This window comes from Anomaloglossus baeobatrachus, chromosome 1 (assembly GCF_048569485.1).
Source record: "Anomaloglossus baeobatrachus isolate aAnoBae1 chromosome 1, aAnoBae1.hap1, whole genome shotgun sequence".
Lineage (NCBI taxonomy): Eukaryota > Metazoa > Chordata > Amphibia > Anura > Aromobatidae > Anomaloglossus > Anomaloglossus baeobatrachus.
The window spans coordinates 177,389,093-177,677,450 of record NC_134353.1 but is presented as its reverse complement, the minus strand read 5'-3'; positions in this window follow the sequence as shown (position 1 = coordinate 177,677,450).

Below are 288,358 nucleotides of genomic sequence, written 5' to 3'. Positions count from 1 at the left end.
GATTTTTGGTAGGCAGTAGAAAGTAGCCGTCATTGGATGTGATGGTAACATAAATTTACCATCACATCCAATGACGGCTACTTTCTACTGCCTACCAAAAATGTAGGTATCTATTTGGACGAACTGCTTACCCCCTTTGTAAAAGCTTTGTCGTCCTTTACTCGGGATACGACGGATCTTTTGAGGAAATTGGATGGTGTTGCTCTGGAGCCAGATGATATACTATGTAGTATTGACGTCGAGGCCCTTTATTCTTCAATAATTCATTCAGTAGGGCTACACGCGATTGAATATTTCTTAAAAATGCGTGGGCGTCAATTTCAGGGACATAACAACTTCCTCCTCCAAATTTTGGAATTTTGCCTGACAAAAAACTATTTTCTGTTTGATGGGCGGATCTATCACCAGCTCAGGGGTACTGCAATGGGGAGCCCTTGTGCTCCCTCGTATGCAAATTTACTCCTGGGCTGGTGGGAGGAGACCCTGGTCTTCGGTGATGGGGACCCCCCAGGTATCGAGAGAATAGTTTTTTGGTCAAGATACCTGGATGATATTTTTGTGATTTGGAGGGGTACCCATGAAGATTTCAAGAAATTTGTCGCACACCTGAATGATAATACCATCGGTCTCTTTTTTACAAGTGAGAGCAACACCACCCAGCTCCCCTTTTTGGACGTCCTAATCATGAGGGATGACTTGGGGAATCTATCTACAAGAACATATAGAAAGCCCACATCTACCAACTCACTTTTACGTTGGGAAAGCAGCCATCCACTCCCACAAAGGAGAGGTATTCCAAAAGGGCAATACTTCAGACTCAGACGCAATTGCTCTACGGATCGTGAATTCCGAGAGCAGGCTGCAGATCTGAGAAAACGCTTTAGGGAGAGAGGATATCCAGATAAGATCCTAAAAACAGCTTATCAAGAAGCATGTAGAAAGGATAGAACAAGCCTTCTGGTCTCCTCCCCAAGACGATCTGAAGAAAACAAAATCAGATTCATCACTACATATAGCAATGGATCAAAAGCCCTATTCTCCATTCTGAGCAAGCATTGGTCGATCCTCCAGATGGACTCAGATATTGGGGACCTGGTGGGTGGACACCCTCAATGTACCTATCGGCGCAATAGATCACTACAGGACAGATTAGTCCACAGCCATTTTAACCCACCAAAAAGAACTACATGGTTGGAACGTGGAATAGTGGGTTCATTCAGATGCAGTGGTTGTGTCGCTTGCCCGGTTATAAAAACTGGAAAGGACTTTCTAAGTCACAATACTGGAAAAACATACTCAATCAGATCACTGATAAATTGCCGCACATCTGGGGTAATTTACAAAGCTACTTGCTCATGCCCGTTTGAATACGTAGGAAAGACGAAACGAGAACTACGGCGTAGAGTCGGAGAACATTTGCGAGATATAATCAATAAACGAGATACCCCTCTGGCAAAGCATATCAACCAGGTGCATGGGGGGGATACAAGGGGTCTCACGTTTATGGGCATTGACTCAGTTGCTCCCCCCCTTCGGGGTGGTGATTGGGACAAGAGCCTTTTGCAGCGTGAGACCTTTTGGATCTACACCCTTAAGACCCAGGTCCCTATGGGATTAAATGAAATTCTTACTTTTAGTTGTTTTTTGTGAAGGGACAGTATAGGGCTAGATAGGGTGAGCCACCGTAGAGCGGGGGCGCCATGACGTGACGGATAGGGCGCCGACCTCCGCAGTTAGGTAGATCTCAGATGATAGCGGCTATCTAGGGTCATTTTTTTTTTTTTTTTTATATATATATTTTTTTATCCCCCCTCTTTCTTGTGTTTTTCTGGGGGCTTGACCAATGCTGCTCCGGTAAATAAAATACCTTGTATCAATCTTGAAGATGCATATATACCAAAATCTCTTTTTCTAATTGTAATTTCTTGTCCTGGGGTCTTTAGGAACCTGCCAAAAAATACCATTTTATGTCCTGAATCCATTGATTGGATCAGTTATCTTTTGGACGGGGTCCGTCCTTATTAACATCACCTAATCCAAGTAAAGAAGGAGACTCTACTTAAATATAAAACCCCCTTTCTTGGCACTTGAATTCCTTATATGGGATGTACATGACAAAGGATTTATGGCTATGAATTGATATATAGTAAAATCGTATTAAAAAACTGATATATACTCCATATACTATATCCCCCTTAGGGAATAAGCCTAACCGCTGTTTGTTTTGAGTATATCTCCAAAGATATCCCTTAGTGTTTGTGAATGAATGGTTGGGGGCGTGGTCGGAACGGAGATCACATGACCGCGGCCCTCTCCGTACGCTATTGGCCCGTATGCCGTTTGTGGTAAGCTGGGTTTGGAGGCAGGGCCAAGTGGCGATCATGTGACCGTGACGTACGTGACCTTGGCCCAGCATGCATCTGGCCAGGAACTGGCCTGAACATGTGATGGGGCCTCATGACGCGATGGTCACATGTCGGGCCAAGTGACGCGATATTATGACACGATGGTCATGTGATCAGGGTCACATGGGGCGCGATTTTCAAAACGAGGCCATTTGAGACCGGATAAAAATGCCGGCGGCCTAATAGTTCATGTGGACATAATAAGAAGCACGGCCCCTAGACCTGGTGTGTATGGAACCACACATCTAGGATGTTTTAGACTACATGCTCTTCTGATAAGGTAATATCGCTTATGGGGACTTTAACAGTGGTGTCTTTTTCTTTGCTTGAGTACCGTTTTTATTGGTCACTAGCTTACTATACCTTTTACATACTGCAGCCTCCAAATGCCTCCAAATGGTAAATTCCCCTGATGAATCGATAAGAGGAAACGCGTTGGGAAGAGAATAAGGAGGGCTATTGAGCATACTTTGGCTGTTTCATTGGGCTGAATTGATAATATATATCATGCCCTACTAAGGTAATATTTTCTTCTGTCGGAGCAGTTGGGTGAGATATGAGACCCTGCTCATGCTAGATGATAAAAAGCAACCTGAGGTAACAAGACTGGGCATATTCATGCAAATACATTAACCCTTGATTATGAGGGTATTGGATATTTGACCTATCTTCTACCTGCTTGTGTCCGTTTTTCTGTGTGGTCACTGATTCACGGGTGATAATTTTTATAGACTTTGAGTCTTTTTAAGAAATAGAATTAAAAGTTAAATTTTAATATTACCAATTGCTGTATATCTGAGTATAAAAATAATTTTATTTTCAATGTATGAGTTTTTCTGGTACGTGTTTAATGGATCACACCATATTGTGGTCCGTGGGACATTAGTGATACCAGAAACAAAACAGATATGTCTCCATGCGGAGCACACAGACACACGGGTACATCGCATGGAAACACGGTCAGTGAAAACTCACTGATGTGTGCGCAGACCCATTGATTTTAATGGGTTTACGTATGTTCATGATTCTTGTATGTATAGAAACTAGCACACACGTACCAGAATCACTGACATGTGAAAGAGGCCTAACATGTTGTTGGTGGGATTCAATATCAGGAGAGTAAATTAAAATATTGTCTAAGTAAACAACTACAAATCTCCCTGCAAGAGGCTGAAAAATGTAATTAATTAAATTTTGGAATACGGCAGAAGCATTAGTCAAGCCAAACGGCATATCAAGTTCTCAAAATGCCCCTCGGGGATGTTAAACGCTGTTGTCCACTCATCTCCCTCCATTACTTAGACAACTTTATATGCCCCTCTCAAATCCAATTTGGAGAACCACCTGGAACCAACAATCTGATTAAGCAAATCTGGAATCAAGGGAAGGAGATATGGATCTCAGCTAGTGATCCGACTGAGTTATCGAAAATCAAGACACAGATGGAGACCACCATCCTCCCAAAGAAGAAACCTGCCACCACAGGAGAAGAGGGTCTAATATATCCCTTAGCAAGACTTTCGGAAATATAATATTTAATGACCTGTATCTCTGTCCCTAAAAGATTGTACAACTTAAATTTAGGCAATTTGGCACAGGGAATAAAATTTGTAGAACAATCATAGATTCGGTGAGGCGGCAATTGGTATGGTTGTAGTTGCCAAACCAGAGAGAGATGTACTAAGGCAGTTATCGATACAGTACTCTCCCCCCACTCCAGTATTTGCGTAGATTTCCAGTCTATCACCGGATTATGTCTAACCAACCATTGCACTGAATAGGATAACTGAAGTGAGCACTAATATATATATATATATATATATATATATATGAGTGCAAGCCAAAAAATACATACTATATAAGAATAAGGCTGCACATCAAACTTAGATAATGGTATAATGCCTCAAGCATATGGAAAAATATTGGAATATACAATGAAAAATGCTACTTGCTAATTTGAACATGTGAATAATGAATTGCATACCTGCCATGAATATTAGGAAAAAGGAGATATTTAGCAGTCGCATTGATCAATGTAACTGAGCCCCAAGACCTCGTCAAGGTATATCTCTATATTGGGGTCCCTAGCTCTGTGACCCTAACTGTGTGTCATCTCATTGCAATTAAAAACTGCAATGGGTGGAGAGGGGTAACTAAGGACTTTCTTATATAGGAGATGGAAAAAACATGGCCGAAAGGGGCGGAGCTGTGTTCACATTCAGAAAAAAAAACAAAAAAAACCAAACTACATATAACTGAATAGGATAACTGAAGTGAGCACTAATATATATATATATATATATATATATATATATATATATATATATATATATATATATCTGAGTGCAAGCCAAAAAATACATACTATATAAGAATAAGGCTGCACATCAAACTTAGATAATGGTATAATGCCTCAAGCATATGGAAAAATATTGGAATATACAATGAAAAATGCTACTTGCTAATTTGAACATGTGAATAATGAATTGCATACCTGCCATGAATATTAGGAAAAAGGAGATATTTAGCAATCGCATTGATCAATGTAACTGAGCCCCAAGACCTCGTCAAGGTATATCTCTATATTGGGGTCCCTAGCTCTGTGACCCTAACTGCAATTCATTATTCACATGTTCAAATTAGCAAGTAGCATTTTTCATTGTATATTCCAATATTTTTCCATATGCTTGAGGCATTATACCATTATCTAAGTTTGATGTGCAGCCTTATTCTTATATAGTATGTATTTTTTGGCTTGCACTTATATATATATATTAGTGCTCACTTCAGTTATCCCATTCAGTTATATGTAGTTTTTTTTTCTGAATGTGAACACAGCTCTGCCCCTTTCGGCCATGTTTTTTCCATCTCCTATATAAGAAAGTGCTTAGTTACCCCTCTCCACCCATAGCACTTTTTAATTGCAATGAGATGACACACAGTTAGGGTCACAGAGCTAGGGACCCCCATATAGAAATATACCTTGACGAGGTCTTGGGGCTCAGTTACATTGATCAATGTGATTGCTAAATATCTCCTTTTTCCTAATATTCATGGCAGGTATGCAATTCATTATTCACATGTTCAAATTAGCAAGTAGCATTTTTCATTGTATAGTCCAATATTTTTCCATATGCTTGAGGCATTATACCATTATCTAAGTTTGATGTGCAGCCTTATTCTTATATAGTATGTATTTTTTGGCTTGCACTCATATATATATATATATATATATATATATATATATTAGTGCTCACTTCAGTTATCCTATTCAGTTATATGTATTTTTTTTTTTCTGAATGTGAACACAGCTCCGCCCCTTTCGGCCATGTTTTTCCATCTCCTATATAAGAAAGTCCTTAGTTACCCCTCTCCACCCATAGCAGGTTTTAATTGCAATGAGATGACACACAGTTAGGGTCACAGAGCTAGGGACCCCAATATAGAGATATACCTTGACGAGGTCTTGGGGCTCAGTTACATTGATCAATGCGATTGCTAAATATCTCCTTTTTCCTATTATTCATGGCAGGTATGCAATTCATTATTCACATGTTCAAATTAGCAAATAACATTTTTCATTGTATAGTCCAATATTTTTCCATATGCTTGAGGCATTATACCATTATCTAAGTTTGATGTGCAGCCTTATTCTTATATAGTATGTATTTTTTGGCTTGCACTCATATATATATATATATATATATATATATATTAGTGCTCACTTCAGTTATCCTATTCAGTTATATGTATTTTTTTTTTTCTGAATGTGAACACAGCTCCGCCCCTTTCGGCCATGTTTTTCCATCTCCTATATAAGAAAGTCCTTAGTTACCCCTCTCCACCCATAGCAGGTTTTAATTGCAATGAGATGACACACAGTTAGGGTCACAGAGCTAGGGACCCCAATATAGAGATATACCTTGACGAGGTCTTGGGGCTCAGTTACATTGATCAATGCGATTGCTAAATATCTCCTTTTTCCTATTATTCATGGCAGGTATGCAATTCATTATTCACATGTTCAAATTAGCAAATAACATTTTTCATTGTATATTCCAATATTTTTCCATATGCTTGAGGCATTATACCATTATCTAAGTTTGATGTGCAGCCTTATTCTTATATAGTATGTATTTTTTGGCTTGCACTCATATATATATATATATATATATATATATATATATTAGTGCTCACTTCAGTTATCCTATTCAGTTATATGTAGTTTGTTTTTTTTTTCTCTGAATGTGAACACAGCTCCGCCTTTTTCGGCCATGTTTTTTCCATCTCCTATATAAGAAAATCCTTAGTTACCCCTCTCCACCCATAGCAGTTTTTAATTGCAATGAGATGACACACAGTTAGGGTCACAGAGCTAGGGACCCCAATATAGAGATATACCTTGACGAGGTCTTGTGGCTCAGTTACATTGATCAATGCGATTGCTAAATATCTCCTTTTTCCTAATATTCATGGCAGGTATGCAATTCATTATTTACATGTTCAAATTAGCAAGTAGCATTTTTCATTGTATATTCCAATATTTTTCCATATGCTTGAGGCATTATACCATTATCTAAGTTTGATGTGCAGCCTTATTCTTATATAGTATGTATTTTTTGGCTTGCACTCATATATATATATATATATATATATATATATATTAGTGCTCACTTCAGTTATCCTATTCAGTTATATGAAGTTTTTTTTTTCTGAATGTGAACACAGCTCCGCCCCTTTCGGCCATGTTTTTTCCATCTCCTATATAAGAAAGTCCTTAGTTACCCTTCTCCACCCATAGTAGTTTTTAATTGCAATGAGATGTCTCACAGTTAGGGTCACAGAGCTAGGGACCCCAATATAGAGATATACCTTGACGAGGTCTTGGGGCTCAGTTACATTGATCAATGAGATTGCTAAATATCTCCTTTTTCCTAATATTCATGGCAGGTATGCAATTCATTATTCACATGTTCAAATTAGCAAGTAGCATTTTTCATTGTATATTCCAATATTTTTCCATATGCTTCAGGCAGTATACCATTATCTAAGTTTGATGTGCAGCCTTATTCTTATATAGTATGTATTTTTTGGCTTGCACTCATATATATATATATATATATATATATATATATATATATATTAGTGCTCACTTCAGTTATCCTATTCAGTTATATGAAGTTTTTTTTTTCTGAATGTAAACACAGCTCCGCCCCTTTCGGCCATGTTTTTTCCATCTCCTATATAAGAAAATCCTTAGTTACCCCTCTCCACCCATAGCAGTTTTTAATTGCAATGAGATGACACACAGTTAGGGTCACAGAGCTAGGGACCCCAATATAGAGATATACCTTGACGAGGTCTTGTGGCTCAGTTACATTGATCAATGCGATTGCTAAATATCTCCTTTTTCCTAATATTCATGGCAGGTATGCAATTCATTATTTACATGTTCAAATTAGCAAGTAGCATTTTTCATTGTATATTCCAATATTTTTCCATATGCTTGAGGCATTATACCATTATCTAAGTTTGATGTGCAGCCTTATTCTTATATAGTATGTATTTTTTGGCTTGCACTCATATATATATATATATATATATATATATATATTAGTGCTCACTTCAGTTATCCTATTCAGTTATATGTAGTTTTTTTTTTCTGAATGTGAACACAGCTCCGCCCCTTTCGGACATGTTTTTTCCATCTCCTATATAAGAAAGTCCTTAGTTACCCTTCTCCACCCATAGTAGTTTTTAATTGCAATGAGATGTCTCACAGTTAGGGTCACAGAGCTAGGGACCCCAATATAGAGATATACCTTGACGAGGTCTTGGGGCTCAGTTACATTGATCAATGAAATTGCTAAATATCTCCTTTTTCCTAATATTCATGGCAGGTATGCAATTCATTATTCACATGTACAAATTAGCAAGTAGCATTTTTCATTGTATATTCCAATATTTTTCCATATGCTTGAGGCATTATACCATTATCTAAGTTTGATGTGCAGCCTTATTCTTATATAGTATGTATTTTTTGGCTTGCACTCATATATATATATATATATATATATATATATATATATATATATATATTGGTGCTCACTTCAGTTATCCTATTCAGTTATATGTAGTTTTTTTTTTTTTTTTCTCTGAATGTGAACACAGCTCCGCCTTTTTCGGCCATGTTTTTTCCATCTCCTATATAAGAAAGTCCTTAGTTACCCCTCTCCACCCATAGCAGTTTTTAATTGCAATGAGATGACACACAGTTAGGGTCACAGAGCTAGGGACCCCAATATAGAGATATACCTTGACGAGGTCTTGGGGCTCAGTTACATTGATCAATGCGATTGCTAAATATCTCCTTTTTCCTAATATTCATGGCAGGTATGCAATTCATTATTCACATGTTCAAATTAGCAAGTAGCATTTTTCATTGTATATTCCAATATTTTTCCATATGCTTGAGGCAGTATACCATTATCTAAGTTTGATGTGCAGCCTTATTTTTATATAGTATGTATTTTTTGGCTTGCACTCATATATATATATATATATTAGTGCTCACTTCAGTTATCCTATTCAGTTATATGTAGTTTTTTTTTCTGAATGTGAACACAGCTCCGCCCCTTTCGGCCATGTTTTTTCCATCTCCTATATAAGAAAGTCCTTTGTTACCCCTCTCCACCCATAGCAGTTTTTAATTGCAATGAGATGACACACAGTTAGGGTCACAGAGCTAGGGACCCCAATATAGAGATATACCTTGACGAGGTCTTGGGGCTCAGTTACGTTGATCAATGCGATTGCTAAATATCTCTTTTTTCCTAATATTCATGGCAGGTATGCAATTCATTATTCACATGTTCAAATTAGCAAGTAGCATTTTTCATTGTATATTCCAATATTTTTCCATATGCTTGAGGCATTATACCATTATCTAAGTTTGATGTGCAGCCTTATTCTTATATAGCATGTATTTTTTGGCTTGCACTCATATATATATATATATATATATATATATATATATATTAGTGCTCACTTCAGTTATCCTATTCAGTTATATGTAGTTTGTTTTTTTTTTTTCTCTGAATGTGAACACAGCTCCGCCTTTTTCGGCCATGTTTTTTCCATCTCCTATATAAGAAAGTCCTTAGTTACCCCTCTCCACCCATAGCAGTTTTTAATTGCAATGAGATGACACACAGTTAGGGTCACAGAGCTAGGGACCCCAATATAGAGATATACCTTGACGAGGTCTTGTGGCTCAGTTACATTGATCAATGCGATTGCTAAATATCTCCTTTTTCCTAATATTCATGGCAGGTATGCAATTCATTATTTACATGTTCAAATTAGCAAGTAGAATTCTTCATTGTATATTCCAATATTTTTCCATATGCTTGAGGCATTATACCATTATCTAAGTTTGATGTGCAGCCTTATTCTTATATAGTATGTATTTTTTGGCTTGCACTCATATATATATATATATATATATATATATATATATATATATATATATATATATATATTAGTGCTCACTTCAGTTATCCTATTCAGTTATATGTAGTTTTTTTTTTCTGAATGTGAACACAGCTCCGCCCCTTTCGGCCATGTTTTTTCCATCTCCTATATAAGAAAGTCCTTAGTTACCCTTCTCCACCCATAGTAGTTTTTAATTGCAATGAGATGTCTCACAGTTAGGGTCACTGAGCTAGGGACCCCAATATAGAGATATACCTTGACGAGGTCTTGGGGCTCAGTTACATTGATCAATGAGATTGCTAAATATCTCCTTTTTCCTAATATTCATGGCAGGTATGCAATTCATTATTCACATGTACAAATTAGCAAGTAGCATTTTTCATTGTATATTCCAATATTTTTCCATATGCTTGAGGCATTATACCATTATCTAAGTTTGATGTGCAGCCTTATTCTTATATAGTATGTATTTTTTGGCTTGCACTCATATATATATATATATATATATATTAGTGCTCACTTCAGTTATCCTATTCAGTTATATGTAGTTTTTTTTTTTTCTCTGAATGTGAACACAGCTCCGCCTTTTTCGGCCATGTTTTTTCCATCTCCTATATAAGAAAGAAAGTCCTTAGTTACCCCTCTCCACCCATAGCAGTTTTTAATTGCAATGAGATGACACACAGTTAGGGTCACAGAGCTAGGGACCCCAATATAGAGATATACCTTGACGAGGTCTTGGGGCTCAGTTACATTGATCAATGCGATTGCTAAATATCTCCTTTTTCCTAATATTCATGGCAGGTATGCAATTCATTATTCACATGTTCAAATTAGCAAGTAGCATTTTTCATTGTATATTCCAATATTTTTCCATATGCTTGAGGCAGTATACCATTATCTAAGTTTGATGTGCAGCCTTATTCTTATATAGTATGTATTTTTTGGCTTGCACTCATATATATATATATATATATATATATATATATATATATATATATTAGTGCTCACTTCAGTTATCCTATTCAGTTATATGTAGGTTTTTTTTTCTGAATGTGAACACAGCTCCGCCCCTTTCGGCCATGTTTTTTCCATCTCCTATATAAGAAAGTCCTTAATTACCCCTCTCCACCCAAAGCAGTTTTTAATTGCAATGAGATGACACACAGTTAGGGTCACAGAGCTAGGGACCCCAATATAGAGATATACCTTGACGAGGTCTTGGGGCTCAGTTACATTGATCAATGCGATTGCTAAATATCTCCTTTTTCCTAATATTCATGGCAGGTATGCAATTCATTATTCACATGTTCAAATTAGCAAGTAGCATTTTTCATTTTATATTCCAATATTTTTCCATATGCTTGAGGCATTATACCATTATCTAAGTTTGACGTGCAGCCTTATTCTTATATAGTATGTATTTTTTGGCTTGCACTCATATATATATATATATATATATATATATATATATATATATATATATTAGTGCTCACTTCAGTTATCTTATTCAGTTATATGTAGATTTTTTTTTCTGAATGTGAACACAGCTCTGCCCCTTTCGGCCATGTTTTTTTCATCTCCTATATAAGAAAGTCCTTAGTTACCCCTCTCCACCCATAGCAGTTTTTAATTGCAATGAGATGACACACAGTTAGGGTTACAGAGCTAGGGACCCCAATATAGAGATATACCTTGACGAGGTCTTGGGGCTCAGTTACGTTGATCAATGCGATTGCTAAATATCTCCTTTTTCCTAATATTCATGGCAGGTATGCAATTCATTATTCACATGTTCAAATTAGCAAGTAGCATTTTTCATTGTATATTCCAATATTTTTCCATATGCTTGAGGCATTATACCATTATCTAAGTTTGATGTGCAGCCTTATTCTTATATAGTATGTATTTTTTGGCTTGCACTCATATATATATATATATATATATATATATATATATATATATATATTAGTGCTCACTTCAGTTATCCTATTCAGTTATATGTAGTTTTTTTTTTCTGAATGTGAACACAGCTCCGCCCCTTTCGGCCATGTTTTTTCCATCTCCTATATAAGAAAGTCCTTTGTTACCCTTCTCCACCCATAGTAGTTTTTAATTGCAATGAGATGTCTCACAGTTAGGGTCACAGAGCTAGGGACCCCAATATAGAGATATACCTTGACGAGGTCTTGGGGCTCAGTTACATTGATCAATGCGATTGCTAAATATCTCCTTTTTCCTAATATTCATGGCAGGTATGCAATTCATTATTCACATGTTCAAATTAGCAAGTAGCATTTTTCATTGTATATTCCAAAATTTTTCCATATGCTTGAGGCAGTATACCATTATCTAAGTTTGATGTGCAGCCTTATTCTTATATAGTATGTATTTTTTGGCTTGCACTCATATATATATATATATATATATATATATTAGTGCTCACTTCAGTTATCCTATTCAGTTACATGTAGTTTTTTTTTTTTTTCTCTGAATGTGAACACAGCTCCGCCTTTTTCGGCCATGTTTTTTCCATCTCCTATATAAGAAAGTCCTTAGTTACCCCTCTCCACCCATAGCAGTTTTTAATTGCAATGAGATGACACACAGTTAGGGTCACAGAGCTAGGGACCCCAATATAGAGATATACCTTGACGAGGTCTTGTGGCTCAGTTACATTGATCAATGCGATTGCTAAATATCTCCTTTTTCCTAATATTCATGGCAGGTATGCAATTCATTATTTACATGTTCAAATTAGCAAGTAGCATTTTTCATTGTATATTCCAATATTTTTCCATATGCTTGAGGCATTATACAATTATCTAAGTTTGATTTGCAGCCTTATTCTTATATAGTATGTATTTTTTGGCTTGCACTCATATATATATATATATATATATATATATATTAGTGCTCACTTCAGTTATCCTATTCAGTTATATGTAGTTTGTTTTTTTTTTTCTCTAAATGTGAACACAGCTCCGCCTTTTTCGGCCATGTTTTTTCCATCTCCTATATAAGAAAGTCCTTAGTTACCCCTCTCCACCCATAGCAGTTTTTAATTGCAATGAGATGACACACAGTTAGGGTCACAGAGCTAGGGACCCCAATATAGAGATATACCTTGACGAGGTCTTGTGGCTCAGTTACATTGATCAATGCGATTGCTAAATATCTCCTTTTTCCTAATATTCATGGCAGGTATGCAATTCATTATTTACATGTTCAAATTAGCAAGTAGCATTTTTCATTGTATATTCCAATATTTTTCCATATGCTTGAGGCATTATACCATTATCTAAGTTTGATGTGCAGCCTTATTCTTATATAGTATGTATTTTTTGGCTTACACTCATATATATATATATATATATATATATATATATATATATATATATATTAGTGCTCACTTCAGTTATCCTATTCAGTTATATGTAGTTTTTTTTTTCTGAATGTGAACACAGCTCCGCCCCTTTCGGCCATGTTTTTTCCATCTCCTATATAAGAAAGTCCTTAGTTACCCTTCTCCACCCATAGTAGTTTTTAATTGCAATGAGATGTCTCACAGTTAGGGTCACAGAGCTAGGGACCCCAATATAGAGATATACCTTGACGAGGTCTTGGGGCTCAGTTACATTGATCAATGAGATTGCTAAATATCTCCTTTTTCCTAATATTCATGGCAGGTATGCAATTCATTATTCACATGTACAAATTTGCAAGTAGCATTTTTCATTGTATATTCCAATATTTTTCCATATGCTTGAGGCATTATACCATTATCTAAGTTTGATGTGCAGCCTTTTTCTTATATAGTATGTATTTTTTGGCTTGCACTCATATATATATATATATATATATATATATATTAGTGCTCACTTCAGTTATCCTATTCAGTTATATGTAGTTTTTTTTTCTGAATGTGAACACAGCTCCACCCCTTTCGGCCATGTTTTTTCCATCTCCTATATAAGAAAGTCCTTTGTTATCCCTCTCCACCCATAGCAGTTTTTAATTGCAATGAGATGACACACAGTTACGGTTACAGAGCTAGGGACCCCAATATAGAGATATACCTTGACGAGGTCTTGGGGCTCAGTTACATTGATCAATGCGATTGCTAAATATCTCCTTTTTCCTAATATTCATGGCAGGTATGCAATTCATTATTCACATGTTCAAATTAGCAAGTAGCATTTTTCATTGTATATTCCAATATTTTTCCATATGCTTGAGGCATTATACCATTATCTAAGTTTGATGTGCAGCCTTATTCTTATATAGTATGTATTTTTTGGCTTGCACTCATATATATATATATATATATATATATATATTAGTGCTCACTTCAGTTATCCTATTCAGTTATATGTAGTTTTTTTTTTCTGAATGTGAACACAGCTCCGCCCCTTTCGGCCATGTTTTTTCCATCTCCTATATAAGAAAGTCCTTTTTTACCCTTCTCCACCCATAGTAGTTTTTAATTGCAATGAGATGTCTCACAGTTAGGGTCACAGAGCTAGGGACCCCAATATAGAGATATACCTTGACGAGGTCTTGGGGCTCAGTTACATTGATCAATGCGATTGCTAAATATCTCCTTTTTCCTAATATTCATGGCAGGTATGCAATTCATTATTCACATGTTCAAATTAGCAAGTAGCATTTTTCATTGTATATTCCAATATTTTTCCATATGCTTGAGGCAGTATACCATTATCTAAGTTTGATGTGCAGCCTTATTCTTATATAGTATGTATTTTTTGGCTTGCACTCATATATATATATATATATATATATATATATATATATATATTAGTGCTCACTTCAGTTATCCTATTCAGTTATATGTAGTTTTTTTTTCTGAATGTGAACACAGCTCCACCCCTTTCGGCCATGTTTTTTCCATCTCCTATATAAGAAAGTCCTTTGTTACCCCTCTCCACCCATAGCAGTTTTTAATTGCAATGAGATGACACACAGTTAGGGTTACAGAGCTAGGGACCCCAATATAGAGATATACCTTGACGAGGTCTTGGGGCTCAGTTACATTGATCAATGCGATTGCTAAATATCTCCTTTTTCCTAATATTCATGGCAGGTATGCAATTCATTATTCACATGTTCAAATTAGCAAGTAGCATTTTTCATTGTATATTCCAATATTTTTCCATATGCTTGAGGCATTATACCATTATCTAAGTTTGATGTGCAGCCTTATTCTTATATAGTATGTATTTTTTGGCTTGCACTCATATATATATATATATATATATATATATATATATATATATTAGTGCTCACTTCAGTTATCTTATTCAGTTATATGTAGTTTTTTTTTCCTGAATGTGAACACAGCTCCGCCCCTTTCGGCCATGTTTTTTCCATCTCCTATATAAGAAAGTCCTTAGTTACCCCTCTCCACCCATAGCAGTTTTTAATTGCAATGAGATGACACACAGTTAGGGTCACAGAGCTAGGGACCCCAATATAGAGATATACCTTGACGAGGTCTTGGGGCTCAGTTACGTTGATCAATGCGATTGCTAAATATCTCCTTTTTCCTAATATTCATGGCAGGTATGCAATTCATTATTCACATGTTCAAATTAGCAAGTAGCATTTTTCATTGTATATTCCAATATTTTTCCATATGCTTGAGGCATTATACCATTATCTAAGTTTGATGTGCAGCCTTATTCTTATATAGTATGTATTTTTTGGCTTGCACTCATATATATATATATATATATGTATATATATTAGTGCTCACTTCAGTTATCCTATTCAGTTATATGTAGTTTTTTTTTCTGAATGTGAACACAGCTCCGCCCCTTTCGGCCATGTTTTTTCCATCTCCTATATAAGAAAGTCCTTTGTTACCCCTCTCCACCCATAGCAGTTTTTAATTGCAATGGGATGACACACAGTTAGGGTCACAGAGCTAGGGACCCCAATATAGAGATATACCTTGACGAGGTCTTGGGGCTCAGTTACATTGATCAATGCGATTGCTAAATATCTCCTTTTTCCTAATATTCATGGCAGGTATGCAATTCATTATTCACATGTTCAAATTAGCAAGTAGCATTTTTCATTGTATATTCCAATATTTTTCCATATGCTTGAGGCATTATACCATTATCTAAGTTTGATGTGCAGCCTTATTCTTATATAGTATGTATTTTTTGGCTTGCACTCATATATATATATATATATATATATATTAGTGCTCACTTCAGTTATCTTATTCAGTTATATGTAGTTTTTTTTTCCTGAATGTGAACACAGCTCCGCCCCTTTCGGCCATGTTTTTTCCATCTCCTATATAAGAAAGTCCTTAGTTACCCCTCTCCACCCATAGCAGTTTTTAATTGCAATGAGATGACACACAGTTAGGGTCACAGAGCTAGGGACCCCAATATAGAGATATACCTTGACGAGGTCTTGGGGCTCAGTTACGTTGATCAATGCGATTGCTAAATATCTCCTTTTTCCTAATATTCATGGCAGGTATGCAATTCATTATTCACATGTTCAAATTAGCAAGTAGCATTTTTCATTGTATATTCCAATATTTTTCCATATGCTTGAGGCATTATACCATTATCTAAGTTTGATGTGCAGCCTTATTCTTATATAGTATGTATTTTTTGGCTTGCACTCATATATATATATATATATATGTATATATATTAGTGCTCACTTCAGTTATCCTATTCAGTTATATGTAGTTTTTTTTTTCTGAATGTGAACACAGCTCCGCCCCTTTCGGCCATGTTTTTTCCATCTCCTATATAAGAAAGTCCTTTGTTACCCCTCTCCACCCATAGCAGTTTTTAATTGCAATGGGATGACACACAGTTAGGGTCACAGAGCTAGGGACCCCAATATAGAGATATACCTTGACGAGGTCTTGGGGCTCAGTTACATTGATCAATGCGATTGCTAAATATCTCCTTTTTCCTAATATTCATGGCAGGTATGCAATTCATTATTCACATGTTCAAATTAGCAAGTAGCATTTTTCATTGTATATTCCAATATTTTTCCATATGCTTGAGGCATTATACCATTATCTAAGTTTGATGTGCAGCCTTATTCTTATATAGTATGTATTTTTTGGCTTGCACTCATATATATATATATATATATATATATATATATATTAGTGCTCACTTCAGTTATCCTATTCAGTTATATGTAGTTTTTTTTTCTGAATGTGAACACAGCTCCGCCCCTTTCGGTCATGTTTTTTCCATCTCCTATATAAGAAAGTCCTTTGTTACCCCTCTCCACCCATAGCAGTTTTTAATTGCAATGAGATGACACACAGTTAGGGTTACAGAGCTAGGGACCCCAATATAGAGATATACCTTGACGAGGTCTTGGGGCTCAGTTACATTGATCAATGCGATTGCTAAATATCTCCTTTTTCCTAATATTCATGGCAGGTATGCAATTCATTATTCACATGTTCAAATTAGCAAGTAGCATTTTTCATTGTATATTCCAATATTTTTCCATATGCTTGAGGCATTATACCATTATCTAAGTTTGATGTGCAGCCTTATTCTTATATAGTATGTATTTTTTGGCTTGCACTCATATATATATATATATATATATATTAGTGCTCACTTCAGTTATCCTATTCAGTTATATGTAGTTTTTTTTTTCTGAATGTGAACACAGCTCCGCCCCTTTCGGCCATGTTTTTTCCATCTCCTATATAAGAAAGTCCTTTGTTACCCCTCTCCACCCATAGCAGTTTTTAATTGCAATGAGATGACACACAGTTAGGGTCACAGAGCTAGGGACCCCAATATAGAGATATACCTTGACGAGGTCTTGGGGCTCAGTTACATTGATCAATGCGATTGCTAAATATCTCCTTTTTCCTAATATTCATGGCAGGTATGCAATTCATTATTCACATGTTCAAATTAGCAAGTAGCATTTTTCATTGTATATTCCAATATTTTTCCATATGCTTGAGGCATTATACCATTATCTAAGTTTGATGTGCAGCCTTATTCTTATATAGTATGTATTTTTTGGCTTGCACTCATATATATATATATATATATATATATATATATATTAGTGCTCACTTCAGTTATCCTATTCAGTTATATGTAGGTTTTTTTTTCTGAATGTGAACACAGCTCCGCCCCTTTCGGCCATGTTTTTTCCATCTCCTATATAAGAAAGTCCTTAATTACACCTCTCCACCCATAGCAGTTTTTAATTGCAATGAGATGACACACAGTTCGGGTCACAGAGCTAGGGACCCCAATATAGAGATATACCTTGACGAGGTGTTGGGGCTCAGTTACGTTGATCAATGCGATTGCTAAATATCTCCTTTTTCCTAATATTCATGGCAGGTATGCAATTCATTATTCACATGTTCAAATTAGCAAGTAGCATTTTTCATTGTATATTCCAATATTTTTCCATATGCTTGAGGCATTATACCATTATCTAAGTTTGATGTGCAGCCTTATTCTTATATAGTATGTATTTTTTGGCTTGCACTCATATATATATATATATATATTAGTGCTCACTTCAGTTATCCTATTCAGTTATATGTAGTTTTTTTTTCTGAATGTGAACACAGCTCCGCCCCTTTCGGCCATGTTTTTTCCATCTCCTATATAAGAAAGTCCTTTGTTACCCCTCTCCACCCATAGCAGTTTTTAATTGCAATGAGATGACACACAGTTAGGGTCACAGAGCTAGGGACACCAATATAGAGATATACCTTGACGAGGTCTTGGGGCTCAGTTACATTGATCAATGCGATTGCTAAATATCTCCTTTTTCCTAATATTCATGGCAGGTATGCAATTCATTATTCACATGTTCAAATTAGCAAATAACATTTTTCATTGTATATTCCAATATTTTTCCATATGCTTGAGGCATTATACCATTATCTAAGTTTGATGTGCAGCCTTATTCTTATATAGTATGTATTTTTTGGCTTGCACTCATATATATATATATATATATATATATATATATATATTAGTGCTCACTTCAGTTATCCTATTCAGTTATATGTAGTTTGTTTTTTTTTTCTCTGAATGTGAACACAGCTCCGCCTTTTTCGGCCATGTTTTTTCCATCTCCTATATAAGAAAGTCCTTAGTTACCCCTCTCCACCCATAGCAGTTTTTAATTGCAATGAGATGACACACAGTTAGGGTCACAGAGCTAGGGACCCCAATATAGAGATATACCTTGACGAGGTCTTGTGGCTCAGTTACATTGATCAATGCGATTGCTAAATATCTCCTTTTTCCTAATATTCATGGCATGTATGCAATTCATTATTTACATGTTCAAATTAGCAAGTAGCATTTTTCATTGTATATTCCAATATTTTTCCATATGCTTGAGGCATTATACCATTATCTAAGTTTGATGTGCAGCCTTATTCTTATATAGTATGTATTTTTTGGCTTGCATCCATATATATATATATATATATATATATTAGTGCTCACTTCAGTTATCCTATTCAGTTATATGTATTTTTTTTTTCTGAATGTGAACACAGCTCCGCCCCTTTCGGCCATGTTTTTTCCATCTCCTAAATAAGAAAGTCCTTAGTTACCCTTCTCCACCCATAGTAGTTTTTAATTGCAATGAGATGTCTTACAGTTAGGGTCACAGAGCTAGGGACCCCAATATAGAGATATACCTTGACGAGGTCTTGGGGCTCAGTTACATTGATCAATGCGATTGCTAAATATCTCCTTTTTCCTAATATTCATGGCAGGTATGCAATTCATTATTCACATGTTCAAATTAGCAAGTAGCATTTTTCATTGTATATTCCAATATTTTTCCATATGCTTGAGGCATTATACCATTATCTAAGTTTGATGTGCAGCCTTATTCTTATATAGTATGTATTTTTTGGCTTGCACTTATATATATATATATATATATATATATATATATTAGTGCTCACTTCAGTTATCCTATTCAGTTATATGTAGTTTTTTTTTTCTCTGAATGTGAACACAGCTCCGCCTTTTTCGGCCATGTTTTTTCCATCTCCTATATAAGAAAGTCCTTAGTTACCCCTCTCCACCCATAGCAGTTTTTAATTGCAATGAGATGACACACAGTTAGTTTCACAGAGCTAGGGACCCCAATATAGAGATATACCTTGACGAGGTCTTGGGGCTCAGTTACATTGATCAATGCGATTGCTAAATATCTCCTTTTTCCTAATATTCATGGCAGGTATGCAATTCATTATTCACATGTTCAAATTAGCAAATAACATTTTTCATTGTATATTCCAATATTTTTCCATATGCTTGAGGCATTATACCATTATCTAAGTTTGATGTGCAGCCTTATTCTTATATAGTATGTATTTTTTGGCTTGCACTCATATATATATATATATATATATATATATATATATATATATATATATATATATTAGTGCTCACTTCAGTTATCCTATTCAGTTATATGTAGTTTTTTTTTTCTGAATGTGAACACAGCTCCGCCCCTTTCGGCCATGTATTTTCCATCTCCTATATAAGAAAGTCCTTAATTACCCCTCTCCACCCATAGCAGTTTTTAATTGCAATGAGATGACACACAGTTAGGGTCACAGAGCTAGGGACCCCAATATAGAGATATACCTGGACGAGGTCTTGGGGCTCAGTTACGTTGATCAATGCGATTGCTAAATATCTCCTTTTTCCTAATATTCATGGCAGGTATGCAATTCATTATTCACATGTTCAAATTAGCAAGTAGCATTTTTCATTGTATATTCCAATATTTTTCCATATGCTTGAGGCATTATACCATTATCTAAGTTTGATGTGCAGCCTTATTCTTATATAGTATGTATTTTTTGGCTTGCACTCATATATATATATATATATATATATATATATATATATATATATTAGTGCTCACTTCAGTTATCCTATTCAGTTATATGTAGTTTTTTTTTCTGAATGTGAACACAGCTCCGCCCCTTTCGGCCATGTTTTTTCCATCTCCTATATAAGAAAGTCCTTTGTTACCCCTCTCCACCCATAGTAGTTTTTAATTGCAATGAGATGTCTCACAGTTAGGGTCACAGAGCTAGGGACCCCAATATAGAGATATACCTTGACGAGGTCTTGGGGCTCAGTTACATTGATCAATGCGATTGCTAAATATCTCCTTTTTCCTAATATTCATGGCAGGTATGCAATTCATTATTCACATGTTCAAATTAGCAAGTAGCATTTTTCATTGTATATTCCAATATTTTTCCATATGCTTGAGGCATTATACCATTATCTAAGTTTGATGTGCAGCCTTATTCTTATATAGTATGTATTTTTTGGCTTGCACTCATATATATATATATATATATATATATATATATATATTAGTGCTCACTTCAGTTATCCTATTCAGTTATATGTAGTTTTTTTTTTCTCTGAATGTGAACACAGCTCCGCCTTTTTCGGCCATGTTTTTTCCATCTCCTATATAAGAAAGTCCTTAGTTACCCCTCTCCACCCATAGCAGTTTTTAATTGCAATGAGATGACACACAGTTAGTTTCACAGAGCTAGGGACCCCAATATAGAGATATACCTTGACGAGGTCTTGGGGCTCAGTTACATTGATCAATGCGATTGCTAAATATCTCCTTTTTCCTAATATTCATGGCAGGTATGCAATTCATTATTCACATGTTCAAATTAGCAAATAACATTTTTCATTGTATATTCCAATATTTTTCCATATGCTTGAGGCATTATACCATTATCTAAGTTTGATGTGCAGCCTTATTCTTATATAGTATGTATTTTTTGGCTTGCACTCATATATATATATATATATATATATATATATTAGTGCTCACTTCAGTTATCCTATTCAGTTATATGTAGGTTTTTTTTTCTGAATGTGAACACAGCTCCGCCCCTTTCGGCCATGTTTTTTCCATCTCCTATATAAGAAAGTCCTTAATTACCCCTCTCCACCCATAGCAGTTTTTAATTGCAATGAGATGACACACAGTTAGGGTCACAGAGCTAGGGACCCCAATATAGAGATATACCTTGACGAGGTCTTGGGGCTCAGTTACGTTGATCAATGCGATTGCTAAATATCTCCTTTTTCCTAATATTCATGGCAGGTATGCAATTCATTATTCACATGTTCAAATTAGCAAGTAGCATTTTTCATTGTATATTCCAATATTTTTCCATATGCTTGAGGCATTATACCATTATCTAAGTTTGATGTGCAGCCTTATTCTTATATAGTATGTATTTTTTGGCTTGCACTCATATATATATATATATATATATGAGTGCTCACTTCAGTTATCCTATTCAGTTATATGTAGTTTTTTTTTCTGAATGTGAACACAGCTCCGCCCCTTTCGGCCATGTTTTTTCCATCTCCTATATAAGAAAGTCCTTTGTTACCCCTCTCCACCCATAGCAGTTTTTAATTGCAATGAGATGACACACAGTTAGGGTTACAGAGCTAGGGACCCCAATATAGAGATATACCTTGACGAGGTCTTGGGGCTCAGTTACATTGATCAATGCGATTGCTAAATATCTCCTTTTTCCTAATATTCATGGCAGGTATGCAATTCATTATTTACATGTTCAAATTAGCAAGTAGCATTTTTCATTGTATATTCCAATATTTTTCCATATGCTTGAGGCATTATACCATTATCTAAGTTTGATGTGCAGCCTTATTCTTATATAGTATGTATTTTTTGGCTTGCACTCATATATATATATATATATATATATATATATATATATATATATATATATATATATTAGTGCTCACTTCAGTTATCTTATTCAGTTATATGTAGTTTTTTTTTCTGAATGTGAACACAGCTCCGCCCCTTTCGGCCATGTTTTTTCCATCTCCTATATAAGAAAGTCCTTAGTTACCCCTCTCCACCCATAGCAGTTTTTAATTGCAATGAGATGACACACAGTTAGGGTCACAGAGCTAGGGACCCCAATATAGAGATATACCTTGACGAGGTCTTGGGGCTCAGTTACGTTGATCAATGCGATTGCTAAATATCTCCTTTTTCCTAATATTCATGGCAGGTATGCAATTCATTATTCACATGTTCAAATTAGCAAGTAGCATTTTTCATTGTATATTCCAATATTTGTCCATATGCTTGAGGCATTATACCATTATCTAAGTTTGATGTGCAGCCTTATTCTTATATAGTATGTATTTTTTGGCTTGCACTCATATATATATATATATATATATATATATATATTAGTGCTCACTTCAGTTATCCTATTCAGTTATATGTAGTTTTTTTTTTCTGAATGTGAACACAGCTCCGCCCCTTTCGGCCATGTTTTTTCCATCTCCTATATAAGAAAGTCCTTTGTTACCCCTCTCCACCCATAGCAGTTTTTAATTGCAATGAGATGACACACAGTTAGGGTCACAGAGCTAGGGACCCCAATATAGAGATATACCTTGACGAGGTCTTGGGGCTCAGTTACATTGATCAATGCGATTGCTAAATATCTCCATTTTCCTAATATTCATGGCAGGTATGCAATTCATTATTCACATGTTCAAATTAGCAAGTAGCATTTTTCATTGTATATTCCAATATTTTTCCATATGCTTGAGGCATTATACCATTATCTAAGTTTGATGTGCAGCCTTATTCTTATATAGTATGTATTTTTTGGCTTGCACTCATATATATATATATATATATTAGTGCTCACTTCAGTTATCCTATTCAGTTATATGTAGTTTTTTTTTCTGAATGTGAACACAGCTCCACCCCTTTCGGCCATGTTTTTTCCATCTCCTATATAAGAAAGTCCTTAGTTACCCCTCTCCACCCATAGCAGTTTTTAATTGCAATGAGATGACACACAGTTAGGGTCACAGAGCTAGGGACCCCAATATAGAGATATACCTTGACGAGGTCTTGGGGCTCAGTTACGTTGATCAATGCGATTGCTAAATATCTCCTTTTTCCTAATATTCATGGCAGGTATGCAATTCATTATTCACATGTTCAAATTAGCAAGTAGCATTTTTCATTGTATATTCCAATATTTTTCCATATGCTTGAGGCATTATACCATTATCTAAGTTTGATGTGCAGCCTTATTCTTATATAGTATGTATTTTTTGGCTTGCACTCATATATATATATATATATATATATATTAGTGCTCACTTCAGTTATCCTATTCAGTTATATGTAGTTTTTTTTTCTGAATGTGAACACAGCTCCGCCCCTTTCGGCCATGTTTTTTCCATCTCCTATATAAGAAAGTCCTTAATTACCCCTCTCCACCCATAGCAGTTTTTAATTGCAATGAGATGACACACAGTTAGGGTCACAGAGCTAGGGACCCCAATATAGAGATATACCTTGACGAGGTCTTGGGGCTCAGTTACGTTGATCAATGCGATTGCTAAATATCTCCTTTTTCCTAATATTCATGGCAGGTATGCAATTCATTATTCACATGTTCAAATTAGCAAGTAGCATTTTTCATTGTATATTCCAATATTTTTCCATATGCTTGAGGCATTATACCATTATCTAAGTTTGATGTGCAGCCTTATTCTTATATAGTATGTATTTTTTGGCTTGCACTCATATATATATATATATTAGTGCTCACTTCAGTTATCCTATTCAGTTATATGTAGTTTTTTTTTCTGAATGTGAACACAGCTCCGCCCCTTTCGGCCATGTTTTTTCCATCTCCTATATAAGAAAGTCCTTTGTTACCCCTCTCCACCCATAGCAGTTTTTAATTGCAATGAGATGACACACAGTTAGGGTCACAGAGCTAGGGACACCAATATAGAGATATACCTTGACGAGGTGTTGGGGCTCAGTTACATTGATCAATGCGATTGCTAAATATCTCCTTTTTCCTAATATTCATGGCAGGTATGCAATTCATTATTCACATGTTCAAATTAGCAAGTAACATTTTTCATTGTATATTCCAATATTTTTCCATATGCTTGAGGCATTATACCATAATCTAAGTTTGATGTGCAGCCTTATTCTTATATATTATGTATTTTTTGGCTTGCACTCATATATATATATATATATATATATATATATATATATATATATATATATATATATATTAGTGCTCACTTCAGTTATCCTATTCCGTTATATGTAGTTTTTTTTTCTGAATGTGAACACAGCTCCGCCCCTTTCGGCCATGTTTTTTCCATCTCCTATATAAGAAAGTCCTTAGTTACCCCTCTCCACCCATAGCAGTTTTTAATTGCAATGAGATGACACACAGTTAGGGTCACAGAGCTAGGGACCCCAATATAGAGATATACCTTGACGAGGTCTTGGGGCTCAGTTACGTTGATCAATGCGATTGCTAAATATCTCCTTTTTCCTAATATTCATGGCAGGTATGCAATTCATTATTCACATGTTCAAATTAGCAAGTAGCATTTTTCATTGTATATTCCAATATTTTTCCATATGCTTGAGGCATTATACCATTATCTAAGTTTGATGTGCAGCCTTATTCTTATATAGTATGTATTTTTTGGCTTGCACTCATATATATATATATATATTAGTGCTCACTTCAGTTATCCTATTCAGTTATATGTAGTTTTTTTTTCTGAATGTGAACACAGCTCCGCCCCTTTCGGCCATGTTTTTTCCATCTCCTATATAAGAAAGTCCTTTGTTACCCCTCTCCACCCATAGCAGTTTTTAATTGCAATGAGATGACACACAGTTAGGGTCACAGAGCTAGGGACCCCAATATAGAGATATACCTTGACGAGGTCTTGGGGCTCAGTTACATTGATCAATGCGATTGCTAAATATCTCCTTTTTCCTAATATTCATGGCAGGTATGCAATTCATTATTCACATGTTCAAATTAGCAAGTAGCATTTTTCATTGTATATTCCAATATTTTTCCATATGCTTGAGGCATTATACCATTATCTAAGTTTGATGTGCAGCCTTATTCTTATATAGTATGTTTTTTTGGCTTGCACTCATATATATATATATATATATATATATATATATATATATATATATATATATTAGTGCTCACTTCAGTTATCCTATTCAGTTATATGTAGTTTTTTTTTCTGAATGTGAACACAGCTCCGCCCCTTTCGGCCATGTTTTTTCCATCTCCTATATAAGAAAGTCCTTTGTTACCCCTCTCCACCCATAGCAGTTTTTAATTGCAATGAGATGACACACAGTTAGGGTCACAGAGCTAGGGACCCCAATATAGAGATATACCTTGACGCGGTCTTGGGGCTCAGTTACATTGATCAATGCGATTGCTAAATATCTCCTTTTTCCTAATATTCATGCCAGGTATGCAATTCATTATTCACATGTTCAAATTAGCAAGTAGCATTTTTCATTGTATATTCCAATATTTTTCCATATGCTTGAGGCATTATACCATTATCTAAGTTTGATGTGCAGCCTTATTCTTATATAATAACCAACCTTTGCAGACCGAACAACATGGGGGCTGGCACACCATTCAGTAAATAACATGAGATCAACTCCTTACGAAAATCCCCCATATTTAACTTAATATTATGTACTATTAGCCAGAGGCATTTCTGAGCAAGGGGTCTGAAATCAATGGCGTTAATGCGGACTGGCTTCTCCAAATTACTACATGTCAAGCCATGCATAAGCACAAATTGTTTATCAACTAGATTAACCCCTGCTCAACTATCAAGAAACACTTCACCCTTCTCAGTTTTACTCTCCAGCGCAACCTTTGCAGTCAGGAGAAAGCAAGCATTGCAAGTCAGGGAATTAAACTCGCTGGAATTATCTCTTTCCAAACTGCCAAGAGTGAAACTTTTATTATATGTTTTCTTTTTATTTTGTAAAGGCATGTATGGGCAAACCCCAACAAAGGGACCTTTCTGACCAGAGTAAAAGCAAACTACCATTCTGTGACTAGTCCCCTTAATAATAGATTCCCCCAAACTGCATAGGCTGATCAATTCCTACAAGGTCAGGGTTTTCACCCAAAAGAGTCTTAGGGGGGAGTGTCTCTATGGCGCCCGTAGCAGTGTGATGAAGTCAGCAGGGTGCTGATCTCATCACGTTGCTGCACGTCGGGGGCGGGGCCCAGTCCCAGAGTTACACTTTTCAAATGTATTTATGTCTGAGAGACGCAAATACATTTGATAAGGAAGGAGGTGAGCTGTGGTCACCGGCACCACCGCGCTCCTTCCACAAGGTGTGTGCGTGCTGGGCACATGCTCACACAGCATGGCTGGCTCAGCACAGCGCGCTGCCTCCTGGTCACTGTGTTCCTTGCACAAAATATGACTCACACATTGTCCCTCTTACGGTGCATAGTCTCTTAATTCAGTGCTGGGCCCCATCTTCACATTGTCCTCTACATTGTGTCCTCACTATATTTCCAAGTGTCTATATTGTACTCCCTTCTCATACTGCCCCTTCTGAACATACTGCACTTTCACAATGTCCTCCACGCTGTCCCCTCTCTATACTGCCCTCACCCACAGTACCAAGTCACTATACTGTAACTCTGTCTCCCTTTCCCCATCCTTGGCATACTGTCCCCCATGCTGCCCCTTCTTTATACTGCCTACATACTGCACTACTTAGTCACTATACGGTGCTCTTGTCTTACATTCCCCCCCTACTCAGCAAATTGTGCCCTGACACTGGCCACCATGCTGCCCCATCTCTATTTTGCTTACCCTCCCACACTATCCAGTTTTTATACTGTGCCCTTCATATTTTTCTCCCTCAATACTGCCTCCTCACACTTTTCTACCTCAACACTGTCCCCTCACAATTTTCTCCCACCATACTGCCTCCTCACACTTTTCTCCCCCAATACCGTCCCCTCACAATTTTTTCCCACCATACTGGCGCTACACATTTTTCTCCCACCACATATTTCTCCCCCATACTGTCTCCTAACACTCCCCCCATCCCCAGAGTCTGTTTTACCATCTACTGTTTTCTGATACATTTCTCCATATTTATAGTGTCTACACTACTTCACCCTTCCTATACATCTATACAATCTTCAGTTTTTTAACTTCCATTGGAGCACTTACTGTACCAATGTTCACCGCACTTACGATGGCAGTGTAATCAGATGACCTGATCACGCTGCTGATGTCACCCTGATCTGGTAGCTGATGGTCAGGGTTCCAAATTGTACTTGTTTTTGAAAGGTGGAGGCACAAATAAATTCAGGGAGCTGGCGTGCTGCACCTTCTCTGAGCTGGCTGTCTGTTTCCCAACCAGCTTTGAGAACAGCTGAATCCCACTCCAGGGGAGACAAACTGCAGTTGCCTGGGAGAGACTTTGGACTGCTGTATTAGGTGGTCCGATGGTGCCCCCCTGATGGCTGTAACCGACAGAAATGTGCCGACTGGCGCGTACAGGTACACCCCTATAGAGTGTACAGGAGAATTCAAGACTGGTATATGATTTATTATGATACAGACATTATTGTATACTGTCTGATGTGTGTACTCACAGTATATCATGCACTACTCTATACACTGGATGTGGTATATCATGTGCACAGATATAATGCACTGTACTGTTCACACCTGGACCTACAGAACCTCACAGATAATATATGGGCCATATAGTATAATATGTGACGTACTGTGAGTAGAGATGAGCGAATCGGTCGCGGTTCGGCTCGAGTTCGGTTCGCCGAACGGACGTCTCGTTCGAGTTCGGTTCGGCGAACGTTCGACGAACCGAACTCGAGCCGCATAAGAAACAATGGCAGGCAATCACAAACACATAAAAACACCTAGAAAACACCCTCAATGGAGCCAAAAGGTGACAAACAACTCACAACACAAACACATGGGAAAGGACATATACTCATGCAAAAACAAAAGAGCAGGACAAGGAAAAAGAGAAGGAGACACAGATATAGGCATGGCACGCCCTTCTAAAATCATGTAAAACACCGCAAGGTGACTCCAAGCGGAGTCTCCCTTTTTTCCAAAAATTGGGCCACACACACACCCACCCCTTCAGTGGCAGCACTTGTGCCCCAGTTGTACACTTCACTGCTAGATTTGCATCAAGCACATTAAAAAATACGCCATCCTTAACCGTCCCCAGGATGACACCGGGGTAGGTAGAAAAGTCTTTCCTAATCCGAGCGCTGTGCATCTTGGATCATTTTTAAAAACAATGTAAGCAAGGGTTACTCCAAGAAGAGTCTCCCTTTTTTCCAAAAATTGGGCCACACAGACACCCCATCAGTGGCAGCACTTGTGCCCTAGTTGTACACTTCACAGCTAGATTTGCATCAAGCACATTCAAAATACACAAGCATTTACTCTCCCCAGGATGACACCGGGGTAGGTAGAAAAGTCTTTCCTGATCCCAGCGCTGTGCATCTTGGATCATTTTTAAAAACAATGTAAGCAAGGGTTACTCCAAGCGGAGTCTCCCTTTTTTCCAAAAATTGGGCCACACACCCACCCATTCAGTGGCAGCACTTGTGCCGCAGTTTTACACTTCACAGCTAGATCTGCATCAAGCACATTCAAAAATACGCCATACTTAACCGTCCCCAGGATGACACCGGGGTAGGTAGCAAAGTCTTTCCTGATCCCAGCTCTGTTCATCTTGGATCATTTTTAAAAACAATGTAAGCAAGGGTTACTCCAAGTGGAGTCTCCCTTTTTTTCCAAAAAGTGGGCCCCACACACAACCACCCATTCAGTGGCAGCACTTGTGCCCCAGTTGTACACTTCACAGCTAGATTTGCATCAAGCACATTTAAAAATACGCCATACTTAACCGTCCCCAGGATGACACCGGGGTAGGTAGCAAAGTCTTTCCTGATCCCAGCGCTGCGCATCTTGGATCATTTTTAAAAACAATGTAAGCAAGGGTTACTCCAAGAAGAGTCTCCCTTTTTTCCAAAAATTGGGCTACACAGACACCCCATCAGTGGCAGCACTTGTGCCCTAGTTGTACACTTCACAGCTAGATTTGCATCAAGCACATTCAAAATACACAAGCATTTACTCTCCCCAGGATGACACAGGGGAAGTTAGTTCCTTGTGGATCCATGACTTGTTCATTTTGATGAACGTTAGTCTGTCCACATTGTCACTGGACAGACGCGTTCGCTTATCTGTCAGCACACACCCAGCAGCACTGAAGACACGTTCAGAGACAACGCTGGCAGCTGGACACGACAAAATCTCCAAGGCGTAAGTGGAGAGCTCTAGCCATTTTTCAAGGTCTGAAGCCCAAAATGAGCAAAGCTCCATTTGCAAAGTCATGGCATCGATGTTCATTTGGAGATACTCCTTTATAATCCTCTCCAGCCATTGACTATGTGTCAGACTTGTTGTCTCTGGTGACCTTGCAAAGGAGGGTCTAAAAAAATTATGAAAATATTCAATAAAATTGCTGTTACCAGCACCAGATACGGTGCTACTGGTACGGGTAGACTGTTGAAGAGGACGAGACCGTCCCATGTTTGTCAAGTTACAACTGGGAGATTCACTCCCTGCACCTGCATGGTTGTTTGGTGGAAAAGCCGAGCTAAGATCGAGTAACAGCTTCTGCTGATACTCCTGCATACATGCGTCCCTTTCTATGGCTGGAATTATGTCACGAAATTTGGACTTGTACCGGGGATCTAATAGTGAGGCAAGCCAGTAGTCATCATCACTTCTAATTTTGACAATACGAGGGTCATGTTTGAGGTAGTGCAGCAAGAAGGCACTCATATGTCTTGCGCAGTCATGCGGACCAAGTCAACGCTGTGTTTGTGGCATAGAGGTGCTGACCATTCTTTCTTCATCTGACATCTCCCCCCATCTTAATTTATTTGAAATTTGACCAAGGTCTCCCTCATCCCCTGAGCCTTCCATGTCCATGGACAGTTCGTCCTCCATTTCTTCATGTTCTCCTGCACCTTCCTCAACATTTTGCCTGCTACCATGCACCCTTGTTGATCCCTGTCCCCCATGGTCCCATGCTTGCCGCGTTGGTGATGATGAACGTCTGGACCTTGGTGATGTTGTTGTGTCTTGCGCATATGAATCCTCCTGTAGTTCCTCCCCTTCCTGTTGTCCCACCCCCTGACTCCGAATAGTGTTTAGCATGTGCTCCAGCATGTAAATGAATGGAATTGTCATGCTGATAATAGCATTGTCAGCGCTAAACATATTCGTCGCCATGTCGAAACTGTGCAGAAGGGTGCATAGGTCCTTGATCTGAGACCGCTCCACCAGGGTGATCTGCCCCACCTCTGCATCTCGTTGGCCCAGGCTTTACGTCATGACATACGGCATTTCAGGCGATGAACCGGCAGGCCGAAAGACTTCTGGAGCGATGCAAGTCACTCAGCAGCGGTGGTTGAACGGCGGAAGTGAGCAGACAGTTTACGTGCCCTGTTCAGAAGAACATCTAGGCGGGGATAGTGTGTTAAAAATTGCTGGACAACAAGGTTCAACACGTGAGCCATACAAGGCACGTGTGTCACCTTGCCCAGGCGAAGGGCCGCACCCAGGTTTGCAGCATTGTCGCACACGGCCTTACCAGGCTGCAGGTTGAGTGGAGACAACCATTTATTAAACTCAGTCTCCAGAGCTGCCCACAACTCAGCCGCTGTGTGACTCCTATTTCCAAGACATGTCAAGCTAAAGACCGCCTGATGCGCTCTGCTGCCAGCATAGTAATGAGGGGTGCGTGATTCCTTCTGCGCAGTGAGAACGCTGGTGGCCTGACCAGGCAGGCTTGGGGCGGAGGTGGAGGACCCAGATGAGGTGGAGGAGGCAGAAGCAGTGGCGGAACTTGGACAGACAGAGGATTGACACACAAGTCGTGGGGACGGCAAGACTTGTGCAGCAGACCCTTCACCATCTATCACCATAGTTACCCAGTGCCCAGTCAGCGACATGTAACATCTCTGTTCATGCTTACTGGTCCAAGTATCGGTGGTGAAATGCACCCGTTCACACACAGAGTTTCTTAAGGAAGCGGTGATGTTGTGTGCGACATGCTGGTGTAGCGAGGGCACACCTTTTTTAGAGAAGTAGTGGCGACTGGGCATCTGGTACTGGGCACAGCGACAGACATAAGGTCTCTAAAATCCTGTGTGTCCACTAGGCAGAAAGGCAGCATTTTGGTAGCCAAGAGCTTGCAGAGAGATAAAGTCAACCTCTTAGCTTTGTCATGGGTTGCAGGAAATGGCCTTTTATTTGTCCACATTTGAGGGACAGAGATCTGGCTGCTGTGTGTAGACGGTGTTGAGTAGGGTGTCCCTGGAAAAATGCAGGTTTGTGAGGAAAGTGCAGGTGTAGACATGATGTTGCCTTCATCCAACGTTGGTGCTATCGATGTCTGAGAGAGCTGTACACACGCACTTGTTTCCCCTTCCAAACCAACTGACGACCTACCAAGCAAACTGCCTGTTGCGGTTACAGTGGTGGAAGTTGTGCGTGGAAAACCAGGTGTGACAGCTGTCCCCACAGTCCTAGAAGATGAAGAGCGCGCGGATGCACTGGAAGGGGCAGGCGGTGGATGGTTCGCTCCGCTAGGCCGCATTGCAGCACGGTGAGCTTCCCACTGGGACATATGATATTTATTCATGTGACAATTCATGGAAGAAGTTGTCAAACTGCTGAGGTTTTGCCCTCTACTAACAGAATCACGACAAATTTTACAGATCACATAATTTGGCCGATCTTTTGCTATGTCAAAAAAGGACCAGGCTAGGCAAGGCTTAGAGGCCATGTGACCTGCTGATCCACCCCGACTAGTGCTCAGAGGCACAGTGGTGGCTGAGGATGCAGTTGTAGACGTGCTACCAGTACTCCGACTCTGTCCAGGAAGGCGCAAGGTAACTTCGTCGTCAGTTGCATCCTCCTCCACCGTCTCTGTTGACCTCCTCGAGGGCCTGACTGTGGGTTGACAGTAGGTGGGATCTAGAACTTCCTTATCAATTGTTGTGCTTGCATTCCCCTCACCTTCAGACCGAGCCTCTTCTTGCCTTGACCGAATATTTAAGTTGTCATCCCAATCTGGTATCTGCGTCTCATCGTCATCAGTATGTTCCTCATTGTCTATTACAAAAGGTGTTTCAGTTTGTGAATAAGGGTCAACATTATGCTCAGAAACTTGGTCATCATGGCCTGAATCTGAGTCACAAAGGTTCTGGGTATCACTGCAGACCATTTCCTGGTCTGTACTCACTGTAGCTTGGGAGCAGACCTCTGATTCCCAGGCTATAGTGTGACTGAACAGCTCTGCAGACTCAGCCATCTCAGTTCCACCATACTGTGCAGGGCTGATGGAGACTTCAGAGCTGGGAGAAAGCAAGTGTGATTGGGATGACAACTCAGAGGACTGGTGTTTTTTGGATGCGGTAGTTGAGGTGGAGGAGAGGGCACTTGTTGGACCACTTGAGATCCATTCAAGCATTTTATTTTTTTGGCCATCATCTACCTTTGTTCCAGTTGTTCGTGTCCGTAAAAAAGGGAGCACATCGGATTGTCCACGGTAAGTAGTAGACATCTTACTTTTGCTGGAAGATGGTCTATCTTCAGCAGATGTTAATGGAGCTTTGCCACCTTCCCCATGGACAAACCCTTTTTTTCCTTTTCCAACACGCCTCTTCCCCTTTCCACCAGCATCTGTCATTTTGCCACTCATTGTGATTGCGACAAGATTGTGCACTTAAAATGTGGTAGTAAAAATTGAGAGGTGGTGTAGATTGCAGCAGTGGTCTATCTTTATTAACAGCAGAATAAACAACAATAAATATCCCTGACAATGCAACTACGGCCCTTAAACTGGCAGCATAGTTTGCTAGTATAATGGCTTAGTAACAATGAGTTTGAGTGTGCAATGCAGTGGTACTGCAATTAGATTTGCACCAGTAGGACACTAATAGAAGTCCAACAGCCACTTTTAGGATGCCACTAAGTTTCCTCAGTGTTTGTTATTATAATGGCTTAGTAAAAATGAGTTTGAGTGTGCAATGCAGAGGTGCTGCACATAGGCTTGCACTAGTGGGACACTAATGGAAGTCCAACAGCCACTTTTAGGATGCCACTAAGTTTACTTAATGTTTGGTATTATAATGGCTTAGTAACAATGAGTTTGAGTGTGCAATTCAGAGGTGCTGCACATAGGTTTGCACCAGTGGGACACTAATGGAAGTCCAACAGCCACTTTTAAGATGCCACTAAGTTTACTCAGTGTTTGGTATTATAATGGCTTAGTAACAATGAGTTTGAGTGTGCAATTCAGAGGTGCTGCACATAGGTTTGCACCAGTGGGACACTAATGGAAGTCCAACAGCCACTTTTAAGATGCCACTAAGTTTACTCAGTGTTTGGTATTATAATGGCTTAGTAACAATGAGTTTGAGTGTGCAATGCAGAGGTGCTGCACATAGGTTTGCACCAGTGGGACAATAATGGAAGTCCAACAGCCACTTTTAGGATGCCACTAAGTTTACTCAGTGTTTGCTAGTATAATGGTTTAGTAACAATGAGTTTGAGTGTGCAATGCAGAGGTGCTGTACATAGATTTGCACCAGTGGGACACTAATGGAAGTCCAACAGCCACTTTTAGGATGCCACTAAGTTTCCTCAGTGTTTGTTATTATAATGGCTTAGTAAAAATGAGTTTGAGTGTGCAATGCAGAGGTGCTGCACATAGGTTTGCACTAGTGGGACACTAATGGAAGTCCAACAGCCACTTTTAGGATGCCACTAAGTTTACTTAATGTTTGGTATTATAATGGCTTAGTAACAATGAGTTTGAGTGTGCAATTCAGAGGTGCTGCACATAGGTTTGCACCAGTGGGACAATAATGGAAGTCCAACAGCCACTTTTAGGATGCCACTAAGTTTACTCAGTGTTTGCTAGTATAATGGTTTAGTAACAATGAGTTTGAGTGTGCAATGCAGTGGTACTGCAATTAGATTTGCACCATTAGGACACTAATGGAAGTCCAACAGCCACTTTTAGGATGCCACTAAGTTTCCTCAGTGTTTGTTATTATAATGGCTTAGTAAAAATGAGTTTGAGTGTGCAATTCAGAGGTGCTGCACATAGGTTTGCACTAGTGGGACACTAATGGAAGTCCAACAGCCACTTTTAGGATGCCACTAAGTTTACTTAATGTTTGGTATTATAATGGCTTAGTAACAATGAGTTTGAGTGTGCAATTCAGAGGTGCTGCACATAGGTTTGCACCAGTGGGACACTAATGGAAGTCCAACAGCCACTTTTAAGATGCCACTAAGTTTACTCAGTGTTTGGTATTATAATGGCTTAGTAACAATGAGTTTGAGTGTGCAATGCAGAGGTGATGCACATAGGTTTGCACCAGTGGGACACTAATGGAAGTCCAACAGCCACTTTTAGGATGCCACTAAGTTTACTCAGTGTTTGCTAGTATAATGGTTTAGTAACAATGAGTTTGAGTGTGCAATACAGAGGTGCTGTACATAGATTTGCACCAGTGGGACACTAATGGAAGTCCAACAGCCACTTTTAGGATGCCACTAAGTTTACTCAGTGTTTTCTAGTATAATGGCTTAGTAACAATGAGTTTGAGTGTGCAATGCAGAGGTGCTGCACATAGGTTTGCACCAGTGGGACACTAATGGAAGTCCAACAGCCACTTTTAGGATGCCACTAAGTTTACTTAATGTTTGGTATTATAATGGCTTAGTAACAATGAGTTTGAGTGTGCAATTCAGAGGTGCTGCACATAGGTTTGCACCAGTGGGACACTAATGGAAGTCCAACAGCCACTTTTAAGATGCCACTAAGTTTACTCAGTGTTTGGTATTATAATGGCTTAGTAACAATGAGTTTGAGTGTGCAATTCAGAGGTGCTGCACATAGGTTTGCACCAGTGGGACACTAATGGAAGTCCAACAGCCACTTTTAAGATGCCACTAAGTTTACTCAGTGTTTGGTATTATAATGGCTTAGTAACAATGAGTTTGAGTGTGCAATGCAGAGGTGCTGCACATAGGTTTGCACCAGTGGGACAATAATGGAAGTCCAACAGCCACTTTTAGGATGCCACTAAGTTTACTCAGTGTTTGCTAGTATAATGGTTTAGTAACAATGAGTTTGAGTGTGCAATGCAGAGGTGCTGTACATAGATTTGCACCAGTGGGACACTAATGGAAGTCCAACAGCCACTTTTAGGATGCCACTAAGTTTCCTCAGTGTTTGTTATTATAATGGCTTAGTAAAAATGAGTTTGAGTGTGCAATGCAGAGGTGCTGCACATAGGTTTGCACTAGTGGGACACTAATGGAAGTCCAACAGCCACTTTTAGGATGCCACTAAGTTTACTTAATGTTTGGTATTATAATGGCTTAGTAACAATGAGTTTGAGTGTGCAATTCAGAGGTGCTGCACATAGGTTTGCACCAGTGGGACAATAATGGAAGTCCAACAGCCACTTTTAGGATGCCACTAAGTTTACTCAGTGTTTGCTAGTATAATGGTTTAGTAACAATGAGTTTGAGTGTGCAATGCAGTGGTACTGCAATTAGATTTGCACCAGTAGGACACTAATGGAAGTCCAACAGCCACTTTTAGGATGCCACTAAGTTTCCTCAGTGTTTGTTATTATAATGGCTTAGTAACAATGAGTTTGAGTGTGCAATGCAGAGGTGCTGCACATAGGTTTGCACCAGTGGGACACTAATGGAAGTCCAACAGCCACTTTTAGGATGCCACTAAGTTTACTTAATGTTTGGTATTATAATGGCTTAGTAACAATGAGTTTGAGTGTGCAATTCAGAGGTGCTGCACATAGGTTTGCACCAGTGGGACACTAATGGAAGTCCAACAGCCACTTTTAAGATGCCACTAAGTTTACTCAGTGTTTGGTATTATAATGGCTTAGTAACAATGAGTTTGAGTGTGCAATTCAGAGGTTCTGCACATAGGTTTGCACCAGTGGGACACTAATGGAAGTCCAACAGCCACTTTTAAGATGCCACTAAGTTTACTCAGTGTTTGGTATTATAATGGCTTAGTAACAATGAGTTTGAGTGTGCAATGCAGAGGTGCTGCACATAGGTTTGCACCAGTGGGACAATAATGGAAGTCCAACAGCCACTTTTAGGATGCCACTAAGTTTACTCAGTGTTTGCTAGTATAATGGTTTAGTAACAATGAGTTTGAGTGTGCAATGCAGAGGTGCTGTACATAGATTTGCACCAGTGGGACACTAATGGAAGTCCAACAGCCACTTTTAGGATGCCACTAAGTTTCCTCAGTGTTTGTTATTATAATGGCTTAGTAAAAATGAGTTTGAGTGTGCAATGCAGAGGTGCTGCACATAGGTTTGCACTAGTGGGACACTAATGGAAGTCCAACAGCCACTTTTAGGATGCCACTAAGTTTACTTAATGTTTGGTATTATAATGGCTTAGTAACAATGAGTTTGAGTGTGCAATTCAGAGGTGCTGCACATAGGTTTGCACCAGTGGGACAATAATGGAAGTCCAACAGCCACTTTTAGGATGCCACTAAGTTTACTCAGTGTTTGCTAGTATAATGGTTTAGTAACAATGAGTTTGAGTGTGCAATGCAGTGGTACTGCAATTAGATTTGCACCAGTAGGACACTAATGGAAGTCCAACAGCCACTTTTAGGATGCCACTAAGTTTCCTCAGTGTTTGTTATTATAATGGCTTAGTAAAAATGAGTTTGAGTGTGCAATTCAGAGGTGCTGCACATAGGTTTGCACTAGTGGGACACTAATGGAAGTCCAACAGCCACTTTTAGGATGCCACTAAGTTTACTTAATGTTTGGTATTATAATGGCTTAGTAACAATAGGTTTGAGTGTGCAATTCAGAGGTGCTGCACATAGGTTTGCACCAGTGGGACACTAATGGAAGTCCAACAGCCACTTTTAAGATGCCACTAAGTTTACTCAGTGTTTGGTATTATAATGGCTTAGTAACAATGAGTTTGAGTGTGCAATGCAGAGGTGATGCACATAGGTTTGCACCAGTGGGACACTAATGGAAGTCCAACAGCCACTTTTAGGATGCCACTAAGTTTACTCAATGTTTGCTAGTATAATGGCTTAGTAACAATGAGTTTGAGTGTGCAATGCAGAGGTGCTGCACATAGGTTTGCACCAGTGGGACAATAATGGAAGTCCAACAGCCACTTTTAGGATGCCACTAAGTTTACTCAGTGTTTGCTAGTATAATGGTTTAGTAACAATGAGTTTGAGTGTGCAATACAGAGGTGCTGTACATAGATTTGCACCAGTGGGACACTAATGGAAGTCCAACAGCCACTTTTAGGATGCCACTAAGTTTACTCAGTGTTTTCTAGTATAATGGCTTAGTAACAATGAGTTTGAGTGTGCAATGCAGAGGTGCTGCACATAGGTTTGCACCAGTGGGACACTAATGGAAGTCCAACAGCCACTTTTAGGATGCCACTAAGTTTACTTAATGTTTGGTATTATAATGGCTTAGTAACAATGAGTTTGAGTGTGCAATTCAGAGGTGCTGCACATAGGTTTGCACCAGTGGGACACTAATGGAAGTCCAACAGCCACTTTTAAGATGCCACTAAGTTTACTCAGTGTTTGGTATTATAATGGCTTAGTAACAATGAGTTTGAGTGTGCAATTCAGAGGTGCTGCACATAGGTTTGCACCAGTGGGACACTAATGGAAGTCCAACAGCCACTTTTAAGATGCCACTAAGTTTACTCAGTGTTTGGTATTATAATGGCTTAGTAACAATGAGTTTGAGTGTGCAATGCAGAGGTGCTGCACATAGGTTTGCACCAGTGGGACAATAATGGAAGTCCAACAGCCACTTTTAGGATGCCACTAAGTTTACTCAGTGTTTGCTAGTATAATGGTTTAGTAACAATGAGTTTGAGTGTGCAATGCAGAGGTGCTGTACATAGATTTGCACCAGTGGGACACTAATGGAAGTCCAACAGCCACTTTTAGGATGCCACTAAGTTTCCTCAGTGTTTGTTATTATAATGGCTTAGTAAAAATGAGTTTGAGTGTGCAATGCAGAGGTGCTGCACATAGGTTTGCACTAGTGGGACACTAATGGAAGTCCAACAGCCACTTTTAGGATGCCACTAAGTTTACTTAATGTTTGGTATTATAATGGCTTAGTAACAATGAGTTTGAGTGTGCAATTCAGAGGTGCTGCACATAGGTTTGCACCAGTGGGACAATAATGGAAGTCCAACAGCCACTTTTAGGATGCCACTAAGTTTACTCAGTGTTTGCTAGTATAATGGTTTAGTAACAATGAGTTTGAGTGTGCAATGCAGTGGTACTGCAATTAGATTTGCACCAGTAGGACACTAATGGAAGTCCAACAGCCACTTTTAGGATGCCACTAAGTTTCCTCAGTGTTTGTTATTATAATGGCTTAGTAACAATGAGTTTGAGTGTGCAATGCAGAGGTGCTGCACATAGGTTTGCACCAGTGGGACACTAATGGAAGTCCAACAGCCACTTTTAGGATGCCACTAAGTTTACTTAATGTTTGGTATTATAATGGCTTAGTAACAATGAGTTTGAGTGTGCAATTCAGAGGTGCTGCACATAGGTTTGCACCAGTGGGACACTAATGGAAGTCCAACAGCCACTTTTAAGATGCCACTAAGTTTACTCAGTGTTTGGTATTATAATGGCTTAGTAACAATGAGTTTGAGTGTGCAATTCAGAGGTTCTGCACATAGGTTTGCACCAGTGGGACACTAATGGAAGTCCAACAGCCACTTTTAAGATGCCACTAAGTTTACTCAGTGTTTGGTATTATAATGGCTTAGTAACAATGAGTTTGAGTGTGCAATGCAGAGGTGCTGCACATAGGTTTGCACCAGTGGGACAATAATGGAAGTCCAACAGCCACTTTTAGGATGCCACTAAGTTTACTCAGTGTTTGCTAGTATAATGGTTTAGTAACAATGAGTTTGAGTGTGCAATGCAGAGGTGCTGTACATAGATTTGCACCAGTGGGACACTAATGGAAGTCCAACAGCCACTTTTAGGATGCCACTAAGTTTCCTCAGTGTTTGTTATTATAATGGCTTAGTAAAAATGAGTTTGAGTGTGCAATGCAGAGGTGCTGCACATAGGTTTGCACTAGTGGGACACTAATGGAAGTCCAACAGCCACTTTTAGGATGCCACTAAGTTTACTTAATGTTTGGTATTATAATGGCTTAGTAACAATGAGTTTGAGTGTGCAATTCAGAGGTGCTGCACATAGGTTTGCACCAGTGGGACAATAATGGAAGTCCAACAGCCACTTTTAGGATGCCACTAAGTTTACTCAGTGTTTGCTAGTATAATGGTTTAGTAACAATGAGTTTGAGTGTGCAATGCAGTGGTACTGCAATTAGATTTGCACCAGTAGGACACTAATGGAAGTCCAACAGCCACTTTTAGGATGCCACTAAGTTTCCTCAGTGTTTGTTATTATAATGGCTTAGTAAAAATGAGTTTGAGTGTGCAATTCAGAGGTGCTGCACATAGGTTTGCACTAGTGGGACACTAATGGAAGTCCAACAGCCACTTTTAGGATGCCACTAAGTTTACTTAATGTTTGGTATTATAATGGCTTAGTAACAATAGGTTTGAGTGTGCAATTCAGAGGTGCTGCACATAGGTTTGCACCAGTGGGACACTAATGGAAGTCCAACAGCCACTTTTAAGATGCCACTAAGTTTACTCAGTGTTTGGTATTATAATGGCTTAGTAACAATGAGTTTGAGTGTGCAATGCAGAGGTGATGCACATAGGTTTGCACCAGTGGGACACTAATGGAAGTCCAACAGCCACTTTTAGGATGCCACTAAGTTTACTCAATGTTTGCTAGTATAATGGCTTAGTAACAATGAGTTTGAGTGTGCAATGCAGAGGTGCTGCACATAGGTTTGCACCAGTGGGACAATAATGGAAGTCCAACAGCCACTTTTAGGATGCCACTAAGTTTACTCAGTGTTTGCTAGTATAATGGCTTAGTAACAATGAGTTTGAGTGTGCAATGCAGAGGTGCTGCACATAGGTTTGCACCAGTGGGACACTAATGGAAGTCCAACAGCCACTCGTAGGATGCCACTAAGTTTACTTAGTGTTTGCTAGTATAATGGCTTAGTAACAATGAGTTTGAGTGTGCAATACAGAGGTGCTGCACATAGGTTTGCACCAGTGGGACACTAATCGAAGTCCAACAGCCACTTTTAGGATGCCACTAAGTTTACTCAGTGTTTGCTAGTATAATGGCTTAGTAACAATGAGTTTGAGTGTGCAATGCAGAGGTGCTGCACATAGGTTTGCACCAGTGGGACACTAATGGAAGTCCAACAGCCACTCGTAGGATGCCACTAAGTTTACTTAGTGTTTGCTAGTATAATGGCTTAGTAACAATGAGTTTGAGTGTGCAATGCAGAGGTGCTGCACATAGGTTTGCACCAGTGGGACACTAATCGAAGTCCAACAGCCACTTTTAGGATGCCACTAAGTTTACTCAGTGTGTGCTAGTATAATGGCTTAGTAGCAATGAGTTTGAGTGTGCAAAGGGCAGGAGGGTACAGTGGCACGGTTGTGGGTCTTGGTAGAGGAAAGGAAGCCTCCCTTTCTATCCCTCCTAATGGGGAAATGCAGCAAGGAAATCCCTGACCTTAGCTACACAGACGCTGTCATCTTGTGTAGCTGTTAAAATCTGTTTTCACGGACCTGATTGTCACCTATGGCTCTGACCCTGTCGGTATTAGCCTTTACAAGGGCTGAAAGAAACTTCTATCCCTATTCTGTATAGCGCTGTGTATAGAGCGTACACAGCAGTATCGGAGACAGGAGCTACGCCAGCGGTGACTGACACCCAGACGCAGAAGGCAGATCATGGCGTGCTGGAGGAAAATGTCCGTTTTTATAATGCAGGGACATGTGACATGGACATCGTATGACACATGCCGTTGCTTCTCTGGCTAAAAGTCCACTTAGCTGTGTGTGTGTCTGGGATTGGCTGACATGCTGGCCCGCCCCACTACACGCGCGCGCTTAGGGAAGGAAGACAAGGAAAAAAAAAATAAATTGGGATCGATATTATCCAAACAGCAGTGATCTGAATGCGCTGTTCCCGCACAGTATATGCTGAAATTTCATAATAGTGTGAGTCACAGAGTGACTTACACTATTACAGCGGAAAGCCAGCTAGTAATTAGCTTGTCTTTTTGCTGCTAGAACCGTTCTTGAATGTATCTAGAACTATCGAGCTTTAGCAAAAAGCTCGAGTTCTAGTTCGATCTAGAACAGCCCCCAAAATCACTCGAGCCGCGAACTGGAGAACCTCGAACCGCGAACCGCGCTCAACTCTAAGGCGGGCTTTGCACGTTGCGACATCACAAGCCGATGCTGCGATGTCGCACGAGATAGTCCCCGCCCCCGTCGCAAGTACGATTTCGTGTGATAGCTGGCGTAGCGAAAATTATCGCTACGCCAGCTTTACATGCACTCACCTGCCCTGCGACCGTCGCTCTGGCCGGCGACCCGCCTCCTTCCTAAGGGGGCGGGTCGTGCGGCGTCATAGCGACGTCACATGGCAGGCGGCCAAAAGCGGCGGAGGGGCGGAGATGAGCAGGATGTAAACATCCCGCCCACCTTCGTCCTTCCGCATACCCGCCCGCGGCAGGTAAGGAGATGTTCCTCGCTCCTGCGGCTTCATACACAGCGATGTGTGCTGCCGCAGGAACGAGGAACAACATCGTACCTGTCGCGGCACCGGCATTATGGAAATGTCGGAGAATGCAACGATGATACGATAACGACGTTTTTGCGCTCGTTCATCGAATCATCTAGCATTTACACACTATGATGTCGAAAGTGACGCCGGATGTGCGTCACTTTCGATTTGACCCCACCAACATCGCACGTGCGATGTTGCAAAGTGCAAAGCCGCCCTAACTGTGAGTTCAGATGTGATCAGTCAGTGCAGGATTCTGTGAGTGTCTGTGGTCTCTGCTTGGGCTCAGAGTGAATTATTGCAGGAATCTGAGTTTTTCCATAGGTCAGATGAGGCTTGAGCCGATGACCCAGAACTGACAGCCTGACCTGATCTGCAGCAAAGTTCAGACTCCTGCAGTAAATCATACTGAACCCCAGCAGAGCGGCCTCTGACCTGATAAGGTACTGTAAAATCCTGTCTGGAGTCATCAGGAAGTGAGGGACGTCCTCCTACCTTCTCACCAGGCACCATGATGCATGAGCTCATACTGAGACTGCTGAGGGAAAAAACAAAATATGTCAGCTCACCGAACCATAGCACATGCAGCGTCTGGAGGAGTTCAATCAATCCTAGGCGGTGCAGGGAACTTGGATTCCGGATAATCTTGTAGACACAATTCTTTAGAGATATTCCAGCAACATCGACCAGAGGATTTATAAAATCAAAGACTTTTATTCCAAAAAATTAAATACAGGTATCATGTATAAAATACATATGGTTCACCAATGTAGACATTGGTGAACCATATGTATTTTATACATGATACCTGTTTTTAATTTTTTGGAATAAAAGTCTTTGATTTTATAAATCCTCTAGTCGATGTTGCTGGAATATCTCTAAAGAATTGAGACTGCTGAGGTCTCCAGACCGGTAGTCCTACAAGCTTCTCGCCAGCAAAATGGAGCAGCACCAGGTGCGCGGTGTGACGTCACTTCTGCAGACACCGGCCACACATCGGGCAGTGAGTGTATCTGCATCACAGTGATGTGGCTGGTCCAGTATTTAAAGGTACAATGAGGTCCTCCTGCGACCCTGAGCAGCTGCTAGGGGACCAGCTTAGGGGGCATATGTCCCCGCGCCCCTGAACAGAAGCACTGTCAGTGGTCACATGGCAACTCTAAATAGGGCTACCACGAACAGGCTTGGCACAAGCTACTCCGTATTACAGATCCTAGGCATTACCCTGGCCTTCATACTTTGTCCCTATAAAGGGATCTGGATTGAACAGGGACACCTAGGCTGGAGCCATGGATATAGCATTGTTCCGGGGTGTGAGCTGGCAAGTAGAATGGTCTGGTAACTGAGTGAGAACCAGGAAGTCAATACAGGAACAAAATCACAAGGCAAAAGATTAGTCAATAAACAAGGTGGTGAAAATCAGGAATCTCTAAAGGGAGCCAGAAACAAGATACTGAGCACTTCTCAAGGGGTAAGTCAAACTATAATTGTCAGTGGATAGTGGGATTTTAGGATGTTAAATAGCCTGCAGCACCACCCAAACCAAATAGCAGTTAACAATATAGATTTCTGTATGGATAGGACTAAAAGTCCCAGAGGAGACAAAGCTAGAACTGTCACCTCACATCACCTGTGATGAATTGAGCTGATACCTTGCTACAGATGCAGGAAAAGCAGGGACTGATATCGATGTCACACTCACATATTACATGAAGGTGGGGGTCATGGTTGGATATGTAGACTTTGTCCAAAGGGATGCTATGCCCTTGCAGGCCACATATTACCAATGATTTTGGTTGGCCAGGTCCAGTAATTAAATACTGTAGTTTAATGAGGAAGACCACCAGTCCAAAATAGGCAGTCTTAATAAACAGCTACTTGGTGGGAACTATGTACAATAGAAAGCGGGTGCATAACTTCACAAATATTTCCTTGCGGAGCATTTTAACACACAGTCTCTTTACTTCTTCCAGTTTACTTGTTTCATCCTCAACTGGTCTTGTTTCATTCACCACACCCCAGTACGATACTATAATCTAGTTAGTGAAAGTCCTATTCTCAACCCATGGTTTTGCATCCTCTCTTCATCTTGAAGGACTTAGTTTGCCAATATAGCTGGTACTTAGCTTCTCTACTTCTTAGGTCTTGGAACTCTCACCCGGGGCACACTCTTCATTAGAGTTGAGCGCGGTTCGCGGTTCTCCAGTTCGCGGCTCGAGTGATTTTGGGGGTTGTTATAGATCGAACTAGAACTCGAGCTTTTTGCTAAAGCTCAATAGTTCTAGATACGTTCGAGAACGGTTCTAGCAGCAAAAAGACAAGCTAATTACTAGCTGGCTTTCCGCTGTAATAGTGTAAGTCACTCTGTGACTCACACTATTATGAAATTTCAGCAGTGTGCGGGAACAGCGCATTCAGATCACTGCAGTTTGGATAATGGTGATCGCCATTTTTTTTTTTCCTTGTCTTCCTTCCCTAAGCGCGCGTGTAGTGGGGCGGGCCAGCATGTCAGCCAATCCCAGACACACACACAGCTAAGAGGACTTTTAGCCAGAGAAACAACGGCATGTGTGATAGGATGTCCATGTCACATGTCCCTGCATTATAAAAACGGACATTTTCCTCCAGCACGCCATTATCTGCCTTCTGCATCTGAGTGTCAGTCACCGCTGGCGTAGCTCCTGTCTCCGATACTGCTGTGTATGCTCTATACACAGCACTATACAGAATAGGGATAGAAGTTTCTATTAGTCTTTGTAAGGGCTAATACCGGCAGGGTCAGAGCCATAGGTGAAAGTCAGGTCCGTGAAAACAGATTTTAACAGCTACACAAGATGACAGCGTCTGTGTAGCTAAGGTCAGGGATTTCCTCGCTGCATTTGCCCATTAGGAGGGATAGAAAGGGAGGCTTCCTTTCCTCTACCCAGACCCACAACCCTACCACTGTACCCTCCTGCCCTTTGCACACTCAAACTCATTGTTACTAAGCCATTATACTAGCAAACACTGAGGAAACTTAGTGGCATCCTAAAAGTGGCTGTTGGACATCATTATTGTCCCACTGGTGCAAAGATATTTGCAGCACGTCTGCCTGCATTGCACACTCAAACTGATTGTTACTAAGCCATTATACTAGCAAACACTGAGGAAACTTAGTGGCATCCTAAAAGTGGCTGTTGGACTTCATTATTGTCCCACTAGTGCAAAGATATTTGCAGCATGTCTGCCTGCATTGCACACTCAAACTGATTGTTACTAAGCCATTATACTAGCAAACACTGAGGAAACTTAGTGGCATCCTAAAAGTGGCTGTTGGACTTCATTATTGTCCCACTAGTGCAAAGATATTTGCAGCACATCTGCCTGCATTGCACACTCAAACTCATTGTTACTAATCCATTATAATAGCAAACACTGAGGAAACTTAGTGGCATCCTAAAAGTGGCTGTTGGACTTCATTATTGTCACACTAGTGCAAAGATATTTGCAGCATGTCTGCCTGCATTGCACACTCAAACTGATTGTTACTAAGCCATTATACTAGCAAACACTGAGGAAACTTAGTGGCATCCAAAAAGTGGCTGTTGGACTTCATTATTGTCCCACTAGTGCAAAGATATTTGCAGCACGTCTGCCTGCATTGTACACTCAAACTCATTGTTACTAAGCCATTATACTAGCAAACATTGAGGAAACTTAGTGGCATCCTAAAAGTGACTGTTGGACTTCATTATTGTCCCACTAGTGCAAAGATATTTGCAGCACGTCTGCCTGCATTGCACACTCAAACTGATTGTTACTAAGCCATTATACTAGCAAATTTTGCTGCCAGTTTAAGGGCCATAGTTGCATTGTCAGGGATAATTATTGTTGTTTATTCTGCTGTTAATAAAGCTAGACCACCGCTGAAATCTACATCACCTCTCAATTTTTACTACCACATTTTAAGTGCACAATCTTGTCGCAATGAAAATGAGTGGCAAAATGACAGATGCTGGTGGAAAGGGGAAGAGGCGTGTTGGAAAAGGAAAAAAAGGGTTTGTCCATGGGGAAGGTGGCAAAGCTCCATTAACATCTGCTGAAGATAGACCATCTTCCAGCAAAAGTAAGATGTCTACTACTTACCGTGGACAATTCGATGTGCTCCCTTTTTTACGGACACGAACAACTGGAACAAAGGTAGATGATGGCCAAAAAAGGAAAATGTTTGAATGGACCTCAAGTGGTCCAACAAGTGCCCTCTCCGCCACCTCAAATACCGCATCCAAAAAACACCAGTCCTCTGAGTTGTAAGCCCAATCACACTTGCATTCTCCCAGCTTTGAAGTCTCCATCCGCTCTGCACAGTATGGTGGAATTGAGATGGCTGAGTCTGCAGAGCTGTTCAGTCACACTATAGCCTGGGAATCAGAAGTCTGCTCCCAAGCTACAGTGAGTATAGACCAGGAAATGGTCTGCAGTGATGCCCAGAACCTTTGTGACTCTGATTCAGGCCGTGAGGACCAAGTTTCTGAGCATAATGTTGACCCTTTTTCACAAACTGTAACACCTGTTGTTATAGACAATGAGGAACATACTGCTGACGATGAGACGCAGATACCAGATTGGAATGACAACTTAAACATTCAGTCAGGGCAAGAAGAGGCTCGGTCTGAGGGTGAGGGGAGTGCAAACACAACAATTGATAAGGAAGTTCTAGATCCCACCTACTGTCAACCCACAGTCAGGCACTCGAAGAGGTCAACAGACGCGGTGGATGAGGATGCAACCGACGACGAAGTTACGTTGCACCTTCCTGGACAGAAACGGAGCACTGGTAGCACGTTTACAACTGCATCCTCAGCCACCACTCTGCCTCTGAGCACTAGTTGGGGGGGCTCAGCAGGTCGCATGCCCTCTAAGCCTTGCCTAGCCTGGTCCTTTTTTGACATAGCAAAAGATCGGCCAAATTATGTGATCTGTAAAATTTGTCGTGATTCTGTTAGTAGAGGGCAAAACCTCAGCAGTTTGACAACTTCTTCCATGAATCGTCACATGAATAAATATCATATGTCCCAGTGGGAAGCTCACCGTGCTGCAATGAGGCCTAGCGGAGCGAACCATCCACCGCCTGCCCCTTCCAGTGCATCCGCGCGCTCTTCATCTTCTAGGACTGTGGGGACAGCTGTCACACCTGGTTTTCCACGCACAACTTCCACCACTGTAACCGCAACAGGAAGTTTGCTTGGTAGGTCGTCAGTTGGTTTGGAAGGGGAAACAAGTGCGTGTGTACAGCTCTCTCAGACATGGATAGCACCAACGTTGGAAGGCAACATCATGTCTACGCCTGCACTTTCCTCACCAACCTGCATTTTTCCAGGGACACCCTACTCAACACCGTCTACACACAGCAGCCAGATCTCTGTCCTTCAGATGTGGACAAATAAAAGGCCATTTCCTGTGACCCATGACAAAGCTAAGAGGTTGACTTTATCCCTCTGTAAGCTCTTGGGTACCAAAATGCTGCCTTTCCGCCTGGTGGACACACAGGATTTTAGAGACCTTATGTCTGTTGCTGTGCCCCAGTACCAGATGCCCAGTCGCCACTACTTCTCTAAGAAAGGTGTGCCCTCGATACACCAGCATGTCGCACACAACATCACCGCTTCCTTGAGAAACTCTGTGTGTGAACGGATGCATTTCCCCACCGATACTTGGACCAGTAAGCATAGACAGGGACGTTACATGTCGCTGACTGGGCACTGGGTAACTATGGTGATAGATGGTGTAGGGTCTGCTGCACAAGTCTTGCCGTCCCCACGACTTGTGTGTCAATCCTCTGTCTGTCCAAGTTCCGCCACTGCTTCTGCCTCCTCCACCTCATTTGGGTCCTCCACCTCCGCCCCAAGCCTGCCTGGTCAGGCCACCAGCGTTCTCACTGCGCAGAAGGAATCACGCACCCCTCATTACTATGCTGGCAGCAGAGCGCAACGGCATTAGGCGGTCTTTAGCTTGACATGTCTTGGAAATAGGAGTCACACAGCGGCTGAGTTGTGGGCAGCTCTGGAGACTGAGTTTGGTAAATGGTTGTCTCCACTCAATCTGCAGCCTGGTAAGGCCGTGTGCGACAATGCTGCAAACCTGGGTGCGGCCCTTCGCCTGGGCAAGGTGACACACGTGCCTTGTATGGCTCACGTGTTGAACCTTGCTGTCCAGCAATTTTTAACACACTATCCCGGCCTAGATGGCCGTCTGACCAGGGCACGAAAACTGTCTGCTCACTTCCGCCATTCAACCGCCGCAGCTGAGCGACTTGCATCGCTCCAGAAGTGTTTCGGCCTGCGGTTCATCGCCTGAAATGCGATGTGGCGACACACTAGAATTCAACTCTCCACATGTTACAGCGACTGTGGCAGCACCGCCGAGCCCTGGTGCAATACGTCATGACGTATAGCCTGGGCCAACAAGATGCAGAGGTGGGGAAGATCACCCTGATGGAGTGGTCTCAGATCAAGGACCTATGCACCCTTCTGCACAGTTTCGACATGGCGACGAATATGTTTAGCGCTGACAATGCCATTATCAGCATGACAATTCCAGTCATTTACATGCTGGAGCACACGCTAAACACTATTCGGAGTAAGGGGGTGGGACAACAGGAAGGGGAGGAACTACAGGAGGATTCATATGCGCAAGACACAACAACATCACCAATGTCCAGACGTTCATCATCACCAACGCGGCAGGCATGGGACCATGGGGGAAAGGGATCAACAAGGGCACATGGTAGCAGGCGAAATGTTGAGGAAGGTGCAGGAGAACATGAAGAAATGGAGGACGAACTGTCCATGGACATGGAAGACTCAGCGGATGAGGGAGACCTTGGTCAAATTTCAGTTGAAAGAGGTTGGGGGGAGATGTCAGAGGAAGAAAGAACGGTTAGCACCTCTATGCCACAAACACAGCGTGGACTTGGTCCGCATGGCGGCGCAAGACACACGAGCGCCTTCTTGCTGCACTACCTCCAACATGATCCTCGTATTGTCAAAATTAGAAGTGATGATGACGACTGGCTTGCCACACTATTAGATCCCCGGTACAAGTCCAAATTTTGTGACAAAATTCCAGCCATAGAAAGGGACGCACGTATGCAGAAGTTTCAGCAGAAGCTGTTACTCGATCTTAGCTTGGCTTTTCCAACAAACAACCGTGCAGGTGCAGGGAGTGAATCTCCCAGTTGTAACTTGACAAACATGGAACGGTCTCGTCATCTTCAACAGTCTACCCGTACCAGTAGCACCGTATCTGGTGCTGGTAACAGCAATTTTTTTGAATCTTTTCATAATTTTTTTAGACCGTCCTTTGCAAGGCCACCAGAGACAACAAGTCTGACACATAGTCAACGGCTGGAAAGGATGATACAGGAGTATTTCCAAATGAACATCGATGCCATGACTTTGCAAATGGAGCCTTGCTCATTTTGGGCTTGAAATCTTGAAAAATGGCCAGAGCTCTCAAATTACGCCTTGGAGATTTTGTCGTGCCCAGCTGCCAGCGTTGTCTCTGAACGTGTCTTCAGTGCTACTGGGTGTGCGCTGACAGATAAGCGCACGCGTCTGTCCAGTGACAATGTGGACAGACTAACGTTCATCAAAATGAACAAGTCATGGATCCACAAGGAATTTACTACCCTGTGTCATCCTGGGGAGAGTAAATGCTTGTGGACTTTGAATGTGCTTGATGCAAATCTAGCTGTGAAGTGAACAACTGGGGCACAAGTGCTGCCACTGAAGGGGTGAGTGTCTGTGTGGCCCAATTTTTGGAAAAAATGGAGACTCCGCTTGGAGTAACCCTTGCTTACATTGTTTTTAAAAATGATCCAAGATGAACAGATCTGGGATCAGGAAAGACTTTGCTACCTACCCCGGTGTCCTCCTAGGGACGGTTAAGTATGGCGTTTTTTTGAATGTCCTTGATGAAAATCTACCTGTGAAGTGTACAACTGGGGCACAAGTGCTGCCAGTGAAGGGGTGAGTGTCTGTGTGGCCCAATTTTGGAAAAAAGGGAGACTCCGCTTGGAGTAACCCTTGCTTGCTGTGTTTTTTAAAAGGAGCCAAGATGAACAAGTCATGGTTCAGCAAAACTTTGCTACCTACCCCGGTGCAATCCTGAGGACGGAAAAGTATGGCGTATTTTTGAATGTGCTTGATGCAAATCTAGCTGTGAAGTGTACAACTGGAGCACAAGTGCTGCCACTAAAGGGGTGGGTGTGTGTGTGGCCCAATTTTTGCAAAAAAGGGAGACTCCGCTTGGAGTAACTCTTGCTTACATTGTTTTTAAAAATGATCCAAGATGAACAGATCTGGGATCAGGAAAGACTCTGCTACCTACCCCGGGGTCATCCTGGAAACGGTTAAATATGGCGTATTTTTGATTGTGCTTGATGCAAATCTACCTGTGAAGTGTACAACTAGGGCACAAGTGCTGCCACTGAAGGGGTGGGTGTCTGTGTGGCCCAATTTTTGGAAAAAAGGGAGACTCCGCTTGGAGTAAACCTTGCTTACATTGTTTTTAAAAATGATCCAAGATGAACAGATCTGGGATCAGGAAAGACTTTGCTACCTACCCCGGTTTCCTCCTGGGGACAGTTAAGTATGGCGTATTTTTGATTGTGCTTGATGCAAATCTACCTGTGAAGTGTACAACTAGGGCACAAGTGCTGCCACTGAAGGGGTGGATGTCTGTGTGGCCCAATTTTTGGAAAAAAGGGAGACTCCGCTTGGAGTAACCCTTGCTTACATTGTTTTTAAAAATGATCCAAGATGAACAGATCTGGGATCAGGAAAGACTTTGCTACCTACCCCGGTGTCCTCCTGGGGACGGTTAAGTATGGCGTTTTTTTGAATGTGCTTGATGAAAATCTACCTGTGAAGTGTACAACTGGGGCACAAGTGCTGCCACTGAAGGGGTGAGTGTCTGTGTGGCCCAATTTTGGAAAAAAGGGAGACTCCGCTTGGAGAAACCCTTGCTTGCTGTGTTTTTTAAAAGGAGCCAAGATGAACAAGTCATGGTTCAGCAAAGACTTTGCTACCTACCCCGGTGCAATCCTGAGGACGGAAAAGTATGGCGTATTTTTGAATGTGCTTGATGCAAATCTAGCTGTGAAGTGTACAACTGGAGCACAAGTGCTGCCACTGAAGGGGTGGGTGTGTGTGTGGCCCAATTTTTGGAAAAAAGGGAGAACTCCGCTTGGAGTCACCTTGTGGTGTTTTACATGATTTTAGAAGGGCGTGCCATGCCTATATCTGTGTCTCCTCCTCTTTTTCCTTGTCCAGCTCCTTTGTTTTCGCATGAGTATATGTCCTTGTCACTTTCCCATGTGTTTGTGTTGTGTTGTGAGTTGTTTGTCACCTTTTGGACACCTTTGAGGGTGTTTTCTAGGTGTTTTTATGTGTTTGTAATTGCCTGCCATTGTTTCCTATGCGGTTCGAGTTTGGTTCGTCGAACGTTTGCCGAACCGAACTCGAACGGGACATCCATTCGACGAACCGAATTCGAGCCGAACCACGGCCGGTTCGCTCATCTCTAATTGTTACAAAGCCATTATAATACCAAACACTGAGTAAACGTAGTGGCATCCTTAAAGTGGTTGTTGGACTTCCATTAGTGTCCCACTGGTGCAAAGCTATTTGCAGCACCACTGCATTGCACACTCAAACTCATTGTTACTAAGCCATTATACTAACAAACACTGAGGAAACTTAGCGTCATCCTAAAAGTGGATGTTGAACTTCATTATTGTCCCACTAGTGCAAACATATTTGCAGCACCTCTGCATTGCACACTCAAACTCATTGTTACTAAGCCATTATAATAGCAAACACTGAGGAAACTTAGTGGCATCCTAAAAGTGGTTGTTGGACTTCATTATTGTCCCACTAGTGCAAAGATGTTTGCAGCACCTCTGCATTGCACACTCAAACTCATTGTTACTAAGCCATTATACTAGCTAACACTGAGTAAACTTAGTGGCATCCTAAAATTGTCTGTTGGACTTCCATTAGTGTCCCACTGGTGCAAATCTATGTGCAGCACCTCTGCATTGCACACTCAAACTCATTGTTACTAAGCGATTATACTAGCAAACACTGAGGAAACTTAGTGGCATCCTAAAAGTGGCTATTGGACTTCATTATTGTCCCACTAGTGCAAATCTATTTGCAGCTCCTCTGCATTGCACACTCAAGCTCATTGTTACAAAGCCATTAAAATACCAAACACTGAGGAAACTTAGTGGCATCCTAAAAGTGGCTGTTGGACTTCATTTTTGTCCCACTGGTGCAAAGATATTTGCGGCACCTCTGCATTGCACACTGAAACTCATAGTTACTAAGCCATTATACTAGCAAACTATGCTGCCAGTTTAAGGGCCGTAGTTGCATTGTCAGGGATAATTATTGTTGTTTATTCTGCTGTTAATAAAGCTAGACCACCGCTGAAATCTACATCACCTCTCAATTTTTACTACCACATTTTAAGTGCACAATCTTGTCGCAATGAAAATGAGTGGCAAAATGACAGATGCTGGTGGAAAGGGGAAGAGGTGTGTTGGAAAAGGAAAAAAAGGGTTTGTCCGTGGGGAAGGTGGCAAAGCTCCATTAACATCTGCTGAAGATGGACCATCTTCCAGCAAAAGTAAGATGTCTACTACTTACCGTGGACAATCCGACGTGCTCCCTTTTTTATGGACACGAACAACTGGAACAAAGGTAGATGATGGCCAAAAAAGGAAAATGCTTGAATGGATCTCAAGTGGTCCAACAAGTGCCCTCTCCGCCACCTCAACTACCGCATCCAAAAAACACCAGTCCTCTGAGTTGTCAGCCCAATCACACTTGCTTTCTCACAGCTCTGAAGTCTCCATCTGCCCTGCACAGTATGGTGGAACTGAGATGGCTGAGTCTGCAGAGCTGTTCAGTCACACTATAGCCTGGGAATCAGAAGTCTTCTCCCAAGCTACAGTGAGTACAGACCAGGAAATGGTCTGCAGTGATGCCCAGAACTTTTGTGACTCTGATTCAGGCCGTGAGGACCAAGTTTCTGAGCAAAATGTTGACCCTTTTTCACAAACTGTAACACCTGTTGTTATAGATAATGAGGAATATACTGATGACGATGAGACGCAGATACCAGATTGGGATGACAACATAAATATTCGGTCAGGGCAAGAAGAGGCTCGGTCTGAGGGTGAGGGGAGTGCAAACACAACAATTGATGAGGAAGCTCCAGATCCCACCTACTGTCAACCCACAGTCAGGCCCTCGAGGAGGTCAACAGAGGCGGTGGAGGAGGATGCAACCGACGACGAAGTTACCTTGCGCTTTCCTGGACAGAGTCGGAGTACTGGTAGCACGTCTACAACTGCATCCTCAGCCACCACTCTGCCTCTGAGCACTAGTCGGGGTGGATCAGCAGGTCGCATGCCCTCTACGCTTTGCCTAGCCTGGTCCTTTTTTGACATAGCAAAAGATCGTCCAAATTATGTGATCTGTAAAAATTTGTCGCGATTCTGTTAGTAGAGGGCAAAACCTCAGCAGTTTGACAACTTCTTCCATGAATCGTCACATGAATAAATATCATATGTCCCAGTGGGAAGCTCACCGTGCTGCAATGCGGCCTAGCGGAGAGAGCCATCCACCGCCTGCCCCTTCCAGTGCATTCGCGCGCTCTTCATCTTCTAGGACTGTGGGGACAGCTGTCACACCTGGTTTTCCACGCACAACTTCCACCACTGTAACCGCAACAGGCAGTTTGCTTGGTAGGTCATCAGTTGGTTTGGAAGGGGAAACAAGTGCGTGTGTACAGCTCTCTCAGACATAGATAGCCCCAACGTTGGATGAAGGCAAAACATGTCTATGCCTGCACTTTCCTCACAAACCTGCATTTTTCCAGGGACACCCTACTCAACACCGTCTACACACAGCAGCCAGATCTCTGTCCCTCAGATGTGGACAAATAAAAGGCCATTTCCTGCGACCCATGACAAAGCTAAGAGGTTGACTTTATCCCTCTGTAAGCTCTTGGCTACCGAAATGCTGCCTTTTGGTCTGGTAGACTGAAGGGTTTTAGAGACCTTATGTCTGTCAATGTGCCCCAGTACCATATGCCCAGTCGCCACTACTTCTCTAAGAAAGGTGTGCCCGCGCTACACCAGCATGTCGCACACAACATCACCGCTTCCTTGAGAAACTCTGTGTGTGAACGGGTGCATTTCACCACCGATACTTGGACCAGTAAGCATGGACAGGGACGTTACATGTCGCTGACTGGGCACTGGGTAACTATGGTGATAGATGGTGAAGGGTCTGCTGCACAAGTCTTGCCGTCCCCACGACTTGTGTGTCAATCCTCTGTCTGTCCAAGTTCCGCCACTGCTTCTGCCTCCTCCACCTCATCTGGGTCCTCCACCTCCGCCCCAAGCCTGCCTGGTCAGGCCACCAGCGTTCTCACTGCGCAGAAGGAATCACGCACCCCTCATTACTATGCTGGCAGCAGAGCGCAACGGCATCAGGTGGTCTTTAGCTTGAAATGTCTTGGAAATAAGACTCACACAGCGGATGAGTTGTGGGCAGCTCTGGAGACTGAGTTTAATAAATGGTTGTCTCCACTCAACCTGCAGCCTGGTAAGGCCGTGTGCGACAATGCTGCAAACCTGAGTGAGGCCCTTCGCCTGGGCAAGGTGACACACGTGCCTTGTATGGCTCACGTGTTGAACCTTGTTGTCCAGCAATTTTTAACACACTATCCCGGCCTAGATGGCCTTCTGAACAGGGCACGAAAACTGTCTGCTCACTTCCGCCGTTCAACCACCGCTGCTCAGCGACTTGCATTGCTCCAGAAGTCTTTCGGCCTGCCGGTTCATCGCCTGAAATGTGATGTGGCGACATGCTGGAATTCGACTCTCCACATGTTACAGCAACTGTGGCAGCACCGCCGAGCCCTGGTGCAATACGTCATGACGTATAGCCTGGGCCAATGAGATGCAGAGGTGGGGCAGATCACCCTGATGGAGTGGTCTCAGATCAAGGACCTATGCACCCTTCTGCACAGTTTCGACATGGCGACGAATATGTTTAGCGCTGACAATGCCATTATCAGCATGACAATTCCAGTCATTTACATGCTGGAGCACACGCTAAACACTATTCGGAGTCAGGGGGTGGGACAACAGGAAGGGGAAGAACTACAGGAGGATTCATATGCTGAAGACACAACAACATCACCAAGGTCCAGACGTTCATCATCACCAACGCGGCAGGCATGGGACCATGGGGGACAGGGATCAACAAGGGCGTATGGTAGCAGGCGAAATGTTGAGGATGGTGCAGGAGAACATGAAGAAATGGAGGACGAACTGTCCATGGACATGGAAGACTCAGCGGATGAGGGAGACCTTGGTCAAATTTCAGTTGAAAGAGGTTGGGGGGAGATGTCAGAGGAAGAAAGAATGGTTAGCACCTCTATGCCACAAACACAGCGTGGACTTGGTCCGCATGGCTGCGCAAGACACATGAGCGCCTTCTTGCTGCACTACCTCCGACATGACCCTCGTATTGTCAAAATTAGAAGTGATGATGACTACTGGCTTGCCACACTATTAGATCCCCGGTACAAGTCCAAATTTTGTGACATAATTCCAGCCATAGAAAGGGATGCATGTATGCAGGAGTTTCAGCAGAAGCTGTTACTCAATCTTAGCTCGGCTTTTCCACCAAACAACCGTGCAGGTGCAGGGAGTGAATCTCCCAGTTGTAACTTGACAAACATGGAACGGTCTCGTCATCATCAACAGTCTACCCGTACCAGTAGCACCGTATCTGGTGCTGGTAACAGCAATTTTATTGAATCTTTTCATAATTTTTTTAGACCGTCCTTTGCAAGGCCACCAGAGACAACAAGTCTAACACATAGTCAACGGCTGGAAAGGATGATACAGGAGTATCTCCAAATGAACATCGATGCCATGACTTTGCAAATGGAGCCTTGCTCATTTTGGGCTTCAAATCTTGAAAAATGGCCAGAGCTCTCCACTTACGCCTTGGAGATTTTGTCGTGTCCAGCTGCCAGCGTTGTCTCTGAACGTGTCTTCAGTGCTGCTGGGTGTGTGCTGACAGATAAGCGCACGCGTCTGTCCAGTGACAATGTGGACACACTAACGTTCATCAAACTGAACAAGTCATGGATCCACAAGGAATTTACTACCCCTGTGTCATCCTGGGGAGAGTAAATGCTTGTGGATTTTGAATGTGCTTGATGCAAATCAAAACATCCTGTTTGCAACTAGGGCACAAGTACTGCCACTAAAGGGGTGAGTGTCTGTGTGGCCCAATTTTTTGAAAAAAAGGGAGACTCCGCTTGGAGTAACCCTTGCTTGCTGTGTTTTTTAAAAGGAGCCAAGATGAACAGAGCTGGGATGAGGAAAGACGTAGCTACCTACCCCGGGGTCATCCTGGGAACAGTTAAGTATGGCGTATTTTTGATTGTGCTTGATGCAAACCTAGCTGTGAAGTGTACAAATGGGGCACAAGTGCTGCCACTGAAGGGGTGGGTGTCTGTGTGGCCCAATTTTTTGAAAAAAAGGGAGACTCCACTTGGAGTAACCCTTGCTTGCTGTGTTTTTTAAAAGGAGCCAAGATGAACAGAGCTGGGATCAGGAAAGACTTAGCTACCTACCCCGGGGTCATCCTGGGAGCAGTTAAGTATGGTGTATTTTTGATTGTGCTTGATGCAAATCTAGCTGTGAAGTGTACAACTGGGGCACAAGTGCTGCCACTGAAGGGGTGGGTGCCTGTGTGGCCCTGTTTTTGGAAAAAAAGGGAGACTCCGCTTTGAGTAACCCTTGCTTGCTGTGTTTTTTAAAAGGAGCCAAGATGAACAAGTCATGGTTCAGCAAAGACTTTGCTACCTACCCCGGGGTCATCCTGGTAATGGTTAAGTATGGCGTATTTTTGAATGCACTTGATGCAAATCTACCTGTGAAGTGTACAAATGGGGCACAAGTGCTGCCACTGAAGGGGTGGGTGTCTATGTGGCCCAATTTTTGGAAAAAAAAGGGAGACTCCACTTGGAGTAACCCTTGCTTGCTGTGTTTTTTAAATGGAGCCAAGATGAACAGAGCTGGGATCAGGAAAGACTTAGCTACCTACCCCGGTGTCCTCCTGGGGACGGTTGAGTATGGCGTATTTTTGAATGTGCTTGATGCAAATCTAGCTGTGAAGTGTACAACTGGGGCACAAGTGCTGCCACTGAAGGGGTGGGTGTCTGTGTGGCCCAATTTTTGGAAAAAAAAGGGAGACTCCGCTTGGAGTAACCCTTGCTTGCTGTGTTTTTTAAAAGGAGCCAAGATGAACAAGTCATGGTTCAGCAAAGACTTTGCTATCTACCCCGATGTCCTCCTGGGAACGGTTAAGTATGGCGTATTTTTGATTGTGCTTGATGCAAATCTACCTGTGAAGTGTACAACTAGGGCACAAGTGCTGCCACTGAAGGGGTGAGTGTCTGTGTGGCCCAATTTTTTGAAAAAAAGGGAGACTTCACTTGGAGTAACCGTTGCTTGCTGTGTTTTTTAAAAGGAGCCAAGATGAACAAGTCATGGTTCAGCAAAGACTTTGCTACCTACCCCGGGGTCATCCTGGGAACGGTTAAGTATGGCGTATTTTTGAATGTGCTTGATGCAAATCCACCTGTGAAGTATACAAATGGGGCACAAGTGCTGCCTCTGAAGGGGTGGGTGTCTGTGTGGCCCAATTTTTGGAAAAAAAAGGGAGACTCCGCTTGGAGTAACCCTTTCTGTGTTTTTTAAAAGGAGCCAAGATGAACAGATCTGGGATCAGCAAAGACTTTACTACCTACCCCGGTGTCCTCCTGTGGACGGTTAAGGATGGGGTATTTTTTAATGTGCTTGATGCAAATCTAGCTGTGAAGTGTACAACTGGGGCACAAGTGCTGCCACTGAAGGGGTGGGTGTGTGTGTGGCCCAATTTTTGGAATAAAGGGAGAACTCCGCTTGGAGTCACCTTGCGGTGTTTTACATGATTTTAGAAGGGCGTGCCATGCCTATATCTGTGTCTCCTCCTCTTTTTCCTTGTCCAGCTCTTTTGTTTTCGCATGAGTATATGTCCTTGTCACTTTCCCATGTGTTTGTGTTTTGTTGTGAGTTGTTTGTCACCTTTTGGACACCTTTGAGGGTGTTTTCTAGGTGTTTTTATGTGTTTGTGATTGCCTGCCATTGTTTCCTATTCAGTTCGAGTGGTTCTTTGAACGTTCGCCGAACCGAACTCGAACGAGACCTCCGTTCGACGAACCGAACTCGAGCCGAACCACGGCCGGTTCGCTCATCTCTACTCTTCATTTCACGGTCTCTGCTTTATTCTTTCTACTTTCCTCTCTGAGTTATAAACTCAGGGCCGTACTGCTATGCGTTATTTCCCAGGACCCATCTTTGGTTGACAACTCTGTCTTTCCATCCATTTTTCTTTCTCTTAAATCAGGATCATGAAATCCACTGTCTCAGTTTCCACTCACATTAGGGACACCTACATCATGCATCTCTGCTCATTAGTCTGACCATAGGTCCACTTACACAGTACATTGTACCCTATCTAACCTCCTGACAGGAAACTGACTCTGTCCTTTAACTGTAGCCTCTCCCACTCTGGGATAGTCCCAAACATTAACTCTAATTCTCCTTGCTGCTGGGCAAAATGCAGTTTATTACTAATAATGCATGTCACAATACACATAAAATACTCGTGTCTTCAAGATGGAACATGAGCAGTATGCCCATCTCCTTAACACTAGAAGTCCCAGGAATTTCGAGCTCCATAAGATTCCAATGGTAGAAATGTCAAATGACCCCTCTCTGGGACTTCTAGTGTTAAACACACATCAGTATATTTAAACAGTATTTCATCAGTATTTGTATGCCAAAACCAGAAGTCTCTCCAAAAGACAGAACAGGTGTCAATCTTTCAATTACACCATGTGCACACATTGAGTATTTAGCGAGTTTTTTATCTCAGTATTTGTAAGTAAAAACTAGGGGTGGAACATTTAGAGGAAAAGTATAATAGAAACATGGGCACCACTTCTGCATTTATTACACACTCCTTGTTTTGGCTTCTAAATATAGAGGTAAAAAACTCCACAGATGCTCAACGTGTCATGTGACCTTGTAGTTTTTCTTTGAAAGTTCCTCGCCTGGATTTGTCATACAAACCCTGATGCAAAAATACTGATGTGTGATCGAGGACTTAGGCAATTATGTACTGATACAGCTCATAGGAAGTTTTAATCTGCTGTCTATCCCTGCCTTGCTGTTCGCACAGAGCTTCTCTTCAGCTCTGTTCTCATAAGTAACTGGACCTGAGCTTCATCTTTGACACTGGGTGTATATGCCACATAGGCATATATCTTATTTCCTGCCTAGTGCCTACTATTGAAAAGTTAATTTGTATTATTGTTGCACCTAAAATGTAGCTTCTTTGTCAACACGTGATAGCAAACTGTTCCGTCAACTTGTGTGAACACCACTGCACAAGTATTACATTCTAAAATGATCCATAGGCAGCTAAAAAAGATGCAATGCTTGCAATAAATTGGTATCAAACAGCACCAATCCCAAGTTACAATACGACATGGAGACAAAAGTCACTTGTTTCTTCACTGGGTCCACAGTTTAAGGATACAAATGTATGACAGAGGTTAAGCTCACTGATAATGCCTGTCACCCTTTTGAGTTTTTCTTTACTTATTAACATGGATATACCGGTAGCGTAGCTAAGATTTGAAATTAGCCATACCTGTATGCTTGTTTGATGATGGGTTGTTTTGCAAAAATCATCTTTTATATCTTCTATCTTTCAGGCTATGGGGCGTGCACTGCCCAGAAGATAAGACTGACCCTGGTCTTCATTATGCAGTATTCCTCTTCTCCTTCTCTTAAGGGTATGTGCACACGTTGCTTTTTTTTCCGCGCGGAAAAAAACGCACCCTCTGGCAGAGGGGAGAATTGTAAACAATGCTTTTTGAGAAACAACGCATCGAAAACGCATGCGTTTTTCATGCGTTTTCCATGCGTTTTTTTAGGTCCGTTTTTTAAGACTTGGGTAACTATACGTCAGAAAACCCCCACAAGTGACCCCATTTTGGAATCTGCACCCCTCAAGGATTTTATTCAGGAGTATATTAATCATTTTGAATCCACAGCTACCTCCCCCAAAATGTAGCTGTAGCAACAATATTCTCACTGTTGGGCTATGTGGCCGTGATCCAGCGACACGGCTTCTAGTACACAGTGTCAGCCTTCCTGCAGAGATGTGAGTGTTTCCCACGGGAGAACGCAGCTGCCCATGCCCACGATTTGGGTTCAGGCTGCTGTGGAGCTCTATTCTACCTGCAGAGAACACTCATCTCCGCAGCATAAATTGACATGCTGAGGCTCGGGAAGCTGCTTCACAGGTCGGTTTATGCTGCAGAGAAAAGAAGCACAGTGGGCATGAGATTTCTAAAAATCCTTCCACTGTGCTCCTACTGCACAACGCAGCATCATGGACGCAGGGAAAACACTCTGCGCCCAAAACACTGCAAACCCCGATTGTGGGCATCCAGCCTAAAAAGCGTCAATGGAGGTCAAATATATATACAACGTCCCACCCCCCCCTGCATATTCTAAGCTGGCACCTTTAGTACCTTTCATGTGGCACTAAACGGTGCCTAGCCTAGTTTTTATCACAAAAACAAAAAAAAAATGGCGTGGGGTCCCCCCTATTTTTGATAGCCAGTCAGGGTAAAGCAGACAGCTGTAGCCTGCAAACCACAGCTGGCAGCTTCATCTTGTCTGGTGATCAATTTGGAGGGCTCCCCAGGTTTTTTTTTTATTTATAAATAAAAATAATAAAAAAAAAATAACATGGGGTCCCCCCAAATTAGATCACCAGCCAAGGTGAAGCTGACAGCTGAGGTCTGGTATTCTCAGGGTGGGAAGAGCCATGGTTATTGGACTCTTCCCAGCCTAAAAATAGCAGGCCACAGCCGCCCCAGAAGTGGCGCATCCATTAGATGTGCCAATCCTGGCGCTTCGCCCCAACTCATCCCGCGCCCTGGTGCGTTGGCAAACGGGGTAATAAATGGGGTTGATACCAGATGTGTAATGTCACCTAGCATCAAGCCCAGCAATTAGTGATGTCACGGCGTCTATCAGACACCCGACATAACTAATTGACAGTAAACAAAAGCAAAAAAAGACAACAAACATTTTTTTATTAAAAAACACACTCCCCAAATCATTCCCTTGTTCTCCAATTTAATAAAAAAAATGGGTCCGCAGAAATCCATTTGGATGTCCCACGTCGGCTCTGGACCTTCTAGAATATGGGGGCACGTTCAGGGAACGTATCCCCCATTTTCTAGGAGGGCAGACCCTCCATTTGAGGAGAGTGGGTGCAAAAATCTGCACCCACTCTCCCCGGGTCACAGCTGCAGAGTGCCGAGCAGCCAGCACAGCTCACACTGAACACAGTGCTGGCTGTCAGCTGCTCGGCACATGTGACCGGCCGGCATCTGCTGTGAAGGAGGAGGGGGCCGCGGGGGATCAGCGCTGCGACCAGACAGCTATGCATGGCACCGGGGGGAATTGGGGTGAACGGGCAGGGCCTGGGTGCATTTTTCTGTCGCATGTCTCAAGGCACATGTGACAGATAACATAGGAGCAGGGCGGCCGGTGCGCTACTGTGCGCGCGGCCATGTTGGATTTTGTTGGGTCGGGGCGGGCACTTTGGCGACACCGGGGGCTTTCCTGAACTTTGCCAGGAAGTGAGGTCAACAGGAAACCTCTTGACCTCACTTCCAGGTAAATGCCTGCGTTCTGGCGTGCCGACAAAGCCCGCGGACCGCAACAAAAAAGCAGGTCACTGCGGTGTAGCTGCGTTCTGACCCCACATCATTGATTTCAATGGGGGAAACAACGCAGCTACAACGCACAAAAGAAGTGACATGCTGCTTTTCTTTCCGCACCGATTTTTGGCATCAAAAATGCTGTGTTTAGAAACGCAGCGTGTGCACTGATTTTTCAGCTTTCCCATACACTTTGCTGGGAAAGCTGAACGCATGCAATTTGCCACTGAAACGCTGCGGTTCAAAACGTAGCGTTTCCGCGGTAAAAAACGCAACGTGTGCACACAGCCTAAGTGTCCTTGTGACGTCAAGTGTACAGCTGGAAATCTGTTGAGTGTGCATTCTGCCTGCCGTCTTTCCACTCCACTGTGAACTATCAGTGACTCCCTGGCATCTGCACACATCAAAAGAGGATCCCCACATCCAGCTCCCGCACAAAAGAATATATTTTCTATAAAAAAATAATTTTATTGGTATATTTAAAAAAAATAATTGAAAACAAATCATTCATTAAGATGTGTCTGCTACATAGTGAATTCAGTGCATCTTGTAAGTGGCGTTTGACTCTGTGCACTTTGCCAGAAATATTATTTCAGTGTGGTCCTGGAGCAACATTTTTGGCATAAGAAGTGCCTTTGAGTGGACATACCATTAGTGCAACCTATGCAGGTGATAAGGGGGTACATTTGCACCTTAAAACCAATAGGAATTGTGCATTATGATGAACCGATGCACTGCAAGGGACCCATAATGTGTTCTTGTACAGGAGCTCTCTTCTATATGTATCAGTCAGTGAAAAGCCACCACTTTTGAAAAATTTGATGGGCGGGTATTACCATGCCCATACCACCCAAGCTCATCCTCAGCTTCACCCCCTTTGGCGATAGTGGCCTGAAAATGCCAAAACTTTGATAATAAAAATGTTTAAAAGAACTGAGAGTCCTCAGTGGTTGATACCTTTTAATGTCTAACTGAAAAGATGGTAATAAGTAGCAAGCTTTCGAGACTACTCAAGTCTCTTCATCGGGTTCAGTATAACACAAATTCTGAAGAGTCACATATTTATACTCAACAGGACATAGAATGGAGCAGTAAATAAGACAAGTTATTTGAAGCAGAACGATCAGTATAGGAAGGGTACAAACTGTTGTGGACATAAATATTGAAGCAGTTCATAGATAAGCAGTGTGAAAGTTGTATTGTCCTCTGATTGGGGTCTGGTCCAGAGTTGTGATGCCACCAGATGCTCTGAGGAGCACATTTCTTAATTGATGTAAGACGACATAAATCCATGTGACACATTCATTCCTGCTCTGAATGTGTCAAAGGTCATCATAAGTTTCTCAGTAACTTGTCAATGTGTTTTATGCCATGATTTTAGTGGGAACCATGCAGTCCTAATGTATTACATACCTGATAATCAGAGATTTTGTTTTTTTATTAAAAAAAGTTGTTATTACATAATAGGTTTATATGTGAAACAGCCATAGGAATTAGTTGATTTTTTTAAACATATCCGTACCAGTAAGGTTACTAATAGAATAATTAGAGTTATTATCATCTAGTTCAGGCATAAACTACATTTAACAATAAAGAATTTGATTATTGATGTCCTTAATAACCATTCCTGACAAGGCCACATGCATGTTATTGACCTCCAATACCTTTGCACACATATTTCAGAAATAGATGCTCATATCGTGCTTCCTTTACAGCGAGCATCTTTTCTGCCCATTAAAAATTAATAGTACCTATTAAAGAGACGAAAGCCTGGGTTGTACTCCCCTGGGAGGTAATTACAAGAGAGTTGAACTGACTACTAAATATGCATTCACTGGGTATTTTATTGTATAGTACAACATATTTATTGCTGAACTTAAAGAAAAAGAAGTCGTATTCCTTTTGTTGATGAAATGAGTCAGAGCTTGACTTAAAGAGATTTGGAAATCATGGCACTGACATACTTAATATAATTCCGCATTAAATCTTTGCAATTATAAATTATTCATATAAACTGCTATCTTGCTTTTTCAAGGTCATCGTCAATTTATAACATTATGTTCACATGCGTTTATGGCCTACATGAAGAGCATACATCAAGATCATGGCGCATATGCCAAATATAGCCATGGGCACTATTCAATTCATCAATGTTAAATAGTACCCTTATATAAGGGAAGGAATTGTGGTTAACACTGTGATGCCGTCAGAAAGATAAAGTAATGTGGTGTTAAAAGTGGTGGTCTAGTCAGTCCACGTGTTTCGAAGTTTCCGACTTCTTCCTCAGGGTGAGACTGCCCTTACAGTTTACATTGGTAAACTTGTAGAAAAACAAAGGAGAGCAGAGAAGAGATAGGGTTGTTCAAATTGGAAAAACATGGCTTAGTCATGATCTAATTAGAAAATTGAAATATGTGAAAGGATAAAGCAGAGAACTCTCTAGCTATCTTTGTAGAATTAAACCTTTACTAATGATATTAATGATAAGGGTTATCCTCTACATAGCAAAGAAGGAAGGCTTAAAAGTTTGTACCAAGATTTGAAGCTATCCTTTATTCATAGGCTAGAGAAAAACGTCCTGATCGCTGGGGATCCAACCACTAGGAGCACTTGAGACATTATCGCTTAACACTAGAAGTCCCAGAGAGGGGTCATTTAACATTTCTACCTTTGGAATGGGGGGAGCTCAAAATTTCTGGGACTTCTAGTGTTAAAGCGAATCAGGACAAATTTGGATTCAGAGGAATATGAATTTCTTTGTAAAATTCAAGGTGATTTTACCGATTCACCTATTTCTAGTTATAAGTAATGGACTCTTCCATGAGATATTAATCCAGGAATTTAGTCTAATTGCCATATATAAGACAAAACAGAACATGGAATCGCTTACCGTTGCTGGGTTTGCCTGAATTAACCTCATTCAATACATCCAAGAGTCAAGCAGGGACTCACGCAGCCTGATCGCACATAAGAGTGAGCAGGAGAGGGGAATGTACTAGGTCGATTAAATACTGACTCTATGGGTGGAAGAGTGACACAGACAACGTTGCCAATTTTTAATGGTGAAATAAAAGTTACATTTTACTTTTATGTAGAGGTTCTCTAGCTGGACTTTTCTTTTTCTCCTCTATATCTAATATATAAAGCATGTGTATATGTATGTGTCGCGAGCGGAGGAGGGGACGCTGCGCTCTCCCACTGCTCGGGTCCGGCCGCTGCTGCTGCGGCTGCTGCTGCTCGGTGGTGGCTCGAGCGGTGGGCCGGATCCCGGGGACTCGAGCAGCGTTCCTCGCCCGTGAGTGAAAAGGGTGGGGATTGATTGTGGGGATTTGAGATTGTCCGTGACGCCACCCACGGTTGTGGTGAGGTTGTGACACCACCTCTGCTCTGGACGGGGATCCCGGGAGCGATGACAGGGAGCAGCCTGGGTGTTAGTTCTCCCCTCCGTGGGTAGGGGGTTGGTTGTCCCGGGGCCCGGTGATGGGGTAGGGATGGATTGCAGGCGGGTAACGGGGCCTGGCGAGGTGCAGGGTCGCGGGGGCAGCGCTGTGCCGCACGGCACGGTGGTACTCACTCAGCCAATGATGTACACAGAGTCTCCGGTAAAACAAACGGCTAAATGGATGGGTCTCACAGACGGCTGCGGTGTTTCTCCTCCCGGCAGGTTGATGGTGACTGCCTTTCTCTGCACCTGTGTAGTGTGTACGGTTCCAATGGGTTCCCACCGGTAACCCGCTCCCAGCTTGAAGGTTGCTGAAGGAGCCCTTTTTGCCCGCAGGCTCTGGCCCTGGGAACTTTAGCTTTGGCGGTGACTGTGTTTCCCTCTCTCGGTTGGACTGTTGCCTTCTGTCGGGACTTGGCTTCTGGGAAACCCAGGAGGTTCCCTTCGCTAACGAATTTGGCAAATTCACGGCGACTCCTAGCCTTGCCGGGGTCCGTAAGCCCCTGCCGGATGGTGCTGGCTTCTCTTTGCATACCGGTCCGATACCGCCAGGCCACCGCCCATCCACGGTCCTTACGGCTAGCTCCAATAGGCCACTCCTGCAGACGGTCACCACCGTCTGCCAACCTTGCTGACCCGTCCGGGCCACACACCCGGACCAACTTCAGTCTGCTCCTCTACCACTTTCCTTCCTCTCACTTTCACTTCCAAACTCTATCTCTGCCTGCTTTTCCCGCCTCCAGGACTGTGAACTCCTCGATGGGCGGGACCAACCACCTGGCCCACCCCCTGGTGTGGACATCAGCCCCTGGAGGAAGGCAACAAGGGTTTTTGTCTGACTTTGGTGTGCCTGACCGGGAGTGTGGGGTGTGTTGGTGTTGTTCTGTGACGACCTGGCTTGTCCAGGGCGCCACATATGTATGTATGTATGTCCACTAAAGGAATCCGCACTGTCTCATTTACAATCACGAAATTTTGCACAGACACCACATGTGACTCAGGGAATGTCATAGACTATGTTTTGACAGGAAATTTTAACCCCGCACTTTACAGTTACTCTCCAAAAAACCTGCCTCCATTAAAGTCAATGTAGCTGCAAGCTATAGGTTAATAATAGTAGCTGTGAGTGGTTGTTATAGGAACAAAATAAATTGTTAGTATAAGAAGCTTATGTGTGAGGTAATAAGATGTCGGTGGGGAGACGGATATAGAGAGACAGAAATAGAGACAGACAGACACAGAGTAACAGACCAACAGACAGACAGTGAAAGAGACAAAGAGAGAGACAGTCAAAGAGATAGAGCCAGACAGAGACAGACAAACAGACAGGGCAAGAGACAGAGAAAGACAGACAGGCAAAGAGCCAGAGGCAGACAGACACAGACAGACAGGGAAAGAGACAGGCAGACAGAGAAAGAGAAAGGGAAAGAGACAGAGACAAGGAAAGATACAGATAGGGAAAGAGACAGACAGGAAAAGAGACAAAAACATGAAAAGAGACAGAGACAAGGAAAGAGAGAGGGAAAGAGACAGAGACAGATGGGGAAAGAGACAGACCTGGAAAGAGACAGACAGGGAAAGAGACAGACGGGGATGAGACAGAGCTGGAATGTGACAGACCTGGAATGAGCTAGATGGGGAAAGAGACTGATGGGGAAAGAGACAGACGGGGAATGAGACAGGCAGGGAAAGAAACTGACAGACAGACACAGATATAGAGAGAGACAGACAGACACAGAGAGAGAGAGAGAGAGACAGACACAGAGATAGAGAGACAGACACAGAGATAAAGAGAGACAGACAGAGAGACTGATACCGAGACAAAGAGATAAACAGAGACATACAGACATGGATAGAGACAGAGACACACATGGATAGAGACAGACACACACTGCGAGAGACAGACACAGACAGACAGATACAAACTCACAGAGACAGACACACACAGAGGCACACACAGAGACAGGCACAGAGACAGACATAGAGAGACAGAGACAAACAGATACAAACAGACAGAGACAGAGACAAACGGACATAGACAGACAGAGACAAACAGACAGACAGAGACAGACAGAGAGAGAAAGCGACAGTTAACTGTCCCGGGCAACGCCTGTGTACTACAGCTTGTTATCATATATAACCCATTTTTCCTCCCCTTCGTCCAAGAGCCATACGTTTTTTTTGTTTCCATCCATATAACCGTATGAGAAGTGAGTTTTTGCACAAGTTGTACTTTTGAATTATACCAATAATTTTATCATGTAATGCACTGGAATGCGGCTAAAAAAATCTTAGTGCATTGAAATTGCAATAAAAGTCTAATTTTACAACAGTTTTTTTTATTTACCATGTTTGGTAAAACTGACATAGTAATATGATTCTTGAAATCAGTATGATTATGCATGTACCAAACGTGTACAGTTTTTTTTTTATTTAGGTAGTAAAAAAAAATTGGAAATCTGTAAAAAAAATAAAAATAAATATTTTTTTGCTTGTGTTGCCATTTTTCAAGATCCATAGTGTTTTCAATTTGTGGGATGTGGGGCTCAGTATTGGCTTGTATTTAAGGCTCTGAGACGTCATTTCTACTTAAACCATTTTAGGGTAGATTGTATTGATTGCCTCTTATTGCAATGTTGCGGGGCAAAGAAATATAATGCTGTTTCCCAATTGGATTATTTTATAGTTTGATAGATTGAGCTTTTACGAATGAAGCACTACCAAATAAGTGCATGTTTATTTTTTTTTTTAAATTGCTTTATATTTAATTGGGCAAAAAGGGGGTTATTTACATTTTTATAAACATTTTTTTTTCACTTTAGTTGTTAGTACCATTAGGGGGCTTGTACTATACATAGCACTGCATAAGCACTACTGCGTATAGTGAAAATCAGAGGTGGAAAGCGACTTTTAACATGCCAACAGCTCTGTGTAGAGTTCTGCTCCACCCTCAGCTGTCAGAGGCAGATGATGGCTGAATAATTCAGCGATCATCTACAGTGAAAGATGAGCATGCCGAGTGAGTGACATAAATGTACATCATATGCGTGAATAAATATTTTCTCTAATATGTCACAAAGAAGATCTGCTTCCTGGGCATTTTGCCTTCCTCTGGATGAACATGAGTGATTATAGATTGATAAACTTGTATTGAAAATAGAAAAAAATTTTATCCAGCAATCAAAAGGATATAAAATAATATCTTTATTACAAAAATATTAAAAACATGGTGGAAAAAACGTGCAGAAAAAAAATAAAGAAGGCAATACAACCAGATAGGGGGATGACGCGTTTTGCACCGCATGAGTTTTTAATCATAACCAATCCCTTCCTCTGGATACAGATGTAGGATTATACATACAAGATAGTAATAAACTTGTGTCTTCTTTTAGTCCTAACACTATGAAACTGTAAATTAGGCAAAAGGAAAGAAATGCATATCACACAATATCCTTTTTTTACATAGAATCCTATTGGTGATTGATGCCAATTATTGTCTATAAAGTGGCATATGTTGGAATGTTCTGTCAAAGGAACACATTGGGAATAAGATGGCAGACAAAATACACCTCTAACTGCTATATAAATGTAATCATTGTAAAACTACAGTAAACCCAATTGTATTAATTTATACTGGACAAAAGAACAACAATAAAAAGACAAATTTTACTGCATTTTGGTATGTTTATAATAAAAACAAAGCACAATAGGAGCCTTTCCGCATACATAATGTTATAGAAATACAATGTTGTACTTTCTTCCATTTCCTATGGGTTCCGAAAACATTTTACTTTTTTCAGTAAAATACAAAAATAATCATTTTGATGACTTGCCAAACAGTTTTTCAAGCTGATACTGACATTCCTTACAACGTCCTTACTTGCTCTAAGCCATTTATTCCTCCCAGAGAACATTTCTTTTCCTTTTATTTGGTAGAAGACACACATAGTCAACATATACATATATCACTAGAGATGCATTTTGTGTTTGCAAGAGGAATGAATTGTTTCAGAATGGAAAATTTATTTGTGCTGGTTGACAGTACACAGGGATTTCTGCTGCAGAAGGCAATGTTTACTGCACACTTACATTCATTCTGGACTGTTACTGAAGAAGGAAGGAATAATAAAATGTATTTAAACAACTCAATTTTACCTTTTATATAAATGGAAAAAGGAAACTCTCCAATAAATAAAAATTCAATACACTACCAACCTTTGACAAGTTGTAGTTAAAACTGTTTGAAGCAAAAGAACATCATTTTTTACCACCAAATTGTATATATGTTATACCACAATATTGCTAATAAATAACACCTTCACATCATGCATGAATTATGCCATAATAGAGTTTAACTAATGCTTAAAAAAAGCGTGAATAAAGAAATTATTATAGTGATAAGGTATATGATTAATGATGCCATGCTGTACATAAAGAAATTGCCAAATACATCCTTGGTTTGATTCACGGTTTCTAATTCATGTCCTTCATCTAAACCACTATTAGCAGAAAACATGCCATAGCGGCAATTGTGAATATCTGTAAATATTGGTTTCTATAAAGTAATTTAGTAGCATGACTCCAAAATGAAAGCTTCCTTTTTTAACAGGGCCTTAAATAAGACTGGAGATGAACCGTGGACCGCCCCAGCCCACGTTCCAGGTCAGTAGCCTCCGCCCGCGAACAAGAGCTGAATGAATTTGCTAAGTGTTATGCTCACCAGGTGAGAAGAGATGTTAGTGAACCCACTGGGCTGCAATATACAGAAAACCCATAGGGGCTTCATTATGGACCTGAGCCTCGTCTTCTCCAGAGCCTCTAATGGTGAGGGTGTTCCGCTGCAGGTATGAGTCCGGGTGCCACAAGGGAAGACTGGTGTTGTGTCAGCTGGCCCCAGGGGTACGGGAACGACAGCCTCTAACAATAAGTTGTGGCAGCAGCAGGTGTCGTGAATCCATCTGGGATGGATGGACGGATGGATGATACAGCAGCATCCGGCGTGGATACTTGTAAATATTAGAGATGAGCCAACCCCCTAGTGTTCGAGTTCGGTTTGGTTTGTCAAATGGCGGCTTAGTTCGGCGAACATTCGACGAACAACTTCAAACCCCATTGAAAACAATGGGAGGCAAACACAAACACGTACAAACACATTACACATGTACACATACAGTTAATAAACATTGCCATTACACTTACAGGTCCCCGCGATGCGTCCTGCACTCTGTCTCCCGCCGCTTTTCCTTCCGATAATCGCTGCGCCCTCCTGGTAACCAGCACTGATGATAGGACCATCCGTGATGTCATAGCATGTGACCAGTCACGTGTCTATTATCTCATTGGCTACAGACTGGTCACATGGGTAGACGTCATGCTAGGTCCTGTCAGTGCATCTCTCCGATATGCAGTGCTCGTTTGAGCATCTCTGTGTTCCGGCGAGATGCTTGGGCACATGCTTGGCTCCTCGTTCCTACATGACAGCGCTCTTTACAGAGTCAGTCCACATGCAAGGACTGGATGCCACAACCAGTTACTATAGCAACGGTGGCAGCGGTGACGTCACCACTTACAACCCGCAGCCTCTGCTCACTCACTGAGTGATTAGCCGGCACGGGAGCAGCAGCGTCTTTCTCCCATGCAGTTCTGTCTGATGTAGCAGAGCTGCATGGGTTGAAGGAGAAAGAAGACAGAAGACCAGGATCATGGAGGGGTGAGAGGGAGTAATAAACATGGAGTCTCTAAGTGTGTCTAGGTAATTATTTCTATTAAAGTATTTTTTCTCTGTGTGGTGTCTTTTTTAACCCTTTATTGGAGATTCTTAATGGCCAGGTCAAACTCGCCTGACATTAAGAATCTCTGGCTTAATACTAGCTAGTAAAACAAAGCTAGTATTAACCCATTATTACCCAGCGAGTCACCGTCACCAGGGCAGCTGGAAGAGTTGGATACAGCACCAGATGTTGGCATTTCTATGAAAGCACCATTTTCTGGGTCGTCTGCAGACTGCAAATCGCAGCAGATGCGCCCAGAAGCTCGGCCAAACCTGTGCTGCGGATTCCAATCCCCAGCTGCCTAGTTGTACCTGGCTGGACACAAAAATGGGGCGAAGCCCATATCATTTTTTTTTTAAATTTTTTCATGAAATTCATGAAAAAATTAAGAAAAGGGCTTCCCTATATTTTTATTTCCCAGCCGGGTACAAATAGGCAGCTAGGGGTTGGGGGCAGCCGTAGCTGCCTGCTGTATCTGGCTAGCATACAAAAATATGGCGAAGCCCACATCATTTTTTTGGTGGTCAAAAAACTTCTGCATACAGTCCTGGATGGAGTATGCTGAGCCTTGTAGTTTTGCTGCTGTCTGCTCTCCTGCATACACTAGTGAATGGAGCATGCTTAGCCTTGTTGTTCTTCTCCCCCTGTCTCTCCCTCCAGCATACAGTTCTGGATGCCGCATGCTGAGCCTTATAGTTCTGCAGCTGCTTTCTGCTCTCCTGCATACACTAATGAATGGAGCATGCTGAGCCTTGTAGTTCTGCTGCTGCTGTCTGCTCTCCTGCATACACTAGTGAATGGAGCATGCTTAGCCTTGTAGTTCTTCTCCCCCTGTCTCTCCCTCCAGCATACAGTGCTGGATGCCGCATGCTCTGCCTTGTAGTTCTGCAGCTGCTGTCTGCTCTCCTGCATACACTAGTGGATGAAGTATGCTGAGCCTTGCAGTTCTGCTCCCCCTGCTTTTCCCTCCAGCATACAGTCCTGGATGGAGGATGCTGAGCCTTGTAGTTCTGCAGCTGCTGTCTGCTCTCCTCCATACAGACAGACAGCAGACAGCAGCTGCAGAACTACAAGGCTCAGCATACTCCATCCAGGACTGTATGCAGGAGTTTTTTGCCCCCCCCCAAAAAAAATTACGTGGGCTTTGCCATGGTTTTGTATGCTAGCCATGTACAGAAGGCAGCTACGGGCTGCCCCCAACCCCCCAGTTGCCTATTTGTACCCGGCTGGGAACCAAAAATATAGGGAAGCCTTTTTTTAATTATTTCATGAATTTCAAGAAATAATTAAAAAAAAATGACGTGGGCTTTGCCCAATTTTTGTGTCCAGCCAGGTACAACTAGGCAGCTGGGGATTGGAATCCGCAGCGCAGGGTGCCCAAGCTTTCTGGGCACCCCTGCTGCGAAATGCAGTCTGCAGCCACCCCAAAAAATAGCGCTTTCATAGAAGCGCCATCTTCTGGCGCTGTATCCAACTCTTCCAGCTGCCCTGGTGACGGGTGGCTCGCTGGGTAATAACGGGGTTAGGGTTAGCTGTATATTATCAACTGGCCCTAAGCCCGAAATTCATGGTGTCACACCAATATTAGACATGGCCTCATGAATTTCCAGTACAGATAAAAAAAACACAACACACAGAAAAATATTTTTATTAGAAATAAAACAACACAATTAGTGACTCCATCTTTATTGAAATAAAGAGCCCCCTCCGCAGTAATCCTGGGTCAAGGGTGCGGCACCATCCAATCCAGATCCAATATCATCTGATCGGTTTGCTGGAAGGCAAAGCAATCAGATGATGTGTCAGGTTCAAGGGCCTGAATCACATGACACAGCAGCTGATTATATAAACGGCTTATATACAATCAGCTGATGCATCAGTTAAAAAAAAACAAGCTACACACTTCTGTGCAGACTCCTGTTCGACAGCAGCAGCTGATAGTTTAGGCGGCAGGGCGGTAAAAATCCGGCCTCACCGCTCGACTTATAGTGTCAGCTGATTCCGTCAGGTGACCGCATCAGCTGATCATCGCCAGATCTGAGAGAGAGAAAAGAGAGAGAAAAGAAAGAGAAAAGGGAGAAAAAGAGAGAAAGAGAGAAAGAGAGAGAGAAAAAGAGAGAGATAGAGAGAAAGAGAGAGAGAAAAAGAGAGAGAAAAAAAGAGAGAAAGAGAGAAGAGAGAGAGGAGAGAGAGAGAGATGAGGAGAGAGATCAATGCAGCTGATAGTTTAGCTAGCCGGGCGGTAAAAAGCCGGCCTCACCGCTCGACTAATAGTGTCAGCTGATTTCGTCAGGTGACCGCATCAGCTGATAATCGCCAGGTCTGAGAGAGAGAAAAGAGAGAGAGAAGAGAGAGAAGAGAGCGGGAGAGAAGAGACAGAGGGAGAGAGAGAGGGAGAGAGAGAAATGAGAGAGAAAAGGGAGAAAAAGAGAGAGAAAGATAAAAAGAGAGAGAAAGAGAGAGAGAGAGAAAGAGAGAAAGAGATAGAGAAAAAGAGAAAGAGAGAGAAGAGAGAGAAGAGAGAGAGGAGAGAGAGGAGAGAGAGCACATAGCCTTACTGCGAAAAGCCACGCTTTTGGTGATCAAACCATTTTCGAACGTAACTAGAACTGCCGAACTTGAAGCTAATCGTTCGAGTTCGTCGAACAACTCGAACACCGCCCAAAATCACTCGATTTTGAAATCGGCGAACCGTTCAAATCGAACATCGCTCAACTCTAGTAAAGATGCGTATCGTGTAAGTCAACTGGCATGGGTTCTTGTGGTAGCAGGGGACGATACTTTATGGCAGCAGGCATCGTGGTAGGCGGCTGGAGTAGCGGCTCGCAGCAGCAACAGCTGGTAGCGATAAGGTAGCAACACTATGTAATGTAAGCAGGTATCAGCAAACACAACTTGCACAATGTATTAGCAACAGCAGCAGCAGCACAGTGCTAGGTGACCTGAGAACTAGCAATGTATATGAGTCATTGCCCAGGCACCACTGATAGGGCAGGGTGCTTAAGTACCTGAGGACTGCCAGCTGACCTGGGAGGTACTTCTGAGTTAATAGAATGCTGGCCCTTTAAGAAAAGGGCGTGGCTAGTGATGTGCCGTATGGGCAGAGGCCAGGAGCCTGCTAGGAGTACAAATGCTCCAGGGGGCAGCAGCATGGGGCAGCAAAGGGACCACCACTGCAGGACGCCTGGACAGGTGAGGAAACCGACACTCACTGGGGGAAGGGAGCAGGAGAGTGCGAGGACACCGACATGGGCGTTACACTAAGCTTCTGGGTTTCCAGTGTGATGCCCCAGGGCTGTGGGGTAGTCGGTCTCGGGCTCTGTAGTGCTCGGTGGGGTCAGTCGTGGCGTGGCCCGGTACCGTGGCCCTTGGGGTGCTGTTCCCCAGGAAAAAAAGGGGGTTTTGGTAAAAAAAAAAAAAAAAAATAAAAATTGATGTCGACTACGCCACTTACGGTGTGCGGCCAGGTTATTTGGGGCCACTGCTGCAGGTTTCTGCTAGGGATGATGGAGTGATGCAGCCTGGATGGTTAGAGCCCTCTGTAAGCAGGGACAGGCCCCAGCAGTGTATGATGGGGGTAGTAGTTGGGAACAGTCTATGTGAGGGCACTCCGTCAAGGAAGCAGTCCATACCAATATTGTAGTTTAACTTGCCTTTCTTTACTTTGCAGTGGTGGTACCTGAACCCGTGGGTGCCAGTTCCAGGTGTACCCACTCCCCTTGTTCTCCGTGCCAGCTGGATCTGGGATGGCTGTCCTCAATGCACACTTGTTGTGATTGGACTCCTGTGGCCTTGAGCTACTTGGAAGTCCCTTCTTTTCTCTCTGGGCCCTAATGCAGGCAGCCTGGACTATTTAAGGGGTTCAGTTCCTGGTCCCCTCTTTGCTGCTTGTGCTTCAGGCTTCTTAGTTTGGCGATTGACCCTGGAGATCATCTCTCCCGGCAGAGTTAACAGCTGACCATAAAGTGTCCCACTGTCCTAGGGTCTGCACCCCGCCTTGTGCTGAATCCTGTGAGCCTTGGTTCCGAACATCCACAGACCCTCCGTGGTTCCTGGAGCCTGCTGCTTCCACAGGTAACCCACGGTGCCTGGAGTCCCATTCCGTACTCCACAGTTCTCACTCCTTTTACAGCTCTCCGTTGTCTCTGCAGGTCTCTTTCTGTACTTTACTCTTTCTACTCCTTCACTTCACTCCTCCTCTCTCCTTCACCTCCTCACTGAACTCCTCTGATAGACTGTGGACCTGCAGAGACAACGGAGTGAGAACTGGGAGTACGGAAAGGGACTCCAGGCACCGTGGGTTACCTGTAATCAGTGCCCCCCCTTTTACCTGTTACTAGGCAGTTTCCCAGGATAGTGTCAGGGTTTGGTATGTGGCCTGAAGGTGCTGATGTACTTACTGGCATGGATATTCTGGGGTTTGGGTTTCCACGGGCTACATTTGTGACACCTGGTTACCGCAGGGGTGCTACACCAGTGTATCATTTGATTTGCTTTTGCTTGCCTGGAATGATGTCATCTGTGAGGTACGCGGCAAACAGAGGACATCTTATTTGGCTGGCTAATCATAAGCTAAGCTTTGGGTCCAAAAAGGACTAGTTATCAAAAATGTTCCAGATCATTTTTTAATTCATTTTTATTTATTTTTTTCCCAGCAATGTCCAGGAATTTTCCCCAAGCCGAAAGATTGTAGATTGGCTACTCTACAGGTTTCCAAGAAGCTTTATTCAACATCCAAACAATATCCAAACTAAGACACTAACTACTGTGAAAAGTCCATGTTCGAGCCTTGGACTTTAGGTATCTTGTATAAACCCCGAACTTTGCCTTTCGAGTTCACTCATCTGACACTTTGTTGTGTGAGCTTGAAGCCACGCGGGGACCCGAGTCCTTGAATGGACTTCCGCTACTGGTGCTGCTCTGTTCTCACGACTCCTGGCTCTATATGCTGCTGTTCCCTGGGCACTTTTTGTGGGCCTCTGCCCAGCAGATTCTGCTGATGGGACGTGAAGTACACACCAGCCTAGGGCTCTGCACCCTGGTCTGTGTGCTCGGTCCTGAGGAAGCTATGACACAGCTCTCCTCTCAGCGACCATGTTCTCTCACGCTTCACTTGTTCCGTGTCTGCCACCAACCAGTTTCAGCGTCTGAGTCCCACTGTCTGTGTGTGTGCATGTTGTCTTGCTCCCCTGTGTCAAGCTCCTCCCCCCCGGGCTCCTGAGCTAGTGAGCAGAGGGTCCACTACATTAGTGATGGCCACCCTCCAATGTCTCCACCCTAGCCTAGTTCCAGTGAGAGGGCAACTAATTGTGTGTTTTGGTGGATTGTGGTGGTTTACTGGCAATGACCTACTCCTTAAACAGGATGAATACTATACCTCTGGTGAGGTGCAGTACCCTGTGGTGACTGAAGCCTCAGGGGTGCCACATATCCCTAATAATAAGGTTACATTCCTGTATCCGTGTAAAGTGTCAGTGTGCCTGATTGACTATGTCCTATTTTGATCCTCAGATTCAGATCGGAAAAGGACATTTATTACACAGGTTTGCAAAAAAAACTTTTTCGAGAGCTGTTTTGATTATTCCACATAATCTTTATGTTTTTGAGTGCGCTGAATCCGAAAATGACTTCAGTTTTGTCATAGGACATCATGTTTTTTGACAATTTAAGTAACTATGTTAAATAAGACAATACCTCAAAATAAATGAAAATAGACTCATAAAATTATTTTTTTATTACAAATGTTTCATGAAAATCATTTTTTTAACTGCAATGAGCTCACTAACACACACTAAAATCGATTCTTCTTCCCTGTGAGGCTTCTCTTGGTACATTTACGCTTATGAGTAGCATCTCTAATGTCTCTCTGAAGAGTCCAACAGTAGTCTGCCATCATTGTAATGCTCCATCTTCCCTGCTATCTTCTTTCCATCTCTTTAATGTCCTGGTGGAATCGTTCACCTTGCTCTTCACTCACAGCTCCTAAATTTTCAGGAAAGTTGTCAAGGTGGGAATGGAGGAAATGCACTTTCAAACTCATCAGGCAACCTAAAGCTTGAAATGCTTTCAGCATTCGAACGACGATTTGTTTGTAGTCAGGGTCTTGTTATTGCCTAAAAATTTCTCTACGACCTCTTTAAATGCAATCCACCCTTCTTTTTGAGGATGCGTCATGGTATTGATAAACTCTTGATCAGCTATAAGCCTTATAATGTCTGGTCCGACGAACATACCTTCCTTCAATTTTGCCTCCGAGAGGCCTGGAAACTTGGCGACCAAGTATTTGAAGCATTCTCCATCTTTTGGAAGTGATTTTACGAATTGCTTCATCAATCCCAATTTGATGTGGAGAGGTGGTAGAAGAACTTTATGGGGAGGAACCAAAATTCTCGGAGGACATTTTTTTCACCAACTGTGAGCACCCTCGGCTGCCAATTCTTCTTGGTGCAGTGATTTTGTCGGTCTCGACTGTCCCATAGACACAGAAAACAAGGGGATTTGGTATACCCAGCTTGTTGCTCGAGCAGAATGCACAAGACTTTTAAATCCCCGCACACTTGCCAACCGTCGTCTTCATATTTAAGTTTACGAAGAACCAATTCCAAGTTTTCGTAGGTTTCCTTGAGGTGTACGGAATGACCTACAGGTACGGAAGCATAAAAACCGCCGTTGTCGAGTAAAACTGCTTTGAGACTTCTTTTTGAAGAATCTATAAATAGACGCCATTGCGCTGAATCATATTGGATTTTGAATTGACCCATCAAACCATCGACATCGATGCAACAATGAACCAACTTATCTTCCTGGGCAAAGTAAGGAACGAACTCGTCTTCACGATGTCTGAACCATGAAAAAGACACTCCTGGCAACAATAAATTCTTGCTTTTGAGCCTTGAGCCAAGTAACTCAGCATCATCTTTGGGAAGATTTAAGTCTCTTACCAAATCATTCATCTCCTCCTGGGAAAACAATTTTGGTCTTGTATCATCTTCAAAGTCAGAACTTGATTCATCTGGTTCAGGTATGACTCCACCTTCATCGGACATAGTTATCTCTTCCAAGGTAGCAGGGGCCTTGGGTACTGGTAGATCTGTGCCATGGGGGATGGGACGAATTGCTGAGTGAATATTGGGGTATGAAATGGAATGCTTCCATTTTTAATTATACCCTTTCACATTGCATGAACAAAAGTAACAATCGTCACTATGGTTCTTTTGCTCTCGCCATACCATAGGAGTCCCATAACGGAAAGCTTTTTTCTTACCCTTGAACAAATTTCGGAGGTCCTCAACACACCGTTTGCACACTTTATGAGGCGCCCAAGCTTTATCTTGATCTCCAAGATTTAGTCCGAAATATGCGAAGTATACTTTTTTCACAAAGTCTGTAATATTCAGCTGTTGCTTCAACACTGTATATTCACCACAAATGTAACAGAAACTGTCAGGCTAATTAATATACTTCCACTGAGCCATAATGCTAATTTTGGGAAACACGGTTGAATATGAAGAGCTAACACGAACTGAGATTAAAAAGTGTGAACAGGCGAGAACAAAGATAAATCAATTGAAACAAGCACGTGCATGTCAGAGCCCGCTCATTCAGCTTGCAACATGTTGATGCTGGTTTCATTAGCTCACTCTGAAAGTTCTTTTCTTTGAAAGTTATATTTTTTGGCATTATATATCTTCAATGCATTGATGTAAATTAATTAATAGTGATTTTAACTTTCAAAACCCTAAAAAAAAAAAAGAGAGAAAAAATTATGAAAAATTTACTAAATTTGAAGAGAATTTTATATTTTGTGGCAAATCCTGACGTCCAGGATTTTTTTCATTTTCAGCACACCAAAATACATGGAAATTAGATGAAAATAATCAAACAGCTTTTTAGTCGCAGACCTGTGTTATTCATTGCTTATATAGTGCCATATTCCACAGCGCTTTACAGACATTATCATCAATCTCGCTTTAGGGTCACAATCTATATTCCCTATAGTATGTCTTTGGAGAGTGGGAGGAAAATGGAGAACCCTGAGGAAACACACACACAAACACAGGGAGAAAATACAAACTCTTTGTAGATGTCATCATTGGAGGGATTTGAACCCAGAAGCACAGTGCAGAAAAGCTGATCAGACCAGCAGATAAGTGCGGGGAAAAATGATGGCTCACTGTGTGAGCCTGAAATATAGGGAGATAAAAGGCCAAGGACATAGATATACGTCCTTGACCATGAAGAGGATAGCCTGTTGATAACACTTGAACATTACTATGGCTGTGTTCTTATTAAAGAGCTTAGTAGAGATTCAATGCAATCCTAAGAGACTTAAAAGTGTTACTCATTTGTTTTCCAAGCAATTAGAGGCTACAAACTATTGAGATTTGCATTTGCAGCAAATCAAATTTTGGGAAAAATGTATCAAACTAGCTAATTCAAATTTAAAAGATTCAGTCATCTCTATTAATGACAATTTAGATTCTCTTTCTTTCACTTTATTCCCTAAGTGAGAATAACAGAAGACTGCATTGAAACAAAAATTGGTGCTGATTGACTATTTATGTCTCTTTTTGTAGACAGTGCAGCATTATAGATCATTTTTTTAAATGATGAAAAAGAGCATATTGCCAGGCTTATGCTTCTGAATCTTATGGCAGCATAAAACAGAGATGCTGATTTCACTGTTTTGTAAATTATTGAGCTCTTTGCGGTAGTTCTGATATCACTGTTTTATCTCCTACAGCTCTGCTAGTCCTGTTTGTGCTGAGCGCCTTTAAACCCAGCTCACACCATAGACTGACAGCATTTTCTGTTTATGGTATGTAGGCAAAAGTCTGCCAATTGATGGTTAAAATGGGAAAAGACAGATGTTTTTTTTATTATTGAGGATTACATAGCTGGAGCTTATCATTGAGAGAAGCAGCAGGACAGCAACAGATAAAAGAGCAATTTATCAAAACTACAGCACATAGTCAAGTAAGTAACACAGCACTGGGATTAAATTTCGGGCACCATGTTGCATTTGCAGGGCCCATAGGGTACCTATACAGCAGAAACCCCCACAAGTGACCTCAGTTTGGAAAGTAGACTCATCAAGGATTTTATTCAGTGGTACAGTGAGCATTTTGAATCCCCAAGGGCATCACAAAAATGTTGCTCTAGCAGCAAATTTCTCACTTTTAAGCCTGCTTTACACGAGACGACCGATTGTGCGATAGCATGATCGATCGTACCCGCCCCCGTCGTTTTTGCATCACGGGCAATTAGTTGCCCATGGCGCACAAACTCGTTTAACCCCCGTCACACGTACTTACCTTCCGGACGACCTCGCTGTGGGCGACGAACGTCCACTTCTTGGAGTGGGAGGGATGTTCGGCGTCACAGCGACGTCACATGGCAGCCGGCCAATAAAAGCGGAGGGGCGGAGATGAGCGGGATGTAAACATCCCGCCCACCTCCTTCCTTCCACATAGCTGGCAGGAGCCGCGGGAGACAGGTAAGCTGCTGTTCGTCGTTCCTGTGGTGTCACATGGAGCAACGTGTGATGCCACGGAAATGATGGACAACCGCCGCCATTTTAATGAAACAATTTTATGAAACCTAGCGATGAGTACACAACTCACGATTTGTGAGCAATACTGCGTCGCTAGGAGGTGTTACACGAGACGACATCATGTACGATGCCGGATGTGCGTCACGAAAACCGTGACCCCGACGATGCATCGCATGATCAGTCGTCTCGTGTAAAGCCCGCATTAGGCTATGTACCCACGATTCAGCAACACTGAATCTGTGGAGATGTGAGTGTTGTCCATGGGAGAAGGCAGCTGCCCATGGCCACGATCCAGGTTCGGGCCGCTGTTGACTTTAGCTCTATTCTCTCCACTGAGAACTCTCCTCTACGCAGCATACATTGACATTCTGCAGTTCCAGATGTTAGTTTATGCTGTGGAGAAAATAAGCACAATGGGCAGAAGATTTTTAAAAAATCCTTCCACTGCGCTTCTACTGCATAGCGCAGCATTATGGACACAGCGAAAACACAGCGTCCAAATGGTGTCTATCAGATACCCGACATATTGTCAGTATTAAAAAAAATAAATAGTCAACAAAAAAAATTTTATTTGAAAAAACACTCCAACATATTCCCTCTTTTACCAATGTATTGAAAAAAAAAATCCGGTCCGCAGTAATCCAATAAGGGAGTCCCACGATGGCTTTGGACTTTTTAGAATATTGGGGCACACTCAGAGAACGTTTCCACCATTTTCTAGGAGTTCAGACCTTCCATGTGAGGAGTGTGGGTGCAATGATTTTGCACCCACTCTCCACGGGTCCAGAGCAGAACAGTACGAGTGGCAGTGAGCTCAGTGTCTCACTGAAAACAGGAAGCTGAGCTAACAGCCACTCTGCGCATGCACTCAGTGTTTATTGTGAAGGAGGAGGGATTGCGGAGGATTAACACTCAGCAAGGTACCGGGGAACACCGGGGAACATCGGGGGGTATAGGGAGTGGCCTAGCTGGACCTTGGGAGAAGTTTTCCACAATCTTGGATTTTCGGGATAGGGTTGGGAGTCGGGGGGCACTTTGGCGACACCGGGGGACTGGAGGGAATCAGGGAGGAGATTTATCTCCCATCTAACATGTTTTATCATGCCAGGTAGGAGAGAAATCAGTTTTTATCGGCACTGTCATTTACTATAACGTGATCATCGGTATACGGTGTATACCGGTGATCACGTAACTGGGGACCAGAAAAACCGACCTGAATCATGATCTCCAGAGTCTCAGCTATCTCCCGGTAGCTGAAATCCCGGAGAATTTCTGACTCTGGGGGGCGCTATACACTTATTTCTGACCACAGTAAAAAAGCGTTGGAAAGTAAAAAGTACCCTCTTCTGCTGCCGTTTAAAGGCGTATCGGCGGATATTAAGGTGATAAATATATATGTGTACAGTTAGGTCCAGAAATATTTGGACAGTGACACAATTTTCGCGAGTTGGGCTCTGCATGCCACCACATTGGATTTGAAATGAAACCTCTACAACAGAATTCAAGTGCAGATTGTAACATTTAATTTGAAGGTTTGAACAAAAATATCTGATAGAAATTGTAGGAATTGTACACATTTCTTTACAAACACTCCACATTTTAGGAGGTCAAAAGTAATTGGACAAATAAACCAAACCCAAACAAAATATTTTTATTTTCAATATTTTGTTGCGAATCCTTTGGAGGCAATCACTGCCTAAAGTCTGGAACCCATGGACATCACCAAACGCTGGGTTTCCTCCTTCTTAATGCTTTGCCAGGCCTTTACAGCCGCAGCCTTCAGGTCTTGCTTGTTTGTGGGTCTTTCCGTCTTAAGTCTGGATTTGAGCAAGTGAAATGCATGCTCAATTGGGTTAAGATCTGGTGATTGACTTGGCCATTGCAGAATGTTCCACTTTTTTGCACTCATGAACTCCTGGGTAGCTTTGGCTGTATGGTTGGGGTCATTGTCCATCTGTACTATGAAGCGCCGTCTGATCAACTTTCCGGCATTTGGCTGAATCTGGGCTGAAAGTATATCCCGGTACACTTCAGAATTCATCCGGCTACTCTTGTCTGCTGTTATGTCATCAATAAACACAAGTGACCCAGTGCCATTGAAAGCCATGCATGCCCATGCCATCACGTTGCCTCCACCATGTTTTACAGAGGATGTGGTGTGCCTTGGATCATGTGCCGTTCCCTTTCTTCTCCAAACTTTTTTCTTCCCATCATTCTGGTACAGGTTGATCTTGGTCTCATCTGTCCATAGAATTCTTTTCCAGAACTGAGCTGGCTTCATGAGGTGTTTTTCAGCAAATTTAACTCTGGCCTGTCTATTTTTGGAATTGATGAATGGTTTGCATCTAGATGTGAACCCTTTGTATTTACTTACATGGAGTCTTCTCTTTACTGTTGACTTAGAGACAGATACACCTACTTCCCTGAGAGTGTTCTGGACTTCAGTTGATGTTGTGAACGGGTTCTTCTTCACCAAAGAAAGTATGCGGCGATCATCCACCACTGTTGTCATCCGTTGACGCCCAGGCCTTTTTGAGTTCCCAAGCTCACCAGTCAATTCCTTTTTTTCTCAGAATGTACCCGACTGTTGATTTTGCTACTCCAAGCATGTCTGCTATCTCTCTGATGGATTTTTTCTTTTTTTTTCAGCCTCAGGATGTTCTGCTTCACCTCAATTGAGAGTTCCTTAGACCGCATGTTGTCTGGTCACAGCAACAGCTACCAAATGCAAAACCACACACCTGTAATCAACCCCAGACCTTTTAACTACTTCATTGATTACAGGTTAACGAGGGAGACGCCTTCAGAGTTAATTGCAGCCCTTAGAGTCCCTTGTCCAATTACTTTTGGTCCCTTGAAAAAGAGGAGGCTATGCATTACAGAGCTATGATTCCTAAACCCTTTCTCTGATTTGGATGTGAAAACTCTCATATTGCAGCTGGGAGTGTGCACTTTCAGCCCATATTATATATATAATTGTATTTCTGAACATGTTTTTGTAAATAGCTAAAATAACAAAACTTGTGTCACTGTCCAAATATTTCTGAACCTAACTGTATGTATGCCTGTATGTGTATGTATCAGTGCATGTCTATGTGTGGATGGGGCCCACTGAGACTCTTTCACCCATCGCCCACAAAAACCTGGAGCCGGCCCTGCATCCAGTCATCATAGAGTGAGAAATAATCTTGGAAGATTTAACAAAAATTTAACAGGGGCTTCTTGTTTCCTTGAGATATTTTTATTAACTTGCCTTTTTAGGATATAGTCTGGCTTAATGTACCCTGCAAAATGTGGACTGTGCTTGAAGAAGTTGCCGAGGATTTGACTTTAAAAATGCCTCAGACTGGTGAAAAATTAACAAGCGAAATAATACTCACCCTCTTTAAATACCTACAGGTCCCATTCTGGAGTTAATGTGGTTCATCATAATGTTGGCTTTTTGGTCTTCACCTAATCATCCTGACTTGCCAGAAAAAGCCTACTCAGCTGATTGCTGGTTGAAATGGACCACAGCCATGGCAAATGATTAATTGATGGGCATTTCCAGCAATTTCGAAGGTGATGAGGACAGAAACAGGAAGCAGAGACCAATGTTTACAAGGTAAGCACTGAAACAGGATCAGTAGTGGATTGAAAAGGGTGAGTATTTTTTATTTTAATCCAATTTTTACAATAAATGTACAACAGGATCTGAATTTCTAATGAAAGCAAAAGATAATTAATCAAACAAACAAAGACCTTGACTCATCAAAGCTTTTAAGCAAGAAAATTGGTGTAAATATCTTGGAAAAGTAGTATCATTTTTGTGCAATGTGTGGCTGCACAAACATTTTGTGACTTTTGGTGTTCTCGACCCATTTTCTCCCAGCTCTCACTAAGTGGGTGGATAGCGATCAGGACAGGGACATGATGGGTGTGGTGACTAGAGATGAGCGAACCGGTCGCGGATCGGCTCGAGGTCGGTTCGCCGAACAGAGCTCCCGTTCGAGTTCGGTTCATCGAATGTTCGACGAACCGAACTTGAACTGCATAGGAAACAATGGCAGGCATTCAGAAACACATAAAAACACCTAGAAAACACCATCAAAGGTGTCCAAAAGGTGACAAACAACTCACAACACAACACAAACACATGGGAAAGTGACAAGTACATATACTCATGCGAAAACAAAAGAGCTGGACAAGGAAAAAGAGGACGAGACACAGATATAGGCATGGCATGCCCTTCTAAAATCATGTAAAACACCGCAAGGTGACTCCAAGCGGAGTCTCCCTTTTTTCCAAAAATTGGGCCACACAGACAGTCACCCCTTCAGTGGCAGCACTTGTGCCCCAGTTGTACACTTCACAGCTAGATTTGCATCAAGCACATTCAAAAATACGCTATTCTTAACCGTCCCCAGGATGACTCCGGGGTAGGTAGCAAAGTCTTTCCTGATCCCAGCTCTGTTCATCTTGGCTTCTTTTAAAAACAATGTAAGCAAGGGTTACTCCAAGCGGAGTCTCCCTTTTTTCCAAAAATTGTGCCCCACACACACCCACCCATTCAGTGGCAGCACTTGTGCCCCAGTTGTACACTTCACAGCTAGATTTGCATCAAGCACATTCAAAAATACACCATACTTAACCGTCCCCAGGATAACACCGGGGTAGGTAGCAAAGTCTTTGCTGAACCATGACTTGTTCATCTTGGCTTCTTTTAAAAACAATGTAAGCAAGGGTTACTCCAAGCGGAGTCTCCCTTTTTTCCAAAAATTGTGCCCCACACACACCCACCCATTCAGTGGCAGCACTTGTGCCCTAGTTGTACACTTCACAGCTAAATTTGCATCAAGCACATTCCAAATCCACAAGCATTTACTCTCCCCAGGATGACACAGGGGTAGTAAATTCCTGGTGGATCCATGACTTGTTCATTTTGATGAACGTTAGTCTGTCCACATTGTCACTGGACAGACGCGTGCACTTATCTGTCAGCACAAACCCAGCAGCACTGAAGACACGTTCAGAGACAACGCTGGCAGCTGGACACGCCAAAATCTCCAAGGCGTAACTGGAGAGCTCTGGCCATTTTTCTAGATTTGAAGCCCAAAATGAGCAAGGCTCCATTTGCAAAGTCATGGCATCGATGTTCATTTGGAGATACTCCTGTATCATCCTCTCCAGCCGTTGACTATGTGTCAGACTTGTTGTCTCTGGTGGCTTTGCAAAGGAGGGTCTAAAAAAATTATGAAAAGATTCCATAAAATTGCTGTTACCAGCACCAGATACAGTCCTACTGGTATGGGTAGACTGTTGAAGATGACGAGACCGTCCCATGTTTGTCAAGTTACAACTGGGAGAATCACTCCCTGCACCTGCACGGTTGTTTGGTGGAGAAGCCGAGCTAAGATCGAGTAACAGCTTCTGCTGATACTCCTGCATACGTGCGTCCCTTTCTATGGCTGGAATTATGTCACAAAATTTGGACTTGTACTGGGGATCTAATAGTGTGGCAATCCAGTAGTCATCATCCTTTCTAATTTTGACAATACGAGGGTCATGTTGGAGGTAGTGCAACAAGAAGGCGCTCATGTGTCTTGCGCAGCCATGCGGACCAAGTCCACGCTGTGTTTGTGGCATAGAGGTGCTACCCGTTCTTTCTTCCTCTGACATCTCCCCCCAACCTCTTTCAACTGAAATTTGACCAAGGTCTCCCTCATCTGCTGAGTCTTCCATGTCCATGGACAGTTCGTCCTCCATTTCTTCATGTTCTCCTGCACCTTCCTCAACATTTCGCCTGCTACTATGCGCCCTTGTTGATCCCTGTCCCCCATGGTCCCATGCCTGCTGCGTTGGTGATGATGAACGTCTGGACCTTGGTGATGTTGTTGTCCCTTGCGCATATGAATCCTCCTGTAGTTCCTCCCCTTCCTGTTGTCCCACCCCCTGACTCCGAATAGAGTTTAGCGTGTGCTCCAGCATGTAAATGACTGGAATTGTCATGCTGATAATGGCATTGTCAGCGCTAAACATATTCGTCGCCATGTCGAAACTGTGCAGAAGGGTGCATAGGTCCTTGATCTGAGACCACTCCATCACGGTGATCTGCCCCACCTCTGCATCTCGTTGGCCCAGGCTATACGTCATGACGTATTGCACCAGGGCTCGGCGGTGCTGCCACAGTCGCTGTAACATGTGGAGAGTCGAATTCCAGCGTGTCGCCGCATCGTATTTCAGGCGATGAACCGGCAGGCCGAAAGACTTCTGGAGAGATGCAAGTCGCTCAGCTGTGGCGGTTGAACGGCGGAAGTGAGCAGACAGTTTTCGTGCCCTGGTCAGAAGGCCATCTAGGCCAGGATAGTGTGTTAAGAATTGCTGGACAACAAGGTTCAACACATGAGCCATACAAGGCACGTGTGTCACCTTGCCCAGGCGAAGGGCCGCACCCAGGTTTGCAGCATTGTCGCACACGGCCTTACCAGGCTGCAGGTTGAGTGGAGACAACCATTTATTAAACTCGGACCGCAGAGCTGACCACAACTCCTCAGCTGTGTGACTCCTATTCCCAAGACATGTCAAGCTAAAGACCGCCTGATGCCGTTGCGCTTTGCTGCCAGCATAGTAATGAGGCGTGCGTGATTCCTTCTGCGCAGTGAGAACGCTGGTGGCCTGACCAGGCAGGCTTGGGGCGGAGGTGGAGGACCCAGATGAGGTGGAGGAGGCAGAAGCAGTGGCGGAACTTGGACAGACAGAGGATTGACACACAAGTCGTGGGGACGGCAAGACTTGTGCAGCAGACCCTTCACCATCTATCACCATAGTTACCCAGTGCCCAGTCAGCGACATGTAACGTCCCTGTCCATGCTTACTGGTCCAAGTATCGGTGGTGAAATGCACCTGTTCACACACAGAGTTTCTCAAGGAAGCAGTGATGTTGTGTGCGACATGCTGGTGTAGCACGGGCACACCTTTCTTAGAGAAGTAGTGGCGACTAGGCATCTGGTACTGGGGCACAGCGACAGACATAAGGTCTCTAAAATCCTGTGTGTCCACTAGGCGGAAAGGCAGCATTTCGGTAGCCAAGAGCTTACAGAGGGATAGAGTAAACCTCTTAGCTTTGTCATGGGTCGCAGGAAATGGCCTTTTATTTGACCACATCTGAGGGACAGAGATCTGGCTGCTGTGTGTAGACGGTGTTGAGTAGGGTGTCCCTGGAAAAATGCAGGTTTGTGAGGAAAGTGCAGGCGGAGACATGATGTTGCCTTCATCCAACGTGGGTGCTATCGATGTCTGAGAGAGCTGTACACACTCACTTGTTTCCCCTTCCAAACCAACTGACGACCTACCAAGCAAACTGCCTGTTGCGGTTACAGTGGTGAAAGTTGTGCGTGGAAAACCAGGTGTGACAGCTGTCCCCACAGTCCTAGAAGATGAAGAGTGCGCGGATGCACTGGAAGGGGCAGGCCGTGGATGGTTTGCTCCGCTAGGCCGCATTGCAGCACGGTGAGCTTCCCACCGGGACCTATGATATTTATTCATGTGACGATTCATGGAAGAAGTTGTCAAACTGCTGAGGTTTTGACCTCTACTAACAGAATCATGACAATAATTTGGGTTTTTTTTTCTATGTCAAAAAAGGACCAGGCTAGGCAAGGCTTAAAGGGCATGCGACCTGCTGAGCCCCCCCGACTAGTGCTCAGAGGCAGAGTGGTGGCTGATGATGCAGTTGTAGACGTGCTACCAGTGCTCCGACTCTGTCCAGGAAGGCGCAAGGTAACTTCGTCGTTGGTTGCATCCTCCTCCACCGCCTCAGTTGACCTCCTCGAGTGCCTGACTGGGGGTTGACAGTAGGTGGGATCTAGAACTTCATCATCAATTGTTGTGTTTGCACTCCCCTCCCCCTCCGACCGAGCCTCTTCTTGCCCTGACCGAATATTTAAGTTGTCATCCCAATCTGGTATCTGCATCTCATAGTCATCAGTATGTTCCTCATTGTCTATAACCACAGGTGTTACAGTTTGTGACAAAGGGTCAACATTATGCTCAGAAACTTGGTCCTCACGGCCTGAATCAGAGTCACAAAGGTTCTGGGCATCACTGCAGACCATTTCCTGGTCTGTACTCACTGTAGCTTGGGAGCAGACCTCTGATTCCCAGGCTATAGTGTGACTGAACAGCTCTGCAGACTCAGCCATCTCAGTTGCACCATACTGTGCAGGGCTGATGGAGACTTCAAAGCTGGGAGAAAGCAAGTTTGATTGGGATGACAACTCAGAGGACTGGTGTTTTTTGGATGCGGTACTTGAAGTGGCTGAGAGGGCACTTGTTGGACCACTTGAGATCCATTCAAGCATTTTCCTTTTTTGGCCTTCAACTAGCTTTGTTCCTGTTGTTCGTATCCGTAAAAAAGGGAGCACATCGGATTGTCCACGGTAAGTAGTAGACATCTTACTTTTGCTGGTAGATGGTCTATCTTCAGCAGATGATAATGGAGCTTTGCCACCTTCCCCACGGACAAACCCTTTTTTTCCTTTTCCACCACGCCTCTTCCCCTTTCCACCAGCATCTGTCATTTTGCCACTCATGTTGATTGCGACAAGATTGTGCACTGAAAATGTGGTAGTAAAAATTGAGAGGTGGTGTAGATTGCAGTGGTGGTCTAGCTTTATTAACAGCAGAATAATAAAGAATAAATATCCCTGACAATGCAACTACGGCCCTTAAACTCACAGCATAAATTGCTAGTATAATGGCTTAGTTATAATGAGTTGGAGTGTGCAATGCAGGCAGACGTGCTGCAAATATCTGTGCACTACTGGGACTATAAAGAAGTCCAATAGCCACGTTTAGGATGCCACTAAGTTCACTCAGTGTTTGCTAGTATAATGGCTTAGTTATAATGAGTTGGAGTGTGCAATGCAGGCAGACGTGCTGCAAATATCTGTGCACTACTGGGACTATACAGAAGTCCAATAGCCCCGTTTAGGATGCCACTAAGTTCACTCAGTGTTTGCTAGTATAATGGCTTAGTTATAATGAGTTGGAGTGTGCAATGCAGGCGAACGTGCTGCAAATATCTTTGCACTACTGGGACTATACAGCAGTCCAACAGCCACGTTTAGGATGCCACTAAGTTCACTCAGTGTTTGCTAGTATAATGGCTTAGTTATAATGAGTTGGAGTGTGCAATGCAGGCAGACGTGCTGCAAATATCTGTGCACTAGTGGGACTATACAGAAGTCCAATAGCCACGTTTAGGATGCCACTAGGTTCACTCAGTGTTTGCTAGTATAATGGCTTATTTATAATGAGTTGGAGTGTGCAATGCAGGCAGACATGCTGCAAATATCTGTGCACTAGTGGGACTATACAGAAGTCCAGTAGCCACGTTTAGGATGCCACTAGGTTCACTCAGTGTTTGCTAGTATAATGGCTTAGTTATAATGAGTTGGATTGTGCAATGCAGGCAGACGTGCTGCAAATATCTGTGCACTACTGGGACTATACAGAAGTCCAATAGCCACATTTAGGATGCCACTAGGTTCACTCAGTGTTTGCTAGTATAATCATAGTATCATAGTATCATAGTTTTTAAGGTTGAAGGGAGACTCTAAGTCCATCTAGTTCAACCTGTAGCCTAACATGTTGATCCAGAGGAAGGCAAAAAAACCCCAATGTGTCAAACAAGTTCCAATGGGGAAAAAATTTCCTTCCTGACTCCACATCCGGGAATCAGACTAGTTCCCTGGATCAATACCCTGTCATAAAATCTAATATACATAACTGGTAATATTACATTTTTCAAGAAAGGCGTCCAGGCTCTGCTTAAATGTTAGTAGCGAATCACTCATTACAACATCATGCGACAGAGAGTTCCATAGTCTCACTGCTCGTACAGTAAAGAATCCTCGTCTGTGATTATGATTAAACCTTCTTTCCTCAAGACGTAGCGGATGCCCCAGTGTTCCAGTCGCAGGCCTAGGTGTAAAAAGATCTTTGGAAAGGTCTCTGTACTGTCCCCTCATATATTTATACATTGTGATTAGATCCCCCCTAAGCCTTCGTTTTTCCAAACTAAATAACCCCAAGTTTAATAACCTGTCTTGGTATTGCAGCCCACCCATTCCTCTAATAATCTTGGTCGCTCTTCTCTGCACCCTCTCCAGTTCAGCTATGTCCTTCTTATATATCGGTGACCAGAATTGTACACAGTATTCTAAGTGCGGTCGCACTAGTGACTTGTACAGAGGTAGAACTATATTTTTTTCATGAACACTTATACCTCTTTTAATACATCCCATTATTTTATTAGCCCTGGCAGCAGTTGCCTGACACTGTCCACTAAAGTGAAGTTTACCATCCACCCATACACCCAAGTCTTTTTCTGTGTCTGTTTTACCCAGTGTTCTACAATTAAGTACATAATCATAAATGTTATTTCCTCTACCCAAGTGCATGACCTTACATTTATCTACATTAAACTTCAATTGCCACTTCTCAGCCCAATCCTCCAATTTACATAAATCTCCCTGTAATATAAAATTATCCTCCTCTGTATTGATTACCCTGCAGAGTTTAGTATCATCTGCAAATATTGAAATTCTACTCCGCATGCCCCCAACAAGGTCATTTATAAATATGTTGAAAAGAAGCGGGCCCAATACTGACCCCTGTGGTACCCCACTATGAACTGAGACCCAGTCCGAGTACGTACCATTAATAACCACCCTTTGTTTCCTATCACTGAGCCAATTTTTAACCCAGTTACACATATTTTCCCCTATCCCCATTATTCTCATTTTATGTACCAACCTTTTGTGTGGCACCGTATCAAAAGCTTTTGAAAAGTCCATATACACAACATCCACTGCATTTCCCTGGTCCAGGCTTGAACTTACCTCTTCATAGAAGCTGATCAAATTAGTTTGACAGGATCGATCCCTCATAAACCCATGTTGATACTCTGTCATAAGGTTATTTTTCTTGAGATACTCCAGTATAGCATCTCTCAAGAAACCCTCAAGGATTTTACCAACTGTAAAGGTTAAACTTACCGGCCTATAATTTCCCGGCTCAGTTTTTGTCCCCTTTTTGAATATTGGCACCACATTTGCTATGCGCCAGTCCTGCGGAACCGACCCTGTTATTAAGGAATCTGAGAAGATTAAAAAAAATGGTCTATCTATCACAGAACTCAATTCCTGTAGTACTCTGGGGTGTATGCCATCCGGGCCCGGAGATTTGTCAACCTTAGTGATTTCGAGGCGGCGGCGTACTTCCTGCTGGGTTAAGCAGGTAATATTCAAGGGTGAATTTATGGTATCACTGGTCATGTCATCTGCCATGGCATTTTCTTGTATAAAAACCGTAGAAAAAAAGTCATTCAGCAGGTTGGCTTTACCCTCATCTCCCTCCACCATTTCACCAAGACTATTTTTAAGGGGGCCAACACTATCGCTTTTCAGTTTTTTACTGTTTATGTAGTTAAAGAATATTTTAGGATTATTTTTACTTTCTCTCGCAATGAGTCTCTCTGTCTCAAACTTAGCTAACTTAATTTGCTTTTTACATATTTTATTTAATTTTCTATAATTATATAATGCCTCATCACTACCTACCCTCTTTAATTCTTTTAAGGCTTTCTGTTTTTCTTTTATTGCTTCCCTTACAGCTCTATTTAGCCATAGGGGTTTCCTCCTATTTCTAGCATGTTTGTTCCCATAGGGTATATTTTCTGCACAAGCCCTATTCAGGATGCTCATAAAAGTCTCCCATTTGCTTTGTGTACTTTCATTACTTAGTACATCATCCCAGTTTATTGCACTTAGATCATCTCTCAACCATTTAAAATTTGTTTTCCTGAAGTTTAGTGTCCTTGTAGCCCCTCTACTAGACATCTTGCTAAAGAATACATGAAAACTTATTATTTTGTGATCACTATTCCCCAAGTAACCCCCAACTTGTATATTTGATATGCGGTCTGGCCTATTGGTTAGTACAAAGTCTAGTAGTGCTCCCCCTCTTGTGGGGTCCTGTACCATTTGTGAAAGGTAATTATCTTTCATTGTTATCAAAAATCTATTTCCTTTGCTGGAACTGCAAGTTTCTGTTCCCCAATTTATATCAGGATAGTTAAAGTCCCCCATAATAATTACCTCTCCGAGACTCGCTGCTTTATCAATTTGCTTTATGAGGAGATTCTCTACCTCTTCCATAATATTCGGCGTCTTATAACACACCCCTATCAGTATTTTATTATTCATTCTCCCCCCCCTTATCTCCACCCATAGGGACTCTACATTCTCAGTACCCTCACATATGTTGTCACGCAGGATGGGTTTTAAGGATGATTTTACATATAGACACACACCTCCCCCTCGCTTATTTGTACGGTCATTCCTGAATAGGCTATAATCCTGTAAATTAACAGCCCAGTCATAGCTCTCATCCAGCCATGTCTCTGATATCCCCACTATATCATAATTTTCTTCCAACAATATTAATTCTAATTCCTCCACCTTATTTGTGAGGCTTCGGGCATTAGTGTACATGCACGTTACGTATGACTCTGTACCTGTATTCGTGCTTACTGTATTAACTGTCCTAACCCTTCCCCCCGTACCACCCCCAATTTCATTACTTGTGCCCTGGTCACTATCTGCACTACATTCCCCTTCTATAAAGTGAATACCCTCGCCCCCCATTCCTAGTTTAAACACTCCTCCAACCTTCTAGCCATTTTCTGCCCTAGCAGAGCTGCACCCTCCCCATTAAGATGCAGCCCATCCCTAGCATAGAATCTGTAGCCAACTGAAAAGTCGGCCCAATTCTCCAGGAACCCAAAACCCTCTTTCCTACACCAATTCCTGAGCCACCTGTTAACCTCCCTGATCTCCCTTTGCCTCTCTGGTGTGGCTCGTGGCACAGGTAGTATTTCCAAAAATACCACCTTTGAGGTCCATGCTTTAAGCTTACAACCTAATTCCCTGAAATCATCTTTAAGGACCTTCCACCTACCTCTAACTTTGTCATTTGTGCCAATGTGTACAATGACCGCTGGGTCCTCCCCAGCCCCTCCCAGTAATCTGTCAACCCGATCAGCGATGTGCCGAACTCTAATAATGGCTTAGTAACAATGAGTTGGAGTGTGCAAAGGGAAGGAGGGTACAGTGACAGGGTTGTGGGTCTCTGGGTAGAGGAAAGGAAGCCTACCTTGCTATCCCTCCTAATGGGGAAATGCAGCGAGGAAATCCCTGACCTTAGCTACACAGACGCTGTCATCTTGTGTAGCTGTTAAACTCTGTTTTCAGGACCTGTCACCTATGGCTCTGACCCTGCCAGTACGAGCCCTTAAAAGGACTGATAGAAAGTGCTATCCCTAAGCTGTCCAGCGCTGTGTATGGAGCGTAATACAGCTGTATCGGCGATAGGAGCTGCGCCAGTGATGTCTGACACCAAGGACGCAGAAGAGATAATGGCGTCCGGACGGGCCGATACTCGTTTTTATAATGCAGGGACATGTGACATGGACATCCTATCACACATGCCATTGCTTCTCTGGCTAAAAGTCCACTTAGCTGTGTGTGTGTCTGGGATTGGCTGAAATGCTGGCCCTCCCCACTACACGCGCGCGCTTAGGGAAGGAAGACAAGGGAAAAAAAAAAAAGGCAATCGCCATTATACATACAGCAGTGATCTGAATGCGCTGTTCCCGCACACTATACACTGAAATGTCATAATAGTGTGAGTCACAGAGTGACTTACACTATTACAGCGGAAAGCCAGCTAGTAATTAGCTGTTTTTTTTGCTGCTAGAACCGTTCTCGAACGTATCTAGAACTATCGAGCTTTTGCAAAAAAGCTCGAGTTCTAGTTCGATCTAGAACAGCCCCCAAAATCACTCGAGCCGCGAACTGGAGAACCACGAACCGCGAACCGCGCTCAACTCTAGTGGTGACCCTGCCCATCAAACTCATGATGAGTAGAGGTGTGTCTAATGCCACAAATTTCAAGCTGGTCTCTGATCGAAGTAAGATTTACGTCAAGGTGGAGATGTGTGGCTCTTAATAAATCAAGTTACCTCTCACCAAGACTTTATTGAGAAATGCTGGTGTTTGTGAATCGGGGCCTTAAGCGGGCTTTACATGCTACGACATCGCTAATGCGGAGTCGTTGGGGTCACGGAATTCGTGACGCACATCCGGCCGCATTAGCGATGCCGTTGCGTGTGACATCGATAAGCGATTTTGCATCGTTGCAAAAGAGTGCAAAATCGCTAATCGGCGACACGGGGGTCCATTCCCAATTATCGTTACTTCAGCAGTAACGAGGTTGTTCGTCGTTCCTGCGGCAGCACACATTGCTGCGTGTGACGCCGCAGGAGCGAGGATGCTCTCCCTACCTGCCTCCCGGCCGCTATGCGGAAGGAAGGAGGTGGGCGGGATGTTACGTCCCGCTCATCTCCGCCCCTCCGCTGTGATTGGGCGGCGGTTCAGTGACGTTTCAGTGACGTCGCTGTGACGCCGCACGGACCGCCCCCTTAGAAAGGAGGCGGTTCGCCGGTCACAGCGACGTCGCCGGAGAGGTAAGTATGTGTGACGGCTCTGGGCGATGTTGTGCGGCACGGGCAGCGATATGCCCGTGTCGCGCAACAGATGGGGGCGGGTACCCACACTAGCGATATCGGGACCGATATCGCAGTGTGTAAAGTAGCCTTTAGTCTTTGGATAGAATGGCGCACTTTCAATTTAATTTAATTTTTACCACAGTTTTTAGCAATGTGGAAGGGAAATGTCTTATAACTTCTAACTGAACAATTTGTTTTGACAATTGTCAGTCTTTAAGCAGCAATAAAATTATCTTTTAACCCCTTCTCTCCGTTTTCAATTTTTTTTTGCTCCCCTTCTTACAAGAGCCGTAATTTTTTTTTCCATCAATCTTGCCATATGAGGGCTTGTTTGTTGTGGGACGAGTTGTACTTTTAAACGAAACCATAAGTACCACATGGTGTACTGGAAAATAGCAAAAAAATTTCAAATGTGGAAAAATTGCAAAAAAAAAGTGCAATTGCATGATTGTTTTTGAGATATTTTATTCACCATGTTCACTATGTGGTAAACCTGATTTGTCGCTGTGATGCCTCATGTTGGTAGAAGTTCATAGACACCAAACATGTATAAGTTTACTTTTATCTAAGGGGTTAAAAAAAATCAGAAGTTTGTCCAAAAAAAGTGGCACAGGTTTTACGCCATTTTCTGCAACCTGTAGCGTTTCCATTTTTTGCGGTCTATGGCTCAGTAACAGCTTATTTCTTGCATCTTGAGGTGATGTTTTTAACAGTACCATTTTTGCGCACATGCTCCGTTTTGATCACCTGTTATTGCATTTTGCGCAAAATTTGCTGCAATCAAAAAATGTAATTTTGGCAATTGGAATTTTTTGCCGCTACACCGTTTACCGATCAGAATAATTGATTTTATATTTTGATTGATCAGGCATTTCTGAACATGATGATACCAAATATGTGTATATTTTTAATTTTTTTAACCCTTTAATTTGCAATGGGGCGAAAGGGGGGTGATTTGAACTTTTACATTTTTTTTATTTCTTTTAATTTTTTAAAACTTTTTTTTACTTTTCTTTAATTTTACTAGTCCCCCTAGGGGGCTATAGGGATAGAAAATTAGACATAAAACAAATTCCAATATAAGGTCTGTGAACATTTTTCATCTCTACCAAGTGTACAGATTAATATAAAAAAAGTCTACCAAATTCTTCCAATCGGAAGTGGGTTATTTTCAAGATGGTAGTCAAAAACCTTCAAAATAAGATAAAGTCTTATAACTTTCTTAATTCTAAGCATCGAACAAATATCTATTCATTGAACTTATGTTTTTTATGGTCAATTAATTAATTTAAACCAACAAACTTTGTCTATGGGATCAAAAATATGACCAACAGTGAAAAATATAAGTGCAATATCTGTCTAAATATGTACGCAGCATTTTGTGGTATTATCACAACAAATTTTATCTATATTGTAAACAGGACAATTTTTAATATGAAATACTTATTTTAACAAAGTACACTTTGAGAGTATAAAAGTCAAAACTTCACTGTTTATTAGTCCTCATCACTGTCCTCTACTGTATCAAGCTCCTGGTTGTCACAATGCATAACTTGGCATGATTCACAAACAGAACTGCATGGAAGTCCTTGTTCTGCAGCTACAACAGTTACTACTGCAATCAGCTTTACAACGAAAATGTATGATTTTCAGTAGAGTGCCTGGTGCAACATTTATATCACACATTACTCGTACAAGTTCATCACCATTGAGTTTCCAGACTCAATCTACAAGATTCATCTTGTTGGCCATACTCATCCATATCATAGTCTGGTAGAAAAAAACAAAAAGCCAGCACTAGATGTGCACTTCAGCACTAAAAATTCCAAACTGTACTTATTATAAAAAATTTTGAGATTTTTGGCAAAAAATTGCAATTTCTTGAGCTACCTCGCCTCGTCACGGCAAATCTCATTTGAGGCAGTCCTACACTAAAATATTTTTATAAAATGTGCCATACGGCCTCACATATGAATAGTAGAACTGCTCTTAGCAGCACTCACCTGGTCTATTTCAATCCCGTACCCATGACTGAGTCATGGCTGTGGGCGGGACAGGTCCGAGCAAATGCTGCATGAAGTAAAGAGCCTGTGGACAAGGCCTGATGACTGATGTGAACAGTCACCAACCGCCAAAATCTAGACAGGTGGAATACATCCCAAATTGGGGTGCATAGCAGGGTGGGGGTAAGCCACCGACCAATTCAATAAAGAAAAAACAAAAAGCCAGCACTAGATGTGCACTTCAGCACTAAAAATTCCAAAAACTGTACTTATTTGGGATGTATTCCACCTGTCTAGATTTTGGCTGTTGGTGACTGTACACATTCAGTCATCAGGCCTTGTCCACAGGCTTTTTACTTCATGCAGCATTTGCTTGGACCTGTCCCGCCCACAGCCATGACTCAGTCATGGGTACGGGATTGAAATAGACCAGGTGAGTGCTGCTAAGAGCAGTTTTAATATTCATATGTGAGGCCGTATGGCACATTTTATAAAAATATTTTAGTGTAGGACTGCCTCAAATGAGATTTGCCGTGACGTGGCGAGGTAGCTCAAAAAATTGCAATTTTTTGCCAAAAACCTCAAAATTTTATAATAAGTACAATTTGGAATTTTTAGTGCTGGAATGTACATTTGGTGCTGGCTTTTTGTTTTTTCTTCATTGAATTGGTCGGTGGCTGACCCCCACCATGCTATGCACCCCAATTTGGGATGTATTCCACCTGTCTAGATTTTGGCGGTTGGTGACTGTACACATTCAGTCATCAGGCCTTGTCCACAGGCTTTTTACTTCATGCAGCATTTGCTTGGACCTGTCCCGCCCACAGCCATGACTCAGTCATGGGTACGGGATTGAAATAGACCAGGTGAGTGCTGCTAAGAGCAGTTTTAATATTCATATGTGAGGCCGTATGGCACATTTTATAAAAATATTTTAGTGTAGGACTGCTTCAAATGAGATTTGCCGTGACGTGGCGAGGTAGCTCACAAAATTGCAATTTTTTCTCAAAAATCTCAAAATTTTATAATAAGTACAGTTTGGAATTTTTAGTGCTGGAATGTACATTTGGTGCTGGCTTTTTGTTTTTTCTTCATTGAATTGGTCGGTGGCTTACCCCCACCATGCTATGCACCCCAATTTGGGATGTATTCCACCTGTCTAGATTTTGGCGGTTGGTGACTGTACACATTCAGTCATCAGGCCTTGTCCACAGGCTTTTTACTTCATGCAGCATTTGCTTGGACCTGTCCCGCCCACAGCCATGACTCAGTCATGGGTACGGGATTGAAATAGACCAGGTGAGTGCTGCTAAGAGCAGTTTTACTATTCATATGTGAGGCCGTATGGCACATTTTATAAAAATATTTTAGTGTAGGACTGCCTCAAATGAGATTTGCCGTGACGTGGCGAGGTAGCTCAAGAAATTGCAATTTTTTGCCAAAAATCTCAAAATTTTATAATAAGTACAGTTTGGAATTTTTAGTGCTGGAATGTACATTTGGTGCTGGCTTTTTGTTTTTTCTTCATTGAATTGGTCGGTGGCTGACCCCCACCATGCTATGCACCCCAATTTGGGATGTATTCCACCTGTCTAGATTTTGGCGGTTGGTGACTGTGCACATTCAGTCATCAGGCCTTGTCCACAGGCTTTTTACTTCATGCAGCTTTTGCTTGGACCTGTCCCGCCCACAGCCATGACTCAGTCATGGGTACGGGATTGAAATAGACCAGGTGAGTGCTGCTAAGAGCAGTTTTACTATTCATATGTGAGGCCGTATGGCACATTTTATAAAAATATTTTAGTGTAGGACTGCCTCAAATGAGATTTGCCGTGACGTGGCGAGGTAGCTCAAGAAATTGCAATTTTTTGCCAAAAATCTCAAAATTTTATAATAAGTACAGTTTGGAATTTTTAGTGCTGGAATGTACATTTGGTGCTGGCTTTTTGTTTTTTCTTCATTGAATTGGTCGGTGGCTGACCCCCACCATGCTATGCACCCCAATTTGGGATGTATTCCACCTGTCTAGATTTTGGCGGTTGGTGACTGTGCACATTCAGTCATCAGGCCTTGTCCACAGGCTTTTTTACTTCATGCAGCTTTTGCTTGGACCTGTCCCGCCCACAGCTACGAGGTAGCTCAAGAAATTGCAATTTTTTGCCAAAAATCTCAAAATTTTATAATAAGTACAGTTTGTAATTTTTAGTGCTGGAATTCACATTTGGTGCTGGCTTTTTGTTTTTTCATCATAGTCTGGTAGTACACTCTTAAGGGGGCTTTACATGCAACGATATTGTTAGTGATATGTCATCGGGGTCACGGAATTCGTGACCAACATCCGGCCTTGTTAGCTATGTCGTTGCGTGTGACACCTATGAGCGAATGTTAACTATCAAAAATACTCACCTAATCGTTAATCATTGACACGTCGTTCATTTTCAAAAAATCGTTGCTGGTGCTGGACGCAGGTTGTTCGTCGTTCCTGAGGCAGCACACATCGCTACGTGGGACACCCCAGGAACGACGAACAACAACGTACCTGTGTCCTACCGGCAACGAGGTGGGTGTGCCGTTAATTCGGCTGGTCTCCGACCCTCCGCTTTTATTGGCGGGCCACTGTGTGACGTCGCTGTGACGGGGAACAAACCTTCCCCTTAAAAAAAAGAGGTTGTTCGCCGCCCACAGCGACATCGCTAGGAAGGTAAGTATGTGTTATGCGTCCTAGCGATATTGTGTGCCACAGGCAGTGATTTGCCCGTGACGCACAAATGACAGGGGCGGGTGCATTCACGAGCAACATCGCTAGCGATGTCGCTATGTGTAAAGCAGCCTTTAGACAAGAGAATTTGTTGGAAGACTAAGTTGGAGGAATGTGTTTTGGATAAATGAACAATTTGGCTGTGACCACTTACTTCATGTCTGGTAACACAAGGTTGCCAAATAACTTGTATCTTTGCAAGTGAAAATAACAAGTATTCCTTGAATGCCAAAACTTGCTATATCAGCATTACTATATTCGTATATGTCCACTGATGAAAAAGTGAAATGCGCGTTGGGACTCTGGGAGGCCTCATATTGTGGAATTGATAGGTTGGTATCTTACCTTGCAACTTAGCACAATGGGGTTATTATATTAGGTTGCATTGGCATGGTCATTACAAGTAATAAGAGCAGATAGATACGTTAGGCATTGCAGTTGACTGGTTGCACTGATTTTGATTAAATAGTTCCATATAATTATTTTCAAAATAGGCTTTGATACATTATATGTAGCTATATTATATTGGTTACACTGGTACCTTTATTATATGTATTTACTATAGCCTTATAAGTGATTAGGTGCTTTCAGCATGGGCATTGATGTACTATATTATGGTCTTCAATATATGGTTATGTAACTATTGATTTATGCATATTATATCTACTATAGCTTTCTATCTTGCCCCACCTTGTTTGTGCATGGTACTATCGTATATAATATAATCTTCATATGACTGTAAATTAATGTATTGATTATTTTGTGATGAGGTGATCCCGGTCATGGACTTTTTGCGTTTTTATTGTTCTCTTAAACATTTTATACTGCAAATTCTGAATAAATTGAGTTTTAACTAATTGGGTTATTTGCACCATTTTTTTTCTTCGGAGATATTGCTAAATTCATCCATATCATAGTCTGGTAGTACAGCCTAAAGGGGGCTTTACACGCTACGACATCGCTAATGTGAACTCGTTGGGGTCACGGATTTGGTGACGCACATCCGGCCGCATTAGCGATGCCGTTGTGTGTGACACCGATGAGCGATTTTACATAGTTGCAAAAACATGCAAAATCGCTCATCGGTGACATGGGGGTCCATTCTCAAAAATCGTTACTGCAGCAGTAACGAGGTTGTTCCTCGTTCCTGCGGCAGCACACATCACTCCGTGTGACACCGCAGGAACGAGGAAGTTCTCCTTACCTGCCTCCCGGCCTCTATGCGGAAGGAAGGAGGTTGGCGGGATATTACGTCCTGCTCATCTCCGCCCCTCCGCTTCTATTGGGCGGCCGCTCAGTGACGTCGCTGTGACGCCGCACGGACCGCCCCCTTAGAAAGGAGGCGGTTCGCCGGTCACAGCGACGTCGCCGGGCAGGTAAGTATGTGTGACGGCTCTGGGCGATGTTGTGCGGCACGGGCAGCGATTTGCCCGTGTTGCGCAACAGATGGGGGCGGGTACCCACACTAGCGATATCGGGACCGATATCACAGTGTGTAAAGCCCGCTTTAGACAATAGAATTTGTTGGACAACTCAGTTGAAAGAAAGCATTCTGGATGAATGAACAATTTGGCTATGACCACTTTCTTCATGTCTGGTAATGCAAGGCTGCCAAATAACTTGTACCTTTGCAATTGCAAATAACAAGCATTGCTTGCCAAGACATACTATATCAGTATTTCTATATTCATTGAGATCTACATTGTTACCAGCAAACAACCAAGAAGAGTCGAATAGCTCATTACCTTCAAAACATGAGTCTGGTGCGCCACAGCTAGCAGCATTCCATTCAAATAAGAGCAGTTCCCTATTTGATAAACCATACCCCTTCTTACTAAGCGTATCCAGGAGGAGCTTAGATTGATAGTGGTGTTGCATCTGGACTGCTAAACCAATCTGCAATAGTGGAATGACAGCTCTCGGTCTTGCTGCTTGTACAGGAAATATTTTGTTCAACAGGTTTGTAATGTTTCTGGTATAAATGTGAGTGCAGAGTAGAATGTCAGATCCTGAACCTTTGGGTAGAAATTAATAGCAGACACAACATTTTCTTTAATTTTGTTCTTAATCAGCCTTGCTGCTGTATCAATTCTGGCTTTCGTTTTTGTTTTTTTCATCACATTGTACTACTGAATCTCGTTAGAATGAACAAAGTATATCTCAGGTCTTTAAACATGACAATGTTAGTTAAGCCGTAGCCTTCTACAATGAAGATATTATCTCCATAATATTCTATGAGCTTCTTTGCAAGATATATTCAGCTATAAAAAGATAAATTGTCGGTATTAAAGAACTCCTTTATTTTTTCTTGAAGGTCTGAAATGATCAACTGTTCATCATTTAATTCAAGATAAGCACACATTTTGTTTTAAAAAAACATGTCCTTGAGCAGCATCGTTGGGTTGCCCACATTTCCTATGCTTTTCCGCAAAACCAGATGAAGCATCCCAAAATTGGTGTTGAGGATCATATCCAGTGCGAACATTTACACTACATACATGATGATATACTAATCAATTCTCCCTCTTACTTTCAATGACCAGTCATCTGAATGACTTTCACTACACTCCTTGATGGCTATGGCAAATGTATCTGTCCTTAGCTGCAGTCAGAACCTCCAAGGGAAACAAGTGTCCCACAGAAAAGACAGTCACGCCCAGTCTTGAAAGACCCGGTAGACGCATGTTCACTTTTCTTCAATTCGGATTTGCAGGACTCAAATTTCATCAAATGAATGTCTTTTTTATTCACATGTTTTCAACATAGTACATGCATTTTACAGCCAACTGTGACAACAACACTTTCACCTCTCAGAATATTTGCTGCATTTATGCCATCAGTGCCCTTCTCAAGAACTTGGATTACAGTGCATCTGTCAAAATTTCTTTGCAGATGGGACACTTACCTATAAGATTTGTATTCATTTTAGCAGCTTCAATATACAACAGATTTTTATGAATGATAAAGACAGATATCTTATGTTTTGCCCTTTCCAACCATGTCTCCGTTCCTCAAAGGCTCTTTCAACCTCTAGAAGTTCTCAGTAACCTATATTATAATTAGATTTAATTTAATTAGAATTAGGCTGGTTGCCCTCAAAAGGCAAATGCAAGAGAGGACAGGATAATGTGGAGAATCTCCATGGGTAACTGTTTCAACACTGCAGCTGGAATTGCTTGGCAGTATAGAACTGAATGGGGTAAGGATGTCTTGTCATTCAGTGTCACGACATTTGGACTGAAAGCTAACTTTGCAGTGACCAAACCTCTCATTAGCAGAAAGAATCAAAACACTAGAGGAGAAGAGATCCACAGTTCATTTTAGTTATGAAAGCAAGTTTAATTTAATTGGGTCTGATGGGAAACATTATGTTCGTTGACAAACTGGGGAAAGACTGAACCCAAAGTGTGTTAAGAATTTGTTGAAATGTGATGAATGAAGTGACATGGTCTGGGGAATGATTTCTGCCGCAGGAGTTGGACCTCTCGTACAGCTACATGGCAGAGTGAATGCAAGTGTGTATCAGAACCTTCTTCAACAACCCATGCTTCCTTACTTGCATTCATCACTCAATCAGCCAGCAATTTTCATGCAGAACAAAGCCCTTTGTCACACAGCAAAATAAAACAGTTCCTTAAAACAGAAAACATTGAAACAATGAAATGGACAGCCCAGAGTCCTGATCTAAACACAATAGAAAACCTCTGGAAAATCCTTGGTGACAAACTTATGGCCAAGAAACCCACAACAGTCAAAGAACTGTAGAAGAGACTGGGAGAAGAGTGGACTAAAATTACACTAAAGCAATGTGAGAGCCTAGTGATATCCTGCGGCCGCAGATGTGCTGAAGTCATTCAAAGCAAAGGCTTGTACATGTCCTACTGATTGGTGCTGTTGTTACCTTCAGAAAATTTAGTTATAATATTTCTCTCTGCTACAGTCATTGTTGTTCTCTAATTATGATCATCACATTTTGGGCAAAATAAAAGTTTTATGTTGATAAACTTTGGATCTTTTGTAAAACCCTGTTCTACGTAGGTTTACATTATTTCCGAAAAAAGCAAGTGATCATACATTGTTCTCTAATTTTGATCTCCAGTGTATATATATATATATATATATATATATATATATATATATATATTTCCAAAGGTGCTATTGATATGAATTTCCTAATAGATGTCAGTAACAAAAACATAGGTAATAAGGTCAGCTCTGTTCTCTTTCTGGCTTTGATTTCACTTGCTTGCGTCTGCCCTTCTGAACACTTTCATTAGACCCTCTCTGCCAAGGCAAATACATTTTCTGCAGGCCTGTCATGAAGGTTACACACTGACTATACACCAGATCAACGCGCCAGTCCTTTACTGGAGGAGCACAAAAACAACATGAATTCCACCATCTTCCACATCAAAGACTGTCCTTGGAATACATTTTAAACTTTCAGGCATCTTTTTGTGCTACATCAACACTGTCACTCAAACTGAAAATATTACTAAATTGCACTTGCTAAAGATCTATAATAAATGTATTTCTTTTACCTTTCCATTAGCTTTAATTTAGCATTACAAAACTATGAGATATTTCTATTTTTCTTAACTTAATCTTTATAATTAACTCTGCATAACACGGTCAGGCTGCTCTGACGGCAAGATGCTCTTTATGTTATTTTACATAACGACAATGAAACTGGGACACATTTGTTGAATATAGCATTGTGGTTTGATCTGCCTTCGTGATAATTAATGCAGTGTTAACGGCTATCACCTGCTATGTCCCTGTGATATTTTACACTGTGAAATGCTGAAATATTCTTTTTTTCAAACAGTCTGCGATTTTTCTTTTAGCCCTAGGCAAAAAAATTTGTAACAAGGTTAATTAGTTCTTTACTTCTGTAATGACTCGGAGTGTTGCTATGTTTGATCTTGTTGGAAAAGGCAAGTTTCGGTGAGCAGAAAGTGATGTGATCATGTTTGCTTTATCTACAGAACATAATTGGTTTACAGATAATTGTAATTAATATTGCTTTTGATTTTATTTATTCGAACTTTCTCTTCCATTACGGAAATAGAAATGCATACTATTTCATGTTGATAGTATAGGAGGCACATCAAGGCTTTCAGTGTTATGTCCACCTAATGTGATCGATGCATTCATTATTTGCTTTATGATAATGAATGGATACATTATACTCTGAGCAAACACAGCAAAATGTTGGTATTCATCAAATTATTATTACAGTGTAATGCCTATGGTTTATAAACAGATTTTTGTTTAAATATAATAACATTGCGGTTGAACAGCTTCTGCAAGACTGTATGTATGAAAAATTATCCATCCGTTTTAATGAATACTGTAAATACTTGAATTTTTTTCTTACCTTTTAAACAAAAAAAGTGTTTTCTTAATTATTTTTTGTATTTCAAAACACAGCACCAATGAATACAACTAAAAGATAATCAAAGATAAAAATGATTATGCACCTATTATGCTGATTCTAATTCTTTATATTAATATGCTGAATGAAATCAAATGAATGTAACGTCTCACATTTAACAGATGCAGAGTAAAGGCATCAATGGCTGCATCAATCTTACGTAGTATTGGTTATATACTGCAAGTGGGAAAGCCAGGATACACATATAGAAATAACCTAATGCTAGGGCACATATGTGTCATGAGGGTACCATAACGTAGAATGATCCCTCCAATTTCTGGTTTCAGGAGATCACAGCGCATGGCTTCATACACACTTGCTCAGGTTTAAGGTCCCTTTACACACTGCAACATCGCAAACGACATCATTGTAACGTCACCGGTTTTGTGACGTAATAGCGACCTCCCCAGCGACATTGCAGTGTGTGAAACACATCAGCAACCTGGCCCCTGCTGTGAGGTTACTGATCACTACACATCTCTCAGGACCATTCTTTGGTCCTTTGTTTCCCGCTGTGCAGCATGATTGCTAGAAAGTCTGTGTGTAAAGGGGCCTTTACAGTGACTTCGTTAGCGACTTCCCTTTCAAAAAGCTGCTTTACAACGCCTCCAATGACTAGCTAGGTCGTTCTGCAGGTCCGTATCACTGTTGCGTCGTTTTCCAGGTATGCCTGTTTGACAGCTCACCAGCGACTCACCAGAGACTTTGTAGCGATCCCGGCCAGGTTGAGATCGCTGGTGGGATCGCTAGAAAGTCTCAGTGTGTAAAGGGGCCTTAACACTGCTGGCCCTGCAGATCCTCCCTTATCCAGTGCTGCTAGGGTTAAGTAGATCCTTTGGTCTCCTGAAACTCTGACTGTAAGCAACAGCCAGCTGTTATCTATTACTAGTTGTTAGCCTTGCTTTAGAGACTTTCATCTTATTCCAGGTAAATCGCTAGTGATAGTTTCTGACTCGCCCACCCCAGGGCTATGGGACACCCGGTGTCGGGCCGGACTGGTCCGGGGGGTAGTCAGTGGTGGCTGGGCCCGACTCCGTACCCTGGTAGGTGTCAATTAATATGGCTTCGGTGTTGGGGGTAATTAAAGTTTATATTCGTGACGTCACCTGTGGTTTGCGGCTATTAAGCCGCCGCTGCTGTATGAGGCCTCCAGGGTGATGGAACGGCAGCAATGGTGGTACTGCTCCCCACAGGTGGGGCTGTGCCCCGGGGACACTGTTGGTGCTTGTAAGTGTCTATGCAGTGATGGAAGTCTATGCAGATGAAATAACAGAGGCAACACCAGGGGGTGCAGTTTCAAAATCTTTACTCACAATTCCTGGTTGTGGCGCGCAGGTGCCTTTGGACTGCTGGGACCCAGTGTCAGGGACCTACGCCGATCCTGGGTAGATCTGGGGGCGAAAGCCGGTGCACCCCTCTATGTGTTCCTTTCTTCAGCTGACTTCTCTAGCCTTGCCCTTGTTGGCTGAACCTGGCTCGGCCTCCACTACAGCCTCTGGGCCAGGGGCTTGCCTGTCGGTAGTTTACCCCCTTTTTAAAGGTTCTGCAGCGGGCTGTGGCCCGGGGAGCTTGCAGATTTCCCTGGGCCTCGGTTTTTACTTTTGGAGATGACTTTTCCTCCTCCAGTTTCTAGGGACCGTCCCCTGTGTGCAGCTTGATCCCTTCACCGAATCTTCTTGTGGAACAGGCCACCAGCCTGGAAGCTTTTAGTTGCCCTGGAATCCTTTCTGTTCTGCTTTTGGTGTCACCTGGACCTACTGGGTCCCAGGGTCTTCACCAGGAAGCGTCACTTTCTCTTTCTTGCTCCTGACTGACTAGAGCACTTCTCTCAGCTCTCTCCTCTGCCTCCCGCAGACTCTCACTCCTCTCCTCCCTGAGGTAAACTGAAACTAACTGATTCCTGCTTCTACTCTAACACTAGCTGTTGGCTCTTTCCACCTCCCTGTTGCTAAGCTCCCACCCTATGGGAGCAGGGATGGGTCTTACGGCCCCCCCAGCATGCAGCCTGGGGGGGCTTGCTGCCACTGTCCCTGTGTGTGCCTAACAGATTTGCCTGTGGGCCGACGTTTACTCCTTTCCTTACTCAGGATGGGACATCACATCTCTGGCTGGGGTGCAATGTTCCTGTGGCGACAGAAGCCTCAGGGGCGCCACATTTTCACTTTATTTGCCTCTAGAGGGAACCTGGGAGCTGCGGATCAGGAAGCCATTCAAAGAACATTTGCTGTGTGAAAGTTGTGTTGTTTTCCTTCCTTAGTCCTTTTTGGTTTTCGCCTCTGGTCCATTCCTCATTATTACCTCTTGTTGTTTGAAGTGCTTTATATGATTGCTGTTTATTTTACCTCTATCTGTCTTATTGTCTTTGTGTCTTTAACCTAGAGCCGGACTAGTGTTTCCACTGCCTTATGCACTAAACAGGGCTGAGTCCAAGGAAAGACAGGGATAGGCTTGTGATCAACAACGGGGTGAAAGTACCCATATCAGACATTAGGGAGTGCAGGGATCAGTCTCTGGTGAGTTTAGGAGTGACCCTGCTCCACTTTCCCTAGTGCAAGGGCCCACCATTGTATTGTGTGTTGCGGCGCTCACCAGGAGTTCCCTTTAGGCGAAACCCTGGTAGTCACTGCTTGACAATATGTATTTAAAGATCTTTCATCAGTTTCAACATGTTAAACTGGCCACATAGGAATATTGGCTTTAGATCTGAATATATTGTTTTTTTTCATCTCTCACCTCCATTGCGCAGATATAAGATTTTACCATTTAGATTCTAATTTCCCCTTCCACCAATGGGGCATTAGAAAATATTCAACTTTTGAGACATGTAAGTGTCGCGGGCGGGGAGGATGCCACCGCCGCTGCGCCCTGCGCTACTGCTGCTCGGTGGCTCGAGCGGCGGGCCGGATCCGGGGACTCGAGCAGCGCTCCTCGCCCGGACAGTGAAAGCGGTGATTTGGGTTTGGGGAGTTGGTCCGTGCCGCCACCCACGGCTTTCCCAGGGCGCCACATTCCCCCTTGGTTAAATGCAGACCGTCCGCGGGCTGCCCGTCCATCACCGGTTTTATTTTTGTAAACTGTAGAAAAAGGTAGAAAACATTTTAACAAAGCATTTTTCATGAATCTTCCCTTAACGGGAGGCACGGCACTTAAACGTTACTAACGGTAGTCACTTTTATTAAAACATATGGCTTCTGCTCTCTCCCGCCCAAACAACCTGGCCCTGATGCTGCCACTAAGAAGCGGGCAGCACCCCTTGACCCCAGTCCCTCTCCAGGCTGCCCGAGCGGGTACGGGTACGGTGTTTCGCACCCTACGGTCTTTCCAGGGGACCCACGTCCATGGGGAACCCCTGACCCACGGAGGATGGCCACCGGTCCAGGTGGTGACCGGGCCCCAGTCTACTCTGCTGCAGGCCCTTCCTCCAATCTGCCTCTCCGGATGCGGTAACGGATTTATGCCAAATATTTACATTTCCACAAGTTTGTGGTCGCCCTGCAAGTTCTCGGGCGTGTCCGTAAGCAGTTCCTTATGCACGGTACAAAGGGTCCCTACGGGACAACTTGCCGGCAACGGCCGGTTTAATCACGGTTGACAATCTGATTAACTTCTCGGTTGATTATTTACATTCATTTACTCATTTATACAATCAGTGGACTGCACCCCTAAATGTTGGTTTCCATGTACCTAAGCGGGGGCCCACCTAGGTTGGAACGTGTGGACCTACGGGGCCCCATGTCAGTGGTGACAGGCAGTGGGACAGAGGGAACGACTGGTTCCTCTTCCCGTCTATCGTGTGGGGCAGGTGGAGGCATAGGGGAGCTGGGTACAGGTGCATCCCTGGGCACTGGCTCATCATCGACCACTTCCAACACTTCCTCATCCACGGGTTGTGGGAAGGGATTACTGGAAGAATCACTGCGCCGTTTTGCGTAGGCCAATCTGCCGCGAAATTGCCCATCATGGTGTGGATTACCCCTTTTCCTTTCTCTTCAGCCAGTCTGTGGACCGGAGCTTCAGTTGCTACCCTCAATGGTGGCTGGCACCTCTTCAGGTGATCCCTGGAAACCGTGGCCAAGGTCTTCCCCTGGTCACGACTGATCTGGTAGGCCTTCCCATTCTCCCACTCGGTGGGTTGGATAACATACCGGGGTCTTCTCCCATTGATCATCCAGCTTGTGGGTTCTTCTCTTCTGCTTCAGCACTACATCCCCAGGCTGGAAGGGGCCTGCAGGGGCCTTCCTGTTTAAGCACTGCTCCTGCTGCTCTCGACTCCGGCACAAGTTCTTCTCTACGTATTCTTGAACCTGTCGGTACTGCGCCCATCGCTGAGCATCCCATCTAGCAGTCGAAAGGAGGGCTTCTGGGGCTTCCAGACCCATTTCCAGGTCCACTGGCAGCCGACTGGGCCGAGCTCGCATCAGGTATGCTGGTGTGCACTTCGTGGAACTGGAGGGAATGTTGTTGTACATATCGACCAAGTCAGGTAGCTTTTCTGGCCACAGGTTCTGCTCTTCCAACGGTCTTGAGGAGGCCCAGGACCAGGTGGTTCATCTTTTCACACATGCCATTGGTCTGGGCATGGTAAGGCGTAGTCCGAATTTTCTTGCAGCCGTACAACTGGCAGAATTCCTGAAACACCTCCGCTTCAAAAGCCGGGCCCCGGTCGGTAAGCACCCTCTCCGGGTATCCGTGCGGTCGGCAGAAATAAGCCTGGAATGCTCTAGCGGTGATACGGCCGGTCAGGTACTTGACTGGGACAACCACCATGAATCTTGAATAGTGGTCTACTATGGTCAGAGTGTAGGTATACCCACTTCGGCTGGGGGTGAGCTTCACGTGGTCGAGGGCAACCAGCTCCAGTGGTTGGTGCATAATGATTGGGCACAGCAGGGCTTTCTGACTGGCCTCGTCCCTTCTTCTCAGTGCAAAGGGACCACATTCTCGGCACCAGGCCTCCACAGACTCCCGCATCCCACTCCAGTAAAACCGCTCCCTCAGCAGCATCTCTAGCTTCTTCCACCCAAAGTGCCCGGCACCGTCATGGTATGCCTGCATGACAGTGGGCACGTTAGTCTGGGGAATCACCAGCTGGAGAACCTTTTCGTGGGTCTTCGGGTTGATTAGTTCTTGGTACAGCTTTCCCTGGTGCAGGTACAGCCGGGCTCGTTCCTTCCACAGTCGTTGGGCCTCGGCGGGGGCAGCAGGGTCTATCCCGGCGGAGCCCTGTTCCACCAGGGTCCTGACCAGGCGGACGGCAGGTGCCGGATCCTGGGCTTCTTGCCACCCTTGGCTAGGCAGCGGATCTAATTTCACCTGTTGTTGATGGACATGCAACTTCTCGGCTGGCGGCCGGTGGAACGCAGGCAACTTGATCTCCTCGAGGTCATCGTCGTCCGGCCCTCCTCCCAACAGGTGGGGCATCCGGGAGAGTGCATCTGCATTAGCATTCTTACGGCCGGCTCGGTACTTGATGGTGAAATCATAATTAGCCAACCTGGCCACCCACCGCTGCTTTAACGCACCCAGCTTAGCTGTATCCAGATGGGTTAGTGGGTTGTTGTCCGTATAAGCGGTGAACTTGGCCGCTGCTAGGTAATGGCGGAATCGTTCGGTGATGGCCCACACCAGTGCTAAGAGCTCAAGCTTGAAAGAGCTATAGTTCTCAGGATTCCTTTCCGTAGGCCAGAGTTTCTTGCTAGCATAAGCGATCACCTTCTCCCTTCCGTCCTGAATCTGGGACAAGACTGCTCCCAAGCCTACATTACTGGCATCGGTGTAGAGGACGAAGGGGAGACTCTAGTCTGGGTACGCCAGGATTTCTTCCCCAGTCAAAGCCGTCTTCAGCTGATGGAAGGACTCTTCATGCTTTTCTTCCCACACCAATGGGATTCCAGGGGACCGGCCACCCTTGGTCTGTCCCACGAGGAGGTCTTGCAGGGGGCAGCCATTTTCGTGTATCCCTTAATGAAGCGGCGGTAGTAGCCCACCAGACCCAGGAACTGTCTCACCTCTCTCACCGTGGTCGGTCTCGGCCAGTCTTGAATGGCAGTGATCTTCTCGGGGTCTGGGACGACGCCTTCCGCGCCCACCACATGTCCGAGGTACTGCACCCTGGGCTTCAATAGATGACACTTTGAGGGCTTCAGTTTCATCCTATACTTGGCAAGGGACACGAACACCTCCGCTAGGTGCTCCAGGTGGGCTTCATACGTCTGTGAGTATACAATTACATCGTCCAAATATAACAAGACGGTCTCAAAATTCAGATGTCCCAGATAGCATTCCATCAGCCGTTGGAAAGTTCCAAGGGCATTGCACAGCCCGAACGGCATGCTGTTGAACTCACAGAGTCCCGTGGGGGTAGTGAAGGCGGTCTTCTCATGGTCTTCAGGCGCCACCGCCACCTGCCAGTACCCACTGGTGAGGTCCAGGGTAGAGAAGTAGTTAGCGGTTCTCAGCACGGCCAGGGACTCCTCAATACGGGGTAGAGGGTAGGCATCCTTATGCGTTATCTGGTTAATCTCCCGGTAATCCACACATATCCTCATGGTGCCATCCTTCTTCTTGACCAGCACCAACGGGGCAGCCCAGGGACTACAGCTAACCCTAATAACCCCCGCCTCCTTCATGTTCCTCAACATGTCTTTGGCGCATTGGTAGTGTGCAGAGGGAATAGGTCTATATCTCTCTTTAATAGGGGGATGTTCACCGGTGGGGATGTGGTGTTGGACCCCTTTAATCCACCCAAAATCTAAGGAATGTTTGCTGAAAACTCGCTCATACTCCTGTACCACCCTGTATACCCCCTCTTTGTGATGTGTAGGGGTATCTTCAGTGCCTACGTGTAACTCTTGACACCACTCATCTGACCGCCCCGGGGACGGGTGAGGACTGGCAGTTGGCGGTGAGGTCGGAGGAACGGCCTCCTGGATGGTGTGGGGGTCTAAGGTGAGCAACTTGGAGAGGGTAGCGTACCGGGGAAGTCTAACCTCTTCCTCCCTGCAGTTTAACACTAGAGATGAGCGAACCGGTCGCGGTTCGGCTCGAGGTCGGTTCGCCGACCGGAGGTCCCGTTCGAGTTCGGTTCGTCGAACGTTCGACGAACCGAACTCTAACTGCATAGGAAACTATGGCAGGCAATCACAAACACATAAAAACACCTAGAAAACACCCTCAAAGGTGTCCAAAAGGTGACAAGCAACTCACAACACAACACAAACACATGGGAAAGTGACAAGGACATATACTCATGCGAAAACAAAACAGCTGGACAAGGAAAAAGAGGAGGAGACACAGATATATGAGTATATGCAAGGAAACATCGATGCCATTACTGTGCAACTTGAGCCCTGCTCATTTTAGGCTTCCAATCTGGATAAATTGCCTGAGCTTGCCACGTACGCCTTGGGGATCTTGTTGTGTCCTGCAGCCAGCGTTTTCTCGGAACCTGTCTTCAGTGCTGCTGGGGGTCTGCTGGCAGATAAGCACACGTGTCTGTCCACTGACAATGTGGACATGGCTCTCAGAGGACTTTTCTTCCCCTGGGTCAGCCAGGGGAGGCAAAAGGCACGCGTATTTTTGAGAGTGCTTCATGCAAAGCATCTTTTTCATTTTGAAAAGGGGGGGTCAAGTGATGCCAGTCAAGTAGGGTGTGTGTGGCCCAATTAGTGGAAACGAGGGAGACTGTGGTTGGAGTCCCCTCACTTTTGAAAAAAGAACCAAGATGATCAAGTCATGGCTCTCAGAGGACTTTTCTTCCCCTGGGTCATCCAGGGGACGGGAAAGGGACGCGTATTTTTGAGAGTGCTTCATGCAAAGCATCTTTTTCATTTTGAAAAGGGGGATCAAGTGATGCCAGTCAAGTGGGGTGTGTGTGGCCCAATTAGTGGCAACGAGGGAGACTGTGGTTGGAGTCCCCTCGCTGTGTTTCTAAAAGAACCAAGATGAACAAGTCATGGCTCTCAGAGGACTTTTCTTCCCCTGGGTCATCCAGGGATCGGGAAAGGGACGCGTATTTTTGAGAGTGCTTCATGCAAAGCATCTTTTTCATTTTGAAAAGGGGATCAAGTGATGCCAGTCAAGTGGGGTGTGTGTGGCCCAATTAGTGGCAACGAGGGAGACTGTGGTTGGAGTCCCCTCGCTGTGTTTCTAAAAGAACGAAGATGAACAAGTCATGGCTCTCAGAGGACTTTTCTTCTCCTGGGTCATCCAGGGGACGGGAAAGGCATGCGTATTTTTGAGAGTGCTTCATGCAAAGCATCTTTTTCATTTTGAAAAGGGGGATCAAGTGATGCCAGTCAAGTGGGGTGTGTGTGGCCAAATTAGTGGAAACGAGAGAGACTGTGGTTGGAGTCCCCTCGCTTTTGAAAAAAGAACCAAGATGAACAAGTCATGGCTCTCAGAGGACTATTCTTCCCCTGGGTCATCCAGGGGACGGGAAAGGCACGCGTATTTTTGAGAGTGCTTCATTCAAAGCATCTTTTTATTTTTCAAAAGGGGGGTCAACTGATGCCAGTCAAGTGGGGTGTGTGTGGCCCAATTAGTTGCAACGAGGGAGACTGTGGTTGGAGTCCTCTCGCTGTGTTTCTAAAAGAACCAAGATGAACAAGTCATGGCTCTCAGAGGACTTTTCTTCCCCTGGGTCATCCAGGGGACGGGAAAGGCACGCGTATTTTTGAGAGTGCTTCATTCAAAACATCTTTTTCTTTTTCAAAAGGGGGGTCAACTGATGCCAGTCAAGTGGGGTGTGTGTGGCCCAATTAGTTGCAACGAGGGAGACTGTGGTTGGAGTCCTCTCGCTGTGTTTCTAAAAGAACCAAGATGAACAAGTCATGGCTCTCAGAGGACTTTTCTTCCCCTGGGTCATCCAGGGGACGGGAAAGGCACGCGTATTTTTGAGAGTGCTTCATTCAAAACATCTTTTTCTTTTTCAAAAGGGGGGTCAACTGATGCCAGTCAAGTGGGGTGTGTGTGGCCTAATTAGTGGCAACGAGGGAGACTGTGTTTGGAGTTCCCTCGCTGTGTTTTACATGATTTTCGAAGGGCATGACATGCCTAAGAGGTTGAGTTTCATCATCTGCAACTTGTTGGCAACAAAAAGGCTGCCTTTACACCCTTTTGAGACCGAGGATTTTCGAGACCTTATGCTCATTGCAGTGCCCCAAGAGCCGATGGCCAGTCTTCACTCCTTCTCCAAGAAAGGCGTGCCCGCGCTACCACAGCAGGTCGCACACAACCTCACCGATTCCTTGAGAAACTCTGTGTGTGACAGGGTGCATTTCACTACAGATACTTGGACCAGTAAGCATGGACAGGAGAGTTACATGTTGCTGACTGGGCACTGGGTAACTATGGTGAGAGATGGAGAAGGGTTTGCTGTACAAGTCTTGCCGTCCACACGACTTGTGTGTCAATCCTTCAGGTGTATGTACAAGTTCCTCCACTGCTTCTGCCTCTTCAACCTCGTGTGGGTCCTCCACCTCAGCCCAAACCCTGTGTGGTCAGGCCACCTGCGTTGTAACTGCGCCCAAGGAATCCCACACACCTCCTTACTATGCTGGCAGCAGAGCTCAAGGCCATCAGGCGGTCAAATGTTTACTTTGAAATGTAGGGGAAATGTGAGACACCGCTGAGGAATTGTGGACGGTTAGCTCTGGAGAGTGAGACCGAGTTTCATCAATGGTTGTCTCCACTCAACCAGCAGCCAGGGAAGGTCGGGTGCGACAATGATGCAAACCAGTCTGCGACCCTTATTCAGGGCAATGTGGCACACGTGCCTTGTATGGCTCACGTGTTGAACCTTGTTGTCCAGCAATTTTTAAAACACTATCCCAGCCTACATGGCCTTCTGCAGAGGGCACGGTGTAACGCCTGCCTGGATCGACACACTCAGATGGGCTGTAAAGGATAGGCTAGAGGCAAGCCACTCACCAAGCTGGACACCCAGAACCCTGAAACCCTTTAACCCCTATACAGTGATTTGGAATTACACAGGGCCCAAGTTGATCAATACCTGTGGAAGGCTGCAGTTCCAGAGAATAGTAGTCATGCAGGGTCAAAATATTAATTGAGGAAGAGGAACAGAATGGGATGGCCAGGACTTAATCACAAAACAAGCAGATGTGAAATGCGGATCGGCCAACGAGGTACATAAACAGCAAGCAGGAAAAGTAGTCAGGTAACAAGCACACAAACTCATAAAACTGAACTGGGGGTAACAGTAACAAGAGGTTCATAGCTTTGTCTGGCAGTGGTCTGCAGACAGGAGGGGCCTAAAAAAGGGTGTGGTGTCTTCCCATTGGTTGTAGCTGAATGATGGTACTTCATCTGTGAGATACCCACCACCTACATTCAGCCTGTGGTTCTGTATCTGTCAAGGTAACGTAACACAGTGGGTGACCATAACCTGCATCCACCTGCGCCGCAGGCATCGACTCCTTTCCCATCATCAGCACTATGCACGAAAGGAACACGTTGTCACCTGGCGATCGGAGTACAAATTGATTGAGTGGACTACGTTGGTGACTTAACAGCCGTGTGCGGCAATGATGCAAACCTGTCTGCGGCCCTTCGTCAGGGCAATGTGACACACGTGCCTTGTATGGCTCCCGTGTTGAATCTGATTCTCCAGCAATTTTTAAAATACCATCCCGGCCTACATGGCCTTGTGCAGCGGGCACGCTGCTATGTGCTCACTTTCATCCTTCGCACCCAGCAGCTCAACAACTTTCATCGCTACTGAAGTCTTAGGGTCTGGCGGTTAAACGCCTGAAATGCGATGTTCCGACACACAGGAATTTGAATCTGCACATGTTGCAGCATCTGTGGCAGCACCGCAGAGCCCTGCTGAAATACGGTATGACGTATACCCTGGGCTAACTTGATCCAGAGGTGGTGCAGATCACGCTGCTGGAGTGGTGTCAGATCAAGGACCTATGCATCCTTCTACACAGTTTACAAATATCGACGAAGATCTTTAGCACTGGCGATGCCATTCTCAGCGTGACAATTCTGGTCATCTACAAGATGGAACACACTGTATGCATTATTCGGAGTCAAGTGTTGGTCCAAGAGGAAGGAGAGGAAGTACAGGAGGAGTCGTATGCAGAAAGGATAATAAGATCTACAAGGTCCAGACGGTGAGCGGCACCTAGGCGGAAGTCAAGGGACGGTGAGGGAGAGGGATTAACAAGGGCGCATAGTATCTGCAAAAATTGTTGAGTAAAGTGCAGGAGCCCATGAAGAAATGGAGGATGAACTGGCGATGGGCATGGAAGACTCAGCAGATGAGTGATAGCTTGCTCACATTTAGGTTGTGCGAGGTTGGGGGGAGAGGGCAGAGGAAGGAGTCACGATTCTCACCTCTCTGCCACCAACACACCAAGGACTTGGTCCTCCTGGATGCACAAGACACATGAGCGCCTTCTTGCTGCACTACCTACAACATGACCCTCGGATTGTACGAATTCGAAGTAATGCTAACTACTGGGTTGCCACACTGTTAGATCCCCGGTACAAGACAAAATTTGGCGAAATATTTCCTGCCATAGAAAGGGACGCACGTATACAGGAGTATCTGAAGAAGGTGGTACGGATTCTTAGATCTGCTTTTCCAGTAAACACCAGTGCTGCACAGAGTGAATCTCAACGCTTTGACATGGATAGGAGGAAATGGTCTTTTACTTGTCCACATCTGAGGGACCGAGGGCTGGCTGCTGTGCTGAAATGGCATTGAGTACGGTGTCCCTGCAGAGTTGCACTTTTGGTCATATACCAAATGAGTTGAAAAAGGACAGATGCTGGTGGAAAGGGGAACAGGTGTGTTGGAAAGGGGAAAAAAGTTTTTGTCCGTGGGTTTGGTGGTTAAGCAAAAGTAACATTTGATGAAGAAACACCATCTTTTACGGTGGGACTGGCAGATTTGGATAAGGTGGTATATACTATGATACCACTATATAACGAAAATTAATAAGAAAAGAAAGAGAAAGGTATATATCCCCATCAGCAGTCAATGTCCACCGTGCTCCCAGATGGAAAAGGAGAGGTTGGCAACTGGAAGGTTAGATGGAGGATACAGATCTGTGTGGCTATGAAACTAATAGTTGCCTGAACCGAGTTAGACGCCACTCGGATCTGGAGACTGGGAGCCCTGTTAGCGTCACAGGGTCCACACGCCCACCCAGCCCAGGAACTCCCTGTTAACAACACAGGGGCCATTCAGTACGCTGATCGTGTGCATTGGGGCCACACCTGTGGACAGCAGGCGCATCAGCAGCAGCAGGCCTGTTAATGCCACTGGGCTGCACAAGCAGGACTTGTAGGACAGGAGTGGTCTTAACCGTTCTGCGTTACCAACTGTGGTGGCGGCCTGCATCGACGCCCTATCCCTGCCTACCTCTGGCCTAAAGCCGCAAAGGTTCAACACATGGAGGTGTGCTCTTTCGGAGCATAATAGAAGACTGCGCACCTCCTTGTTGTCTCCAGCCCATTTTATAACCTTGGTCTGCCCCAAACCAGGGTGGACCACAATGCACCTCCTGGAGACAAAAGCAGAGTGACACGTCATGAGTGGCATAACTAGCGTCCTATTTGGAACCGAAACTTCAATTATGACCTCATGGCTGCCACGACACAAACACCTCACCAGTTATCGTCTGACCACCAATAATGAGGTGACAAGTCAAAGGGGCGGGCCTCTGCAAGCCATTTGGGAGTGGCCTAGCCACATCGTCAGGACACCTGATGCCCTGTGGTCTATATGGGCCCCCCACATCAGGGGCAGGGCCAAAGAGTTCATTACCAGACCTAGTATCTGATGCAGTAAGTGCCTGAGCATGCTCATTTGCATGAAATACAGTCTCTGAAAAAAGACTATCAGCTTTAGCATGGTGTCTAGGCACAAAACAGGACTTAGACCCGGCAAGGAATGCAAGTACCTGTGCAAAGAGGCTTTTCGCACTAAGTGTTGGAGCATGCGCTGTATCCCGAAATGAAGACTTAGCCTCAGGAATGGCAAAGTCAGGCTGAGCATACTCACTAGGCGAAACACTGTAGTTAGGCTGCAGCTGGGGTAAATCGGCACACACATGCGCACTAGCTGCCTCTCCACACTTAGACGTGGAGGAGAAATTGCTCTTCGGGTGTGGACTTGGAGATGCTGTCTATGAACAGAAGGAAAAGCTAAAGGAAGCAAAACTTTCTATCCCTCCGAATTATGAAAGGCAGCAATGAATTCCCTGAGTTTGCTATAAAATTAGTGTAGCAAAATGTGCATGAGGGTGTCATGCAGAGGTGCTGCAAATAGATTTGCACCAGTGGGACACTAATGGAAGTCCAACACGCAGTTCTATGATGCCACTAAATGGCAGTATTTTTTGCTGTCATTATAGCTTATTAAAAACAGAGCAGGAGGGTGTCCTGCACAGGTGCTTGAAATAGCTTGGCACCAGTGGGACAATAATGAAATACAACAGCCAGTTCTATGATGCCACTAAATGGCAGTATTTTTTGCTATCATTATAGCCTATTAAAAACAGAGCAGGAGAGTGTCCTGCACAGGTGCTAGAAATAGCTTGGACCAGTGGGACAATAATGAAATAGAACAGCCAGTTCTATGATGCCACTAAATGGCAGTATTTTTTGCTATCATTATAGCTTATTAAAAACAGAGCAGGACGGTGTCCTGCACAGGTGCTAGAAATAGCTTGGCACCAGTGGGACAATAATGAAATACAACAGCCAGTTCTATGATGCCACTAAATGGCAGTATTTTTTTGCTATCATTATAGCTTATTAAAAACAGAGCAGGAGGGTGTCCTGCACAGGTGCTAGAAATAGCTTGGCACCAGTGGGACAATAATGAAATACAACAGCCAGTTCTATGATGCCACTAAATGGCAGTATTTTTTGCTATCATTATAACTTAATAAAAACAGAGCAGGAGGGTGTCATGCAGAGGTGCTGCACATAGATTTGCACCAGTGGGGCACTAATGGAGTACAACAGCCACTTCTTGTATGCCACTAAGTTTACTCAATTTTTGGTGTTCTAATGTCTTAGTAGGTAACAATGAGTTTGAGTGTGCAATGCAGGCAGAGGTGCTGCAAATATCTTTACACTAGTGGGACAATACAGAAGTCCAACAGCCACTTTTTGTATGCCACTAAGTTGCAGCAGTTTTTGCTATTATTATAGCTTTTAAAAACAGAGCAGGAGGGTGTCATGCAGAGGTGCTGTAAATAGCTTGGCACCTGTGGGGCACAAATGGAGTACAACAGCCACTTTTTGTATGCCACTAAGTTGCAGCAGTTTTTGCTATTATTATAGCTTTTAAATACAGAGCAGGAGGGTGTCATGCAGAGGTGCTGTAAATAGCTTGGCACCTCTGGGGCACAAATGGAGTACAACAGCCACTTTTTGTATGCCACTAAGTTGCAGCAGTTTTTGCTATTATTATAGCTTTTAAAAACAGAGCAGGAGGGTGCCATGCAGAGGTGCTGTAAATAGCTTGGCACCTGTGGGGCACAAATGGAGTACAACAGCCACTTTTTGTATGCCACTAAGTTGCAGCAGTTTTTGCTATTATTATAGCTTTTAAAAACAGAGCAGGAGGGTGTCATGCAGAGGTGCTGTAAATAGCTTGGCACCTGTGGGGCACAAATGGAGTACACCAGCCACTTTTTTTAGGCCACTAAGTTGCAGCAGTTTTTGCTATTATTATAGCTTTTAAAAACAGAACAGGAGGGTGTCATGCAGAGGTGCTGTAAATAGCTTGGCACCTGTGGGGCACAAATGGAGTACAACAGCCACTTTTTGTATGCCACTAAGTTGCAGCAGTTTTTGCTAATATTATAGCTTTTAAAAACAGAGCAGGAGGGTGTCATGCAGAGGTGCTGTAAATAGCTTGGCACCTGTGGGGCACAAATGGAGTACACCAGCCACTTTTTTTATGCCACTAAGTTGCAGCAGTTTTTGCTATTATTATAGCTTTTAAAAACAGAGCAGGAGGGTGTTATGCAGAGGTGCTGTAAATAGCTTGGCACCTGTGGGGCACAAATGGAGTACACCAGCCACTTTTTTTAGGCCACTAAGTTGCAGCAGTTTTTGCTATTATTATAGCTTTTAAAAACAGAGCAGGAGGGTGTCATGCAGAGGCGCTGTAAATAGCTTGGCACCTGTGGGGCACAAATGGAGTACAACAGCCACTTTTTGTATGCCACTAAGTTGCAGCGGTTTTTGCTATTATTATAGCTTTTAAAAACAGAGCAGGAGGGTATCATGCAAAGGTACTGTAAATAGCTTGGCTCCTGTGGGGCACAAATGGAGTACAACAGCCACTTTTTGTATGCCAATAAGTTGCAGCAGTTTTTGCTATTATTATAGCTTTTAAAAACAGAGCAGGAGGGTGTCATGCAGAGGTGCTGTAAATAGCTTGGCACCTGTGGGGCACAAATGGAGTACAACAGCCACTTTTTGTATGCCACTAAGTTGCAGCAGTTTTTGCTATTATTATAGCTTTTAAATACAGAGCAGGAGGGTGTCATGCAGAGGTGCTGTAAATAGCTTGGCACCTGTGGGGCACAAATGGAGTACAACAGCCACTTTTTGTATGCCACTAAGTTGCAGCAGTTTTTGCTATTATTATAGCTTTTAAATACAGAGCAGGAGGGTGTCATGCAGAGGTGCTGTAAATAGCTTGGCACCTCTGGGGCACAAATGGAGTACAACAGCCACTTTTTGTATGCCACTAAGTTGCAGCAGTTTTTGCTATTATTATAGCTTTTAAAAACAGAGCAGGAGGGTGCCATGCAGAGGTGCTGTAAATAGCTTGGCACCTGTGGGGCACAAATGGAGTACAACAGCCACTTTTTGTATGCCACTAAGTTGCAGCAGTTTTTGCTATTATTATAGCTTTTAAAAACAGAGCAGGAGGGTGTCATGCAGAGGTGCTATAAATAGCTTGGCACCTGTGGGGCACAAATGGAGTACACCAGCCACTTTTTTTAGGCCACTAAGTTGCAGCAGTTTTTGCTATTATTATAGCTTTTAAAAACAGAGCAGGAGGGTGTCATGCAGAGGTGCTGTAAATAGCTTGGCACCTGTGGGGCACAAATGGAGTACAACAGCCACTTTTTGTATGCCACTAAGTTGCAGCAGTTTTTGCTAATATTATAGCTTTTAAAAACAGAGCAGGAGGGTGTCATGCAGAGGTGCTGTAAATAGCTTGGCACCTGTGGGGCACAAATGGAGTACACCAGCCACTTTTTTTATGCCACTAAGTTGCAGCAGTTTTTGCTATTATTATAGCTTTTAAAAACAGAGCAGGAGGGTGTTATGCAGAGGTGCTGTAAATAGCTTGGCACCTGTGGGGCACAAATGGTGTACACCAGCCACTTTTTTTAGGCCACTAAGTTGCAGCAGTTTTTGCTATTATTATAGCTTTTAAAAACAGAGCAGGAGGGTGTCATGCAGAGGCGCTGTAAATAGCTTGGCACCTGTGGGGCACAAATGGAGTACAACAGCCACTTTTTGTATGCCACTAAGTTGCAGCGGTTTTTGCTATTATTATAGCTTTTAAAAACAGAGCAGGAGGGTATCATGCAAAGGTACTGTAAATAGCTTGGCTCCTGTGGGGCACAAATGGAGTACAACAGCCACTTTTTGTATGCCAATAAGTTGCAGCAGTTTTTGCTATTATTATAGCTTTTAAAAACAGAGCAGGAGGGTGTCATGCAGAGGTGCTGTAAATAGCTTGGCACCTGTGGGGCACAAATGGAGTACAACAGCCACTTTTTGTATGCCACTAAGTTGCAGCAGTTTTTGCTATTATTATAGCTTTTAAATACAGAGCAGGAGGGTGTCATGCAGAGGTGCTGTAAATAACTTGGCACCTGTGGGGCACAAATGGAGAACAACAGCCACTTTTTGTATGCCACTAAGTTGCAGCAGTTTTTGCTATTATTATAGCTTTTAAAAACAGAGCAGGAGGGTGTCATGCAGAGGTTCTGTAAATAGCTTGGCACCTGTGGGGCACAAATGGAGAACAACAGCCACTTTTTGTATGCCACTAAGTTGCAGCAGTTTTTGCTATTATTATAGCTTTTGAAAACAGAGCAGGAGGGTGTCATGCAGAGGTGCTGTAAATAGCTTGGCACCTGTGGGGCACAAATGGAGTACAACAGCCACTTTTTGTATGCCACTAAGTTGCAGCAGTTTTTGCTATTATTATAGCTTTTAAAAACAGAGCAGGAGGGTGTCATGCAGAGGTGCTGTAAATAGCTTGGCACCTGTGGGGCACAAATGGAGTACAACAGCCACTTTTTGTATGCCACTAAGTTGCAGCAGTTTTTGCTATTATTATAGCTTTTAAAAACAGAGCAGGAGGGTGTCATGCAGAGGTGCTGTAAATAGCTTGGCACCTGTGGGGCACAAATGGAGTACAACAGCCTATTTTTGTATGCCACTAAGTTGCAGCAGTTTTTGCTATTATTATAGCTTTTAAAAACAGAGCAGGAGGGTGTCATGCAGAGGTGCTGTAAATAGCTTGGCACCTGTGGGGCACAAATGGAGTACACCAGCCACTTTTTTTGTGCCACTAAGTTGCAGCAGTTTTTGCTATTATTATAGCTTTTAAAAACAGAGCAGGAGGGTGTCTGCACAGATGCTAGAAATAGCTTGGCACCAGTGGGACAATGATGAAATACAACAGCCAGTTCTATGATGCCACTAAATGGCAGTATTTTTTGCTATCATTATAGCTTATTAAAAACAGAGCAGGAGTTTGTCCTGCACAGGTGCTAGAAATAGCTTGGCACCAGTGGGACAATAATTAAATACAACAGCCAGTTCTATGATGCCACTAAATGGCAGTATTTTTTGCTATCATTATAGCCTATTAAAAACAGAGCAGGAAGGTGTCCTGCACAGGTGCTAGAAATAGCTTGGCACCAGTGGGACAATAATGAAATACAACAGCCAGTTCTTTGATACCACTAAATGGCAGTATTTTTTGCTATCATTATAGCTTATTAAAAACAGAGCAGGAGGGTGTCCTGCACAGGTGCTAGAAATAGCTTGGACCAGTGGGACAATAATGAAATACAACAGCCAGTTCTATGATACCACTAAATGGCAGTATTTTTTGCTATCATTATAGCTTATTAAAAACAGAGCAGGACGATGTCCTGCACAGGTGCTAGAAATAGCTTGGCACCAGTGGGACAATAATGAAATACAACAGCCAGTTCTATGATGCCACTAAATGGCAGTATTTTTTGCTATCATTATAGCTTATTAAAAACAGAGCAGGAGGGTGTCCTGCACAGGTGCTAGAAATAGCTTGGCACCAGTGGGACAATAATGAAATACAACAGCCAGTTCTATGATGCCACTAAATGGCAGTATTTTTTGCTATCATTATAACTTAATAAAAACAGAGCAGGAGGGTGTCATGCAGAGGTGCTGCACATAGATTTGCACCAGTGGGGCACTAATGGAGTACAACAGCCACTTCTTGTATGCCACTAAGTTTACTCAATTTTTGGTGTTCTAATGTCTTAGTAGGTAACAATGAGTTTGAGTGTGCAATGCAGGCAGAGGTGCTGCAAATATCTTTACACTAGTGGGACAATACAGAAGTCCAACAGACACTTTTTGTATGCCACTAAGTTGCAGCAGTTTTTGCTATTATTATAGCTTTTAAAAACAGAGCAGGAGGGTGTCATGCAGAGGTGCTGTAAATAGCTTGGCACCTGTGGGGCACAAATGGAGTACAACAGCCACTTTTTGTATGCTACTAAGTTGCAGCAGTTTTTGCTATTATTATAGCTTTTAAATACAGAGCAGGAGGGTGTCATGCAGAGGTGCTGTAAATAGCTTGGCACCTCTGGGGCACAAATGGAGTACAACAGCCACTTTTTTTTGTGCCACTAAGTTGCAGCAGTTTTTGCTATTATTATAGCTTTTAAAAACAGAGCAGGAGGGTGTCATGCAGAGGTGCTAGAAATAGCTTGGCACCAGTGGGACAATAATGAAATACAACAGCCAGCTCTATGATGCCACTAAATGGCAGTATTTTTTGCTATCATTTTAGCTTATTAAAAACAGAGCAGGAGCGTGTCCTGCACAGGTGCTAGAAATAGCTTGGCACCAGTGGGACAGTAATGAAATACAACAGCCAGATCTTTGATGCCACTAAATGGCAGTATTTTTTGCTATCATTATAGCTTATTAAAAACAGAGCAGGAGTTTGTCCTGCACAGGTGCTAGAAATAGCTTGGCACCAGTGGGACAATAATGAAATACAACAGCCAGTTCTATGATGCCACTAAATGGCAGTATTTTTTGATATCATTATAGCCTATTAAAAACAGAGCAGGAGGGTGTCCTGCACAGGTGCTAGAAATAGCTTGGCACCAGTGGGACAATAATGAAATACAACAGCCAGTTCTTTGATTCCACTAAATGGCAGTATTTTTTGCTATCATTATAGGTTATTAAAAACAGAGCAGGAGGGTGTCCTGCACAGGTGCTAGAAATAGCTTGGACCAGTGGGACAATAATGAAATACAACAGCCAGTTCTATGATGCCACTAAATGGCAGTATTTTTTGCTATCATTATAGCTTATTAAAAACAGAGCAGGACGGTGTCCTGCACAGGTGCTAGAAATAGCTTGGCACCAGTGGGACAATAATGAAATACAACAGCCAGTTCTATGATGCCACTAAATGGCAGTATTTTTTGCTATCATTATAGCTTATTAAAAACAGAGCAGGAGGGTGTCCTGCACAGGTGCTAGAAATAGCTTGGCACCAGTGGGACAATAATGAAATACAACAGCCAGTTCTATGATGCCACTAAATGGCAGTATTTTTTGCTATCATTATAGCTTATTAAAAACAGAGCAGGAGGGTGTCCTGCACAGGTGCTAGAAATAGCTTGGCACCAGTGGGACAATAATGAAATACAACAGCCAGTTCTATGATGCCACTAAATGGCAGTATTTTTTGCTATCATTATAACTTAATAAAAACAGAGCAGGAGGGTGTCATGCAGAGGTGCTGCACATAGATTTGCACCAGTGGGGCACTAATGGAGTACAACAGCCACTTCTTGTATGCCACTAAGTTTACTAAATTTTTGGTGTTCTAATGTCTTAGTAGGTAACAATGAGTTTGAGTGTGCAATGCAGGCAGAGGTGCTGCAAATATCTTTACACTAGTGGGACAATACAGAAGTCCAACAGCCACTTTTTGTATGCCACTAAGTTGCAGCAGTTTTTGCTATTATTATAGCTTTTAAAAACAGAGCAGGAGGGTGTCATGCAGAGGTGCTGTAAATAGCTTGGCACCTATGGGGCACAAATGGAGTACAACAGCCACTTTTTGTATGCCACTAAGTTGCAGCAGTTTTTGCTATTATTATAGCTTTTAAATACAGAGCAGGAGGGTGTCATGCAGAGGTGCTGTAAATAGCTTGGCACCTGTGGGGCACAAATGGAGTACAACAGCCACTTTTTGTATGCCACTAAGTTGCAGCAGTTTTTGCTATTATTATAGCTTTTAAAAACAGAGCAGGAGGGTGCCATGCAGAGGTGCTGTAAATAGCTTGGCACCTGTGGGGCACAAATGGAGTACAACAGCCACTTTTTGTATGCCACTAAGTTGCAGCAGTTTTTGCTAATATTATAGCTTTTAAAAACAGAGCAGGAGGGTGTCATGCAGAGGTGCTGTAAATAGCTTGGCACCTGTGGGGCACAAATGGAGTACACCAGCCACTTTTTTTATGCCACTAAGTTGCAGCAGCTTTTGCTATTATTATAGCTTTTAAAAACAGAGCAGGAGGGTGTTATGCAGAGGTGCTGTAAAAAGCTTGGCACCTGTGGGGCTCAAACGGAGTACAACAGCCACTTTTTTTAGGCCACTAAGTTGCAGCAGTTTTTGCTATTATTATAGGTTTTAAAAACAGAGCAGGAGAGTGTCTTGCAGAGGTGCTGTAAATAGCTTGGCACCTGTGGGGCACAAATGGAGTACAACAGCCACTTTTTGTATGCCACTAAGTTGCAGCGATTTTTGCTATTATTATAGGTTTTAAAAACAGAGCATGAGGTTGTCATGCAGAGGTGCTATAAATAGCTTGGCACCTGTGGGGCACAAATGGAGTACAACAGCTACTTTTTGTATGCCACTAAGTTGCAGCGGTTTTTGCTATTATTATAGCTTTTAAAAACAGAGCAGGAGGGTATCATGCAAAGGTACTGTAAATAGCTTGGCTCCTGTGGGGCACAAATGGAGTACAACAGCCACTTTTTGTATGCCAATAAGTTGCAGCAGTTTTTGCTATTATTATAGCTTTTAAAAACAGAGCAGGAGGGTGTCATGCAGAGGTGCTGTAAATAGCTTGGCACCTGTGGGGCACAAATGGAGTACAACAGCCACTTTTTGTATGCCACTAAGTTGCAGCAGTTTTGCTATTATTATAGCTTTTAAATACAGAGCAGGAGGGTGTCATGCAGAGGTGCTGTAAATAACTTGGCACCTGTGGGGCACAAATGGAGAACAACAGCCACTTTTTGTATGCCACTAAGTTGCAGCAGTTTTTGCTATTATTATAGCTTTTAAAAACAGAGCAGGAGGGTGTCATGCAGAGGTGCTGTAAATAGCTTGGCACCTGTGGGGCACAAATGGAGTACACCAGCCACTTTTTTTAGGCCACTAAGTTGCAGCAGTTTTTGCTATTATTATAGCTTTTAAAAACAGAGCAGGAGGGTGTCATGTAGAGGCGCTGTAAAGAGCTTGGCACCTGTGGGGCACAAATGGAGTACAACAGCCACTTTTTGTATGCCACTAAGTTGCAGCAGTTTTTGCTATTTTTATAGGTTTTAAAAACAGAGCAGGAGGGTGTCATGCAGAGGTGCTGTAAATAGCTTGGCACCTGTGGGGCACAAATGGAGTACAACAGCCACTTTTTGTATGCCACTAAGTTGCAGCAGTTTTTGCTATTATTATAGGTTTTAAAAACAGAGCAGGAGGTTGTCATGCAGAGGTGCTGTAAATAGCTTGGCACCTGTGGGGCACAAATGGAGTACAACAGCTACTTTTTGTATGCCACTAATTTGCAGCGGTTTTTGCTATTATTATAGCTTTTAAAAACAGAGCAGGAGGGTATCATGCAAAGGTACTGTAAATAGCTTGGCTCCTGTGGGGCACAAATGGAGTACAACAGCCACTTTTTGTATGCCAATAAGTTGCAGCAGTTTTTGCTATTATTATAGCTTTTAAAAACAGAGCAGGAGGGTGTCATGCAGAGGTGCTGTAAATAGCTTGGCACCTGTGGGGCACAAATGGAGTACAACAGCCACTTTTTGTATGCCACTAAGTTGCAGCAGTTTTTGCTATTATTATAGCTTTTAAATACAGAGCAGGAGGGTGTCATGCAGAGGTGCTGTAAATAGCTTGGCACCTGTGGGGCACAAATGGAGTACAACAGCCACTTTTTGTATGCCACTAAGTTGCAGCAGTTTTTGCTATTATTATAGCTTTTAAATACAGAGCAGGAGGGTGTCATGCAGAGGTGCTGTAAATAACTTGGCACCGGTGGGGCACAAATGGAGAATAACAGGCACTTTTTGTATGCCCCTAATTTGCAGCAGTTTTTGCTATTATTATAGCTTTTAAAAACAGAGCAGGAGGGTGTCATGCAGAGGTTCTGTAAATAGCTTGGCACCTGTGGGGCACAAATGGAGAACAACAGCCACTTTTTGTATGCCACTAAGTTGCAGCAGTTTTTGCTATTACTATAGCTTTTCAAAACAGAAGAGGAGGGTGTCATGCAGAGGTGCTGTAAATAGCTTGACACCTGTGGGGCACAAATGGAGTACAACAGCCACTTTTTGTATGCCACTAAGTTGCAGCAGTTTTTGCTATTATTATAGCTTTTAAAAACAGAGCAGGAGGGTGTCATGCAGAGGTGCTGTAAATAGCTTGGCACCTGTGGGGCACAAATGGAGTACAACAGCCACTTTTTGTATGCCACTAAGTTGCAGCAGTTTTTGCTATTATTATAGCTTTTAAAAACAGAGCAGGAGGGTGTCATGCAGAGGTGCTGTAAATAGCTTGGCACCTGTGGGGCACAAATGGAGTACAACAGCCTCTTTTTGTATGCCACTATGTTGCAGCAGTTTTTGCTATTAATATAGCTTTTAAAAACAGAGCAGGAGGGTGTCATGCAGAGGTGCTGTAAACAGCTTGGCACCTGTGGGGCACAAATGGAGTACACCAGCCACTTTTTTTGTGCAACTAAGTTGCAGCAGTTTTTGCTATTATTATAGCTTTTAAAAACAGAGCAGGAGGGTGTCATGCAGAGGTGCTAGAAATAGCTTGGCTCCAGTGGGACAATAATGAAATACAACAGCCAGTTCTATGATGCCACTAAATGGCTGTATTTTTTGCTATCATTATAGCTTATTAAAAACAGAGCAGGAGGGTGTCCTGCACAGGTGCTAGAAATAGCTTGGCACCAGTGGGACAATAATGAAATACAACAGCCAGATCTTTGATGCCACTAAATGGCAGTATTTTTTGCTATCATTATAGCTTATTAAAAACAGAGCAGGAGGGTGTCCTGCACAGGTGCTAGAAATAGCTTGGCACCAGTGGGACAATAATGAAATACAACAGCCAGTTCTATGATGCCACTAAATGACAGTATTCTTTGCTATCATTATAGCTTATTAAAAACAGAGCAGGAGGGTGTCCTGCACAGGTGCTAGAAATAGCTTGGCACCAGTGGGACAATAATGAAATACAACAGCCAGTTCTATGATGCCACTAAATGGCAGTATTTTTTGCTATCATTATAGCCTATTAAAAACAGAGCAGGAGGGTGTCCTGCACAGGTGCTAGAAATAGCTTGGCACCAGTGGGACAATAATGAAATAAAACAGCCAGTTCTTTGATGCCACTAAATGGCAGTATTTTTTGCTATCATTATAGCTTATTAAAAACAGAGCAGGAGGGTGTCCTGCACAGATGCTAGAAATAGCTTGGCACCAGTGGGACAATAATGAAATACAACAGCCAGTTCTTTAATGCCACTAAATGGCAGTATTTTTTGCTATCATTATAGCTTATTAAAAACAGAGCAGGAGGGTGTCATGCAGAGGTGCTGCACATAGATTTGCACCAGTGGGGCACTAATGGAGTACAACAGCCACTTCTTGTATGCCACTAAGTATACTCAATTTTTGGTATTCCAATGTCTTAGTAGGTAACAATGAGTTTGAGTGTGCAATGCAGGCAGAGGTGCTGCAAATATCTTTGCACTAGTGGGACAATACAGAAGTCCAACAGCCACTTTTTGTATGCCACTAAGTTGCAGCAGTTTTTGCTAATATTATGGCTTTTAAAAACAGAGCAGGGGGGTGTCATGCAGAGGCGCTGTAAATAGCTTGGCACCTGTGGGGCACAAATGGAGTACAACAGCCACTTTTTGTATGCCATTAAGTTGCAGCAGTTTTTGCTATTATTTTAGGTTTTAAAAACAGAGCAGGAGGGTGTCATGCAGAGGTGCTGTAAATAGCTTGGCACCTGTGGGGCACAAATGGAGTACAACAGCCACTTTTTGTATGCCACTAAGTTGCAGCAGTTTTTGCTATTATTATAGCTTTTAAAAACAGAGCAGGAGGGTGTCATGCAGAGGTGCTGTAAATAGCTTGGCACCTGTGGGGCACAAATGGAGTACAACAGCCACTTTTTGTATGCCAATAAGTTGCAGCAGTTTTTGCTATTATTATAGCTTTTAAAAATAGAGCAGGAGGGTGTCATGCACAGGTGCTGTAAATAGCTTGGCACCTGTGGGGCACAAATGGAGTACAACAGCCACTTTTTGTATGCCACTACGTTGCAGCAGTTTTTGCTATTATTATACCTTTTAAATACAGAGCAGGAGGGTGTCATGCAGAGGTGCTGTAAATAGCTTGGCACCTGTGGGGCACAAATGGAGTCCAACAGCCACTTTTTGTATGCCACTAAGTTGCAGCAGTTTTTGCTATTATTATAGCTTTTAAATACAAAGCAGGGGGGTGTCATGCAGAGGTGCTGTAAATAACTTGGCACCTGTGGGGCACAAATGGAGAACAACAGCCACTTTTTGTATGCCACTAAGTTGTAGCAGTTTTTGCTATTATTATAGCTTTTAAAAACAGAGCAGGAGGGTGTCATGCAGAGGTGCTGTAAATAGCTTGGCACCTGTGGGGCACAAATGGAGAACAACAGCCACTTTTTGTATGCCACTAAGTTGCAGCATTTTTTGCTATTATTATAGCTTTTAAAAACAGAGCAGGAGGGTGTCATGCAGAGGTGTTGTAAATAGCTTGGCACCTGTGGGGCACAAATGGAGTACAACAGCCACTTTTTGTATGCCACTAAGTTGCAGCAGTTTTTGCTATTATTATAGCTTTTAAAAACAGAGCAGGAGGGTGTCATGCAGAGGTGCTGTAAATAGCTTGGCACCTGTGGGGCACAAATGGAGTACAACAGCCACTTTTTGTATGCCACTAAGTTGCAGCAGTTTTTGCTATTATTATAGCTTTTAAAAACAGAGCAGGAGGGTGTCATGCAGAGGTGCAGTAAATAGTTTGGCACCTGTGGGGCACAAATGGAGTACAACAGCCACTTTTTGTATGCCACTAAGTTGCAGCAGTTTTTGTTATTATTATAGCTTTTAAATACAGAGCAGGAGGGTGTCATGCAGAGGTGCTGTAAATAGCTTGGCACCTGTGGGGCACAAATGGAGTACACCAGCCACTTTTTTTGTGCCACTAAGTTGCAGCAGTTTTTGCTAATATTATAGCTTTTAAAAACAGAGCAGGAGGGTGTCATGCAGAAGTGCTAGAAATAGCTTGGCACCAGTGGGACAATAATGAAATACAACAGCCAGTTCTACGATGCCACTAAATGGCAGTATTTTTTGCTATCATTATAGCTTATTAAAAACAGAGCAGGAGGGTGTCCTGCACAGGTGCTAGAAATAGCTTGGCACCAGTGGGACAATAATGAAATACAACAGCCAGATCTTTGATGCCACTAAATGGCAGTATTTTTTGCTATCATTATAGCTTATTAAAAACAGAGCAGGAGGGTGTCCTGCACAGGTGCTAGAAATAGCTTGGCACCAGTGGGACAATAATGAAATACAACAGCCAGTTCTATGATGCCACTAAATGGCAGTATTTTTTGCTATCATTATAGCTTATTAAAAACAGAGCAGGAGTTTGTCCTGCACAGGTGCTAGAAATAGCTTGGCACCAGTGGGACAATAATGAAATACAACAGCCAGTTCTTTGATGCCACTAAATGTCAGTATTTTTTGCTATCATTATAGCTTATTAAAAACAGAGCAGGAGGGTGTCCTGCACAGGTGCTAGAAATAGCTTGGCACCAGTGGGACAATAATGAAATACAACAGCCAGTTCTATGATGCCACTAAATGGCAGTATTTTTTGCTATCATTATAGCCTATTAAAAACAGAGCAGGAGGGTGTCCTGCACAGGTGCTAGAAATAGCTTGGCACCAGTGGGACAATAATGAAATACAACAGCCAGTTCTTTAATGCCACTAAATGGCAGTATTTTTTGCTATCATTATAGCTTATTAAAAACAGAGCAGGAGGGTGTCATGCAGAGGTGCTGCACATAGATTTGCACCAGTGGGGCACTAATGGAGTACAACAGCCACTTCTTGTATGCCACTAAGTATACTCAATTTTTGGTATTCTAATGTCTTAGTAGGTAACAATGAGTTTGAGTGTGCAATGCAGGCAGAGGTGCTGCAAATATCTGTGCACTAGTGGGACAATACAGAAGTCCAACAGCCACTTTTTGTATGCCACTAAGTTGCAGCAGTTTTTGCTATTATTATAGCTTTTAAAAACAGAGCAGGAGGGTGTCATGCAGAGGCGCTGTAATTAGCTTGGCACCTGTGGGGCAAAAATGGAGTACAACAGCCACTTTTTGTATGCCATTAAGTTGCAGCAGTTTTTGCTATTATTATAGGTTTCAAAAACAAAGCAGGAGGGTGTCATGCAGAGGTGCTGTAAATAGCTTGGCACCTGTGGGGCACAAATGGAGTACAACAGCCACTTTTTGTATGCCACTAAGTTGCAGCAGTTTTTGCTATTATTATAGCTTTTAAAAACAGAGCAGGAGGTTGTCATGCAGAGGTGCTGTAAATAGCTTGGCACCTGTGGGGCACAAATGGAGTACAACAGCCACTTTTTGTATGCCACTAAGTTGCAGCAGTTTTTGCTATTATTATAGGTTTTAAAAACAGAGCAGGAGGGTGTCATGCAGAGGTGCTGTAAATAGCTTGGCACCTGTGGGGCACAAATGGAGTACAACAGCCACTTTTTGTATGCCAATAAGTTGCAGCAGTTTTTGCTATTATTATAGCTTTTAAAAACAGAGCAGGAGGGTGTCATGCAGAGGTGCTGTAAATAGCTTGGCACCTGTGGGGCACAAATGGAGTACAACAGCCACTTTTTGTATGCCAATAAGTTGCAGCAGTTTTTGCTATTATTATAGCTTTTAAAAATAGAGCAGGAGGGTGTCATGCAGAGGTGCTGTAAATAGCTTGGCACCTGTGGGGCACAAATGGAGTACAACAGCCACTTTTTGTATGCCACTACGTTGCAGCAGTTTTTGCTATTATTATAGCTTTTAAATACAGAGCAGGAGGGTGTCATGCAGAGGTGCTGTAAATAGCTTGGCACCTGTGGGGCACAAATGGAGTCCAACAGCCACTTTTTGTATGCCACTAAGTTGCAGCAGTTTTTGCTATTATTATAGCTTTTAAATACAAAGCAGGAGGGTGTCATGCAGAGGTGCTGTAAATAACTTGGCACCTGTGGGGCACAAATGGAGAACAACAGCCACTTTTTGTATGCCACTAAGTTGCAGCAGTTTTTGCTATTATTATAGCTTTTAAAAACAGAGCAGGAGGGTGTCATGCAGAGGTGCTGTAAATAGCTTGGCACCTGTGGGGCACAAATGGAGAACAACAGCCACTTTTTGTATGCCACTAAGTTGCAGCAGTTTTTGCTATTATTATAGCTTTTAAAAACAGAGCAGGAGGGTGTCATGCAGAGGTGTTGTAAATAGCTTGGCACCTGTGGGGCACAAATGGAGTACAACAGCCACTTTTTGTATGCCACTAAGTTGCAGCAGTTTTTGCTATTATTATAGCTTTTAAAAACAGAGCAGGAGGGTGTCATGCAGAGGTGCTGTAAATAGCTTGGAACCTGTGGGGCACAAATGGAGTACAACAGCCACTTTTTGTATGCCACTAAGTTGCAGCAGTTTTTGCTATTATTATAGCTTTTAAAAACAGAGCAGGAGGGTGTCATGCAGAGGTGCTGTAAATAGTTTGGCACCTGTGGGGCACAAATGGAGTACAACAGCCACTTTTTGTATGCCACTAAGTTGCAGCAGTTTTTGCTATTATTATAGCTTTTAAATACAGAGCAGGAGGGTGTCATGCAGAGGTGCTGTAAATAGCTTGGCACCTGTGGGGCACAAATGGAGTACAACAGCCACTTTTTGTATGCCACTAAGTTGCAGCAGTTTTTGCTATTATTATAGCTTTTAAATACAGAGCAGGAGGGTGTCATGCAGAGGTGCTGTAAATAGCTTGGCACCTGTGGGGCACAATTGGAGAACAACAGCCACTTTTTGTATGCCACTAAGTTGCAGCAGTTTTTGCTATTATTATAGCTTTTAAAAACAGAGCAGGAGGGTGTCATGCAGAGGTGCTGTAAATAGCTTGGCACCTGTGGTGCACAAATGGAGTACAACAGCCACTTTTTGTATGCCACTAAGTTGCAGCAGTTTTTGCTATTATTATAGCTTTTAAAAACAGAGCAGGAGGGTGTCATGCAGAGGTGCTGTAAATAGCTTGGCACCTGTGGGGCACAAATGGAGTACAACAGCCACTTTTTGTATACCACTAAGTTGCAGCAGTTTTTGCTATTATTATAGCTTTTAAAAACAGAGCAGGAGGGTGTCCTGCACAGGTGCTAGAAATAGCTTGGCACCAGTGGGACAATAATGAAATACAACAGCCAGTTCTATGATGCCACTAAATGGCAGTATTTTTTGCTATCAATATATCTTATTAAAAACAGAGCAGGAGGGTGTCCTGCACAGGTGCTAGAAAAAGCTTGGCACCAGTGGGACAATAATGAAATACAACAGCCAGATCTTTGATGCCAATAAATGGCAGTATTTTTTGCTATCATTATAGCTTATTAAAAACAGAGCAGGAGGGTGTCCTGCACAGGTGCTAGAAATAGCTTGGCACCAGTGGGACAATAATGAAATACAACAGCCAGTTCTATGATGCCACTAAATGGCAGTATTTTTTGCTATCATTATAGCCTATTAAAAACAGAGCAGGAGGGTGTCCTGCACAGGTGCTAGAAATAGCTTGGCACCAGTGGGACAATAATGAAATAAAACAGCCAGTTCTTTGATGCCACTAAATGGCAGTATTTTTTGCTATCATTATAGCTTATTAAAAACAGAGCAGGAGGGTGTCCTGCACAGATGCTAGAAATAGCTTGGCACCAGTGGGACAATAATGAAATACAACAGCCAGTTCTTTAATGCCACTAAATGGCAGTATTTTTTGCTATCATTATAGCTTATTAAAAACAGAGCAGGAGGGTGTCATGCAGAGGTGCTGCACATAGATTTGCACCAGTGGGGCACTAATGGAGTACAACAGCCACTTCTTGTATGCCACTAAGTATACTCAATTTTTGGTATTCCAATGTCTTAGTAGGTAACAATGAGTTTGAGTGTGCAATGCAGGCAGAGGTGCTGCAAATATCTTTGCACTAGTGGGACAATACAGAAGTCCAACAGCCACTTTTTGTATGCCACTAAGTTGCAGCAGTTTTTGCTAATATTATGGCTTTTAAAAACAGAGCAGGGGGGTGTCATGCAGAGGCGCTGTAAATAGCTTGGCACCTGTGGGGCACAAATGGAGTACAACAGCCACTTTTTGTATGCCATTAAGTTGCAGCAGTTTTTGCTATTATTTTAGGTTTTAAAAACAGAGCAGGAGGGTGTCATGCAGAGGTGCTGTAAATAGCTTGGCACCTGTGGGGCACAAATGGAGTACAACAGCCACTTTTTGTATGCCACTAAGTTGCAGCAGTTTTTGCTATTATTATAGCTTTTAAAAACAGAGCAGGAGGTTGTCATGCAGAGGTGCTGTAAATAGCTTGGCACCTGTGGGGCACAAATGGAGTACAACAGCCACTTTTTGTATGCCACTAAGTTGCAGCGGTTTTTGCTATTATTATAGCTTTTAAAAACAGAGCAGGAGGGTATCAAGCAGAGGTACTGTAAATAGCTTGGCTCCTGTGGGGCACAAATGGAGTACAACAGCCAATTTTTATATGCCAATCAGTTGCAGCAGTTTTTGCTATTATTATAGCTTTTAAAAACAGAGCAGGAGGGTGTCATGCAGAGGTGCTGTAAATAGCTTGGCACCTGTGGGGCACAAATGGAGTACAACAGCCACTTTTTGTATGCCAATAAGTTGCAGCAGTTTTTGCTATTATTATAGCTTTTAAAAACAGAGCAGGAGGGTGTCATGCACAGGTGCTGTAAATAGCTTGGCACCTGTGGGGCACAAATGGAGTACAACAGCCACTTTTTGTATGCCACTACGTTGCAGCAGTTTTTGCTATTATTATACCTTTTAAATACAGAGCAGGAGGGTGTCATGCAGAGGTGCTGTAAATAGCTTGGCACCTGTGGGGCACAAATGGAGTCCAACAGCCACTTTTTGTATGCCACTAAGTTGCAGCAGTTTTTGCTATTATTATAGCTTTTAAATACAAAGCAGGGGGGTGTCATGCAGAGGTGCTGTAAATAACTTGGCACCTGTGGGGCACAAATGGAGAACAACAGCCACTTTTTGTATGCCACTAAGTTGTAGCAGTTTTTGCTATTATTATAGCTTTTAAAAACAGAGCAGGAGGGTGTCATGCAGAGGTGCTGTAAATAGCTTGGCACCTGTGGGGCACAAATGGAGAACAACAGCCACTTTTTGTATGCCACTAAGTTGCAGCATTTTTTGCTATTATTATAGCTTTTAAAAACAGAGCAGGAGGGTGTCATGCAGAGGTGTTGTAAATAGCTTGGCACCTGTGGGGCACAAATGGAGTACAACAGCCACTTTTTGTATGCCACTAAGTTGCAGCAGTTTTTGCTATTATTATAGCTTTTAAAAACAGAGCAGGAGGGTGTCATGCAGAGGTGCTGTAAATAGCTTGGCACCTGTGGGGCACAAATGGAGTACAACAGCCACTTTTTGTATGCCACTAAGTTGCAGCAGTTTTTGCTATTATTATAGCTTTTAAAAACAGAGCAGGAGGGTGTCATGCAGAGGTGCAGTAAATAGTTTGGCACCTGTGGGGCACAAATGGAGTACAACAGCCACTTTTTGTATGCCACTAAGTTGCAGCAGTTTTTGTTATTATTATAGCTTTTAAATACAGAGCAGGAGGGTGTCATGCAGAGGTGCTGTAAATAGCTTGGCACCTGTGGGGCACAAATGGAGTACACCAGCCACTTTTTTTGTGCCACTAAGTTGCAGCAGTTTTTGCTAATATTATAGCTTTTAAAAACAGAGCAGGAGGGTGTCATGCAGAAGTGCTAGAAATAGCTTGGCACCAGTGGGACAATAATGAAATACAACAGCCAGTTCTACGATGCCACTAAATGGCAGTATTTTTTGCTATCATTATAGCTTATTAAAAACAGAGCAGGAGGGTGTCCTGCACAGGTGCTAGAAATAGCTTGGCACCAGTGGGACAATAATGAAATACAACAGCCAGATCTTTGATGCCACTAAATGGCAGTATTTTTTGCTATCATTATAGCTTATTAAAAACAGAGCAGGAGGGTGTCCTGCACAGGTGCTAGAAATAGCTTGGCACCAGTGGGACAATAATGAAATACAACAGCCAGTTCTATGATGCCACTAAATGGCAGTATTTTTTGCTATCATTATAGCTTATTAAAAACAGAGCAGGAGTTTGTCCTGCACAGGTGCTAGAAATAGCTTGGCACCAGTGGGACAATAATGAAATACAACAGCCAGTTCTTTGATGCCACTAAATGTCAGTATTTTTTGCTATCATTATAGCTTATTAAAAACAGAGCAGGAGGGTGTCCTGCACAGGTGCTAGAAATAGCTTGGCACCAGTGGGACAATAATGAAATACAACAGCCAGTTCTATGATGCCACTAAATGGCAGTATTTTTTGCTATCATTATAGCCTATTAAAAACAGAGCAGGAGGGTGTCCTGCACAGGTGCTAGAAATAGCTTGGCACCAGTGGGACAATAATGAAATACAACAGCCAGTTCTTTAATGCCACTAAATGGCAGTATTTTTTGCTATCATTATAGCTTATTAAAAACAGAGCAGGAGGGTGTCATGCAGAGGTGCTGCACATAGATTTGCACCAGTGGGGCACTAATGGAGTACAACAGCCACTTCTTGTATGCCACTAAGTATACTCAATTTTTGGTATTCTAATGTCTTAGTAGGTAACAATGAGTTTGAGTGTGCAATGCAGGCAGAGGTGCTGCAAATATCTGTGCACTAGTGGGACAATACAGAAGTCCAACAGCCACTTTTTGTATGCCACTAAGTTGCAGCAGTTTTTGATATTATTATAGCTTTTAAAAACAGAGCAGGAGGGTGTCATGCAGAGGCGCTGTAAATAGCTTGGCACCTGTGGGGCAAAAATGGAGTACAACAGCCACTTTTTGTATGCCATTAAGTTGCAGCAGTTTTTGCTATTATTATAGGTTTCAAAAACAAAGCAGGAGGGTGTCATGCAGAGGTGCTGTAAATAGCTTGGCACCTGTGGGGCACAAATGGAGTACAACAGCCACTTTTTGTATGCCACTAAGTTGCAGCAGTTTTTGCTATTATTATAGCTTTTAAAAACAGAGCAGGAGGTTGTCATGCAGAGGTGCTGTAAATAGCTTGGCACCTGTGGGGCACAAATGGAGTACAACAGCCACTTTTTGTATGCCACTAAGTTGCAGCAGTTTTTGCTATTATTATAGGTTTTAAAAACAGAGCAGGAGGGTGTCATGCAGAGGTGCTGTAAATAGCTTGGCACCTGTGGGGCACAAATGGAGTACAACAGCCACTTTTTGTATGCCAATAAGTTGCAGCAGTTTTTGCTATTATTATAGCTTTTAAAAACAGAGCAGGAGGGTGTCATGCAGAGGTGCTGTAAATAGCTTGGCACCTGTGGGGCACAAATGGAGTACAACAGCCACTTTTTGTATGCCAATAAGTTGCAGCAGTTTTTGCTATTATTATAGCTTTTAAAAATAGAGCAGGAGGGTGTCATGCAGAGGTGCTGTAAATAGCTTGGCACCTGTGGGGCACAAATGGAGTACAACAGCCACTTTTTGTATGCCACTACGTTGCAGCAGTTTTTGCTATTATTATAGCTTTTAAATACAGAGCAGGAGGGTGTCATGCAGAGGTGCTGTAAATAGCTTGGCACCTGTGGGGCACAAATGGAGTCCAACAGCCACTTTTTGTATGCCACTAAGTTGCAGCAGTTTTTGCTATTATTATAGCTTTTAAATACAAAGCAGGAGGGTGTCATGCAGAGGTGCTGTAAATAACTTGGCACCTGTGGGGCACAAATGGAGAACAACAGCCACTTTTTGTATGCCACTAAGTTGCAGCAGTTTTTGCTATTATTATAGCTTTTAAAAACAGAGCAGGAGGGTGTCATGCAGAGGTGCTGTAAATAGCTTGGCACCTGTGGGGCACAAATGGAGAACAACAGCCACTTTTTGTATGCCACTAAGTTGCAGCAGTTTTTGCTATTATTATAGCTTTTAAAAACAGAGCAGGAGGGTGTCATGCAGAGGTGTTGTAAATAGCTTGGCACCTGTGGGGCACAAATGGAGTACAACAGCCACTTTTTGTATGCCACTAAGTTGCAGCAGTTTTTGCTATTATTATAGCTTTTAAAAACAGAGCAGGAGGGTGTCATGCAGAGGTGCTGTAAATAGCTTGGAACCTGTGGGGCACAAATGGAGTACAACAGCCACTTTTTGTATGCCACTAAGTTGCAGCAGTTTTTGCTATTATTATAGCTTTTAAAAACAGAGCAGGAGGGTGTCATGCAGAGGTGCTGTAAATAGTTTGGCACCTGTGGGGCACAAATGGAGTACAACAGCCACTTTTTGTATGCCACTAAGTTGCAGCAGTTTTTGCTATTATTATAGCTTTTAAATACAGAGCAGGAGGGTGTCATGCAGAGGTGCTGTAAATAGCTTGGCACCTGTGGGGCACAAATGGAGTACAACAGCCACTTTTTGTATGCCACTAAGTTGCAGCAGTTTTTGCTATTATTATAGCTTTTAAATACAGAGCAGGAGGGTGTCATGCAGAGGTGCTGTAAATAGCTTGGCACCTGTGGGGCACAATTGGAGAACAACAGCCACTTTTTGTATGCCACTAAGTTGCAGCAGTTTTTGCTATTATTATAGCTTTTAAAAACAGAGCAGGAGGGTGTCATGCAGAGGTGCTAGAAATAGCTTGGCACCTGTGCGGCACAAATTGAGTACAACAGCCACTTTTTGTATGCCACTAAGTTGCAGCAGTTTTTGCTATTATTATAGCTTTTAAAAACAGAGCAGGAGGGTGTCATGCAGAGGTGCTAGAAATAGCTTGCCACCAGTGGGACAATAATGAAATACAACAGCCAGTTCTATGATGTCACTAAATGGCAGTATTTTTTGCTATCATTATAGCTTATTAAAAACAGAGCAGGAGGGTGTCCTGCACAGGTGCTAGAAATAGCTTGGCACTAGTGGGACAATAAAGAAATACAACAGCCAGTTCTATAATGCCACTAAATGGCAGTATTTTTTGCTATCATTATAGCTTATTAAAAACAGAGCAGGAGGGTGTCCTGCAGAGGTGCTAGTAATAGCTTGGCACCAGTGGAACAATAATGAAATACAACAGCCAGATCTTTGATGCCACTAAATGGCAGTATTTTTTGCTATCATTATAGCTTATTAAAAACAGAGCTGGAGGGTGTCCTGCACAGGTGCTAGAAATAGCTTGGCACCAGTGGGGCACTAATGGAATACAACAGCCAGTTCTATGATGCCACTAAATGGCAGCATTTTTTGCTATCATTATAGCTTATTAAAAACAGAGCAGGAGGGTGTCATGCAGAGGTGTTAGAAATAGCTTGGCACCAGTGGGACAATAATGAAATACAACAGCCAGTTCTATGATGCCACTAAATGGCAGTATTTTTTGCTATCATTATAGCTTATTAAAAAGAGAGCAGGAGGGTGTCCTGCACAGGTGCTAGAAATAGCTTGGCACCAGTGGGACAATAATGAAATACAACAGCCAGTTCTTTGATGCCACTAAATGGCAGTATTTTTTGCTATCATTATAGCTTATTAAAAACAGAGCAGGAGGGTGTCCTGCACAGATGCTAGAAATAGCTTGGCACCAGTGGGACAATAATGAAATACAACAGCCAGTTCAATGATACCACTAAATGGCAGTATTTTTTGCTATCATTATAGCTTATTAAAAACAGAGCAGGAGGGTGTCATGCAGAGGTGCTGCACATAGATTTGCACCAGTGGGGCACTAATGGAGTACATTAGCCACTTCTTGTATGCCACTAAGTTTACTCAATTTTTGGTATTCTAATGTCCTAGTAGGTAACAATGAGTTTGAGTGTGCAATGCAGGCAGAGGTGCTGCAAATATCTTTGCACTAGTGGGACAATACAGAAGTCCAACAGCCACTCTTTGTATGCCACTAAGTTGCAGCAGTTTTTGCTATTATTATAGCTTTTAAAAACAGAGCAGGAGGGTGTCATGCAGAGGCGCTGTAAATAGCTTGGCACCTGTGGGGCACAAATGGAGTACAACAGCCACTTTTTGTATGCCACTAAGTTGCAGCAGTTTTTGCTATTATTATAGGTTTTAAAAACAGAGCAGGAGGGTGTCATGCAGAGGTGCTGTAAATAGCTTGGCACCTGTGGGGCACAAATGGAGTACAACAGCCACTTTTTGTATGCCACTAAGTTGCAGCAGTTTTTGCTATTATTATAGCTTTTAAAAACAGAGCAGGAGGTTGTCATGCAGAGGTGCTGTAAATAGCTTGGCACTTGTGGGGCACAAATGGAGTACAACAGCCACTTTTTGTATGCCACTAAGCTGCAGCAGTTTTTGCTTTTATTATAGCTTTTAAATACAGAGCAGGAGGGTGTCATGCAGAGGTGCTGTAAATAGCTTGGCACCTGTGGGGCACAAATGGAGTACAACAGCCACTTTTTGTATGCCACTAAGTTGCAGCAGTTTTTGCTATTATTATAGCTTTTAAAAACAGAGCAGGAGGGTGTCATGCAGAGGTTCTGTAAATAGCTTGGCACCTGTGGGGCACAAATGGAGTACAACAGCCACTTTTTGTATGCCACTAAGCTGCAGCAGTTTTTGCTATTATTATAGCTTTTAAAAACAGAGCAGGAGGGTGTCATGTAGCGGTTCTGTAAATAGCTTGGCACCTGTGCGGCACAAATGGAGTACAACAGCCACTTTTTGTATGCCACCAAGTTGCAGCAGTTTTTACTATTATTATAGCTTTTAAAAACAGAGCAGGAGGGTGTCATGCAGAGGTGCTAGAAATAGCTTGGCACCTGTGCGGCACAAATTGAGTACAACAGCCACTTTTTGTATGCCACTAAGTTGCAGCAGTTTTTGCTATTATTATAGCTTTTAAAAACAGAGCAGGAGGGTGTCATGCAGAGGTGCTAGAAATAGCTTGCCACCAGTGGGACAATAATGAAATACAACAGCCAGTTCTATGATGTCACTAAATGGCAGTATTTTTTGCTATCATTATAGCTTATTAAAAACAGAGCAGGAGGGTGTCCTGCACAGGTGCTAGAAATAGCTTGGCACTAGTGGGACAATAATGAAATACAACAGCCAGTTCTATAATGCCACTAAATGGCAGTATTTTTTGCTATCATTATAGCTTATTAAAAACAGAGCAGGAGGGTGTCCTGCAGAGGTGCTAGTAATAGCTTGGCACCAGTGGAACAATAATGAAATACAACAGCCAGATCTTTGATGCCACTAAATGGCAGTATTTTTTGCTATCATTATAGCTTATTAAAAACAGAGCAGGAGGGTGTCCTGCACAGGTGCTAGAAATAGCTTGGCACCAGTGGGGCACTAATGGAATACAACAGCCAGTTCTATGATGCCACTAAATGGCAGCATTTTTTGCTATCATTATAGCTTATTAAAAACAGAGCAGGAGGGTGTCATGCAGAGGTGTTAGAAATAGCTTGGCACCAGTGGGACAATAATGAAATACAACAGCCAGTTCTATGATGCCACTAAATGGCAGTATTTTTTGCTATCATTATAGCTTATTAAAAAGAGAGCAGGAGGGTGTCCTGCACAGGTGCTAGAAATAGCTTGGCACCAGTGGGACAATAATGAAATACAACAGCCAGTTCTATGATGCCACTAATAGACAGTATTTTTTGCTATCATTATAGCTTATTAAAAACAGAGCAGGAGGGTGTCATGCAGAGGTGCTGCACATAGATTTGCACCAGTGGGGCACTAATGGAGTACAACAGCCACTTCTTGTATGCCACTAGGTTTACTCAATTTTTGGTATTCTAATGTCTTAGTAGGTAACAATGAGTTTGAGTGTGCAATGCAGGCAGAGGTGCTGCAAATATCTTTGCACTAGTGGGACAATACAGAAGTCCAACAGCCACTTTTTGTATGCCACTAAGTTGCAGCAGTTTTTGCTATTATTATAGCTTTTAAAAACAGAGCAGGAGGGTGTCATGCAGAGGTGCTGTAAATAGCTTGGCACCTGTGGGGCACAAATGGAGTACAACAGCCACTTTTTGTATGCCACTAAGTTGCAGCAGTTTTTGCTATTATTATAGCTTTTAAAAACAGAGCAGGAGGGTGTCATGCAGAGGTGCTGTAAATAGCTTGGCACCTGTGGGGCACAAATGGAGTACAACAGCCACTTTTTGTATGCCACTAAGTTGCAGCAGTTTTTGCTATTATTATAGCTTTTAAAAACAGAGCAGGAGGGTGTCATGCAGAGGTGCTAGAAATAGCTTGCCACCAGTGGGACAATAATGAAATACAACAGCCAGTTCTATGATGCCACTAAATGGCAGTATTTTTTGCTATCATTATAGCTTATTAAAAACAGAGCAGGAGGGTGTCCTGCAGAGGTGCTAGAAATAGCTTGGCACCAGTGGGACAATAATGAAATACAACAGCCAGATCTTTGATGCCACTAAATGGCAGTATTTTTTGCTATCATTATAGCTTATTAAAAACAGAGCAGGAGGGTGTCCTGCACAGGTGCTAGAAATAGCTTGGCACCAGTGGGACAATAATGAAATACAACAGCCAGTCCTATGATGCCACTAAATGGCAGTATTTTTTGCTATCATTATAGCTTATTAAAAAGAGAGCAGGAGGGTGTCCTGCACAGGTGCTAGAAATATCTTGGCACCAGTGGGACAATAATGAAATACAACAGCCAGTTCTATGATGCCACTAAATGGCAGTATTTTTTGCTATCATTATAGCTTATTAAAAACAGAGCAGGAGGGTGTCCTGCACAGGTGCTAGAAATAGCTTGGCACCAGTGGGACAATAATGAAATACAACAGCCAGTTCTTTGATGCCACTAAATGGCAGTATTTTTTGCTATCATTATAGCTTATTAAAAATAGAGCAGGAGGGTGTCTGCACAGATGCTAGAAATAGCTTGGCACCACTGGGACAATAATGAAATACAACAGCCAGTTCAATGATGCCACTAAATGGCAGTATTTTTTGCTATCATTATAGCTTATTAAAAACAGAGCAGGAGGGTGTCATGCAGAGGTGCTAGAAATAGCTTGGCACCAGTGGGACAATAATGAAATACAACAGCCAGTTCTATGATGCCACTAAATGGCAGTATTTTTTGCTATCATTATAGCTTATTAAAAAGAGAGCAGGAGGGTGTCCTGCACAGGTGCTAGAAATAGCTTGGCACCAGTGGGACAATAATGAAATACAACAGCCAGTTCTATGATGCCACTAATAGACAGTATTTTTTGCTATCATTATAGCTTATTAAAAACAGAGCAGGAGGGTGTCATGCAGAGGTGCTGCACATAGATTTGCACCAGTGGGGCACTAATGGAGTACAACAGCCACTTCTTGTATGCCACTAAGTTTACTCAATTTTTGGTATTCTAATGTCTTAGTAGGTAACAATGAGTTTGAGTGTGCAATGCAGGCAGAGGTGCTGCAAATATCTTTGCACTAGTGGGACAATACAGAAGTCCAACAGCCACTTTTTGTATGCCACTAAGTTGCAGCAGTTTTTGCTATTATTATAGCTTTTAAAAACAGAGCAGGAGGGTGTCATGCAGAGGCGCTGTAAATAGCTTGGCACCTGTGGGGCACAAATGGACTACAACAGCCACTTTTTGTATGCCACTAAAATGCAGCAGTTTTTGCTATTATTATAGGTTTTAAAAACAGAGCAGGAGGGTGTCATGCAGAGGTGCGGTAAATAGCTTGGCACCTGTGGGGCACAAATGGAGTACAACAGCCACTTTTTGTATGCCACTAAGTTGCAGCAGTTTTTGCTATTATTATAGCTTTTAAAAACAGAGCAGGATGGTGTCATGCAGTGGTGCTGTAAATAGCTTGGCACCTGTGGGGCACAAATGGAGTACAACAGCCACTTTTTGTATGCCTCTAAGTTGCAGCAGTTTTTGCTATTATTATAGCTTTTAAAAACAGAGCAGGAGGGTATCATGCAGAGGTGCTGTAAATAGCTTGGCACCTGTGGGGCACAAATGGAGTACAACAGCCACTTTTTGTATGCCAATAAGTTGCAGCAGTTTTTGCTATTATTATAGCTTTTAAAAACAGAGCAGGAGGGTGTCATGCAGAGGTGCTGTAAATAGCTTGGCACCTGTGGGGCACAAATGGAGTACAACAGCCACTTTTTGTATGCCACCAAGTTGCAGCAGTTTTTGCAATTATTATAGCTTTTAAATACAGAGCAGGAGGGTGTCATGCAGAGGTGCTGTAAATAGCTTGGCACCTGTGGGGCACAAATGGAGTACAACAGCCACTTTTTGTATGCCACTAAGTTGCAGCAGTTTTTGCTATTATTATAGCTTTTAAAAACAGAGCAGGAGGGTGTCATGCAGAGGTGCTGTAAATAGCTTGGCACCTGTGGGGCATAAATGGAGTACAACAGCCACTTTTTGTATGCCACTAAGTTGCAGCAGTTTTTGCTATTTTTATAGCTTTTAAAAACAGAGCAGGAGGGTGTCATGCAGAGGTGCTAGAAATAGCTTGCCACCAGTGGGACAATAATGAAATACAACAGCCAGATCTTTGATGCCACTAAATGGCAGTATTTTTTGCTATCATTATAGCTTATTAAAAACAGAGCAGGAGGGTGTCCTGCACAGGTGCTAGAAATAGCTTGGCACCAGTGGGACAATAATGAAATACAACAGCCAGTTCTATGATGCCACTAAATGGCAGTATTTTTTGCTATCATTATAGCTTATTAAAAACAGAGCAGGAGGGTGTCCTGCACAGGTGCTAGAAATAGCTTGGCACCAGTGGGACAATAATTAAATACAACAGCCAGTTCTATGATGCCACTAAATGGCAGTATTTTTTGCTATCATTATAGCCTATTAAAAACAGAGCAGGAGGGTGTCCTGCACAGGTGCTAGAAATAGCTTGGCACCAGTGGGACAATAATGAAATACAACAGCCAGTTCTTTGATGCCACTAAATGGCAGTATTTTTTGCTATCATTATAGCTTATTAAAAATAGAGCAGGAGGGTGTCTGCACAGATGCTAGAAATAGCTTGGCACCAGTGGGACAATAATGAAATACAACAGCCAGTTCAATGATGCCACTAAATGGCAGTATTTTTTGCTATCATTATAGCTTATTAAAAACAGAGCAGGAGGGTGTCATGCAGAGGTGCTGCACATAGATTTGCACCAGTAACGCACTAATGGAGTACAACAGCCACCTCTTGTATGCCACTAAGTTTACTCAATTTTTGGTATTCTAATGTCTTAGTAGGTAACAATGAGTTTGAGTGTGCAATGCAGGCAGAGGTGCTGCAAATATCTTTGCACTAGTGGGACAATACAGAAGTCCAACAGCCACTTTTTGTATGCCACTAAGTTGCAGCAGTTTTTGCTATTATTATAGCTTTTAAAAACAGAGCAGGAGGGTGTCATGCAGAGGTGCTGTAAATAGCTTGGCACCTGTGGGGCACAAATGGAGTACAACAGCCACTTTTTGTATGCCACTAAGTTGCAGCAGTTTTTGCTATTATTATAGCTTTTAAAAACAGAGCAGGAGGGTGTCATGCAGAGGTGCTGTAAATAGCTTGGCACCTGTGGGGCACAAATGGAGTACAACAGCAACTTTTTGTATGCCAATAAGTTGCAGCAGTTTTTGCTATTATTATAGCTTTTAAAAAAAGAGCAGGAGGGTGTCATGCAGAGGTTCTGTAAATAGCTTGGCACCTGTGGGGCACAAATGGAGTACACCAGCCACTTTTTTTATGCCACTAAGTTGCAGCAGTTTTTGCTATTAATATAGCTTTTAAAAACAGAGCAGGAGGGTGTCATGCAGAGGTGCTAGAAATAGCTTGGCACCAGTGGGACAATAATGAAATACAACAGCAGGTTCTATGATGCCACTAAATGGCAGTATTTTTTACTATCATTATAGCTTATTAAAAACAGAGCAGGAGGGTGTCCTGCACAGGTAATAGAAATAGCTTGGCACCAGTGGGACAAAAATGAAATACAACAGCCAGTTCTATGATGCCACTAAATGGCAGTATTTTTTGCTATCATTATAGCTTATTAAAAACAGAGCAGGAGGGTGTCCTGCACAGGTGCTAGAAATAGCTTGGCACCAGTGGGACAAAAATGAAATACAACAGCCAGTTCTATGATACCACTAAATGGCAGTATTTTTTGCTATCATTATAGCTTATTAAAAACAGAGCAGGAGGGTGTCCTGCACAGGTGCTAGAAATAGCTTGGCACCAGTGGGACAATAATGAAATACAACAGCCAGTTCTATGATGCCACTAAATGGCAGTATTTTTTGCTATCATTATAGCTTATTAAAAACAGAGCAGGAGGGTGTCCTGCACAGGTGCTAGAAATAGCTTGGCACCAGTGGGACAATAATGAAATACAACAGCCAGTTCTATGATGCCACTAAATGGCAGTATTTTTTGCTATCATTATAGCCTATTAAAAACAGAGCAGGAGGGTGTCCTGCACAGGTGCTAGAAATAGCTTGGCACCAGTGGGCCATTCATGAAATACAACAGCCAGTTCTTTGATGCCACTAAATGGCAGTATTATTTGCTATCATTATAGCTTATTAAAACAGAGCAGGAGGGTGTCCTGCACAGATGCTAGAAATAGCTTGGCACCAGTGGGACAATAATGAAATACAACAGCCAGTTCAATGATGCCACTAAATGGCAGTATTTTTGCTATCATTATAGCTTATTAAAAACAGAGCAGGAGGGTGTCATGCAGAGGTGCTGCACATAGATTTTCACCAGTGGGGCACTAATGGAGTACAACAGCCACTTCTTGTATGCCACTAAGTTTACTTAATTTTTGGTATTCTAATGTCTTAGTAGGTAGCAATGAGTTTGAGTGTGCAATGCAGGCAGAGGTGCTGCAAATATCTTTGCACTAGTGGGACAATACAGAAGTCCAACAGCCACTTTTTGTATGCCACTAAGTTGCAGCAGTTTTTGTTATTATTATATCTTTTAAAACAGAGCAGGAGGGTGTCATGCAGAGGTGCTGTAAATAGCTTGGCACCTGTGGGGCACAAATGGAGTACAACAGCCACTTTTTGTATGCCACTAAGTTGCAGCAGTTTTTGCTATTATTATAGCTTTTAAAAACAGAGCAGGAGGGTGTCATGCAGAGGCGCTGTAAATAGCTTGGCACCTGTGGGGCACAAATGGAGTACAACAGCCACTTTTTGTATGCCACTAAGTTGCAGCAGATTTTGCTATTATTATAGCTTTTAAAAACAGAGCAGGAGGGTGTCATGCAGAGGTGCTGTAAATAGTTTGGCACCTGTGGGGCACAAATGGAGTACAACAGCCACTTTTTTGTATGCCACTAAGTTGCAGCAGTTTTTGCTATTATTATAGCTTTCAAAAACAGAGCAGGAGGGTGTCATGCAGAGGTGCTGTAAATAGCTTGCCACCTGTGGGGCACAAATGGAGTACAACAGCCACTTTTTGTATGCCACTAAGTTGCAGCAGTTTTTTCTAGTATTATAACTTTTAAAAACAGAGCAGGAGGGTGTCATGCAGAGGCACTGTAAATAGCTTGGCACCTGTGGGGCACAAATGGAGTACAGCAGCCACTTTTTGTATGCCACTAAGTTGCAGCAGTTTTTGCTATTATTATAGCTTTTAAAAACAGAGCAGGAGGGTGTCATGCAGAGGTGCTGTAAATAGCTTGGCACCTGTGGGGCACAAATGGAGTACAACAGCCACTTTTTGTATGCCACTAAGTTGCAGCAGTTTTTGCTATTATTATAGCTTTTAAAAACAGAGCAGGGGGGTGTCATGCAGAGGTGCTGTAAATAGCTTGGCACCTGTGGGGCACAAATGGTGTTTAACAGCCACTTCTTGTATGCCACTAAGTTGCAGCAGTTTTTGCTATTATTATAGCTTTTAAAAACAGAGCAGGAGGGTGTCATGGAGAGGCGCTGTAAATAGCTTGGCACCTATGGGGCACAAATGGAGTACAACAGCCACTTTTTGTATGCCACTAAGTTGCAGCAGTTTTTGCTATTATTATAGCTTTTAAAAACAGAGCAGGAGGGTGTCATGCAGAGGTGCTGTAAATAGCTTGGCACCTGTAGGGCACAAATGGAGTACAACAGCCACTTTTTGTATGGCACTAAGTTGCAGCAGTTTTTGTTATTATTATAGCTTTTAAAAACAGAGCAGGAGGGTATCATGCAGAGGTGCTGTAAATAGCTTGGCACCTGTGGGGCACAAATGGAGTACAACAGCCACTTTTTGTATGCCACTAAGTTGCAGCAGTTTTTGCTATTATTATAGCTTTTAAAAACAGAGCAGGGGGGTGTCATGCAGAGGTGCTGTAAATAGCTTGGCACCTGTGGGGCACAAATGGTGTTTAACAGCCACTTCTTGTATGCCACTAAGTTGCAGCAGTTTTTGCTATTATTATAGCTTTTAAAAACAGAGCAGGAGGGTGTCATGGAGAGGCGCTGTAAATAGCTTGGCACCTATGGGGCACAAATGGAGTACAACAGCCACTTTTTGTATGCCACTAAGTTGCAGCAGTTTTTGCTATTATTATAGCTTTTAAAAACAGAGCAGGAGGGTGTCATGCAGAGGTGCTGTAAATAGCTTGGCACCTGTAGGGCACAAATGGAGTACAACAGCCACTTTTTGTATGGCACTAAGTTGCAGCAGTTTTTGTTATTATTATAGCTTTTAAAAACAGAGCAGGAGGGTATCATGCAGAGGTGCTGTAAATAGCTTGGCACCTGTGGGGCACAAATGGAGTACAACAGCCACTTTTTGTATGCCACTAAGTTGCAGCAGTTTTTCTATTAATATAGCTTTTAAAAACAGAGCAGGAGGGTATCATGCAGAGGTGCTGTAAATAGCTTGGCACCTGTTGGGCACAAATGGTGTACAACAGCCACTTCTTCTATGCCACTAAGTTGCAGCAGTTTTTGCTATTATTATAGCTTTTAAAAACAGAGCAGGAGGGTGTCATGCAGAGGCGCTGTAAATAGCTTGGCACCTGTGGGGCACAAATGGAGTACAACAGCCACTTTTTGTATGCCACTAAGTTGCAGCAGTTTTTGCTATTATTATAGCTTTTAAAAACAGAGCAGGAGGGTGTCATGCAGAGGTGCTGTAAATAGCTTGGCACCTGTGGGGCACAAATGGAGTACAACAGCCACTTTTTGTATGCCACTAAGTTGCAGCAGTTTTTGCTATTATTATAGCTTTTAAAAACAGAGCAGGAAGGTGTCATGCAGAGGTGCTGTAAATAGCTTGGCACCTGTGGGGCACAAATGGAGTACAACAGCCACTTTATGTATGCCACTAAGTTGCAGCAGTTTTTGCTATTATTATAGGTTTTAAAAACAGAGCAGGAGGGTGTCATGCAGAGGTGCTGTAAATAGTTTGGCACCTGTGGGGCACAAATGGAGTACAACAGCCACTTTTTGTATGCCACTAAGTTGCAGCAGTTTTTGCTATTATTATAGCTTTTAAAAACAGAGCAGGAGGGTGTCATGCAGAGGTGCTGTAAATAGCTTGGCACCTGTGGGGCACAAATGGAGTACAACAGCCACTTTTTGTATGCCACTAAGTTGCAGCAGTTTTTGCTATTATTATAGCTTTTAAAAACAGAGCAGGAGGGTGTCATGCAGAGGTGCTGTAAATAGCTTGGCACCTGTGGGGCACAAATGGAGTACAACAGCCACTTTATGTATGCCACTAAGTTGCAGCAGTTTTTGCTATTATTATAGGTTTTAAAAACAGAGCAGGAGGGTGTCATGCAGAGGTGCTGTAAATAGTTTGGCACCTGTGGGGCACAAATGGAGTACAACAGCCACTTTTTGTATGCCACTAAGTTGCAGCAGTTTTTGCTATTATTATAGCTTTTAAAAACAGAGCAGGAGGGTGTCATGCAGAGGTGCTGTAAATAGCTTGGCACCTGTGTGGCACAAATGGTGTTTAACAGCCACTTCTTGTATGCCACTAAGTTGCAGCAGTTTTTGCTATTATTATAGCTTTTAAAAACAGAGCAGGAGGGTGTCATGCAGAGGTGCTGTAAATAGCTTGGCACCTGTGGGGCACAAATGGAGTACAACAGCCACTTTTTGTATGCCACTAAGTTGCAGCAGTTTTTGCTATTATTATAGCTTTTAAAAACAGAGCAGGAAGGTGTCATGCAGAGGTGCTGTAAATAGCTTGGCACCTGTGTGGCACAAATGGTGTTTAACAGCCACTTCTTGTATGCCACTAAGTTGCAGCAGTTTTTGCTATTATTATAGCTTTTAAAAACAGAGCAGGAGGGTGTCATGCAGAGGTGCTGTAAATAGCTTGGCACCTGTAGGGCACAAATGGAGTACAACAGCCACTTTTTGTATGGCACTAAGTTGCAGCAGTTTTTGTTATTATTATAGCTTTTAAAAACAGAGCAGGAGGGTATCATGCAGAGGTGCTGTAAATAGCTTGGCACCTGTGGGGCACAAATGGAGTACAACAGCCACTTTTTGTATGCCACTAAGTTGCAGCAGTTTTTCTATTAATATAGCTTTTAAAAACAGAGCAGGAGGGTATCATGTAGAGGTGCTGTAAATAGCTTGGCACCTGTTGGGCACAAATGGTGTACAACAGCCACTTCTTCTATGCCACTAAGTTGCAGCAGTTTTTGCTATTATTATAGCTTTTAAAAACAGAGCAGGAGGGTGTCATGCAGAGGCGCTGTAAATAGCTTGGCACCTGTGGGGCACAAATGGAGTACAACAGCCACTTTATGTATGCCACTAAGTTGCAGCAGTTTTTGCTATTATTATAGGTTTTAAAAACAGAGCAGGAGGGTGTCATGCAGAGGTGCTGTAAATAGTTTGGCACCTGTGGGGCACAAATGGAGTACAACAGCCACTTTTTGTATGCCACTAAGTTGCAGCAGTTTTTGCTATTATTACAGCTTTTAAAAACAGAGCAGGAGGGTGTCATGCAGAGGTGCTGTAAATAGCTTGGCACCTGTGGGGCACAAATGGAGTACAACAGCCACTTTTTGTATGCCACTAAGTTGCAGCAGTTTTTGCTATTATTATAGCTTTTAAAAACAGAGCAGGAAGGTGTCATGCAGAGGTGCTGTAAATAGCTTGGCACCTGTGGGGCACAAATGGAGTACAACAGCCACTTTATGTATGCCACTAAGTTGAAGCAGTTTTTGCTATTATTATAGGTTTTAAAAACAGAGCAGGAGGGTGTCATGCAGAGGTGCTGTAAATAGTTTGGCACCTGTGGAGCACAAATGGAGTACAACAGCCACTTTTTGTATGCCACTAAGTTGCAGCAGTTTTTGCTATTATTATAGCTTTTAAAAACAGAGCAGGAGGGTGTCATGCAGAGGTGCTGTAAATAGCTTGGCAACTGTGGGGCACAAATGGAGTACAACAGCCACTTTTTGTATGCCACTAAGTGGCAGCAGTTTTTGCTATTATTATAGCTTTTAAAAACAGAGCAGGAGGGTGTCATGCAGAGGTGCTGTAAATAGCTTGGCACCTGTGGGGCACAAATGGAGTACAACAGCCACTTTTTGTATGCCACTAAGTTGCAGCAGTTTTTGCTATTATTATAGCTTTTAAAAACAGAGCAGGAGGGTGTTATGCAGAGGTGCTGTAAATAGCTTGGCACCTGTGGGGCACAAATGGTGTTTAACAGCCACTTCTTGTATGCCACTAAGTTGCAGCAGTTTTTGCTATTATTATAGCTTTTAAAAACAGAGCAGGAGGGTGTCATGCAGAGGCGCTGTAAATAGCTTGGCACCTATAGGGCACAAATGGAGTACAACAGCCACTTTTTGTATGCCACTAAGTTGCAGCAGTTTTTGCTATTATTATAGCTTTTAAAAACAGAGCAGGAGGGTGTCATGCAGAGGTGCTGTAAATAGCTTGGCACCTGTAGGGCACAAATGGAGTACAACAGCCACTTTTTGTATGGCACTAAGTTGCAGCAGTTTTTGTTATTATTATAGCTTTTAAAAACAGAGCAGGAGGGTATCATGCAGAGGTGCTGTAAATAGCTTGGCACCTGTGGGGCACAAATGGAGTACAACAGCCACTTTTTGTATGCCACTAAGTTGCAGCAGTTTTTCTATTAATATAGCTTTTAAAAACAGAGCAGGAGGGTATCATGCAGAGGTGCTGTAAATAGCTTGGCACCTGTTGGGCACAAATGGTGTACAACAGCCACTTCTTCTATGCCACTAAGTTGCAGCAGTTTTTGCTATTATTATAGCTTTTAAAAACAGAGCAGGAGGGTGTCATGCAGAGGCGCTGTAAATAGCTTGGCACCTGTGGGGCACAAATGGAGTACAACAGCCACTTTATGTATGCCACTAAGTTGCAACAGTTTTTGCTATTATTATAGGTTTTAAAAACAGAGCAGGAGGGTGTCATGCAGAGGTGCTGTAAATAGTTTGGCACCTGTGGGGCACAAATGGAGTACAACAGCCACTTTTTGTATGCCACTAAGTTGCAGCAGTTTTTGCTATTATTATAGCTTTTAAAAACAGAGCAGGAGGGTGTCATGCAGAGGTGCTGTAAATAGCTTGGCACCTGTGGGGCACAAATGGAGTACAACAGCCACTTTTTGTATGCCACTAAGTTGCAGCAGTTTTTGCTATTATTATAGCTTTTAAAAACAGAGCAGGAAGGTGTCATGCAGAGGTGCTGTAAATAGCTTGGCACCTGTGGGGCACAAATGGAGTACAACAGCCACTTTATGTATGCCACTAAGTTGCAGCAGTTTTTGCTATTATTATAGGTTTTAAAAACAGAGCAGGAGGGTGTCATGCAGAGGTGCTGTAAATAGTTTGGCACCTGTGGGGCACAAATGGAGTACAACAGCCACTTTTTGTATGCCACTAAGTTGCAGCAGTTTTTGCTATTATTATAGCTTTTAAAAACAGAGCAGGAGGGTGTCATGCAGAGGTGCTGTAAATAGCTTGGCACCTGTGGGGCACAAATGGAGTACAACAGCCACTTTTTGTATGCCACTAAGTGGCAGCAGTTTTTGCTATTATTATAGCTTTTAAAAACAGAGCAGGAGGGTGTTATGCAGAGGTGCTGTAAATAGCTTGGCACCTGTGGGGCACAAATGGTGTTTAATAGCCACTTCTTGTATGCCACTAAGTTGCAGCAGTTTTTGCTATTATTATAGCTTTTAAAAACAGAGCAGGAGGGTGTCATGCAGAGGCGCTGTAAATAGCTTGGCACCTATAGGGCACAAATGGAGTACAACAGCCACTTTTTGTATGCCACTAAGTTGCAGCAGTTTTTGCTATTATTATAGCTTTTAAAAACAGAGCAGGAGGGTGTCATGCAGAGGTGCTGTAAATAGCTTGGCACCTGTAGGGCACAAATGGAGTACAACAGCCACTTTTTGTATGGCACTAAGTTGCAGCAGTTTTTGTTATTATTATAGCTTTTAAAAACAGAGCAGGAGGGTATCATGCAGAGGTGCTGTAAATAGCTTGGCACCTGTGGGGCACAAATGGAGTACAACAGCCACTTTTTGTATGCCACTAAGTTGCAGCAGTTTTTCTATTAATATAGCTTTTAAAAACAGAGCAGGAGGGTGTCATGCAGAGGCGCTGTAAATAGCTTGGCACCTGTGGGGCACAAATGGAGTACAACAGCCACTTTTTGTATGCCACTAAGTTGCAGCAGTTTTTGCTATTATTATAGGTTTTAAAAACAGAGCAGGAGGGTGTCATGCAGAGGCGCTGTAAATAGCTTGGCACCTATAGGGCACAAATGGAGTACAACAGCCACTTTTTGTATGCCACTAAGTTGCAGCAGTTTTTGCTATTATTATAGCTTTTAAAAACAGAGCAGGAGGGTGTCATGCAGAGGTGCTGTAAATAGCTTGGCACCTGTAGGGCACAAATGGAGTACAACAGCCACTTTTTGTATGGCACTAAGTTGCAGCAGTTTTTGTTATTATTATAGCTTTTAAAAACAGAGCAGGAGGGTATCATGCAGAGGTGCTGTAAATAGCTTGGCACCTGTTGGGCACAAATGGTGTACAACAGCCACTTCTTCTATGCCACTAAGTTGCAGCAGTTTTTGCTATTATTATAGCTTTTAAAAACAGAGCAGGAGGGTGTCATGCAGAGGCGCTGTAAATAGCTTGGCACCTGTGGGGCACAAATGGAGTACAACAGCCACTTTATGTATGCCACTAAGTTGCAGCAGTTTTTGCTATTATTATAGGTTTTAAAAACAGAGCAGGAGGGTGTCATGCAGAGGTGCTGTAAATAGTTTGGCACCTGTGGGGCACAAATGGAGTACAACAGCCACTTTTTGTATGCCACTAAGTTGCAGCAGTTTTTGCTATTATTATAGCTTTTAAAAACAGAGCAGGAGGGTGTCATGCAGAGGTGCTGTAAATAGCTTGGCACCTGTGGGGCACAAATGGAGTACAACAGCCACTTTTTGTATGCCACTAAGTTGCAGCAGTTTTTGCTATTATTATAGCTTTTAAAAACAGAGCAGGAAGGTGTCATGCAGAGGTGCTGTAAATAGCTTGGCACCTGTGTAGCACAAATGGTGTTTAACAGCCACTTCTTGTATGCCACTAAGTTGCAGCAGTTTTTGCTATTATTATAGCTTTTAAAAACAGAGCAGGAGGGTGTCATGCAGAGGTGCTGTAAATAGCTTGGCACCTGTGGGGCACAAATGGAGTACAACAGCCACTTTTTGTATGCCACTAAGTTGCAGCAGTTTTTGCTATTATTATAGCTTTTAAAAACAGAGCAGGAAGGTGTCATGCAGAGGTGCTGTAAATAGCTTGGCACCTGTGTGGCACAAATGGTGTTTAACAGCCACTTCTTGTATGCCACTAAGTTGCAGCAGTTTTTGCTATTATTATAGCTTTTAAAAACAGAGCAGGAGGGTGTCATGCAGAGGCGCTGTAAATAGCTTGGCACCTATGGGGCACAAATGGAGTACAACAGCCACTTTTTGTATGCCACTAAGTTGCAGCAGTTTTTGCTATTATTATAGCTTTTAAAAACAGAGCAGGAGGGTGTCATGCAGAGGTGCTGTAAATAGCTTGGCACCTGTAGGGCACAAATGGAGTACAACAGCCACTTTTTGTATGGCACTAAGTTGCAGCAGTTTTTGTTATTATTATAGCTTTTAAAAACAGAGTAGGAGGGTATTATGCAGAGGTGCTGTAAATAGCTTGGCACCTGTGGGGCACAAATGGAGTACAACAGCCACTTTTTGTATGCCACTAAGTTGCAGCAGTTTTTGCTATTAATATAGCTTTTAAAAACAGAGCAGGAGGGTATCATGCAGAGGTGCTGTAAATAGCTTGGCACCTGTTGGGCACAAATGGTGTACAACAGCCACTTCTTCTATGCCACTAAGTTGCAGCAGTTTTTGCTATTATTATAGCTTTTAAAAACAGAGCAGGAGGGTGTCATGCAGAGGCGCTGTAAATAGCTTGGCACCTGTGGGGCACAAATGGAGTACAACAGCCACTTTATGTATGCCACTAAGTTGCAGCAGTTTTTGCTATTATTATAGGTTTTAAAAACAGAGCAGGAGGGTGTCATGCAGAGGTGCTGTAAATAGTTTGGCACCTGTGGGGCACAAATGGAGTACAACAGCCACTTTTTGTATGCCACTAAGTTGCAGCAGTTTTTGCTATTATTATAGCTTTTAAAAACAGAGTAGGAGGGTGTCATGCAGAGGTGCTGTAAATAGCTTGGCACCTGTGGGGCACAAATGGAGTACAACAGCCGCTTTTTGTATGCCACCAAGTTGCAGCAGTTTTTGCTATTATTATAGCTTTTAAATACAGAGCAGGAGAGTGTCCTGCACAGGTGCTAGAAATAGCTTGGACCAGTGGGACAATAATGAAATAGAACAGCCAGTTCTATGATGCCACTAAATGGCAGTATTTTTTGCTATCATTATAGCTTATTAAAAACAGAGCAGGACGGTGTCCTGCACAGGTGCTAGAAATAGCTTGGCACCAGTGGGACAATAATGAAATACAACAGCCAGTTCTATGATGCCACTAAATGGCAGTATTTTTTTGCTATCATTATAGCTTATTAAAAACAGAGCAGGAGGGTGTCCTGCACAGGTGCTAGAAATAGCTTGGCACCAGTGGGACAATAATGAAATACAACAGCCAGTTCTATGATGCCACTAAATGGCAGTATTTTTTGCTATCATTATAACTTAATAAAAACAGAGCAGGAGGGTGTCATGCAGAGGTGCTGCACATAGATTTGCACCAGTGGGGCACTAATGGAGTACAACAGCCACTTCTTGTATGCCACTAAGTTTACTCAATTTTTGGTGTTCTAATGTCTTAGTAGGTAACAATGAGTTTGAGTGTGCAATGCAGGCAGAGGTGCTGCAAATATCTTTACACTAGTGGGACAATACAGAAGTCCAACAGCCACTTTTTGTATGCCACTAAGTTGCAGCAGTTTTTGCTATTATTATAGCTTTTAAAAACAGAGCAGGAGGGTGTCATGCAGAGGTGCTGTAAATAGCTTGGCACCTGTGGGGCACAAATGGAGTACAACAGCCACTTTTTGTATGCCACTAAGTTGCAGCAGTTTTTGCTATTATTATAGCTTTTAAAAACAGAGCAGGAAGGTGTCATGCAGAGGTGCTGTAAATAGCTTGGCACCTGTGGGGCACAAATGGAGTACAACAGCCACTTTATGTATGCCACTAAGTTGCAGCAGTTTTTGCTATTATTATAGGTTTTAAAAACAGAGCAGGAGGGTGTCATGCAGAGGTGCTGTAAATAGTTTGGCACCTGTGGGGCACAAATGGAGTACAACAGCCACTTTTTGTATGCCACTAAGTTGCAGCAGTTTTTGCTATTATTATAGCTTTTAAAAACAGAGCAGGAGGGTGTCATGCAGAGGTGCTGTAAATAGCTTGGCACCTGTAGGGCACAAATGGAGTACAACAGCCACTTTTTGTATGCCACTAAGTGGCAGCAGTTTTTGCTATTATTATAGCTTTTAAAAACAGAGCAGGAGGGTGTCATGCAGAGGTGCTGTAAATAGCTTGGCACCTGTGGGGCACAAATGGAGTACAACAGCCACTTTTTGTATGCCACTAAGTTGCAGCAGTTTTTGCTATTATTATAGCTTTTAAAAACAGAGCAGGAGGGTGTTATGCAGAGGTGCTGTAAATAGCTTGGCACCTGTGGGGCACAAATGGTGTTTAACAGCCACTTCTTGTATGCCACTAAGTTGCAGCAGTTTTTGCTATTATTATAGCTTTTAAAAACAGAGCAGGAGGGTGTCATGCAGAGGCGCTGTAAATAGCTTGGCACCTATAGGGCACAAATGGAGTACAACAGCCACTTTTTGTATGCCACTAAGTTGCAGCAGTTTTTGCTATTATTATAGCTTTTAAAAACAGAGCAGGAGGGTGTCATGCAGAGGTGCTGTAAATAGCTTGGCACCTGTAGGGCACAAATGGAGTACAACAGCCACTTTTTGTATGGCACTAAGTTGCAGCAGTTTTTGTTATTATTATAGCTTTTAAAAACAGAGCAGGAGGGTATCATGCAGAGGTGCTGTAAATAGCTTGGCACCTGTGGGGCACAAATGGCGTACAACAGCCACTTTTTGTATGCCACTAAGTTGCAGCAGTTTTTCTATTAATATAGCTTTTAAAAACAGAGCAGGAGGGTATCATGCAGAGGTGCTGTAAATAGCTTGGCACCTGTTGGGCACAAATGGTGTACAACAGCCACTTCTTCTATGCCACTAAGTTGCAGCAGTTTTTGCTATTATTATAGCTTTTAAAAACAGAGCAGGAGGGTGTCATGCAGAGGCGCTGTAAATAGCTTGGCACCTGTGGGGCACAAATGGAGTACAACAGCCACTTTATGTATGCCACTAAGTTGCAGCAGTTTTTGCTATTATTATAGGTTTTAAAAACAGAGCAGGAGGGTGTCATGCAGAGGTGCTGTAAATAGTTTGGCACCTGTGGGGCACAAATGGAGTACAACAGCCACTTTTTGTATGCCACTAAGTTGCAGCAGTTTTTGCTATTATTATAGCTTTTAAAAACAGAGCAGGAGGGTGTCATGCAGAGGTGCTGTAAATAGCTTGGCACCTGTGGGGCACAAATGGAGTACAACAGCCACTTTTTGTATGCCACTAAGTTGCAGCAGTTTTTGCTATTATTATAGCTTTTAAAAACAGAGCAGGAAGGTGTCATGCAGAGGTGCTGTAAATAGCTTGGCACCTGTGTAGCACAAATGGTGTTTAACAGCCACTTCTTGTATGCCACTAAGTTGCAGCAGTTTTTGCTATTATTATAGCTTTTAAAAACAGAGCAGGAGGGTGTCATGCAGAGGTGCTGTAAATAGCTTGGCACCTGTGGGGCACAAATGGAGTACAACAGCCACTTTTTGTATGCCACTAAGTTGCAGCAGTTTTTGCTATTATTATAGCTTTTAAAAACAGAGCAGGAAGGTGTCATGCAGAGGTGCTGTAAATAGCTTGGCACCTGTGTGGCACAAATGGTGTTTAACAGCCACTTCTTGTATGCCACTAAGTTGCAGCAGTTTTTGCTATTATTATAGCTTTTAAAAACAGAGCAGGAGGGTGTCATGCAGAGGCGCTGTAAATAGCTTGGCACCTATGGGGCACAAATGGAGTACAACAGCCACTTTTTGTATGCCACTAAGTTGCAGCAGTTTTTGCTATTATTATAGCTTTTAAAAACAGAGCAGGAGGGTGTCATGCAGAGGTGCTGTAAATAGCTTGGCACCTGTAGGGCACAAATGGAGTACAACAGCCACTTTTTGTATGGCACTAAGTTGCAGCAGTTTTTGTTATTATTATAGCTTTTAAAAACAGAGCAGGAGGGTATTATGCAGAGGTGCTGTAAATAGCTTGGCACCTGTGGGGCACAAATGGAGTACAACAGCCACTTTTTGTATGCCACTAAGTTGCAGCAGTTTTTGCTATTAATATAGCTTTTAAAAACAGAGCAGGAGGGTATCATGCAGAGGTGCTGTAAATAGCTTGGCACCTGTTGGGCACAAATGGTGTACAACAGCCACTTCTTCTATGCCACTAAGTTGCAGCAGTTTTTGCTATTATTATAGCTTTTAAAAACAGAGCAGGAGGGTGTCATGCAGAGGCGCTGTAAATAGCTTGGCACCTGTGGGGCACAAATGGAGTACAACAGCCACTTTATGTATGCCACTAAGTTGCAGCAGTTTTTGCTATTATTATAGGTTTTAAAAACAGAGCAGGAGGGTGTCATGCAGAGGTGCTGTAAATAGTTTGGCACCTGTGGGGCACAAATGGAGTACAACAGCCACTTTTTGTATGCCACTAAGTTGCAGCAGTTTTTGCTATTATTATAGCTTTTAAAAACAGAGTAGGAGGGTGTCATGCAGAGGTGCTGTAAATAGCTTGGCACCTGTGGGGCACAAATGGAGTACAACAGCCGCTTTTTGTATGCCACCAAGTTGCAGCAGTTTTTGCTATTATTATAGCTTTTAAATACAGAGCAGGAGGGTGTCATGCAGAGGTGCTGTAAATAGCTTGGCACCTGTGGGGCACAAATGGAGTACAACAGCCACTTTTTGTATGCCACTAAGTTGCAGCAGTTTTTGCTATTATTATAGCTTTTAAAAACAGAGCAGGAGGGTGTCATGCAGAGGTGCTGTAAATAGCTTGGCACCTGTGGGGCACAAATGGAGTACAACAGCCACTTTTTGTATGCCACTAAGTTGCAGCAGTTTTTGCTATTATTATAGCTTTTAAAAACAGAGCAGGAGGGTGTCATGCAGAGGTGCTGTAAATAGCTTGGCACCTGTGGGGCACAAATGGAGTACAACAGCCACTTTTTGTATGCCACTAAGTTGCAGCAGTTTTTGCTATTATTATAGCTTTTAAAAACAGAGCAGGAGGGTGTCATGCAGAGGTGCTGTAAATAGCTTGGCACCTGTGGGGCACAAATGGAGTACAACAGCCACTTTTTGTATGCCACTAAGTTGCAGCAGTTTTTGCTATTATTATAGCTTTTAAAAACAGAGCAGGAGGGTGTCATGCAGAGGTGCTGTAAATAGCTTGGCACCTGTGGGGTACAAATGGAGTACAACAGCCACTTTTTGTATGCCACTAAGTTGCAGCAGTTTTTGCTATTATTATAGCTTTTAAAAACAGAGCAGGAGGGTGTCATGCAGAGGTGCTGTAAATAGCTTGGCACCTGTGGGGCACAAATGGAGTACAACAGCCACTTTTTGTATGCCACTAAGTTGCAGCAGTTTTTGCTATTATTATAGCTTTTAAAAACAGAGCAGGAGGGTGTCATGCAGAGGTGCTGTAAATAGCTTGGCACCTGTGGGGCACAAATGGAGTACAACAGCCACTTTTTGTATGCCACTAAGTTGCAGCAGTTTTTGCTATTATTATAGCTTTTAAAAACAGAGCAGGAGGGTGTCATGCAGAGGTGCTGTAAATAGCTTGGCACCTGTGTGGCACAAATGGTGTTTAACAGCCACTTCTTGTATGCCACTAAGTGGCAGCAGTTTTTGCTATTATTATAGCTTTTAAAAACAGAGCAGGAGGGTGTCATGCAGAGGCGCTGTAAATAGCTTAGCACCTATGGGGCACAAATGGAGTACAACAGCCACTTTTTGTATGCCACTAAGTTGCAGCAGTTTTTGCTATTATTATAGCTTTTAAAAACAGAGCAGGAGGGTGTCATGCAGAGGTGCTGTAAATAGCTTGGCACCTGTAGGGCACAAATGGAGTACAACAGCCACTTTTTGTATGGCACTAAGTTGCAGCAGTTTTTGTTATTATTATAGCTTTTAAAAACAGAGCAGGAGGGTATCATGCAGAGGTGCTGTAAATAGCTTGGCACCTGTGGGGCACAAATGGAGTACAACAGCCTCTTTTTGTATGCCACTAAGTTGCAGCAGTTTTTGCTATTAATATAGCTTTTAAAAACAGAGCAGGAGGGTATCATGCAGAGGTGCTGTAAATAGCTTGGCACCTGTTGGGCACAAATGGTGTACAACAGCCACTTCTTGTATGCCACTAAGTTGCAGCAGTTTTTGCTATTATTATAGCTTTTAAAAACAGAGCAGGAGGGTGTCATGCAGAGGCGCTGTAAATAGCTTGGCACCTGTGGGGCACAAATGGAGTACAACAGCCACTTTTTGTATGCCACTAAGTTGCAGCAGTTTTTGCTATTATTATAGGTTTTAAAAACAGAGCAGGAGGGTGTCATGCAGAGGTGCTGTAAATAGTTTGGCACCTGTGGGGCACAAATGGAGTACAACAGCCACTTTTTGTATGCCACTAAGTTGCAGCAGTTTTTGCTATTATTATAGCTTTTAAAAACAGAGCAGGAGGGTATCATGCAGAGGTGCTGTAAATAGCTTGGCACCTGTGGGGCACAAATGGAGTACAACAGCCACTTTTTGTATGCCACTAAGTTGCAGCAGTTTTTGCTATTATTATAGCTTTTAAAAACAGAACAGGAGGGTGTCATGCACAGGTGCTGTAAATAGCTTGGCACCTGTGGGGCACAAATGGAGTACAACAGCCACTTTTTATATGCCACTAAGTTGCAGCAGTTTTTGCTATTATTATAGCTTTTAAATACAGAGCAGGAGGGTGTCATGCAGAGGTGCTGTAAATAGCTTGGCACCTGTGGGGCACAAATGGAGTACAACAGACACTTTTTGTATGCCACTAAGTTGCAGCAGTTTTTGCTATTATTATAGCTTTTAAAAACAGAGCAGGAGGGTGTCATGCAGAGGTGCTGTAAATAGCTTGGCACCTGTAGGGCACAAATGGAGTACAACAGCCACTTTTTGTATGCCACTAAGTTGCAGCAGTTTTTGCTATTATTATAGCTTTTAAAAACAGAGCAGGAGGGTATCATGCAGAGGTGCTGTAAATAGCTTGGCACCTGTTGGGCCCAAATGGAGTACAACAGCCACTTTTTGTATGCCACTAAGTTGCAGCAGTTTTTGCTATTCTTATAGCTTTTAAAAACAGAGCAGGAGGGTATCATGCAGAGGTGCTGTAAATAGCTTGGCACCTGTGGGGCACAAATGGAGTACAACAGCCACTTTTTGTATGCCACTAAGTTGCAGCAGTTTTTGTTATTATTATAGCTTTTAAAAACAGAGCAGGAGTGTGTCATGCACAGGTGCTGTAAATAGCTTGGCACCTGTGGGGCACAAATGGAGTACAACAGCCACTTTTTGTATGCCACTAAGTTGCAGCAGTTTTTGCTATTATTATAGCTTTTATATACAGAGCAGGAGGGTGTCATGCAGAGGTGCTGTAAATAGCTTGGCACCTGTAGGGCACAAATGGAGTACAACAGCCACTTTTTGTATGCCACTAAGTTGCAGCAGTTTTTGCTATTATTATAGCTTTTAAATACAGAGCAGGAGGGTGTCATGCAGAGGTGCTGTAAATAGCTTGGCACCTGTGGGGCACAAATGGAGTACAACAGCCACATTTTGTATGCCACTAAGTTGCAGCAGTTTTTACTATTATTATAGCTTTTAAAAACAGAGCAGTAGGGTGTCATGCACAGGTGCTGTAAATAGCTTGGCACCTGTGGGGCACAAATGGAGTACAACAGCCACTTTTTGTATGCCACTAAGTTGCAGCAGTTTTTGCTATTATTATAGCTTTTAAATACAGAGCAGGAGGGTGTCATGCAGAGGTGCTGTAAATAGCTTGGCACCTGTGGGGCACAAATGGTGTACAACAGCCACTTTTTGTATGCCACTAAGTTGCAGCAGTTTTTGCTATTATAATGGCTTAGTAACAATGAGCTTGAGTGTGCAATGCAGGCAGACGTGCTTCAAATATCTTTGCACTAGTGGGACTATACAGAAGTCCAATAGCCACGTTTAGGATGCCACTAGGTTCACTCAGTGTTTGCTAGTATAATGGCTTAGTAACAATGAGTTTGAGTGTGCAATGCAGGCAGACGTGCTGCAAATATCTTGGCACTAGTGGGACTATACAGAAGTCCAATAGCCGCGTTTAGGATGCCACTAAGTTCACTCAGTGTTTGCTAGTATAATGGCTTAGTAACAATGAGTTGGAGTGTGCAAAGGGCAGGAGGGTACAGTGGCAGAGTTGTGGGTCTCTGGGTAGAGGAAAGGAAGCCTGCCTTTCTATCCCTCCTAATGGGGAAATGCAGCGAGGAAATCCCTGACCTTAGCTACACAGACGCTGTCATCTTGTGTAGCTGTTAAACTCTGTTTTCACGGACCTGTCACCTATGGCTCTGACCCTGCCGGTATGAGCCCTTCAAAGGACTGATAGAAAGTGCTATCCCTAAGCTGTCCAGCGCTGTGTATGGAGCGTATACAGCAGTATCGGCTATAGGATCTGCGCCAGTGATGTCTGACACCAAGGACGCAGAAGGCAGATAATGGCGTGCTGGAGGAAAATGTCCGGTTTTATAATGCAGGGACATGTGACATGGACATCCTATCACACATGCCATTGCTTCTCTGGCTAAAAGTCCATAAAGCTGTGTGTGTGTCTGGGATTGGCTGACATGCTGGCCCGCCCCACTACACGCGCGCGCTTAGGGAAGGAAGACAAGAAAAAAAAATAAAAATTGGTGATCGCCATTATACATACAGCAGTGATCTGAATGCGCTGTTCCCGCACACTATACACTGAAATGTCATAATAGTGTGAGTCACAGAGTGACTTACACTATTACAGCGGAAAGCCAGCTAGGAATTAGCTGTTTTTTTTGCTGCTAGAACCGTTCTCAAACGTAACTAGAACTATCGAGCTTTTAGCAAAAAGCTCGAGTTCTAGTTCGATCTAGAACAGCCCCCAAAATCACTCGAACTGCGAACTGGAGAACCACGAACCACGAACGGCGCTTAACTCTATTTAACACCCTCACAGGCACCCTCCCTTTCTTGATGTCTACCACGCCTCGGGCGGCCATTACTGTAGGCCAGTATTCAGAGGTCATGGGCTCTACCATGGCGGGGTAGTCTCGCCCCTGGGGACCTACAGCTGCCCTACACCAAATCATCATCTCCCTCCTGGGAGGCACAATCAAAGGGGCCGCATCCATCACTCTCACTCCCCCAATCTCCCCTCCTGTTGAGTTAATTTGCTGCCGATACATCAAGGCCCGGATCTCACGCTGCACAGCTCTCTGTCGGCCTCCCGCTGCGGTGGCAGCCAGCTGCCGCAGTAGGGTCAACACTTCACTCATGCAGTGCTCCATCACATTTGTCCCTATCACTACCTTCGGATTATGATCACTGGGTTCATTCATTATCACAATCATTCCTTGGTGCTGCAGTTCAGCCCGTCCCACGGTCATGGCCACTTGTTTGTACCCCACTTGGGTCAATGGGAGCCCATTGGCCATGATTAGTGTCATGCTACTGTCTGGAGAGGCAAGTTCATCAGTTCCCCAATACCGCTGATACAGTGTGTATGGTATCGTAGTTACCTAGGATCCAGTGTCCAGGAGTGCCATCAGCGGGATGCCGTACACGGCCAAGGGGATGATAAGCCGGGCCCCAATGTACCGGTCCCACCAGTCGGGGGTGCCACTGGTTTCTACTCCTGAGGATTCGCCCGTGGCCCCAGGGGTTGCTCGTTTAACGGACACGTCGGGAGTAGTGGCCGGGCTTGCTGCACCTGTAACAAATTGGAGGTCCATACCGTGAGTCATTGGCCTTTCTCCGCTGCATCCAGGGGACGTCCTCCGGGCGGTCGGCGAGCTGCATCCTCCCCGGGGGCTGGGGCCTTGTCGGAGGCTGGAGTGCGGCGAGGATCTTGGCGAGGTCCCCATCCATGCGGCGGACCTGGGCAGCCAGCTCTTCCATCATTCCGCCAGTGGCTGCAGGCGCTGCGGGAGCTGGAAGAGAAGGGACCACCACGATGGGAGCCATTTCAGCTGGCCATGGGGCTACTTCAAGGACGTCAGATGCTGGGGGTTGCAAAGCTTTGATGGCCCGTTCTTTCAGCACAGCAAAGTCCACGTTAGGGTGCTCTAGGGCCCACAGCCGGAGCTGCTTGCAGTCTTCCGGGGATCCCATCCCCTGCACGAACTGTTCGACTAGCATTTTGTTGCTGTCCGCATCATTAATGGTATCCACTCGCTTCAAGGTGCGGAGGGCGGTTTGCAGGCGCAAGGCATAGTCTCTAATACTATCCGCAGGCCGCTGTCGGCATTGATAGAACCGCAGTTCGGCCTCAGTGCGGGTCTCGAAGGCAATCTGCAGCATCTCAAAGATGGCGGCCACAGAGGACCGGTCCCCCTCAGCCCAGGTCTCCACCTCCTGCTCAGCCATGCCGGTTAGCTGCCCCAGCACTACCGCGGCACGTTGCTTATCGGTCAAGGGGTACAATTCTAGGACCGGGTTAAGCTTCTTCCGGAAGACCTGTAAGGCATCAGGTTTCCCGTTGTACTGCGGCAACCAGGTAGCTCCGGGCACATAGGGCAAGAAGAACGGCATCACCTGAGCAATGGCGGGGGCCGCGACCTCCCCTGCTCGTGCGGCCGGAGCACGGCCTGGCCCATTCTCATTCGCGGGCGCCGCTGCGGCTGCGACCGCCGCTCCTCCAGCGGCCTCGTCGGGCGCAGACATCTTGCTTCTGCCCCCCCTTGGTCTTTTCTCTGCACCTCCTCTTCAGGAAGACGCTCGAGCGGGAAAGTTTTCGCGCCCAAGATGGCGGCTTCTGAAATTTTTCGTCCGGACAGCACCGGCGGGACACAAGGCACACTTCTACCAGCCGGTAGAACGGTAAGATCCTGTTCGTGACGCCAAGTTATGTCGTGGGCGGGGAGGATGCCGCCGCCGCTGCGCCCTCGCTGGCGCTCAGGTCTGGCGCTGCTGCTGCTGCTCAGTGGCTCAAGCGGTGGGCCAGATCCGGGGACTCGAGCGGCGCTCCTCGCCCGGACAGTGAAAGGGGTGATTTGGGTTTGGGGAGTTGGTCCGTGACGCCACCCACGGTTTGTGGTGAGGTTAGGACACCACCGCTGCTCTGGACGGGGATCCCGGGAGCGATGACAGGGAGCAGCTGAGATGTTTCCCTCCCCTCCGTGGGTAGGGGGTTGGTGGTCCCGGGGCCCTGTGAGGTGGGAAGGGGAGGCAGGGTTGGCGAGGTGCAGGGTCGCGGGGGCAGCGCGGTGCCAGACGGCACGGTGGTACTCACTCAGCCAATGATGGATACAGAGTCTCCGGTAAAACAAACGGCTGGATGGACGGGTCCCGCAGCCGGCTGCGGTGGTTACTTCCGGTAGGTTGGTGGTGGCTGCCTTTCCCTGCACCTGTTGTGTATCTTCAGTCCCGATGGCTTCCCACCGGTAACCCGCTCCCCAGCTTGGATATGGGACGGAGGAGCCCCTTTTGCCCGCAGGCTCTGGCCCTGGGAATTCTAACTGTGGCGGTAGTTGTATTTCCCTTTCTCGGTTTGGACGGTTGCCTTCAGTCGGGTCTTTGCTGCTAGGAAACCCTGGAGGTTCCGGTCGCTAACGGATTTGACCAGTTTAACGGCGACTCCAAGCCTGGTCGGGGTCCGCAGGCCCTGCCGGTTGGTGCTGGCTTCTCTTCGCTCGCCGGTTCGGTACCGGCGGGCCACCGCCCATCCCCGGTCCTACGGTTCCGCGTCAATCAGCCTCTCCTTCAGACGGCCACCGTCTGCCAACCTTGCTCTCGGTGCCCGGGCCACGTACCCGGACATGGTCTGTCTGCTCCTCTACTACCACTTCACTCCTTCTCCTTCACTCTCCCTAACTCCAACTGTTCTCACTTCCTTTCCCGCCTCCAGGACTGTGAACTCCTCAGTGGGTGGGGCCAACCGCCTGGCTCCACCCCACCTGGTGTGGACATCAGCCCCTGGAGGGAGGCAACAAGGATTTGTGTGTGACTGGTGTGCCTATCTCGGGGTGTGTTGTTGCAGTACCTGTGACGACCTGGCTTGCCCAGGGCGCCACATTAGTTTTTCGCTTCATGACATTGATCAATCATAAGCAGGAGTTGTCATGAAGGGGAAAAATAGAGCACACTCCCGTAGATGTCCAGACTTTGCTTGTTTAATGGCACACAAAGCTCTGCTCTTCTCACTGATCTCAGTGCTGTCATCTACTGTGATCACAAGTGTGGGAGGGGAAAACAGCAGATCTGTACAGTATATCATTACAAACACCTCTTGAGACTCTTCTCTCACAGCATTGTCAACTCTGTTCACCAAACCCTACACTGACAGTGCCGTGAACTGCTGTTGTATCTCCAGACCCAAAGTCATATGTTTTTATGTGAGGTTAAGTCACTTGGACTTTATCAATGTCAAAAGTATGGCTATTTGGCTGCAATTCTTAAATGAACACCACTTCTCAAGACCTCTAGGTTGATGAGTGTAGCTTTATTACACTAGTTGCTACCAGTTCTGAGCTGATGGCTCTTCAGGACATTTCTGATTTTAAAAAAAGTAAGATGTGTCTTTCATGTGCTGCACTAATTTCCTTCGCCAACCACTATCTGTAACTGTCAACATTATCCTTTTTTTGGTGCTTCATAAAAAGAGCTTGATTGGCACTCTTCATCATACCAAGCTCTAATTTTAAATCTTGGATAGACCCTGCTAATTCCAAATACCTACGTAGTGTCTTGTTTTTCTGCTCAGTGTTTCCATAGTCTATGACCTGTGCCATAAAACTATCTTCTACACTCTCACCTTTGTAGTAGAGTTTATCTGATCCTCACCACGTTTTAAGCCTCCTACACAGTTTTTTCTGTATTATTTAATAACTGTGCTTCAACCTACATTTGAAAATGATGATCTTTATCATCTGTTTGATTTCTTTGGTTATTCAAACACCTGACTATAATCCTACAATAGCTCTGCGTTTGTGCATGCGTACTTACCAAATTTGATGCTGTTTTGAAATCTAAGGGCAGTAACACTAAATATTGATTGATTTACACTTTTAGATTGATGTTAGATTTGTTTAGATTTAGATTTCACTTTGCATTTTGTTAACTGTGAAAAATAAGCTATTAACACTTCTATGAAAACATCCTGATATGGTCCCTGAGTGAGTACAGTAACCCTTTTGGGTGAATTATTGAAAGGAGGAGGGAATGTATTAGTAATGCACATTGTTGTTACAGCTCACATAGGACTTGATCTGATTGAGGATTGAGGATAGCTCCTGAATAGTATGGCCCTGAAGTAAGTATTTTATGTATTGTAAATTCCTCATGTTAACCATGATAAAGTGACCATTGATTAATTATATGCATTAATGGTACAGCTTGCCATAGATGTGGTCTTATTGAGGACAGCCCCTGATGAACCTCCAACTGACTATCTTTGGGGGAGAAACGTGTCGGACGATGGGCTGAAGATTTGTAGCTAAGTAATGGCCATTTGGCTAATTTGGAAAATGTTTGTTTCAGCATTTTTATAAGATATGATGGATATTATTGCACACATACTTACTTTGCCCTGTTTGACCCCAGTAGGGGCTAACTGAGGTAAAAGGATATATGTGAACATCCTTACCCATTTGGATTAATATATATACCTAACCAGGATTATGTTATTGGAGGATTGTAATATCAGGATTATATAAGTCCATCCAAATACTGCAAACTAGTCTGAATGAATGTGGGTATTATCAATTATTCACTGTGATTTTTGCTGGCCCCTCATTTAGATCAGCAGCACCTAAATAAATTGAGTATAGGGTCAGAAGGGCTAGCCATCATTGAGCGGGGGTGCCATGACTCTACATTAGGGTGCCAACCTCCGCGGTCAGGAAGGGAGATATTAGGGAATTTTTTCCTGGGCTCTTTCCATGATTTGTATGTGAAGCAACCTGGCTTTTATATATGCACTTTGTGATGGTTTTGTAATTTATGAATAAAGTTTAATATTTTAAAGGGAATTCTCTTTTTTCGGTGTTTGTGTATATCTACCCCGCCTCTGATATTTTGCTAGGTTTTTGTGGAACTGTGAGAGCATCCATTTTGGTTGGAGACTATGATGGCTACACTATTGAGTTGTAGACTGTGGGGGTCCTCATTCTGTATAGGGGGCTATGGGAGCCCTATGTCTTTGTGGGGGTTCTCATACTGTGTGTGTGGGAGTGCAGTCACCCTCATACTTAATGAGTGATTGTGGGGGTCCTCATAATGAGTAGAGAGCTGATGGGGACATCAAACTAACAGGCCATCATACTGTGTGCCATGTGTGTGTGTGCCACTATGGGGATATCATACTAAAGAGAAATACTATATACTGTATGTGTGGGGTGAAACTATGAGGGGATTCACTGTGGGGATATCATACTCAAGTTAACAGCAATCCACAAGAAACATAACTGCTAGATCATTAAGGTTTGACTGCTTGGACCCCCCACTTATTGCTAGAACAGGGTATTTGGGCATGAGCACTTTTACTCAATTAAAAGTGCATGAAGTGATGGAGATAACTGTATGGTCATTTGCAAAGTTCACAACTGTCAGACCTCTACCAATCCACCTATCTGACAGTTATGGCTAGTGTTGAGCCACCCCCCTAGTGTTCAAGTTCAGTTCGTCGAACAGCGGCTCCGTTCAGCGAACGTTCGATGAACGTTCGACGAACCCCTTCGAACCCCATTGAAAACAATGGCAGACAAACACAAACACATAAAAACACATTATACATATACACATGCAGTTAATAAACATTGCCATTACACTTACAGGTCCCTGCGACGCGTCCTGCACTCTGTCTCCAGCCGCTTTCCCTTCCGATCATCGCTGTGCCCTCCCGGTAGCCAGCACTGATGATAGGACCTTCCGTGACGTCAAAATAGCATGTGACCAGTCACGTGTCTGTTATCTCATTGGCTACAGACTAGTCACATGGCTAGACGTCATGCTAGGTCCTGTCAGTGCATCTCTCCGGTACGCGGTGTTCATTTGAGCATCTCCGTGTAGTGGAAGATGGTCTGGCACATGGTCGACTCCCCGTCCATGCATGTTGGCGCTCTTTACAGAGTTAGCCCACATGCAAGGACTAGATTCCACAGCCGGTGAATAACGGAGATCACCGTTGCTATAGTAACCCGCCTGTTAGCCTGCAGCCTGCAGCCTCTGCTCACTCACTAAGTGATGAGACTGCACAGGAGCAGCAGAGTCTTCCTCCCATGCAGTGCTGTCTGATGTAGCAGAGCTGCATGGGTTGAAGGAGAAAGAAGACAGAAGACCAGGATTGTGGAGGGTTGAGAGGGAGTAATAAACATGGAGTCTCTAATGTGTCTGTGTATTTATTTCTATTAAAGTATTTTTTCTCTGTGTGGTGTCTTTTTTTTTAACCCTTTATTGGAGATTCTTAATGGCTGGGTCAAACTTGCCTGACATTAAGAATCTCTGGCTTAATACTAGTTAGTAAAACAAAGCTAGTATTAACCCATTATTATCCAGCAAGCCACCCGGCTTCAGGGCAGCTGGAAGAGTTGGATACAGCGCCAGATGATGGCGCTTCTATGAAAGCGCCATTTTCTGGAGCGGCTGCGGACTGCAATTCGCAGCAGAGGGGCCCAGAAAGCTCGGGCCAACCTGTGCTACGGATTCCAATCCCCATGTGCCTAGTTGTACCTGGCTGTACACAAAAATGGGGTGAAGCCCATGTCGTTTTTTTTTTATTTCATGAAATTCATGAAATAATTAAAAAAAGGGCTTCCCTATATTTTTAGTTCCCAGCCGGGTACAAATAGGCAGCTAGGGGTTGGGGGCAGCCGTACCTGCCTCCTGTACCTGGCTAGCATACAAAAATATGGCAAAGCCCAAGTCATTTTTTGGTGGGCAAAAAACTCCTGCATACAGTCCTGGATTTAGTATGCTGAGCCATGTAGTTCTGCAGCTGCTGTCTGCTCTCCTGCATACACTAGTGAATGGAGCATGCTGAGCCTTGTAGTTCTGCTCCCCCTGTCTCTCCCTCCAGCATACAGTCCTGGATGGAGGATGCTGAGCCTTGAGTTCTGCAGCTGCTGTCTGCTCTCCTCCACAATTAGTAACTCCATCTTTATTGAAATAACCCCCCCTTTCCGCAGTAATCCTGAGTCATGGGTCCCGCGCCATCCAATCCGGATCCAATATCATCTGATCGGTTTGCTGGAAAGCAAAGCGATCAGATGATGTGTCAGGTTCAAGGGCCTGAATCACATCACAGAGCAGCTGATGGTATAAACTGTTTTTATACAATCAGCTGATGCATCAGTGCAAAAAAACCCAAAAAACCCTACACACTTCTGTACAGACTCCTGTTCGACAGCAGCAGTTGATAGTTTAGCCAGCCGGGTGGTAAAAAGCCGGCCTCACCGCTCGACCTATAGTGTCACTTGATTCCGTCAGGTGACTGCATCAGCTGATCATCGCCAGGTCTGAGAGAGAGAAAAGAGAGAGAAAAGAGAGAGGGAGAGAGAATAGAGAGAAAAAAGAGAGAAAAGAGAAGAGAGAGAGGTAGAGAGAAGAGAGGAGAGAGAAAAAGAGAATAGAGGTTGGAGAGAGAGAGAAGAGAGAGAGAGTAGAGAGAAGAGAGAGGGAGAGAGAGAAGAGAGGAGAGAGAGAGAAGAGGAGAGAAGAGAGAGAGAAGAGAGAGAGGAGAGAGAGAGAGAGAAGAGAGAGAGAAGAGAGAGAGAAGAGAAGAGAGAGAAGAGGAGAGAAGAAAGAGAGAAGAGAGAGAGAGATGAGAGAGAGAGAAAAGAGAGAAGAGAGAGAGAAGAGAGCAATGCAGCCTCATTCCGTTAACTGCTCCAATTTTAGAGGTGTGTCCCTCGGCTCACAGTTGATGTCCGGCTCCTCCACTCAGTGCATAATTAAATTAAATTATAATTATAAATAAATAATAATTATAATTTAAAATTAAAAATAAATTAAATTCTTTCCCGGGACTCAAACTCGTGAACTAAGTGTCTCCTTAGGCAGTAGCTCTAACCATTGAGCCACTGCCTCTAATGAGAAGCATAGGAAGATTTGGTAATCTTGACATCTGTTTTGCACCTGAGAATCCAGAAGTGGATTATTCAGCTACAAAGAGGAGAGAGGGAAAAAGAGAGAAAAAGAGAGAGAAAGAGGGAGAGAGAGAAAAAGAGAGAAAGAGAAAGAGAGAGAAAGAGAGAAAAAGAGAGAGAAAAAGAGAGAAAAAGATGAGAAAAAGAGAGAGCGAAAGAGAAAAAAAAGAGAGAAAGAGAGAGAAGGAGAGAAAAAAGAGAGAAAAAGAGAAAGAGAAAGAATAAAAAGAGTGAAAAAAGAGAGAAAAAGAGAAATAGAGAGAGAAAGAGAGAAAAAGAGAGAACAAGAGAGAGAAAAAGGGAGTAAAAGAGAGAAAAAGAGAGAACGTAAAAGAGAGAGAGAGAAAAAGAGAGAAAAAGAGAGAGAGAGGAAAAGAGAGAGAGAGGGAGAAAGAGGGAGAAAGAGAGAAAAATAGAGAGAGAAAGATAAAAAAAGAAAGAGAAAGAGAAAAAGAGAGAAAAAGAGAGAACAAAGAGAGAGAGAGAAAAAGAAAGGAAAAAGAGAGTAAAAGAGAGAGAGAAAGAGAGAGAGAGAAAAAGAGAGAAAAAGCGAGAGAGAAAGAGAGGGAGAAGAGAGAGAGAAGAAAGAGAAGAGAGAGAAGAGAGAGGAGGGAGAGAGAGAAGAGAGAGAGAGGAGAGAGAGAAGAGAGAGAGAAGAGAGAGGAGAGAGCAATGCAGCCTCATTCCATGAACTGCTCCGACTTTAGAGGTGTGTCCCGCGGCTCACAGCTGATGTCTGGTTCCTCCCCTCAGTGCATAATTAAATGAAATTATAATCATAAATAAATAATAATTATAATTTAAAATTAAAAATAAATTAAATTCAATTCTTTACCGGGGCATCCGGGACTTGAATTCGTGAACTAATGCTTCTGAGGCAGTAGCTCTAACCATTGAGCCACTGCCTCTAATGAGAAGCATAGGAAGATTTGGTATTCTTGACCTCTGCGTTGCAGAGTGAAGTCTCCGGTGACAACGCGGCTCACTTCAGGTGCCGCGTGGAGAGGACACAGATCTGTTGTGTTCTACGGGGCTCCCTGTCGTCTTCATGTAGCAGAGCTGAAAGCATCGTGTGGATTACTTCGGACCTGGATTGTTGTTTGGGGATTAATAAAGAGGTAAATGAGGTGTTTTTTCGTCTTTTTTCCAAATAAAGGATTTTTCGGCTGCTGGGTGATATTGTTAGGGTGGTGGGCTCCCCATAACGTGGCGCTCCCCATCCTAACAATACCAGCCTCCACCCGTGTGGCTTTATACTGGCTGGTATCAAAATTGGGGGACCGCAGGTTTTTTAAATTATTTATTTATTTATTTTACTGAACGATATAGACCCGCCCACCGGCGGCTGTGATTGGTTGCAGTGAGACAGCTGGGGGCGTGTCTTACTGCAACCAATCATGGGCGCTGGTGGGTGAGGAAAGCAGGGAATACCTGATTGAATAATGAAGCGGCAGCCATTTTCAAAAGAGGAAAAGTCGCCGAAGATGTGTGACAGCCGTGCAGCGAGGCACCCGTGATCGGTGAGCAGGAAAGAGAGAGGGATTGTGCTGGGGACGCAGGACGCATGCAGATACGCAATGTGCGCACATACTTACTGTGAAAAGCCACGCTTTTGATGATCGAACCGTTCTCGAACGGTAACTCAAACTGCCGAGCTTTAAGCAAATCGTTCGAGTTCATCGAACGACTCGAACGACGCCCAAAATCACTCAAATTTGAAATTGGTGAACCGTTCGACTCGAGCATCGCTTAACTCTAGTTATGGCCTAGCTACTAATTAAGTAATTTTTTTTTATTATTACCAGAATCCCTAGTTAATATGAAATTGCATGTGAAGAATGGTTTATGTTAAAGCTCACCTGTCTGGCTCTTCTTAGCTGTCTTCTATTCAGAATCTGCAATTCACTGCCCTCAAGGTAATGTTCTCTCCATTAGGTTTATAATGTTGAGTCATGACTTTTAGAATTAGACTTTATTAACAGCACATGCTTACAAAGCGACATCTGCAGCCTGCAACTAAGAAACTTTTACATGCTGATGCCATAAATTTCAGCAAAGTTTGTATTTAATGCAAATTTGAAACTTTATAAGTATTGCAGGCTAAATAGATTTAACTTGATCCAATTTGGAAAATGTCCTACTGAGGCTCCTGTTACATTATCAGTGATTATTTATTGCTCTTGTAAAACTGATGGTAAGAATAATAAAAATAAATTAGAAAGGTACTGTTTTAATATTATTTTCTAGTGAATACTACAAAATAATAATAATAATAATAATAATAATAATATATTCAATAATTCAGATGAGAAAATATTTTATACTTCAAATATTTCAAATTCTCCAAATTTTGTCACAAAACTTAATTATCAGCTTATTGATCTGAAATGAACCAAAAGTACTCCAAATTCTCCAGCCAGTTACTTTGAAAGATGTGTATGACACTCTGAGGTCTCCGAGGATTGTATTAATCCTTTCAAATTTTAGTAATGTCAAAGTAACTTCAACATATACACTGGGGAAAACAAGGGGAAAATTAAGTATTTGATACATTGATGATTTTGCAAGTTTGCGATTTTCCAAGTTTCCAACATTAAATAATGGTGAGGTTTGTAATTTTTATCGTAGGTACACTTCAATTGTGACAATGCAGAATAAAAAAAAAAAAGAAAATCACATTATATGATGTTTAAATAATTAATTAGCATTTTATTGCATGAAATAAGTATTTGATACATCAGAAAAAGCAGAACCTAATATTTGGTACTGAAACCTTTGTTTGCAATTAGAGGTCAGATGTTTCCTATAGTTCTTGACCAAGTTTGCACACACTACAGCAGGACCCACTCCTCCATACTGATCATTTCCAGATCTTACAGATTTCAGGGCTGTTGCTGGGAGACATTGAATTTCATTTCCGTCCAAAGATTTTCTATTGGGTTCAGGCTAGGCTATTCCAGGACCTTGAAATGCTTGTTATGGAGCCACTCCTTGGCTGCTTTGGCTGTGTGTTTCAGGTCATTGTCATGCTGGAGGACCCAACCACGAACCATCTTCAATGCTCTTCCTGAGTAAAGGAGATTATTGGCCAAAATCTTGAGATACATGACCCCATCCATCCTGCATTCAATACGGTGCAGTCGTCCTGTCCCCTTTCAGAAAAGCACCACCAAAGTAAGACGTTTCCCACCCCCATGCTTCACAGTTGGGATGGCATTCTTGTTGTACTTATCTTTCTTCTTCCTCCAAACACAGCAAGTGCAGCTGACACCAAAAAGTTCTATTTTGGTCTCATCTGACCACATGACCATCTCCCATGCCTCCTGTGGCATTCAGATTGTCATTGGTGAACGTCAAACAGGCTTTGACATGTGCTGGCATGAGCAGGGGGATCTTGTGTGTCCTTCAGGATTTTAATCCATGACAATCTAGTCTGTTATTAATGGTAAAATCTTTGAGACTGTGTTCCAAGCTCTCTTCAGGTCATTGACAAGGTCATTGACAATGTTTACTAATGGTTGTGGCTATATAAAAGTGGATAGAAGGACCAGCCAACATAGCTGATACCAGGAACAAACATTATTTTTCTGTTGGCGGAGGCCCCACCCCTTTTGATCACATGGGTATGACATTAGCTAGGTCCTTATAGCCCCTTTGATTTAGCCACAACCATTAGTAAAATACTTCTATAATGGAATTAGCATAAATAAAAGACAAGAGGAGCAACAACAGAGCGGTAGGTGGAAATCACTGTCAAAACCCACCCCAGCTATTACACAACAGTGCTCAAATGACATGGGAACAGCATGGGGAAGACCCCTGTAAGCATTTCTGCCTCCTAGGTCACTGCTGTGAGCAATGTTGTCTGAGTATTAGGGGGAGGAAGAATCCTGTGCTCCTCCTCCCGTGTGACATGTGTGACATGCACTTTCGCTTTGTAGCATATATGCGGCAGCTTCTCCCTGCCTGTACATTCACTGCTAAGCGAAATCAAAAGTGAACAGTAGAAGAAGAAAAAAAATAATACAGTGGTACCTTGCTTAACGAGAACAATCCGTTCTGGGACTGTGCTTGTTAATCAAGGTACTCGTTCAGCAGAGCAAGATTTCCCATAGAAAATCATTGCAATGCTGACGATCCATTCCACAACTTCTAAAATGTCCCATCCTGGTCCCCTATTCTATCATTCCACACATGCACAAACACACAAGCACGCACACAAACAAACACACACAAACTCACACAAACACACATGCACGCATACACACACACATATTATATGCTCACCTAACCTTCCGTTCCATCGCCGGTCTGCTGGGACTTGCTGTTCTCTGGTACGGGGCCGGGCTGTGTAACGCGTTACCATAACGACGAGGCAGGAACTTCCTGGCCAGAGCGCTTACGTCAAAGGCAGAGCCGCTTGCCTCTGATTGGCCAGCGCTCTGCCTTTCATTAGCGGTGACAGGAAGTTCCTCCCTCGTCTCTATGGATGCAGATACACAGCGTGGACTGGAGCGCAGCGGCACACTACAGCACCCAGGAGGCCGGCAATGAAACGAAATGTAAACATATTATGTTATATTATATGCTCACCTTACCTTCCGTTCCATCGCAGGCCTCCTGGGTCTTGTAGTACGCCACGAGGACGGCGCGATGTACCCGGGAACTACAAGCACCATGAGCCCGGCGGTGGAACGGAAGGTAAGGTGAGCATAATACTGTATGTGTGTGCGTGCGTGTGTGTTTGTGTGTGTTTGTGCGTACATGTGTGTGTTTGTGTGGACTGCAAGTGCGGGTCAGAGTGTGGTGGATGGACGAAACCGGAAGTGTGTGCAGTGAGAATTTTGCTCGTACAGCAAAGCTTTCTCGTAAAGCGGGTTACAAATTTACAGAAAGCTTTGCTTGTTAAGCGAAATTCTTGTTAAGAGGTTTACTCGTTAAGCGAGGTACCATTGTATCATATTCACCTGTCTGCAGACTCCCGGGACACGTCTGATTGCTCCAGGACCTGCCAGTGATCAGCTGATGAGGTCACCTGATGGCATCAGCTGATCGCTTAAGTCCAGCGGTGAGGCCGGCTTTTTACTGCCCAGCCGGGGTAAATGATCAGCTGATGCTGTCAGGTGACTGCATCAGCTGCTTACCGTCAGGTCCTGGAGCGATTGGACAGGAGTCTGCACAAAGGTGTATAGGTTTTTCTACTGATGCATCAGCTGATTAAAAGCCATTTATACAATCAGCTGATGTGTCATGTCATTCAGGTCCTTTAACCTGACACATCATCTGATCGCTTTGCATTCTGGTAAACCGATCAGATAATATTGGATCCGGATTGGACATTGTGGGACCCTCGACCCTGGACTACAGCAGAGGGGGGGGGTTTCTTTAGTTCAATAAAGATGGAGTCACTAATTGTGTTGTGTTTTATTTCTAATAAAAAAAATGTTTTCTGTGTTTTCTGTTTACTAGAAATTCATGGTGGCCATGTCTAATATTGGCGTGACACCATGAATTTCGGGCTTAGGGCCAGCTGATAATACACAGTTAGCCCTTTCCCCATTATTACCCGGCGAGCCACCCGGCACCAGGGCCGCTGGCAGAGTTGGCTTCAGTGCCAGAAAATGGCACTTCTATGAAGGCGCCATTTTCTGGGGTGGCTGCGGACTGCAATTTGTAGCAGGGGGGCCCAGAAAGCGTGGGCCAACCTGCACTGCGAATTCCAATACCCAGCTGCCTAGTTGTGCCTGGCTGGACACAAAAATTGGGCTAAACTCACATCGTTTGTTCTTTTAATTATTTCATGAAATTCATGAAATAATTTAAAAATAGGGCTTCCCTATATTTTTAGTTCCCAGCTGGGTACAAATAGGCAGCTGGGGGTTGGGAGCAGCCCGTACTTGCCTGCTGTACCTGGCATACAAAAATATGTCAAAGCCCATGTTGATTTTTTTTTTTTATCATTAAAAAATAAAAGAAAAAAACCCAAACACATAACCCTAACCCAAAGTTTAGGAGTAAAAAAAAATTGTATTGATAACCGCTGCATTTTCTATTGCTACCTAAGGGTAATCCAAGCAGCTACTGGCTGCTAACCCCCACTGCTTGGTGTTATCTTCACTGGCAATGGAAAAATGTAGTTTCCAAAAAACTAAAAAAAAAAAAAGATGTTGGCTTTGTCATATTTTTGTATGCTAGCCAGGTACAGCAGGCAGGTACAGGCTGCCCCCAACTCCCAGCTGCCTATTTGTGCCCAGCTGGGAACCAAAAATATAGGGAAGCCCTTTATTTAATTATTTCATGTAATAAAGGGTTAATACTAGCTTTGTTTTACTAGCTGGTATTAAGCCCAAGATTCTTTATTTCAGGCCATATTTGACCCGGACATTAAGAATCTCCAATAAAGGGTTAAAAAAGAGACACCACACAGAGAAAAAATACTTTATAACAAATAAATACACAGACACACTTAGGGACTCCATCTTTATTATTCCCTCTCACCCCTCCATGATCCTGGTCTTCTGTCTTCTTCAACCCCTCTAGCTCTGCTATATCAGAATGCACGGGGCGGAGGAAGAACGCTGCTGCTCCCCGTGCTGTGTAATCACTGAATGAGTGAGCTCAGACTGCGGGTTGGTAGGCGAATGAGCGGGTTACTATAGCAACGTGATCTCCGATCAGCTGATTCCCGGCGCCGCTATTCAGCGGCTCCTGCATGAGCCGCTGAAAAGCGGCGCGGTGAACAGGGAGTTAACTTCTGCAGCTCCTGCAGTAGCTGGTGCATAGCAGCGCCGGTAATCAGGTGATAGGAGATCACCGATGCTATAGTAACCCGCTCGGTAAGAACACAACTAATTCGCTATCTGTCAAATAACTCTCTCCTTGACCCTCTACAATCTGGTTTCCGCTCCTTACATTCTACTGAAACTGCTCTTACTAAAGTCTCTAATGTTCTACTTAAAGCTAAATCTAATGGTCACTACTCTCTGCTGATCCTCCTGGATCTCTCTGCTGCACTCGATACTGTGGATCAGCAGCTCCTCCTCACTATGCTCCACTCTATTGGGATCAAGGACACTGTCCTTTCTTGGTTCTCCTCTTACCTCTCTGACCGCTCATTTACTGTATCCTTTGCCAGCTCCTCTTCCTTTCCTCTTCCCCTTACGGTGGGGGTTCCTCAGGGTTCAGTCCTAGGTCCTCTCCTGTTCTCTCTCTACACAGCCCCTATTGGACAAATGATCAGCAGATTTGGTTTCCAGTACCATCTCTATGCTGATGACCCCCAACTGTACACATCTTCTCCTGACTGTTACGTCACCGCCAGAGTCTGCTCCAGCGACTTCTGCTCCGATCGCCAGGCGACGTCGTGTTCCTACCGTGGATGGTGCTGGTGATAGGAGAGGAGTCGATGCCAGCAGCACCGGTGGGCGCAGGCTCCGATCATCCACTGGGCTGGGTTATCTTGGGATCTGCATTACCGCTGGCAGACTGTGGGTGGCATGTGTCTTCCAGCTGAAGTTGCCAGCGTTCAGCTACAGCCAATGGGAAGACACCACACCCTTCTTATTCCCCCTCCTGTCACATGACCACTGCCAGAGATAGTTCTGATTTTACTGGCTCCTGTTACGTCCTATTCTGTTTGGTTATTCCTGTGTGCTGACTTCTGCGTGTTTTCTGACTACCCTCCTGCCTACTGTTTTTGTACCTCGCTGCCAGATCCGGATTTGACCTCTGCTACGTTTGTTGACTACATCATTGCCTGCCGATTCTGTCCCTGTTTCGCAATTCCTGGTTTGACCCTACCTGACAACTACTCTCATTGGACTGCAGCCTTCCACAGGTAGTGATCACCAGAACCCTGTGTAATTCCAAATCCCTGTATAGGGGTTAAAGGGTTTCAGGGTTCTGGGAGTCCTGCTTGGTGAGTGGCTTCCCTCTAGCCTCCCCATTACAGCCCATCTGAGTCTGTGGATCCAGGCAAGCATTACACTGACATCACCCCTGCACTATTACAAAATACTACCGATTGTCTGTCCGCTGTCTCCAACATCATGTCCTCCCTCTATCTAAAACCGAACCTATCAAAAACTGAACTTCTTCTGTTTCCTCCCTCTCCTAATCTTCCCAAAACCCAATATTACCATTTCTGTGTGTGGCTCTACCATTACGCCCCAGCAGCACGCCCACTGTCTTGGGGTTATATTTGACTCTGATCTCTCCTTCACTCCCCACATTCGTTCACTTGCTCGTTCTTGTCAATTCCATCTCAAAAACATCTTTAGAATTTAACCTTTTCTTACCGTTGACTCTGCAAAAACTCTTACTGTCCCTCTCATTCATTCTCGCCTGGATTATTGTAATTCTTTACTAATTGGTCTCCTTGTTACTAAACTCTCCCCTCTCCAATCCATTCTGAATGCCGCAGCCAGGATCATCTTCCTCTGCAACTGCTTCACTGATGCTTCTGCTCTTTGCCAGTCATTGCACTGGTTGCCTATCCGCTACAGAATCCAACATAAACTTATTACTCTCACTCACAAAGCTCTTTATGCTTCCGCACCACCCTACATCTCCTCCCTCATCTTTGTCTTTCACCCCACCTGTGTCCTCTGCTCTGCTAATGACCTAAGACTGACATCCTCAACAATTCGACCCTCCCACTCCCGTCTTCAAGATTTTTCACGAGCTGCACCAATGCTCTGGAACACACTACCAAGAGCAATTCGATTAATTCCCAACATCCACACCTTTAGACCCGCCACACACATCCGTTTTTTTTGTACGTGTGTGGTACGTATTTGCACGTACCGGAGACACGGACACACGGAGACCCATGTTAATCAATGGTAGATGGCACACGCACGTAAAATCACACGGAACGTGTGTCCGTGTCGTAAGTACGTGTGTGCGCTTTTCTACACGGACGACATGTCCGTTTTTTGCAGGCATGATGAATGATTAACAAAGTTAATTGGGTAAGAATGCGGGCCTTTATAAACGGACAGCACACGGACAGCACACGTCCGTATTTTATGTCAATACGGACATTCCACACGCACACACGGCTCGCATACACCATCACACGGATGCCATACGTACCGGAGAAACGCCCCAAAAAAACGGAACACGGACCCAAAAAATGGACCGTGTTACACGGATGTTTTTTTTGCGGAAGTGTGTTTTAGGCCTTAGGCGGGCCCTAAAAATGCATTTCTTTAGACTAGCCTATCACCTCACTGCCCTGATCTAATCTAGTCCCTTTCTGCCCTTCATAACAAAAAATTTACTTTCAATTCTTGTCCCCTGTACCTATATAAATTCTGGCCGATGATGGGTTCATGCAGCTGGTTTTGAATACAATATTAAATCGATGGCTGGACCATATAGAACAAGCTTCCCCCCCCATTCACCTTTTGTGCCTCCCCTATTTCCTCATAGACTCTAAGCTTACGAGCAGTGCCCTCACTCCTCCTGGTATCTTAATTGTGTTATTTTGTATTGTCTCAAATTGTCTGCACATGTCCCCACTGAATTGTAAAGCGCTGCAGAATATGTTGGCGCTATAGAAATAAAACTTAATTATTATTATTAAGATGGTACAAGAGTCTCACCTTTCCACTGGCCCACAAGGAATTAGAATATTTGTAACTTCAAACATCCAGGGCCAACTATCCCAGCCATCAGCACCCTGCTTTTGATCGGCACCCACCGAGAGGAGATATCAGCAAGCTTAGAAAGCTGACAGAGCATGGAGAGGTATGTAGCCAGGTGACTGGATTGTCCCAACCTGGGTTCTCCAACTGAATTTGTTGGCTCAGTGTTTGGCAGTGGAGTAGTTCTGTAATCCTCCAACTAGAACCATGGACCCTAGGTTGAAGTCCTTAAGTCTATGACAGGAGCAAGGAGCAAGGTGACAAGAATAAGACTTTTTTTATATCCCTCCAGTGCTATTTCAGGGTATTGTGTCTTACAGTATTGGTGGGAGAAGGCTGTTCTCTCCTTAGTGGCTAGTTCAATCCAACTGCATAATTGTTTTCTGAATGACTTAGTTGTAAGAGGCTTAGGCAGTCCACAATTAGCAGGCATTCCACAAGTCCGCTTCGGACTATTTAACGTGAAACAATTGTTAATGTCTCTTGATTTACCAAACTAAGGAGCAATACATCTGGCATAATAATAAACAGTTCACCCCAGTACAAGTGGCCATCACAGTACCAAGAGATGTATACTGGAGATCAAAATTAGAGAACAACACACAATTTCTTAAATGTTAAGGTCATTGTGTAGTCCTATATTATTATATCTTAACATCAGTAAGCTAGCAGTATGTTAAGTTTGTTTCATAAATTTAATTTATTCCAAAGCACATACTTAAAATATAAAAGATGTAAATGAAAAAGAACACTGATCAAAATTAAAAAACACTTTCAGACACCTGCAAAGTATTGGGGTTAATCTGGCACCTGGTGCTAATTTCTTTAATTATATGACTATCCCTATTTAACTGGCAGCCTAACTTTCCATTTTGCACTGACTTTACAAAAAATGGTGTGTCGTTCCAAAGTGATTGAAACCCTCCAGAGGCAGTTTGTCTGGATGAAGGCCAAAGCAGTGACCCTATCAGCCATAGTAAGAGAAGTTGGTTGTTCCAAGTCTGTGATTTTGTGAATATTGCATCTTTACAGCATTACAAACTCTTTCAAGTTCCCCCTGAAGGCTGGTCGCCCTCGAAAGACAAATGCAACACAGGACAGGATAATGCTGAGAATCTGCATGGGTAATCGTTTCAACACTGCAGCTGGAATTGCCTGCCAGTTCAGCACTTAACAGCATAGGCATCTGTGTCATCATAGTGTCACATTGTTTAAGCATTTAGGCTGAAAGCCCATTCTGCAGTGACCAAACCTTTCATTAGCAGAAAGAACCAAAAGGTTAGACTCACCTTTGGTAAGAAGCATGTTGTGTGGACAGAGGAGAAGTGGTCCACAATTAATTTTAGTGATGAAAGCAAGTTTCTTTTATTTGGGTCTGATGGGAAACATTATGTTTGTCAACAAACTGGGGAAAGACTGAACAGGGTGTGTTAAAAAGTCAGTGAAAGGTGGTGGAGGAAGTGTCATGGTTTGGGGAATGTTTTCTGCAGCAGGAGTTGGACCTCTCATACAGCTACATGGCAGAATGAATGCAAATGTCTATCAGAACCTTCTTCAACACATGGTTCCTAACTTGAATTCATCACTCAATCAGTCAGCAATTTCCATGCAGGACAATGCCCCCTGTCCCACAGCAAAATGAGTAATGCAGTTCCTTGAAACAGAAAAATTGAAACAATGAAATGGCCAGCCCAGAGTCCTGAGCTAAACCCAATAGAAATCCTCTGGCAAATGCTTGGTGACAAATTTATGGTCAAGAAACCCACGACAGTGGAAGGGACTGGAAGAAGAGTGGACCTAATTCACACCAGAGCTATGTGAGAGACTAGTTACATAGTTACATAGTCACATAGGTTGAAAAAAGATCAAAGTCCATCTAGTTCAACTTTTCTCCACCAATTATACATTTAGTCATTAGGTCATTTATAACCAACAATGTTGTGTGTACTGACGAAATCATCCAGCCCTTTTTCAAAAGTGGTTATAGTATCTGCCATTACTACCTCTTGGGGTAGTGTATTCCACAGATTAGCTGTTCTAACTGTAAAGAACCCTTTCCTTTTTAGCTGCTTGTGATTTCCTATGGCCGCAGATGTGCTGAAGTCATTCAAAGCAAAGGCCTGTAAACCTCCTGCTGATTGGTGACTGTTGTTACCTTAAGAAAATGTAGTTATAATCTTTTTCTGTGCTACACTCATTGCTGTTCTCTAAGTATGATAATCATATTTTTGGCAAAAAAAAAAAGGTTTTATATTGATAAACTTTGCATCTTTTGTAAAACACTGTTCTAGTGGTTTGGTATATCCCTTACAAAAAACCTTCAAATTCAAATGTTGATCAATGTAGATTACATTATTTCTGAAAAAAGCAAGTGATCATACATTGTTCTCTAATTTTGATCTCCAGTGTAGGTTGCACTATTAGAAAGTTTAAGAAAATAATTGAGGAACAATTATATGTGAACAAAAAAAGAAGCAAAAGATAACTGCCCAAGTAAGGTAACTGTAGGAGACAACTTCTGCTTGGAAAATAATTCTGGATGTTACTGTAGCACCCACGGGGCAAGGGATAAACCGTTTACTCGTCGCTGGGCCTGATGATGTCGGGTCTGGGGATGACACGGGTGGTCCTACCCGGCGTCGTGGCCCCGAGGTATACAAAATAGAAGGGGAGAATGATAATTGTGGATGTTGGTTTCATGATGCCACCTGCAGTATGTGGCCAGTTATTAGCTGCTGCTGCTGTCGCTGTTCTCCGGAGCAGATGGTTGGAGCAGCTAAGATATTTCTGCTCCCCACAGGTGGAGCGGGCTCCGGGGAGGATGATGAGGGTTGTAGTAATGGCGGGCGCTGAAGCGTGGACAGTCGGAAACAGTCTCTGCGGGTTCAAGGTTTCTTTTACTCACAGTCCTGGTTTACCAAGGAGATGCTGGTCATCGCCGTGATGGGCAGCAGCTGATCCCGAGCAATTTTAGGTTACCGCCGGTGTTCCCACTGTGAGTTCTTTCTGGTCAGGGTCCCTCCAATCCTAGTGTATGTGGAATATGGAATGGGCTGCGGGTGTTTCCTGCACTCTCCGCAGACCCTGGAATCCCGTGTAGTTGTAGAGAGCCTGGGCCAAGCAGCTTGTTCCAAGCCACGGGTCTTGCAGCACTCCCAGAAGTGTGAAGGTAGAGAGAATGTGCCTGGACCGAAGTCCCTGCTGTGCTCCTCACCCCAAGCTGTGCCTGCGGCTAACTAACTATGTGTGGAGATACTCCTTCCTTTTCCCCATGTGGTGCCCGCCCGCAGGTCCTAGTGACCGGGAAAGTCCCATGCTTCGTGATGGCCACCCCCCTATCTACCTCAGGCCAACCCCTGGTGGGAAAGCACCTAACTGTGTTTGATGTTTGAATGTGAGAAACACCAGCGATTAACCTTTTCTTACCCGGGATGAGTACTGCATCTTAAGTGAGACACAGCACCCGGTGGCGACTGAAGCCTCAGGGGCGCCACATTACTATTGGACTCCAGGCTACCGAAGGGCATGAATTTTAGGCATGATTTGTCTGATTTGTCTTTCACTTATTGATTTATTGTGTTTATTTTTTTTTTATACTTTGTTATTTGATTAATAAATATACATACTGTATGTTTAGTGGTAATGTTTTGTCACTTGGGTAAATGTTATCCCTATTGTTTGCTGGGTATAATTTGTCTATTTGTATTTTGTGTCCTAATCTGTAATGGGAAAGTTGTATTCACATGATTTTTGTATGTTTCCATGGTTGTGTTTAGACTATGACTAAAGGCCACTTTACAAGTTACGATTTATCTGGCGATATGTCATCGGGGTCACGGTTTTCATGACGCAATTCCGTCATCGTTAGCAACGTCGTTGCATGTGACACCTATGTGCGACTCCGAACGATCGTAAATAGGGTGAAAATCGTTGATCGTTGACACATTATTCGGTTTCAAAATATTGTTCATCGTTTGGAATGCAGCAGACATATTGCTACGTTTGACAACCTGCCAACGACAAACAACATCCACACGACCGCCTTGGTCAAACAATATATCGCTGAACGATGTAGCAACGTTTGTGAGATGTGTACGTGTGACCGCTACAAAACGACTTATGAGCATCTCGGCAAATCATAGCAATGATCTGGGCGTGTCACATCGCTAGCGATATCGTTGTGTATAAAGCAGCCTTAAGGGCACTTTGTCTGCTAGAAACTCTTCTGCCTCTGTTATTCAAGGTGAATATTTTTTATATCCTTTTAATCATGTTTTTCTGCTCCATATCCTCTGGACTACAGTTTTAACTGCTGTACGTAACTCTGCTTCCTTAGGCTATATTTGCATGTCCATCACCTGTTAGTAAAGATCCAGTCAATCCACTGACAAAAAAGTTGTGTAGATACTGTGTTTTTTTCAAATTGAAGTCTATGAAAAACTGATCTGTTAAGTAGCCGATATCATCTATTTGAAATTGATCCAGAAAACAAAAATATGGCTCCTGTTCAAATGAAAGAAAAATAGATTTCTATTTAAAGGATCTGTTTAACATAGACATTAATGTCAATAAAATGGATCTAGTTAAAATAATTTTTTTTAGCCTGACAAAAAAGGTTTGTCTGCACAACTTTTTTTCAATGGGTTGCTGCTGGATCCATTCTAAGGGCATGCTCACACGAGTGTTCAAAACTAATGGCTGCAATGCGAGAAAAATTTGCCTTGCACTCAGACCAATGTTAGTCAATGAGCGCGAGCGGTTGGTCAGCTTTTCTCGCATCCAGATTCTGGATGCTAGAAAAGTCACAACATGGTGCGATTTTCTGCGAGAGCAGTATCACTCGCACCCATTTAAGTGAATGGGTGCAAGAGAAACATCAGACTGCACTCGGATGTTATCCCAGTGCAGTGTGATATACGCACAGGTTGACAATGGAGGAGATGGGGGGATTAACCCCTCCCTATCCTATGCAGCGCCCGCCCTCAGCTTCACAGCTGTTACCTGATTGCAAGATCGGACCACAGTCGCATGACACTCGGCTCACGCTCGCAGCAGAGCCTAAGCCGGGGGTGATTAGCATATCACATCCGATGCTCTTGCATCAGATGCCATACATTCGTGTGAGTCTAGCCTTATGGGTGATTACTGGACGATTCATAGTATCCGTGGGATCCAAGACCAATGGAGTCCCACAGGAGCTGGGTTCAGGACTCGGGGCTTGGTTCCACTTGTGCACAGCTTCTGATGTAAGAGCATCGGAAGCAATATGCTAATGACCCTCTGTTGTGAGTGTCAGCCAAGGGTCATGCAACTGTGATGCGATCTTCCAATCGGATCACAGCTGCGGAGAAGAGGGAGGGAGTACTTTCTCTCAATACCCTCCTCAACCTGACTCTGTGTATATTGCATTGCGGTTGGATGACATTCAAGTGCAGTGCAATGTTTCACACACACCTATGGACGTGTATTGGTGTTTGTAAACTTAGACTCACTGCCAAACGCAGCATGATGCGATTCATTTCTCAGGCCAATATGGCATGAGAAATCAGTCACTGATGGACACTGCCCCATAGTTTTGCACTGGTGCGAGTGCAGTCCGATCTTTTATCAGATTGCACTCGCCCGTGCAAAGCGTAAGTGGCAGTGTATTCTCACAGTTTGTATAGCAGAGTTATATTCCATCTCCAAAGTTGCCAGAGTGGCAAAGTTATTTCACTGTCTTGATTATGCCCATTATACTTCATAGAATCAAATTGTATAATTTTGGGGGTTTCTCTCTCCATATCTCTCTCCTTTCTGTGAAATTACTGGCTTTTCACTAGTGCAATTTGCTACAAAGTGATTTTTTGCAAATGTATTTTTTGGGAGAAAGTCTGTTAAATTTATATTTCAAATGATCCCATCAGCTCTACTGCAAGGCATTATAGGGAAGCCACCTGCCTGTGCCCGCGGTCATGTAATCTGGGGGATACAGTCTTCTGCACTGTGTAACATGGTGGCATTCATTTTAGACAATTTACGCAAATAAAATGTCTGATTTTTTTGTGGGTTCAGCAAATTCCTAAAAATTCAATATAAATTTAAATAGTTACATAGGTTGAAAAAAGACCTAGGGCCATCTAGTTCAACCTTCCTACACCAATTATATATTTTGTCATTAGGCCATTTATAACCGACAATGCTGTGTGTACTGAGGAAATCAACCAGCCCTTTTTGAAAAGCTGTTATAGTATCTGCCATTACTACCTCTTGTGGTAGGGCATTCCACAGTCTGACTGCTCTAACTGTAAAGAACCCTTTCCTATTTAGCTGTCGGAATCGCTTTTCTTCCACTCACAGTGAGTGTCCCCTGGTCCTTAGTATTGTCTTTGGAAGGAATAAGTCATGTGCCAGTCCTTTAAATTGACCACACATGTATTTATACATATAAATAAGATCTCATCTGAGACATGTTTTTTCTAAGCTAAACAAATCTAACTTTTCCAACTTGTCATTATATGGGAGGCCTTCCATTCCTTGTAATAATCTAGTTGCCGCCTTTGAACTGACTCTAACTTCTGAATGTCCTTTTTAAAATGTGGAGCCCAAAACTGGATCCCATATTCCAGATGTGGCCTTACAAGTGATTTATAGAGGGGTAACAATATGTTGTGATCACGGGATCTAATCTCTCTTTTTATACACCCTACATTTGAGTCACTCATTTCCGTTGAATGACTATCATAGTTAGAAATATACAAATTATTTAAACAATATTTCTGTAATTTTTTTATTACAATTTACAATGAAGATATAATAATGCTAATAATATTTGTATAATTAATTAATTATAAATTATAAATTGTATCCGATTAATATGTAATTGTCAGCTATCAATATGCAGTTTGACCTAAAAGTACAGAAAACCCAATAAAGATCAGAAGAATGGAATTTAAAATGCATTTCCACCTGGAGGCAGTGTTGTATAAAATAAGTTTAGTAGAAACATCAATACTAACTGGGAAAAAATTGTAGGGGGTATTTTAATGAATAGTTAAAAAGCTGTTCATTTTCTTTCCCACTATGTAGATCCATTTTAATACAACTAATATAGTGAAAATTTTCAGTAAATGCCATAGCATCCATGTACTTCCAAATGATATATTGCTTAAGTTGTGCCATTAATACTAAGTTAATTCCCCAGAAGAATTAACTGTTACTGCAGCATTTCAGTGAATTCTGGAGCATTGACGCTTTGGATTGGTGCTCATGCCATTAATTGGCTTTCTAATAACCTCTAAGCACACAGCTGAATGTAGTCTTGACAAATTTCCTTGCCAAATATTTGATGCATACGGTCCCATAGGACTTGTACCTGTCTTTCTATTCTTTCCTCCCCACTGTTCATGTGCATTTACTGGGTTTATAGCGAAACTATACCCATACATGTAATTACATTGCTTCTCTCCCAGGAAACTGGAAATTGAAGAAAAGTCGTCTTCATTAATCGTGGGCATAAGGGATAAAGTAGCATCCTGCATAAAAAATAAATCAGGCAATTAGTGTCTAGTATGCAGTACAAACAAACTATCCTCATTCATATGGATTAAGAATAATTTTCAGGCCATGTGGATGTGTTTAATATGAAAACTTTTTGGTTGCAATTATTTCTTTTGATTAATTCTACTGTGGGTTATAAATGTAACACGTGATTTTAGTAATTTAAACACCAACATAACTGTAAAAAATAATACCCACTATTGTAAAAATATGATTGTGTCTTATTTTTTATACATAGAATTTGTGAGTCTAAATAATGTGTCTCTCTGGTGGTACAAAAAGAACGTATATGTCTTTCTTCAATTAATTAAAATTAAATATATAGCTATTACTTCATCATATATGCGCCTATAAAATATATAAATTGTATGATTTCGATGTGAAAATACATAAAAGGTTAAAGGGAACCTGTTACGTTGTACATGCAGTCTGATTTGTGTACAACAGAGTATAGAGAAGGAGAATCTGAGCAGAATAATATACGTTTGTGGAAAAGTATTCAGTATAACGTGCACTTTTATTTTTGTAAATGTATGAGTCTGGTGGGTGGTTCTTCTAGTGATTGACAGCTATCAGTCAAGCTTCCACTAGGGGCACAAGGACTCAGTGGAGATTGAACTCCAAAGTGCAGTAATACAAATGCCCACCAGAGGGTCACTAGCACAAGAGTAAGGGGTATTTTGCACACTACGACATTGCAAGCCGATGCTGCAATGCCGAGCGCGATAGTCCCCGCCCCTGTCGCAGCAGCGATATCTTGTGATTGCTGCTGTAGCAAACATTATCGCTACGGCAGCTTCACATGCACTTACTTGCCCTGCGACGTCGCTCTGACCGGCGAACCGCCTCCTTCCTAAGGGGGTGGCTCGTGCGGAATCACAGCGACGTCACACGGCAGGCGGCCAATAGGAGCGGAAGGGCGGAGATGAGCGGGACGTAAACATCCCGCCCACCTCCTTCCTTCCGCATAGCCGGTGGATGCAGGTAAGGTGATGTTCCTCGCTCCTACGGCTTCAGACACAGCGATGTGTGCTGCCTGCTGGAAAGAGGAACAACATCGTACTGTCCCTGCTGCGAAATTATAGAAATGTCGGACCCTACACCGATCATACGATAACGACGCTTTTGCGCTCGTTAATCGTATGTAAAAGGATTCACATATGCGATGTCGACAGCGACGCCGGATGTGCGTCACTTTCAATTTGACCCTACCGACATCGCACCTGTGTGTGCAAAGTACCCCTAAGTTTAGTCAGACAAGCCAAAGTCAAACTGGGATGTCACGTCAATACAGGGGAGTGAGCAAGCTGAATTCAAATGGAAGCAAGGGGGTCTTTAGCCAAGAAGTCACGTAACGAGCAGAGGAGGAGCAGAGCTGTAGTCAGGGGACATTACCGAGGTCGGAGGCCAGGAGAGCACATAAGTACAAAGGTGGGGATAGAGACACGGGACGGGACCAGGGTCAGGTAGACAGGGTGGACAGACAGTACAGAGGGAACAGAGGACATGGAGAGTTAAGCTGGGTAGCGGGACCGATCAGAGCTAACTTACAGGAACCAGTGCACACGCTGCAGAGCACAAACTATTACTGGTGGCGTACCGGAGGAGTACACACCATAATAAAGCGAAGAGAATCCCAGAACAAGGCACGACTGACCAGACCCCTCCCACCAGTGTTAATGGGGCTGCTTGCTTGAGTAAAGTCATGGAGCTGGGGTGAGGTAATTACCTCTATTAAGAAGTTCTATTTGAATGCTTCACTTTGAAAAAACTATGTACTTATGTGCAACTTTCCCCTATAGCTCATGTTGATTTATAACTCAAGCAGGCAAATGCACCCTTGCCATACTATTTTATAACAATTGTTCAGATTAAATCTATATTTAGACATGGGCTGTATTTTATACTAGGTTTAAAGATACCATATAGGTTCTTGATGTACATCTAGCCTGTACAGATGATCCTGGTGTGCCCGTACCTAACCCTCCCCCTGTTAGGAGGGACACATTTGTGATTTTCATTGCCCTATTCTGCTGAGCAATATTGTCATTATTTTGGTTTAATTGATGTATTAATAAAGAGTGTTTTATTGACATTATGGCATCGTAGTGATTTCCTTTTGGAGGTTACTAGTGGTTTCTATGTATATAGGATGCTGTCTAATGGGTAGCAACATGTGGTTAATGTGGGCTGTGAGACTCTATAACATCCTGCCTGCAGATCAGATGCCATGTTCAACATGACAGGTTCACTTTAAAGGAGTTGACAGCATTTATAAGTATTATTGATTCGGTACCAATCGCCTCCATTTTTAAGTACAGCAGATTAGTGCAGCCATTTTGAAAAACTGTGCAGTTTTCCTGTTTTCCAAATGACAATAAATGGAGGAGCATGTGACCAGACATGTCCATCAGCCTTCTACAGTTAAACACCTTTCATGGGAAAGCTGTTTTTCAATTAGAATTTGCCAGTGAACAGGTCTGATTTCTTGCATTATATCTACAGTAGCACAGTACAGTTTGTAAGAAAGACTGGCTAATAAATGCAGGAGCAAAATCTGTAATCTTTATATTTGTTAAAATTAAAAATATAATTATGCAACCCCTTTAATTATCCAAGTGCCACATAATTGCATATAATGCCTGTGTGGTACTGTGATACTTCTGAACTGTGTGTTTGGAAATTTGAATATGTACCATAATTATGTTGGAGTTGCATGGCAGTGATGTCACGCGTCCTCATAGCAGGCATGGCAAAGTCAGCCACCGGCTTCTGCACCAGTTACAGAGGAGGAAGCCATGTGCCGCTGAGCGGTAGAAGGTGAGTAGAATTATTGTTTTTTTTTTAATGCATGAAAGGACAGGGGCAGAAGGGGACAGATATAGCAAGAAGGAAGTTAGGATGGGAGACATATTCTGTATAATAGTAAGGAACTCAGAATTGGGGACATATATACCAGGATGGGGGGACATATATATCAGAATGTGAGAGATATATAATTGGAAGGTGTCCAGGATGAGGGACACATACCAGTATTCGGGACATACAGCTCTGGCAAAAATTAAGACTCTGCAAAATTTTCAGTTTTTCTGACTTTTCTCTTTTTAGGTATATTTGTGAGTAAAATGTAAATTGCTCTTTTATTCTATAAACTACTGACAACCTGTCTCCGAATTTCCAAACAATAAATTTTGTATTTATTTTCTGAAAATGAGAAAGGGTCAAAATAACCAAAACAATGCATTGCTTTCAGACCTCAAATAATACAAAGAAAACAAGTACATAATAATTTAGAAACAACAATACTAATAATGTTTTAACTCAGGAAGAGTTGAGAAATCAATATTTTGTGGAATAACCATGACTTTTAATCCCAGGTTTCATGCGTCTTGGCTGCTTTCCACCAGTCTTTCACACTGCTTTTGGGCGACCTTATGCCACTCCTGGTGCAAAAATTTAAGCAGTTCTTCTTTGTTTGATGGCTTGTGACTATCCATCTTCCTTTTGACTACATTCCAGAGGTTTTAAATGGGGTTCAGGTCTGGAGATTTGGCTGGCCATGACAGAGTTTTGATGTGGTGGTCCTTCATCCACACATTGATTGGCCTAGCTGTGTGGCATGGTGCATTGTCCTGCGGGAAAAACTAGTCCTCATAGTTGGGGAACATTGTCTGAGCAGAAGGAAGCAACTGTTTTTCCAGGATAACCTTTTATGCGGCTTGATTCAAACGTCCTTCGCAGAGCTTAATCTTCAGCTTTGCCCAACACCTGGTCGTCTAATGGTTAGATGGAGACCTGGAGAGGTGTACAAGCCACAGTATCTTGCACCCACTGTGAAATTTGGTGGAGGATTGGTGATCATCTGGGAATGCCTCAGCAAGACTGGAATTGGGCAGATTAAACTTTGCGAAGTACATGACTCAAGCCGCATACAAGGTTATCCTGGAAAAATAATTGCCCCCTTCTGCTCAAGTAATGTTCACCAACTCTGAGGACTGGTTTTTCCAGCAGGACAATGTGCCATGCCACACAGCTAGGTCAATCAATTTGTGGATGATGGACCACCACATCAAAACCCTGTCATGGCCAGCCCAATCTCCAGGCCTAAATGCTATTGAAAACCTCTGGAATGTAGTAAAGAGGAAGATGGATAGTCACAAGCCATCAAACAAAGAAGAACTGCTTAAATTTTTCCACAAAATATTGATTTCTAAACTCTTCCTGAGTTAAAACATTAGTATTGTTGTTTCTAAATAATTATGAATTTGTTTTCTTTGCATTATTTGAGGTCTAAAAGCAATGCATTGTTTTGGTTATTTTGACCAATTCTCTTTTTCAGAAAATAAATACAAAATTCATTGCTTGGAAATTCGGAGACGTTGTCAGTAGCTTATAGAATAAAAGAACAATTTACATTTCATTCAAAAAATATACCAATAAAGAGAAAAATCAGAAAAACTGACAATTTTGCAGTGGTCTCTTAATTCTCGCCAGAGTTGTATATACCAACATGGGGGACATATATACTAGGATGGGGAAATATATACCAGGATAGGGGGACATCAAATAAACTTGGAGTTATAACTCATGAGCTCACATTCACTCTTTAGCCAGACTCCAAAATTCACACTGTAACATTAATCATCATTGCACAGCTATTATGACATGGTTTTTCAAAGTAAATATACCAGCTTCACCATGTAAGAGATGTAAGAGATCCAAAGAATTCTGTACATAGTTTGTATTGTTAAGTCTGAATTATGGATCCTTAGGATCGGTCATCAATCTCCACTGATTGGCTGTTGTCATCTGATCAGCCAACTGCAAACAAAGCACAAGCAGAATACCAAAGCTTTGTGCACTGTTTAAGGGTCACAGCTCTCTTCCACCAAGTTAATATTGATGGCCTAGTTGATCAACATAAAATTAGTTGCCAATCTATTAAGCTGCATTTTGACTCAGATTTCGACCCATAAATGAGATCCAATCAGCTATATACAATTTAACTAGCGTTCATTCAAGGCCTGTTCACATATGGCCAATACAAACTGTATGGGGACAGAACAATTATTGATATGATCGCTCTGTGCCCGTACAGAGAGTTAACTGTTAACAGCATATCTCACAGTGTAAACAATAAGGATTTACATGGCTTACATGATTGATCGAATCAGCTGAAACTCCAAGCAGCCTTGTGATTGTGGCCTTCATTGAGAATGAGCATTTTTATATGACAATTATTGGCCCATATAAGTGGACCTGTCACAGTCTTAAAAAGTAACCGTCATTTTAACTTTTATTTCATAAATCAATAATACACATAAAAATAAGCAATTATGTAATATATACTGAACAAAAATATGAACAAATTTTTGTTTTTGCTGAATCCACAGATCTAAAACTTTTTCTATTTACACAAAAGACGTTATCTCAACTATTGTTCATAAATTTGTCTAAATCTATGATAGTGAGCACTTCTTTGCTGACATCATTCATTCACCTCACATGTATTGGATATCAAAATGCTGATAAAACAGCATGATTATTACACAGCTGTGCCTTAGGCTGCCCACAAAAACTGGCCACTCTAAATGGTGCATTTTTATAACACAGCAGAAAGCTACAGATGTTGCATGCTTTGAGGGACCGTGCAGTTGGCATGCTGACTGCAAGAATGTCCTACAGAGCTGTTGCCTACTAACTGAATGTTCATTTCTCTACTATTAGCTATGTTTAAAGGAATTTCAGAGAATTTTGCGAGACATCCAATCAGGTTTTGAACAGCTGGAGGCCACAAGTAACTGTGCCATCCCCGCATCAGCAGCCAGGCTGCTCGGATCTGGATCCGCAGTGGCTCGAGGGGTCTCCAGACCCGGGGGTCGTGCGGCCACTCGGATAAAAGGGGGGAGTATTTACATGGGGCTGTTTGGTTAAAATTCGTTATGCCACCCGTGGTGCATAGTAAGATGGAGTACCACCGCTACGATTGGGAGTACTTGGTGGCGATGGTGTGGGCAGCTAGGTGTTAAACCCCTCGATGGGTAGGGGAATGCCCCGGGGACTCGGTGATGGTGACGGGGAGGTGCCGTTGTGACGGTAAGGGTCATTTGTGTACTCACTCAGTCCAATAACGCTGATAACAACAACTGTGGTAAACCAAAGCTCTGGACACCGCTGACGCTGAGATGAAGCACGCCTGGATCCCATGCCCGTTGGTGTTTTCTGTTAGTCTGTGACCTTTTGCCTTAGCACCTAGTCTTCTGGTTGGTCCCTTTAGTGTAAAACTAATCGGGTTCCACTCACCAGTATGGCTAACTGGGTGAGCTTGCTCTCAGGGTTCATGCTTGGGATTTCCTGGACCGAGCGAGCGAGGTGCTGAACTGAAGTAAAGTGCTGAAATTAAGATAAGTGCATAGTTTCAACACAATTACATAGTTTGACACAAGAACATAGTTTGAATTTATCCTTATACTTTTTCCATTGGGTTTCTTTAGTTTTTTTCTCTTTGTTTTTCTACTTTACTGTTGATCCCCATTTGATAGGTGCTCCATGGACAATGCTACCAGGTGTGTATCTTGTCAGATGTATGCATGCCTTGAGCAGCCATTCGAGGGTGAATATGTCTGCACTCGATGCAAGCATGTTGCGTATTTGGAAGCCAAGGTAACTGATCTAAATAAGCAGCTTGCAACACTAAGGGGCATTGCAAACCTGGAGAGGAGTTTAGAGCTCACTGAGCTTTCTCTGGCTGGGGCCAGTGATATGGAGGAGGGTGGAAGTGGGGAAGATCAGGACCCAGAGGTAGGTAGCTGGGTAACAGTTAGAAGAAGAGGTAGGGGGAAAAGTGTCAGGGAGCCTAGTCCTGACCTGGCACAACCTAGTAAATATGCCTGTTTGGCTGATATTAGGAATGAAGGGCCTGGACTAGGGTCACTACAGCAGGATGTTGCTCCTAGCAACCAGGAAAACAACTGCTGTAGGAAGGTGGGAAATAGGAGTGCAGCAAAGCCCAGACAGATGTTGGTGGTAGGGGACTCTATAATTAGGCGGACAGACAGGGTCATCTGTCGCCGAGACCGTGAATGCCGAACAGTGTGTTGTCTGCCGGGTGCTCGGGTTCGGCATATTGTGGATCGGATAGACAGATTGCTGGGTGGGGCTGGGGAAAACCCAGCGGTCATGGTGCACATTGGTACTAATGACAAAGTTAGAGGCAGGTGGAAGGTCCTTAAAAATGATTACAGGGAACTAGGAGAGAAGCTGAAGTCCAGGACCTCCAAGGTGGTGTTTTCAGAAATACTACCGGTGCCACGAGCGTCACTAGAAAGACAGCGGGAGCTTAGGGAGATAAATATGTGGCTTAGAAATTGGTGCAGGAAGGAAGGGTTCGGGTTCATGGAGAACTGGGCCGACTTCTCACTCGGCTACAGGCTCTACGGTAGGGACGGGCTGCACCTCAATGGGGAAGGTGCAGCTGTGCTGGGGGAGAAAATGGTCAGATGGATGGAGGAGCTTTTAAACTAGGATCGGGGGGGAGGGAGGGTAGTGGAGCAAATAAGGGGATAGATAGAGCAGATAGAGACAGGGAGACGGGGTCAATGAAGGATTAGGGGGGGATGGGACATACAAGGAACATAGGGAGGCTAGGAGTAATAAAGGTGTTAATAGGATTAAATGTCTACTGGCAAATGCAAGAAGTCTTGCAAACAAAATGAATGAATTGGAGACTCTTATGTCAACCATGGATTATGATGTGGTGGGCATTACGGAAACCTGGCTGGATGAAAGCCATGACTGGGTGACAAACATACAGGGTTATAGTACATTTAGGAAGGACAGGAAAGGCCAAAAAGGTGGTGGGGTGTGTATAATTATCAAATCTAACCTAAAACCTGTGTTGTATGATGACATTGAGGGGAACAGCAACAATGTAGAGTCAGTATGGGTAAATGTACATGGGGAGGGGAATAATGGAAAAATGCTAATTGGAGTTTGCTATAAGCCTCCAAACATACCTGAACAAATAGAGGGTGAAATGCTGGAACAAATTGAAAAGGCAGCTAATAATAATAATCGGGTTCTTATTATGGGGGATTTCAACTATCCAGACATACAGTGGGACATAGAGTCTTCTGGTTCTGCTAAAAGCTGTAAGTTCTTATCTACCATTCAAGACCATTTCCTCTCTCAGATGGTAGATGAACCGACCAGGGGAGATAATTTGCTAGATCTGGTCCTGTCAAATAGACCGGATACAATTTCAGATCTACAGGTCCGGGAGCACTTGGGCACCAGCGATCATAATATGGTAAGCTTCGACGTAATATTCAATAGAACATTTCAAAGGGGGAATGCTAAAACCTGGAACTTTAGGAAAGCTGATTTCAACAAATTAAGGGAAGAGCTTAAATGTGTAGATTGGGACAGAGTCATGGTAACTGGGGATACCGAACATAAATGGGGTAAGTTTAAGGATATACTACTAGAGTCCTGTAAAAAACGTATACCCTCTGGTAATAAAATGTCCAGGAATAAAAAGAAACCACTATGGATAAATAAGACTGTACAAAGTATAATAAAACAAAAACAAAGGGCGTTTAAAATCTTAAAGGCTGAGAATACAGAAATAGCATTGCAGGAGTATAAAGATATCAATAGGCAATGCAAAAAAGAAATCAAACAAGCAAAACTAGCTACTGAAACAAAAATCGCCAATGACATTAAAATAAATCCCAAAATCTTTTATAAATACATTAATGCCAAAAGAAAAACAAAGGATAGTATCGGACCCTTAAAATATAATAACAAGTTAGTTATAGAGGACAAACAAAAGACTGAGATATTAAATAGGCATTTCTCATCTGTATTCACCAAGGAACTGACTGTACCAGGGATCATTCAACAAGTGAAAAATCAAAGTCCACCACCCGATATAATTAATTTAACACAAGATGAAGTACGCCTACGTCTGAGTAAATTAAACATTGACAAATCCCCAGGGCCAGATGGCATTCATCCACGAATATTGAGGGAATTGAGCTCCGTAATCGACAGACCGCTGTATCTCATCTTTTTAGACTCACTTGTAACGGGGTTGGTGCCTCAGGATTGGAGGATTGCTGATGTTGTACCGATATTTAAGAAAGGTAAGAGGGTAGATCCAGGCAACTACCGTCCAGTAAGCCTGACATCAGTAATATGCAAAGTTTTTGAGGGCATTTTAAGGGATGACATGCAAAAATATATTGCAGAAAATAATATGATAACTGACAAACAGCATGGATTCATGAAAGATAAGTCGTGTCTAACCAACCTGTTGGGGTTCTATGAGGGGGTAAGTTCAAACCTGGATATTGGTAATGCAGCTGATGTGATTTATTTGGACTTTGCAAAGGCATTTGATACTGTACCACATAATAGCCTTATACTAAAGCTCCAGAAGCAAGGACTAGGGGACACAATATGCAACTGGGTAAGGAATTGGCTAAGAGATAGGAAACAAAGAGTAGTCATAAATGGTACATTCTCTAAATGGGCTATAGTCAGCAGTGGGGTGCCGCAGGGATCTGTGCTTGGACCGATTCTTTTTACTCTCTTTATTAATGACCTTGTGGATGGGATTGATAGTACAGTGTCAGTCTTTGCCGATGACACCAAACTATGTAGGATATTAAAAACTGACCTGGATAGTATAATATTACAAAAAGATCTGGATAAGATGTCAGAATGGGCAGATACTTGGCAAATGAGATTTAATGTTGATAAATGTAAAGTAATGCACCTAGGACGGAGTAATCCTATAGCTGCGTATACATTAAATGGAAGTAAACTCGGGACTACAGAACAGGAGAAGGACTTGGGTATTCTCATTACAAATAAGCTGAGCAGCAGCACTCAATGTCAAGCAGCAGCTGCTAAAGCAAACAAGATTTTAGGGTGTATAAAAAGAGAGATTAGATCCCGTGATCCCAACGTATTGTTACCCCTCTATAAATCACTTGTAAGACCACATCTGGAATACGGGATCCAGTTTTGGGCTCCACATTTTAAAAAGGACATTCAGAAGTTAGAGTCAGTTCAAAGGCGGGCAACTAGACTATTACAAGGAATGGAAGGCCTCCCATATGATGGCAGGTTGAAAAAGTTAGATATGTTTAGCTTAGAAAAAAGACGTCTCAGAGGAGATCTCATTTATATGTATAAATACATGTGTGGTCAATATAAAGGACTGGCACATGACTTATTTCTTCCAAAAACAATACTAAGGACCAGGGGGCACTCACTGCGAGTGGAAGAAAAGCGATTCCGACACCTAAATAGGAAAGGGTTCTTTACAGTTAGAGCGGTCAGACTGTGGAATACACTACCACAAGAGGTTGTAATGGCAGATACTATAACAGCTTTTAAAAAAGGGCTGGATGATTTCCTCAGTACACAAAACATTGTTGGTTATAAATGACTTAGTGACTAAATGTAGAACTGGTGGAGGAAGGTTGAACTAGATGGACCTAGGTCTTTTTTCAACCTAAGTAACTATGTAACTATGTAACTATGACCGTGTGAGTGGAAAGTCCTATCCCCTCATTGTGCTAGTATCCCAATTTTGGAGCGGGTGGAGAACGGATCTTGAAGGCTCCATCCTCATTGGGTAAATTGCCAGGACACCTAAAGCTACTCCCTAACCTAGGGTCCATGTACCCCGTCGTGCCCTAGCCCCTGCCCGGTGATGGCACAAGGCCGCAGGCTGTCCTCCTCGACAGTCTGTGCCCCTTGTCACAATCCCCTTCGACCGGGGTCCAGCTCCTACCCGGCCCAGACCAACGTCTGCCACCTAGTAGTCTCAAGGAGCCCAGCTCCTGAACTTTCCTCTCGAGAGTCATCGCTTCACTCACTGTCTCCTGACACTAATGACCTCTCCCTTAACAATCCACAAAAGTGGGCGACCCTATTCCACTCAGGTCGGCCACTGGTGTCTCTGGTGGGTGTGGTGCAGAGTGTTCCTAGGATTTTGATTAGCTTGTTCTTGGCAAAACCAAAGGTCAGGGACCCGTAACCAAGGAGGAGGTGGATATTGTACAGAAGGGCAGATTGCACAATACTCTGTGACGACCTGATCGGCCAGGGCGACACATAACCACACCAGGACCTCAACATCCAGCACCTTCACCTCCAAGATCGTCTGAAACCAGCCACCTAAACAGCTGCTGCAACAATTGGTTTTCATAAGCAAAGAATTTCTACGCAAACTGTCAGAAATCATGTCAGGGAAGCTCATCTGCTACTCGTCATCCTCATCGGGTTCTCTACCTTACTGTAGTTTGTTGTCGTAACTGTCCTGAGTAGGCATATACTCACTTTTGTTGGCATTTGGCATGTTGGATAGGTGTTCTCTTGATGGATGAATCCCAGTTTTCACTGTATTCTGCGTGTACGGCATTGTTTGGGTGAGCAGTTTGCTGATGTTAATGTTGTGATTGTGAATCGAGTGGCCCTTGGTTGCGATGGGGTTATAGTATGGGCAGGCATTTGTTATGGACAACAAACACAAATGCATTTTACTGATGTAACTTTGAATGCACGTAGGTATCGTGACGAGATCTTGAGGCTCATTGTTGTGCAATTCATCCACGACCATCACCCCCACTCTGGATCGACATATATACGACAGCGTGTTGAAGTTACTGCCAATATCCAGTAACTTCACACAGCCATTGAAGAGGAAAAGACAAACATTCCATCGGCCACAATCAACAACCTGATCCCCTCTATGTGAAGGAGATATGTTACACTGCGTGAGGCGAATGGTGCTCACACCAGATACTGACTGGTTTTCTGAGACCCCTATGGAATAATCATGCTATCTTATCAGCATCTCAATATGCCAATACCTGTGAGGTTGGATTTATACATAAAAAAGTCTTAGATCTTTGAGTTTAGATCATAAATGGTGTGCCATGATTGAGCGGGTTATCCTCTTGAAACATCTAAGCTCTGTACCTCAGTTTGTGATTTTACTCTATTATAACATGTTTTTACTCAAAATCAAATATGGAAGATTGTATGGTTTACCCATATGGCTGGAGTTCCATTAGAAATCTTCACAGGAGCATGGTCCATGCTTTAGATAAAGCCTAAAACCTGGTGAGCTGGTATACTTTTTGCATTTTACAAAGTTGCTTATTTCCATGTGTACTACTGATTTATAAAATACAAATTAAAATGATGGTTACTACATATCATGTGAACCTTTGAGTCACTAAGGAGATTTAGATTAGAGTCCCAATAAACACATTTTAAACTCATGGAAAGGAATACAAAACATCAAAAGAGGCCTATAAAAGATATTATTAAACTCTCAAATGGCCACTCCTGACAAAGTGCATCTCCAGATTAATTCTCCTGCCTGACCTTAAAAATAGAGATGAGCGGACCCATGGATGTTCAGGGTTACCGGATTTGACTGGACACCCAACCCCATATAAGTCAATGGAGACCAAATCTTATATGCAGCAAAATGGCTTAAAATGGCTTTAAAAGGATGATAGTAAGGTCTAGTGGGATGCAAAAGTAAGCAAAATTGGGGTATGAGCAGGAAAATTGTCCTGCAAACAAATGTGGATAGGGAAATTACTTAAATGGGTTCTGTCACCATAGCAATCATGGCTACATGTGAAGTAAATAAATAAAATCTAAGTTTTAAGACTGCACCCACAGAGACTGACTTCACAGGTCCCCCACAGAGCAACAATTCCCCAAAGAGTTTACTCCCAAAGCTAAAATTGTCAGCATTCCCACACAGAGCAACAATTCTCTAAAAGGCCCCTACAGAGCCTGTCTTCCCAATTATACACCACATATAAAGATTGTTAGAGATCTCCCACATAACAATAATTCTCATAAAAGTGCCTGAAGAGCCTATTTTCCCAGTTCACCCACACAGTCAAGATTGTTAGAGTTTAGCCACAGAGCAACAATTTTTTAAAAATGCTCCTACATAGCCTGTTTTCAGAGTTTTCCCACACAGCCAAGACTGCAACAGTTCTGCCATACAGCAACAATTTAAAAAAAGAAACTTACAGAGACTGTTTACCCACACAGTTAAGATTGTTAGAGTTCCCCCACAGGGAATTAATTCCCAAAAGGCTCCTACAGAACCTGTTTTCCCAGTTCACCTACATAGTCAAGATTTCCTCTTCAGAGCAATAATTGTCAAAAATGTCTCAAAAAAGCCTGTTTTCATAGTTTACCCACACCGTCAAGATTGTTAGAGTTCTCCCAAAGAGCAACAATTCTAAAAAATGCCCTTACATAGCATTTTTTTCCCAGTTCACCCACACAGTTAAGATTCTTGAAGTTCCTCCACAGATCATCAATTCTCAAAAAGGCCCCTACAGAGCCGGTTTTCCCAGTTCACCCAAACAGTCAAAACCATTCAAATTGCCCCACAGAGCAACAATTCTCAAAAAAGACCCTTACAGTACCTGTTTTCCCAGTTCACCCACACAGTCAAGATTGTTAGAGATTCCCTACAGAGAAACAGTTGAAAAAATGCCCCTACATAGCCTATTTCTAGAGTTGACCCACAAAGCCAAGATTGTAAGAGTTTTGCCACAGAGTGATAATTTTCAAAACAAAACCAGCTACAAAGCCTGTTTTCTCAGTTCACCCACACTAACTAGGTTCTTGGAGTTCCATCACAGAGCAACAATTCTCAAAAGGTCCCTACAGAGTCTGTTTTCTCAGTTCATCCCCATAGTCAAGATTGGTAGAGTTCATAAACAGAGCAACAATTCTTAAAAATGCCTGTACATAGCCGGTTTTCAGCGTTTACCCACACAGCCAATATTCTTAGAATTCACTTGCAAACCAACAATTCTCAATAAGGCCCCTACAGAGCCTGTCTTTCAAGACCATTTTTACAAAGTCAAGATTGTAGGATTTCCCCAACAGAGAAACAATTGTCAAAAAGGCCCCAAGAAAAAAAAAATCCCAGTTCACCCACAAAGTCAAGATTGTTAGAGTTCCCCCACAGGGAATTAATTCCCAAAAGGCTTTTGCAGAACCTGTTTTCCCAGTTCACCTACATAGTCAAGATTGTTAGAGTTCCTCAACAAAGCAGCAATTCTGAAAAAGGCCTTTGCAGATCCTGCTTTCCCATTTCACCCATAGTCAAAATTGTTAGAGCTCCCTCATAGAGCAACCATTTTTCAAAAATGCCTCTCCAGAACCTGTTTTCCCAGTAGACCCACACAGCCAAGATTGGCATAGTTCTCAATTAGAGCAACAAGTTGAGCAAAAGGCCCCTACAGAGCTTGTTTTCACAGTTCCCCCTACAGAGACAAAATTTACATTCCAGTAGAGTACACTACAGCTGCTGCAGTTAAATCAAAGTTGGATTTAGGATCACGCTGGTGGTCCACCAGCTAGTCTTGCTAACGCCAGTTCCAGTCACTTTGCTTCCTTGATGCTATAGTCTTGTCCGGGGCCCAAAGCATTTAGTTTGAAAAAAATTATTGCTCAAAGCAGGTATCCCCAACTGAATAATACAGCAAGAAATAATGGAATAGGACTCAAGCAGGCTTTACACGCTGCAACATCGCTAGCCGATGCTGGCGATGTCGAGCATGATAGCACCCGCCCCTATCATACAGCCGATAAGTGGTGATCGCTGCTGTAGCAAACATTATCGCTACGGCAGCGTCACATGCACATACCTGTGCAGTGACGTCGCTGTGACTGGCGAACAGCCTCCTTTCTGAGTGGGCGGTTCGTTTAGCATCACAGCGATGTCACAGCAGCGTCACTGAACTGCCACCCAATAGAAAAGGAGGGGAGGAGATGAGCAAATTAAAAAAGAAAAATTAAAAAATTCCAATAAATAAGTATATTTATATATGTAGTATCCCTGGAATTGAACTAACCAGAAGAATAAAGCTGTCTTATCACAAGATGGTGAACGGCTTAAAAAAATCCTGAATTGCTGTTTCTTCTTGATTCTGCCTCACAAAAAGAATAACAGACAGCTATGAAAAATAAAAAGTCCAACTAATCCCCCAAAAAACAAACCTCACATTACTATAAGCAGAAAAAAACTCAAAAAACTATAGCCTTCAAAATCTGGTGATGCAAAAAAACCTATATTTTCTATATACTTTGGAAAATAATGTTTTTAGAGTGATAGTAGCCAAACCTAATAATGATATATATCTGGTATTTTACTGACCTGAGTAATAAAGCCTCCTAATCACTTATACTGAACAGTGTACGTAGTAACAAATAAATAAATAAAGCCAATTCTTCAATTGCTGTTGATTTGTTGATTCTGCCTCCTAATTATCGCATTACGGCATGGCTCACATTTATACTGCGCTCTAAGATGAGCGCTTTCACCGCTGAGTACGTGTAAATCTCTGAAAAACAGAATTAAAAAAAAATTCACAATGTAAAATTCAGAGTAATTTGGCACATGAAGTTACTTTAAACTCCTGTCTAACCTGTGGTCCAGCAGTGTCCATCATTTTACTCGTCTTTATAAGCATGCACAAGAGTGCGGTCAATTTTGTTTTGTTCACTTTTGAAAAGATGGACACCGAAGAACAGAGGAAGAATGAAGTCTGAATTATCTCTGCTGCCTCATTATAGTGAATGGATCCATCAGGGGTTTCACCGGAATCACTGATTTCAGAGATGTATATGGAAACGCTGATGTCTTTATTCAAGCTGTTTGCGCCAAGTGGTATTAGAGCTGATTAAACAAACTGGTATTACAGCACTATTGCACCAAGCGGTATTAAGCCCGCTTTACACGCTGCAATGTATCTTACAATGTGTCGGCGGGGCCACGTCATAAGTGATGCACATCCGGCATTGTAAGTACATTGCAGTGTGTGACAGGTACATGCGATTGCGATTGAACGTTAAAACGTTCATCGCATACACATCGTACCTGTCTCTAGAATTGCACGTTAGATTGTTCATCGTACCCGGGGTAGCACACATCGCAGTGTGTGACACCCCGGGAACGATGAACAGATCTTACCAGCATCCTGCGGCTCCCGGCTGGTAATGCGGAAGGAAGGAGGTGGACGGGATGTTTACGTCTGGCTTAGCTCCGCCCCTCCGCTTCTATTGGCCGTCTGCCGTGTGACGTCGCTGTGACGCTGAATGTCCCTCCCACTCCAGGAAGTGGACGTTTGCCGCCCACAGCGAGGTCGTATGGACGGGTAAGTTACTTGTGATGGGGGTTACTCGTATGTGCGGCACGTTCAACAAATTGAATGTGCCACACATACGATGGGGGCATTGTAAATCGCATACAAAATCGTATGTGAAATTGCAACGTGTAAAGCAGGCTTTAGATCAGTGTTACACCGGGCTGAATTAAACCAGTAGTGCACCAGGCGGTATTAGAACAGTAGTGCACCAGGCGGTATTAGAGCAGTAGTGTACTAGGAGGTTGTAGAGCAGTAGTGCATCTGTCTATATTCGAGCTGTTTGCCACAGGCAGTTTTAGAGCTGAGTAAAGCAGCTGGTATTGCAGCTGTTTGCACCAGGCCATATTCAAGTAATGTTGCACCAAACGGCATGAGAGCAGTAATGCACCAGGCTATATTTGAGCTGTTTGCACAAGGTGATATTAGAGCTGATTAAAGCAGCTGGCATTACAGCAGTATTGCACTAGGCGGTATTAGCGCAGTAGTGCACCAGGCAATATTCAAGCTATTTGCAACTGTGAGTATTAAAGCTGGTTAAATCAGCCAATATTACAGCTGTTTACACCAGGCGGTTTAAGATAAGTAGTACACAGGGTGTATTACAGCAGTTTTGTCAAGGCAATACTAGTGCACAAGGCTATATTCGAGCTGTTTGTGTGACGCTCTGGACCCCAGGGGTCACAGGTAACAACATTTACCACATTACACTCCACCCCATTCCCTATGAGGACACACCCATCACCCGAAAGGGAGACCTGATGCCTCCCTCAGGGTCAGTAGGGCACACCAGGTGGGCAGAGTAAGGCGGAAAGGTACGCCCACCGAGGAGACTACTGCCCTGAGGCAGGAAATACAAGTGTTTTAAGTTGTACAGTGACAGTGAGAGGAGTGGAGTTGCAGAGCTGTCAGGGACGCGGGTAGGAGCCTGGAACCCTAGAAACGTCAGGCAGGCAGACGGTGGTGGCCGTCTGCAGGAGTACCGGTACAGCAACCGGCGGAACAGTAGGGACCGGGCCAGGGTTGGAGCCCGCCGGTCCTGAACCAGGGAGTCAACCGTGTACTGGAGCACCAGAAACCGGGTACTCAGACCCTGTCCTAGCTTAGAAGCCACTGAGTTTAGGCAAATTGGACCTCACGGGTTCATCCACACCCAAAGTCCCGAAAGAAGGCAAAAGCCCACCGATACCGGGTGAGAGCCACTGCCAAGGGCCAAACATCCGACGGGCCAGCGCCTGCGGGCAACCGAGGGCTCCTCTGGCAGCTCAACGCCAGGGAGCGGGCTATCACTGTCCAGGCAGGGGAGCCGAAAAACCACAACAAGAGGTGCAAGGGAAAGGGGCCACCATCAACCTCACAGGGGACACAAGCAGCCGGCTGCGGGACCCGACCATACCCGAACTTTGGTTTACCAGTGACTCTGAGTGTGAATTAATCGTGAGCACCCCAGTGCCATCCGGGCACGACACTGCACCGCAGCACGGCACCCTGCACCCCGACAACAACACCGTCACCATCAGTCCCCCAACCGGGCCCCGGGACAAACTTCCCCTACCCACAGAGGGGCTAACATCTAGGCTGCGGCCACATCACCGATCCCGGGAATATCCTCCACTCTAGCCGCAGCGGTGGTGCATCCCATCACCACGACCCGTGGGTGGCTTCACGACCCATCAGACGACAACGCGGCCCCCGGCTGCGGACCTCGTCCCACACCACCACCACCACCCCACTGCCTCCCCTTAACAGAGCGACAAGGCCCCCGGTCTGGAGGCGCTCGTGCCACCGACAACCCGAGCCTGGACCTCGAGTGGCTCGGCCTGAGCAGCGGAGAAGTGGCCGGGCCCCTCTCAGGGCGGTACACATCGACTCTTCTGGTGTCACGAACAGGATTCGGACAGTCCACTTACCTGTGGAAGTGCGCCTTAGAAGTATCCGTCAGTGGCATCCTGCCAAAAAAGTTGAAGTCCCGCCATCTTGGCACGAAAGTTTCCCGCTCGAGTCGTCTTCCCCGAGCAGTAAAGGCACAAAAGTGAAGCCCCGCCCTCGAAGGAGGAGTACTAAGAGAAAACCAGGGGGAGGCGGGCGAGAAGGCTGCCTGATGTAACCGAGAAGATAAAAAGGCAGGGACTCCAGGACCCTGCATCCGTTCCGTTCCTGGACCCCGACTGTGCAGCATGGTGACTCCCGTCCAGTGTCCCGATACCCCGGAGCCCGCACCCGGAACCGCGGTGTGGATGAAGGCCCGGACAGAGGAGATGTGTCACCGCCTCCAGCATCATGTAAGCTTCCTGGTGGAGCACTGGGCGGCGGAGATGGGGGAGATAGTGGCTGCCGTGCGGGCCCGTGAAAGGATGATGGTGTTGGCAGGGTGGGAAGGCGACCCACTTCCCTGTGCCCTTGAGGGGTCGCCATCGCGGCTGAGGGGCTCGGTCTGCTGCTGCCCGCCATACCGCCTCCTCCATTGCCCGCAGTGGTTGTCGCTACTCCTCCACCCATATCCCCACCCCCGAAACCGGTGGCGGAGTCCGTCCCAGGCGCTCATGGGAAGCTGCTTGGGGAGGCTGGCCCGGACCTGCTATGGAACCCGGCCGCGCTGTGCCCATTGCCCGAGGGGACCTGTTACCGGCAAGCAGCTGATCCCGAGGCAATGCCGGATGTACCGGAAGTGACCATGCCCAAGAGTGCCCAGGCCCCAGCAGTCCGCCCGGCCAAGAAGGCCCAGAAGGCAAGGCAAGCCGCTCCAGGGTCGCGGGCCTCGGCTGAGGATCCGTGGGGAGGCAGCTGCAAGGCAGCAGAGCCGGCCGCGACACAGCGGTGTTCCCCTTGGAGAGTGCCGATCGTGGTTAGCACGGGGATTGCCGGCATGGCCAGACCCCCACCGCATTAGACCCCGGGCGTGCAAGTGCCCCGTACTGGGAGCGCAGCCCAGCCAACTGAGCCAGGAGATAGTGGCCAGGGAAAAGAGGAGAGATGAGGTACTTGCCTGTACCATCGAGGGGAAGGAGCACCTAAGGAGCGCTGGATATTGGGTGTGGGGCCCGACTTACCAGGGCCAAGTCAGGAGGTTCAACAAGGACAAAGGCTGGGGGTTCCTGTATGACCCGGAATTGGATGGAGAAGTTTTCTTTTTCTGGCGGGATTTGAATGCCCATCTCCCGTTCAGGCACCCAGACCGTGACCTCCTGCTCGGCGATCTGGCGCACTACACCCGGCACCGAGGAGAAAGGGGCTGGTTTGCCCTGGATGTCCGGAGCGGCAGACTGCCCCCTCCTCCACCCTACAGCCCCGAAGTGGAGGTGGAAGAAGAGTTCCCCGTTGTGGAATAAAGCTGGTAGCCCATTGGCTATAAAAAGGACCCATCCCTGTTGAGACTTGTGTTTAAAAGCCCGTTTTCCCCACTGTTGCGTGAGTGACTGCTCATGGACAAGGCCGTAGACTTGCCGGCCACCCAAAAACTATTGGGCTTGTAAATATTGCCCTATCTGCCCCCTTAACATGCCTTCCCGTTCCGTTAGCCTCCGGAGAGGCAGATTGGAGGTAGGACCCGCAGCAGAGCAGGCTGGGGTCCGGTCACCACTGGGACCGGTGACCATCCTCCGGGGAGCCCTTTGACAACTGCCGGGTGCGCCGCACCGTACTCGTTCCCGCCTGGCTGATCTGGCCATGTTCCTGTTTCCGGACTGGGGAAAAGGGGTGCTGCCCGTTTCTTAGGGGCAGCATCAAGTCTAGGTTGTTTGGGTGAGAAATGCGGAAGGACATGAACCCGTTCCATTTAGTAAAATTATGAAACGTTAAAGCAAAATGCCTCCCGTTATGGGAAGACCTTCAGTAACCATAGTTTGTACAAATGTTATTATAATTGTAAATGTTTCCCGTTTTACCGTTTTTACAGTTCAAAGAAAAATAAAAATAAACCGGAGCTGGTCGGGCAGCCCGCAGATGGTCTGCATTAAACCAAGGGCTATGTGACGCCCTTGACCCCAGGGGTCACAGGTAACAACATTTACCACATTACACACCCCCCCATTCCCTGTGAGGACACACCCATCCCTCGAAAGGGAGACCTGATGCCTCCCTCAGGGCCAGTAGGGCACAACAGGTGGGCGGGTCAGGCGGAAAGGCACGCCCACCGAGGAGACTACTGCCCTGAGGCAGGAAATAGAAGTGTTTTAAGTTGTACAGTGACAGTGAGAGGAGTGGAGTTGCAGAGCTGTCAGGGACCCGGGTAGGAGCTTGGGACCCTAGAAACATCAGGCAGGCAGACGGTGGTGGCCGTCTGCAGGAGTACCGGTACAGCAACTGGCGGAACCGTAGGGACTGGGCCAGGGTTGGAGCCCACCGGCCCTGAACCAGGGAGTCAACCGTGTACCGGAGCACCAGAAACCGGGTACTCAGACCCCGTCCTAGCTTAGAAGCCACTGAGTTTAGGCAAATTGACTGATTGCTGGCTGGACCTCATGTGTTCATCCACACCCAAAGTCCCGAAAGAAGACAAAAGCCCACCGATACCGGGTGAGAGCCACCGCCAAGGGCCAAACATCCGACGGGCCAGTGCCTGCGGGCAACCGAGGGCTCCCGCCGAGGAGCGGGCTACCACTGTCCAGGGAGGGGAGCCGAAAAACCACAACAAGAGGTGCAAGGGAAAGGGGCCACCATCAACCTCACAGGGGACACAAGCAGCTGGCTGCGGGACCCGACCATACCCGAACTTTGGTTTACCAGTGACTCTGAGTGTGAATTAATCGTGAGTACACTAGTGCCATCCAGGCACGACACTGCACCGCAGCATGTCACCCTGCACCCCGACAACAACACCGTCACCATCAGTCCCCTAACCGGTCCCCGGGACACACCGCCCCTACCCACGAAGGGGCTTACATCTAGGCTGTGGCCACAACACCGATCCCGGGAATACCCTCCACTCCAGCTGCAGCGGTGGTGCATCCCGTCACCACGACCCGTGGGTGGCGTCAAGACCCGTCCGACGACAATGCAGCCCTCGGCTGCGGACCTCATCCCACACCACCACCACCACCCCACTGCCTCCCCTTAACAGAGCGACGTGGCCCCCGGTCCGGAGGCGCTCGTGCCACCGACAACCCGAGCCCGGACTTTGAGCGGCTCGGCCCGAGCAGCGGAGAAGCGGCTGGGCCCCTCTCAGGGCGGTACATTTGTACCAGGCAGTAATGAAGCTGATTAAAGCAGCCGGTATTACAGCAGTTATTATAGCAGTCTTGCACCAGGTGGTATTAGAGCAGTAGAGCACAATGCTGTATTAGATCAGTAGTTCACCAGTCTGTATTAGAGCAGTATTACACCAAGCGATATGAGAGCAGTAGTGCACCAGGCTATATTCAAGCTATTTGCACCAGGCAGTATTATAGCTGACTAAAACATTATTGCACAAGGTGGTATTAGAGCAGAAGTGCACACGGCTGTATTAAAGCAGTAGTGCACAAGGCCGTATTACAGCATTATTACATCAGGCAGTATTAGAGCAGTAGTGCACCAAGCTGTATTTGAGATGTTTGCACAAGGCAGTATTAATACTGATTTAAGCAGCCGGTATTAGACCTGTATTGCACCAAGCAGTTTTAAAACTGATTAAAGCAGCTGGTATTATAGATGTTTGCACCAGGCAGTATTAAAGCAGTAGTGCACCAGGCTATATACAAGCTTTTTGCACCAGGCAGTATTAGATCTGATTAAGGCCCTTGACACACATCCGTGCCGCAGGTACGTGTTTGCCATTTTTGCACGTACCGGCGGCACGGAGACACGTTCAGCAATGGTACCCTATTGTAGCAGGCACACACATGTAAAACCACATGGAACGTGTGTCCGTGTGCACTTGTACGTGTGTGCGTTTTTCTACACGCTGACATGTCAGTGTTTTCTCTGGCAGCACAGGTGTCACACGGCCCGCACCTGTACCACACGGGTGTAGTGTGGATGCGGTCCCGTGAGACATGCGCCGGAGAAAACACATGTGTCAGAGAAATATAAAAAACCTTAACTCACCTTCTCCAGCCCTCCTGTCTTTGCCGCTGCTGTCACTTGCTGCCGACCGCCGCTCATTATTCTCATTAAATATTCACTTCACTGTGGCCGGAAGGGAGGGCTGGAGACCGAAGATCAGCGCCACGGACAACAGGAAGGACCACGTGAGTATGTAAATAACCTGTTCTCCGTATGTTATCACGGATAGCATGCGGAGAACACACGTGGCCCGCACATACCAGAGACACATACTCACCTGCACGCAACAAGCAGGGGAAATATGTGTCTCTCGGCACGTGCGTGATTTTCACATGAGTGTGTTGGAAGCCTAAAGCAGCCAGTATTATAACAGTATTGCACCAGGCTGTATTAGATCAGTAGTGCATAAAGCAATATTGGAGCAGTTTTCACCAGGCGGTATTAAAGCTGATTAAAGCAGCCAGTATTATAGCAGAATTTCATCAGATGGTATTAATGCAGTAGTGCACCACTCTGTGTTTGAGCTTTTTGCACCAAGTGGTATTAGAACTGATTAAAGCAGCCAGTATTACAGCAGTATTGCACCAGGTGGTATTAGAGCAGTAGTACACCAGGTTATATTCAAGCTGTTTGCACCAGGCGGTATTAGAGCTGATTAAAGCAGCTGCTATTATAGTACTCTTCACTGGACCAGGATCAAGACACAAAATGGTAGTGCAAGTCAGTGATGCAACTTTTATACAGGCTGGGTCAGGTGGTGCGGTGGCCAAATGTAACGACTGAATGCTGGTCGTTATGACTGTTAAGATACGTTGGCCATATGGAAAACCCAGGGTCACAAAGATGGTGAATATCAGTTTTCTTTATAAGTCTCAGAAAAAATATTTGACAGTAAAAACCAGTTCTCTTACAACTTATGGGTCACAACAGCCCGGAATAAACAATAACAGTTTATGCAACGTGGAGGACTTCAAGTGTTGGTCTGTAGGAATGAACTGGACTATAGTTTCCCCCCACTATACTGCTCCCTCCCTTATCTATTGATGGGGCTTACCCGTGTGCACTACTACAGATAATGGCGCGTGATCCCTCCAAGGATATAATCTTACAATCACCTCCCCTTATGTTTACAATTCAATCAGGGTACCAGGCCAACTTCCCATATACAGTCAGAAACAAGTAAATATATGTACATGTACCTCTATTCAATATTCTGTACCTCACTGCCCCCAGACAGTGTGATGAAGCAAAGGTAAAATTGTCAATGAGTTTTAATCTGTTATTATCAGCACAACGCAGCTTAACTTCTAATAAATTCCGGTTCAGAGCAAACGCCTCAGGATAAGCAAGCAAATGTGGGGCCCCGAGGTTCGGTGTCGGTGCAGCGGTGCATTACCTTCAGGGACTCCACGCGGCTGGATCTTGTCACAGGTAGGAAATCCTCTATTTTGATTGTCGTGACGCCACTCTCAGAATTGCGGTCAGTGGAGACCGCCACTGCAGGTTAGGGGTGCCTGGGGCTGATAGTAGGTGCAGTCAGTTGTAATAGCCTCCTGAGAGTGAGGCATGCCCCAGGGTCCCGTGTAGGTGTGTGGAACTACAAGTCGCAGAATGACTCACACGCACAAGCAGGATGTCTTTCAGGGATTTTACTCACTGATGGTGGCAGGGTGAGTAACCCGGGCGTAGCTGGGATGAACCAGGCTGGAACCAGGTGTCCTTCAGGCTGACTTATGAGGGTGGCTACCAACTCGCCTTTCTTAGCCCGTTGTGTTTTGGGGTAACCCCTGCTTGAAGCCCTGCTGGGGTCGCCCAGGGAAGTTGCTGGTGCCTCTCTCCCCTTCTTTTTGGCCCGTTTGCTTGTAGCCTGGACCAGGTCACTCCGGCTGCTTGCCTCCTGTGAGCTATGGGCCCTCACTTTGCTACGTGGCTGCGGACTCTGTGGTGTTGTCTTGGGGGTGTAAAGTGCCCCCTCATGCAGGTTTGGCAAAGGACAGGTGGATCTATCCCTGCACTGGGACCTGTTACCCGTTTGGGCCTGGTATCTCCCTGACAGTCTCCTTACTTTCCACTCCGTTGCTCTCTCTTTAGCCGTGTGTGGATTTCGGGCAGCACTACCAGGTGACCGTTCTCCCCCGTCGGTAGTCACTGCGCGTACGTTGTCAGAATTGTGTAGAGCTACAGGGTCTGCTTCTGCCCTCCCTGAACTTCACCACTCAACTGTCTTCGGCTCACTCTTCCCTCCTCTCCTGTTCTTGCCTACGTCACCTAGCAACCAGGCTCTCTACCACACCCCTCGAGTGGAGATGGAGGCTTCGCCCCCTCCTGGGATCCCCAGGGGTCCTCTCAAAGGTAAATGTGTGAGACCTGATCACTATGCGCCTGTGTAGTCACACCTCGGTCAGCCTTCTGGATTACCTGTTTTGTACTGTCCCCAGCATGGGTGCAGTACTCAGTGGTGCCTGACCAGGTCAGGGGCGCCACATTCCCCCTTAGTTATCACCAGCACGTCCTCGGGCTGCAGGACAACATTTTAAAATGCGTAAAACAGTAAAACATGGTAAAACGTTTTAAAACCATCAGGTACCATACATCACCACCCTCCACCCACAAGTCCGTTAACCCACCCTAAACCCTCTCAGGCGGCAGGTCACCGGTTTCTTTTGGTAACCAGGTCTGGGCCATCAGCTTCCCCAGACCTTTCTTCCCATCTGCCTCTCCCGTTGGCCGCGCCTTCAGCCACTTCTGGCAGGATGTAGAGGCGGCTTTCATGGTCTGGTGGTTTCAGGGTATACCTGGCCTGGTGGAGCCGCGCCTTCAGCCTCTTCTGGCAGGATGCAGAGGCGGCCTCCACAGTTGGTGCTGACCAGGTACCCTCTTTGTGGTGGAGAGCCAGGCCCCATAAACAGACGTGCTCCCTGGTAGTGGTTGTACCTCTGGGGTAACTATAAACACTGCGAGAGTTTGTGGCTATAGCCAGTTCATAGCCTTAAGGTTCATGGGTTAAAGTGCAAAAGGGTTTCTCACACAAGTTCATGTGGGCACGTGCTTAAACTTGTAAACGTTGCAAAACTTTTCAAACTGCTGTAGTTTTCTTTACTTTACATGGACTTTGCTCCTTCTTCCTCCTCACCAGGGCTTGGGCCTGTAGGGCTGTGGCACCTGTCGTCATCATCTGTAGTGGTTTCATCAATGAGTTCTTTGTATTTTCTTTCCTCTTCTTCTGTGTCTGTTTCTTTTTCTCTTTCTTTATCTTGTAGTGTTAAGACAGCAGGGTTACTGCAGGGATTTCTGGGGCATGGTGTAACATCTAGTGCGTACCATCCGCGTTCTCCTTGGTGTTTTGTAAATTCTACTGGGTCTCCTATCTGTAGGTTTCTTCCTGGATGTCCTCTAGGTAAATGTGCTCTAACATCCCTTCTGTTCACAAAGATGCCCTCTTTTACACCAGGTGCTACTATAAAGCCATATCCAGACCTTAGATTGAAGTCTTCTACAACTCCTCGACAAAGTGGGCCTCTGACCTGCGATTTGGCTCTTCTCAAGGACCGCTTTTCCTCTAAGTCTCTGGCCGTGACCTCGTCCTTCTCCTCGGGAGACTGCTGTGCAGGTGGATCCCTTGTCCTGCTGCGGCGCCGTGTCCTGCGGGCTGGGTCCTGCCTGGCTGCCACCTCACCGCTTGCAGGCTCCCAGGTGAGGTATCTGGACAAATCTTCCTCAGCGGAGGATGTCGGGCCCTCTTCATCCCAGCGGGAGTACGGCAGCATCTCTGGCTCTTGGACTGGTGCTGCATCCACTGCTGAGGGCTCTGGGGTCAGCTTCTCAGCTTCCTGGCCTCCCCTCCCCCTTAGTTCTTCTGGGCACTCCTCTTGTGGCAGCGCTAGGGATGGATTTTCATCAGCAGGCCAGGGCGGGGGACCCTTTGGCATGAATGTTGCAGGAGTCTTCCTGTGAGTATGCGGAGGGAGCAGATACCGGTCCACCATCTCCTTTGGGAAGTGGGCCTCTAGATCAGCCTTCAGCCTCCAGTATTCGGGGTCCTCCCCCAGCAGGGACTTCCTAGCAGGGACTTCCTTGGGCTGGGGAGCGGTGCCTGCTCTGACCTGGCAGGCCGGGGTAAATAATTGTACAGTCTTGTCTTGGCGGGCCGAGCCTGGCGTGGCAGCGGCCTGGTCTTGGCGGGCCGAGCCTGGCGTGGCAGCGGCCTGGTCTTGGCGGGACGAGCAGGGCATCGCTGCGGCGGCCTGGATTGGCGTCGCAGCTGCGATGGGATCTGTGCGGGCCGGGCTGGGCGCTTCTGCGGCCTGGATTGGCGTCGCAGCTGCGATGGGATCTGTGCGGGCCGGGCTGGGCGCTTCTGCGGCCTGGATTGGCGTCGCAGCTGCGATGGGATCTGTGCGGGCCGGGCTGGGCGCTTCTGCGGCCTGGATTGGCGTCGCAGCTGCGATGGGATCTGTGCGGGCCGGGCTGGGCGCTTCTGCGGCCTGGATTGGCGTCGCAGCTGCAGCCGGTCCTTGGCGGGCCGCACCTGCGGCGTGGAGGAGGGTCGCGGTGGCAGCCGGATCTTTGCGGGCCGGGCTGGGCATCGTTGCGGCGGCCTGGGCTCGGCGGGCCGCACCTGGCGTGGCTGCGGCCTGATTCAGCGTTGCCGCGCCGGGCATCTCTCCAGGGACCGCGGGCATGGCTGCAGGGGTCGGGGAACTCGCGCTGACAGGGGCAACACAGGACTCACCCATCGGTAACATCATCGGGGTCTGAGTCGTCGCCGCTCGGTCTGGCACTCGTCGTGCGGTTCCCCTCTCATAGGCCTGAACCGCTGCAGCCATCTCCAGAAGCTCCGTACGTCCCTCGCTGATCTGCCATACGACCCTGGCCTCCAGTTGGTCGCAAAACTGGGCAAGTTCCCGATACCACCAGGCAGCGGAGCCTGGTTCTGGGTCTCTGCGTTCAGACGCCATTTCCTCTGCGTCTCCTTCTTCTAGTAGCAGGCTTCTGGCTCCCTTTCTTTCCCGACGTCTCTGAACGCCTCCGCTCTCATCACTTGCGAGACCAGGACCCTTCAGGGGATCTCTGGGTAGCCACACCTCTTCGTGGGCGGTAACTTCTCCCAGCGCGGGCTGCTGTTGTTTTTCAGCGCGCTTTTCATGGTGGCAATATGGCGGCGCTTCCAATTTTCCAAGCGGACCGCCCAGGCACATGGTCACCTGTCTGAACAGGTCTAGTCCTTATCCTGTTCGTGACGCCAGATGTGTGGGGCCCCGAGGTTCGGTGTCGGTGCAGCGGTGCATTACCTTCAGGGACTCCACGCGGCTGGATCTTGTCACAGGTAGGAAATCCTTTATTTTGATTGTCGTGACGCCACTCTCAGAATTGCGGTCAGTGGAGACCGCCACTGCAGGTTAGGGGTGCCTGGGGCTGATAGTAGGTGCAGTCAGTTGTAATAGCCTCCTGAGAGTGAGGCATGCCCCAGGGTCCCGTGTAGGTGTGTGGAACTACAAGTCGCAGAATGACTCACACGCACAAGCAGGATGTCTTTCAGGGATTTTACTCACTGATGGTGGCAGGGTGAGTAACCCGGGCGTAGCTGGGATGAACCAGGCTGGAACCAGGTGTCCTTCAGGCTGACTTATGAGGGTGGCTACCAACTCGCCTTCCTTAGCCCGTTGTGTTTTGGGTTAACCCCTGCTTGAAGCCCTGCTGGGGTCGCCCAGGGAAGTTGCTGGTGCCTCTCTCCCCTTCTTTTTGGCCCGTTTGCTTGTAGCCTGGACCAGGTCACTCCGGCTGCTTGCCTCCTGTGAGCTATGGGCCCTCACTTTGCTACGTGGCTGCGGACTCTGTGGTGTTGTCTTGGGGGTGTAAAGTGCCCCCTCATGCAGGTTTGGCAAAGGACAGGTGGATCTATCCCTGCACTGGGACCTGTTACCCGTTTGGGCCTGGTATCTCCCTGACAGTCTCCTTACTTTCCACTCCGTTGCTCTCTCTTTAGCCGTGTGTGGATTTCGGGCAGCACTACCAGGTGACCGTTCTCCCCCGTCGGTAGTCACTGCGCGTACGTTGTCAGAATTGTGTAGAGCTACAGGGTCTGCTTCTGCCCTCCCTGAACTTCACCACTCAACTGTCTTCGGCTCACTCTTCCCTCCTCTCCTGTTCTTGCCTACGTCACCTAGCAACCAGGCTCTCTACCACACCCCTCGAGTGGAGATGGAGGCTTCGCCCCCTCCTGGGATCCCCAGGGGTCCTCTCAAAGGTAAATGTGTGAGACCTGATCACTATGCGCCTGTGTAGTCACACCTCGGTCAGCCTTCTGGATTACCTGTTTTGTACTGTCCCCAGCATGGGTGCAGTACTCAGTGGTGCCTGACCAGGTCAGGGGCGCCACACAAACACAGCTCCTTCTCAGTGAATAATCTTTTGAAGAATAATCTTCCTTCAATGCGTTTTTATCCTATCTATCTATTTGTCCCTAACTGACTGTTAGTACACAGATCGGTCTCAGGTCAATTGTTACTCACTGAAGTCTTTCACCCAAGATGGCGACCGTCTCCCTCAGACTGTTTCTGATTCACTCTTAGATGATTTTATCCAAGCACTTTCTGGAGAAACATTCACTCAGATGAATTCCCCTCGTCAGGGGCAGTAGGAGCTCCAAAGAAAAAAAAACGAATAAGCAGTCCACAAAAGAAAAAAAAAAACAGGCAATCCTATTAGTCCAAACACAGGGAAACCACAACCTTCTTCCTCTTGTGCAGTCCCTCAGATCTTGACTAAACTTTTTAACCGTCTCTATTTGTCTACGTTACCAGGGAAACCTAATGTAACCTCTTACTGTCTAGCAGTGTGCCTGCCCTCTAGTGACACCTAGTGGCCATTTAAGTTCTAGAATATATATATATATATATATATATATATATATATATATATATATATATACACATATATATATATATATATATATATATATATATATATATACAATGTGTTGACAAACATACAAGTTTATCTTATGTACATTTTCACCCTGTTACACAATCACAGCCATGCCAATACTTGGCATGACTGTGATAATTCTGGAAGTGCCCACAGCCTAAAATCTTCTTGATTGGCTACACTTCAGCCTATCAACAAGCTTTATTCAGCTAGCGCACGTGAACAGTAAAATGGACAACCGGTTGGAAGTCTGTGTTTGAGTCCAAGACCTGGACACCCGGTGTTCTGTACGAACCCCAAACTTTACAGTTTGGATCATCTTATTCCTAGTTTTGAAGGTTTATAGAACGGTTTGCATGTAATAGCCTAATTAAATCAGTAATTGTATTATTAAGCATACTGTATGCATAACACTTTTAAATATCTTACTTGTTTATAATGCCTATTTCCAATTTTCTATCCTTTGTGAACATAGCCATGTTTTCGTAAGCCATCCATTCTCGGGTAATTTATGAAGCATAATTATGCAATTTGCATTTTGTTAGTCAAAACATAACCAAGATGCTTGACAATCTGATGTCTTTTCTTGCTATCTTGTAGATACAAACGTTCTGAAGCCAAATGAAAACTCAGATTGCAGCAGCACCAACACGGATTGTAGACTGACATTCATATTACACTAAATGACTTGACATTTATATAATAATTATGTGTACCACATTAAGTGCTTTGCTGTCAGGAGTGATGTACATTCTCAGGCTGGCTGTTAAGTGTCACCACGAGGAATTAGATGAACATGATTGTTACGTGTTTTGAAGGGTATAGACGATGCACAGGAAAGGTTTGGGGAGGTTTGGAAGGCGTGCACTCTGTAAATGTTTTACATAGAGTTAGAAAAATGCTGTAATGAAATAGGATTTACAGTAAGTAAAAGTTATGGCTGAATGCATTTACAATGTCATTTGGAAGGTTGCACATAGAAGCGGCCTGTCAGTGTAATTGCAGTATAATTTGACATTGCTGATATTTAAATATTTACTGTAGAAGAAGATTAAATTTGCATGTGAAAAGTAGTTGAAGGAGACCTGTCTCATACATTTTCTGTCAAGTTGTGAGGAGAAAATTGGCAGTAAAACTAGCACCGTTTCCTTCAGATTTACATCAGAGCGTGTTCTTAGAGTGCCACATGACAGCTATTTTAATAAGGAGATTTGAACTCTAGAGAAAGATTATCCACCATTATACGGTTTGCAAAATGATCTTTTTTCATGCATATCTGGCCGGTCTATAGATAGATCTTGTGTTTGTAAAACTAAAATTCCAAGAATCTTTCCAGCAACTTCTTTAGCATTTTGTGCATTCTGATGTTCACTTCTAATAGATTGTTTTGTTTAAAAATACAGCTCATTATTTTTAAACACCTTCCTTGATAAAAGTTTTGCCTTTCCAAAAACCAGGGCACAAGTGAATAGCAAAAGTATTCTTGTCTCAGCGTAGAAGTGTCTGAACTGGCAATGTAGCATGACCTTGAGGGTACTGACAAACGTACAGGAAGGAGTCATTAAAGGCCCAGTCACACACAACGACTTACCAGCGATCCCGAAAACGATGAGACCTGATAGGGATCGCTGGTAAGTCGCTGGGAGGTCGCTGGTGAGATGTCACACAGTCAGACCTTACCAACAATGCAGGAACGATACAGGTTGCAGTAGCGACCTGTATAACGATCTCAGCAGTCACTCGACCTGTATAACGATCTTAGCAGTCACTGTGACCCTGTCACACAGTGTCAAATACAGCGATGTGTCCTGCCCAGCAGGACGTCGCCTTTGAAGAAAATGGCCTGGACCATTCGGCAACGACTAGAGATCTCACAGCAGGGGCCTGATCGCTGGTAGGTGTCACACATAATGAGACCGCTAACGGGATTGCTACTGCGTGACAGAAACTGTGACTCAGCAGCGATCTCGCTAGCGATCTCGTTATGTGTGACGGTACCTTTACAGAAGAACATACGGTAAGTTTATCTGTGCATGTAAGTATAACTAGATGATAGCTTTCCATAACATCTGAAAATAATTTTACCTTCTTGTCACCTAGTACAGAATCATCTTTAACACAGTTTAGAGAAATACTATGCATACCAGCAGAAAAGTTAAAATTCATGACAACTGTAAAACCACTAACATTCACTATACACTGATATCTTTTATTCCATACCGAACAGCAGCACAGCACACCTAGATCTCCTGCAACTGTTCTCTACATTGGACTTTCCAACCTGCACAGCAGCAGCAGCTGGATTTATGGCTTGTGCTTATAAAGTGTTTGTGTTTTATCCCAATAACACCAGGTGAGCACTGCCATCTTAACATTTAATGCTGTTGTCTGCATAACGCCCTGTTGCACTTATGTGACCCCCCTAACTCTTGTCTAATTCATGACAACTTGTCAGCTTTACTGTTTTGAAGAATAGTCATTTTTAATTGTATTTGATTGTTATTGCTTAAAGAACACCAATCACCAGGATTTTCCTATATAACCTAAAGCCAGTGCTATACTGGCACTATCATGCTGATTCTATACATACCTTTAGTTCTCAGATTGGATGTTTAATTTTTAAAACAGAAGCAAGTAAAGTTTGTAAAATGAGCAGCTTTTTGAGTTGGCAGCATCTGCCGATGAGCTAATAAATGGGGTGGATTTTGATAGTGATTCCCGTCCGTTCACATGTCCATCCTCCCCCTGTTATTTATGCTTATTCTATTATAGAATCATTTTACTTAGTGACTAGAAGGACCTGCGCTGATGTCATGTGACCACAGGGGACGGGGCCTCAGCCAAATGAAAAATTATGTTGCTTCCTGGTATCAGCTCTGAGGCTCCACCCCTTCTGGTCACATGGGTATGACATCAGCACAGGTCCTTCTAGTCACTTAATAAAGCAATTCTATTACATAAATAGCATAAATAACAGATACTGTAGGTCGAGGATGGACAGGCAGGGGGCGGGGATCACCTCAGCTATCAGCTGATCGGCAGCTGCTGCCATTCAAAGAGCTGCTCATTTTTACAAACTACTTGCTTGTGTTTCAAAACCTATACATCCTAGCTGACAACTAAAGATGTGTATAGAATCAGCATGAATATGCCAGTTTAGCACTGGCTTTAGGTTATATAGGAAAATCCTGGTGATTACTGCGCTTTAATAAATGTAATCACTTATTTATGTATTTTTTTTAAGAAAGTAAATAAATACATGAATAAACACAAAGATAGACATGGTATTCATACATGTAAGCCAGTTTTAGGAATATTTACATACGTATTACATCTGTGAAAGTGCAGCAAGGCCATAACTATTTTTGATCTTCCTAAATCTCCTTATTACTAATTTTCCTCAGCGACGTACATTTATATTCAGATTCCATAATCCACCAAAAAGGTATTCTCATATGCTAAGATACATTCAAATAATGTTTGCAAAAAAAGCTACTTTACAAATCACATTTTATTAAAATGTTTCCCTATAAAGGCCACTTTACACACAGAGATAAATCTTTGGCAGATCTGTGGTTGCAGTGAAATCATGGACATATTGTTGCATTTGTACACAGCCACAAACCTGGCACTGATTGTCCACAATTTCACTTCGACCACAGATCTACCACAGATCTGCCACAGATTTATCTCTGTGTGTAAAGTGGACTTAACTCTGCTAGCTTTGCTTTTCATTCTGCTTATTTTTAACTCATTCCAAGGTGATGTCCTATAGAACAATGTTTGAACACGTGCTGTGCTTATAAGCTCTTTCCTAGTGACATGTCAGCACTATCCTGAGGGTGGCTGGGATCACTGGGGCCCTTTGTTGTCTGTTAATCTAGGTTCAGATTATGTAGACGCATAGCTGTCTCATGTTGCCCCATTGGAAAGCACACAGTTCTGTTCATAAGACTTTAAATCAAGCAATGGTGCTAAGCTACCCAACAATCGGGAAGGCAGGAGGCTGGGAGTAGCGTTCACATAAGGGAAGGGAACCACTCTCTAAGTACAGCATGTATATAGGGCATTTATTTATATTCTTGGGTCATTTTTTTTATAACATTTTAAAAATTAATTGCATAATTAGTAATGCTGTAATAAAAAATAATGAAGAATTCATAAAGGTGCACATACTGTATATTAGATATTAAATTGTACCGTCTACAAATAAGAGCATTTTATATGAATTATGTTCCCTATTTTTTTTAATATTATCCTTTATCCAGTGTGGAAGGGGTGATGGAGAGCTCTTTTAATTCTGGGCAATCCATTCTGTAGCGCCCCTGAAGCCATTAGGGTGCTAAAAAGGTCTGCATCCCCACAAAGATGCAGGGCCTACCCCCTTAGGGACCCAGAACCCCAGTGCCGGTACCAAAAAAACCCCAGGTAATCCCACTTTTCTCCGACAATCCCCCAAACAATGGTACCCAGCTAGGGTGGGACCAATGGATGGCCGCCAAGAGGTGGAGCCAATCCAGTCCACTAGTTGACCAGGTGGGAGGGGCAGACTGTGGAGAGTAGGGAGTTGAGAGTTGACAGTAGGAGAGTGAAGGTGGAGGTGAAGTAACGTCCTGACATTGGTTAACTGTGACCTGGTACCCAGGAGAAGTGGTTGCCGATGGAGTACGGTGGAGTACTCCCGGAACTATGCACCGACGTACAGAACCCTAGGACAGGAAAGATCTCCAAGCTGACCTGTTAACACCTGCACACATGGGAATCATCAACGACCTTGCTGACCCTAAAGAATCTGAAGACTCAGTAGCAAAGGGAGAACCGGGGACATGACCAGAGACTCCAACCCCACAGGGTTCATGCTACTGTCAGGCAGACAGAAGTGGACAAACCACCGGACGGGGATCCCCAGTTGTTCTATACCAGTGATGGCGAACCTATGGCACGCGTGCCAGACTGGGCACGCAGAGCCCTTTTTGCTGGCACGCGCGGTGTCACCACACTGAGCCACTTTGAACTGCCGGTGTGATCGCGCCGGCAGTTCAAAGTGGTGTTCAGTAGAGGAGACATTTCTCCTCGCTCTGACACGCCTCCTCTCCTGGGCCACAGGACTGTTGCCTAGGAGTCGGACGAGCGTCAGTAGGCGGCACCGGCGTCTTGTGGCCGAGTGGGAACGGAACTGACTGAGGACCCAGTGGCGCGGAAGCTGGAAGGTGAGGTTTTTTAATTTTTATTTTAAAGCTGTGTGCGGCTGTGCCAAGGTGTGGGGAGACAGTGCCAGCACGGGGCAAACAGCGAGCAGGGGCCAACATGGAGAGCACGGGGCCAACATGGAGAGCACGGGGCCAACATGGAGAACATGGGGCCAACATGGAGAGCACGGGGCCAACATGGCTGCAAGGATGGGGTACATTTAGCAGAAAGGGATACATTTACCAGGATGGGGGAAACATGAAAGGATGGGGGGAAACATGAAAGGATGGGGGGGAAACTTGAAAGGATGGTGGGAAACATGAAACGATGGGGGGAAACATGAAAGGATGGGGGTATATGAACATGCCAGGATGAGGAAAAATGCCAGGATGGGGAACATTTAGCAGGAAGGGTGACATTTATCAGGATGGGGTAAGTTTACCAGGAAAGGGGACATTTACCAGGATGGGGTCATTTAACAGCATGGGGGAACATGCCAGGATGGGATACATTTACAATGATGGGGTACATTTACCAGAATGGAGGACATTTACCAGGAATGGGGTACATGCCGGGATGGGGTACATTTACCAGGATGGGGCCATGATGGGGACAAATATACCAGAATGTAGGAAATATATATCAGGATGGGGGACATGTTTACCAGGTAGTGGCCCAGGAAGGGGGACAGAACTACACAATGAAGGAGGAGGGGAGCAACTCGTATATCTTTATGGGATTTCAAGATTTTCAGACTTTGAAATGTAGATGTGGATTACAGGGTGAAATTTGATTGTATTCCATGCTAAAATCTCTGTCTAATATGCTGCAATTTTTTCCAGAAAGATCAATCCAACTGCTGTGTCTGTAAAGGGCTGGGGCTCGGCTTCGATGTGTGGTGAGCACGCATGAGCGTGATGCCTCCTGCTGAGAAGAGAAGACGACAAAGGTAAGGTTACAATCAATTATTTACATAATAGGATTGGTTGCCACTTCGGAAAAAAAAAATGGGTTTAGGGCTACAGTTTGGGCACTCGGCCTGTGAAAGGTTCGCCATGACTGTTCTATACCATGGGGACCCAATTACCAGAGACAGGTGCAGGGGAAGAAGGTACCAGAGAACCAAATTGGCACTGAGATGAAGCGGACCTGGAGGCAAAACCAGCCGACCTCGGGCAACCAGTCAACATCTACCAGCAGTGAGTAAACCAGTTGCACTGAACACCTGAGTGGATTACCTTCTTCCGACTCCCACTGCACCATACACCCTCTGGGCCAAAACCCTACTTGCGGAGGGTCTACCATTCTAGCTGACAATACCACCGGCTACAGTAGTAACATTTTGCAGCGCCGGCTCTATCCTCATAGCTGCAGCACCGCAAGTGGCGTCACGTATGAACACTAATTTAATTCCTTGTCAATATACCCCCATCACAAAAAGGGCCCACGGCATGGAACCGGGCAACGGCCATCACAGTGACATTCCCAAGACATACACTGCCTGGGACCGAGTACCCCATATCCCTGGGCACGACAATTGCATTTCTTAATTACATAGACAGCCCATAGACTATTGAATATGCTGATCAACCAAGATTTTGTTATGTGATAACTGTTGGTTGTTTTTAAACCATTTTTGTGTGCTGAATCCGAATCTGTAATCAGAACTTTGTAATCGGGCACCAATAATATATTTTATATTATATATACTATATTTTTGTTTTTCTTCCAATAAATTTAGCCTACATTGTCACTTCATAAATTACTTTCGTTTTTTAGGTACTGGGATTGTTATTACTTTCCACTGTTCTTATTGTTTTGGTTTGTTTCATACTTTGGTACAAGAAGAGCTGTAGATTTTTTCCAAGGTTGGCTAACCTTAGGGATTTGTGTGCTTTGGGCATTCACGGGTTACATACCAAAACGCTTCATCGATGTGTACCGACCCATGCTCAGCTGCAGCCGAACCGCTCGGATCCGGGCTTGCTGGTAGGTGGCTCGAGCGACTCCAAACCCGGGGGCCCCGTGGTCACTTCGATCTGAAAGGGTGGCTGGGGGTTTAGGGGACGTAGGTGTATGGCCGGAGCCGTGGTTAAGTTTGTGACGCCACCCACGGGATGTGGTGAAGGTGTAGACACCATCACTGTAGTTACGGGGCACCTGGGGGAGATGTTTATGCAGTAAGATGTTAACCCCTCCGTGGGCAGGGATGGTGGCCCCGGGACCCATTGGGTGTTGTGTAGTTGGGCGGTGCAGGGAGGTGTGCAGCCGGAGGGCACTGCTGTACTCACGATTAGTAACACACACAAGTCTCTTGTAGAACAAGTTGATGGTGGTCAGTGCCCACAGCCGGTTGGTGGTCTCTGCTTTTTCCTGCACCATGTTGTGTATCTGTGGACTGCCTGCACTTCAGCGACGGGAGTCCGCTCCCCAGATTTGTGGATATCGGGAGAGCCCATTTGCCTGCAGACGCTGGCCCATGGGATCTCTCTGCCTGTGCGGTGGCTTTCAATCCCCCTTGTTGAGCTGTTGTCTTCAGTCGGGACTTCAGGTGGGAAAGGACCTATAGTCCAGACCGCAGTCAGTTAATTAACTCGGTCCAGTGGCTTCTGGACCTCGTTTCAGGGTCTGAGTACCCCCCTTTGTGCTCCGGTTTCCGAGTCGGTTCCCCGGGTCGGTACTGGCGGGCCACTACCCTGTCCCGGTCCACCACGGTTCCACCGAGCCGTCTTCCTGGCTCCTGCAGGCTGAGGCCACCACTTGCCTCCTAGCCAAAGGTGCCCGGGCTCCAACCCTGGCACATGTCAGACTGCTGCAGAACTGGGCACAGGCGTGCTTCCACTCTCCTTCACTTCTGTCAACTAATCACTAACAACTCACAACTGACTGTGTTTTTCCTGCCTCAGGCCTTCTAAACTCCTTGGTGGGCGTGGCCAACCGCCTGGCTCCGCCCCCTGGTGTGTCCATCAAGCACTGAGAGAGGTGACTAGGTTTTAATGGTTGGCTGATGACACCTTTTTAGGGGACAGGTGTTGTGCGGGGCGGTATCTGTGACTACCTGGCTAGTCCAGGGCGTCACAATTATTTCACTGTTCTTTGTGGATATCAGTTATATTATTTTAGCTATGTTTTCTTTTACTTTATAATGTCATTATAGAAAATTTTATTTTAATTCTGTTGTTCGTCTTGTGAAATAGGACATTCTGTTAAACATGTCGCGCATGTGTAGAAACCACCCCAACAACTTTTGCTATATTTGGGGCAAAGTGACTGTAAAATCACAGAGATGACACATAACGATGTTGTTTAAGAAAAGTTCTGTTTTTTCAGAGGAAAATTGGAGTCATATTTATTGCTCATTTTTGTTACAATTCTCAAAAGTAGGCTCAATGGTGATCCACTGCACATGGCATTTGCTGTTCCAATGGCATGAAGGGAGCCAAGAGATCATTCAACAGATTGCTATTTTTATATGATGAAGATTGCTGGAATTATAAATAAAACGAGAAATTCAGGGAAATATCCAAACAATCCTTCAGCAATTAGGCTGGTCTCTTGTAGCTCAAAGCTGCCAGTCCCTACTCCACCAACATCTTGTACTTTGGGGTGATTCAGATGCTGATTTGGTTGAGAAAGAAGCTGATCGAGAAGATCCTGATTATCTAGGCCATGTGTCTGCAGAGCCTCACAAACTAAACCAGGTTGATATAACTTATTTAATTTTTGATGTCAACCTACCAAAAAGTCAGGCAGAGCTTTTGCCTTGCACTTGCTGGATCAGTGGACCAAAATATGTTCTTTCCACCATAGGCAGAAGAAGCTTGAACAAGTATTTTCAATGGAAGGGGACCTAATTTACTGTAATGATGACAACCCTCTGCTAGCTGGAATCGGACAAGAACACAGAACTCAAGAATGGAGGCTTTTTATAGACTCTTCAAAAATCAGTTTAAAAAGGGTACTTCATAATGGCAATGAAAATACATCAGTTCCTCTGCTTATGGAGAAAATCTAAAAGACACAGGAAAATAGGTGCCTTCTGAAACTGATGGTAAAGGTACTGGACTGGTCAAGCATGTCTCCAGACCACAATTCTATTGAGCATCTGTGGGACATCCTCAAATGGAAGGTGAAGGTGTGCAAGGTCTCTAACATCCACCAGCTCCGTGATGTCATCATGGAGGATGGAAGAGGATCCAGAGACTCCTATGAAGCACTATATCCTAGAGAGTTAAGGAAGTGCTTGAAAATAACGACGGCCACACAAAATGTTTACACTTTGGGCACAATTATTCCATTTTCATTTAGGGATGTACTCACGTTTGTTGCCAGCGGTTTAGATATTAATGGCTGTGTAGAGTTATTAAGAGGGCACATCAAACTTACATTGTTATACAAGCTGCACACTGACAACATTGTATCAAAGTATCATACCTTCAAATATTTACAAATTGGGAGGAGTGTACTCACTTTTGTGACATATTATAGCTCATTCGTCTGACAGATATTTTTGCAGACTCTCTCCACCAACATTATTGCTTGGAACTGCCTAGGGAGAAGGATGTAAGCCTTGACTGACACCTCTAAGGATCACCTACCTCCAGGAAGAATAGTTTAATTTCAATCCTCCCCATCCTTCTCTCCTGGGGCCCCATACACATTGGATGATTGGCTGACTTTACACTAATATATATGCTGTCCTTTATGTTATGAAACAGGTTTTTTTTTTTGCTTACAGTTGGTTAAATACAGTATACTTGAACACCAGAGTTTTTATGGCTATTGCATTCTAACTGATGCCATAGGGAGAAAAATTAAACTATTTGTATTCTTTTTTACATTTTTATTGTGAACATTAACTTTTGTTTTCTAAATTTAGTAGCACAATGTTATTTTATAAAAGGAGTTTTGAATTTCACATAGGAAGGCTGATTAACTGTGTCTTTTTTTACCGAGATGTAATGATGATAATCCTTAACATATTTACTAAACTGGCATACCACAACGTTGAGCGCTTTTTCTTACTGTGTTTTTTAAGCTGATAGAACATGCTGTTTATTGTCATTTCAGCATTTAATTGTTTGCTTTATAGAATATAATTACACTTTTGGATGGATGCCCGGATGCCTAACATCTTCACAATGTAGACAAATTCTATTTTTATATGTATTTTTTAATTAAACATACACAACACCATAGTCTTTGGCAAGCACATTGATTCATCCCCAATAAAATTTTTATTTGTTCCATGTTGACCATGTAAATGGCTTTATGACCTATTGATCAAGCTTACTTCACAGCTCCTATAATGTAATCAGTCCTACTTATTATTTAGCACTGGGATTTTTGTTGGATGATTTACATTTATCTTATTATAGACTGTTTCCCATCATCATGCCATAGAACTGCGGAGAACAGTTGCTGATTTCACTCTTAAAAAATGTTTTGTGTCACCAGGGAACTCATTATAAGGACAAACTTCTTCCAGTTAGACTTACTGCTTTAATTAGAGTAAAGAATAGCTTCTGGTACGAAAAAAATACATTTTAGGGAAGAAAGTAATATGATGACACTGTACTTTTTCCACAGAAACAATATTGCCAGGCTGAATTATTGAACAGCAAGACATGATAGTAATGAAGACTTGGAACTAGCATGAAGGTAAACAGCGCATTACTGCTAGACTCATACATTTGGTCTGACTCTGTGAAATAGGCTGAAAGAAAATGTGATCATGCAGCATTTCCTATTTATTTGACTGATAACAGACACATTTATTGATTTTAAAATACTAATTTGGAAATGATGAGGATATTATAAGCAATTATATTGGCAGGGCAATATTTTTGATGCTTACTTGGAATGGCGTGCAACAATCTATAGACATTTTTTTCCCGATGTTCTAATTTTCAGCAATGACTCTGATGGGAATTGTGAGTTGTTGTTTATCACTGCGCTCTGAAATACTCGCATGGTGTCTCTACTGAGTTCTGTGAAAGCTGCTCATATATACGGTGGAATCAACCAGCAGACGGTTTGTCTTCACACCTAAAAACAAACTGTCTTGCTCTTTTCTTTGGGAATGGGATGTTTTTGTGAAATAGAGCATTACATTAAGAAAAAGAATAGTTTGTTACATAAAAAAAGAATCTAAAAATGTAGAGGTGAGCTAACTGAAATATTCAATTTACACCACGTCTGTGACTGATAATGGATATCTCTTCAGAGGCAAATATACCATTGGTGCAACCTATGTAGTAGTACAGGGGCCCGGGAGGTAGGGGGGCCATTTACATTTCCAAAGCAGGTGGAATTATGCATTTTGATGAGCTACTGGACTAAAAAGAGCCCATATACTGTCTATGTCTAACTGTGAATCTCTTTTACATATACACCAATATTTTCATTGTTTTTAATTGTATATTCAAGCAGAGTTATTTATATTGATTTTTAGCTGGATCTGCTTCAAAATCTGGATAAAAAAACTAATGATCTAATCATTAAACAATATTTCTTATATATAAATTGACTGATATTCTTTATATATAACTGTTGGCTTGCGGCACATGGGTGGACAGCAGTCCTGAAATCCGGCAGTAGGTTCAACTGAGCTCACTGAGGGCAGCCGAGAGCCCCAGAGTGTGAACTAAAGTGACCCGACTTCCAGATTGCCAGACTGTCGTATTGCAAGACACGTCTACACAGCAGTCTGGCAATCTGGCAATCAGGTCACCAGAGTTCACACTTAGGGCTCCCTCGCTGCCCTCAGAGAACTCAGTTGAACCTACTGCCAAACTGCCCGACTGCTTTGCTGCAAACTGAGAGTCCTGCAATCCACCAGTGGTTCACTGGTGATCACACTTGGTGCAGCGGGGAACCGGTTTTGAACACCTAAATTGAGTGACGTCAACCCAACAGTACAGCAATCCAGCAGTCAGTTCACTGGAATTCACACTTGGGGGCTCCCCGCTGCACTCAGTGAACTCAGTTAAAAAAATTGCCTGATTGCTGGACTTTCTAGTGGATGCACCAATTCTGGCAAACTGTGGCCTAATATTTTTAGGCAGGGAGGGGGCAATAGCCAGGGCCCTTCCCACCCTGATAATACCAGCACCCAGCTGTCAGCTATACAAAGTTATAAAAATATATACTCACTAGAAGGTGGCCCACTTCTAACGCATTGGGTATTCTAGAACTTACGTATTGTGTAGTTAATGTATGATTTTTGTTATATATATATATATATAGATGTTGTTGTGTGTAGTTGCCAAGTGTTTGTGTAGGACACTGTAAATGCTCTGGGTGTTGTGTGGGTGTGGGGGGGTGTGAGAGCGGTGTTGTTTGTGTGTTGCGTTGTGTGTGTTGCGTTGTTTGTGGAGCGCTGGTGTGTCTGCAGCATTGTGTGTGTGGTGCTGTGTGTGTTGCGCGGTTTGTGTGGGTGTGGCTGTGGGGTGCGTGTGTGTGTTTTGGGGGGAAGTATGTTTTGTGCAATGTGTGTGTGTTGTGCGGTATGTGCGTATATTTGTGTATGCCGCGGTGCTTGTGTGTTGGGTGTTGTGTGTGTGCGACGTTGTCTGTGTATGTGTGGGTGTCTGTGTAGAGCGGTGTTTGTGGTTCCCAGTGTGTGTTTGGTGGTGCACGTGTGGCGGTGTGTGTGTGTTTTGGGGGGGAGGTGTGCACCCCCATCGTGCTCCATCCCCCATGCTGTGCACCCCCCATCGTGCTCCTTCCCCCATGCTGCGCATCCCCATTGTATTCCATCCCCCATGCTGCGCACCCCCCATCGTGCTCCATCTTTCATGCTGCGCACCCCTCATCATGCTCTATCCCCCATGCTGCGCACCCCCCATCGTGCTCCATCCCCCATGCTGCGCACCCCGCATCATGTTCCATCCCCCATGCTGTGCACCCCCCATCGTGCTCCATCCCCCATGCTGTGCACCCCCCATCGTGCTCCATCACCCATGCTGCGCACCCCCCATCATGCTCCATCTCTCATGCTGCGCACCCCCCCATCGTGCTCCATCCCCCATCGTGCTCCATCCGACATAATGTGCACCTCCCATCATGCTCCATCCCCCATGCTGCATACCCCCCATTGTGCTCCATCCCCCATGCTGCGCACCCCCATCGTGCTCCATCTCCCATGCGGTACACCCCCCATCGTGCTCCATCTCCCATGCTGCTCACCCCCCATCGTGCTCAATCCTCCATGCTGCACACCCCCCATCGTGCTCCATCCCCCATGCTGCACACCCCCCATCGTGCTCCATCCCCCATGCTGTGCACCACCCATCGTGCTCCATCTCCCATGCTGCGCACCCCCCATCGTGCTCCATCCTCCATGTTGCACACCCCCCATCGTGCTCCATCCCCCATGCTATAATAGTCCTCCTATTATACTCAGAGAGGAGTATAATAGGCGGACTATAATAAGAGTAGTCCTGGGGAAAGAGGAGTATAATGGGAGGAGGGGTCCTGGGGAAAGAGGAGTATAATGGGAGGAGTAGTTCTGGGGGGAGGTGTATAGGTGCCCAATGTGTGCCGGGGCGTGGCCAAGTGGGCTAACGTGTGCCGGAGCGAGGCCGAGCGGGCCACCGGGGTAGGGGCCGAGTGGGTCGCCGGGTGCGGGGCCGAGCGGGCTAACGTGTGCTGGGGGCGGGACCGAGCGAGCCAACGTGTGCCGGGGCGGGGCCAAGCGGGCTAACGTGTGCCGGAGCGGGGCCGAGCGGGCCACCGGGGTAGGGGCCGAGTGGGTCGCCGGGTGCGGGGCCGAGCGGGTCGCCGGGGACGGGGCCGAGCGGGTTAACGTGTGCTGGGGCGGGACCGAGCGGGCCAACGTGTGCCGGGGGTGGGGCCGAGCGGGCCAACGTGTGCCGGGGGCGGGGCCGAGCGTTCCAACGTGTGACGGGGCAGGGCCGAGCGTGTGAGGCATCAGCGTATGCTGACTCCCTGCACATGTGTACCGGGAGCCGGTGTACGCTGGTAACCATGATACACATTGGGTAACTAAGGGAAGCGCTTCCTATAGTTACCCGATGTGTATCATGGTTACCAGCGTACACCGGCTCCGTCACGATCCCAGCATCGCAAAGTTACAGTAAGGGCCAGAAATATTTGGACAGTGACACAAGTTTTTTTATTTTAGCTGTTTACAAAAACATGTTCAGAAATACAATTATATATATAATATGGGCTGAAAGTGCACACTCCCAGCTGCAATATGAGAGTTTTCACATTCAAATCGGAGAAAGGGTTTAGGAATCATAGCTCTCTAATGCATAGCCTCCTCTTTTTCAAGGGACCAAAAGTAATTGGACAAGGGACTCTAAGGGCTGCAATTCACTCTGAAGGCGTCTCCCTCGTAAACCTGTAATCAATGAAGTAGTTAAAAGGTCTGGGATTGATTACAGGTGTGTGGTTTTGCATTTGGAAGCTGTTGCTGTGACCAGACAACATGCGGTCTAAGGAACTCTCAATTGAGGTGAAGCAGAACATCCTGAGGCTGAAAAAAAAGAAAAAAATCCATCAGAGAGATAGCAGACATGCTTGGAGTAGCAAAATCAACAGTCGGGTACATTCTGAGAAAAAAGGAATTGACTGGTGAGCTTGGGAACTATAAATGGCCTGGGCGTCCACGGATGACAACAGTGGTGGATGATCGCCGCATACTTTCTTTGGTGAAGAAGAACCCGTTCACAACATCAACTGAAGTCCAGAACACTCTCAGTGAAGTAGGTGTATCTGTCTCTAAGTCAACAGTAAAGAGAAGACTCCATGAAAGTAAATACAAAGGGTTCACATCTAGATGCAAACCATTCATCAATTCCAAATATAGACAGGCCAGAGTTAAATTTGCTGAAAAACACCTCATGAAGCCAGCTCGGTTCTGGAAAAGTATTCTATGGACAGATGAGACAAAGATCAACCTGTACCAGAATGATGGGAAGAAAAAAGTTTGGAGAAGAAAGGGAACGGCACATGATCCAAGGCACACCACATCCTCTGTAAAACATGGTGGAGGCAACGTGATGGCATGGGCATGCATGGCTTTCAATGGCACTGGGTCACTTGTGTTTATTGATGACATAACAGCAGACAAGAGTAGCCGGATGAATTCTGAAGTGTACCGGGATATACTTTCAGCCCAGATTCAGCCAAATGCCGCAAAGTTGATCGGACGGCGCTTCATAGTACAGATGGACAATGACCCCAAGCATACAGCCAAAGCTACCCAGGAGTTCATGAGTGCAAAAAAGTGGAACATTCTGCAATGGCCAAGTCAATCACCAGATCTTAACCCAATTGAGCATGCATTTCACTTGTTCAAATCCAGACTTAAGACGGAAAGACCCACAAACAAGCAAGACCTGAAGGCTGCGGCTGTAAAGGCCTGGCAAAGCATTAAGAAGGAGGAAACCCAGCGTTTGGTGATGTCCATGGGTTCCAGACTTAAGGCAGTGATTGCCTCCAAAGGATTCGCAACAAAATATTGAAAATAAAAATATTTTGTTTGGGTTTGGTTTATTTGTCCAATTACTTTTGACCTCCTAAAATGTGGAGTGTTTGTAAAGAAATGTGTACAATTCCTACAATTTCTATCAGATATTTTTGTTCAAACCTTCAAATTAAATGTTACAACCTGCACTTGAATTCTGTTGTAGAGGTTTCATTTCAAATCCAATGTGGTGGCATGCAGAGCCCAACTCGCGAAAATTGTGTCACTGTCCAAATATTTCTGGACCTAACTGTATGTCCGCCGGGGGCGGGGCCGAGCGTGCCAATGTGTGCCGGGGGCGGGGCCGAGCGTGCGAGGCGTCAGCATATGCCGGCTCCCTGCACATGTGTACCGGGAGCCAGTGTACGCTGGAGCGGGCGATGCGTGCGGAGGGCCGGGGCGAGCGGCCAATCCATGCGGGAGGTGGGGCGAGGCCGAGTAGAGCGGCCAATTCGTGGGGGGGCGGGGCCAGGCCGAGCCCAGCGGCCAATCCGACAGTTGTCACTGTAACAACACTGTCACTGTAATGACACAATTTTGGAGCAAGACAGACAGACAGACAGAATAAGGCAGTTATGTATATAGATATTTGTATAGAATGACCTACATTACTGAGGGAGATTCTAAATCCTTGAGATATGTACTTATGAATGGCTGACTGAACACTTACGCTCACATTGGTTTGTCATATGATGGACATGATCACATGTTACATAATTTCTTAGGTTGAAAAAAGACCTAGGTCCATCTAGTTCAACCTGTCTTTGTTGAAATTGCAAAACTCTCTGAAACACAATGTAATTTAGACTAAAAATCTGTTGAAATGTATTGCATTATCTGCATTGTTACAATACATTTCCAATGGAACATAGTGTTAAAAACATTAACCTGCAGTATACGTTTTTTTTAAGGACAAATAAAATTGTAGTATACGTTTTCATGTGCATTTAAAAAAATGTATGTTGACCAAATGTATGACAATCCCAACTTGCGTTAATATCTGTTTACTTAATAAAAGCTTATGAATGCATTTATATGTGTGGCCAACGTGCGGTCAATGTCTATACGTTACAATCCGTTTGCGGTTGTTTATATTGTATACTTCTGATGGACTTCAAAAACGCAATGTGAAAACACCCTAATACAGCTCCTGTTGGTGCTGGGATCTTAAGCATTTTGGAATTTAGGAGCTATTTGCTCTTCTATAAACATTCATCACAATAGTTACTCAGTTTGAATTATAGAGTTAACTTGTTCATATATTTAATTAGAAGCAAATTACAAGAAATCATCTTGATAGAAAATCTCAATAATAGCTGCTGATTGATCAGTTTCACGGAAATAAGCATCACAATTTCTGAAAAGTACTATTTATTCTGTGCTTTTGAGAGCTAAAGACAAAAACACAGCTATTAATTATTCTTTTTGTGAATTCTTCATTTTCAGCTGTCAAAATCTTTAAAGAAATTCATTTATCCCTAGTTCATTTCAAAATTATGAATAACATAATAGACAAATGTAAAACACTTTTTAGGTCACACAAAATTTCTGTAAGGAGCAGTTAATTAAACTGACTTACAAAGTCCCTCATGGATCCTAAGCCACATTCAGTCAGGTTAAGGATTTGAAAGGATGTTTAAACTTCTAAAACAAATTTGCAGTAGCCTAAAAATATGTTATATGGCCTGTAAAGTATTATGGTACACCTTCCCCAAAACTATTGTACATGTACACACGCTATCACTAGGCAATTCATGGTCTTCTAGTTTCCTTCACTGCAAAAAACTAACAGGTTCTTGGTTAGACATAAAGTTATACTTTTTGTTTTAAGTGTGATAAGGATAGAAGTACATACTTTCCTGGTAAAGTAAAAAACTTACCAGGTTGCAGTATTAAAAGACTATGGATACATACAGCCTCTAACAGGTTTTCCTACTAGATTACCCTGTATTTAGCTACATCATTTTTTCATCAACTATGACAAGCTTCTCTCTCCATGCATCCCCACAGCATGATGCTACTACCACCATGTTTGACTGTGGGGATAGTGCTTTCAGGATGATGTGTGTTCTGCCCTGGCAAAACCAGGGTGTCACAGAGGTCTGCATCCATCTTTTTGGTGCAGATCTCACTCTCCCTTGGGGAGTTTCCCACACAGATTCACACCAGCCAATCAGGCCCCACTCACCCCCTCCCCAGGAAAAGGGAGGGGGGGTGAGAGGAGCTTAGAAAGAGCAGAGCAGAGTTTGAGCAGTAGTCAGTCTGCAGGAGGAGAGAGGTCTGGAACCAGCCCCTGTGTGGAGCTGGGAAAAGTGGGAGTAAGGGCTTCAGGAATAGGCCAGCCGCTTGTGGGACCCGAAGTGGACTGGGAGAGGGTAGTGGCCCCCCCGGTGCCGACTGTCGGGACCCAGTCCGGACCAGTGTGCAAAACAGATACAGACATCAGGCAGGAGAACAACACCTGAATTACACGCATGGGTGTAGGACCCGTCCTCACAGCATCTGTGGGCACCAGCCATCAGCAATTTGGTTTACAAAAGACTCTGAGTATTTCTTCCATCTGCATTCCTGACCCTCCACATCAATCCAGTTTCATCCAGTACCACGATAACCGAACTATGAGTGTACTATTCCCTACAATCCCTGCCACAACCACAACTCGCAACTGGGCCCTGGGACTACACCTCACCTACCCGTGGAGGGGATCCCACCTTGCTGCCCCACACCATCAGTCCCGGGTACGGTCCCCAGAGGCAGCGGCGGTGCCACCATCTCATCACCGCAACCTACGGGTGGCGTCACAGACAATCTCCATTACCTAACCCCCTTTTTGCTGTGGAGCCTGGGATCACAGACCGGGTCACGCCACCGTAATACTCACAGAAGTGACCCCTTGGCCCGGATCTGAGTACCCCCTATCCCTGGGCGACACATGTGCAGTGTTAGTTTTTCACGACACATTCCATTTTGCATTTAACCGAAAAAGTTCTACTTTGGTCTCATCTGACCAGAGCATTATTGATTTTTGTGCCTGAAGAAGGAGTTACTATACTCCGATACGCGTTGAAAAATAAAATCACAAGAATGATCTTATACTGATCTTCAGTGATCATTCTGTTACCTGGTGGCACAGTTTAACCCTTTTCTCATCCACTCCATACAATACTGAAAGTGGTTTTGAATACATCGAAGTGCTTAGTTGTTAAAGGGAACCTGTCACGTATAAAACGCTGTTAAGCTGCATATATGGAGTTAATTTGAAGGATAATAGCGTGTGAAACCTGCCCGGCACCTGCACATCGAACTTCACTGCCAGGGGGAAATGAACATTATTCAGCTTTCAGGTTTCAACCATCGGGGCAGGGGGCAGCGTGGGTTCATTGTTCATCTACTCCCAGCAGCAATACATTATATCAGAGATCACACTAATAAAAGTTATTGTCACATATAATAACTAAGTAAAAAAGTAAAAAAAATTGTAAAAATATAAAAACAAATTAGAAAATAAAGAACTCTCCCCCCCAAAAAATATTATACAAATAAATATTTCTTATCATGCAAAAATAAAAATAAAGAAAAGATAATAATAATAATAATAATAATAATAATAGACTAAAAAGTAGACATATTTGGTATCACTGCATTCGGAACAACCCGATTGATAAAATCGGTCAAATTAGTGAACCTCTTCAGTGTCTACTGTAAAAAAAAAAAAAAGAAAGAAATATATCAAAAATTGTCTTTTCATCATAGATCAGAGAGAAAAGTGGAATAAAATGTGATCAAAAGTTACTTGTAAATAAAAATAATATAGCTGAAAACATCATCTGGTCCCAGAAAAAGCTAGCAACCATACCGTTCCTTCAAAGAAAACATAAAAAAGATATAGCTGTTAGATTTCAACGATAATTTTTTTTCAATACAATTGTTTTTATTGTGTAAAAGTGGCGAAACATAAAAAACAATTTAAATGTGTATCTCTGTATTAGCACTGACCCAAAGAGTAAAGCTGTTTTATTCATATTAATGCCACAGGGAATGGCGTTAAAAAAACAACAAACAAATCAATTCCTGAATAACTTGATTCTTGTTCCGGGGGGCTGTCTGATAATAAAACCTAAAGGAGTAACAGACAGTCAGGGTCCACCGTGCAAAGACTCTGCTGAAGACTATGGCAGAGTGCAATACCTCTGTTAAACTCACAGAGGAATATAATTAGTAAATAAGGCAATTCCTCCCTTACTTGGAGGGTGTGTGTGAGTGAGTGTGAAATGGCACCTACCTAGGTCCGTTCCTCTAGTGGTGCCAGGAAACGGACAGCAGCGTAAGCCGCACAAAGCTCCTACCTGCGTTCGCTCCACTAGTGTGCGAGGACACGAACCACTAGATATGGCACCTGCCTAGGTCCGCTCTTCTAGTGGTGCAAAAGAGACGGACAGCAGCATAAGCCGCACAAAGCTCCTACCTCTGTTTGCTCCCCTAGTGTGCGAGGATACGAACAACTGCCAGACGCAGTATATGGAACGTTACCCTAGCGGCAACGTCCACCTACGAGTCGAATCACAAGGCCCAGCCAGACCATGTGCCTCAGGCACCTGCCTATGTCCGCTCCCCTAAGAGGTAAGGATACGGACTACAGCCGAAGCTGTAAGGTATAAGAACGCTACCCTGCCGGTAGCGCTCACCTAGCATAGACAGAGAGATGCCTAGAGGAACGTGCACAGAGCGTCTACTCTCATGCATGAACCAAGAGGACTGAGCGCCGTGCGGTGTGCGTCAGGGTCTTATATAGACTCTGTGCCTCATCCAAGATGGAGGACACCAGAGCCAATCCGCTGCCAGAACGACAGGAATGACGTCACGCTGGCCTATCACCGAGCAAAGCGTCACAAGCCCATGACCAGTGACCAATCGGCATATAGAAGGTGTCAGAGACATGTGACCACGTGTCACAAGCACATGACCAGCAGCCAATTGGCATAGAAGGTGTCAGAGACATGTGACCTCGTGTCAGCGATGATGTCACCCGCACATGTGCAATGGCTCCAAGATAGGACTTAGTCTCCAGCGCTTGCACATGTGCAGTAGCAAGAAATCTGGACATAGACTCTAGTGCCACAGCAACCGTAACAATTCTGCCTCACTAAAAGCAGAATAGAAAGTGATGAAAAAAAAATGGTGGCTACAAATGGTACAAATAAAAACTCCAACTCATTCCACAAAAAAACGAGCCCTTACCTGAGCCTGTCAACTGAAAAATAAAAGAACTATAGCCTTCAAAATTGGCTGATGCAAAACAACCTTCAGTATGGTAAAGAATCATTTTTAGTGTGATAGTAGCCAAGTGAGTGAACGGTGTAAAAAATAAATAAAGCTATTTCTTCAACTATTGTTGATTTGTTCATTCTGCCTCTCAAAGATCGCAGTAAGGCACAGCTCACATTTATCCTGTACTCTACACTGAGTGCTTACATCAGGGTTTACATGTAACCTCTGAAAAATGTGATTCAGACAAAATTCCCAATGGAAAATTCACTATAATGAGGCAAATTGAGTAACTTTGAACTCCGGTCTGGGCTGTGGTCCGGGATTGTCCATCTCTTTTTACGCATCTTTTTACATCTTTTTAGGCGTGCACAAAAGTGTGGTCAAAAATACTTTTGGGCACCTTGAAAAAGATGGACCCTGATGAACAGAGGCAAAACGGAGTCCAGAGTAATTCTGCTGCCACATTAGTGAATGGAACCACGGGGGGTGGGGTGGGGGGTTCACCTTATGTTTTTCAGAGATGTAGATGGAAACCCATATGTAAGTGCACAGCATAAAGCATAAGATAAAAGTGAAGTAATCCAAAATGTTCTGTATTACAAGTTGCTATCAATAACATTAAACTCAAACACAAAAAATCAAGTCCTCACTCAGGTCCGTCATCTGTTAACAGTAATATAGGGGGCTTTCACATTGCTGGTAGCACAAAGGCTCTGGAAAAGCACTATGCCTCCACCTAAGAAAGAAATCCAGTAAAATCTGCACTATTAAGATCAATTGCCCCCCTCCCTGCTGAACCCCACAGCATGCCTAAACCACAGTTAACATCCGCATGTTTGGCATTATTGTACTTAGAAAAGCCCCTCCTAATTTACAGGGTGTGTGTCTCCAGAAGCATGAACTGTCACTACAATGTACTAGGCTTATTTGCAATTTTTAATTCTGAAACATTCACTGTGTTTAACTCAATGGTTTTGTGATGCCCTGGACTAGCCAGGTAGTCACAGAAAGACCCCCGCACTACACCTGTCCCCCAAAAAGGTGTCATCAGCCAACCATTAAAACCCTAGTCACCTCTCTCAGTGCTTGATGGACACACCAGGGGGCGGAGCCAGGCAGTTGACCACGCCCACCGAACAGTTAGTTTTAGTGGAGTCTGACAAGTCAGTCAGTGAGTAGAGAGAGGAGTCTGACAGGTGCCGGGGTTGGAGCCCGGGCACCTTAGGATAGGAGGCAAACGGTGGCCTTAGTCTGCAGGAGCCGGGAAGACGGCTTGTTGGAACCGTGGTGGACCGGAACAGGGTAGTGGCCCGCTGGTACCGACCCGGGAAATCGACTCGGAGACCAGAGTACACAGGGGGGTACTCAGACCCTGAAACGAGGTCCAGAATCCACTGGACTGAGTTAATTAACTGATTGTGGTCTGGACTATAGGTCCTTTCCCACCCAAGTCCAGACTGAAGACGACAGCCCAACGAGGGAGATAGAAAGCCACCGCACAGGCAGAGAGATCTCACGGGCCAGCGTCTGTGGGCAAAAGGGCTCTCCCGGCATCCACAAAGCCAGGAAGTGGACTCCCGTCGCTGAAGCGCAGGCAGCTCAAGTACACAACATGGTGCAGAAGAAGAGCCAAGACCACCGAACCGGGTGGGGGACCAGATGCAGCCGACTGTGGGCACCGACCACCATCAACTTGGTTTACCAGAGACTTGTGTGTGTCAATAACAGTGAGTACAACAGTGCCCTCTGGCTGCGCACCACTCTGCACCGCCCAGCTACCCCCAACGGGCCCCGGGGCCACAATCCCTGCACACGGAGGTGTTAACAACTTGCTGCATAACATCTCCCCCGGGTGACCCCTAACTGCAGTGGTGGTGTCTACCTTCACCACAACCCGTGGGTGGCGTCACGAACTCAAGCGCAGCTCCAGCCGTGCACCTACCTAACCCGCACCAAAAGCGCCAGCATCCCCTTTCAGAGCGAAGTGACCCCGGGTCTTGAGGCGCTCGAGCCACCCACCAACGAGCCCGGATCCGAGCGGCTCGGCTGCAGCCGAGTGCGAGGCGGTACAGTTTCTTTTCCAGAGACAAATTCATAATAAATTTCCCAGAGGGGTGTAATTTTTATAGTATGGTCACTTGAGGTCCGCAAACTATCTTTGTAAAATCTGTGCTCCTTCCCTCCTGAGCCTTGTGGCCAAACAGTAATGTAAAGTCACATATGGGGTATTGCCACATTCAGGAGAAATTGTGTAACACATTATGGGGCCTGTTTTATCCATTCCCCATTTAAACATTTGAACATTAGGGCTAAAGCAACATTTTAATGTTAAAAATGTATTTTTTTTCACCGCAAAATATTATAAAATTTTGTGACATACATGTGGTGTCAATATGCTCACTACACCCCTAGCTTAATTCATTGACGGGTGCAGTTTGAAAAAATGGGGTCACATGTGGGGTATTCTACTGATCTAGCATAGGGGCTTTGCCAATATGACATCGCATTTGCAAACTATTCCAGAAAATTTTGAAGTTCAATATTATGCTTCTTCCCTTCTCAGCTTTGTACCGTACTTCAAAAGTAGTTCCTAATTACATGGAGGGTATTGGCGCACTCCAGAAAAATTATGCAACAAACTTGTGGTTCATTTTTTTTCTTCTAAATCACATATGAGGTATTGCCACATTCAGGAGAAATTGTGTAATATTATGGGGTTTATTTTATTTATTCCCCTGGTAAAAATTAAAAACTTGGGACTAAAACAACATTTTTATTAAAACAATTAATTTTTCTTTCTTCACAACCCAATGGTATATATTTCAGGACATATCTGTGGTGTTAGTACACTCACTGCACAGCTAGATAGGTGTGTTAGTTATAAAATAGGGTCAGTTATGAGGCATCTGCTGTTCTGGCATGTTGTTACGGTTGCTGCGAGCACTGGAGACTATGTCCAGATTTCTTGCTACTGCACATGTGCGAGCGCTGGAGACTAAGTCCAGATTTCTTGCTACTGCACATGTGCGAGCGCTGGAGACTAAGTCCAATCTTGGAGCCATTGCACATGTGCGGGTGACATCATCGCTGACACGAGGTCACATGTCTCTGACACCTTCTATGCCGATTGGTCGCTGGTCATGTGCTTGTGACGTCTTGCTCGGTGATAGGCCAGCATGACGTCACTCCTGTCGTTCTGGCAGCGGATTGGCTCTGGTGTCCTCCATCTTGGATGAGGCACAGAGTCTATATAAGACCCTGACACACGCCGCATGGTGCTCAGTCCTCTTGGTTCATGCATATGAGTAGACGCTCTGTGCGCGTTCCTCTAGGCATTCCTCTGTCTATGCTAGGTGAGCGCTACCGGCAGGGTAGCGTTCTTATACCTTACAGCTTCGGCTGCTGTCCGTATCCTTACCTCTTAGGGGAGCGGACATAGGCAGGTGCCTGAGGCACATGGTCTGGCTGGGCCTTGTGATTCTACTCGTAGGTGGACGTTGCCGCTAGGGTAACGTTCCTTATACTGCGTCTGGCAGTTGTTCGTATCCTCGCACACTAGGGGAGCGAACAGAGGTAGGAGCTTTGTGCGGCTTATGCTGCTGTCCGTCTCTTTTGCACCACTAGAAGAGCGGACCTAGGCAGGTGCCATATCTAGTGGTTCGTGTCCTCGCACACTAGTGGAGCGAACGCAGGTAGGAGCTTTGTGCGGCTTACGCTGCTGTTCGTCTCTTTTGCACCACTAGAAGAGCGGACCTAGGTAGGTGCCATTTCGCACACATTGCCTTTGTCTCTGTGATTATTAACAGAGATCATTCCACACACCCTCCAAGTAAGGGAGGAATTGCTTTACTTACTTATTATATCCTTCTGTGAGTTAACAGAGGTATTGCACTCTGCCATAGTCTGCAGCAAAGTCTTTGCACGGTGGACCCTGACTGTCTGATACTCCTTTCGGTTATTATCAGACAGCCCCCCGTAACACATGTCACAGGCATGTCATAGGCTTTGCCAATGTGACATGGCACCTCCAAACCATTTCAACTAAATCTGAATTCCAATATAGCACTCCTTTCCTTCTGAGCTGTGCACTGTGCCTCAAAATTAGATTGTAACCAACTATGAGTTACTGACAAACTTAGAAGAAATTATATAACAAATAGTATAGTCCATTTTCTCCTATTTCCCTTTTTCAAAATTAAAACTTTGAGGCCAAAGCAACAATTCAGTGTAAAAAAATGTTAATTTTTTATTTTCACAACCCAATGTTATTCAATTCCGTGAGTCACCTGCAGCTTAAAATAGCTTACTACTAGAGATGAGCGAACCACAATAGGTTCTGTTCTGTTCGTGTTCGCTGACTTCACCTGTGTTCTCTGAACGGTACTCCTATTGGTTCGCCGAACATATTCAAACCCATTGAAATCAATGAGAGGCAAAAGCAAAGGCATAAACAACACCTTTATGGGAGCCCAAAAGCTGCCAAAACAGCTTAACTCATTTTACAGTGGAGTCACACTATTGGCACAGACATTAACGTCCTAGACTATTAATATAAGAAATAATGGATCAGTGACAGGAGTAGGCCTGTTTTTTTGAGAACCCTGCCACTATTGACAAGATACAACTTGGAGACCCATCTTGGAGTCTCCACATTTCCAAAAAGTAGAGGCAGATAGCAGTACATTGGCATCAATTGCCCCACAGTACGCATAGTGTCTTGGCGCTGAAGTCAAGCATGGGCCATACATGACACAGGGTCTAGCCCAGCATTTACAGCTTTCAAATGAAGAGGTGGGTGGATGGATGAGTTACAGTTGTTGGCCTGTTGCTTTGAGAACTCTGCCACTACAGACAAGATACAACTTATATAACACTGTTTAACAAAAATGTTGTTTCCTGCATGAAATTAAGTGAATCTTATCGTAATTTTCATGCTGAGTTTACAAATAACTTCAGAATTGCTCTGTCACATAAGATTTTTGAGAAAAATGCAATTATATGTATGCATTGAATACTGTCAAATTTGTAGTGGCATGTGATAATCTGACTGCAAAAGTCAGCAACAGCAATCGAGTTTAGAAATGTTTTGCCATTGATTTTCATTTATAATCACTGTTTGGTGATTCACTGACAAGATTCCAACAATAGTCACCGATCACCGAGGGACTCCACCTTCCCTGGTATTGTTTCTCCATCAGGGAAATGTCTTGATGAAACCTTTCACCATGTTCATCACTTACAGCGCCGAGGTTTAGTGGGAAAAAGTCCAAGTGTGAATGAAGGAAATATATTTTAAGTGACATGTTGCACTTCATTGACTTGTAACCCTAAAGAAGACTTTAAATCTTTTCAGCATAGTCTGGTGCCTTATAGTTGCCTAGAAAGTTGAAAACAACATTCTTGAAGGCCTACATGCAACACTTTCTGCACCATGCCAAAGACCATCAAAGTTACTATCATTTACTTGCTCTCGGATTTGTGGGCCAATGATAGCACCCTCTTTTATCTTGGCATCACTAAGGCGTGAAAACATCTGTCGCAAGTAAGAAAAGGCTTCATTTTGCTTGTTCATTGCTTTGATAAAGTTCTTCATTAATCCCAGTTTGATGTGCAAAGATGGAAGGAATATCATCTTTTCACCTACCAATGGTTCGTGTTTAACATTCTTCTGCCCTGGAATCAATTTATCGCGTAGTAACCAGTCCTTCCTGATATAATATGAATCTCTTGCGCGACTGTCCCATTCGCAAAGGATACAACAGTGCTAGTGTTTCTCAGCTTTAAACCTAATAAAATTGCAACTACCTTCAAATCACCACGTATATTCCATTTGTACTTTGAGTATTGAATATGATTGAGCATAAGTTGCATATTCTCCTAGGTCTCCTTCTTATGAACAGCATGTCTGATAAGTATCAAAGGTAGACATTGCATTGTGTAGCAAGACAGCCTTCAAACTTAAGACCGATGAATCAATGAACAGTCGACATTCTCTTGGGTATAGTCAACTCCAAGGACTGAAAACAATCCTGTAATATCAGTGTAAAAAGTGAGACTGTCAGCTTGACGGAAATATTTGGTCAAATCTTCATGACAAAATACTGACATTTTTGTACCTGGCTGCAACAGATTCCACCCTTGCAACCTTAATCCAAGAAGTTATGCCTGACTCTTTGATAAACCCAAATCTCTCACCAGATTGTTGAGTCTTGCTTGAGATATTAAACGTGGATATTGATGGTTTGAATTCTGAATCGGCAGAAGTTTCCATCTCTAATGAATTAACCGTCATTTCACCGTCATCTTCTATTCTCCACAGCGGTGGTGGTTTTGGAACTGACAGACTTTCATTGTGTGCCACTGGTCTAATTGCAGAAGCAAGGTTGGGATATTCAATAGACCTCCTGTTCTTAGAAGAAAAACTGGACTAATTCGTCATACAGAAGTAACAATCGGTTATATGGTCCTTCTACACCATCCAGATCATTGGAATGACAAATGAGATTAATGGTCACACACCCTTCTGCCATAACCTCGAACTCATATCGCAAGATGAGCAGCATATATGAGGGTAACATGCTCTGTCTTGGTCACCAATTTTGCATTCAAAATATAACTCATATGCCTTCTAACAACTGCAGTTTTCTGGGCTTTTAGGGTATATCATTCTAATCATAAAATAAAAATATCTCAGAAATGGTACATGCTGCAGAAATTCTGATTACATTTCTGAAATCAGTGCTTCAAAATGAGAACAACATAGTTTAAAGGAGGAAACAAAATATTAAGTTAAAATTTGTTGACTAGTGTAACCTAAAGGTTATCGGAGCTCACAGTAACCAGGTCACACAGCAGCTGTGAGGCTGGGAAACTTCCTAAGGGAGCCTTTAAGAGAGCGTTTCAGTTTTTTGGAGTTTCCAGCTGTTACGACACCTGGAGGCTTTGAACTTTGGTACCAGTTCACAGCCTCCAGATGTTCCCGCAGTTGTGAACTGAAGCAACATTAAACACTCTCTTAAAGGCTCCCTTAAACTTATGGGGTTGAAAGCTGACACAAAAGCTTATGGCTTTAAGCTCTGGTAACCTTAAAGGTTACTGAAGCTCACAGTCACTGGGTCTCCCGGCAGCTGTGAGGTAGGGAACCTTAAGGGAGCCTTTAAGTTTCTTGAAGTTCCCAGTTGTTGGGACCCCTAGAGGCTTTGGACTCTGGTACCCTCCAGATGTCACCCTGCAGATGTCCCAGCAGCTGGGAACTGAAGACTCAATTAAAAGCTCTCTTATAGTTACCTTGTTTGTAAGCTTTAGCAAGACACAATGGCTGTGACCTTAAAGTTTACCAGAGCTCATAGCCACTGGGTCTCCTGGCAGTTCTGAGCTGCAGAAAACTTAAAGGACCCTTTAAGAGAGACTTTACGGGAACCTTTAATCTTCCTTGAGCTCCCAGCTGCTGGGATATCTGGAAGGAGACATTTCTGCACCAAATCTGCATCTTTTTTCAGAAAACCACAGAAAAAGTACATTTTTTGCCAGGAGATACAGATTTGTTGCTGAAATTTATACTGCAAATTCCTGCACCAAATGTTCATCTTCTGGCAAAAAACGCAATGCGGTAGTGATGCGATATTGATGCTTTTTTTTGCAGAAGATGCAAAGGTGTATAAATCTGCATCTCTTTGCCAAAAGAATGTGTTTTTCTGCCAGACCCAGGAGATGACCCGTATTCCGACAATATGTCAGTGGATTCAATGTGAAAGTGCTGCTAAAATGCGGGTTGCAGCTGTGTCCCACACTCTGGCAGTGACTTTCACTTGAAAAGGTAGCCAAGGACAATACAATAATACAATATCAAATTTTTATTAAAGATAATAGTAAAAACAATACATGCAAGGGTGAGTAATGAACAAAGTGCCGAGGCACCACAAGACTCAGCAAATGGGTTTGCAAACACAAAATCAATAGATTACATAGGAATAAAGGTATATGTTACATTCTAAATATCTGTCCCCATCATGGATATAACAGTCATTTAGATGGATGTGATCTACAGGCAGATCATATGATATAATTAACTGTTCGCATATCACTAAAAGACATAAACCCAGGCAGAAGAAACCAAGGAGAAATACCAAGGAAATCCCATCATAGGGGTAGATTACCTGTCGCCATTAGCCACTGCTGAGCCACACCAACACGTGTTTCGGCCGTAGCCTTCGTCAGGGAGGTGTCACCACACCTCCCTGACGAAGGCTACGGCCGAAACACGTGTTGGTGTGACTCAGCAGTGGCTAATGGCGACAGGTAATCTACCCCTATGATGGGATTTCCTTGGTATTTCTCCTTGGTTTCTTCTGCCTGTGTTTATGCCTTTTAGTGATATGCGAACAGTTAATTATATCATATGATCTGCCTGTAGATCACATCCATCTAAATGACTGCTATATCCATGATGGGGACAGATATTTAGAATGTAACATATACCTTTATTCCTATGTAATCTATTGATTTTCTGTTTGCAAACCCATTTGCTGAGTCTTGTGGTGCCTCGGCACTTTGTTCATTACTCACCCTTGCATGTATTGTTTTTACTATTATCTTTAATAAAAATTTGATATTTTATTATTGTATTGTCCTTGGCTACCTTTTCTATTGGTTTTGTTCTGGCGTAGTAGCCTGACTCCATTTTGGAGATTACTTATTCATTATTTATTAATTTTCTTTGTTTATTTGTGTATATCTACTTGTGGCGACACAATTTGGTATTCAGTGACTTTCACTTTCAATGTATGGGCAGAAGATTAGGACACACTGTGATGGCACCCACACAAAAGTTGCTGGATCTGTAAGGGAGAGCCATATTACACAGCTACACAATACAACTTATTAATGATGCGCAAAGTACGTGCTCCTAGGTCTCCCTATGCGTTTCGTGTAAACTCATCAAGGGAGCTGTGTGACGACATGGACTCTCATGGGTTAAAGTTTCTTAAAATTCAGCCAGACAGGATGATAGATTAATTATAGACGGGGGATAAGTTCCTCATTGTTTCTACAAGACTCTTGTTGACTCATGTAATTGTGTTGGCCACTGAAAGCCAGACGTATTGTTCTCCAGACGTTTCCAGTAACCATTGTAATGTTGTTGTGTATTGCTAATGTTATTACCTTAGTAGCCATTGTTGAGTCTGTGACTTGCAGACTCCATGTATACCCTCAGTCTTTCTGTAGACCTCATTTGGATGAACATTGTCCATGCAGCTTGAGATTCATCCAATGGGAGAGGCGCTTTTGTCCAACCAATCGATGAGGACGCAGTGTATCCAAGTGGAAGGCTGTGGCTATAAAAGGGATTTCTTTAAGCCACCAGTTGGTTGTTGATGGATGCTGATGGATCCAGTCTAAGCTCTTTGGAGCTGACTAGAGGATCAGGATATCTTATGGCTTCAATCTAGGGACTCCGGTTCCGGTTGGAGACCATATCCACAGCCTAGGGATTTTGACTCCGGCTGCCAGGATTGTAACATCATACCAGGACTACCTAAGGAGGACACTCAGGTTGGGACAGTTCAGTCACCTGTTACAGACTTTGCAGACCTCACACAGCTTCCTGAATCTGGCATTATTCCTTTCTCGGTGGGTGCCCGCCAAAAGCGGGGTGCTGCTGGATTGGAGTAAATAGCCCTGGAACCTCTGAGGCATGGACATTATAAATCCCTGGTGAGCCAGCGGAAGGGTGAGACTCTGTTGCCTGTTACATTTGTGTGTTTTGCTGGTTATGTGTTATGTGCCGTTAATTGTTTGGGGATCCAATAAAGTCTAATTATTGTGGTTCCCTCACCCTGTGTTGTCTGAGTAGTGTTACGCCCACGGTTAAGGAGGCCGGCGTTCAGTTGGGATGAGCCCTGAGCCACGCTGTCTTTCTAAAGGCGGCGGGTTTTAGTGGATGAGAGCACCCACTGAGCCCCGTTTTTCCACAATTGGTGGCAGCGGTGGGATACTACTCAGCCTGGTTTACCCAGGGGAGCTGCAGCGGACTGGTGTTCGTGGACACCGTCCAGGGCTCAACAACCAGGGAGGCACATAAGCATACCCAGCAGGCCATTGGGGAGGCATTCAGGTTTCGGACGCTGCCATGTCCAACCCCACCAGCTCAGTCATGGGACAAGGACAAGAGAGGAGTTACGACCGCTGCAGTAAATGGATGCTGCAGGATCTGTGCCAGAGGCGAAAGATTATCTACTGGAACGCTGAGACTCGGTCAGACTTAATCCAGAAATTAGTCCGTTGGGACGCCCAGAATGATGCAGAGGATGATGAGGATCCCGCCGATATTGACCCAGAGGATTTAAACTATGTACCACATCATGGATCTAGTGACAATCGGAAATCAACTTTGTCCAAAATGGCCCAAGCCACAGCGTTGTTGGATGCATTGGGGCCTAGATCCTCAAGAGAAGAGAGAGCTTGGGTTCTGGAATATGTTTATGGGATTCCAGCTGCTATACTGCTAGCACCAGCCGGTCGAGAAGGATGGTCCCGCTACCCAGCAGAAGCTGCGCCAAAACAAAGGAGTACAAACAGGGCCTGTGACTTGCCCAATCTATGGCACTGTTATACATGTGGGCGCCATGGACATATAGATAGAGATTGCCTCCAAAACCGAGGCCGCATGCTTGGAGCCCATCTACCAGCTCAGCCGGTCAAGAGCCAGGGACTACGAGACACTGTTTCCTCCATTACCCTGGTAAATCCAGTTATTGTTTCCCCAGAAGACCCTGTACCAGATTCCCAATTATCCATCTTCCTGGCTGAGGGCCAGCGCTCAGACATTCCTCTGGCATGTGTGCAGTTGGACCTAAGGACCGACCAGGGAGAGGTTGAGGTGGAGCTTGTGGACAGCCTCCCCACACCTGGTATTTTGGGGACCAACCAGGAAGTGATCGATGTTGGGATTGTGAACAGCCTCCCCATACCTGACATTGTGGAGACTGACCAGAGCAAGGCTGATGTGGAGCTTATGGACACCATCCCCACACCAGTTATTTTGGGAAAGGACCAGGGAGAGGTTGATGTGAGACTTGTGAACAGCCTCCCCACACCTGTCATTGTGGAGACTGACCAGAGCAAGGCTGATGTGGAGCTTATGGACACCGTCCCCACACCAGTTATTTCAGGAAAGGACCAGGGAGAGGTTGATGTGAGACTTGTGAACAGCCTCCCTACACCTGTCATTGTGGAGACTAATCAGAGCAAGGCTGATGTGGAGCTTATGGACACTGTCCCCACACCAGTTACTTTGGGGTCTGACCAGGAAGAGGTCCATATGGTGTTTATGGACAGCCTCCCCACACCTGTTGTTTCGGGGACTAGCCAGGAGGAAGTTGAAGTGGGGTTCATAGATGGCCCCACCAAGCCTGTTGTTTCGGATACCACTCAAAGGGAAGTGAAAGTGGGGCTTGTGAATTACCTGCTCACACCAGTCATTTTGGAGAATGACCTAGGACAAGGACTATCCAGTCAGTTTGAAGCAGCCATCACCCACCTCCAAGCAAAGCAGGACCCTGATGTGGCTCTTTCTAACATCTTTTCCAGGGATGGTTTGCATTCCCGGTCTCCATCATCCACTTTTGAGCCAAGAACCGTGAGTAAGCCTAACCACACTGTGGCTATTGACTGGGGGAGGATTGATAGTAAGAAATGTATGCAGGCCCAACTCATGGACCACACCTTAGTGCTTGTCCACAATATGGCTGCTCAACTTGGGGGAGGTAATCAGGGGGAGGTGTATAGATGCAAGCCTCTGTTGCTGACCTCACCATTAAAAAGGACAATGCCGTTAAGAGGAGAAGGATGATCGGAAGCCTATCATGTCTGGCTAATATTAAAAAGGGGGAGGAATGTGACGACATGGACTCTCATGGGTTAAAGTTTCTTAATGTGACGACATAGACTCTCATGGGTTAAAGTTTCTTAAAATTCAGCCAGACAGGATGATAGATTGTTTATAGACGGGGGATAAGTCCCTCATTGTTTCTACAAGACTCTTGTTGACTCATGTAATTGTGTTGGCCACTGAAAGCCAGACGTATTGTTCTCCAGACTTTTCCAGTAACCAGACTCCGGTTCCGGTTGGAGACCATATCCACAGCCTAGGGATTTCGACTCCGGCTGCCAGGATTGTAACATCATAACAGGACTACCTAAGGAGGACACTCAGGTTGGGACAGTTCAGTCACCTGTTACAGACTTTGCAGACCTCACACAGCTTCCTGAATCTGGCATTATTCCTTTCTCGGTGGGTGCCTGCCAAAAGCGGGGTGCTGCTGGATTGGAGTAAATAGCCCTGGAACCTCTGAGGCATGGACATTCTAAATCCCTGGTGAGCCAGCGGAAGGGTGAGACTCTGTTGCCTTTTACATTTGTATGTTTTGCTGGTAATGTGGTTATGTGTTATGTGCCCTTAATTGTTTGGGGATCCAATAAAGTCTAATTATTGTGGTTCCCTCACCCTGTGTTGTCTGAGTAGTGTTACGCCCATGGTCAAGGAGGCCGGCGTTCAGTTGGGATGAGCCCTGAGCCACGCTGTCTTTCTAAAGGCGGCGGGTTTTAGTGGACGAGAGCATCCACTGAGCCCCGTGTTTCCACAAGCTGCACTCAGGTATAGCAAAAGGGACACCTCATAACAGAGTCGTTAGAAGCACGTCCTTTGCGGGTCATGCTACTTTGCAGCTGTGTAATATGGCACCCCCTTATAGATCCAGCAACCTTTGTGTGGGAACTATCACCAGAATTCATTCCCAATACCAGTGAGATTGTTTCTACTTTTTATTTATCTGACACTTTTCTATTCAGTATTCATCATTATGTATCTTAACATTGAGTATTGATGTTTTTATTGAGTTACAGAAAGGTATTGCCCTGTCTCGTGGTTTAAGAGCATTGTATACAGGGTCTGATAACATACAGCAGTTGTTATTATTTAGGGACCGACATATAATTCTACTGTTGTGGTCCTTTTTCTGTGGCTGTTATAAATTTACCCTGTTTGATATTCATCAGTATCAGGGTTATCTTATATGGTATCTTTGTCTCTTTTTGCAAGAGGGACACTTCTTCATGTTTTGTTGGTTTTCTGTTCATTTATTATGTTTCCCCCCATTTTAACTATTTATTATTAAAAGCTATGTTTTATTAACACCCAGCTATTCACCAACATTTCACTTTGGGGTATATTATTTACTTCTGCTGCTTATTTATTAAGGATTGTAAGCACATACCCTCAAAGTGCGGGCAGTATGAGGGGCGCAACCGTCTCTTTCAGAGTGAGGGAGGAGTGTGGGCCTCAACCATGCACACACATCGCCTGCACTTTGAAAGTGACAGTGACTGCTGGCGTGTAATGTAGCCAGAGCTGGTATATGCGGGCGAGGGATGCAGGTCTGCACCAGCCCTGGCACACTACAGACAGGTGGGCCATTCTGGATCTTGTTCACACTGTGCGATGTTATATTCAGGGTTACTACAGATGAGTCCACAATGGCTCCAAACTTTAAATGCTTTACTGAAAAGACATTTTAAACATTGTTGCATTTTGCTGATAGCAAACCTTATCATTACTAAACATATCAATATACAGGAAAAGGAAATGGAATCCAGCATCAACATCCAAAAATGTAGCCACTATAAAACAAGACTTTTTATTTAATATCCATTTAAAAAAAGATGTCCAAGAGAACACTTGGTGGCAGGTATTAAGGACTGACTGTCTGAAACGCTTAATACCTTATACCATGTGTTCTGTTCGACATAACTTTTTAAATTGATAGTAAATAAAAAGTCTAGTTTTACAGTACAGACCAAAAGTTTGGACACACCTCATTCAAAGCGTTTTCTTTATTTTCATGACTCTGAAAATTGTAGATTCACACTGAAGGCATCAAAACTATGAATTAACACATTTGGAATGAAATACTTAAAAAAGTGTGAAAAAACTGAAAATATGTCTTATATTCTAGGTTCTTCAAAGTAGCCACCTTTTGCTTTGATTACTGCTTTGCATACTCTTGGCATTCTCTTGATGTGTTTCAAGCGGTAGTTACCAGAAATGGTCTTCCAACAGTCTTGAAGGAGTTCCCAGAAATCCTTAGCACTTGTTGGCCCTTTTGCCTTCCCTATGCGGTCCAGTTCACCCCAAACCATCTCGATTGGGTTCAGGTCTGGTGACTGTGGAGAGCAGGTCATCTGGCGTAGCAACCCATCACTCTCCTTCTTAGTCAAATAGCTCTTACACAGCCTGGAGGTGTGTTTGGGGTCATTGTCCTGTTGAAAAATAAATCATGGTCCAACTAATTGCAAACCGGATGGAATAGCATGCCACTGCAAGATGCTGTGGTAGCCATGCTGGTTCAGTATGCCTTCAATTTTGAATAACTCCCCAACAGTGTCACCAGCAAAGCACCCCCACACCATCACACCTCCTCCTCCATGCTTCACGGTGGGAACCAGGCATGTAGAGTCCATCCGTTCACCTTTTCTGCATCACACAAAGACACGGTGGTTGGATTCAAAGATCTCAAATTTGGACTCATCAGACCAAAGCACAGATTTCAACTGGTCTAATGTCCATGCTAAGGACAGGCAACAAGCAGAAGAGACTTGTTGCCTGTCCTTAGCAGTTAGCTAATTTAGCACTTAGCTATTTTACCATGAAGGCCTGCTCTGCTGCACAAAGTCTCTTCTTAACAGTTGTTCTAGAGATGTGTCTGCTGCTAGAACTCTGTGTGGCATTGACCTGGTCTCTAATCTGAGCTGCTGTTAGCCTGCGATTTCTGAGGCTGGTGACTCGGATAAAGTTATCCTCCACAGCAGAGGTGACTCTTGGTCTTCCTTTCCTGGGGTGGTCCTCATGTGAACCAGTTTCTTTGTAGCATTTGAAGGTTTTTGCCACTGCACTTGGGGACACTTACAAAGTTTTCCCAATTTTTTGGACTGACTGACCTTCCTTTCTTAAAGTAATGATTGCCACTTGTTTTTCTTTACTTAGCTGCTTTTTTCTTTTTATAATACAAATTCTAAGAGGCACTTTGCACACTACGACATCGCAGGTGCGATGTCGGTGGGGTCATCTCGAAAGTGACGCACTTCTGGCATCACTCTCGACATCATAGTGTGTAAATCCTAGATGATATGATTAACAAGCGCAAAATCGTCGTAATCGTATCATCAATGTAGTGTCGCGGAATTCCATAATTACACTGCTGCGATGGTACGATGTTGTTCCTCGCTCCTGCGGCAGCACACTTCGCTGTGTGTGAAGCCGTTGGACCGAGGAACATCACCTTACCTGCTAACCACAGCTCATGCCGACTATGCTGAAGGAAGGAGGTGGGCGGATGTTTAAGTCCCGCTCTGCTCCGCCCCTCCGCTGCTATTTGCCCCCTGCCGTGTGATGTCGAATTGACGCCGCATGACCCACCCACTTAATAAGGAAGCGGTTCGCCGGCCAGAGCGACGTCGCAGGGCAGGTGAGTGCATGTGAAGCTGCCGTAGCGATAATGTTCGCTACGCCAGCAATCACAAAATATCAAAGCTGCGACGGGGGCGGGGAATATCGCACTCGACATCGCAAGCATTGGCTTGCGATGTTGTAGTGTGTAAAGTGCCCCTAACAGTCTATTCAGTTGGGCTATCAGCTGTGTATCCACCAGACTTCTGCACAACACAACTGATGGTCCCAACCCCATTTATAAGGCAAGAAATCCCACTTATTAAACCTGACAGGGCACACCTGTGAAGTGAAAACCATTTCTGGTGACTACCTCTTGAATCTCATCAAGAGAACGCCAAGAGTGTGCAAAGCAGTAATCAAAGCAAAAGGTAGCTACTTTGAAGAACCTAGAATATAAGACATATTTTCAGTTGTTTCACACTTTTTTAAGTATTTCATTCCACATGTGTTAATTCATAGTTTTGATTCCTTCAATATGAATCTACAATTTTCAGAGTCTTGAAAGTAAAGAAAACTCTTTGAATGAGGTGTGTCCAAACTTTTGGTCTGTACTGTATATTGGCTAGCTTTTGTGAATGTTGGATTGTTGGAACATTAGAACCACGGTGAGGTGAACAATTTTCTTTTTTTCATATAAATATGCAGTATACAAACATGGAGGTCTTAACGGGGTTGCAGGTCACAGTCCAACTTCCTGGGCACAGTCTCTCAGGGGTTGGTTAGGGCAGAATCCATATGGGAAGGGTGTAAATGGGCAAAGTCAATGGGACATATTTCAAACTGCAGTTCGGAACACAGTTCTTGAGAGCTGCTAGTGGCAAGTCCTTGTCTGAGGGGTTATCTTTCTACAGCCCAAAGGACTCAAAGTCCTCCAAATCTAGCAGAGGGGTTTAAAACAAGTACTAACAAAAAAACAGGCCTATTCAGCCACAAGGGTAAGATCTCCTGCCCTTTAAAATTTTCACCTCCAGGGAGTCTTCTGGCCAACATGACATACTGTCCAACCGAGAGTTCTGATGGCGGCCCGATTGGCCCCAGTTCCTCCCTTTTTCAACTTAGCGATCTGCTAACAGTGGAACAGACAAGGGTCATCAGTACGGTTCAGGCCACCTTCTTTTTCCAGGTCTAGGGGATGGGGGCCTTTTCCATTTCCATAGCTGGTCCTTGTATTTGTTCCTGCCCCGGTCATCTCTGAGAATGTTGGTGCCGGTATAAAATAGTTGTGCTGTCTAGTTCCAGGAAGCATTTATGGTAGTACCGGGCATGGTGCTGATAGGGGTGGCAAGTTACTGGGACTGCTGTTCAGACACATGGGGATCCAGGCCACAGGCACACCTTTGGGATGGGGCTACAGGCTCTTCTTGGCCATGGGTCCCCCTGCGGTTGACAAATAGAGACCTACCATGTCGCTGGCTTCGCCGTTCTTCCTCGGCCTCCTCCTCCTACCTCTCAACTTCCTCTTCAGTGGTGTTTGGTTACCCCCACTGCATACAACCCCACAGGAGCATGAATGACACTCTTTTCCCCCACATACAGGGTCTGTAGGCGAAGAGGGAGGGTATTCCATTTGACCATGGGCCTATTCGCATATTTATGGTACCTGGTCTTATCTTTGGCTATAAAAGCCAAAGCCTCGAGTCAATGACTTTGCCTTGGGTGCAGCCATTTACAAAGTCAGCTCCCTTCGATCTGGCCAGCCACTCCTGGGCTAAGGCATCTGCCCTCATCCTCTCCTCCACCACATCTAATTTCCTTTCCTTTTTCAGGAAGAAACTGGATACAAGAGGCCGTGGAATGTACCTTATCTGGATTCAGTCAACTGCAGGGCAAGATGGGGATCTGGAAGGCTGAGTCACTCGGGAGGGTGGGAGACTTCTTCCTCTGATTCCTCTTTATCCTTTTCTGGCTAGCTACAGCAGACTGGCTGCAAGGTGGGCATTTCAGCGTGGTCCTCAGGGGCTTTACTCCTGCCAGCCTCTTGGTGGGGGAATCGGTCCTCACAGATACTGCCTCCGCTTCAGGAAGCTCCTCTCCCATCCAAACTAAATTTACATAGTCTGTCCATAACTTCTCAGAATATAACTCCCCGTCAAACTTCACCACACCAAAAAGCATCTCAAAGTTTTGGCTGACTGGTTCAGGCAGCCTTTATCTATCCCTCATTTCTTTGAGATGGCTGGATTGTCATTGTAAATAAGCACTTGTACCCTGCTCCCTTCCCTCATAGAGAACCAGTGGTCCCTCTTAAAATGTAAGATCTACAGGGAGGGAAAACAGTACACCTCTCGGAAAAGTGTCTGGGAGTCTGTGGTGGCTGCTGCACGCAATGTTGATCGTAAACAGATCAAGCAGCTGACAGAATCTATGGATGATAGGCTGTTCAGTGTCATCATAAAGAAAAGTGTTTTGCCTAATAATTCTGCACACTGTATACAGTCACTATAGTAACTATGTAACTAAATTCAGATTGTGGAATGCCCTACCACAAGAGGTATTAATGGCAGACGCTATAACAACTTTTAAAAAAGGACTGGATGATTTCCTCAGTACACACAGCATTGTTGGTGATAAATAATTTAGTGACAAAATGTATAATTGGTAAAAGAAGGTTGAACTAATTGGACCTGGGTCTTTTTCAACCTATATAACAATGTAAATAAAAAAAGCTATAGCTCTCAGAATAAAGTAATGCAAAAACTATTTTTTTATATATATATATAAAATAATTTATGGTGTAAAAGAGGAAAAAGATAAAAAAAATATGGTATCACTACTATCGTACTGACCTGAAGAATTAAACTGTATTATCCATTTTATAACACGGTGAATGATGTAAAAAAAAACAAAAAACTGAACTGCTGTTTCTTCTTGATTCTGCCTAACAAAAAGTGAAATACAAAGTGATCAAAAAATATTATGCCGCCCAAAATGGTAACAAATAAAACTCCAACCCATCCTGAAAAAAACAAGCACTTGCATGACTCTGTTGGCAGAAACAAAAATGCTGCAGCCTTCAAAATTTGTTTATGCATAAAATCTTTATTTTGTACAAAAAAAAAAAAAAAAAAACAATTTTCCACATGACTACAAGACAGGACTACACTGAACAGAGGGCAAAGTCTGCAGTAACTCTACTTGCTCATTATAGGGAATAGATCGATTGGTGCTTTCACCTGAATCATGTATTTTGGAGATGTAGATGGAAACAGTGATGTAAGTACTCAGCACAGAACATAGGATAAATGTGAACTGATCCAAAATATCCTGTACCCTAAATTGCTACCAAATAACATTCAACTCAACCCACCAAAAACACAAGTCCCCACTCAGGTCTGTCATCTGGTAACAGAAATATAGGAGTCTTCCATATTGCTGGTAGCACAAAGGCTCTGGAAAAATGCTATGGCTCCCATCTCAAAAAAGAAATTCAGCAAAATGTGCACTCTCAAATACAAATTCCCCCATCCCTTATGAGCACCACAATGTGAATAAACCAAAGTTAACATCCACATGTTTGTTATTTCTATAGTGAGGAGAGCCAACTTAACCCCATAGCGACGGCCTAACGTCTCAAGACGTCGGAGAAACAGGGTACTTATTCTGTCCCGACGTCTTGAGACGTCAGGCCGGAAAAAGCTTGTAGCGCCCCCCAGTGACGAAAAATCTCGGGGGTTTCACCTACCGGGGGTAGCTGAGACCCCCAAGATTATGAATCGGGGTGGTTTTTTTGGACCCCGATAATGTGATCGCCGGTATACACCGTATACCGACGTACACATAAAAAAAAAAAATGGCAAATAATACTGATTTCTTTCTCATCTGACATGATCAAACATGTCTGATGAGAAAGAAATATAATCCTCTAGTGCCCCCAAAGCCCCCGGTACCGGAGAAATCAACCCCCACCACCCCCACCCCCACCGGACATCCAAAATGGCGCCGCCGCCGGCTCTGCATTCATTTCCCTCCGATCTGAAATGATCAAACATTTTAGATCGGAGGGAAATGTCCTCCCCTGACCCCTCCTCCGGTACACCGGAGATCTCTGGTCCCCCGGAGCACCTTCCGGTTCTCCAGAGCGCTCCCCCTTCCCTCCTCCGGAGCGTGCAAGATGGCGGCGCGCAGCGCACATTAGCGCGTGGCCGCATTCATTCTGCTCTTTCTGCCGCATGTGACACGTCACATGCGGCAGAAAAGTTGTCCCCAGGTCCCGCCAGGTCTCCCGCCGTCACCCCCCTCAGCCCCCGGTCTTCCGTTACCTGGCTTCTGCTCCGTCCCCGCGATCACTCCGCCTCCTCTGGAAAGCTGGCGGCGCATGTGCAGACAGCGGCTGTCAGCTGGATCCTTGCAAGCAGGGACGCTGACCACGCTGCTTGCACATGCTGCTGTACTGTGGACTGGGGGAGAGTGAGTGCAGTAATCTGCAGCCACACTACTCACATGGAGAGTCTGCTGTTCTACAAAATGGGGGGTACGTTCTGTGAGCGTGCCCCTCATATTCTGGAATGCGGTTACTGCAGGTCACTCTGTCCTAGGTTGGACCGGGGCAATGTGAGTGCAGTATTCTCGGATTACTGCACCCACACTGCTCATGGAGAGCTTGCTCTTCCAGAAAATGGGGGATACGCTCCCTGAACGTGCTTCCCATATTCTAGAAGGTCCAGAGTCGCCGAGGGACCTCCAAAATGGATTACAGCGACCGAAATTTATTTATTTTCAATAAATTGGTGAAAAAGGAATGTTTCGGGGAGTTTTTTTTTCAAATACATTTTTTTTTTGTCTTTATTTTTTTACTGACTGGGTTAGTGATGTCGGGTATCTGTTTAGATGCCGTGACATCACTAACCCCAGGGCTTGATGCCAGGGGACATTACAGCTGGTTTCAACCCCGTATATTACCCCGTTTGCCACCGCACCAGAGCGCGGGATGAGCTGGAGCGAAGCGCCAGGATTGGCGCATCTAATGGATGCGCCACTTCTGGGGCGGCTGCGGCCTGATATTTTTAGGCTGGGAAGAGTGCAATAACCATGGCTCTTCCCACCCTGAGAATACCAGACCCCAGCTGTCCGCTTCACCTTGGCTGGTGATCTAATTTGGGGGGACCCCACGTTTGTTTGTTTGTTTTTTTTTTAAAAAAAAAATGCCTGGGGAGCCCTCCAAATTGATCACCAGCCAAGGTGAAGCTGTCAGCTGTGGTTTGCAGGCTACAGCTGTCTGCTTTACCCTAGCTGGCTATCAAAAATAGGGGGGACCCCACGTCGTTTATTTTAATTATTAATTTTTGGGGGGGCTAAATACAAGGCTAGGCACCCTTTAGTGCCACATGAAAGGCACTAAAGGGCGCCAGCTTAGAATATGCAGGGGAATGGGACGTTATATTTGTTTGACATCTATCCATTCATCCATTGTAGCACTTTAGGCTGTGCACCCACAATCAGGGTTTGCAGCGTTTTGGGCGCAGAGTGTTTTCCCTGCGTCCATAATGCTGTGTTGTGCAGTAGAAGCACAGTGGAAGGATTTTTAGAAATCCCATGCCCACTGTGCTTCTTTTCTCTGCAGCATAAACCGACCTGTGGCGCAGCTTCTCGAGCCTCAGCATGTCAATTTATGCTGCGGAGACAAGAGTGTTCTCTGCAGGTAGCTTAGAGCTCCACAGCAGCCTGAACCCAAATCATGGGCATGGGCAGCTGCGTTCTCCCGTGGACAGCACTCACATCTCTGCAGGAAGGCTGACACGGTGTGCTAGATGCCGTGTCGCTGGATCACGGCCACATAGGCTAAAAGTGAGAAATTTGTTGCTTCAGCAACATTTTTGTGAAGTACCTGTGGATTCAAAATGCTTACTATACTCCTGAATAAAATCCAGTTTCCAAAATGGGGTCACTTGTGGGGGGTTTCTGCTGTATAGGTACCCAAGGGGCCTGCTAATGTGACATGGTGCCCGCAATTTATTTCAACTTTTCCAGAATTCAAATGGTGCTCCATCCATTCCAAGCCCTCCCATTTATCCAAACAGAGGTTTTTGGCCACATGTGGGGTATCCATGGGCTCATAAGACATTGGATAACAACCTCTTGGGTCCACGGTTTGTTGTTGCCTCTTGAAAAAGTAAGAAATTTGATGCTAAAGCAACATTTTTGTGAAAAAAATGAAAATTTTCAATATGGCAACCTAAGCTTATCAAATTCTGTGAAGTACTATTGGATTCAAACTGCTCACTATACACCTAGATAAAAGCCTTGAAGTGTCTTGTTTCCAGAATGGGGTCACTTGTGGGGGACCTCCACTGTTTAGGCACCTTAGGGGCTTTCCAAATGCAACATAGCGTCCGCTAATGATTCCAGCCAATTGTGCAGTCAAATGGCGCTCCTTCCCTTCTGAGCCCTGCTGTGCACCCAAACAGTTGATTTCCACCACACATAAGGTATCAGCATACTCAGGAGAAATTGCACAATAAATCTTATGCTGAAATTTTTCCTTTTACACTTGTAAAAAAAAAAGCTACCTGGTTGAAGTAACAATTTTGTGGTAAAAATGTATTTTTTTATTTTAACAGCTCAACATTATAAACTTCTGTGAAGCACCTGAGGGTTCAGGGTACTCACCAAACATCTAGATAAATTCCTTGTGGGGTCTATTTTCCGAAATGTGGCCACATGTTGAGGAGCTTCACTGTATAGCTACCTCAGGGGCTCTCCTAATGCAACATGGCGTTCGCTATTGATTCCAGATAATTTTGCAGTCAAATGGCACTCCTTCCCTTCCGAGCCCCGCCGTGTGCTCAAACAGTTGATTTCCACCACATTTAAGGTATCGCCAAACTCAGGAGAAATTGTACAATACATTTCATGGTGAAATTTTTCCTGTTACCCTTGTGAAAAAAAAGCTACCTGGTTGAAATAACAATTTTGTGGTAAAATTTTATTTTTTTATTTTTATGGCTCAACGTTATAAAATTCTGTGAAGCACCTTGGGGTTCAGGGTACTCACCAAACATCTAGATAAATTCCTTGAGGGGCCTAGTTTCCAAAATGGGGTCACTTGTGCGGGGTTTCTGCTGTTTAGGTACCTTAGGGGACCTCCAAATGCGACATGGTGCCCGCAATCTTTTTCAGCCAAATTTCCATTCCAAAATTCAAATATTGTTCCTTCCGTTCCAAGCCCTCCCATTTGTCCAAACAAAGGTTTCAGACCACATGTGAGGTATCACCACACTCATAAAAAAGTGGGTAACAAACCTTGAGGTCAAATTTTTGGAATTACCTCTTGAAAAAGTGAGAAAATTGATGCTAAAACAACATTTTTGAGAAAATTATTAAAATTTTCAATATGACAACGTAACGTTAACAAAATCTGTGAAGTACCTGTGAATCCAAAATGCTCACTATACCCCTAGATAGAAGCCTTGAGGGGTCTAGTTTCCAAAATGGCATCACTTGTGAGGAGTTTCTTTTGTTTAGGTACCTTAGCGGACCTGTAAATGCAACATGGTGCCCGCAATCTATTTCAGCCAAATTTGCTTTCCAAAATTCAAATATTGCTCCTTCTGTTCCGAGCCCTCCCATTTATCCAAACAGAGGTTTTTGACCACATGTGGGGTATCAGTGCGTTCATAACAAAGTGGGGAACAAGTTTTGTGGTCCATTTTGTTCTGTTATTTCTTCTAAAAGTGAATAAATTTGGGTTAGAGCAACATTTTTAGGTAAAATTTAATTTTTGCTTTTTTTCATTCCACATTGCTTTTGTTCATGTGAAGCACCTGAAGGGTTAATAAACTTCTTGAATGTGGTTTTGAGTACTTTGGGGGGGTGCAGTTTTTGGAATGGTGTCACTTTTGGGTATTTTCTGTCATCTAGGCCTATTGAAGTCACTTCAAATATGATGTGGTCCCTAAAAAAATGGTTTTGTAAATATTGATGTAAAAATGAGAAATCGCTGATAAACTTTGAACTCTTCTAACTTCCTAACAAAAAAAAAATTTTGTTTCCAAAATTGTGCTTATGTAAAGTAGACATGTGGGAAATGTTATTTATTAACTATTTTGTGTCACAGAAATCTCAGGTTTAACGGTATAAAAATTCAAAAGTTGAAAATTGCTAAATTTTCAAAATTTTTGCCAAACTCAATTTTTTTCATAAATAAACGCAAAAAATATTGTCCTAAATTTGGTACTAACATGAAGTCCAATATGTGACGAAAAAACAATCTCAGAATCACCGGGATCCGTTGAAGCGTTCCAGAGTTATAACCTCATGAAGTGACACTGGTCAGAATTGCAAAATTTGGTCTGGTCATTAAGGTGAAAATTAGCTCCGTCACTAAGGGGTAGAGTTGAGCGCGGTTCGCGGTTCGAGGTTCTCCAGTTCTAAGCTCGAGTGATTTTTGGGGCTGTTTGAGATCGAACTAGAACTCGAGCTTTTTGCAAAAGCTCGATAGTTCTAGATACGTTCGAGAACGGTTCTAGCAGCAAAAAGCAGGGCTTTTTACAGCTACAGTGAGCAGGAGCCATCGCTGGCAGCCTGCCACAAGCTGGTAACCAAGATAAACATCGGGTATCCAAGCAAAGCGCTTTGGTTAGTAACCCGATGTTTATCTTAGTTACGTGCAGGAAGCCCACACTTCCCCGCTCAGCTCGCTCCGCCCCCTCCTGCCCGCGGCATGTACACATACATACACATACACACACACACACACACACATACACCCCCACCCCCCCCCCCCCCGCTCGGCTTACCTGCGGTGATGAAGTCCCGCCATCCCGACCTCAGCGCTGTCACTGTCCTCCATGGCCGCCGCTTGTCACATCACCTCTCGCTTCCGACCCGAGACTGACAAGCGGTGACGTCACGGACCTCTCGCGATACTTGAGGGGAAGGCGCCGGGCGGTCATTGAGCTCAGTGACAGGGGCTGTCAGTGTGCTGGAGATCAGCGCAGGTAATGTACCTCGCTGACAGCAGCACTTGTCATGCCCTGCAGTGACCTGGGCTGACCCATTGATGTTAGCTCAGGTCACTGCATTGCTCTCCCAGCCAATGGGGAACATTCTGCTCTTCATTGACTGGGACAGTGTGGGTCGTCATGGCAACCCCTTGGATTACACCAGACCTGGATTTGTTTTTCATTCTAATAAATTGGTTAAAGAGGGAATGTTTTGGGGAGTGTTTCTTCAAATAAAAATGTGTTTGTCGTCTATTTTTTTTTTATTACTGACTGGGTTGGTGATGTCGGGTATCTGATAGACGCCTGACCTCACCAACCCCAGGGCTTGATGCCAGGTGACATTACACATCTGGTATTAACCCCATATATTACCCCGTTTGCCACCGCACCAGGGCGCGGGATGAGCTGGGGCGAAGCACCAGGATTGGCGCATCTAATGGTTGCGCCACTTCTGGGGCGGCTGCGGCCTGCTATTTTTAGGCTGGGGAGAGTCCAATAACCATGGACCTCCCTAGTCTGAGAATATCAGGCCCCAGCTGTCTGCTTTACCGTGGCTGGTGATCCAATTTTGGGGGACCCCTACGTGTTTTTTTTTTAAATTATTTATTTAATTTAAAATAACAGCGTGGGGTGCCCTCAGTTTTGGATTACCAGCCAAGGTGAGGTTGCCAGCTGTGGTCTGCAGGCTGCAGCCGTCTGCTTTACCCTAGCTAGCTACAAAACTAGGGGGAACCCTACGTCATTTTTTTTTCATTTTTTTGGCTAAATACAAAGCTAAGCACCCCTTAGTGCCACATGAAAGGCACCAAAGGGTGCTCCACTTTTTCTCCATTTTTTCTCCACTTTTTCTACATTTTTTCTCCACTTTTTCTACATTTTTTTCTCCACTTTTTCTCCACTTTTTCTCCAATTTTTCTCCACTTTTTCTCCACTTTTTCACCACTTTTTTTCCACTTTTTCTCCACTTTTTTCTCCACTTTTTCTCCACTTTTTCTCCACTTATTCTCCACTTTTTCTCCACTTTTTCTCCACTTATTCTCCACTTTTTCTCCACTTATTCTCCACTTTTTCTCCACTTTTTTCTCCACTTTTTTCTCCACTTATTCTCCACTTTTTTCTCCACTTATTCTCCACTTATTCTCCACTTTTTCTCCACTTTTTCTCCACTTTTTCTCCACTTTTTCTCCACTTATTCTCCACTTTTTCTCCACTTTTTCTCCACTTTTTCTCCACTTTTTCTCCACTTTTTTCTCCACTTTTTTCTCCACTTATTCTCCACTTATTCTCCACTTTTTCTCCACTTATTCTTCACTTATTCTCCACTTTTTCTCCACTTTTTCTCCACTTTTTCTCCATTTTTTTCTCCACTTTTTCTCCACTTTTGCTCCACTTTTTCTCCACTTTTTCTCCACTTTTTTCTCCACTTTTTCTCCACTTATTCTCCACTTTTTCTCCACTTATTCTCCACTTTTTCTCCACTTATTATCTACTTTTTCTCCACTTTTTCTCCACTTTTTCTCCACTTTTTCTCCATTTTTTTCTCCACTTTTTCTCCACTTTTGCTCCACTTTTTCTCCACTTTTTCTCCACTTTGTTCTCCACTTTTTTCTCCACTTTTTTCTCCACTTATTCTCCACTTTTTCTCCACTTATTCTCCACTTTTTCTCCACTTATTCTCCACTTTTTCTCCACTTTTTTCTCCACTTATTCTCCACTTTTTCTCCACTTATTCTCCACTTTTTCTCCACTTATTCTCCACTTTTTCTCCACTTTTTTCTCCACTTATTCTCCACTTTTTCTCCACTTATTCTCCACTTTTTCTCCACTTTTTTCTCCACTTATTCTCCACTTTTTCTCCACTTTTTTCTCCACTTTTTTCTCCACTTATTCTCCACTTTTTCTCCACTTTTTTCTCCACTTTTTTCTCCACTTTTTTCTCCACTTATTCTCCACTTATTCTCCACTTTTTCTTCACTTTTTCTCCACTTATTCTCCACTTTTTCTACACTTTTTCTCCACTTTTTTCTTCACTTTTTCTCCACTTATTCTCCACTTTTTCTCCACTTATTCTCCACTTTTTCTCCACTTATTCTCCACTTTTTCTCCACTTTTTTCTCCACTTCTTCTCCACTTTTTCTCCACTTATTCTCCACTTTTTCTCCACTTTTTTCTCCACTTATTCTCCATTTTTTCTCCAATTTTTTCTCCACTTTTTTCTCCACTTATTCTCCACTTTTTCTCCACTTATTTTCCACTTTTTCTCCACTTTTTCTCCACTTTTTCTCCACTTTTTCTCCACTTTTTTCTCACCTTTTTTCTCCACTTATTCTCCACTTTTTCTCCACTTATTTCTCCATTTTTTTCTCCACTTATTCTCCACTTTTTCTCCACTTATTCTCCACTTTTTTCTCCACTTTTTTCTCCACTTATTCTCCACTTTTTCTCCACTTATTCTCCACTTTTTCTCCACTTTTTTCTCCACTTATTCTCCACTTTTTCTCCACTTATTCTCCACTTTTTCTCCACTTTTTTCTCCACTTATTCTCCACTTTTTCTCCACTTATTCTCCACTTTTTCTCCACTTTTTTTCCATTTTTTTCTCCACTTTTTCTCCACTTTTGCTCCACTTTTTCTCCACTTTTTCTCCACTTTTTTCTCTACTTTTTCTCCACTTATTCTCCACTTTTTCTCCACTTTTTTCTCCACTTTTTCTCCACTTTTTCTCCACTTTTTTTCCATTTTTTTCTCCACTTTTTCTCCACTTTTGCTCCACTTTTTCTCCACTTTTTCTCCACTTTTTTCTCCACTTTTTTCTCCACTTATTCTCCACTTATTCTCCACTTTTTCTCCACTTATTCTCCACTTTTGCTCCACTTTTTCTCCATTTTTTCTCCACTTTTTCTACATTTTTTCTCCACTTTTTCTACATTTTTTTCTCCACTTTTTCTCCACTTTTTCTCCAATTTTTCTCCACTTTTTCTCCACTTTTTCTCCACTTTTTCTCCACGTTTTTCTCCACTTTTTCTCCACTTTTTCTCCACTTTTTCTCCACTTATTCTCCACTTTTTCTCCACTTATTCTCCACATTTTCTCCACTTATTCTCCACTTTTTCTCCACTTTTTTCTCCACTTTTTTCTCCACTTATTCTCCACTTTTTTCTCCACTTATTCTCCACTTTTTCTCCACTTTTTCTCCACTTTTTCTCCACTTATTCTCCACTTTTTCTCCACTTATTCTCCACTTATTCTCCACTTATTCTCCACTTTTTCTCCACTTTTTCTCCACTTTTTCTCCACTTATTCTCCACTTTTTCTCCACTTATTCTCCACTTTTTCTCCACTTTTTCTCCACTTTTTTCTCCACTTTTTTCTCCACTTATTCTCCACTTATTCTCCACTTTTTCTCCACTTTTTCTCCATTTTTTTCTCCACTTTTTCTCCACTTTTTCTCCACTTTTTCTCCACTTTTTTCTCCACTTTTTTCTCCACTTATTCTCCACTTTTTTTCCACTTATTCTCCACTTTTTCTCCACTTATTATCCACTTTTTCTCCACTTTTTCTCCACTTTTTTTCCACTTTTTCTCCATTTTTTTCTCCACTTTTTCTCCACTTTTGCTCCACTTTTTCTCCACTTTTTCTCCACTTTTTTCTCCACTTTTTTCTCCACTTATTCTCCACTTTTTCTCCACTTATTCTCCACTTTTTCTCCACTTATTCTCCACTTTTTCTCCACTTTTTTCTCCACTTATTCTCCACTTTTTCTCCACTTTTTTTCCACTTTTTCTCCACTTATTCTCCACTTTTTCTCCACTTTTTTCTCCACTTATTCTCCACTTTTTCTCCACTTATTCTCCACTTTTTCTCCACTTTTTTCTCCACTTATTCTCCACTTTTTCTCCACTTTTTTCTCCACTTTTTTCTCCACTTATTCTCCACTTTTTCTCCACTTATTCTCCACTTTTTCTCCACTTTTTCTCCACTTTTTTCTCCACTTTTTTCTCCACTTATTCTCCACTTATTCTCCACTTTTTCTCCACTTTTTCTCCACTTATTCTCCACTTTTTCTACACTTTTTCTCCACTTTTTTCTCCACTTTTTTCTCCACTTATTCTCCACTTTTTCTCCACTTATTCTCCACTTTTTCTCCACTTATTCTCCACTTTTTCTCCACTTTTTTCTCCATTTATTCTCCACTTTTTCTCCACTTATTCTCCACTTTTTCTCCACTTTTTTCTCCACTTATTCTCCATTTTTTCTCCACTTTTTTCTCCACTTTTTTCTCCACTTATTCTCCACTTTTTCTCCACTTATTCTCCACTTTTTCTCCACTTATTCTCCTCTTTTTCTCCACTTTTTCTCCACTTTTTTCTCACCTTTTTTCTCCACTTATTCTCCACTTTTTCTCCACTTTTTTCTCCACTTTTTTCTCCACTTATTCTCTACTTTTTCTCCACTTATTCTCCACTTTTTTCTCCACTTTTTTCTCCACTTATTCTCCACTTTTTCTCCACTTATTCTCCACTTTTTCTCCACTTATTCTCCACTTTTTCTCCACTTATTCTCCACTTTTTCTCCACTTTTTCTCCACTTTTTCTCCACTTTTTCTCCACTTTTTCTCCACTTTTTCTCCACTTATTCTCCACTTTTTCTCCACTTTTTCTCCATTTTTTTCTCCACTTTTTCTCAACTTTTGCTCCACTTTTTCTCCACTTTTTCTCCACTTTTTTCTCCACTTTTTTCTCCACTTATTCTCCACTTTTTCTCCATTTTTTTCTCCACTTTTTCTCCACTTTTTCTCCACTTTTTCTCCACTTTTTTCTCCACTTTTTTCTCCACTTATTCTCCACTTTTTTTCCACTTATTCTCCACTTTTTCTCCACTTATTATCCACTTTTTCTCCACTTTTTCTCCACTTTTTTTCCACTTTTTCTCCATTTTTTTCTCCACTTTTTCTCCACTTTTGCTCCACTTTTTCTCCACTTTTTCTCCACTTTTTTCTCCACTTTTTTCTCCACTTATTCTCCACTTTTTCTCCACTTATTCTCCACTTTTTCTCCACTTATTCTCCACTTTTTCTCCACTTTTTTCTCCACTTATTCTCCACTTTTTCTCCACTTTTTTTCCACTTTTTCTCCACTTATTCTCCACTTTTTCTCCACTTTTTTCTCCACTTATTCTCCACTTTTTCTCCACTTATTCTCCACTTTTTCTCCACTTTTTTCTCCACTTATTCTCCACTTTTTCTCCACTTTTTTCTCCACTTTTTTCTCCACTTATTCTCCACTTTTTCTCCACTTATTCTCCACTTTTTCTCCACTTTTTCTCCTCTTTTTTCTCCACTTTTTTCTCCACTTATTCTCCACTTATTCTCCACTTTTTCTCCACTTTTTCTCCACTTATTCTCCACTTTTTCTACACTTTTTCTCCACTTTTTTCTCCACTTTTTTCTCCACTTATTCTCCACTTTTTCTCCACTTATTCTCCACTTTTTCTCCACTTATTCTCCACTTTTTCTCCACTTTTTTCTCCATTTATTCTCCACTTTTTCTCCACTTATTCTCCACTTTTTCTCCACTTTTTTCTCCACTAATTCTCCATTTTTTCTCCACTTTTTTCTCCACTTTTTTCTCCACTTATTCTCCACTTTTTCTCCACTTATTCTCCACTTTTTCTCCACTTATTCTCCTCTTTTTCTCCACTTTTTCTCCACTTTTTTCTCACCTTTTTTCTCCACTTATTCTCCACTTTTTCTCCACTTTTTTCTCCACTTTTTTCTCCACTTATTCTCTACTTTTTCTCCACTTATTCTCCACTTTTTTCTCCACTTTTTTCTCCACTTATTCTCCACTTTTTCTCCACTTATTCTCCACTTTTTCTCCACTTATTCTCCACTTTTTCTCCACTTATTCTCCACTTTTTCTCCACTTTTTCTCCACTTTTTCTCCACTTTTTTCTCCACTTTTTTCTCCACTTATTCTCCACTTATTCTCCACTTTTTCTCCACTTTTTCTCCACTTATTCTCCACTTTTTCTCCACTTTTTCTCCATTTTTTTCTCCACTTTTTCTCAACTTTTGCTCCACTTTTTCTCCACTTTTTCTCCACTTTTTTCTCCACTTTTTTCTCCACTTATTCTCCACTTTTTCTCCACTTATTCTCCACTTTTTCTCCACTTATTCTCCACTTTTTCTCCACTTTTTTCTCCACTTATTCTCCACTTTTTCTCCACTTTTTTTCCACTTTTTCTCCACTTATTCTCCACTTTTTCTACACTTTTTCTCCACTTTTTTCTCCACTTTTTTCTCCACTTATTCTCCACTTTTTCTCCACTTATTCTCCACTTTTTCTCCACTTTTTCTCCACTTTTTTCTCCACTTTTTTCTCCACTTATTCTCCACTTATTCTCCACTTTTTCTCCACTTTTTCTCCACTTATTCTCCACTTTTTCTACACTTTTTCTCCACTTTTTTCTCCACTTTTTTCTCCACTTATTCTCCACTTTTTCTCCACTTATTCTCCACTTTTTCTCCACTTATTCTCCACTTTTTCTCCACTTTTTTCTCCATTTATTCTCCACTTTTTCTCCACTTATTCTCCACTTTTTCTCCACTTTTTTCTCCACTTATTCTCCATTTTTTCTCCACTTTTTTCTCCACTTTTTTCTCCACTTATTCTCCACTTTTTCTCCACTTATTCTCCACTTTTTCTCCACTTATTCTCCTCTTTTTCTCCACTTTTTCTCCACTTTTTTCTCACCTTTTTTCTCCACTTATTCTCCACTTTTTCTCCACTTTTTTCTCCACTTTTTTCTCCACTTATTCTCTACTTTTTCTCCACTTATTCTCCACTTTTTTCTCCACTTTTTTCTCCACTTATTCTCCACTTTTTCTCCACTTATTCTCCACTTTTTCTCCACTTATTCTCCACTTTTTCTCCACTTATTCTCCACTTTTTCTCCACTTTTTCTCCACTTTTTCTCCACTTTTTTCTCCACTTTTTTCTCCACTTATTCTCCACTTATTCTCCACTTTTTCTCCACTTTTTCTCCACTTATTCTCCACTTTTTCTCCACTTTTTCTCCATTTTTTTCTCCACTTTTTCTCAACTTTTGCTCCACTTTTTCTCCACTTTTTTCTCCACTTTTTTCTCCACTTATTCTCCACTTTTTCTCCACTTATTCTCCACTTTTTCTCCACTTATTCTCCACTTTTTCTCCACTTTTTTCTCCACTTATTCTCCACTTTTTCTCCACTTTTTTTCCACTTTTTCTCCACTTATTCTCCACTTTTTCTCCACTTTTTTCTCCACTTATTCTCCACTTTTTCTCCACTTATTCTCCACTTTTTCTCCACTTTTTTCTCCACTTATTCTCCACTTTTTCTCCACTTTTTTCTCCACTTATTCTCCACTTTTTTCTCCACTTTTTTCTCCACTTATTCTCCACTTTTTCTCCATTTTTTTCTCCACTTTTTCTCCACTTTTTCTCCACTTTTTCTCCACTTTTTTCTCCACTTTTTTCTCCACTTATTCTCCACTTTTTTTCCACTTATTCTCCACTTTTTCTCCACTTATTATCCACTTTTTCTCCACTTTTTCTCCACTTTTTTTCCACTTTTTCTCCATTTTTTTCTCCACTTTTTCTCCACTTTTGCTCCACTTTTTCTCCACTTTTTCTCCACTTTTTTCTCCACTTTTTTCTCCACTTATTCTCCACTTTTTCTCCACTTATTCTCCACTTTTTCTCCACTTATTCTCCACTTTTTCTCCACTTTTTTCTCCACTTATTCTCCACTTTTTCTCCACTTTTTTTCCACTTTTTCTCCACTTATTCTCCACTTTTTCTCCACTTTTTTCTCCACTTATTCTCCACTTTTTCTCCACTTATTCTCCACTTTTTCTCCACTTTTTTCTCCACTTATTCTCCACTTTTTCTCCACTTTTTTCTCCACTTTTTTCTCCACTTATTCTCCACTTTTTCTCCACTTATTCTCCACTTTTTCTCCACTTTTTCTCCACTTTTTTCTCCACTTTTTTCTCCACTTATTCTCCACTTATTCTCCACTTTTTCTCCACTTTTTCTCCACTTATTCTCCACTTTTTCTACACTTTTTCTCCACTTTTTTCTCCACTTTTTTCTCCACTTATTCTCCACTTTTTCTCCACTTATTCTCCACTTTTTCTCCACTTATTCTCCACTTTTTCTCCACTTTTTTCTCCATTTATTCTCCACTTTTTCTCCACTTATTCTCCACTTTTTCTCCACTTTTTTCTCCACTTATTCTCCATTTTTTCTCCACTTTTTTCTCCACTTTTTTCTCCACTTATTCTCCACTTTTTCTCCACTTATTCTCCACTTTTTCTCCACTTATTCTCCTCTTTTTCTCCACTTTTTCTCCACTTTTTTCTCACCTTTTTTCTCCACTTATTCTCCACTTTTTCTCCACTTTTTTCTCCACTTTTTTCTCCACTTATTCTCTACTTTTTCTCCACTTATTCTCCACTTTTTTCTCCACTTTTTTCTCCACTTATTCTCCACTTTTTCTCCACTTATTCTCCACTTTTTCTCCACTTATTCTCCACTTTTTCTCCACTTATTCTCCACTTTTTCTCCACTTTTTCTCCACTTTTTCTCCACTTTTTTCTCCACTTTTTTCTCCACTTATTCTCCACTTATTCTCCACTTTTTCTCCACTTTTTCTCCACTTATTCTCCACTTTTTCTCCACTTTTTCTCCATTTTTTTCTCCACTTTTTCTCAACTTTTGCTCCACTTTTTCTCCACTTTTTCTCCACTTTTTTCTCCACTTTTTTCTCCACTTATTCTCCACTTTTTCTCCACTTATTCTCCACTTTTTCTCCACTTATTCTCCACTTTTTCTCCACTTTTTTCTCCACTTATTCTCCACTTTTTCTCCACTTTTTTTCCACTTTTTCTCCACTTATTCTCCACTTTTTCTCCACTTTTTTCTCCACTTATTCTCCACTTTTTCTCCACTTATTCTCCACTTTTTCTCCACTTTTTTCTCCACTTATTCTCCACTTTTTCTCCACTTTTTTCTCCACTTTTTTCTCCACTTATTCTCCACTTTTTCTCCACTTATTCTCCACTTTTTCTCCACTTTTTCTCCACTTTTTTCTCCACTTTTTTCTCCACTTATTCTCCACTTATTCTCCACTTTTTCTCCACTTTTTCTCCACTTATTCTCCACTTTTTCTACACTTTTTCTCCACTTTTTTCTCCACTTTTTTCTCCACTTATTCTCCACTTTTTCTCCACTTATTCTCCACTTTTTCTCCACTTATTCTCCACTTTTTCTCCACTTTTTTCTCCATTTATTCTCCACTTTTTCTCCACTTATTCTCCACTTTTTCTCCACTTTTTTCTCCACTTATTCTCCATTTTTTCTCCACTTTTTTCTCCACTTTTTTCTCCACTTATTCTCCACTTTTTCTCCACTTATTCTCCACTTTTTCTCCACTTATTCTCCTCTTTTTCTCCACTTTTTCTCCACTTTTTTCTCACCTTTTTTCTCCACTTATTCTCCACTTTTTCTCCACTTTTTTCTCCACTTTTTTCTCCACTTATTCTCTACTTTTTCTCCACTTATTCTCCACTTTTTTCTCCACTTTTTTCTCCACTTATTCTCCACTTTTTCTCCACTTATTCTCCACTTTTTCTCCACTTATTCTCCACTTTTTCTCCACTTATTCTCCACTTTTTCTCCACTTTTTCTCCACTTTTTCTCCACTTTTTCTCCACTTTTTTCTCCACTTTTTTCTCCACTTATTCTCCACTTATTCTCCACTTTTTCTCCACTTTTTCTCCACTTATTCTCCACTTTTTCTCCACTTTTTCTCCATTTTTTTCTCCACTTTTTCTCAACTTTTTCTCCACTTTTTCTCCACTTTTTCTCCACTTTTTTCTCCACTTTTTTCTCCACTTATTCTCCACTTTTTCTCCACTTATTCTCCACTTTTTCTCCACTTATTATCCACTTTTTCTCCACTTTTTCTCCACTTTTTCTCCATTTTTTTCTCCACTTTTTCTCCACTTTTTCTCCACTTTTTCTCCACTTATTCTCCACTTTTTTCTCCACTTTTTTCTCCACTTATTCTCCACTTTTTCTCCACTTTTTTCCATTTTTCTCCACTTATTCTCCACTTTTTCTCCACTTTTTTCTCCACTTATTCTCCACTTTTTCTCCACTTATTCTCCACTTTTTCTCCACTTTTTTCTCCACTTATTCTCCACTTTTTCTCCACTTTTTTCTCCACTTTTTTCTCCACTTATTCTCCACTTTTTCTCCACTTTTTCTCCACTTTTTCTCCACTTTTTCTCCACTTTTTCTCCACTTTTTTCTCCACTTTTTTCTCCACTTATTCTCCACTTATTCTCCACTTTTTCTCCACTTTTTCTCCACTTTTTCTCCACTTTTTCTCTGTTCTTTTTCTATGGTCGGTCTACCCATTAGCTCTGCCATGCATACTGTAGCTCTACACCTACTGCACATGTTACTTTATGATTGACATCTCTTTTGTACCAGAGCTGTCTAAAGGCTGCTTTACACCAGGCAATCTATCGTGCGATAGATCGTCGGGGTCACGGTTTTTGTGACGCACATCCGGCATCGCTGGCGATGCCGGCCTGTGTGACACCTCCTAGCGATGCAGTATCGCTCACAAATCGTGAGTCGGGTACTGCTCGTTATGTTCCATAATATCGGTTACTTTAGTTGACCATCGTTTCCGTGGTAGCACACGTCGCTCCGTGTGACACCACGGGAACGATGAGCAGCTCACCTGCCTCCCGCGGCCGCCGCCGTCTCTATGTGGAAGGAAGGAGGTGGGCGGGATGTTTACATCCTGCTCATCTCCGCCCCTCCGCTTCTATTGGCCGGCGGCCGTGTGACGTCGCTGTGACGCCGAACGTCCCTCCCACTCCAGGAAGTGGACGTTCGCCGCCCACAGCGAGGTCGCACGAGAGGTAAGTATGTGTGACGGGGGTTACTACCTTTGTGCGACACGGGCAGCGATTTGCCCGTGACGCAAAAAGGACGGGGACGGGTACGATCGATTGTGAAATCGCACAATCGGTCGTACCGTGTAAAGCAGGCTTAAGTCTACTCTGACCCCATATTTGTCATTACTATATTGTCCTTGTACTGTATTATGACATTTGTATCATGTGTTTCATTTCTTGCTGTGTTGCAATTTTTTTGCTGCATCCCAATTGTACCTCTACATTGTTCTAGTTTATGTTATTGTTCTCTCACTCTTATGTGATACTGATTATTGTCATTTTTCATGATTACATGCAGATAAGTCCAATCTGACGAAGGCTCAGGCCGAAACGTCATTTGTAACTTGTTTTGGACAAAAACATATATGCTTATGAAAAAAATGTTTTTCTTAATACGGACCAATAAAGAGTGATTTTGCATTACTATCCGTTGTGACTTACTGACTTAGTCTGGGAGATTTAGAGTGCCGAGGTTACTCACTAATTTTATCTATTATTACCTCTGAGCACCTATATACCAGTGAGCAGAGCTTCCTCTACAGTAGTTCTCCTGATTAGGCATGCCCTTACCTCATGAGCAGGGCATTGCAGCTTTGGTAGCAACCATTACGACATGGACTCTGCTGCTGTGGACCCGGGGAGAGTGAGTGCAGATTCATTGCACCCACACTCCTCACATGAAGGGTCCGCACTCCTAGAAAATGGGGGATACGTTCCCTGAGTGTCTGCCCCCCATATTCTAGACGGTCCAGAGTCGTCGTGGGACCCCTTTATTTTTTTTCTTACAATAAATTGGTGAAAGAGGAAATGTTTTGGGGACTGTTTTTTCAAATAAATTTCTTTTGTCGATTTTTTGTTTTTGTTAGTACTGACAGTTTATGATGTTGGGTATCTAATAGACGCCATGACATCACAAACTGCTGGGCTTGATCTCAGGTGACTTTACAGCTAGTATCAACCCGATTTATTACCCCGTTTGCCACTGCACCAGGGCACGGGATGAGCTGGGGTGAAGCGCCAGGATTGGCGCATCTAGTGGATGCGCCACGTCTGGGGTGCCTGCGGCCTGCTATTTTTAGGCTGTGAAGGCCCAATAACTATGGACCTTTCCACCCTGAGAATACCAGACCACAGCTGTCCGCTTTACCTTGGCTGGTGATCCAATTTGGGGGGGACCCTACTTTTATTGTGTAATTATTAATATTTATAAAATAATTATAAAAAAGAGCCTGAGGGGACCTCCACATTGGATCCCCAACCACGGTAAAGCTGCCAGCTGTGGTTTTAAGGCTACAGCCGTCTGCTTTACCCTAGCTGGCTATCAAAAATGGGGGGACCCAACGTCATTTTTTTTTTAACTATTTTTTAAATAGAAAAAATTAATGGGCTTCCCTGTATTTTGATTGCCAACCAAGGTAACGGCAGGCAGATGGGGGTGGCAACCCATAGCTGTCTGCTTTATCTGCGCTGAGAATCAAAAATACCGCGGAGCGCTACGTCATTTTTTTAAAGATTTATTTTTACAGCACTGTGATGTCCAGCAATCAAAATACAGGGAAGCCCATTTTATTTTTAGTTATTTAAATAAATAATTAAAAAAAATATATATGGGCTCCCGCTGCATTTTTTGTATTGCCAGCTAAGGGTAATCCAAGCAGCTACTGGCTGCTAACCCCCACTGCTTGGTGTTACCTTCACTGGCAATGGAAAATCCAGGGAAGCATTTTTTATTTTTTTTGCCAAAAGACTACAAAAAAAAGGACGTGAGCTTCGCCATATTTTTGTATGCTAGCCAGGTACAGCAGGCAGCCACGGGCTGCCTCCAACCCCCAGTTGCCTATTTGTACCCGGCTGGGAACCAAAAATATAGGGAAGCCTATTTTTTTTAATTATTTCACTTATTTCATGAAATAATTAAAAAACAAATGACGTGGGCTTCGCCCCATTTTTGTGTCCAGCCGGGTACAACTAGGCAGCTGGGGATTGGAATCCGCAGCACAGGTTAGCCCGAGGTTTTTGGGCGCCTCTGCTGCGAATTTCAGTCCGCAGCCGTCCCAGAAAATGGCGCTCTCATAGAAGCGCCATCATCTGGCGCTGTATCCAACTCTTCCAACAGCCCTGGAGCCGGGTGGCTTGTTGGGTAATCATGAGTTAATACTGGCTTTGTTTTACTAGCCATTATTAAGCCAGAGATTCTTAATGTCAGGCACGTTTGACCTGGCCATTAAGAATCTCCAATAAAGGGTTAAAAAAAAACACCACACAGAGAAAAAATACTTTAATAGAAATAAATACACAGACACATTAGAGACTCCATCTTTATTACCCCCTGTCAGCCCTCCACGATCCTGCTCTTCTGTCTTTTTTCTTTCTAGTGTAGTAGTAGTGACGATTGTAGTGAGGATGAGATTCACCAGCTCATCACTTGGGGCTGGGGAACCTCCATCCTCACTACAATCATCACTAGTGTAGTAGTAGTGACGATTGTAGTGAGGAAGGATGAGATTCACCAGCTCATCACTTGGGGCTGGGGAACCTCCATCCTCACTACAATCATCACTAGTGTAGTAGTAGTGACGATTGTAGTGAGGAAGGATGAGATTCACCAGCTCATCACTTGGGGCTGGGGAACCTCCATCCTCACTACAATCATCACTAGTGTAGTAGTAGTGACGATTGTAGTGAGGAAGGATGAGATTCACCAGCTCATCACTTGGGGCTGGGGAACCTCCATCCTCACTACAATCATCACTACAATCGGGAAGCAGCGTGCAGCCTTCACTCCGTGAGTGATCAGTGCTGGCTGTCAGCGATAACAGCGGTAACGCTGACAGACGCGTTACCATAGCAACGGTGCTCTCGGAGCCGCGGTTAGCGGTGACATCACCGCTAACTGCGTTGCTATGGCAACGGTGATCTCCGTTAATGACCGGCTGTGTCAGCCGGTCCCTAACGGAACGGGGAGTCGACCGTGTGCTAGAGCATGTCGCCGGTACACGGCGATACACAAATGTGCACCGTGTACCGGAGAGATGCACTCGCAGGTCCTACATGACGTGTCATAGTCATGTGACCAGTCTGTAGCCAATGAGATAATAGCCACGTGACTGGTCACATGGCTATTTTGACGTCACGATAGGTCCTGCATCTCTGCTGGCAGTGCCATCACCGGGAGGATTCAGCGATCATCGGATGGAATAGCGGCAGGAGACAGAGTGCAGAAGGGATCGCGAGGACCGGTAAGTGTTATGGCAATGTTTATTAACTGTTTGTGTACATTTATCATGCATTTTTATGTGTTTGTGATTGCCTCCCATTATAGCCTATACGTTCGAGTTCGGTTCGTCGAACGTTCGACGAGCCGAACTCGAACGGGACCCCCGTTCGGCGAACCGGCCTCGAGCCGAACCGGGACCGGTTCGCTCATCTCTACTAAGGGGTTAATATACAGGGTGTGTGTCTCCAGAAGCATAAATTGGACACAGGATACAATGTACTAGACAATGGCTTGTTTGCAATATTTAATTGTGCAACTTTCATTGTGTTTGACTCCATGGGTGTTTTCCAGAGACCAAATTGCTCCTACATCCCTAGATGAACTCCCAAAGGAGTGTAATTTCCAGAATTTGGACATTTCAGGGGGTTTCTTCTTTTCTCGCACTTAAAGGCTATGCAAATGGAGTCTGCAAACTATTCTAGGAAAATCTGTGCTCTAAAAATAAAATGGAGCTCCTTCCCTCCCGAGCTTTGCGATGTGGCCAAACAGTACTATACAGTCATATTTGGGTTTCTACCATGTTCAAGAGAAATTGTATTATATATTTTGGGGCCTTTTTTTTTACCTATTCTCCTTGTGAAAATTGGAAATTTTGGGTTAAAATAACATTTTAGTGGTAAAAATTAACTTATTTTTTCTTCACTTTTCAAAAGTATAACATTTTGTGACACAGCTGTGGTGTGAATATGCTCACTACACCCCTGGATGAATTAATGAGAATTAATTGAGAAGTGTAGTTTGTAAAATGGGGTCACTTGTGGGTGGTTTCTGCTGTTTTGGCACCTCAGTGGCTCTGCCAATGTGACATGGCACCCGCAAACCATTCCAACTAAATCTGAACTCAAATATGGCTCTCTTCCATTCTTCACTTTGTACTGTGAATGAAAAGTAGTTTTCAGCTATATATATGGTATTGGCATACTCAGGAGAAATTGCAGAACAAATTGTATGGTCCATTATCTCCTTTTACTCTTTTAAAAAGGAAAAATTTGAAATTAAAGCTAGTGAAGAGCAAACGTGGATATTTGGGTTTGCCAAACCAGCAAGGAACAAAACAAAGTTGGGATCGGCGAGCAAACATAATGTCAAACTTTACCTTGAATAATAAACCCCATAAAAGTCAATGAGATGAGATGTTTGGGGCTAAAAGATGGCCCTAGTAAGCGCTATGGAGTTGCAAATGGAAGATGTGTAATAACAAAAGCAGGATAGTTTTCCCAGAGGATCACACTGCTGTCATACTCTCTTCTGGGCTTGCTTATTAATGTTCATCAATATTCACTGCTTTCCCCACCAACCCTACCAGTGTCTTTGATTGGTTGCAGACTGCTATACATGCAGCCCTCACCTGTGAGCTTTACCGTGGCTATATATCAAAATAAAGAAAAAAGTAAATCTTTGCGTCTCACCATTTTTGCTATCCAACCATGGTAAAGCAGACAGGTGTGGGCTGGTGTTATCAGGATGAGAAGTGTTTCATCCATTATATGCAACAATTCTGGAATTTTACCCGGATCATCCCAATAGCCTTGGTGTCATGGCAGTCAGGGTAAAGTAAGGTGTTATTGACAGATATAATTTATCAACAAATGACAGCTGCCATCAAGCCCTAGGTGAGCAATGGGAGGTGCCTGTCAGACACCCCCATTACTAATCTTGTAAGTGAAAACAAATAAAACACAAAAACCAAAACAATTCTTTATTTGAAATAAAATACACACACCCTCTTTCCCCCTTTTCTTAACCCGCAAAATACCCTTTCAGATCCAATGTAAGCTATACGAACTCCCACAACAATCCAGGCTCTGTTACATACTGAAGTTGCAGCATTCGGGCACATTAGAAAACATGGCTGCCTGCTGTGGCTCCAGGCAGACACTGAATGAGCTGCAGCTGTGAACGATGATGTCACTGAGTTTACCTACGGTCACAGCTGGAGGTGCCGATGGCCCCATCTGTGACCACAGGTAAACTCACTTCACATGAACTCATTGAACTCCGTAACCTTGAGTTCATTGAAACCTGCATCTCCTGGCAAAAAAACAAGTTTTTTTTCCCAAGAGATGCAGACTTGGTGCTGGAATTTATTTACCAAATTCCTGCACCGACTGTTCATCTTCTGGCAAAAAAATGTGTCTAAACGAGATGCAGTTTTGATGCGATATTGATGCATTTTCTTTTAGCAGGAGATGCAGATTTGGTGCAGAAAAGAGTTCCCAAACAGAGCAGAAATTCTCAAAAAGGCCTCTACAGTGCCTGGTTAGAGTTTCCCGACAGAGGACCAATTTCCAAAAAAGGCACTTACAGAGCCTGTTTTAAAAGTTCACCCAGACAGACAAAATTGGCAGGATTACCCACAGAGAGACAATATTTAAAAGGCTCTTACAGAGCCTGCTTTAAGAATTTACCCAGACAGCCAAGATTGTCATAGTTCTCCACAGAGCAACAATTTTCCAAAAGGCCTTTACAGAGCCTGTTTTCAGAGTTGACCCAGACATCCAACATTGACAGTGTTTAACAACACAGCAACAATCTTAAAAAAGACCAGTACAGAGCCTGTTGTCAGAGTTGACCCACACAACCAAGATTGGCAGAGTTTATCCACAGAGCAACAATTTTCAAAAAGGCCCTTACAGAGCCTGTTTTCAAATTTAACCCGCTGAGCATCCAGAACCCTAGTAAAAGAAATTTAATTAGGAAGCAAAGGCTCAAGTTGAGGTGAAGGTCAACGTGGTGGTCTAGGTGGAAGAGGGGGAGGAGGGAGCCAACACTGTTTTTATGCTTTCTGTTATTTTTTTTATTTGGTTTAAAAAAAATACTTAAATTTAGAATTAAAAAAAGTCTTGATCCAGGAGAAGGAGGTCCAAGAGAAGGAGGAGCAGGTTGAGATGGACATGGCTTTGTAGGTGGAAGAGGCGGAGAAGATAGCCAATCCTTTATTTTAGATTTCTTTTTATTTTGTGAGGCTCCAAAACATTGTGAATGGCAAATATAGTATATTATTGGCTTTGTGCGGATGGTATAGTTGTCTAGTCAGCCAAAGGTACGGACAAGTCCTATGTGATCTACGCCTGGTTTGTTTTAATGAATGTGAGCTTGCCTGCTTTTATTGGGGACAGGCGCATGTTTCTCTATGTGATCACACCCCCTGGCATGTTAAACACATGTTCTGACAGTGCCCTTGCCACAGGGGAGGCTAGCATCTCCAAGGCGTATAGCGACCAATCAGGCCATGTGTTCCAACTGGAGACTCAGAAGTTAAATAAGGCAAACTCATCACTTAGTATGGCTAGATCTGTGGACATGTACTTTTCCACCATGTTGCTGAATTGCTGCCTTCTGCTAATTCAGAGCATAGCAGATGGTGATTCCGGATGTTGTGGTGCGATGTGGTGTGAAGAGTTTTTTTCCTAATTTCGGCCATGATAACCCTTACTTTTGAGGTGGTGCTGGTGCTCCAGCTGCGTTGTCCACTTTCTCCTCCTCTACCTTGTTCTTCCGCTTGTGCTTGTGTTAACACAATTTCTAATCCCGCTCCATTGACACGAGTAACAATGGTATGTTGTCCTTGTAGCAATACTGGCAATTTGATGGCCGTTGCACTTGCCTATCAGCATGTATTGGCTCATGTGTTTCAGGCTGCCCACTGGCAATGAAAAGCTGTCCTTGGTCTAAGATGTGCTTGCTGGATCCTCTGTATCCCCCCAGTCATGCTACAGTGATGCCACTAAGCAAATTTCAATGCCACCCTGCTGTGAAGATGGTCTCTTCTTCTCCTCTTCCTCTTCTCTACTGTCCCCTGGCTGGAAACTTGTGTACATTCCCATTGTCGGTATAGGTACTAGAGATGAGCGAACCGGTCCCGGTTCGGCTCGAGGTCGGCTCGCCGAACGGAGGTCCCGTTGGAGTTCGGTTCGTCGAACGTTCGACGAACCGAACTAGAACCAATAGGCTATAATGGGAGGCAATCACAAACACATAAAAATGCATTATAAATGTACACAAACAGTTAATAAACATTGCCATAACACTTACCGGTCCTCGCGATCCCTTCTGCACTCTGTCTCCTCCCGCTATTCCATCCGATGATCGCTGAATCCTCCCGGTGACGGCACTGCCAGCAGAGATGCAGGACCTATCGTGACGTTAAAATAGCCATGTGACCAGTCACGTGGCTATTCTCTCATTGGCTACAGAATGGTCACATGACTATGACGCATCATGTAGGACCTGCGAGTGCATCTCTCCGGTACACGGTGCACATACCGCTGTTACCGATGACAGCCAGCACTGATCACTCACGGAGTGAAGGCTGCACGCTGCTTCCCGATTGTAGCGAGGATTGTAGTGAGGATGAGGTTCCCCAGCCCATGATGGGCTGGTGCACCTCATCCTCCTCACTACAATCGTCACTACTACTACACTAGGGAGGATTGTAGTGAGGATGAGATGCCTCAGCCCATGATGGGCTGGGGAACCTCATCCTCACTATAATCGTCACTACTACTACACTAGAAAGAAAGAAGACAGAAGAGCAGGATCGTGGAGGGCTGACAGGGGGTAATAAAGATGGAGTCTCTAATGTGTCTGTGTATTTATTTCTATTAAAGTATTTTTTCTCTGTGTGGTGTTTTTTTTAACCCTTTATTGGAGATTCTTAATGGCCGGGTCAAACGTGCCTGACATTAAGAATCTCTGGCTTAATACTGGCTAGTAAAACAAAGCCAGTATTAACTCATGATTACCCAACAAGCCACCCGGCTCCAGGGCTGTTGGAAGAGTTGGATACAGCGCCAGATGATGGCGCTTCTATGAGAGCGCCATTTTCTGGGACGGCTGCGGACTGAAATCCGCAGCAGAGGCGCCCAGAAACCTCGGGCTAACCTGTGCTGCAGATTCCAATCCCCAGCTGCCTAGTTGTACCCGGCTGGACACAAAAATGGGGCAAAGCCCACGTCATTTGTTTTTTAATTATTTCATGAAATAAGTGAAATAATTAAAAAAAATGGGCTTCCCTATATTTTTGGTTCCCAGCCGGGTACAAATAGGCAACTGGGGGTTGGAGGCAGCCCGTGGCTGCCTGCTGTACCTGGCTAGCATACAAAAATATGGCAAAGCCCACGTCATTTTTTTGGTGGGCAAAAAAAGTCTGCATACAGTCCTGGATGGAGTATGCTGAGCCTTGTAGTTCTGCCGCTGCTGTCTGCTCTTCTCCATACAGACAGACAGCAGCTGCAGAACTACAAGGCTCAGCATACTCCATCCAGGACTGTATGCGGAAGTTTTTTGCCCCCTGAAAAAATTATGTGGGCTTCGCCATATTTTTGTATGCTAGCCAGGTACAGCAAGCAGGTACGGCTGCCCCCAACCCCCAGTTGCCTATTTGTACCCAGCTGGGAACCAAAAATAAAGGGAAGCCCTTTTTTTATTATTTCATGAATTTCATGAAATAATTAGAAAACAAATGACGTAGGCTTCGCCCCATTTTTGTGTCCAGCCAGGTATAACTAGGCAGCTGGGGATTGGAATCCGCAGCACAGGTTGGCCTGAGCTTTCTGGGCCCCACTGCTGCGAATTGCAGTCTGCAGCCGCCTCAAAAAATGGCATTTTCATAGAAGCGCCATCTTCTGGCGCTGTATCCAACTCTTCCAGCACCTGCCTGCTATACCTCGCTAGCATACAAAAATATGGCGAAGCTCACGTCCTTTTTTTGTAGTTTTTTGGCAAAAAATATAAAAAATGCTTCCCTGGATTTTCCATTGCCAGTGAAGGTAACACCAAGCAGTGGGGGTTAGCAGCCAGTAGCTGCTTGGATTACCCTTAGCTAGCAGTACAAAAAATGCAGCGGGAGCCCATATATATTTTTTTAAATTATTTATTTAAATAACTAAAAATAAAATGGACTTCCCTGTATTTTGATTGCTGGACATCACAGTGCTGTAAAAATAAATCTTTAAAAAAATGACGTAGCGCTCCGCGGTATTTTTGATTCTCAGCGCAGATAAAGCAGACAGCTATGGGTTGCCACCCCCATCTGCCTGCCGTTACCTTGGTTGGCAATCAAAATACAGGGAAGCCCATTAATTTTTTCTATTTAAAAAATAGTTAAAAAAAAAAATGACGTTGGGTCCCCCCATTTTTGATAGCCAGCTAGGGTAAAGCAGACGGCTGTAGCCTGAAAACCACAGCTGGCAGCTTTACCGTGGTTGGGGATCCAATGTGGAGGTCCCCTCAGGCTCTTTTTTATAATTATTTTATAAATATTAATAATTACACAATAAAAGTAGGGTCCCCCCCAAATTGGATCACCAGCCAAGGTAAAGCGGACAGCTGTGGTCTGGTATTCTCAGGGTGGGAAGGTCCATAGTTATTGGGCCTTCACAGCCTAAAAATAGCAGGCCGCAGGCACCCCAGACGTGGCGCATCCACTAGATGCGCCAATCCTGGCGCTTCACCCCAGCTCATCCCGTGCCCTGGTGCAGTGGCAAACGGGGTAATAAATCAGGTTGATACTAGCTGTAAAGTAACCTGAGATCAAGCCCAGCAGTTTGTGATGTCATGGCGTCTATTAGATACTCAACATCATAAACTGTCAGTACTAACAAAAAAAAAAAAATCGACAAAAGAAATTTATTTGAAAAAACAGTCCCCAAAACATTTCCTCTTTCACCAATTTATTGTAAGAAAAAAAATAAAGGGGTCCCACGACGACTCTGGACCGTCTAGAATATGGGGGGGAGACACTCAGGGAACGTATCCCCCATTTTCTAGGAGTGCGGACCCTTCATGTGAGGAGTGTGGGTGCAATGAATCTGCACTCACTCTTCTCGGGTCCACAGCAGCAGAGTCCTTGTCGTAATGGTTGCTACCAAAGCTGCAATGCCCTGCTCATGAGGTAAGGGCATACCTAATCAGGAGAACTACTGTAGAGGAAGCTCTGCTCACTGGTATATAGGTGCTCAGAGGTAATAATAGATAAAATTAGTGAGTAACCTCGGCACTCTAAATCTCCCAGACTAAGTCAGTAAGTCACAATGGATAGTAATGCAAAATCACTCTTTATTGGTCCGTATTAAGAAAAAAATGTTTTTCATAAGCATATATGTTTTTGTCCAAAACAAGTTACAAATGACGTTTCGGCCTGAGCCTTCGTCAGATTGGACTTATCTGCATGTAATTATGAAAAATGACAATAATCAGTATCACATAAGAGTGAGAGAACAATAACATAAACTTGAACAATGTAGAGGTACAATTGGGATGCAGCAAAAAAATTGCAACACAGCAAGAAATGAAACACATGATACAAATGTCATAATACAGTACAAGGACAATATAGTAATGACAAATATGGGGTCAGAGTAGACTTAGACAGCTCTGGTACGAAAGAGATGTCAATCATAAAGTAACATGTGCAGTAGGTGTAGAGCTACAGTATGCATGGCAGAGCTAATGGGTAGACCGACCATAGAAAAAAAATGGAGAAAAAGTGGAGAAAAAGTGGAGAAAAAATGGAGAAAAAAATGGAGAAAAAGTGGAGAAAAAGTGGAGAAAAAGTGGAGAAAAAGTGGAGAATAAGTGGAGAATAAGTGGAGAAAAAGTGGAGAAAAAGTGGAGAAAAAAATGGAGAAAAAGTGGAGAAAAAGTGGAGAAAAAGTGGAGAAAAAGTGGAGAAAAAGTGGAGAAAAAATGGAGAAAAAATGGAGAAAAAGTGGAGAAAAAGTGGAGAAAAAGTGGAGAATAAGTGGAGAAAAAGTGGAGAAAAAGTGGAGAATAAGTGGAGAATAAGTGGAGAAAAAGTGGAGAAAAAGTGGAGAAAAAAATGGAGAAAAAGTGGAGAAAAAGTGGAGAAAAAGTGGAGAAAAAGTGGAGAAAAAGTGGAGAAAAAGTGGAGAAAAAGTGGAGAAAAAGTGGAGAAAAAGTGGAGAAAAAAATGGAGAAAAAGTGGAGAAAAAGTGGAGAAAAAGTGGAGAAAAAGTGGAGAATAAGTGGAGAATAAGTGGAGAAAAAGTGGAGAAAAAGTGGAG